Source organism: Homo sapiens, chromosome 10 (assembly GCF_000001405.40).
Source record: "Homo sapiens chromosome 10, GRCh38.p14 Primary Assembly".
Lineage (NCBI taxonomy): Eukaryota > Metazoa > Chordata > Mammalia > Primates > Hominidae > Homo > Homo sapiens.
The window spans coordinates 44788006-45069331 of record NC_000010.11 but is presented as its reverse complement, the minus strand read 5'-3'; the positions used below and the strand labels follow the sequence as shown (position 1 = coordinate 45069331).

At 45.4% G+C, this 281326-nt stretch overlaps 5 protein-coding genes, 3 long non-coding RNA genes and 2 pseudogenes across 10 annotated transcripts, besides 35 other annotated features; 4 read left to right on the top strand and 6 right to left on the bottom strand.

The window, feature by feature from the left end:
* On the bottom strand, positions 12675-13719 carry DUXAP4 (double homeobox A pseudogene 4; annotated as a pseudogene).
* Positions 54140-54639: an enhancer, noted in NCBI's record as "H3K4me1 hESC enhancer chr10:45510141-45510640 (GRCh37/hg19 assembly coordinates)". NCBI's record gives its function as "activates a minimal SCP1, AML or CMV promoter by ChIP-STARR-seq in naive H9 embryonic stem cells {active_cell/tissue: H9 hESC(naive)}" and the evidence as "EXISTENCE:reporter gene assay evidence [ECO:0000049][PMID:30033119]".
* Positions 64006-68409, bottom strand: ZNF22 (zinc finger protein 22). Its single transcript, NM_006963.5, has 2 exons — positions 68354-68409; positions 64006-66052 (listed from the first exon to the last, which is right to left on the bottom strand). The coding sequence occupies exon 2, from the start codon at positions 65961-65963 to the stop codon at positions 65289-65291; it is 675 nt and encodes a 224-aa protein (NP_008894.2). The 5' UTR covers positions 65964-66052; positions 68354-68409; the 3' UTR covers positions 64006-65288.
* LOC124902530 (uncharacterized) lies at positions 66949-75296 on the bottom strand. The gene is made up of 3 exons (XM_047426129.1): positions 75161-75296; positions 74391-74527; positions 66949-68552 (listed from the first exon to the last, which is right to left on the bottom strand). The coding sequence occupies exons 1-3, from the start codon at positions 75294-75296 to the stop codon at positions 67923-67925; spliced, it is 903 nt and encodes a 300-aa protein (XP_047282085.1). The 3' UTR covers positions 66949-67922.
* Positions 67793-68293: an enhancer, noted in NCBI's record as "H3K27ac hESC enhancer chr10:45496487-45496987 (GRCh37/hg19 assembly coordinates)". NCBI's record gives its function as "activates a minimal SCP1, AML or CMV promoter by ChIP-STARR-seq in primed H9 embryonic stem cells {active_cell/tissue: H9 hESC(primed)}" and the evidence as "EXISTENCE:reporter gene assay evidence [ECO:0000049][PMID:30033119]".
* Positions 67793-68369: a biological region, named in NCBI's record as "H3K27ac hESC enhancer GRCh37_chr10:45496487-45496987".
* Positions 68020-68369: a silencer, noted in NCBI's record as "silent region_2343". NCBI's record gives its function as "represses an Ori minimal core promoter by ATAC-STARR-seq in GM12878 lymphoblastoid cells {active_cell/tissue: GM12878}" and the evidence as "EXISTENCE:reporter gene assay evidence [ECO:0000049][PMID:35858748]".
* On the top strand, positions 68529-75400 carry ZNF22-AS1 (ZNF22 antisense RNA 1). Of its 2 annotated transcripts, NR_126421.2 has the most exons (4): positions 68529-68802; positions 68916-69046; positions 69910-70015; positions 75126-75400. It is a non-coding gene; the product is annotated as a ZNF22 antisense RNA 1 (long non-coding RNA). The 2 variants fall into 2 exon arrangements; NR_164113.1 differs by lacking the exon at positions 75126-75400 and having other exon boundaries at positions 68916-71634.
* Positions 73441-109530, bottom strand: RASSF4 (Ras association domain family member 4). The gene is made up of 11 exons (NM_032023.4): positions 109466-109530; positions 99068-99167; positions 97484-97559; positions 86669-86811; positions 85219-85310; positions 84362-84519; positions 79957-80058; positions 79611-79662; positions 78263-78384; positions 77330-77427; positions 73441-76063 (listed from the first exon to the last, which is right to left on the bottom strand). The coding sequence occupies exons 2-11, from the start codon at positions 99127-99129 to the stop codon at positions 76003-76005; spliced, it is 966 nt and encodes a 321-aa protein (NP_114412.2). The 5' UTR covers positions 99130-99167; positions 109466-109530; the 3' UTR covers positions 73441-76002.
* Positions 76608-77107: an enhancer, noted in NCBI's record as "H3K4me1 hESC enhancer chr10:45487673-45488172 (GRCh37/hg19 assembly coordinates)". NCBI's record gives its function as "activates a minimal SCP1, AML or CMV promoter by ChIP-STARR-seq in primed H9 embryonic stem cells {active_cell/tissue: H9 hESC(primed)}" and the evidence as "EXISTENCE:reporter gene assay evidence [ECO:0000049][PMID:30033119]".
* Positions 77108-77609: an enhancer, noted in NCBI's record as "H3K4me1 hESC enhancer chr10:45487171-45487672 (GRCh37/hg19 assembly coordinates)". NCBI's record gives its function as "activates a minimal SCP1, AML or CMV promoter by ChIP-STARR-seq in primed H9 embryonic stem cells {active_cell/tissue: H9 hESC(primed)}" and the evidence as "EXISTENCE:reporter gene assay evidence [ECO:0000049][PMID:30033119]".
* Positions 77639-78330: an enhancer, noted in NCBI's record as "H3K4me1 hESC enhancer chr10:45486450-45487141 (GRCh37/hg19 assembly coordinates)". NCBI's record gives its function as "activates a minimal SCP1, AML or CMV promoter by ChIP-STARR-seq in naive H9 embryonic stem cells {active_cell/tissue: H9 hESC(naive)}" and the evidence as "EXISTENCE:reporter gene assay evidence [ECO:0000049][PMID:30033119]".
* Positions 84930-85430: an enhancer, noted in NCBI's record as "H3K27ac-H3K4me1 hESC enhancer chr10:45479350-45479850 (GRCh37/hg19 assembly coordinates)". NCBI's record gives its function as "activates a minimal SCP1, AML or CMV promoter by ChIP-STARR-seq in primed H9 embryonic stem cells {active_cell/tissue: H9 hESC(primed)}" and the evidence as "EXISTENCE:reporter gene assay evidence [ECO:0000049][PMID:30033119]".
* Positions 88222-88923: an enhancer, noted in NCBI's record as "H3K4me1 hESC enhancer chr10:45475857-45476558 (GRCh37/hg19 assembly coordinates)". NCBI's record gives its function as "activates a minimal SCP1, AML or CMV promoter by ChIP-STARR-seq in naive H9 embryonic stem cells {active_cell/tissue: H9 hESC(naive)}" and the evidence as "EXISTENCE:reporter gene assay evidence [ECO:0000049][PMID:30033119]".
* Positions 88704-88773: an enhancer, noted in NCBI's record as "active region_3320". NCBI's record gives its function as "activates an Ori minimal core promoter by ATAC-STARR-seq in GM12878 lymphoblastoid cells {active_cell/tissue: GM12878}" and the evidence as "EXISTENCE:reporter gene assay evidence [ECO:0000049][PMID:35858748]".
* Positions 88924-89627: an enhancer, noted in NCBI's record as "H3K4me1 hESC enhancer chr10:45475153-45475856 (GRCh37/hg19 assembly coordinates)". NCBI's record gives its function as "activates a minimal SCP1, AML or CMV promoter by ChIP-STARR-seq in naive H9 embryonic stem cells {active_cell/tissue: H9 hESC(naive)}" and the evidence as "EXISTENCE:reporter gene assay evidence [ECO:0000049][PMID:30033119]".
* Positions 90257-90551: an enhancer, noted in NCBI's record as "tiled region #8316; HepG2 Activating DNase unmatched - State 1:Tss, and K562 Activating DNase unmatched - State 1:Tss". NCBI's record gives its function as "activates a minimal TATA promoter and a strong SV40 promoter by Sharpr-MPRA in HepG2 and K562 cells {active_cell/tissue: HepG2 | K562}" and the evidence as "EXISTENCE:reporter gene assay evidence [ECO:0000049][PMID:27701403]".
* On the top strand, positions 90523-93204 carry DEPP1 (DEPP autophagy regulator 1). Its single transcript, NM_007021.4, has 2 exons — positions 90523-90714; positions 91277-93204. Exon 2 carries the CDS (start codon positions 91302-91304, stop codon positions 91938-91940), a length of 639 nt encoding a protein of 212 aa, NP_008952.1. The 5' UTR covers positions 90523-90714; positions 91277-91301; the 3' UTR covers positions 91941-93204.
* Positions 93143-93846: an enhancer, noted in NCBI's record as "H3K4me1 hESC enhancer chr10:45470934-45471637 (GRCh37/hg19 assembly coordinates)". NCBI's record gives its function as "activates a minimal SCP1, AML or CMV promoter by ChIP-STARR-seq in primed H9 embryonic stem cells {active_cell/tissue: H9 hESC(primed)}" and the evidence as "EXISTENCE:reporter gene assay evidence [ECO:0000049][PMID:30033119]".
* Positions 94104-94323: a silencer, noted in NCBI's record as "silent region_2342". NCBI's record gives its function as "represses an Ori minimal core promoter by ATAC-STARR-seq in GM12878 lymphoblastoid cells {active_cell/tissue: GM12878}" and the evidence as "EXISTENCE:reporter gene assay evidence [ECO:0000049][PMID:35858748]".
* Positions 94384-94533: an enhancer, noted in NCBI's record as "active region_3319". NCBI's record gives its function as "activates an Ori minimal core promoter by ATAC-STARR-seq in GM12878 lymphoblastoid cells {active_cell/tissue: GM12878}" and the evidence as "EXISTENCE:reporter gene assay evidence [ECO:0000049][PMID:35858748]".
* Positions 95483-96144: an enhancer, noted in NCBI's record as "H3K27ac-H3K4me1 hESC enhancer chr10:45468636-45469297 (GRCh37/hg19 assembly coordinates)". NCBI's record gives its function as "activates a minimal SCP1, AML or CMV promoter by ChIP-STARR-seq in primed H9 embryonic stem cells {active_cell/tissue: H9 hESC(primed)}" and the evidence as "EXISTENCE:reporter gene assay evidence [ECO:0000049][PMID:30033119]".
* Positions 96145-96807: an enhancer, noted in NCBI's record as "H3K27ac-H3K4me1 hESC enhancer chr10:45467973-45468635 (GRCh37/hg19 assembly coordinates)". NCBI's record gives its function as "activates a minimal SCP1, AML or CMV promoter by ChIP-STARR-seq in primed H9 embryonic stem cells {active_cell/tissue: H9 hESC(primed)}" and the evidence as "EXISTENCE:reporter gene assay evidence [ECO:0000049][PMID:30033119]".
* LOC105378281 (uncharacterized) lies at positions 97657-102233 on the top strand. The gene is made up of 2 exons (XR_945915.4): positions 97657-99197; positions 99487-102233. It is a non-coding gene; the product is annotated as an uncharacterized LOC105378281 (long non-coding RNA).
* Positions 102757-103051: an enhancer, noted in NCBI's record as "tiled region #2327; HepG2 Activating DNase matched - State 5:Enh, and K562 Activating non-DNase unmatched - State 3:PromF". NCBI's record gives its function as "activates a minimal TATA promoter and a strong SV40 promoter by Sharpr-MPRA in HepG2 cells, with weaker activation in K562 cells {active_cell/tissue: HepG2 | K562}" and the evidence as "EXISTENCE:reporter gene assay evidence [ECO:0000049][PMID:27701403]".
* Positions 103062-103331: an enhancer, noted in NCBI's record as "active region_3318". NCBI's record gives its function as "activates an Ori minimal core promoter by ATAC-STARR-seq in GM12878 lymphoblastoid cells {active_cell/tissue: GM12878}" and the evidence as "EXISTENCE:reporter gene assay evidence [ECO:0000049][PMID:35858748]".
* Positions 104703-104802: an enhancer, noted in NCBI's record as "active region_3317". NCBI's record gives its function as "activates an Ori minimal core promoter by ATAC-STARR-seq in GM12878 lymphoblastoid cells {active_cell/tissue: GM12878}" and the evidence as "EXISTENCE:reporter gene assay evidence [ECO:0000049][PMID:35858748]".
* Positions 104923-104982: an enhancer, noted in NCBI's record as "active region_3316". NCBI's record gives its function as "activates an Ori minimal core promoter by ATAC-STARR-seq in GM12878 lymphoblastoid cells {active_cell/tissue: GM12878}" and the evidence as "EXISTENCE:reporter gene assay evidence [ECO:0000049][PMID:35858748]".
* Positions 104993-105072: an enhancer, noted in NCBI's record as "active region_3315". NCBI's record gives its function as "activates an Ori minimal core promoter by ATAC-STARR-seq in GM12878 lymphoblastoid cells {active_cell/tissue: GM12878}" and the evidence as "EXISTENCE:reporter gene assay evidence [ECO:0000049][PMID:35858748]".
* Positions 109557-109851: an enhancer, noted in NCBI's record as "tiled region #11970; K562 Activating DNase matched - State 4:PromP". NCBI's record gives its function as "activates a minimal TATA promoter and a strong SV40 promoter by Sharpr-MPRA in K562 cells {active_cell/tissue: K562}" and the evidence as "EXISTENCE:reporter gene assay evidence [ECO:0000049][PMID:27701403]".
* Positions 109560-109779: a silencer, noted in NCBI's record as "silent region_2341". NCBI's record gives its function as "represses an Ori minimal core promoter by ATAC-STARR-seq in GM12878 lymphoblastoid cells {active_cell/tissue: GM12878}" and the evidence as "EXISTENCE:reporter gene assay evidence [ECO:0000049][PMID:35858748]".
* On the top strand, positions 109643-258308 carry TMEM72-AS1 (TMEM72 antisense RNA 1). The gene is made up of 8 exons (NR_033842.1): positions 109643-109740; positions 146106-146251; positions 234013-235266; positions 238087-238332; positions 242964-243180; positions 243751-243830; positions 246044-246142; positions 257149-258308. It is a non-coding gene; the product is annotated as a TMEM72 antisense RNA 1 (long non-coding RNA).
* Positions 121261-121500: an enhancer, noted in NCBI's record as "active region_3314". NCBI's record gives its function as "activates an Ori minimal core promoter by ATAC-STARR-seq in GM12878 lymphoblastoid cells {active_cell/tissue: GM12878}" and the evidence as "EXISTENCE:reporter gene assay evidence [ECO:0000049][PMID:35858748]".
* On the bottom strand, positions 132322-157995 carry TMEM72 (transmembrane protein 72). 2 transcript variants are annotated; one of them, NM_001123376.3, is made up of 5 exons: positions 157750-157995; positions 141345-141411; positions 137263-137334; positions 135556-135695; positions 132322-134676 (listed from the first exon to the last, which is right to left on the bottom strand). In NM_001123376.3, exons 1-5 carry the CDS (start codon positions 157817-157819, stop codon positions 134198-134200), a joined length of 828 nt encoding a protein of 275 aa, NP_001116848.1. In that variant the 5' UTR covers positions 157820-157995; the 3' UTR covers positions 132322-134197. The 2 variants fall into 2 exon arrangements, with proteins under 2 accessions (NP_001116848.1, NP_001332855.1); NM_001345926.2 differs by lacking the exon at positions 141345-141411.
* Positions 133457-133751: an enhancer, noted in NCBI's record as "tiled region #7362; HepG2 Activating DNase unmatched - State 5:Enh". NCBI's record gives its function as "activates a minimal TATA promoter and a strong SV40 promoter by Sharpr-MPRA in HepG2 cells {active_cell/tissue: HepG2}" and the evidence as "EXISTENCE:reporter gene assay evidence [ECO:0000049][PMID:27701403]".
* Positions 135558-136264: an enhancer, noted in NCBI's record as "H3K4me1 hESC enhancer chr10:45428516-45429222 (GRCh37/hg19 assembly coordinates)". NCBI's record gives its function as "activates a minimal SCP1, AML or CMV promoter by ChIP-STARR-seq in primed H9 embryonic stem cells {active_cell/tissue: H9 hESC(primed)}" and the evidence as "EXISTENCE:reporter gene assay evidence [ECO:0000049][PMID:30033119]".
* Positions 136265-136972: an enhancer, noted in NCBI's record as "H3K4me1 hESC enhancer chr10:45427808-45428515 (GRCh37/hg19 assembly coordinates)". NCBI's record gives its function as "activates a minimal SCP1, AML or CMV promoter by ChIP-STARR-seq in primed H9 embryonic stem cells {active_cell/tissue: H9 hESC(primed)}" and the evidence as "EXISTENCE:reporter gene assay evidence [ECO:0000049][PMID:30033119]".
* Positions 151223-151404: a silencer, noted in NCBI's record as "fragment chr10:45413376-45413557 (GRCh37/hg19 assembly coordinates)". NCBI's record gives its function as "represses an EF-1alpha promoter that drives an FKBP-Casp9 reporter gene in an ReSE screen in K562 erythroleukemia cells {active_cell/tissue: K562}" and the evidence as "EXISTENCE:reporter gene assay evidence [ECO:0000049][PMID:32094911]".
* Positions 159893-160393: an enhancer, noted in NCBI's record as "H3K4me1 hESC enhancer chr10:45404387-45404887 (GRCh37/hg19 assembly coordinates)". NCBI's record gives its function as "activates a minimal SCP1, AML or CMV promoter by ChIP-STARR-seq in primed H9 embryonic stem cells {active_cell/tissue: H9 hESC(primed)}" and the evidence as "EXISTENCE:reporter gene assay evidence [ECO:0000049][PMID:30033119]".
* Positions 160394-160894: an enhancer, noted in NCBI's record as "H3K4me1 hESC enhancer chr10:45403886-45404386 (GRCh37/hg19 assembly coordinates)". NCBI's record gives its function as "activates a minimal SCP1, AML or CMV promoter by ChIP-STARR-seq in primed H9 embryonic stem cells {active_cell/tissue: H9 hESC(primed)}" and the evidence as "EXISTENCE:reporter gene assay evidence [ECO:0000049][PMID:30033119]".
* Positions 189352-190278: an enhancer, noted in NCBI's record as "H3K4me1 hESC enhancer chr10:45374502-45375428 (GRCh37/hg19 assembly coordinates)". NCBI's record gives its function as "activates a minimal SCP1, AML or CMV promoter by ChIP-STARR-seq in naive H9 embryonic stem cells {active_cell/tissue: H9 hESC(naive)}" and the evidence as "EXISTENCE:reporter gene assay evidence [ECO:0000049][PMID:30033119]".
* Positions 215324-215824: an enhancer, noted in NCBI's record as "H3K4me1 hESC enhancer chr10:45348956-45349456 (GRCh37/hg19 assembly coordinates)". NCBI's record gives its function as "activates a minimal SCP1, AML or CMV promoter by ChIP-STARR-seq in naive H9 embryonic stem cells {active_cell/tissue: H9 hESC(naive)}" and the evidence as "EXISTENCE:reporter gene assay evidence [ECO:0000049][PMID:30033119]".
* Positions 239282-240145: an enhancer, noted in NCBI's record as "H3K4me1 hESC enhancer chr10:45324635-45325498 (GRCh37/hg19 assembly coordinates)". NCBI's record gives its function as "activates a minimal SCP1, AML or CMV promoter by ChIP-STARR-seq in primed H9 embryonic stem cells {active_cell/tissue: H9 hESC(primed)}" and the evidence as "EXISTENCE:reporter gene assay evidence [ECO:0000049][PMID:30033119]".
* Positions 259339-260001: an enhancer, noted in NCBI's record as "OCT4-NANOG-H3K27ac hESC enhancer chr10:45304779-45305441 (GRCh37/hg19 assembly coordinates)". NCBI's record gives its function as "activates a minimal SCP1, AML or CMV promoter by ChIP-STARR-seq in naive and primed H9 embryonic stem cells {active_cell/tissue: H9 hESC(naive and primed)}" and the evidence as "EXISTENCE:reporter gene assay evidence [ECO:0000049][PMID:30033119]".
* Positions 261109-262889, bottom strand: EIF2AP4 (eukaryotic translation initiation factor 2A pseudogene 4; annotated as a pseudogene).

The following is a 281326-nucleotide window of genomic DNA, read 5'->3' as shown; positions in this document are numbered from 1 at the left end:
GCTCCTAAACCATAGAAACGCTCTAAAGTGGGGTTAGAGTTGCTAGTGGTAGGAATAGTAATGGATACAGGCACTGGGTTAGGAAAGAAAAGGAAAAGATAGATAGACTAAGCTTTTCTTAGCTTTAATTTGGTAGGGCTTGATCCAGGAACAATGGCCCATGATTCTGATGATAATGGTGCTTTCTTGACTCGGGTGTAATGTGTACATTCCCTTTCCGCTGTGCGAACAGCAGTCTCCGTGGTTAGCAGCACAAGGTAGGGTCCTTCCCAGTCTGGCTTGAGTTTCCCTTCTTTCCACCCTTTGATGAGAACGTGATCCTCTGGCTGGTGCTGGTTTACTGGAAATTTTAGGGGTGGTACCTGTGCTAAAAGACTTTTAGTTCTGAGGGAAAGTGGAAGATAAACCAAGTATATAATTTCTGAGAAACTGATCTTTTGTTTTAAGTGTGGAGACATCAGCAAGAACATACATTGGGGAAACAACAGTCTCTTCAATAAATGGTGCTGGAAAAACTCAATATCTATATGCAGAAGAATGAAACTAAAACCCCTATCTCCCACTATATGCAAAAATCAAATCAAAATAAATTAAAGACTTAAATCCATGACCTCAAACTATGAAACTACTAAAAGAAAACATTGGGGGAACTCTCCAGGACATTGGTCTAGGCAAAGATGTATTGAGTAATAACTCAAAAGCACAGGTAACCAAAGCAAACATGGATAAATGAGATTACATCAAGTTAAAAAGCTTCTGCACAGCAAAGGAAACAGTCAACAAACTGAAGAGACAACCCTCAGAATGGGAGAGAATATTTGCAAAGTATCCATTTTACAAAAGATTAATAACCAAAATATATAAGGAGCTCAAACAACTCAACAGAAAAAATATCTAATAATCCCATTAAAAGTGGGCAAAGCATCTGAATAGGCATTTCTCAAAAGAAGACATACAGATGGTAAACAGGCATATGAAAAGTTGCTCAACATCATTGATCATCAGAGAAATGCAAATCAAAATGCAATGAGATATCATCTCATCCCAGTTAAAATGGCTTTTATCCAAAAGATAGGCAGTAACAAATGCTGTCAAGGGCGCGGAGAAAAGGGAACCCTCATACACTGCTGGTGGGAATGTAAATTAGTATAGCCACTTAGGAGAACAGTTCGGAGCTTCCTCTAAAAACTAAAAATAGAACTAACATAAGATCCAGCAATCCCACTGCTGGTATATATCCAAAAGAAATTAGTATATTGAAGAGATATATGTACACCCATGTTTACTGCAGAACTCTCCACAATAGCCAAAATTTGGAAGCAGCCTAAGTGTCCATCAACAGATGAATGGATAAAGAAAATGTGGTACATAATGACAATGCAGTACTATAAAAAAGAATAAAAAGCCATAAAAAAATGAGATCCTGTCATTTGCAACAACATGGATGGAACTAGAGGACATTACATTAAGTGAAATAAGCCAAACACAGATAGTCAAACTCCACATGTTATCCCTAATTTGTGGAAGCTAAAAATTAAGACAATTGAATTCACAGAGATAGAAAGTAGAACGATGGTTACCAGAGGTATGAAGGGTAGTGGAGTGGGGGTGGGGGAGTGAGGATGGTTAATGGGGACAAAAATATAGTTAGATGGAATTAATAAGATCTAGTATTTGATAGCACAACAGGGTGCTTACAATCAACAATAATTTACTGTACATTTTAAAATAAACAAAAGAGTATAATTGGAATGTTCGTAACACAAAGAAATGATAAATGCTTGAGGTGAAGAATACCCCATTTACCCTAGTGTGATTATTACACATTGTATGCCTGTATCAAAATACCTCATGTACTACATAAATATATATATCTACTATGTATCCATAAAAATTTTAATTTTAATTTTAAAATAAGAAAAACAAAATCAAAACACAAAACCAAAAAAATCAAATAGCCCTCAGAGAGATTACTTGTTACTGCTATTCACTTCTGGGTGAACTGGTTTATCAGATCACCTGGCTCAGAATATGCATCCAACTATTTGTTGAAATAATTAATGAATCATTTATCTGTCCAGATGGATTTAGGCAGAATTAGAGCACTCAGCACAGAAAATAAATTTCAGCATTGACAAGCAGAGCTGCTAAGGTGTGAATGTGTTTCCTAAAAGTTAGAAACTTGTGTTAGAAACTTAATCCTCAATGTAGCAGTATTGGGAGGTGGGTTCTAATAAGAGGTGACTGGGTCATGAGGACAGAGCCCTCATGAATGAACCAATGTCACTATCATGGGAATGGGTTTTTTATTGCAAGAGTGGGTTGTTATAAAGTGAGCCCAGCTCCTGGAGCCTTTCTCTGTCTCATTGGCTCATTTGCCCTTCCACTATGTTAGGATACAGCAAGAAGGTCCTCATCAGATGCCAGTGCCATGCTCCCGGACTACCCAGCCTCCGGAACTAAATTTATTTTCTTTATAAATAACCCAGTCTATGGCATTCTGTTATAGCAACAGAAAACGAACTAAGACAAAGGCTCCTAAAGAAGATGTGAGAAGTATATAGCTAACCTACTTTGTAATTTTGCCTTATCAGGGAATTAAAACAAAAATCCTCACATGAAATGATTCAGTACTTTTCAGATAGAATGTACTTCGTTTGAGTTTACTTTTTTAAAAAATCAGCAGAAATCAATTTTATGTTCCTTTTGGTAATCATTTAGTATAATATGTGCTACTTAATTATAATCATGTAGATATACAGATGAGTATTATAGCTAAGACTTACGACATACACTTCCCTCCCAATAGCTGCTAAGAAGACCGCAGCAGCCTTCATAAGTTGTATCTTCCCCTTTACTGAAGAATCACCAGTCACCTACAGTTGCACAGCAAGCATGGGAAAATAACTGAAATTTTGATGTGCCATTTCTCACTTCTTTAAGAACCCTCCTTCAAATTCCTGAATAAAGCTGCTAACTAAGACAAATGAATTTTAAAAGTGAGCCACTTATTTTTATGAATGAATGACAGAGAAAAGAAATAGGATTTGTAAAGTGACTGGAAAGTGATAATTATAGTTAATTAATATTTTTTTCTTCCCAAATTTCAGGTTTGAGACTTAAATACCTCTCTACTAAAAGGGAAATGGATAAAAAGGTAAAGTAACAGGGCCCAGTTACCCCTTCTAGTCTCTGCTTGAGGTTGGCAGGGCTTTGGAAATTTGGCGGGACTGAATTTCAACGCAAGAATAATCACCAGGTGACAGATTAATAATAAGAAAGAGGGAAGGTGCACAAATGCAAGGCAGTCTAGAAATGAGAAAACACAGCTCTCAGCTGGACATAGTGGCTCACACCTGTAATCCCAACACTTCTGAGAGGCCAAGGTGGGAGAATAGCTAGAGGCCAGGAATTCAAGACCAGCCTGGGCAACATAGCAAGACCCAGTCTCTACAAAAACATTTAAAAATTAGCAGGACCTGGTGGCGTGCACTTGTAGTCCCAGCACCTCAGGAGACTGAGGGAGGGGGATTGCTTGAGCCTAGGATTTGGAGACAACAGTGAGCTATGATTGCACCACTGCACTCCAGCCTGGGCGACAGAGTGAGACCCTGTCTTGGAAAAAACAAAAACAAAAACAGCTTTTAAGTGAGCAATATGGCCAAGCAACTTTTCTTCTTGAGAAGCAATAACTCAATTCCTGACCAATGTCTACCAGATGCTGACTGCCAGGCTGGTTTCGGATCCTTTGTATTCTGTCAGATGAGAACACTTGTTTACCTTCCAGGACTGACCTGAGCATGAGGTGAGGTTTCTCCCTGATTTCCACTGATTTATACACACTCGAAACCATAGATTTTTCTAGCATGGATGGGTTTAAATTCTATTGTCTATTTCTGCTATGTTGTCATGGCAGCCTTCCCATTATAAACCTGGGCACTCAGGGAAGGGGTTGCTTACATCTGGAAGGAGAAGTGTATTAAACTGGACAAGTGAGGAATGAGTCCGTACTGGGCAGAGTGGTGGGGGAAGAAGTGGGGGTGGCCAAGGGGCCGGAGGCAGGGAACAGCTGTGAGTATCCTCCCACAGAGAGATGGACATTTTTAGACTTCCTCTCTTCAGAAAGTCCATTTCTTAGCACTACCAAGGCTCTCCACTACTCGTCCTATAAAACCCAACTGCCACAGCTCACCCTTGGACCTCCTCCACAAACACCCCTTCCCTTTCCACTACAGCCATTTCTCTTTAGTCCCTCAGAAACCCTCTACTTCAGCCAAACCTATGTGCTCACTGGCCCCCAAACATTGTTTGCCTCTTGCTATAGCCAAGTTTTGGTCCGCATTCGACCCAAGTGACTTTCACAGCTTCTCTCTGCCCTTCACTTTCTAAACACAAAGAATAATTCACCCCCTTCAGGAAGCCCAACTCACCTAATCACAACACATACCACTGTCCCTCACTGGGGACTATGAAGGCATCTGCCATATGAAATTGTGTTATTTACAGACACCCCATACCACTTTGTCTTCTTAGGCAGGACCAGAAACTGTGCACCAAATCTGAGTTTCCGAGGTGTCCATGTGCCTGTCCCTATGTGTGAAAATACATCTGCCTTCTGCGTATCTATTGCAATACATTCAGGGACAAATAGTGACCACTTTTCAATTAGCCATGACTTTAGAATGCCCACTTCAGGGCTTCTGTCCACTGGATGCCACACTCTTCCCCAAGGCTCACAGGGCTGTCTCTTTATCATTCAGGATGATGTTCAAAGAGCACCCCCTTATAAAAGTTTTATCCTGCTTTCCAGCCTAAAGAAATTTCCCAGTCATTTAAACTGATATCACACTGTTTTGTTTTCATTATAACACCCATGATTTCTTATGTACTATTGCATTCTTTCTTTCTTTCTTTCTTTTTTTTTTTTTTTTTTGAGGCAGAGTCTTGCTCCGTCTCCCAGGCTGGAGTGCATTGCTGCTATCTAGGCTCACTGCAACCTCCACCTCCCTGGTTCAAGCAATTATCCTGTCTCAGCCTCCTGAGTAGCTGGGACTACAGGCGCACGCCATCACACCTGTCTGATTTTTATATTTTTAGTAGAGACAGGGTTTCACCATATTGGTCAGGCTGGTCTCAAACTCCTGACCTCAGGTGATCCACCCGCCTCGAGCTCCCAAATTTCTGGGATTACAGGCGTGAGCCACCGCACCCAGCCCATTATTTCTTTATTATCTCTGTTTCTGCACTGGAGTGGAAGACTCATAAGAGAAAGTAGCTGTCTGTCCTGCTTACTACTTGTCCCCGGAATAATGCCTGGTACATATTGCATAATCAATAAGTATCTGTTGGCAAATCAGTGAATTCACATTCTAAGAATGCAGTTGTGATTTTTCTTTAATTATTCCACTCCTCATTTACAAATGAAAGAACTACCTGGTAGCATGGGAAGTTTTCTAATTTACTTTAGGAAGGTTCTACTCTTTTGTCATTGTTGTAACGATGCCAGGGCCGCAGTGTTCTCCGAGCTCTTGACTCAGGCTTTCTTCCATTCACCCTTTGAAACCACTTCCTTGTACAGAGAGTAGCTAATTAATGTACTTCATTGCAAAATCCAGGCAACTTCAAAATGTTTAATAGCCTTGTGGGTTTTACTGGGGAATAAAGGGATATTTAAAAGCTATCACTGAGCATTTTAAAATTCAGTCTCCTCTGTGATCATATGAAGTAGAAATAGTATATTTTCAAATGACAGAAAATGGAACCCTCAAGGGGTTTAAATGCTTGGATCAGGCCCAGTGTGGTGGTTCACACCTGTAATCCCAGCAGTTTGGGAGACTGAGGTGGGAGGATCGCTTGAGGTCAGGAGCTCGAGATCAACCTGGGCAATGTAGTGAGACTCTGTATGAAAAAAGTAATTTTTAAAAATATTTGGCTGTGCACGGCAGCATCCCAGCACTTTGGGAGGCTGAGGTGGGTGGATCACCTGAGGTCAGGAATTCGAGACCAGCCTGTCCAACATGATGAAACTCCGTCTCTACTAAAAATACAAAAATTAGCTAGGTGTGGTCGTGGGCATCTGTAATCCCAGCTCCTCAGGAGGCTGAGGCAGGAGAATTGCTTGAACCCAGGAGGCAGAGGTTGCAGTGAGCGAAATCACGCCATTGCACTCCAGCCTGGGCAACGAGAGTGAAACTTCATCTCAAAAAAAAAAAAAAATGGGGAGGCCAAAGCGGGCGGATCATGAGTTCAGGAGATTGAGACCATCCATCCTGGCTAACACGGTGAAACCCTGTCTCTACTAAAAGTACAAAAAATTAGCCGAGTGTGGTGGTGAGCGCCTGTAGTCCCAGCTACTCAGGAGGCTGAGGCAGGAGAATGGCGTGAACCCGGGAGGCGGAGCTTGCAGTGAGCCGAGATCATGCCACTGCACTCCAGCCTGGGTGACACAGTGAGACTCCGTCTCAAAAAAAAAAAAATGTTTAAAATTAGCCAGACATTTGGCATGAACCTGTAGTCCTAGTTCTTGGAGGCTATGGCAGGAGGATCACTTGAGTCCAGGAGTTTGAAGCTGCAGTGAGCTATAATCATGCCACTGCACACTCCAGCCTATGCAACAGAGTGAGACTCTGTCTCAAACAAACAACAAATGTTCAGGTCATATGAGTAGTAAGTGGTCAGAGCTGCATGCAAACCTGGGTCTTTTAATTTCATATCAACCATACATCCTTTCACATCTCCTAACACCAGTTTCTAAGAGGCAACATCGTCTCATGAAAGCAGGCCTAGACCAGAAGTAGGAAAATCTCTCCTCATTCAAAGGTCAGCTTGCCATTTGCCAGCCATGCTATCCTCAGCAGCTTCTCCTTCTGCAAAGTTGGGATAACAAAAAAGTTTCCCTCCTTGCCAACCTCCTCTGGTGACTGGGATAAGCACACAAGATGATGTACATCAAGACACAACACTCCCAGCAAACAATGGCATCCCAGCGGACTCTTGTGGACTGCCTGCCACGTGATGGCTTTAGCTTCAATTCTACTGCCGATTCTGCTAAAGCGAGGGAGGAGTCGCAGGTGAGAAACACAATGACGTCATGGGTTTGTTAGCTGAGGATGGTGGTAAGCGAAGAAACCTCTTCTGGAAGAATAAAAATGGAAATAGCAACTAATGCTATTCAAATGGCTTGTTGCCATTTGAAGTGAGTATTAGCTTGCCTTGTCTTGGCAAGTCCTAGAGAGATATTTCACTGTGAGCACAGGAGTTAAAGGCGGCATGTTTCAGCTAGCACATTTCAGCTGGCTTAACACAACAAACCCAGAGGAAACCAACCAGCCCCAGAGGGAACTGAGCACACAGCTCTACATCCCCATGAGGGATAGTTCATACTCACTGTGGCAAGCTGCTGGAGAAGATGCAGGGAATCCGTTCCTTCTCTAGCTGAGGATTCAGATCTGACAGGTCCAATGAACCAGGATCACCCTTTCCTCCTCCCTGATCAAGTTTTTCAGAGAAACTATGAGGGAACAAAAATAAATCCCTAGAATAATCCTTCACAGACTCCTTCTCAAAATTGTAACTAATCTAAAATGAAAACCAATCAGAAAAAAGCTAAAAGTTTTACTCATTTTGGCTGAATTAGAAGAATTTGTGTTATGACCTAAATAAGAGGCTCTTCCATATTTTTTTCTTTTAAGACACTATTGAAATGAGGCTTTTAAGGCCAGGTGCGGTGGCTCATGCCTGTAATCCCAGCACTTTGGGAGGCCGAGGCTGGTGGATCATGAGATCAGGAGATCGAGACCATCTTGGCTAACATGGTGAAACCCCGTCTCTACTAAAAACATACAAAAAAAAATTCGCCATGCATGGTGGCGGGCGCCTGTAGTCCCAGCTACTCGGGAGGCTGAGGCAGGAGAATGGCGTGAACCCGGGAGGTGGAGCTTACAATGAGCCGAGATCACACCACTGCACTCCAGCCTGGGCGACAGAGCAAGACTTCGTCTCAAATAAATAAATAAATAAATAAATAAATAAATAAATAAATTAGGCTTTTAATATCTTATCCTAAAAAGCCTTGGACATATCTATAATTTATGTTATGATTTTTGAGAGGTTTCACCTGAAGGGAGCATGGAGACTATCAGCGCTCTATCGAGCTCTCCTTGAAAATGCTTTCCATTGCTAATAGAACCTCTTTTTCTTATTATTTATACAAGACCTTCTTTGATTTCCTGCTTGTGACACTTTGGAATGAAAAACTGGTGACTGCGTTAATTAAAAACAAAAATGAGATGGCTTATTTTTTTCTTTCCAGAAAATCCTAGCCAGAGTCCCTGCAAGCAGACCTCAGTGTGAGCCTGCAGTCTGCAGGGCCAAATGTTCAGGTTTCTGTCATTTGATCTAATACAAGCTTAAGTACTGATTACAATCATTTTGTTGGAGGTGTGTGTGTGTGTATGTGTGTGTGTGTGTGTGTGTGTGAGAGAGAGAGAGAGAGAGAATGACAGGGTCTCATTCTATTGCCCAGTCTGGAATGCAGTGGTGCCATAATGGCTCACTGCAGCTTTGAACTTCCCGGTAAGCGATCCTCCCACCTCAGCCTCCCAAGCACCTCAGCCTCCCAAGTAACTGGGACTACAGGCTATGCCACTAGGCCTGGCTATTTTTTCTTTCTTTCTTTTATCTTTTTTTTTTTTTTTTGAGAAGGAGTCCCGCTCTGTCACCGGGCCGGAGTGCAGTGGCACCATCTTGGCTCACAGCAGTCTCTGCCTCCCGAGCTCAAGCGATTCTCCTGCCTCAGCCTCCCGGGTAGCTGGAACTACAGGCACATGCCACCACACCCAGCTAATTTTTGTATTTTTAGTAGAGACGGGGTTTCACCATGTTGGCCAGGATGGTCTCAATCTCCTGACCTCGTGATCCACCCGCCTCAGCCTCCCAAAGTGCTGGCATTATAGGCATGAGCCACCGTGCCCAGCCGCTGTTTTCTTTTTTAATTTTTTGTAGAGATGAGATCTCACTATGTTGCCCACACTGGTCTCAAACTCCTGGCCCCAAGCGATCCTCCCGCCTCAGTGTCCTGAAGCGCTGGGATTATAGGCATGAGCCACTGTGCCCAGCAGAACCATTATTAATTGGAGAGTAAGATGAAGCCGAGCAACAGAGGCAGGTGGAGGTGGCAGTTTGATCGGCCATCTTAAAATTCAAAGAGGAAAGGAAACTTCACCTGCCTCCTTGACCTCCTACTTCCTTTCCCTCTCCTCCCCTCCCCTACCCCAATCGAATTGCATGATCAGACCTGAGAAAGAAGAGAGACTTAAAAGAGAACAGGGTGAGGACTTCTGCAGCAGCAAAATGACCAATGAAGAGCTTGTGCCCCACTTTTCACTACATGGAGGAATAGCCCAGGTGCTTGGCGGACAGCTGCAGCTGGATGCAAATCCTGAAACCAGGAGGTCCTGGCCAGGTGCGGTGACTCATGCCTATAATCTCAACACTTTGGGAGGCCAAGGCAAGAGGATCACTTGAGGCCAGGTGTTTGAGAACAGCCTGGGCAACATAGTGAGGCCCCATCTCTACAAAAAGTAGAAAAATTTGCTGGGCATGGTGGCATGCTCTGTAGTCTCAGCTATTCAGGAGGCTAAGGTGGGAGGACAGCTCAAGCCCAGGAGTTCAATGCTGCCATGAGCCACAATGGCATCACTGAACTCTAGCCTGGGCAACACAGCGAGATCCTGTCTCTACTTAAATAAATAAATAAAATAAAAGTAAGAAGTCCCATCTCTCTCAGAAAACCACCAACCAGTAAATGATAATACCCATACATGGGAGATGAACAGGAGCTTTCAGCTGTATTATCCCACACAAATCCTCCTTCAGTCAGTTCATTCAGTAGGAGACTTCTGCTGTTGCGAGGATAAGGAAATGGTCAGCTTGTGCAAGAATCCTCTGTATGAGAAAGAAAAGACACAATACCAGAATTTGGATTTTCGGTCTGAGTCAGATCTCTTTCTTACCTCTCTGACACATTTAAATGAGTAACTATCACAAAGCAAAGGAAAATAAAGAAATACTAGACTTGTTCTCTATCCTTAAAGAGCTTCCTGATCTGTCTGGGAATTCAGGGCATCATCTGGCTGTGAGTTACAGCTGTAATAGCTCAGTACAATGGCTGGGATGTTATGTAAGGGCAATGAGTTTATGCTTGCATTCTAGGGATAATCATCTCTCACCTGCTCTCTAGAATGCGCAGCCCAGAGGCGGTCAGCAGTACTTAATCAGAAAGGGCCACACATTGGGTGATACAGCTTGGCTCTGTGTCCCCACTGAAATCTCATCTTGAATGTAACCCCATGTGTTGGGGGAGGGGCCTGGTGGGAGGTGATTGGATCATGGGGGCTGATTTCCCTCTTGCTCTTCTTGTGATAGTGAGTTCTCCTGAAACCTGGTTGTTTGAAATTGTGTGGCACTTTCCCCTTCACTTCCTGCTCCGCAGTAGTAAGATGTGCTTGCTTCCCCTATTCCTCCCACATGATTGTAAATTTCCTGAGGCCTCCTAGTCATGCTTCCTGTTAAGCCTGAAGAACCATGAGTCAATTAAACCTCTTTTCTTCATATAAATTACCCAGTCTCAAGTAGTTCTGTATAGCAGTGTGAAAACAGACTAATACACTGGGGCAACAAATGTAAGTTCATCTGTTATCCTTATTGCCATCAAAAATTCATATTTTGCAAGTCAATAGGGCAGCTCCTCAAAAAATTAAAATTAAATTACCACGTGACCCAGTCATTCCACTTCTGGACATTTCCCCAAATGAGTTGAAAGCAGGGTCACAAAGAGATATTCAAACATCCATGTTCATAGCAGCTCTATTCACAATTAGCCAAAACATAGAGCAACTCAAGTGTTCATCAAAGGATGAGTGCATAAAAAAAGGTGGTATATACATGTGAAGGAATTCAGCATTAAAAAGGTAGAAAATTATAATATGTGCCACAATGTGAATGAATTTCTTTAATTCAGACAATGAAGATGGTACAGCCTAAACCCTGACTTTTGATCCTGGTATTGTTTTTGGTTAAGCTGTTGTTTTTGATGGTAGACATCAGGTCCATTTTTCTCTTAAAACTATTTTGTGTTTACCATAGTAAAATTATGTTTCTAATCCATCTAAAAGCTGCATGAAATTATTTAGATCTGGAGGAAGAAGGGGGCTAGAAAAAGCCTCGTCTCACACCTCTTGGGATGAACCTTGAGGACATTATGCCAAGTAAAGTGGGACAATCACAAAAGGCCAAGTATTGTCTGATTCCACTTAATGAAGTAGTGAAAATCATCAACTTTATAGACAGAAAGTAGAATGATGATTGCCAGGGGTTCGGGGGAGGAGAGAATGGGCAGTTACTATTTAATAGGGACAGAGTTTCCATTTTGCAAGATGAAAAGAGTTCTGAAGATAGATGGTGGTGATGGTTGCACAACAATGTGAATGTATTCAATGCTATTAAACTGTATACTTACAATGATTAAGATGGTACATTTTCCAGCCTGGCCAACAGGGCATAACCACATCTCTACTAAAAATGCAAAAATTAGCTGGGCATGGTGGTGTGTGCCTGTAGTCCCAGCTACTCGGGAGGCTGAGGCACGAGAATCACTTGAACCCAGGAGGTGGAGGCTGCAGTGAGCCAAGATTGCACCACTGCACTCCAGCCTGGACAACAGCATAAGACTCTGTCTCAAACAAAACAAAACAAAACAAAACAAAAAGATGGTAAATTTTATGTTTCATATATTTAACCAGAATTTAAAAAATAACAATAGATAAATTTATAAAAAATTGTTTTAATGTTTTGCAAATGAACATATTGAATGTCAAAAATGGGTTTTCATTAGTGAAACAAGTAACTTTCAAGTAGCATAATTAATATTAGAAAATGACTTTCATTGGTGAAATGAAATGTAGTCAGAGCATGTGGATTCACTAAAATTGTCATTGCTCCCCAGCCTTACATGAACCGGGCATAGAAGAGCATTCAGCCAGTGCTGGGTACTCCAAGGACAGCACTCGAGGTCTGATCCCTGGGCAGAGCACAGTGTAGTCAGTGATGTTTGTAGAGATGGGATCTCATCATGTTGCCCAGGCTGATCTGGAACTCCTGGCCTCAAGCAATCCTCCCGCCTCAGCCTCCTGAGCTAGGATCAATCCATTGTTGAAGAGTACATGGATGTTACTTTGCAGACTGTCAACCTGAATTTGTGTTTGCTTGACATTGCCTAATTATTAGTTTCAGTTTCAGCTTACCCACTTTCTGTCAGCAATATGCAGAAGAGACTGTGCCCTTTTTAGTGTATCATATCAGGAAGCATCTCATGTTGGTTTGTGCCATTACTGGTGCAGTGACTTTCAGCCACTTGGTTAAGGTGGAGTTGGCCATATTTCTTCACTGCAAAATTACTGATTTTCCTTTTGTAATTAATAAGTGTGTTTGAGAAGATTCTTCAAGATGAGGTATATATCTCATTCTTCATCGAACTATAAGGTTTTTTTTAAGTGAAAGAAAATTTATTAAGAAACTAAAGGAATAAAAGAATGGCTACTCCATAGGCAGAGCAGTGTCACTTTAAGGTTTTGATGTCAACTGATTTTTATCCAAATCAATAATTACTGCAATGATTGAAAAATGATTATTACTAAGTTTATTTTCATTGTCTCAAAGTCTGCCGAACTCTGGATCCAGGCTGTGTCAATAGGGTAGTGTGGTGCCTCCTGTACCTGTCTCGGCCTCCTACAGTCCTTTTTATTTATTTTGTTTTTTATAATAGAGACAGGGTCTTACTATGCTGCCCAGACTGGTTTCAAACTCCTGGGCTCAAGCAATCTTCCTGCCTCAGCCTCCCAAAGTGCTGAGATTACAAGCGTGAGCCACCACACCCGGCCAAGTCCTTTACCATTTTCAGAAGGCTTACCTTGCACTTTCAGCAGAAGGATAGACTCCAGGAAGACTGTGAGAGAGATTTAGGGCCCAAGTTGATAATATCAAATACACTGAACTTGACTGTGTTCACCATGTTCTGGCTCTAGAGAAATGAGAGTGCTAGTGAGGTTGGTGCCATTTTGTGTATCTTCTGTACCTTGAAGTCCCTCAGAAATCTTGCCCCTGGTCTTCTTGTTCTAAGGACATAACAGGTTCCCTTTTCTCTGGAGATGAAATCTAGATCTTCAATTTTTGGAGCCAAATTTGGACTCTTGACTCTGGAGCACCAATTTCTTCAGCAAGTTGTTCTCTGGAATCAATCCCAGGGTATGGATTTTTCATAAATGCCTTGATGAGAGTGTGTAATTGAGAGGCGCTGTAGGTGGTATGACACCGTCTGGCTTCTCTACTTTGAAATTCCACCCCAGGTTGATCTTGCCCATGGCTCTGGCTTGAATCTAAAGTCTCAGGTTCTGGTCTTTTCTGGAATCCATTCCTAGCTCTTTGATTCTGAAACCAAATCTGGATTCTGTACTTTTCTGTATTGATTTCTAAAGCAAGTTTTTGTTTGGTAGCATAATCTGGGTAAGGTTTTTGATTGAAGGTATTGATAAGGATTTTCAATTGATCTTCTGTGAATTTGGTGTGATTGCTCCTGCGATTTGTGGCTACCATCTTGTGTGAAGAGGTGTCTTTAGCCATGCTGGAAGAGAGTCCTAGAGGCTGAGCTACTGTCTGGGAGACCGCTTACAGCTCATTTTTAAAAAGAAAGATTGCATATAATACAACATAATTCACAAATCTAAAGCATATGATTTTCTGGGTTTTGACAAATGAAAACACCTGTGCAACTTCAACCTTACCAGGATATGGATGAGAGTTTCTACCCAAAAGCACCAGTATTCTAACAAACAGCTTTGGATTTTTTGAATTGTTCAGTGCCTATGAGGATTCCTTACTCCAAATTTATGACAAATATATTCAGAAGGCATAGTCTATAATTAGTGTTTGGGTAAGTATTTTCATCGATTGATTATTTGCTGTGAATTTAAGTATGCTGATTTTTATGTAGTTGTCTTCTGAGAAACATTGTGCCATTTTTCATGTAGAAACCACTTGTAGGATAAACAGAGATTATGAACGCACAGAGTTGGTTGTGATGGGCACGTCTACCTGTGGCTGCCATTTAAGGGGAAGGTGGAATCCAACTCTGGAGCATCGGCAGCCTGAGCTGGTGCTGGGCTCACACTGACCCTGGGAGTGCTCTATGCATGCTTCACCTTATGAGGGGTGCGGCAGGAACAAAAATAGAAAAGTGTGCTCTACTTTCACATGTTACCAAAGGACAGAGGATACCACCAAGGAATTAGAAAACTGTTAAGTGAGGATTTATTCTTCTTAATAGCCTTTCAAAGAAGGAATTTGAAAACAAGATTCTACTCATCCCACACCAAAATGTAAACAGATATATTATTTTTTATATTCCCAGGATAATTTTGGTTTTACTTAAGCATCACTATCAATGAGCAAAAGAACAAAGCTGGAGGCATTGCACTATCTGATTTCAAACTTTACCACAAAGCTATAGCAAATAAGACAATGTGGTACTGACCAAAAATGGACACACTGACAAACAGAACAGACTAGAAAGCCCAGAAATGAACTCACTCATGCACAGTAAATTAATTTTGACAAATGTGCCAAGAATACACAGTGGGAAAACATAGTATCTTCAATAAATGGTGCTGGAAAAACTAGATATTCACATGCAGAAGAATGAATCAAACCCTTATCTCAAACATATATGAAAATAAACTCAAAATGGATTATAGTCTTAAATGTAAGACTGGAAACTGTAAAACTACTTGAAGAAAACACATGGGGAAAACTACATGACATTGATCTGGGCAATAATTTTTTGTATTAAACCCCAAAGCACTGGCAAGAAAAGATGAATGGCATTACCTCAAACTAAAAAGCTTCTGCACAACAAAGGAAACGAGTATCAGTATGAAGAGACAACCTACAGATTGAGAAAAAATATTTGCAAGTCATACATTTGATAGTGGGTTAATATCCAAAATACATAAGGAACTCAAACAACCCAATAGCAAAAAAATTTAAAAGTCAATTAAAAATTTGGTAAGGGACCTGAATAGACCTTTATCATGAGAATACCTACAAATGACCAATGAATATACGAAAAAAATGCTTAACATTGCTAATCATTAGGAAAATGCAAATTAAACCCACAATGAGATACAATCTTACACCTGTCAGAATGGCTATGATCAAAAAGACAAATGATACAAGTGTTGGTGAGGAAGTACAGAAAAAGGAATCCTTGTATACTGCTGGTGGGAATGTAAATTAGTACAGACATTATGGAAAACCATATGGCAGTTCCTCAAAAAACTGAAAATAGATTTACCATATGATCTAGCAATCCCTCTTTTGGTTATTTACCCAAAATATTTGAAATCAGTTTGTTGACAAGATGTCTGCCCTCTCATATTCATTGCAGAACTGTTCACAATAGCCAAGTTATGAAATCAGCCTAAGTGTTAATCATCAGATGAGTGAATGAAGAAATGTGGTATACATACACAATGGAATACCATTCAGTCTTCGAAAAGAAGAATATTCTGTCATTTGCAGCAACATAGATGGAAATGTAGAACATTATGCTAAGTGAAATAAGCCAGGCACAGAAAGACAAATACCACATGATCTCACTTACATGTGGAATCTAAAAAAGTCAAACTGATAGAAGCACAAATTAGAATGGTGGTTACAGAGTCTGCCAGTGGTGGAGACAGAAATGGAGAGATGATGGTCAAAGGTTACAAAATTTCAGTTAGATAGGAGGAATAAGATTTTTTTAAGAACTACTGCACAGCATGGTGAATTTAGTTAAAAATGGTGTATTGTACATTTCAAAATTGCTAATACATTTCAAATGTTCTCATCACAAAATAAATAAGTATTTGAGTTGATGGGTATATGTTAATTAGCTTGATTTAATTATTCCACATTGTATTTTAAATCATAACATCCCTTTTACCTCATGTATATACAAATATAAATTGTCAATTTATAATTTTTAAAATATATGTTTCCAAATGAAGAAAAACTAAGATATTTTGTTGCCATCAGACCTACTCTTCCTCTACTCTTGCTAAAGAAATTTCTTCAGACAGAAGGAAATGATACCAGAAAGGAACTTGAAAAATCATGAGTGAAAAAAGAACAATAAAAAGGGTAAAAATATGCAACTCAAATGATGTAACATTTCTGAGACTAGGATTTAACAGGCATCACAATGTCTGCTTTCAGTCTCTTAGAACATTGAGACCTCTATGTTGTGAAGAAGTCCAACCTAGCTTACTAGAGGAGGAGAGGCATGTCAGATAATAGCTAGTACCAACTTCCAGAATGTAAATAGGGTTGTTTGGGGCCTTTTAGTTTCAGTCAAGCTGTAAGATATCTGTAACTGTATGAGTAATCTCGTGTAAGACCAGTTGGAAAACCACCCAGATGGCCAGTCTACAGAACTGTTTGTTTTTTCAAAAAATTCTTAAGAAAATAAAGATGAGCAACAGATTTTGAGAAAATATTTCCAAAACACATATCTAATAAAGGACTTGTACCAAGAATATGGGAAGGACTCTTACAATTCAATAAGAAGAAAACAATCACCCCAAATAAATAAATGGAAAATATATTTCTATCAATATTTCATTGAAGAAGGTATATAAAAGGCCAATGAGTATAAAGAAGATGGCCACAAATTGTTAGTCACCATGGAAATGGATTTCTACTTAGAAATTAAATGAAATCAACTATTAATGTTTGCAAAAAGGTATAGACATCTCCAAAACATGCAGAATCAAAGAAGCTAGACACAGAGAGTACATATTGCATGATTTGAATTATATGAAGTTTTAAAATAGATGAAACTATTATATGATAGTGGAAACAGGAACCGTGTTTTTCTCTTGGGGCAAAAGGCAGTAATTGAGGAAAGAAAGAAGAGAGCTTTTGGAGTTTTAGAAATGTTCTATATCTTAATTAAAGTAGTGGCTACACATATGTATACATTTTTCAAATTAATCAAACTTTAAACTTATAAACTGTGCTTTTTATTAAATATAAATTATGCCCCAAGAAAGATAAATAGAAAAAATAAATGCTAAATACAAGCTGACATTTTCATACAAATTATAAAGATACATAGTTTTAATCTCAAGACATAAAAGTCCTTACAAAAAATAAAAAATAAAAAATTACGTGTTCTTCAGAAACATAATCTTACAAAACAAAGTGTTACAGTCATCTGAGTTGTGAGTGTATTTATGTGAAAAATTTTTCTAACTGTTGAGAAATTCTTAACTCCAATGGGAAGAACAGTACAGAGATAGTTATGAGCTGACAATAAAAATATTCTCCAACTCTTTATTGTTCAAATAACCCATTTCTTGTTTGATAACTTTAAGGAAACTTTTAGAAAAATATTGAAGTTTTTTCAGAGGCTAACCTTTATATTGATAATGAATTGTGGTCTATTTTCAAGAAAACTGATTGTGCCTTCATATTCTTTATTTCCATGATGTTTAGAAAGAAATCCCAATGCAGGAGCACATGAAAAATTTCAGTGTTGTCATGAATACATTCCATTTGCTGAAAATTTCTCTAAAGTAAAATAAGAATTTTTCTTGTAATAAAATTTTAATCCTATTCAATTACAAATTGTAATGTAGCGTATATTTTCATCATGAGGCATAATAATTTAGGTCATTATAATATATTATATTAATAAAATCCATTCCTAGCTAAATACAAATTTATATAATGTTAAAAACTGGTAAGAAGCCAGCCAAGGAGTCTCAGTGGGTTATCGAAGTGATATACGGAGAACAGAATGATACCATAGTTGTGAAGTCTGGTTTTAAAAGTGTGTTTGTCCAGAGTCACTATAGTCAATAATAATTTAATTTTACATTTAAAAATAACTAAAAGAGTATAAATGAATGATTTGTAACACAAAGGATAAGTGCTTGAGGTAATGGATATTCCATTTCTTTTGGGGGGGATTATTACACATTGTATGCCTGTATCAAAATATTTCATGTATCCCATAAGTATTTACAGCTACTGCATACCCATAGAAATTAAAAATTAAAAAAAAAAAAAGTGTCTGTGAAGTGCACCCAGCTCTCCTGAAGGAGGGCAAGCCAGGAACAACGATAAGTGGATTTTACCAGAAAGATGCTACTGGGGATAAGTGCCAAAGTGTTACCAGCAGACTGTGGAGATTAAAATCCAGGCCAAGAGAGAGAGCAGACATAGAATGGAGGTTTTGGCATTGCCAGCCCGTCACACCCAGCCTACCCATATACCCTCTGCCTACCCTCTCCACCCCACCACCACTTGATGCTGGTGACATGTTGTTTTCCAAGCATGGTAGGAAACCAGTTCAATAGGTCTTTACAATTTGACAAGCAACCCACACCTAGGATGCACTGTTTTTGCTCATTATGCCACTGCCAGCCAATAACTAATTTCCTACTCGCAGTGGTTCTCAAATTTGGCATGCATCACTACCACTTGGAAGGTTTGTGAAATCACAGATTGCTGGGCCCTATCCCAGGAGTTTCTAATTCCATATGCAGGGTCCAAGAATTTGCATTTATAACAAGGTGCTGTATTGCTACTGGTCCAGGGACCACAGTTTGAGAACCAATGTCATATTTCATTCTTCTGACACTCATTTTAATTCTCTTTCGCTAAGTGTAAATTAGTTTTTCCAGAACATTAACAGTAATGGAAATGAAGCTGAGGAACTAATGAGCTGTTTTACATAGAAGAACAAGGCAGGGTATAAGCAAATCTGTATCACAGGTCGTATCAGTCTTAAATGAGGTGCTTATTATAATCATGCTGCTTGTAGGGGATAGAAAGACTGGAGACATGAGAGAAGAAAGGGAAAGTTTATTTTTGCCTACTTTGTACCAGCTGGCTCTGAGAGCCATGAGCAGAAGTGGCTTCAGTGCTAGTTGGTGGTAATTGTGATAGAACATTTTCAGAGATGGGGATAGAGTTCTCTAGGGTTGCCTAAAACCCCTGTCATCCATTAACGCCACAAGTAAAGAGCTGCCACAGAATTTCTCTGCCCATTTGGGCTTAAGCTAGAAAGTGATAAGTTCATTACCTGGCCTACTGGTCACTCCAATGGGGATAAATGAACAGATAATTAATTCTTCAGAGAGTATATTTTCTTCCATTGTTTGGTTCAACTTGAAAATGTTTTCAATGAAACTAACATGCCCGTGGGAAATTATAATAGCTTGCTTTAATTATATTACTAATGTGCTAAGTAATTAGTGTAGAAAAGTAGTTATCAGGCATTTCCTATTATGAAATGCCTTGGTGAGTTGAATCTTTGAACTCAGGGCAGGGCTAGGCAAGTGAGTTACAATATAAAATGTCACTTAACAGTATAGTGACATAGTATTGATTTGGGAAGAAAGAAAATGAGGTGAGACCATAAGATGTTAAAAAACTGGAGGACAATATTAGGTGTAGGTGATGCGTGACAATACAGGAATAAATAACTTGTAGGAACCAGTTTTAGATAGGATGGAGAAAACACATTCCACACTGTCTCTACCACTGAATGCAGCTATGAAATAGAATATATATTGAGCAGCTATTATCGGACTCTAAAAAATTAGTAGTAGCAGGATTGGAAAGAAGATCAGAATCCAAAGCCCCACCAAATCAGTGGCGAGTTTACCATTTTTCAGTCTTCTTGTCCTCTTGTGTGTTGCTCCAGGACATAGGTACAGTCACAAAAGTAAGCAACAGAGAAGAGTAACTAAGGCTCTATGTTTCTGGCTACAGAACCTAAAAGAAGAGCCTCAAGGAAAAAAGATGTACTGAGGAGACTGTAATGATGAAGAACCTTAGGAAAGAAACTCCATTATGTTAAATAATCCCAAAGTTTACTCCAAAACTACACATGATTGGATCTGGCACTAATCAGTATAACAAAGACATTGAAAATTGAACTAACAGAAAGATTTCTGGCCAGAACACACACCACAACAGGATAATACACAAATGGGACAGATCTGAATAGCTCTTTAAAAGTTTTGAACACTGAGCTGATGGGAAACCACTTCAGGTGGGATGAAACTTTTGGCCCAAATTTAACCAGGTCAATTTCTTCCTAAAATAAATATATCAACATTCTCCAAATGATTTTACTTCAAGCCTCAAAACATGATACGTCAATCCAAAACTACTCAGCAAATGGACACAACAGATACAAACACTGAGATGGCACAGATGTTGGAATTATCTGACACATACTTGAAATCAGCTATTTAAAAGTGTTCTAACAAGCAATTGCAGACATGTTAAATTTAAAGAAAAATGGTCTCAGCAATGATATGAAAAGAAAAACAAATGAAAATATAGAACTAAAAAATACAATAACTGAAATATAAAACTCATTGAAAGAGCTCAAAAACATAATTGAGATGACAGATTAAGTGGTAAGTGAAACTGAAAATAGATCAGTAGAAATTATCCAATTTGGAAATCAGAAAAAAAAAAGCATTTAAAGCAAATGAACAGAGCCTCAGACCTGGGGGAAAATAATAAAGGTATAACATTCTTGTCATCAGAGTCTCAGGACAGCATAAAACAGTGCTAAAAAGTACATTTCAAGAGATAATGGCTGTAAAATTCCCAAGTTTGGGAAACTACGTAAACCTATAGATTCAGGAAGATGAGTGAATCTCAAATGGGATAAACTCAAAGAAATTTCATGCTTAGACCAATCATAATCAAATTACTGTAAACTAGAGGACAAAGAAAAAATAATTGAAATCAACCAGAAAATAGGCACATCACCTATAAGGAAAGAACAATTTGTGTTTTTTGTTTTTTTTCAACTTCTAGTTTCTGGGGTTACATGTGCAGGTTTATTACATGGGTAAATTGTGTGTCAGCGAGATTGGCTGTATGAATGATCCCATCACCCAAATAATGAGCATAGTACCTGATACGTAGTTCTTCAACCCTCACCCCCTCCCACCCTGCCTACTCTAGTAGTTCCCAGTGTCTGTTGTTCCCATCTTTATGTCCATGTATACTCATTTTTTAGCTTCCCTTATAAGTGAGAACATGTGGTAGTTGGTTTTCTGTTCCTGCATCAATTCACTTAGAATAATGGCCTCCTGTAGATTTCTAACCAGAAACTACAAAAGGAAATAGCATAATATTTTTCAATTACTGAAAGAAAAAGACTTTTGGGGCCAGGCATGGTGGTTCACATCTGTAATCTCAGAGCCTTGGGAGGCCAAGGCAGGAGGACCACATGAGCCCAGGAGTTTGAGACTAGCCTGAGCAACATAGTGAGACTCTGTCTCTACAAAAAATTTTAAAAATTAGCCAAATGTGGTGGCATATGCCTGTAGTCCCAGCTACTCAGGAGACCGAGGTGGAAGAATCACTCGAGCCTGAGAGGCCGAGGCTGCAGTTAAATCCTGCAGCAAAAATCCTAAAAGTATATACACGTTTGTGCCACTGCACTCCAGCCTGGCTGATAGAGTGAGACCCTGTCTCGAAACAAAAACAAGCAAACAAACAAACAAAAAGAAAAAGAAAATAACTGTCAACTTGAATTTTTTTTTTTTTTTTTGAGATGGAGTCTCACTCTGTCACCCAGGCTGGAGTGCAGTGGTGTGATGTCAGCTCATTGCAAGCTCTGCCTCCTGGGTTCATGCCATTCTCCTCCCTCAGCCTCCTGAGCAGCTGGGACTACAGGGGCCCGCCACCATGCTCAGCTAATTTTTTCTTTCGTATTTTTAGTAGAGGCAGGGTTTCACTGTGCCAGCCAGGATGGTCTCGATCTCCTGACCTCGTGAGCTGCCCGCCTCAGCCTCCCAAAGTGCTGGGATTATAGGCGTGAGCCACCATGCCCAACCGTCAACTTGAAATTTTACAGTTATCAAAACAACCTTTAAAAATTGAAGGTGAAATGACAGTGTTACTGATGAAGGAAAACTAAGAATATTTTGCTAGCAGATGTGCTGTAAAGGAATTGCTAAAGGAAGTTCTTCAGACAGAAAGAAAATGATACCAAAAGAAAATGGTACAACAGGGATAATAAGAGAGAAATAGCAAATATCTTGGTAAATATAATAGGCTATTCTTATCCTCTTGAATTCTTTAAAATACATTTGATAGTTAAAAGAAAAATAATAACATTAAATAAATGTTTCAATGTATATAAATGTAAACTAAAAGACAGCTATAACATAAAGTGGGGAGGGTAAAGTGACACATATGGTTGTGGGTTTTCTACATTCCACTTAAGTGATAAAACATTGATTCTAATTAACCTGTGAAAAGTAAAATATGTTCATTATAATTTTCAAAGTAACACTAAACAAATCTATTCCAAGAGACATAGCAAAAACATGCTTGGTAAATTAAAAGATAATACAAAAATAATCAAAATAATCCAAGAAGGCAGAAAATGGGGAAAAATAAAAAAGCAAAACAGGGGGGAAATCAAACAAATAATAATATGGCATAGCTAAATCCAAACATATCAATAATGAAGTTAAATAGAAATGGCCTAAAGTCACAAGTTAAAAGACAGAGATTGCCAGGACAAATCCTACATGATTCTATTTTATGAGGCATCTAAAGTAGTCAAACTCTTGGAAACAGAAAGTATAATAAATAGTCTTTACTGGAGGCTGGAAGGAAATGGAAAAGGGGAGTTGTTGTTCGATGAGTATAGAATTCCAGTTTTGCAAGATGAATAAGTTCTAAAGATTTGTTGTACAACAATGTGCATATAGTTAACAGTATATTATAGACTTAAAATGGTTAAGATGACAAATTTTATATTTGCAAATAAATATATGGCAAAAATTTATATTATGTGTTTTAACTTAATAAAAAAGATAGATTTTCAGATTCATTAAACAAATAAACATGATCGCAGTATATACAGTTTACAAGAAATAAATTTCAAATATGCTTGTATAGATAGGTTACAAGTAAAGAATGAAAAATGAGATAGTATGCAAATACTAAATTGTACTTTGGTGAATATACTAGTATCAGACAAAGTACACTTCAGAGCAAAAAAAAAATTACCAAGGATAAAGAAGAACATTACATAATAAAATGGTCAATTCATCAGGAAGATGCAAAAATCCTAAAAGTATATACACATATGCCTAACTAAAGAGCTCCAAAATACTTGGAACAAAAAAAGGGCAGAATTGAAAGGAGAAATAGAGAAATTCACACATATAATTGGAGACTTCAACACTCCTATGTTAGTAATGGGTTTAACTAAGAAAAAGAAAAAAGCAAGTATACAAAAGAACTGAATGACACCATAAACTAAATAGATACAAACAACATTTACAGAATGCTTTGCAAGACAACAGCAGAATATACTGTCAGGCCTCTGAGCCCAAGCTAAGCCATCATATCCCCTGTGACCTGCACGTACACATCTAGATGGCCAGTTCCTGCCTTAACTGATGACATTCCACCACAAAAGAAAAGAAAATGGCCGGTCCTTGCCTTAACTGATGACATTGTCTTGTGAAATTCCTTTTCCTGGCTCATCCTCACTCAAAGCTCCCCTACCTTGTGACCCCCACTCCTGCCCACCAGAGAACAACCCCCCTTTGACTGTAATTTTCCTTTACCTACCCAAATCTTATAAAATGGCCCCACCCCATCTCCCTTCACTGACTCTCTTTTCGGACTCAGCCCGCCTGCACCCAGGTGAAATAAACAGCCTTGTTGCTCACACAAAGCCTGTTTGGTGGTCTCTTCACACAGACGCGAGTGAAATATACATTATTTTCAAGTACACATAGAATATTTACCAAGGTAGATATGACACAGTTGTTGGCATTATCAGACAGATAATTTAAAATAACTATCACTAATATGTTAAAGCCTGTAATAGAAAAGTAAATAACATACATGCAAGGTGAGTAATGCTCTTAGAACATTTATTAGGAAATGCTCTAAGAGAAAGTTGTTTTTTTTTTAAGTTAGGAATAAAAAAGCCACTGTAAAAAAAAAAAATAAAGAATGCCTCTGATGGGCTCATCAGCAGAGTTGGTACAAGTGAGAAATCAGTGAGCTTGAAGATAGGTCAGTAAAAACTTCCTCAACTAAAATGCACAGAGAAAAATATAATTTAAAAATGAGAAAAGGTTAGAAGATCCTAACATGGAATGCAGAATGTAATAAAAGTATTAAAAAAAAAACCTCACTGGGCTAAAAAGTTGCTGATTTAAGTAACTTTGCTATGAATGGAGCCTGTAAGCCTAAAGGCTAAAGAAATTGTACGTAAGCACTGTATTCTGATTGATAGTTATTTCTCACAGGGATATGTTTTAACAATTCTGATGCCACGATACATGTATACAGGGATTGAAATTTGCATAAATAATTGGCAGATGGGAGCTAGGTTTCACACTGTTGGAGCTGGGGATTACTGGTAATAATGGGAAGGAGGCTAGAATGATCCATGTGGTAATGAATGAGAGTTGTAGACATCAGTATGAACTCATGTTTGGCTTAATATAGACAGTACAGGACTTATTAAGAAATTATTTTTAGGCAGATAGAAAGGGGAAAAATTCTCAGTGGAATTTTCCTTTAATGAAAGCAGCCCTAAACCATTTCTTTTCTAACAGAAAGCAGCCTGATAGATATGCGAACTAGGGGCTTTCATATGTAAATGCAAGCAGCTGTACCTGGAAGCCAGGTACCTTCAGTATGGCATTTACCACCCTCTTTTCCTTGTCACCACATGTGCCGGTGTCTTGGCGACCTCCAGGTAAAAACGTGTGCAGATATCATGGCAACCTTCAGGTAGAAGCCACATCTGCACAATAAAAGAACCTAGTCTTCTATCGTGGGAGGGTCCGTCTTTCGCAGGCTATGTGAATGGCACACATACTCAAACCAATCCCCTGGGCCCTATGTCAATCAGTCACTGCATCCTCAAGCCTCTGTACAAAATCAACTGTGTTCTGCCACAAACCAGAGATCCTCTCTTGGGCAACCCACTTTATCAACATGAGAACGCTTTTCTTCTCTTTCTTCCACTTTGTCTATTAAACTTTCGACTCCTAAACCCACTCCTTGTGTGTGTCTGTGTCTTGAACTCTTTCTCAACTGACACAAAGAACAAGTCTTTGTATTAATATTGGTTTATTTGTAACAAATATGCCATGATAATATAAGATGTTAATAGTAGGCAAACTAGGTATAGGGTATGTGGAAACTATATTATCTTCATAAATATTTCTGTAATCTAAAACTATTTTAAAATAAAAATATTGTTTAAATAACTTCTAATAAAGAAATTTCTAGGTCCAGATGGTTTTAATGGTAAGTCTACCAAAAATTCAAAGGAGAAATAACACTAATTTTAGAAATCTATCCTAGAAAATACAAGAGAAAGAGACAATTTCTCACTCACTGTATGAGTTCAATATCACCCTGCTTCAAACTAGACAAAGACATGATGAAAAAAATAACTACACATAAATATCCTTCATAGACATAGATTTAAAAAAACTCAACAAAATATTAGCAAACTCAATCTAGAAAAATATTAAATAATAATAAAATACCACTTGTGGGGCTTATCCAAAGAACTCAGGGATGGTTCAATTTTTAAAAACCAGTAAATATAATGCATAATATTACTAATCAAAAGAAAAAGCACATCACAATACCAATTGATGCAGAACAGACATATGACAAAATTTAACATCTATTCATGGTGAAAATTTCCCAGAAATCTTCTTCAATGTAATAAGGGCATTTACAAAAAAAGTCATGATATACTTAAATGGTAAAAGGGTGAATGCTTTCCCCCTAAAAGTCGGTAGCAAATCAAAGATGTCCCCCTTCACCATCCCAATTTAACACCATACTACAAGTCCCAGCCAGTATAATAAGGTAAGATAAAAAAGTAAAAGACACACAGACTGTAAAGGGAGAAACAAGACTGTACCTACCAACAGATGACATGATTATCTTCACAGAAAAACCCAAAGAAACTCTAGAAGGCTTCTTAGATCTAATAAGTGAGTTCAGTAAGTTGCAAGATACAAAGTGAACACACAAACCTCAATCATATTTCTATATACTAGCAATGTAAATAGAAACAGAAATTTTAAAACAATAATTAAAATATCTCAAAAATGTAAATAAGTATAAATATAACAAAATATGTACAGGTGTGTTGTGCTGAAAACCACAAATTAATGAGCAACAAGATCAAAAAAGATCTAAATAAATACCGTGTCCATAGACTATACAATCAATATTGCAAACGTATACATTCTTCCCAGATTGATTTAAATTTTAATTTAATTTCAATGAATATCTCAGCAAGATTTATTATAGATATAGAAAAATTGATTCTACTATATATGGAAATGCAAAAGATTAGAATATCTTCAATAATTTTGAAAAAGGAGATAAAAATGGAAGAAGGTAAAGCAGTGGAAGGTGAATATAAGTGGAGTCATATTAGAGCTATAGTGAAGAGCCATAATAAAAGACTTCCAAAACCACACAGAGAAGACAAAACATTGCTATGAAAATTTGAATCCTATTATATGCTTACTGTCCAGGGATCCTAGACCTAAACAAACAAATCTTTCTCAGATATAGAATAAATAATTATTGAAACCTACCAAGGGGAAATTGAAAAACATTTTTAAAATTCCACCATGCATAACAGCAAACAAGAACAAGAAAGAGCAAGAAAAGTAGGGCAAAACTCCAAGAAGGCCATCTGAAGATTTTCTTTTATAAACTAATATCTAAGGTTATAAACAAGAAAAAGAAAAATGTAGAGAAGATTTTTGGATTCTACTTCAGGAGACTTTCAAAAAATATTCTGAAGCAGGCCCAAAGCTATTGTAAAAGGAGCCCTGTCCTCTCTTTATGTAATAGATGTGCTAAAATCTGAAATAGAAAATTTGGTTAAAAATTGCTTGGAAAATTGTAGTTATGGGGGAATCTCCAATATTTGGCTGAGTGATTTCAAGTGGACTTACAACAGTTGATATGCTAAAGGCCAAGACAAACTTATGGCCCTTCAGGTAAAACAACAGGTCTTTAAATAGAAACTGAATTGAAGGGCCTTCCATAATCTAAGAATTAGGGAATTATTACTGAGGATATGTACAGCTATTGCAAGCAAAAAAGCAATTGGTAGAGCCAATGTCTCATATTATTGAAAATCAAAACAAAGCAAAACTAATCACCCCTTTCACTAGTCTATGTAATATGCCTGATTTGCTCATAAGGGCCAAATGGATGAGATTGTAGTTCTTTTCAAGATTTCCAAGTAACTAATACAAAGCTATGTGGTTATACTTTACTTTCTGGTATTTCCTAACCCACTGAGCATACTTTGCTCAGTCTTACCCTGAAGATAGAAAATTCTTCACTAACGTAGACTTCTATTCAGCATTCTTTACTATCCCAGTAACTAAAGATAGTTAATATTTATTTTCTTTTCCTGGGAAAATATATTACTTGGGCAGTGAAACCTGTGTAATTACTGGGGCTCTAGCTCATGTCTCTCAACTTTTAGATTAGGATAGCTAAAATAAAATTTCCATTTTGATCTCCCTTATACAATATGTAGATGATCTCCTTCTACACTTCACTGATTCAGATTCTTCTACAACTGACTCTAAATATCTATTTGCTGAAGTGGTTTAAAAAGGATACATAGATTAAGGAAAAGCTTCCCAGTTCTAAAAGGCCAATCATTACCTCAATCATGATTTGTCAGCCAAAGTTAGGGTGTTATCTGGGGAAATATTGTTAACTATTCAAAATTATCCAAAGCTATTTTCTAAAAGACAACATTTTTTGGATTTGCTGTATTTTTATACAATGGTGACTCAGCTTTACTGAAATAGCAAGGCCTATACATGAGCTTCACTTCTGTGAAACTCAGAAATTAAAAATGCCCTTAGTAACCTCAAAATACCTCTTCAATAACTACCTTTGCTAGGTCTTCCAGATTATGATAAACAGCTGTTTTTGTTTGTTTGTTTCTTTGTTTGTTTGTTTTTTCTGTGTTTCCAGATAAGTTCAGGTCATGGTCTTAAGGCATGAATGTAAAACACCCATCAGTGACTCATTGCCTATAGCCTGTCTCTTGATCCAGAAGCCAAGACTTATCCTTTTGCCTCCAAGTGACTGCAGCTTCAGCTAAATTTTTCAGCTAGTGAAATTAGTTACTCTTTTCCCCTTACCTGATGACTGAGCTGCAATTATGTTTTTATCAGGAAGAATGCCAAAGGCTGATAATCTAGATTTTCCCCTTCAAAATCTTAATGTGACTTTATTTGTTGATGGGTCTTATCTAAAAAATGACAAAGGTCAATACTACATTTGGTTTCCTGTTTGCCTAAGCAAGAATTTTGAAATTTTTTTGTTGGAGATTTGAGAAAAGTGTGATTTCCTTTAATTAGCAGCTGCACAACTGTGCCACGGTTCTTAAGCAAGAGAAGAAATTCAGAAGCTGTCAAGCTAATTGTTAAAACAACTAAACTAAAAGCTGAATTTTAAGAACATAAATGATTATTAAGATTTTGCATAGCAAAATATATATTTATATGAACAAGTCAAGTGCAAAATGATAGATTGGAAGAAAATAGTTGTATTTTTTTAAAAAATTCAATAGATTTGGGGAAACAGGTGGTATTTGGTTCAATGGATAAACTCTTTAGTGGTGTTTCCTGAGATTCTGGTGCACCCATCACCCAAGCAATGTACCCTGTACCCAATATGTGATATTTTATCCCTTACCCCACTCCCACCCATTCTCCCATGCCCCCAAAGTTCATTGTATCATTCTTATGCCTCTGTGTCCTTATAGATTAACTCCCACTTATGAGTGAGAACATATGATGTTTGGCTTTCCATTTCTGAGTTACTTCATGTAGCATAATGGTCTCCAACTTCATCCAGGTTGTTGTGAATGACATTATTTTGCTCCTTTTTATGGCTGAGTAGTATTCCATGGTGTATACACATATACCACATTTTCTTTATCCACTCATTGATTGATGGGCATTTGGGCTGATTCCATATTTTTATAATTACAAATTTTGCTGCTATAAACATGCGTGTGCAAGTCTTTTTTGTAAAATGATTTCTTTTCCTCTGGGTGGATACCTAGTAGTGGGATTGCTGGGTCAAACGGTAGATCTACTTACAGTTCTTTAAGGAATCTCCACACTGATTTCCATAGTAGTTGTACTAGTTTACATTCCCCACAACAGTGTAAAAGTGTTCCCTTTTCACTGCATCCATGCCAACATCTATTTTTTTTTATTTTTTTATTATGCCTATTCTTGCAGGAGTAAGGTGGTATTGCACTGTGGTTTTGATTTGCATTTCCCTGATAATTAGTGATTGTTGAGCATTTTTTCATATGTTTGTTAGCCATTTGTATAACTTCTTTTGAGAATTGTCTGTTCATGTCCTTAGCCCAATTTTTGATGAGATTATTTGTTTTTTCTTGCTTTATTTGAGTTTCTTGTAGGTTCTGGATGTTAGTCTTTTATTGAATGCATAGTTTGTGAAGATTTTCTCCCACTTTGTGGGTTTTCTGTTTATTCTGCTCATATTTCTTTTGCTTTGCAGGAGAATTTTAGTTGAATTGAGTACCATCTATTTACTTTTGTTTTTGTTGCATTTGCTTTTGGGTTCTTGTTCATGAAGTCTTTGTCTAAGCCAATGCCAAGAACGGTTTTTCCAATATAATCTTCGAGAATATTTGTATTTTCAGGTCTTAGATTTTAGTCTGATCCATCTTGAGTTGATTTTTGTATAAGGTGAGAGATGAGGATCCAGTTTCATTCTTCAACATGTGGCTTGCTAATGATCCCAGCACCATTTTTCAAATAGGGTATTCTTTCCTCCAAGTTATGTTTTTGTTTGCTTTGTCAGAGATCATTTGGCTGTAATTATTTGGCTCTATTCCTGGGTTCTCATTTTGTTTTATTGGTCTATGTGCCTATTTTTATACCAGTACTATGCTGTTTTGATGACCACAGCCTTATAGCATAGTTTCAAGTTGGGTAATGTGGTACCTCCAGATTTGTTCTTTTTGCTTAGTCTTGCTTTGCCTATGTGGGCTCTTTTTTGGTTCCATATGAATTTTAGGATTGTTTTTTCTAGTTCTGTGAAGAATGATGGTGGTATTTTGATGGGAATTCCATTGAATTTGCAGATTGCTTTTGGCAGTATAGTTATTTTGCAATATTGATTCTACCCCTCCATGAGCATGGGATGTGTTCCCATTCATTTGTGTTGTTTATGATTTCTTTCAGCAGTGTTTTGTAGTTGTCCTTGTAGAGGTCCTTCACCTACTTGGTTAGGTATGCTCCTAAGTATTTTATTTTATTCACGGCTGTTGTAAAAGGGGTTGAGTTCTTGGTTTGATTCTCAGCTTGGTTGCTGGTGTATAGCAGTGCTACTGATTTGTGTATACTGATTTGGTGTAGCAGTGCTACTGATTTGGTGTATAGCAGTGCTACTGATTTGGTGTATAGCAGTGCTACTGATTTGTGTACATTGATTTTGTATCCTGAAACTTTACTGAATTCATTTATCAGATCTATGAGCTTTTTGGATTAGTCTTTAGGGTTTTCTAGGTATACAATCATATCATCAGCAAGCAGCAACAGTTTGACTTCCTCTTTACCGATTTGGATGCCTTCATTTCTTTCTCTTGTTTGATTGCTCTGGCTAGGACTTCCAGTACTATGTTGGATAAAGGTGGTGAAAGTGGGCATCCTTGTCTTATTCCAGTCTCACAGCATTTGCAGTGGCAAGCTGCTTCTTTCAAGGCATCTGCGAATTCTTTCAGTTTTCCTATGTTCCTGTGGTGGTTCTTGGAGCAAAAGTTCATGATGTGGGTCTCCACATGCTGTTCTGTCCACCTGAGTGGGAGCTGCAAGTTAGTCCTGCCGTCTATCCACAATTCTCATCAAACCTCCCCTACATCATATTTGACAGACAAAGGTTAGTTTTCTTAACACAAAAATCTCTCCTAATAGATAATCCAATAGAAAAATTGACACATGACATAAAGAGACAACTCTCAGAAGAGGAAGTGTGCATGTCAATCATGCTGGTCACCAAAAAAAAAGCAAAAGAATAATACATAATAAGTAATAAAATAATAAATAACAGTAAAATGACATTTATCCAGGATATTGGCCCACACTTAAAAGAAGTACAACAGTCAGGGCAAACAAAAGATACAGGGAAAAAGCCCCATTCCTCTGCTTTGGGTGAGTTGCTGCAGCCTTTGTGGATCAGAATGTGCAGTACCTAGTGACACTGAGACATGCATACACTTTTATTTTTTAACTTTTAAGTTCCAGGGTACATATGCAGAATGTGCAGGTTTGTTATATAGGTAAACAGGTATCAGGGGGTTTGTTGTACAGATTATTTCATCGCTCAGGTATTAAGCCTAGTATCCATTAGTTATTTTTCCTGATCCTCTCCCTCCTCTCACCCTCTTCCCTCTGGTAAGCCCCAGTGTGCATTGTTCCCCTTTATGTGTTCATGTGTTCTCATTATTTAGCTCCCACTTATAAGTGAGAATGTGTGGCATTTGGTTTTCTGTTCCTGCATTAATTTACTAAGGATAATGGCCTCCAGCTCCATCCATGTCCCTTCAGAGGACATAATATCATTTTTTATGGCTCCATAGTATTCCATGGTGTATATGTACCACATTTTCTTTATCCAGTCTATCATTGATGGGCATTTCAATTGATTCCATGTCTTTGCTATTGTGAATAGTGCTGCAGTGAACATATATATGCATGGGTCTTTATAACAGAATAATTTATATATACCCAGTAATGGGATTGCTGGATCAAATGGTATTTCTGCCTATAGGTCTTTGAGAAATTACCACACTGTCTTCCACAATGGTTGAACTAATTTGCATTCCCATCAATGTAAAAGCATTCTTTTTTCTTCACATTCTGCCAGCCTCTGTTATTTTTTGGCTTTTTAATAACAGCCATTCTGACTGGTGGAAGATGGAATCTCACTGTGGTTTTGACTTGCATTTCTCTAATGATTGGTGATGTTGAGCTTTTTTCATATATGCTTGTAGGATGCAGAGACAGGCATACATTTTGATAAAGCAATCACACTTGGGGGAGTCTATCCCACAGAACTTAAAGCCCTAGTACAGAAAGATCTATGTGCAAAATTTGTATCACAGTCTCAGCTTCCACACTGGTAAATAGTTGACTGTGGTGTGTACTTCATGAGGCCATTACTGGAGTTAAAGCTAATGAACAGGAAATGCATTTTGAAAATTAGTTATCACTATTAAAACACATGGCAACATGGAAATACTGTGGGATTTCCAAAAGAAGATCCCAGATTTCCTACCCTGACTCCTCACACAGCATCCTCTGTGTTTCCCACAGTGTAGTACTCAGAGGATACAACATGGGAAATAGCAGAGATAAATGTGACAGTGCAGGAGAGAAGCCTGTGCTTCCTCAGCCCACAATAGAGCCACCCTAGAGGGCCCCTTTCTGGAACTTTGACTAACTAGTCTACTGAGGTTTCTGTTGGTATTAATTACTCCCGGAAAGTTTGGGGAAACTACAAAAAGAAGCCTCTGGATCTTGGAAGCAGAGACAGCTCCAGCCATGTCTGCAGGGATCCTGGAATTCAGTCATTATCTGCCTGTCTCTGAGGACCTTGTTAACTCTAGGAGGGTGGCCTCCCAGTGGGCTTTTCCAGGCAGCTTGGAGGCTCTGGGGTGTTTTCAGAGGTCAATTTTAGACTGAAGTGACTCGGAGCCTTTGGGAAATTTCCCCTAGTAGATAAGGGATGGATAAATTCAGGGGAATTATTGTGACTAAGAGAAAAGTCTACAGGCTGGAGTATATGTATGCCAAGAAAATAGAGGCTGCAGAGGACCCTTTGCTTTGGGAATCATATATCTTTCTACCAATGATGTCCCAAGTTAGTGAGGGAGCTTTCCCAAAAGCCTGCAGGGTTAGGATGCTTGCTTTGAGTAATGAGAGATGTGCAGTGTTTATAGGGCTTCCTCTCCTCCACCATCACCCAACATTTATCCCTCTTACCCCATATCCCACCCTCTCAACCACAACTTCACTGGCTTTAGGGTGGCATGACTCTTTTTAAAAAAATAAAATGTGGAGACAATGCTATTATGTTAGTCTTATAAGTGAGGTAACTAGAATTTGGCTGGAGTTAATTCTATGAGATCCTTGGTCTGTGCAGAGAGGCAAGAATATGTAGGTAATGTGGAGTTACACAATGTTAGGACATCACCCTGTCACTTGCCTGTCATGTGCCTGTCACAGTGATTTCACCTCTGATATCTCTCTCTTGTGTAAGGTGGCCTGAAACCACAGAAGAGCTCAGAACCTGTTAGTTTCCTTTACCTTTGAAATTAAGGCTGTGCAATTGAAAGTTTGTTATATGGGTTTTATCACTTGACTATAGAAAATCATCATAATCTAATAGAACAGAAAAATGGGCTCCAAACAAACCTGTAGCACATAGTTTCACAAATAAATGCTGGTGTTTGAACAATGAATTATTTACAAAAATAGCTACTCTCTTTATAATATATGGTAAACTAAATTCTAGTTGAATTAAAGAGTTAAATATGAATAATGAAACAATAGGAAAGTACAGTGGATATTTAACTCATCTCTTAATCACAAAACTTAAGCACAAAAGTGAAAAAGAAGGAGAAGAAGAGGAGGAGGAGAAAGAGAAAAGGGAAAGAAGAGAAAAAGGAGAAGGATAAACATGTAAGATTTAACTGTATAAAATGCTAAACTTCTGTATTAAATGTAAAAATAGCCAGAATATATAGGAGAGTTAATTTCTTAATATGTAAAAAAGCTCAACCAAGTCACTAAGTAAAATATACACATTCTAAAACTGTCAAAAGATAGTAATAGAAAATAGCAAAATCATTTCAAGTGCTAATAAATGTGTGAAAAATCCAACAAACTATAACACTTAAGAGAGCAAGATCTAGACGTTGACTATAAAATGGAAAGGCCAAAGTGTGCATTAATATTGAATGCTGGAATGGATGCAGGCAAATGGGCCCTGCTGGGAAGTGGGGGCATAAGCAATTCCATAGGGATGTGCCACTGGAAACACCAGGAAGAGCATGTGCCAACTGTGGGGCAGCCTGATTCCAGGAGGAAGGGAAAAGGAAGGATGAGGACATACCTGCCCAGCTTTTCTCTCAAAATTCACCAATAGCATAGGTCATCCTCCAATTCACATCTTCTCAGTAAATGAGGTTGGGGGAAAGCAAATGTCTTACAGTTGGAGGAGCTCTCTCTGCATGAAAAGAAGCATCAGGATTTGGAAAGAAGTCCCCCGTTCCAATGACAAGTGCATTCCATTATCTTCTCCTTGCCCTCAACTGTTTAACTAATTGTATTACTTTTCAATTGCTGAGTAGCAAATTATCACAAATACACCAGCTTAAAACAACATAAATTTATTATCTCACAGTTTCTATGGGCCAAGATTCTGGGCATGGTTTAACTGGGTCCTCTGCAAAGCTGTAATCAAGGTGTCTGTCAGAGCTTGGTTCTCACCTGGAGGCTCAAATGGTGATGAATCCACTTCTAAGGTGTTGACAGAATTCATTTCCTTGTTGCTATAAGATTGAGAGTCAGCTTCTTGCTGGCTGTTGGCTGGAGGCCATCCTAAACTCCCAGAGGCTGTCTGCAGTTCCCTGACATCTGACCCTCTTCAGAGGCCCTCTCATAACATAACAATTTGGTTCTTCAAAGCCAGCATGGGAGAAAGAGAGTGAAATTCTGGCAAGATGGAGTCTTAGATAATGTAATCATGAGAGTGATAGCCCATCATCTTTGCCATATTCTCTCTTGATAGAGGCAAGTCAGAGGTCATTCCCATTCAAGGGTACATCACACAGGGTCTGACCACCAGGAGGTGAGCAGCATAGGGGCAATCTTAGAGTCTGTCCACCACAACACTGCATAACAGGGACAACCTGGCCACAGATCGAGGAATGCTCACGTTCCTCATTCCCCCATCTCATCATATTTTACAATCTGTCATTTATAACACTCCAATTCCAAGTAACGTATTTCTATATTAATCAAGACTTCCAGTTTTAAAATAACATACACCAAACCAAAACTAGTTTATGAAGAAGCTAAATTTGTTAACTCACAAATACAAGTAATAAAAGAATATCCCAACTATAAGAAGAGACCAGGGATGGTGGCTCATGCCTGTAACCCAGCACTTTAAAGGGCTGAGGCAGGAGGACTACCTGAAGTCAGGAGTTCAAGACCAGCCTGGGCAACATAGTGAGACCCCATCTCTACAGAAAATGTAAAAAGTAGTCAGGTATGCTGGCACACATCTGTAGTCCCAGTTGCTCAAGAGGCTGAAATGGAAGGATTGCTTGAGCCCAGAAGTTGGAGACTGCAGGAAGCTACGATCATGCCACTGCATTCTAGCCTGGCTGAAAGAACAAGACCCTATTTAAAAAAAAAAAAGTAAAAATGGGCCTCAACAAAAACTTAAACTAGGACTCCAGGACTTTAAATGCTATCAGGACATGTTTTCCATCTCTCATGAATGCATCTCTTTGTGTGTTAGCTTTGTTGTTTCTTATAGCGGTGAAATTTCTGTGGCACTATTAAACATGGCTACTGATAGCACTCAGGTTTTATGTCTTAACAGCTTCTACTACTGGGAAGATATCAACCCACTTTTAATTTCAATGTTAAAAATACCACATGAGGGGTTTCACTTATGTGTAGTGGACTACTACATGTGGTATGGTTGAAAAAATAAAAAAGATCTTGAGACCAATTTGAGAAACCAGATAAGATTTTTTTTTTCTAATTTAAAAGCACTGGCTGGGCACAGTGGCTCATGCCTGTAATCCCAGCACTTTGGGAGGCCGAGGTGGGCAGATCACAAGGTCAGGAGATCGAGACCATCCTGGCTAACACAGTGAAACCCCGTCTCTACTAAAAATACAAAAAATTAGCCGGGCGTAGTGGCGGGTGCCTGTAGTCCCAGCTACTTGGGAGGCTGAGGCAGGAGAATGGCGTGAACCCGGGAGGCGGAGCTTGCAGTGAGCCGAGATCCCGCCACTGCACTCCAGCCTGGGCAACAGAGCGAGACTCCGTCTCAAAAAAAAAAAAAAAAAAAAAAAAAAAATACAAAAAAATTAGCTGGGTATGGTGGCGGGCACCTGTAGTCCCAGCTACTCAGGAGGCTGAGGCAGGAGAATGGTGTGAACCCGGGAGGCAGAGCTTGCAGTGAGCCCAGATCGCACTACTACACTCCAGCCTGGGTGACACAGTGAGATTCCATCTCAAAAAAAAAAAAAAAAAAAAAATTAAAGGCACTGGGGAGTTGTTGAATTAACCAGGACTAGAAGCACCAATATTTTACACAGAGGAGAGAAATCATGGATTGATTAGATGATGCTTTGCAGTCACATTTTTCCCTAGAAGCATTTGCTGACTCCCATTGTGGGAAGTCAGGGACCCTGAACGGAGGGACCGGCTGAAGCCATGGCAGAAGAACATAAATTGTGAAGATTTCATGGACATTTATTAGTTCCCTAAATTAATACTTTTATAATTTCTTATGCCTGTCTTTACTGCAATCTCTGAACATAAATTGTGAAGATTTCATGGACACTTGTCACTTCCCCAATCAATATCTTTATGATTTCCTATGCCTGTCTTTACTTTAATCTCTTAATCCCATCATCTTTGCAAGCTGAGGAGGATGTATGTCTCCTCAGGACCCTGTGATGATTGCGTTAACTGCACAAATTGTTTGTAGAGCATGTGTGTTTGAACAATATGAAATCTGGGCACCTTGAAAAAAGAACAGGATAACAGCAATGTTCAGGGAACAAGAGAGATAACCTTAAACTCTGACTGCCGGTGAGCCAGGTGGAACAGAGCCATATTTCTCTTCTTTCAAAAGCAAATGGGAGAAATATCGCTGAATTCTTTTTCTCAGCAAGGAACATCCCTGAGAAAGAGAATGTGTCCCTGAGGGGAGGCCTCTAAAATGGCTGCTTTGGGGTGGCTGTCTTTTACGGTTGTAGCAGTGGGATGAAATAAGCCCCAGTTTCCCATAGCGCTCCCAGGCTTATTAGGATGAGAAAATTCCCACCTAATAAATTTTGGTCAGACCGGTCGTCTGCTCTCAAACTCTGTTTCCTGATAAGATGTTATCAATGACAATGGTTGCCCGAAACGTCATTACAATTTTAATTTCACCACGGTCCTGTGGTCCTGTGATCTCGCCCTGCCTCCATTTACCTTGTGATATCTTATTACCTTGTGAAACATGTGATCTCTGTGACCCACACCCTATTCGTACTCTCCCTCCCCTTTTGAAATCACTAATAAAAACTTGCTGGTTTTACGGCTCAGGGGGCATCATGGAACCTGCTCACATGTGATGTCTCCCCTGGACACCCAGCTTTAAAATTTCTCTCTTTTGTACTCTGTCCCTTTATTTCTCAGACTGCCTGACACTTAAGGAAAATAGAAAAGAACCTACATGAAATATCAGGGGTGAATTTCACCTGATAGACTCCTAGTGCAGAGAAAAGAGGCTAAGAATCTGGTTAGGTAGAGGATCATTAGTGGGAAGCAAAGAAACCAGTGGAAACTCTAGAAATCTTCTGGAGTTGAAGAAGAGAAATTAGAGATTGGAAGAAACAAGATCTTAATGAGAAGAAAAGAAAAAAAAATCCTAAGCCAGATACATGGACAAGTTTCCCTTTAAGACATTTGCTGAGTCCTAAAGCTTCACAGAAAAGAAGGCAAGTGGGGGCACAGCTGGGGGGTGGGAGTGTGGGGGGAAAAGCACCTGGAGAGTGGTAAAGCATGTTTAGCCATCATGGCTAGTTGAGGAAACAAGGGAGTTCAGGAACCTCCAAGAGAAGGGGCCCAGGTGAATATGCTAGGCTTTTAGTTAGAATCACTAAACAACTGTACCCTAAGAACATGGATGAGCCAGAGGCAGATGGAGCCTTTCTGAAGCTGCAATCACATTTGACTCAACACAACACAATTCCTGATGAAAATAAAGTGATCAGCCAACTCCCAGACTAGGTAACATAATGAGCCTCTGTCTCTACCAAAAAAACAAACAAACAAACAAAAGGCAGGTTTGGTGATGTGTTCCTATGGTCCTAGCTACCTGGGAGGCTGAGGTGGGAGGATTTCTTGAATTTGGGAGGTCAAGGCTGCAGTGAGCTGTGATTGTGCTACTGCATTCCAGCCTGGGTGACAAAGTGAGACCCTGTCTCAAAAAAAAAAAAATTAAAGAAAAATGATGCTAGATGGAAATGCAGAAATGCAGGAGGGAATATAAATATAAAATATAAAAATTAAAAATAAAAGGACTTACAGGTGATTCAGATATTGAGGTTAGCAGATAAGGGCTTAAAATGAGTTATTTAAAAAGATTAACATATCCAAGATATAGAGGAGAAGGTGGAGGAAACAATGGAGAACAATTTCACCAGATAATTTGAATTTAATAAAAAGAATCTAGTTGAAATTCTGCAGTAGAAAAATATTCAAAATGAATAACTGAAAAGAATAGATTTAACAAGCAGATTAGAAACAACAGAAGAAACAATTTGTAAACTAGAAGACAGCTCAATAAAAAATATCCAAATGAAAGCACAGAGAGATAAAAAAATAAAAAGAACAAAGAAGTGTAAGAGTCATGAGGTACACAGTGAAAAATGCATCTATAACTGGAGACATATAAGAAAACAGAATGGGGCAGAAGAAATATTTGAAAAATAGTGGTCAAGAACTATCCAGAACTAAGAAAAAGACTTCGGTCCGCAGATGCAAGAAGCTCTGTGAATGACGAATATGTTAAATACAAACAAAACCATACCTAAATATATCATAGTAAAACTTCTGAAAATCAAGACAGTTAATTCTAAGAACAACCAGAGAAAATAATTTAAATTAGTGGCAATAAAACTGAAGTCAAATTCTCAATAGAAACAAGAGAAGGTAGACTATAAGAAAACAATATTTAAAGTGTTGAAATAAAATTAACTGTCAACTGAGAATTCTATACCAAGAAATATATTCTTCAAAAACAAAGATAAAATATTTTGATAAGATACTTTGCAAAAAACATTGAGTAACTCTATTGCCAAGTAACTTCATTAAAAGAAACACTAAAGGGAGTTGTCTAGGCAGAAGAAAAGTGATGCTAGATGGAAATGTAGAAATGCAGGAGGGAATAAAGGAACATATAAGAAAATATAAGTGACTGAATATTGCCTGTACAAACAATAATAACAGTTTCTTATGCAATTTAAAATACATATAGAATTAAGATGCATGCCAAACTTAAGATAAAAGGCATGCAGATGATAAAAGAAGTGAAATTGTTCTAAGGCATTGGTATTATCAGGGAAATAATAAAAGTGATTATATTGGACTGCAAATACCTAAGATACACATAATTATTAGAGTAACAACTAAAAGGGTAAAATATTGTATGGCTAACAAGTTAAGATATATATATTTATATAATATTTGTAATATTAAGTAACATTTAGTAATTGATAATAATTAGTATTAATATAATTAATGTATGATAACATAATTAAAATAATATATAGTAAATAATATATAGTACTGTATGGTAAATATATAGTAATTATATAATTACTATATATAATAACCATATAATTAAATAATATATAGTACATTCATATATTTTAAAATATATATAGTATATTTAAATATACTATATATAAAAATTATATAATTAAATAATATATGGTACATTTGAATAGATTATATAAATATCGAATACAAAATATTAGATATATAAATATATATTAGATATATAAATATCTAATAAGTAATATTAGATAATTCTAATATCTAATATTAGCTATAATATATACATATCTAATAAGTAATATTAGCTATAATATATACATATCTAATAAGTAATATTAGCTATAATATATACATATCTAATATATAAATATCTAATATGTAACATTACATATAATATATAAATATCTAATATATAAATATCTAATATGTAATATGTATACTGTATATAAACATCTAATATGTATATTTATGTAATTAATTATTGAATATTATACATATTAGATGTTTATATATAGTATATATAAAATTAAATCCTTCTCCCCCAAAAAAAGAGAAGAAAGGAAAAGAAATATATCAAATAGAAAAAAGTTAATCCATATAAAGAAAAAAGACGGTATATATAAACACATTTATCTCTGTAACTATGTTAAATATAAATAATGTAATTGTGTCAATAAATAGACAAACTGAATTAGAAAAGTAGAAGACTAATTCACCTATATGCTATTACAAGTAAACAACTTGTTAAGGACACAAAGTTTAAAAGCAAAATTGTGGGAAAAGGTATTAAGAAAACAGTGAAAAAGGGAAACTGATATAGAAATTAATGGCAAAGTAGGCTTTAAGGCAGGAAAAGTCACTAGAGAAAAAGGAATATTTCATAATTAGGAAGGAATCAATTTACCAGGAAGATATAACAATTCTCAATGTGTATGCACCAAATAATATAGTTTCTAAATATAAAAAACAAAAATTGACAAAATAGAAGAAGAAACAGAAAAAACACAATTAAAGTAGGAGACTATAATACGCCTCTCAATAACCAATAATATAATCTAAAAAGGATATATAGTAAAGATAAACATTCTGAAGAGCTTAACTGAGAAATGTGACCCAATTGATGTGCATAGAATCCAACAACATCAAAATACAAAATCTTTCAAGTGTACATGGAACATTCACCAAAACTGGCCATATTTTGAGTACAAAGTAAATCTCAATACAAAATAATCAAAATTATTCAAAGTACATACTCTAAGCATAGTTCATAGAGGAAAATTTTTGGCCTTAAATGCATACTTAGAGGAAAAAGTATATCTGAAATGTTATTTTTTAACTTTCCTCTAAATAAGCTAGAAAAAGAAAGTAAATCAAACTTTTGAAAGGCTAATGAAAACATAAAGAAAATAGCAGAATTCCATGACATTAAAAAAAAAATGAAAATAGAAAACAACAATTTCAATAAAATGACTTTTTTTATATGTTAATAGAATTGATGTTAGAATTGATATGATAGCAAGACTGATAAAGAAAAAAACAAAAATTACAAATAACAGGAATGAAAAAAGGGACATCATTCCAAATACTACAGATATTTTAAAAATAATAAAATATTTTGGCAGTTTTTTGCTTAATTCATATATATCATTCTCTGGGTTCTTCCCTGGAAGGACTACACCAATAGGAGTTCTTTGTTCTCTGTTCTTCCATTTGGGGGTACCCTGACAAATTGGAGGTTGGAAGGAGAGTGAAGTCAGGGTATTTATTCTAACAGCTTCCTCCCTACTGTGTCATTTCAGAGGAATGGAGGCTGGATGCCTCCATCAAGTGCCCTAGCTCCTCTCAATGGTCACCCTCACCATACAATTATCCTTCCCACTATGACAATCATTCCTTCCCCTCTTCTCCCCTCTTTAAGCCTAAGGGTGGTTCCAGCCCCACTGCTACTAGCCCCAGGGTGCTGCACTGTTTCTTGTGATTTTCCCACATCTTGCCCATAACTTTAATAATTTTCTCTATAAGAGATAGTTTCTTTAATAAATCCTCTACAGAAAATCCTAATTGGAACATACCATCTGTTTCCTGCTGTGACTTTCACTGATACAGCTCCTTTGTCCCCAATATCCTTCTCCTAACATATTGCTTTATCTTAATTAGCAATGTCACATTTCAATAGGTTGTCCAAGCCAGAGATGTAAAAAAAATCATTCTAGTGCCTTTCCCTTCTCTCATTCCTCATACCTAGCCATTGCTGAGTCTGTGTGATTCTTGCTTTTTTTTTTTTTTTTTAAAGAAATCACTTTTGTTGCTCCCCTCTTCTATCATCACAACCACTGGCCTCATTAATCAGGCCCATATCATTTCTCTCTGAAAAAAAAAATGCTGCACTCTTTCAATTGGCACCTGCAAGGTTGTTGCTCTGCACTCTACTTGTGCACTCATCAGTGGAAGGATGAAGGGGGCTGAAACCTCACTTCTCCTCCACATTACATGTTATATGTCCTGCAGCAGGGTCCTGTTAACTTGGAGGAAAGGATTCCTTTCTTATTCATACAAAAACAATGAAACTAGTGGTGGTCCTGAATTTAGCAACCAACAGCCCATGTAATGTTCTGACCACCAATATAATCCAGCCAACACATGATCTAGTAACATAATCTAGAGCCTTGCTTGGCATAAAAAGCCCACAAAGATGTGGTCCCTGCTTAGTTCAGATTTTTTTTTCTTTTTTTTCTTTTATTATTATACTTTAAGTTTTAGGGTACATGTGCACATTGTGCAGGTTAGTTACATATGTATACATGTGCCATGCTGGTGCGCTGCACCCACTAACTTGTCATCTAGCACTAGGTATATCTCCCAATGCTATCCCTCCCCCCTCCCCCTACCCCACAACAGTCCCCAGAGTGTGATGTTCCCCTTCCTGTGTCCATGTGATCTCATTGTTCAATTCCCACCTATGAGTGAGAATATGCGGTGTTTGGTTTTTTGTTCTTGCGATAGTTTACTGAGAATGATGATTTCCAATTTCATCCATGTCCCTACAAAGGACATGAACTCATCATTTTTTATGGCTGCATAGTATTCCATGGTGTATATGTGTCACATTTTCTTAATCCAGTCTATCATTGTTGGACATTTGGGTTGGTTCCAAGTCTTTGCTATTGTGAATAGTGCCACAATAAACATACGAGTGCATGTGTCTTTATAGCAGCATGATTTATAGTCCTTTGGGTATATACCCAGTAATGGGATGGCTGGGTCAAATGGTATTTCTAGTTCTACTAATCTCTACTTTGTGTTCTATTCTCCAGCTATGCTAACCCCTGGCAAGTTCCTAAATGTGACATTCTATCTCACACTTTCATATCTTTGTACAAACTGCAATCTCTGGAATACCCTTCCTCTGCTCCTGTGCTGTGTGGGCTTCAAGATGGTCCCTAGTCATCTCTGCCTCCTAATGTTCACATCCTGTGTGGTTCCCTCCCTTGAGTGTTGATGGAGGGGGAGATCTAAGTTAATTCTAACCAATAGAACATAGCAGGCATAATGGAATATCACCTCTATGATTATGTTACATACGATTGTAACTTCTACCTTGCTAGCAGACTGTCTCTTGCTGGCTTTGGTGAAACAAATTGCTATCCTATGAGCTGCTATATGAGGAGGCAGGCCCACATAGTAAAGAACTATGAGAAGCTTCTAGCCAACCACGAGAAGGAAATAAAGTCCCTCAGTCAATAGAACACAAGAAACTGAATTCTGCCAATAACCACATAATTGTGGAAGAACATCCTTCCCCAGTCAAGCCTTGAGATGAAATTGCAGCCCCAGCCACCATCTTTTTTCTCCCCAATTGTTTTCTTTTTCTTTTTAGTTGACACATAGAAGCCATACATATTTATAGAATGCAGAATAATATTTTGATGTATGTATACAATGTGTAATTACAAAATCAGGGTAATTGGTATATCCATTACCTCAAACACATCATTTCTTTCTGTTGTGAACATTCAAAATTCACTCTTCTAGTTTTCTGAAAATACACAACAAATTATAATTAACCATATTCATGCTACAGTGCTACAGAACACTAGAACTTGTTCTTTCTCTTTAGCTGTAACTTTGTATCAGTTAGCCTTCTCCTTATCTCCCCTCCCTTCTACCCTTTCCAGCCTCTAATACCCACAATGCTACTCTCTACTTCCATGAGTTTGGTTTTTATTTAGCTCCTACATATGAATGAAAACATTCAGTATTTATCTTTCTGTGCCTGACTTATTTTGCTTAACATAACATCCTCCAGCTCCATCCACGTTGCCATGAATGACAAGTTTTTATTTCATATTTTTTTTTGAGACAAGGTCTCTGTCACCCAGGCTGGAGTATGGTGGCATGATCATAGCTCACTGCAGCCTCGAACTACTGGGCTCAAGTGATCGCCCTGTCTCAGCCTCCTTGAGTAGCTGGAATTACAGGCATGTGCCACCATGCCCCGTTGCTTTTTTGTATTTTTCCTAGAGACAGGGTCTCACTATGTTGCCCAGGCTGGTCTTGAACTCTCAAGCAATCCTCTAACCTCAGCTTCCCAGAGTGCTGGGCTTACAGGCATGAGCCACCGTGCCCAGCACAGGATTTCATTTTTTATGGCTGAGTAGTATTCTATCGTGTATACACACCAAATTTTTTTAATCCATTCATCTGTTGATGGACATTTATGTTGATTCCATATCTTAGTTATTGTGAATAGTGTTATGGGGGTGCAAGTATGCCTTTGATATACTGATTTCATTTCCTTTGGAAAACACTCAGTAGTGAGATTGTTGGATTGTTTGGTAGTTTTAGTTTTTTGAGAAACCTCCACACGGTTTTCCACAATGCCAGCCAACATCTTGATTGCAGCCTGGTGGGAAGCCAGGAAGCATAGGACCCCAAGAAGCTATGCCTGAACTCTTGACTCATAGAAACGATAAGATAATAAGTGTATGTTGTTCTAAACTGCTAAGTTTGTAGTTATTTGTTATGCAGCAACACATAACTAATACAGCCTCTGAATTCAGAAAACTCTTGGTCATCAGAGGCTGGGATGCTCCTTCCTCTTGATTCCAATACACCAAGTGCATTCCCCATCATGCTAGCCAGAGACTCGAGAGCTGAACTCTGTCCATTGTAATTCTCACTTTTCTTTCTTTCTTTCTTTTTTTCTTTTTTCTTTTTTTTTTTTTTTTGAGATGGAGTCTTGCTCTGTTGCACAGGCTGGAGTGCAGTAGTGCCAACTCAGCTCACTGCAACCTCCAACTTCCGGGTTCAAGCAATTCTCCTGGCATCAGCCTCCTAAGTATCTGGGATTACAAGTGCATGCCACCACGCCTGTCTAATTTTTTGTATTTTTAGTAGAGGCAGGGTTTCATCATGTTGGCCAGGCTGGTCTGGAACTCCTGACCTCAAGTGATCCACCCTCCTCGGCCTCCCAAAATGTTGGGATTACAGGTGTGAGCCACTGTGCCCGGCCTCATTTTTATTTCTATGTTCTTTTTCTCTACACTCTGGATGTGTCTCCTGATCTCTCTTTTACATCATTTTGTTGTCTAAAATATCTGCGTTGGTCTCTGCTGCTTTCAGTGTGGATTTCAATTGCCTAGATTTCAATTTTAGATTTCTTGCAATCTTTCCTAATCCAACTGTTTTCTTATTTTGTCTTTTTGCTTTCTGAACTTGGCTTCTCTCATATTTGTGAGGATGAGAAGCATTTTGCTGCATTTCAGTAGATAGTTTTCAGAAGTATTATACCAGGTCTGGTGCCAAACTCCCATCCTCTCAGTCTTGCTTCTGATTCCAGCAGTGACTGAGGCAAACAACTTAGCATGGGCTTTGACTCACCTCACACCACAAGCGTCTTGCTCCAAATATGCCTTGCACATCCTTTACTTTCATTTTTGGATGTCTTTGTCATCATAGACTGCAGCCCTCTCTCCAGCACACAAGAACCATCACAATCTGGAAGTATGTGGGGGATTTAGTGTCCTGGGCAGCGGCCCTATCAGAGCCAATGGATAAAGGCTGCTCCCTGTGGGTCCTTGGATAGACAAATGGGAGAGACACTCTATAGGCTCCTTTGAATGTCCTGATGGAATTAAGTTCCAGTTGCTCTCAGTCTTTCTTCCTTTTATCACTTTCCCAGGGGCCTCCCTTCCATTCTCTGAGATTTTCTCCCAAATAAATTATCCTATATATATATTCTTGCTTAGTCACTGTTTTTGGTAGCATCCAAGCCAAGCCAAGTATATTCTTCCTTTCTAATGCCAGGATAATTCCTTTTTACTACTCTGTATTATTTGCCAGCAACCTAGATGACCTGGAAGCACCTTCTTGCCCAGAGCCTCCTGATGAGAGCCCAGCCTAAACCTTGATTTTGGTCTTGTGAGATCCTAAGCAGAAAACTCTGTTGAGCCCATCCAGAATTTTGACCAACAGACCTATGTTGTTTTAAGCTACTTAGTTGGTGGTACCTTGTTTTCTCACTGATCTTGAATCACAGGAGCAGGCCAAGAGATAGAACCTGTACTGGGTTAGATAGTGTCTCCCCAAAATTCATGTCCTTCCTGAATTTTAGAATGTGACCTTATTTGGAAATAGGACCATTGAAAATGTACTTACGGTTAAAATGAGGTCTTATTGGAATAAGTGGGCCCTTAATCCATTCTAACTGGTATTGTTATAAGAAGAGAAGAGGCACAGACACTGAGACACACCAGGGAGAAGGCTTTGCGAAGATGGAGGCAGAGATTGGAACAATGTGTCTATAAGCCAAGGAATGTTAAAGATAGCCAGCAGCAACAAAACCTAAGAGAAAGGCATGGAACAGATTATTCTCCTCCAGACCCCACAAGGAGTACATGGCCCGGTGTACACTTTGATTTCAGACTTCTAACACCCAGAACTGTAAGAAGACAAATTTCTGTTATTGAAAGCCACCCAGTTTGTGTTACTTTGCTATATAGCAGGGCTAGAAAACTAATACAGGACCTAAGTGTTTTTCTGCTGTTTTTATGTCACCTTTGTTTCATCAATCAAAGCCTGAGCCTTCCATGTAACAAAGTCTGGACTGTATTCCTTAATCTAGGCTTATTTGTTAATAGGTTGTCTATCATTCTGAGGTTTTAGTGAGAGCATGGGTTTGTATTCTCACCTGTGTGTTCAGGAAGATATCAGTGGGCAGTTGAAATAAGCTCTTTTAGAGACTGCTCTAGTAGTCAGGGCTCTCCAGAGAAGCAGAATCAGTCAGATATGTATAGATGCATAAAAGGAGATTTATTTTATTTTATTTTTTGAGACAGAGTCTCCCTCTGTCACCCAGGCTGGAGTGCAGTGGTGTAATCTCAGCTCACTGCAACCTCTGCCCCCTGGGTTCAAGCAATTCTCCTGCCTCAGCCACCCTAGAAGCTAGGATTACAGGCATGCGCCACCATGAATGGCTAATTTTTGTATTTTTAGTAGAGATGGAGATTTCACCATGTTGATCAGGCTGGTCTCAAACTCCTGACCTCAGGTGATTCATCTGCCTTGGCCTCCCAAAGTGCTGGGATTACAGGAGTGAGCCACCACGCCCAGCCTATAAAAGGAGACGCCCAGCCTATATCATGGAAATTGGTTCACATGATTATGGAGGCCAAGAAGTCCCACGATCTGCCATTTGCAAGCTCAAGAACCAGAAAAGCAGGTGGTATAATTCCATTTGACTCCAAAGGTCTGAGAACCTAGGGGGCTGCTGGTGTCAGCCTCCAAATATGAAGGCTCAAGAACCAATAGTATCAGAGCCTAAGGGCAGGAGAAAATGGATTTCCCAGCTCCAGAGGAGAGTGAATTCACCTTTCCTCTGCCTTTTTGTTTTATCCCAACTCTCAAGGGATTGGATGATGCTCATCTACATTGGTGAGGGCTTATCTTCTTTATTCTGTCTACAGATGCAAATGCCAATCTCTTCCCCACATACACATCCAGAAATAATGATTTATCCACTACGTGCATATTATTTAACCCAGTCAAGTCAACAAGTACAATTAACCATCACAACCACTATGAAGCATGACCATTCTGAGTGTTGTTGTTGCACATTTTGGAAACTTACTATAATTTTTTTCTAGGACCATGTGAGGCATTAATTAATTATCAAAATAATAAATGTTGATAGAAGATAAGTAAGTCTTTCAATCCACTACATAAACTTTGCCTTGGCTTTGGAGCTCTGGAGGTTTAAAAGGCCAGCTCTGGAAAGGAAAGGCCTAAGCCACTCAATTTCCCTTGAATTTCAGAAAGGAAATAAAAGAATATATGATTGTCAAGTGGTATTATTTGGAATAACATACCCTCAGCATCAGAAAATGGAGAAGAGGAAACTGAAAAGAATCTGTGTAACGTGCAATAGCATATATACTTGAGACATTCTTCTACATGGCTGCCAGAAAGATCCATTAAAAATGCAAATCTGGCCAGGCGCAGTGGCTCAGGTCTGTAATCCCAGCACTTTGGGAGGCCCAAGGTGGGTGGATCACTTGAGGTCTGGAGTTTGAGACCAGCCTGGCCCACAGGGTGAAACCCCATCTCTACTAAAAATACAAAATGAGCTGGGCGTGGTGGCAGGCACCTGTAACCCCAGTTACTTGGGAGGTGGAGGCAGGAGAGTTGCTTGAACCGGGGAGGCAGAGGTTGCATTGAACCGAGATGGTGCCCCTGCACTCCAGTCAGGGTGACAGAGTGAGGCTCTATCTCAAATTTAAAATAAAATAAAGTAAAATAAAAATAAAAATAAAAATAAAAATCTGACTCTATATTGCCCCTACTTAAAGCCCTCTGGTAATACCAGAATGACTTCAGGAACATTGGTCACACTTCTTAGCTGGTCATTCACACCCTCCATGATTGGTGCCTTCTCTACCTCCTCATCCTCATCTCCTCTGAACTGGCAAATCCTTCCTGGCCCACCCAACCAGAGGAGGTTCTCTCATCCTTGGTGCTGTGCTGGGGCCAGTGCATGTCTCCGTTCTGCATGTATCCCCATCTTAGGCATGATTTGGTTTTGTGGCTCCCTTTTTGCATAGCTGGGGCCCACTGAGTCCCCCACTGGCACTATTGGCATGGAGCCCATCAGTGTTCGCTGATTAAAGACACAAAGTGGAGTGCTGGCCGCCCATCCAGAGTCACATCAGAGCTGAGTAGCAAGTCACATCACAGCTGAGTAGCAGCCTGGTGTCTGCATAGTATAAAGTTGTGGAGATAGACAAAACCTGGAGTCTAGTGGGACATGGCTACATAACTTTTTGAAATGAAAAAGAAAAGACAAGCCAGTGCAAACACATAACCTTAAAAAGCATGATTTTTCCCACTTTGTGACTCTCATGCCCATGCACAGTAACCAGATTTGCATCTCCAAGATTATTTTCCAGGAAAAGGAACCATCACCTCTTGGAGGACAACTGATTCCACGGCTCAGGAAAAATCACCATGGGTCTGGACTTACTAGTAACAGAAAATGGGGATGCTCTCAAGATGTCAAGGCGATCTGCTCCTACTAGTGAGAATCAAAGACCACAATCATAATTATGTTTAATTAGAAGAGCTTAAGCCAGTGAAAGGTCATGAGTTCATAAAGTACTTAAAAGAGGAGAGTTAATATTATGTAATAAAACAGTAGTAATATTTAAAAAGATGAGTATAATAGGATTAAAAGAAATTTATATATATTTCAATAAATATCAGAATATTAATATGAGAACTTTTTCTCCTAATTACATGCTAATTAAAAGTTTATACACATCTAGGTAAGAATACACACTTTTTATTGGAGCACAGGAAAGAGAACAAAATAATGTAGTCATAGTAGATATAAGCAATCTGAAAGCTAAGTTAGAAAATATGGCTTAATAATTCTGCTATGAAGTATAAAGTTTAAAACCAGTACTTGAGTTAAATCAAGATTTTTTTAAAGGGAAAATTGCCGGTGAGGAACTTTTCTCAAGTAAGTGTGAAGTAAAAAGCAATTTAAATGCAGGCAGACCTCATTTTACTGCCTCCCTTTATTGCACTTTGCAGATATTGCATTGCTTACAAATGGAAGGTTTGTGGCAATCCTGTATGCAGCAAGTCTATTGGCACCATTTTTCTAACAGCACGTGCTCACTTCATTCGCATTTTGGTAATTCTCACAATATCTCAAACACAACAATACTGAAATTAGGCCAGTCAATAATCCTACAATGGCCTCTAAGTGTTCAAGTGAAAGGAAGAGTTGCATGTCTCTCATCTTAAATCAAAAGCTAGAAATGGTTAAGCTTAGTGGGGAAGGCATGTCAAAAGCTACGCAGACAGTGAGCCAAGTTGTAAATGCAAAGAAAATGTTCTTGAGGAAATTAATTTTTTTCTTTTTCTTTTTTTTTTTTTTTGAGATGGAGTCTCACTTTGTCGCCCAGGCTAGAGCACAGTGGCGCGATCTCAGTTTACTGCAACCTCTGCCTCCTGGGTTCAAGCAATTCTCCTGTCTCAGCCTCCTGAGTAGCTGGGACTGCAGGTGCCCACCACCACACCTGGCTAATTTTTGTGTTTTTAGTAGAGACGGGGTTTCACCATATTGGTCAGGCTGGTCTCGAATTCCTGACTTTGGGTGATCCACCTGCCTCAGCCTCCCAAAGTGCTGGGATTACAGGCGTGAGCCACCGCATCCAGCCGGAAATTAATGTTTTTTTAAAAAATCATCATTCATGGATTCAGTGAACATATAAATGACAGGAAACTGAAACAACCTTATGGCTGATATGAAGAAAGTTTTAGTGGTCTGAATAGAAGGTCAAAACAGCCACAACATTCCTTAAGCCAAAGCGTAATCCAGAGCAAGGGCCTAACTCTCTTCAATTCCATGAAGGCTGAGAGAGGTGAAGAAGCTGCAGAAGAAAAGTTGGAAGCCAGCAGAAGTTGGTTCATGAAGTTTAAAGGAATGGGCCATCTCTATAACATAAAAGTGCAAGGTGAAGCAGCAAGTGCTGATGAAGAAGATGCAGCAAGTTATCCAGAAGATCTAGCTAAGATCACTGATGAAGGTGGCCACACTAAACAACAGATTTTCAATGTAGATGAAATGGTCTTCTGTTGGGAGAAGACACCATCTAGCTAGGACTTTCATAACTAGAGAGGAGAAGTCAATGCCTGGCTTCAAACATCAAAGGACAGGCTGACTCTCTTGTTAGGGGCTAATGCAGCTGGTGACTTTAAGTTAAAGCCAGTGCTCATTTACCACTCTGAAAATCCCAAGGCTGTTATGAATTATACTAATTCTACTGACTCTGTTCTGTAAATTGAACAAAATCTGGATGACAGTTCATCTTTTTAAAGTATGGTTTACTCAATATTTTAAGCCAACTGTTGAAACCTAATGCTCAGAAAAAAGATTCCTTTTAAAATATTACTATTCATTGACAATGTACCTGGTCACCCAAAAGCTCTAATGGAGATGTACAAGGAGATTAATGTTGTTTTCACAACTGCTAATAAAACATCCACTCTGTAGCTCATGGATCAAGGAGTAATTTTGATTTGCTAATCTTATTATTTAAGAAATATATTTTGTCTGTAGTTTCCATATTGATTCCTCTGACAGATCAGGGCAATATAAAGTGAAAACCTTCTGGAAGGTATTCGCCATTCTAGATGCCATTAAAAACATTTATTATTCATGAGAGAAGATCAAAATATCAACTTTGGAAGAAGTTGATTCCTATCCTCATGGGTGACTTTAAGAAGTTCAGGATTTCAGTGGAGGATGGCACTGCAGATGTGGTGGAAATAGTGAGAGAACTAGAATGAGAAGTGGAGCCTCAACATGTGACTAAATTGCTGCAATCTCATGATAAGACTTGAATGCGTGAGGAGTTGTGTTTTATAGATGAGCAAAGAAAGTGGTTTCTTGAGATGAAATCTACTCCTAGTGAAGATGCTGTGAACATTGTTGAAATTACCACAAAGGATTTAGAATATTCCATAAACTTAGTCGGTAAAGCAGCATCAAGGTTTGAGAAGACTGACTCCAATTTTGAAAAAAGTTATATTGTGGGTAAAACGCTATCAAACAGCACCATATGCTACAGAGAAATCTTTCATGAAAGAGTCAATTCATGTGGTAAACTTCACTAAGAATTTGCCATAGCCACCCCAACCTTAAGCAACCACTATCCTGATCAGTCAGTAGCCATCAACATCAAGGCAAGGCCGTCCTTTAGCAAAAAGATTGAGTCTGTGAAGGCTCAGATCATCTTCAGCATTTTTTTAGCCATAAGGTATTTTTAATTAAAGTATACCCATTGTTTTGTAGACATCTTGCCCTTGCACACTTGACTACAGTATAGTGTAAACGTAACTTTTAAATGCACTGGGAAATAAAACAATTTATTTTTTATTGTTTGACTCACTTTACTGAGATATCACTTTTTTGCTGTAGTCCAGAACCAAATTTGCAGTATCTCTGAGGTATGCCTATAATTTTGTGTTTTATTGCTTCTAAGTAGATAGGATTCACTTACTGGAAGTCCTTAGAAGACCTGACTCAATAATATAAACATTTATTAGTATTTTTTGCAATAATGGATATAAAACATACTACCAAGACTTACATAACAAAACATACTACCAAGACTTACATATTTGACAAATTATTGTTTTTTCAAAGTAGTCATATGTGAAAGTTGTATGTTCATTGCAATGCTGCGATTGCTCAAAATATTGTTAGAATACTAATTTGTAAATTTAGAAATTGCCTCCAGAGCTAATAAGTTTCAAGAATATAAATTCCATCTCTTTTCTGTTTTGTCTTTTCTCTTCTTCCTCCCTCCTTTCTTTCCTTTCTTTCCTACTTTCTTTCTTATCATTAGAAATAACATTACTCCTCCCCCTACAAAACACACACATTAAAGACAGGAAGGAGCCCTGTCATTACAGCTATGGGCAGGTTGTAGCTAGAGCTGAGAACTTCTAATGGTAGTCCCCTGAAGGCCCATTCATAAACTCGAGATACCTGGGGCTGCCCTGGCTACCCTTCCTAAGTCCCGGTGGTTCAACTCTTTCTTCAGTCATCTTTTTTTACTTCTCTTTATTTTGCTTTAGTTAATGAATGTTGGTTTCAGCACCTTGAAGCCATAGGATCATAACTGAAACAAGTTTAATTGCCAGCTTTGGCTTCATCTGGTATTAAGACCAGAGAGAAAAAATGACTTGCCTAAAGGCACATAGATTTTCCATAGCAGAACTGGATCTAAAACTCAGGACTAATGACTCCAATTCAGAGATTATTCTCTTACATCACACTGCCTTTCAGATTCTACATCCCACCAGAGACGTACTCAACTGCTGACCACGAAGAGGTTCACATGTGTAGGCTCTGTGGTACAGCTCAGCCTTTTGGAAGAGGGGAGAAGAAAAGCACCAGGAGGATTAGAATAAGTACTAGATGAGATGGTCGCTTTATGAAATTCAGTGCTCACAACTGACTTCTCAGTGATGACTTCTCATCTACCAGGCAAAGGTGAGAAAGGACCTAAGTGTTATTCTGGGACCCCCTTTCCTGTTTCCCTAGGCTGTTCCCAATCTCCGTTTTGCTACTGGAATGTAATTTACTTTTAATTTACATTTCAACTGTAAATAGAATGTCTGCACACGATAAGAAGTTCAAACAGCTTATCTATGAAAAGTAAGCTGTTCTCCCAACTCTGCAGCTCCTGCATCAGTCTCTACAGCTGCATTTCATTCCCAAAGGGTCTGGCCTTGCATTCTAGCCATCCTCTCAGAGTCTGGGCACCTATTCTGCACAGATTTTCATGGAGACTCCTTGGAGAGAGTGTTTTTAAGCACAGTGATGGATTAAAACTTGATGGAAATAGACTAAGGGGAGACTGCCAGGTAAGGAAACAGGGAAGATAAATGTAGACAAATCTTTCATGGAGCTGGCTGTAGAAAAGAGCAAAAGAGAGAAACTGAGAAAATAGCTATTATTTATTTAGCAAACACTTTGGATAATTTCTTTTTCTACCAGGATAAGAAAGGGACTTGCCTGTCCTCCTGTGTCTTGTAAGTTATTTAACATCTAAGTTACAGTGGAAATAGAAATGGCATTCAGGTAATTTGACTAAAGTGTGCTCAACTTTTAAAATTATGCTTGTATTTTCAGACATTTAACTGAACCCTAGTTGATTGTAAGGAGTAGTCTCTACATTTTGAGCATGGTATTTTCAAAGGAAAACACAGGTTGAGCATCCCTAATATGAAAATCTAGTATTTGAAACTTTTTGAAGAGGAGGAGCCAAGATGGCTGAATAGGAACAGCTCCGGTCTACAGCTCCCAGTGTGAGCGATGCAGAAGATGGGTGATTTCTGCATTTCCATCTGAGGTACCGGGTTCATCTCACTAGGGAGTGCCAGACAGTGGGTGCAGGTCAGTGGGTGTATGCACCATGCGCGAGCCGAAGCAGGGCGAGGCATTGCCTCACTCAGGAAGCGCAAGGGGTCAGGGAGTTCCCTTTCCTAGTCAAAGAAAGGGGTGACAGACGGCACCTGGAAAATCGGGTCACTCCCACCCTAAGACTGCGCTTTTCCAACGGGCTTAAAAAACGGCGCACCAGGAGATTATATCCTGCACCTGGCTCGGAGGGTCCTACACCCACGGAGTCTTGCTGATTGCTAGCACAGCAGTCTGAGATCAAACTGCAAGTCGGCAGCAAGGCTGGGGGAGGGGCACCCACCATTGCCCAGGCTTGCTTAGGTAAACAAGGCAGCTGGGAAGCTCGAACTGGGTGGAGCCCACCACAGCTCAAGGAGGCCTGCCTGCCTCTGTAGGCTCCACCTCTGGGGGCAGGGCAGAAACAAACAAAAAGACAGCAGTAACCTCTGCAGACTTAAATGTCCCTGTCTGACAGCTTTGAAGAGAGCAGTGGTTCTCCCAGCACGCAGCTGGAGATCTGAGAACGGGCAGACTGCCTCCTCAAGTGGGTCCCTGACCCCTGACCCCCGAGCAGCCTAACTGGGAAGCACTCCCCAGCAGGAGAAGACTGACACCTCACATGGCCGGGTACTCCAACAGACCTGCAGCTGAGGGTCCTGTCTGTTAGAAGGAAAACTAACAAACAGAAAGGACATCCACACCAAAAACCCATCTGTACATCACCATCATCAAAGACGGAAAGTAGATAAAACCACAAAGATGGGGAAAAAACAGAGCAGAAAAACTGGAAACTTTAAAAAGCAGAGTGCCTCTCCTCCTCCAAAGGAAAGCAGTTCCTCACCAGGAACAGAACAAAGCTGGACGGAGAATGACTTTGACGAGCTGAGAGAAGAAGGCTTCAGACGAACAAATTACTCTGAGCTACAGAAGGAAATTCAAACCAAAGGCAAAGAAGTTGAAAACTTTGAAAAAAATTTAGAAGAATATATAACTAGAATAACCAATACAGAGAAGTGCTTAAATGACCTGATGGAGCCGAAAACCAAGGCTCGAGAACTACGTGAAGAATGCAGAAGCCTCAGGAGCCGATGTGATCAACTGGAAGAAAGGGTATCAGCGATGGAAGATGAAATGAATGAAATGAAGCGAGAAGGGAAGTTTAGAGAAAAAAGAATAATAAGAAATGAACAAAGCCTCCAAGAAATATGGGACTATGTGAAAAGACCAAATCTACGTCTGATTGGTGTACCTGAAAGTGATGGGGAGAATGGAACCAAGTTGGAAAACACTCTGCAGGATATTATCCAGGAGAACTTCCCCAATCTAGCAAGGCAGGCCAACATTCAGATTCAGGAAATACAGAGAACGCCACAAAGATACTCCTCGAGAAGAGCAACTCCAAGACACATAATTGTCAGATTCACCAAAGTTGAAATGCAGGAAAAAATGTTAAGGGCAGCCAGAGAGAAAGGTCGGGTTACCTTCAAAGGGAAGCCCATCAGACTAACAGCGGATCTCTTGGCAGAAACTCTACAAGCCAGAAGAGAGTGCGGGCCAATATTCAACATTCTTAAAGAAAAGAATTTTCAATCCAGAATTTCATATACAGCCAAACTAAGCTTCATAAGTGAAGGAGAAATAAAATACTTTACAGACAAGAAAATGCTGAGAGATTTTGTCACCACCAGGCCTGCCCTAAAAGAACTCCTGAAGGAAGCGCTAAACATGGAAAGGAACAACCGGTACCAGCCACTGCAAAATCATGCCAAAATGTAAAGACCATCGAGACTAGGAAGAAACTGCATCAACTAATGAGCAAAATAACCAGCTAACATCATAATGGCAGGATCAAATTCACACATAACAATATTAACTTTAAATGTAAATGGACTAAATGCTCCAATTAAAAGACACAGACTGGCAAATTGGATAACGAGTCAAGATCCATCAGTGTGCTGTATTCAGGAAACACATCTCACGTGCAGAGACACACATAGGCTCAAAATAAAAGGATTCAGATCTACCAAGCAAATGGAAAACAAAAAAAGGCAGGGGTTGCAATCCTAGTCTCTGATAAAACAGACTTTAAACCAACACAGATCAAAAGAGACAAAGAAGACCATTACATAATGGTAAACGGGTCAATTAAACAAGAAGAGCTAACTATCCTAAATATATATGCACCCAATACAGGAACACCCATATTCATAAAGCAAGTCCTGAGTGACCTACAAAGAGACTTAGACTCCCACACATTAATAATGGGAGACTTTAACACCCCACTGTCAACATTAGACAGATCAACGAGACAGAAAGTCAACAAGGATACCCAGGAAATGAACTCAGCTCTGCACCAAGTGGACCTAATAGACATCTACAGATCTCTCCGTCCCAAATCAACAGAATATACATTTTTTTCAGCACCACACCACACCTATTCCAAAATTGACCACATAGTTGGAAGTAAAGCTCTCCTCAGCAAATGTAAAAGAACAGAAATTATAACGAACTATCTCTCAGACCACAGTGCAATCAAACTAGAACTCAGGATTAAGAATCTCACTCAAAACTGCTCAACTACATGGACACTGAACAACCTGCTCCTGAATGACTACTGGGTACATAACGAAATGAAGGCAGAAATAAAGATGTTCTTTGAAACCAACGAGAACAAAGACACAACATACCAGAATCTCTGGGATGCATTCAAAGCAGTGTGTGGAGGGAAATTTATAGCACTAAATGCCCACAAGAGAAAGCAGGAAAGATCCAAAATTGATACCCTAACATCACAATTAAAAGAACTAGAAAAGCAAGAGCAAACACATTCAAAAGCTAGCAGAAGGCAAGAAATAACTAAAATCAGAGCAGAACTGAAGGACATAGAGACACAAAAAACCCTTCAAAAAATTAATGAATCCAGGAGCTGGTTTTTTGAAAGGATCAACAAAATTGATAGACTGCTAGCAAGACTAATAAAGAAAAAAAGAAGAATCAAATAGACGCAATAAAAAATGACAAAGGGGATATCACCACCGATCCCACAGAAATACAAACTACCATCAGAGAATACTACAAACACCTCTACGCAAATAAACTAGAAAATCTAGAAGAAATGGATACATTCCTCGACACATACACTCTCCCAAGACTAAACCAGAAAGAAGTTGAGTCTCTGAATAGACCAATAACAGGCTCTGAAATTGTGGCAATAATCAATAGCTTACCAACCAAAAAGAGTCCAGGACCAGATGGATTCACAGCCGAATTCTACCAGAGGTACAAGGAGGAACTGGTACCATTCCTTCTGAAACTATTCCAATCAATAGAAAAAGAGGGAATCCTCCCTAACTCATTTTATGAGGCCAGCATCATCCTGATACCAAAGTCGGGCAGAGACACAAGCAAAAAAGAGAATTTTAGACCAATGTCCTTGATGAACATTGATGCAAAAATACTCAATAAAATACTGGCACACTGAATTCAGCAGCACATCAAAAAGCTTATCCACCATGATCAAGTGGGCTTCATCACTGGGATGCAAGGCTGGTTCAATATACCCAAATCAATAAATGTAATTCAGCATATAAACAGAACCAAAGACAAAAACCACATGATTATCTCAATAGATGCAGAAAAGGCCTTTGACAAAATTCAACAATGCTTCATGCTAAAAACTCTTAATAAATTAGGTATTGATGGGACGTATCTCAAAATAGTAAGAGCTATCTATGACAAACCCACAGCCAATATCATACTGAATGGGCAAAAACTGGAAGCATTCCCTTTGAAAACTGGCACAAGACAGGGATGCCCTCTCTCACCACTCCTATTCAACATAGTGTTGGAAGTTCTGGCCAGGGCAATTAGGCAGGAGAAGGAAATAAAGGGTATTCAATTAGGAAAAGAGGAAGTCAAATTGTCTCTGTTTGCAGATGACATGATTGTATATCTAGAAAACCCCATTGTCTCAGCCCAAAATCTCCTTAAGCTGATAAGCAACTTCAGCAAAGTCTCAGGATACAAAATCAATGTACAAAAATCACAAGCATTCTTATACACCAACAACAGACAAACAGAGAGCCAAATCATGAGTGAACTCCCATTCACAATTGCTTCAAAGAGAATAAAATACCTAGGAATCCAACTTACAAGGGATGTGAAGGACCTCTTCAAGGAGAACTACAAACCACTGCTCAATGAAATAAAAGAGGATACAAACAAATGGAAGAACATTCCATGCTCATGGGTAGGAAGAATCAATATCATGAAAATGGCCATACTGCCCAAGGTAATTTATAGATTCAATGCCATCCCCATCAAGCTACCAATGACTTTCTTCACAGAATTGGAAAAAACTACTTTAAAGTTCATATGGAACCAAAAAAGAGCCTGCATCGCCAAGTCAATCCTAAGCCAAAAGAACAAAGCTGGAGGCATCACACTAGCTGACTTCAAACTATACTACAAGGCTACAGTAACCAAAACAGCATGGTACTGGTACCAAAACAGAGATATAGATCAATGGAACAGAACAGAGCCCTCAGAAATAACGCTGCATATCTACAACTATCTGATCTTTGACAAACCTGAGAAAAACCAGCAATGGGGAAAGGATTCCCTATTTAATAAATGGTGCTGGGAAAACTGGCTAGCCATATGTAGAAAGCTGAAACTGGATCCCTTCCTTACACCTTATACAAAAATCAATTCAAGATGGATTAAAGACTTAAACGTTAGACCTAAAACCATAAAAACCCTAGAAGAAAACCTAGGCATTACCATTCAGGACATAGGCATGGGCAAGGACTTCATGTCTAAAACACCAAAAGCAATGGCAACAAAAGCCAAAATTGACAAATGGGATCTAATTAAACTAAAGAGCTTCTGCACAGCAAAAGAAACTACCATCAGAGTGAACAGGCAACCTACAAAATGGGAGAAAATTTTTGCAACCTACTCATCTGACAGAGGGCTAATATCCAGAATCTACAATGAACTCAAACAAATTTACAAGAAAAAAACAAACAACCCCATCAAAAAGTGGGCAAAGGACATGAACAGACACTTCTCAAAAGAAGACATTTATGCAGCCAAAAAACACATGAAAAAATGCTCACCATCACTGGCCATCAGAGAAATGCAAATCAAAACCACAATGAGATACCATCTCACACCAGTTAGAATGGCAATCATTAAAAAGTCAGGAAACAACAGGTGCTGGAGAGGATATGGAGAAATAGGAACTCTTTTACACTGTTGGTGGGACTATAAACTAGTTCAACCATTGTGGAAGTCAGTGTGGCGATTCCTCAGGGATCTAGAACTAGAAATACCATTTGACCCAGCCATCCCATTACTGGGTATATACCCAAAGGACTATAAATCATGCTGCTATAAAGACACATGCACACGTATGTTTACTGCGGCATTATTCATAATAGCAAAGACTTGGAACCAACCCAAATGTCCAACAATGATAGACTGGATTAAGAAAATGTGGCACATATACACCATGGAATACTATGCAGCCATAAAAAATGATGAGTTCATGTCCTTTGTAGAGACATGGATGAAATTGGAAATCATCATTCTCAGTAAACTATCGCAAGAACAAAAAACCAAACACTGCATATTCTCACTCATAGGTGGGAATTAAACAATGAGAACACATGGACACAGGAAGGGGAACATCACACTCTGGGGACTGTTGTGGGGTGGGGGAAGGGGGAGGGATAGCATTGGGAGATATACCTAATGCTAGATGACGAGTTAGTGGGTGCAGCGCACCAGCATGGCACACGTATACATATGTAACTAACCTGCACATTGTGCACATGTACCCTAAAACTTAAAGTATAATAATAATAAATAAAATTAAAAAAAAACCCAACTTTTTGAATGTCAATGTGACGCCACAAGTGGAAAATTCCTCACCTGACCTCATGTGATAGGTCACAGTCAAAACTTTGTTTCATGTGCAGAATTATTAAAAATATTACCTTCAGGCTATGTATACAAGGGATATAATAAACACATGAACTTCATGTTTAGACTTGAGTCCCATCCCCAAGATACCTCATCATGTACATACAAATATTCCAAAAAATAATTAAAAATCTGAATTCTGACACACATCCGGTCTCCAGCATTTCAGATAAGGGACACTCAACCTGTGCAAGTTGAATGTGGAGAAACTACAGGACACGCTGTTTTCCATGATCTCTCCTTTGCTGCCATCTAGTGACAGTTTTGTGTAACGTCAAATAGAAAAAGTGTCTTCTAACAATGAAGTTTTGATGTGGCTATTTCCTCTACTTATGCAGCGCCCTCACTGGACTGAAGTATTTCCAACTGAGCCTGGGAATTTAATTTGCTGGTTTGCATCAGCAGTGACACTTAATCTCCTCAAGAGCACTTACTAAACTACACTCTGGGTCCTGCACAAAGCGACGCAAGCTGACTTCTGAAAATGACGTATGGTACTACAGCACAAGCAAAGGTCATGAGAGCATCATAAAAAGCCTATTATTGAACAAATACATGACACTACATTGGAGCCAGATGCCTTAGTGGGAAATGAGTTTTTTCTATAAAAATGTGCAGCCATGTGTATACGTTGTTTCATATTGTTGGTACTGTATCTTTGGAAACAAACTCTGGAAATATAATTTCTGGATCAGAGAGTAAATGCATATATACTTCTGCTAGATATTGCCAAATCCCTCCTCAGTATGGGTTGTAACATTTTGTATCCCACCATCAGCCTTAGTTTGGCTGGTTCTCCACAGCCTTACCAACAGAGTAGGTTTTACACTTTTGATACATAAGAAATAGTAGCTCCTTGTAGTTTTATTTCTCTTATTATTGTCCTTTCAGCCAAAGTCTAGCCACAAAAAGAGAAACCAGACCAATTATTCTAATAGAGAAAATGGAATACAGATGCTGGGTTAAACTGAAGTGGTGAACTTATCAGGCAAAGAAGAAACATGGACATAACAGAAAGTCTAACTAGCTATATTAAACTATGTGGAATACACAGAATGGACTCAGTTTTCTCACTGAACCTGAACTTCTCTTCATGACTGTTTGCCCCTGAATCATCATATTGTCCCCTCTTTGACTCACCTGCTTAAATTCTGATATTTAGCCTTTTAATCCCACTGAATAGAGAGGCTTCTTGTATCCTAGGGGACCCATTTAGATTGCCCTGAACATAGAGATATAACCAGGTTCTCTCTGGGATTTAAGGTTACTCATCTCAGAAGCTTCATTTAAATTGGCATACCCATCCTGAATTCCTGAATTCAAAAAATCTGTGCCTGAGATGTCTCTTGACAAATTGGGAGGTAGCATAACACATTAGTAACCTGGTGTTATGAACTTGGCACAGTTCCTGAAATGCTCTACGACGTAATCGACATTTATGACAAAGATAACATACAAAGAAACTTACAACTATGTCAGTTGATGTATATTGACGTAAAAGTTCTAAATAAAATACTGTCAGATATTATAACACCAGAATTATAAAATGCCATTACTTAGTAGGACTAAGTTGCTCAATCTATTCTGATACATTACCAACCATGTGGATCAAAGGAAAAAAATTATCATCCATAAAAAGACTATGAAAGATTTGTTCTTTCTATATTTAAATGCAATGATTCTAAGCAATAGAGCTATTTGTGCTTGGATTTACTGTAAGGAATGCAGCTATGAATTATGTTTCTGTCATTTTTGTCTCTTTCCATCACTCAGCAGTAAAATTTATCCATTTCAAACTGTTCTGGATTAATTTGCACCTCTTCTGAACAATAAAACAAGAAAAAAGTAATTCTTTCACCAGATGTCACAATGCTTTATTTGAAAAATGACAGAAAAGAATCTCTTAGTTATCAGTTTACTACAGAACTCTGAATTTAGGAAACAGCCATTATACTTATCCCTAAATGAGACTAAAATAGGCAGTCCCCCTATTTTACCAGTGTGGTGAGAAATCCTACTTTGGAGTCCCCTCAACATATCTAGGGTTACATTACAATCTAGCGCTTCATGTGGACCAGGAAATTGGAGGAAGGTCCTCTGGTCTTCAGTTCATCATGACTGCAATTGGGAAGTTCAATTGTCCAAGCTGGTTGGTCTGTTTGAAATCAATGTGCAACAGGGACCAGGCTCTTGCTCTTGGAGGTGAGTCCTCCTGGCACCCACTCAGCATCCTCTCATGGGTCCTGTCACACTCAGACTCTGCATGGTGGAGGGACAGTCACCCCTTTCTCCCATGTTTGAAGACACATATCAGTCTCAGGACAGATTTTCAACTTCCAGGGCTGATATCACAGGACATTCTAGCAACTCTGTGTGTGGGGACTTTCAACCCAGGCCAGAGAGTCATGGGATACAAATAAAACACACAAACAAGCTTTAATGCTGCCTTTAAGTCTCAGTAAGGAACAAAGAGAAGGGTCCCAGGACAAAAAAAAAAAAAAAAAAAAAAAAAAAAAAGGAAGTATGGAAGTATGGAAGTATTACAGAGTATCGGCTAGAAACAGAAAGACAATGTGGGGGAGGCGAGGCAGTGTTTCTCAATATGAACTCAAAAAGCTGTTTTTTCTCATCAGGCCACTAAAAGGATAGAACTTTTAAGACTGATGATTGGCTCCAGAGATGCACAAAAAAAGCAGGATGGGTGCATCAATCAGGACAGGTACCAAATCTACACTGAAATCTGTGGCCTATCTCAACAGTTTATTTCTCACTCATGGGATACCTAAAGCAGGTTGGCAAGAGACTCAGGAACTACCTAAATGTCAGCTCCACTTTGGCCTGGGAAATAGGAGCACAGAGAATCACCCAACAGCTTTTAAAAACATCACTAACTCAAATGGGCAGACCTAGTGTTGTTTCTCACAGCACTGTAAGGGTGCCAGGAAACGTGGGGTATTTGGGTATTTGCTCACCAAATATCCCTCTTTCCTCCTTCCACACACAACATACCTTCTACCCAAGGAAGACAACCCCAAATCCCATAGTCACTACACTCTGAAAACCCTGGGACATCTCTAGATCAAGGCTGGCTCCATCTATCTCCCACTGGTCCAGAGCTGTATTAACCAAAAACATCCCTCATCTGTGCTCCTCTCCACATACCCCAACACAGTGAAGAGAGTAATGCATCCCCATGCTCAAAGCGCATAGGAGACCTTAGTCTGTGACAATTTCTCTGCTGTCCTGAAGGGCATACTGCTCGTTAAATTATTTTGAATATCACTACTGTGCACAGCCCTGTTTGCTGTCAAAATGGGCAAATTCCTGAAATGTAAGAAAGAAGTGTTGGTCCTACCCAGAAGCTATTGCATACACAAAACTAATGTGAATAGCATTGATAGATCCTCAAAAGGGCCCCATAGCCACAATCCTGCCAAGGAGTGACTTGGATATAATAGGGCGGCCAAAGATCACTGCTTTCATAAAAAACTGTGATCACCTCATGTTTACAAAACACCTTGTGAATATCTTGTTGAATGGCACTTGTCAACAAGGCCATAACAAGGCCAACTTCTATGGCCCTGCACTCAAATGCAAGGCCAGGAGGAAGGCAAAGTTCAAGTTTGAGGAAATCAGAAACAGGCAAAACAAGTGATCCATCCAAAAGCTGTGACTTTAGATCTATTGTCTAAATAATTAAAACAATTCCCCAGAAGAAAAATAAACAGAAGGTAGTAGTATACAAAATATTTCATTTTTTATTTTCATGAATAATTGTCATTAATACAGCAGAAACCGATATGATTATAAAAGATACCAAAAAATCAGAAGAATGTTAGCATTCAATAGAAATTAAAACCTGAGCTGAGGGCTCATTAGAGTCTGACACTTGGCACCATTCTCATGGAAGTGAAGAAACATGTTTGCCGGACTCCTTAAAACAATTCATGTAACACAGAAAGAGTTAAATTTCAAAGGAGCTACAATGTACTGACACATTACGACTCTTGTTGTTGACAAACATTTAAGCAGGGCTATCCAAAGCTCACAGTCTTGAAGGCAGGGAGGTGTGTAAATTGTAGGTTTTTAATTAAGCAGTAAGCAAGCTGAGATTTTTCTTGGTAAAATAGTTTGTTTATTCATGTAGATCTAAAAGGCTGGCTCAGTTTGTCAGAGCACAGGAGAATGCCAGAAGAGGTCAAGGGCATGGGGATGTATCGACATGAATCCATCCCAACTTGTGGAAAACAAACGACACAGCAGTTACCATCACAAAGAACTCTATTAGTAGGAATAGAAGACTTGAGGTCCAATTCAGTTCTCATTTGGATTCTATAGTATCTCTAAGAATTTGGTTAAAAAAAACAAAACAAACAAAACAAAAAAAGGGAAATCCTTACTCCTTTCATTAACAACTGTCCACAAGGAGAAGAAATAAAAGACAACTAATATAGATAGGCCTTACTGATTAAAAATCTGTGAGCTTGAATACATTTTAATATGTTGAATCTAGAGTGATAAACCAATGGTTAATATACTACAAAACTTTACAAACAAAATCTCATCTGTTGCAGAACTTCAAAAGTAGTGGAATTGATTTCTTCTCCCTTTTTTCTTCCACAGAAAGTCCTAAAACTGAGTAGTCATTGGCATGCCTGCACTTTCACAAATGTATCCTCAAAACATGATGGTTTTTCTCAAAATGTATCTACAAAACATGATGGTTTTTGAAAATGGAAGTAATTTCAAATGAGGTCAAGGATGTCATGCTCCCTCAAAACATATTTTCAGTTCTTTGTGCTCCATGTCACATAAAAAAGAAATGAGGGTAGCTGGACTCATGTAATTTCTTTCAGCTCAATAATGTCATTAAATTCCCAATGTTTTCACACTAGCAAAAGATCCAGTATTTAAGTGATCTACTATAAAGCATCTCTATTTCTAAAAAAGATTCCTTTCATTTTTTACTTTTTATTTTTTCTTAAGAGGTCTCAAAAAGCTGTCAAAAAGCCCTATACTTAACGGAGACCAGCCACAGACTTCCTTCCTGTACCAGCTTTCCAAGAGGGTAAGTGAGTCTTCACCCTGATATTTTTGCCCCGGGTTTTACGAGGCTTCTCTTCTTTATGCACCTTCATGTGCTGCCTCAGATGAGAGCTCTGACTGAAACATTTGCCACATTCACTGCACTGGTAGGGTTTCTCCCCAGTGTGGGTTCTCTGATGTTGAATAAGGTGGGAGCTCTGGCTGAAACACCGGCCACACTCATCACACTGATAGGGTTTTTCTCCAGTATGAATTCTCTGGTGCTGAATGAGATTTGAGCTCTGTTTGAAGCTTTCTCCACACTCATCACATTTGTAGGGCTTTTCCCCCGTATGGATCCGTCGATGCTGAATGAGATTAGAACTCTGAAAGAAACTTTTCCCACAATCAGCACATTTATGGGATTTCTTTCCAGTATGGATCTTCTGGTGTTGAAAAAGAGTTGAACTCTGACTGAAACTCTTTTCACATTCAGTACATTTATAGGGTTTGTCATCCAAGCTTCTTCTGAGTCTACTGAAGCTTGAGTCAAATCGAATAGTCATGCCCCACTTCTGCCGCTGCCGGCCTGTTTTGCGCTTGTTCTCATAGGCCTTTCCTTGGCTTGAGCTCCGAGAAATACCCGCTTTAGGCTTTGCTAACCTCATGGTGAATAACCAAATGTATTTGTAAGAGAGTTTACAGGCTTCTTCTGAACTAGTGTTTCATTTCCTAGAGGTGTACAGCTCAGAATTTTCTGTGTGTAGAAGGAAAAAAAATTTAGAGATGATCAGAAAAAAAATTACAGATATCTGTTAACTATTCAATTTTAATATCTCTTCAACCCACCAAAATTGCATTCATGTTTAAATTTAAAAAGTATAAATGCAAACAAAGATAATATGGGGGGAAATTTGGGGGAAATACTTGCAAAGTAATTCTAACAATTCCAGAGTTTAAGCTTAACAAATATCACCAAATTTTGACTGAGTTTACCACTGGAGTTTCTGTCTATTGGGACAAGACAAATTAAAAGTGATCAGGTGAAATATAAATCTTCCAAGCATTACCAAATGAGTACATAATTTTGAAGAACTAAAAAGTGGAGATAAGGTAAATCTTAATGGGAATGGAGTAACTCCAAAAGACAATCAAAATTTGTGTAACAGAACATTACTATGCTTTAATATTTAGTTCCATGTTAAACTTCTACTAACTAGTAACTGCCTAAGGTATCCAAATGAATAAGAAATGACAAATTACACTACTTTATGATATATTCCTGTTTATCTGTATTTAGCATTCGATTTCCATAGCTCTAGATGACAGTTTAGCTCTAATTCTGTAGCATAAAGTGTTTTGAAAATTGAAACTTCTCTACAGGGAGTGGTAGGTTTACTTAGTCTATGAAGACACGCTTTATTATTGGTTTTTATAGATCCTAATGATCCAAGAAAGCAATTTGTTGAAAACCCAAAACGAAAGTACTGTTTTCGGAGACAGAAAAACTGCAAAAGAACTTTTACCAGAAAGTGGAATGAAACTGAGTAGAAAACGCATGGTAGGTAGGACACAAGAAAAGGAGAGGGGGGAGAAAATGAGTTTACATGTAAAACTAGGATGGAATTTTTAGAATACCCAAATGCTGCAAAATTCAAAATTTCAAATGATTTTATTTATTTATAAGGCTGACTTGTGGCTATTTAAAATAACGGCCAAAACAAACCAACAAAAACCCCTACAAACCCCACATAGGTGGCAATGTCGGAAAATCTAGAACTTCAAAAGCAATAAAATTATTGGAACTATTTTTCATTATCTTGTGTCAGAATGTGGAATTTAAAATAGAAACAATTATTCTGGGTTTCTTTGCATACAAACATATAAAGCAAATAAATGAAAACAAAAACATAATTTTTCTTGCCTTCCTTTCATCTTATTGTATAATTGAGACTTTAGGTCCAGGACTTTATCTGGATATTTAATAATTACATCAGCTGTAATTATGGTCAGCGTAAGAGTAAGCCGCATATAACACAAGATTACAGTTAGGACTACCCACTCCTTAACTTAAGCAAATATTTACAGAACATCTACCACACAGGAGACATTGTGTTAGGTACATGGTGTTGGTGTTGCTTTTTTTTTTTTTTAATAACTATAATGGTCATTATACATAAAAGCACACGCATTTAATACAATGGAAGTCAGATCTAGTCAGAAACTCAGACTGTCAAATCCACCTACGGATGAGGCAATCATACTAGTATGTGCCAGACACTGTGTAACTTGATTCTGTGCTAGCTCTTTAATTCTCCTGGCACCTTTATGCAGTTATTTCCGTTTTAAGTTAAGGAAACGAGGGCACAATGCTAGAAGGCACTGGCCGGGTTCCCAGACCCTAGCAGTTTGACTCCAGAGCCTGTACTCTTAGTGGCAGCCACATCTTCCATTGCTCAGTCCAGCGCGGCGACCCGTGCTTTGCATAGCTCCCCAGCAGGGGCAAGCACGAAGTTAAACCTGAGTGACAGAAGCTGCTGTTCTTGCACACCCAGCTAACTGGAATGTGCCTCAGTTTCCTCGTAAAATGGGGAGGGTAATGATAAAGTGGCAACACCATCAAGATGTTAGAAGTTGCAATGAGTCTGAATCTGAAAACCGCTCAGAGCAGCCCTGTGCTGCCTAAGCATTTGTTCCACGTATCTAGTCCTCGAACGCTCCGAGCGACGGAAGGGGCCGGGGCTGCTGCTCACCCGCCCAGTTCCACCCGCCGCGGGCCGCGCCTCGCCCGGGCCCCCAGTCCAAGCCTCCCGTTCCCAGCACTCCGCCGGCCGCTCCTCATTGACCCGGCCCGCCCGCCGCGCAGGCCGCGGCCCCACCCTGGGCCCGCGTGGCCCTCCCGCCCCCGCCCGGCGGCCAGGCCCTGCCCGGAGGCGGGAGACGCAAGCCACGCCATCGCCCGGGCCCGCGCCGCCCTCGTTGCGGCCAGCGCGCTCCCGAGCGGACCCGAGTATCCGACGCAGGCCCCGAGCGCCCCAAGTGCCCCAATCCCACTCACCGCGCGGGACCAGCCACCACTCTGGCTCGCTGGGCGCCTCCCGCGCCGCCGGAAGTGAGGGCCTCGCCGCGCTCTGGCGCCGCCGCGGTCGCTCTAGGAAAGTGGCGGAGCGACCCTCTATGGTCCCGGGCCCACCCGAAAGCGTTGTTCGTTTCTTCCTGTGGTTTTGTTTTCTCCTCCCCCCAACTCGGAAGGCGTCCTGTGACCCCCGGGACCTCAAGAGCTGTAACCGCCCCTGTGTGTGGTCGAGGCTTTTGAAACCAAACTCTAGCCTCTCCAACCTAGAAACTGCATACTTTCCACAAATTTTGAGATTTTTGAGACCCTGGTACTTTTCACGAAGTCACCTTAATTATCACCAAAAAGCTCCTGCAAGATGGGAGTGGTTATACTCCATTTACAGGAAAGGAACCAAGGCTCAGAGAAGAAATGTGCTCCGTTCACCGTGTGTAAGCGGACGACCCAGAATTGGAATGGTTCTTTGTGGCTCCAAAGTCTGATTTCAACACACCCCTTTTGTTGCTCATTAGTAATGATCTCTCTTTGTTCTTATTCCTTCCAGGCTCCTCCTCAGCCATCCTGGCCGTGCTCAGTCATCTGACCAGCTGACCTCCGTGTTCCCCCACTCCCTGGGGAGCTCCTCCGCCTTTTGGCTTCCAATGCTATTGCTGCATGCTGAAGACTCCCGCATTGGTAACTCCAGTCTGACTGTGGGACATAAATGTTATTGAACTTTAGACTTGTATATCGAACTGATTACTCAAGAGCTGCATTTGCATGTGTAATGGACATCCCAAACCTAACATACCCCCCAAATGAATTCCTGATATCTACCTAACCTGTTCTTGCAACAGTCTTCTTCCCAGGGATGGGTGAAGATCCCATCATCTTTCCAGTTGCTCAAGCCAAAAACCTTGATGTCACTGTTGTCTCTTCTTTTTTTCATCCAAAATTCACCTGTGATTTATCCACAAATTCTGTCGGCTTCATCGTTAAAATATATTCATTATCAAGCCACTTTCAACACTTCCACTGCTATAACCACCAAGCCACCTTCATCCACCTTCTGGATTATTATATTGGCTTCCAGACGGGTTGCCCTACAGTCTATTCACGGCCCCAGAGTAATCCTCTTAAACCTAAGTTAGATCATGTCATTCATTTGTTCAAAACCTTCAAAGGCTTCCCAACTTATTAGAGCAAAGCCAAGGACCTCGCAGTGGCACCCGATGCCTCTCATGATCTGTCTCTTTAGTTCTTTATTGTGTCTGCAGTGCTGAAAACAGTGCTCAGCAGGGAACAGACACTCAGTAAATAGCTGTTGAATGAATGAATTTATAAGATGCCTTATTGTTTACAAAGTACTTTTACATCTTATCTTCTGGTTATTCATCTTCACCATAGTCTCATGAAGCACAGATTATCATATCTGTCTTGCAAATCAGTAAACTGAAGCAAGAGAGGCTGACCTGCCTGAAGTAATACAGTGGTTTGTTGGTGGAGGCTAAACTAAGTCATAGGTTCATTCTCTTAAGTTGGGGCTTTCTGCTCTGTAGGGAGCTGTCTCTGCATATGGCAAAGCACAAAGCTGAATGAGGTCTGGACAAAGAAGCTCCACTCGCAATCTAGAGAGTATCTGGACTATTGCAGTGATTAAATGAGGTAATGTAAGGCACTTAGCACAATGTATAACACAGAAGAAATGAGAGTCGTTGTTACTTTTATTATTAAATTGTTATAAGTTGGTTGATGCTGGTGGTTGGAGAGTTTGGGGTAAAGGGCAATGGCCAGAGATCTAGAAATGGTTTAGGAAAAGCGTCAGGAGCAAACATGACCCGTTGGGACTGTCTGCTCTATGTACACTAAAATAAAAAGATAATTTTTAAAAAGCCATTTTGTTAGTAAGGTAGTTACTAATTAAAACTAACTCCTTTAATGTCTACATAAAGATGGATTATCCCTTTTTCCTATACCTGAAAACAACTGGGCCAGCCATAGAAGGGCCAGAGGTATGTCAACTAAAGCATTGGGTAAACGAGGATGGATTTTTTAAAAAGAGAGAGACGAAAGTCAGGAAATAAAGGGGTGTGTGTCCCTAAGTGTGGACAGAGTCCTGGGCAGTAAGGATGGAGAGGAGGGAGAGCCAGAAAAATATATGAAGGAGAGGAGGGTAAAGGAGAATGGGAAAAAGACAGGGAGAGAAAGCAGGTAGGGTTTTATGCCTTCAGCCTAGCTGTTAGTATAATAATAGTTAACACTTATTGAGTGCTTATTGTGTGCCAGGCACTGTTTGCAGCATTTGAGGATCTCACGTGAGATTCCTGAGGCATGATTATTCCTGAGGGTTTGCTCCACCTTCTCTGGTTTTGGTCCCTGCACTTTGTGGTGTGACTCCGGTGCCTCCTGGTGAACCACATGCCTGTCCCACTGATGTTGACTTGACCACTGATTTGAATTGGCTGACCGCATGTGACTGGATGCAAGGGGTACATCACATCCCAGAAGAAACTTCAAGTCATTGTGTTTCTGCCAGGACTCTGCTCTTTCCCTCTGCCTTGAGAATAGCATGTCCCAAGTAGGGGCTGCCCCTTTAGTCTAGGAACCAGGATGATAAGACACATGGAGCAGAGCCACAGAAGCTCACATGTAACCACAACGGTCCCACGTAATGTTAGAGAAACAAATGCTCTTGTAACACTGAGATTCTTGGTGGTATTATTGCATTAAAGTTGACTAATGTACCTCCCACCAACCGTAAGAGATAGGAATTGTTATTATCCTGTGATATTGTGAAATACATAGTTGATCTTCTCCCCGTTTCCTGACATACAACTTCTAAAATCCTTAGAATCTCCAAAGTGATGTCTTTTTATATGCTGATGAGTTGACTGATGCCTGGCAGCCCCTGGGTAGCTTCAGGATGGGGCTGGTCACTGGAAAGACCACAGCAGGATTAGAAGGATGGCAATTTCAGCTCCACCCCATCAACATCTGGGGAGGAGGGCAACTGAAGGTGAAGTGGATCACCAATGGCTGATGGATTAATCAATCATGCCTGTGTTACAAAGTCTCCATAAAAGCTCCCAAAGGACTGGGTTCAGAGAGCTTCTGGATACCTGAACACATGGATGTTACTGGAGGGTGCCACCTGGGGTCGGGGGGTGCAAAGGGGAAGGAGTATGGAAGCTCCGCACCCTTTCCTTCATACCTCACTATATGCATTTCTTTTTCTATATCCTTTGGAATATCATTTGTAATAAACCAGGAAATGTGTTTCGCTGAGTTCTGTGAACCGCTCTTGCAAATTAACCCAAGGAGGGGGTCACGAGAATCCCAACTTGAAGTGGGTAGTTCACAAGTTCCAGAGGCCAGGGCTTGTAACTAATGGGAAGGGTGGAGACCATCTTATGGGACTGAGCCCTCAACCTATGGGAGGTGATGCCATCTCCAAGTAGATAGTGTCAAAACTGAATTAGAGGACACCCAGCTGGTGTCCCTGCAGAAATGATTGCTTGGTTGGTGTGTGGGGAGAATCCCTCACCCCGTTTGGTCACAGAAGTCTTTTGTGATTATTGCTGCTGAGTGAGAGAATAGTAGAAAGCACTTTGTTTTCTTCCACACAGAATCCCCATTTCACAGATGAGAAAACTGAGGCAAGAAACTCGCCCAAGGTCATGCACATTTGTAAGTGGCAAAGCCAGACTTTGAAATCAGAAAGCCTGGCTCCAGAGCCTATTAACCTCTCTATAACAGTCTATCTCCCAAATGGGATTCTAGGCAATTTTTATGCAAATTAAATTATTGAAAATGGTCACGCATGATATTTACAAAACACAAGGGAGAAAGGGAACAAGGGTGTGGGAGGCAGGGGGTGGACACAGTCTGGGCATCTTTCTGCACATATTTCTGGGGATTCTGGCCCAAGAGAGGCCAGATCCCTTAGTGGCTGGGACATCTCTGGGAAACTACCCAGCAGGGACCAGTGTGTCCCTGAGCCCAGTGGTATTTGAAGGGTTCATTCCAGGAAAAAGAGTCTTCTGGGGTGAGAAAAATCCTGGCAAGACAGTTTCATTTTCCTATGTCTTTGTCCCCTGCACACCACTGGCTTGCGCACACACACACAGACACACACACACACACACACACACACACACACACACGCTGTCTCAGCAGGGAGCACTGCTGCCTTGGGTCTGTGTTTGGCAACATGGATCCCCAGCCCAAGTGCCAGAAAGGCAGTTATAGGTGTGGCTCATGTGCGGTAACAACAGTGGTCCGTCTCCCACCAAGAACTCTCAGCCCAGGGATCCTGAACAATGGTTCTTTCCACCAAGCCTGAGACTTGGCTTTCTGTTTCCTTTGGACTCTCTGGGAAAGAAAACCCTGGGAGTTCCCATTCCTAGGTCTGAGAAAACATCTCTGTTAAAAGTTGACCAGGAGGGCACAGGGCCCTACCCTGCACAACGTGAGTCTCAGGCAGGGCACGTGAGCAGCTAGCCTGATCCCAAACAATCGCAGCTCTCAGGGCCTAAATATAGCCCATGCATCTGGCTGTTTTTATACTCAGTTGCTTGGCTCTGATCGACCAAGCTTCCTGTCTGATCACCACTGAGGAACTGAGGGCAGGGGGATGCTGCCCACCACTGCACCTGGCAAGGATATCCCGCTGCCCCTCCGCAGCTGCAAGGCACCTGCGTCCTACACACCCGGGACACATTTTGCAGGGCTGGTTCCTCCACAAATCATCTGGTCAGACTGGATAAGCTTTGGGCCTTGTTTCCATGGGACTAAGGGGCCAGATGTATCCTGGGTGAACCCTGGCTCTATTTTGCCAGTGGGAAGGTCTTTATTCCATTTTCTGGTAAACATTCCAATCCGGTAGCATATGGTTATCACCAAAGAAAAACAAGATGTTTTTGATCCCTTCTGGTAATTTGTTCTGGGCAAACAAACTTGTTTTTCCTGAGTCCAGTCCTTTTGCAATCATGCTGATTTCATCCTGTGCTGTTTATTATTCTCTCTGGTTCTTGAGGCCTGGCCTGGCAAGACAGTCCTATTTTAGGAGACAACACTCTCCCATAGCAATCTTTGCTTTATCTTCGGATACGTTTATTACCTGAGACACTAGGTAGCCAATGGGGCATATGAGAAATACCCTAAGCTCTATGTAGAAAGAAAGCGGGAGCTCCCCACAGGAACCAGTAGGAAACCACAGAGACCAGCCTCTAACGTTTGAAATTATGGGGTTGAGGTGAGCTGAATTTGCAGCTTTTCAGATTGCCTCTGAACAGCAAATATGATGTTGATTTAGAAAAAAAGGTGTGAACTCCTCAGCTGATTGCAGAAGTGTACCTTTTCCCTTTTTCTGAGCCACTTGCTAGTGATTTTTCTGACCCATAACGTTCAGAAATTAGATTGATAACACCTACTTTAAAAGTGAACTTATCCGAAAAGGCCTTAAATAATATTGTAATAACTTTCAAAAGCAAACCAACCAACCAAACAGGCTGGTACTTAGGGAGGGTCTCCTGCTCCACTGGCTTCCTGTGTGCCAGGACCTGGCCTGCTCCTAGCTGGCAGGTGCATCTTGGCCTGTGACGCCACATGCACTTCTTAGCCAACTCTGCCTTGGCCTCCACCTCACTCCCAGGAGCTTTGCCGGTTCGTTGCTCAGCTGATCTCTTGACCCTTCCAGTGTCTGGCCTTCTTCTCCTGATGAGAAGACCCCTAGACACAGGACAGACTGGCTCCATCTTTGTGCCTCCAGGGCTGAGCACAGGCCTGGCACAAGGCAGTCACTCAGTTACAGCTGAACAATGGGACAGGAGCTGTCCTCCACCTGAGATTGTAAATAATAGCTTGGGAGTACAATTACCTGGGAGCTCCTGTTTGATTTGTTTTGTACCCTCTCCTAGGCCCTGCTTCCATCCCACCTGAGCCCCTGGCCTGGAAGATTCTTGGGGCCCTCCTGATGCTAAGATTCTGTGACTCGGGGTGACTCTATTGCTCATCATCCAGGTCACCTCTAGGCTCCCACCAGTGACGCCTGCGTGTTCCATGGCAGCCTCTCCTCAGGCTCCACCCTAGTCCCCAGGGCATGCACAGAAATGAAGGAGTCATGTCGGCTCCTAGAGCAGCGAGTTGTGGCTCTTCTGCCAAACATGGCCACACATCCTTTAGGATAAGAGTTTCAGAAGTTAGAGCCGGGGGTCAGGGTGGATGCACAGAAAGCAAAAAAAAAAAAAAAAGCTTGGTTCTCACTTCTTCAGTTCAATACAGCACACCTTTATTGAGCACCTAAGGATCTATGCTGCCAGAGGAGGGCAGAGTCGACAAAACAGTGGGCAGGCCTCCCCTGCAGCTCTCTGTGTCTGTGATGATGGAGCTGGGTTGGGGAAATCCTGCTGTGACATTTGCCCTGACGCAGTTCCGCACAGCATGGTGGCTTCCAAGCTATGCTCTTGATGGGCACCCGTAAGGAGCTTCTACATGCATTAGAGATGGAGCCTCTCCTATCTTTGCAAGCCTTTGTGGTTCTTCCCTTTAAATCTGCCATCCACGGACCTCAACAGGAGAATAATTTGGTCTTCAGTTTGCTCTGTTTTAGACAAATACTTCACATGACTGATGTAAACTGTTGCATAGTTTCGCAAAGGCTTTCTCATTCATTCCTGAAATTCTCCATCAGTCACAAACACAAATTGTTCAGTATCTGGGGAATTCAAAGCCCTTTCCTCAAAACAGACATTTCTCCTTATCATTCTTCCTTCAGGGGAAGTATTGAAAGTCATTGAAAGTCATCCCCACCCACTAGAGGAGAGAAACGCAAGCCCAGAAAAGGCAAGAGGTACACAGGCATCCACGGGACAGTGGTGATGGGGCTGAGCACTGCCTTCCAGAGCTGCTGCTGGGCATTGAGCGGGCAGCACCCTCTCAATGCCATGTGGACCCTCCTCAATGTGATTGAATGACCGTGTTTCTTGCAGCAAGCTCCTTGTAAGAATCGCTTTAGGTCTCTCTGATGAAGTAAAGATTGATTTCTGCAGAGAAAGTGAGATACTTGTGGCCTTATTCCTGGTCTCACCTCTGTGTTGGGGCTGAGCTGTGCGAGGCTCACAGGGTGATATTGGAGGCTTAGAAGCCGGGGACACTGTGGCAAGGTGATGGCTGAAAGCAGGCTAGATCTCATACCTGCTGGCAGGCCCTGCTTTTCCCAGCAGCATTCCTGTGGGGCAGCGTGATATGAGGGCAGACAAGAATCTCATATGAAGGAAGAGGACAGGGGCTTGTGGACCCACAGGGGCTCTGGGACAGGCAATGTGCAAGCAGATGAAGCCTAAGCCGCAGGGGCTGGGCCAGCACTGCTCTCCAGTGCAGGAGAGGCATGGTGTGGACAGGGCTGGCCACACAGATCTGACCCAGCAAGTTCCTGGCCCCTCAGGCCTGGGTCGGCTTCCTGTGGGTGCTCATCTTGGAGCCAAGAGCTGGCTGTGGGAATCATGGTGCTCAGGCTTCAGAGAGGTAGACACACAGGCACTCGATTCGTCAGGCGGTGGCCATCAGTCAATGTGACCGGCCGGGGCCAGCAACCAGGGCTCAGTGTACACCTGCCACTGCTGGGGACTTTGGAAGAGGCAGGTGTTGGCCAGTTACTTGGCCTCCACCAGCTGCTCCAGGCGCTGCAGCATCGTCAGACGCAGGGCTTGGAACCTGGAGGGAGACATCGCCAAGAGGACTCACTGAGGCCAGACAGGGCAGGGAGGTGGGCAGCAGAGCAAGGGACCTGCAGATGGCCAGCTCAGGAGATCCCTGCAGCAGCCTCATCTCTCCTCTGCCAAGGAGGGGGAAGGCTGTGGCCTGCGCCTCATGAGGTGCAGTCAAACCAGGCTGTGGACTGCACAGAGCATCAGAGCAGAGTGTTGTCATTTCTATTGCAGACTCTAATACAGACAACAGCACACTGGAGTGGACAGGGCGGTAGAGCAGAGATCGGGAAGCCCATGTTTCAGCCCAGATTCTGCCATAACCTATGCGGCAACCTTCCTTGTGCTGGGCCTCAGCGTCCACTCTGTACGTTGAGTGGACCCACTAGTTGCCCCCCAGATCCCTTTCAGCTCTCAAATCTTACGGGGTCAGGACTGACTGCAGAATGGAAGATTCCCTCTGACTTTGGTCTCCTCTGCCTGTTTGGGGTCTGGCTGCACAGACAGGAGCCTGTGGAGGATGTGGCTTTCCACGGGTCATTCAACCAGAGGCTAACATCCATCCTTTCCCCACACACCCCAGGCCCTCTCAGTGAGCTCCTGCCCTTTCCTTCCTAGCTGCCTCCCCACCAGCCCTGGTGGGGTGCCCTCCACAAGTCCTGGACCACACTTCACTTTGCTGAGGGGGAGACGTCATTGGGACTACAGCCTGGCTAACTCATGCATCCGGACCCTGGCGTGGTGTCCCCAGGAGCTGGCAGGTGAGACCTGCTCACCTTTTCATTGAACTAGCCCTCTGCACCTGAAAACATCGGCTGAGGCTGGGAGTTCCAGCATCTGCCACTTTGGGGAAGGCTCAGAATTCCCACTAGGACAAAAGGCCCTAATCAGGCCAAGTCTGCCTCAGCATGCCTGCTCCTTGGAGCCACATCACCAGCAGAACTCAGAAGCTTGACCCAGCGCCCACTTGGGTTCCTGCCTGACTTTCCTGCCAGGTGTTCTGCAGCTCATGCCTGCGCTGGTGAGGATGCCAAGACTGGATGGGTGATCGGGGCTGTGTCCCACTGTTTTGGCAAGCTGTCACCCCAGCGTGGTGGCAATACCGAGCAGGGGGCCAGAGGGTGATGCTGGGGAGCTAGGGTTAGCAGGCCTTCCCGTACCAGGGTACTGGTGCCCATGGAGGAGAGAGACCTCCCAGCCGGCACTGGTGCTGTGCTTTGCAGACCTGCCCTGATGTTCAGGACCCATGACTGTCTGTTTAAGTGCTGCTTACTTCATGGTCAGTTTGATTATTTCTCTTTCTTCCTCTTCTTTTAATTTTTCAACAAAACTGTCCAGCACCGGCATTTCAAACTTAATGTACTGAGCGACCTAGAAAATCCAAGAACATTTTAATGTGCTTTAAATTCGAAGCCAAAAGTATGTTTTCTTTTCCTCAAGGCTTCCATAGTGGCCCATCCAGCCAACATCTTGTATCCACAGAAGGAGCTGCCGCTTTTCCCACCCCACCCCCACACTGCTGTGTTGTGTACAGATGCCAGGACGGGAGCCTATTACTATCTCAAAGGCAACTGTTATCCCTGGGAGGAAATATTAAACTGAATATTAGGAAGAGCATTCAGTACAGCAGCATTGTCACATTGGGTGCCCTCTGGGCTAGGGGGTAGGGAGGTGGGAGCACCATTGTTTCTAACAATGGAATGCAATTGCAGCAGCCTGAGGGATACGGGGTCACTAGGCCTCCTACTTGAGGTTCAAACCCTGTAAGCATCTTCTATGCAGAGGAGTTTGGAAATGCACTCACTGTCTGGTCAGAACTCAGGCTGTTGGTAAGACTTAAATATCTCCCTGTTTTCCACAGGTGCGAGGTAGGGCCTAGTTAAAAAGCCTTTGCATAGGTCTCTCACATAATGACAACAAAATACATTCCAATGAAGGAAAAGACTTTACTTCCCTAGAGGAAAAGGACAGGCCATGGTTTTATAGGACCCAAATTCTTCTTTCCCCTAAGCTGCTGGTGCTGGCGGTCACTGATGGGAGAGGGAGGGCTGGCGCCTCCCTGTGCTAGGCTGGGAGCCCTTTGGGAGAGTGTGGAGCTCCTGGAGACATCAACTGACAGGGCTCTGGCCAGGAGTCCTTGGGAGGCCCCGTCACCCAAGAACCCCTCACCCTAGAGCAGGCCTCCCCAGCCTTGGCCCCCACTCACTTCATGGGGGACTTCCACGCCCAAGTCAGCTTCCATCAGGAAGATCCTGGCGATCTTCTCACATGGCCCATGCAGGATTCTGGAAATCAGCGGGTACTCGCAGTCTTTTAATTTTGTCCGCTCTGAAAAAGAAGGTGGTTTACAAAAATCACGGGAGATTAGGATCACCTCTGTCTGTTCCAGATTAGGAACTGATAGAAAATGTGCGTCTAGGGGCGCAGGGAACCCTAAGAACACAGACCTCGCTAACAGCGCTGCCCTGAGAGATTCCTGCTCATGCAGAAGGGAGGCAGAACAGGGCCCCCAGATCTGCCACTTTGGCATAAGGATTAAGTGGAGCGGCTGGCAATTGAGAAGAAGAAGATACAAGTGAGGCTCTTTGCCCTCCCCTATTTGCCAAAAAGCAGGACATAAATTTGTCAAGGTGTGCCCCCGTCCCTCTCTAGGCAATGATGGAGTTAATCACCAGAGACAACCCGAGCCCCTCCTCAGCCTGGAGAGGGCACCAGAGGAACCTGCACAGCACGTCCCGCTGAAGCCCTTCCCTTCCCGCAGCTCCCCGTGCGGTGACCTTCCCACCCTTCGCCTCCCCAGAAACTCAGGCCCTTCTCCTCTGTCTTGTCACTTCTCTAAAAACTTACTGCTCTTTTGTGAATATGCTATTTAAGCCCAAATTCTGACCATTCATCCCTGGATATTCCAAAGGGCATGCATGATGCAAGTGTTAACAAACTTCTGTTTGTTCTTCTCCTTAATCTGTCTTTTGTTAATCTAAATACAGGGCCCCAGCCAGTGAACCTAAATGGGTAGAAAGAGAAGATAATTTTCCTCCCCTACAGTGTCATTCAGCAAAGGTGCAGCTTGAAGAGAAACAAGATCTGAGGGGTGGGAGAAAGGAAAGCTGAGACGGGAGGGCCAGGGCCTGATGCACTGCGACACGCACCCCACCCTTCCTGACTCGGCGCCAAGGAGCTAGGTACCCACCCATCCATTTCTCTGGAAGAGGCGGAGAGGGAGGCTTCCTATAGCTTGGTGGGATTCTCCTTCAGAATCCTGAAAGAATTAAACTTAATGTACTGAGCGACCTAGAAAATCCAAGGACATTTTAATGTGCTTTAAATTCGAAGCCAAAAGTATGTTTTCTTTTCCTCAAGGCTTCCATAGTGTGCCTGGGTTTGGGTGGGGGAGAAATGTTCATGCTGGGAGGCACAGTGTGCCCTAGCCCACTAGGCAAGCCAGCACGGAGCCCATCTGGAAGGGAGTACAGTCAGTGGTTGGTGGGGAGGGGGCTTGCTGAACAGGTAGAGACCTTTTGCTTTTACGATCCAGAAGTGGGGCAGGTACTTACCCCCAGACTCGTGAACGATGTAGAGTGCGAACTCACTGGGGCCATCTTCCACCTGCACAGGCAGTCACAGGAAGTCAGATCACGGTGCTTGGAGATGGGAGAGAACTGAGAGGGTCCCCTGACAGTAACTACACCCCCAGTAACACACACGCAAGTTGCAAGGAACCTGTCCTCTCCCAACCTCCTCTTGCTTGAAATCCGAGAAACCAAAGCTCAGCAGAGGGACCCTTGCTAGACCTTCTGCCCAGGCAGCTTCTGCCACGGGCAGCTTTCCCCAGAACCCCACCCCCAACAGAATAGCAGACCACTGGCATCCTGGGGCAAGGCTGCTCCTGACCAGGCTTACCCTAAATTTGTTCAGCAGCAGGGTGAGCACCTGCAGGGTTGTCATGGTGCTGTTGACCCTCACATTGGTCACGGATCCATAGGCTGGAGTAAACACGGAGGTCTGTACCAGGAAGGGAGAGAAGTTCAGGTCAGGCCCAGAGGGGACAAGGGACTGACATCACAACGGTGAACAGACCAAGGCAGCAGGTGACGCTGAGATCTGGGAACACCTGCACCTGTCCATTCACGCTGATGCACACATAAGCTGTTCCCAGACCTGGGAGACACTCCGGGAAGCTGTAGTAGTGCACTCCTTCCAGAGGCCTAAGGAAGATGTCTACACACCCAGAAGGGCCAGCTCTCTGGACCCGAGGAACCAGGGCCATGGAAGTCATTCACAAGGGTGGGGGAATCAGTCTCTCCATCACTCTTTCTATTGATTAAGTCACCAGTTGTCTGTTGATTCTAAGGCTGAAAGTTACCCAATCTGTCTCCTCCTCTTCATTCTCCCAGCAGTGCCTAGTAGAGGCACTGATCACACCATATCAGCTTCCCAGCTTGTTCCCTTCTGGTCTCAGTCCCTCTAATCCGTAGTCTGCACCGCTGCCTACAGGAACGGACTTCTAAAACCCTTGCACCTCCAAGTGACGTCTAGCCCAGCTGCATCCATACAGTCTCGGCTCCCTTCCCTACCCTGCTCCATACCATCTGAATCAGAGTCTGCGTCTGTAGAACACAAGGCGAAGCGATCTGTGCAGTTCAATGTGAGAAGCACTGTTTGAAAGCGCGGGTCTAAAAGTATCTGAAGGCTTCCTGGGGACTGTGCAATAACATCTGTAGTTCTTCTCATTGTCTCGCACGTATGACACTATGGTTGCCTAACAAGCACCATGTGCTCCAGTCACAGAGCTTCTTCACAATTTGGCTGGGGGGTGGGGGGACACATTATATTTTTGCAGGTATCTTGCCTTTGCCTAAGAGACACCATATATGAAATCAACCAGGACTCTGCCTGACACATAATAGGTCCGTCCTCAATAAACCCTAGCTGTGTATTGAACCCGCTAAGATTTTACATACAATCATTGATTTAATATTCATAACAACCCTTTGAGGCAGCTATAACTAGTCCCCTTTTCTTAGAAAGGAATCAGAGGCTTTAGGAGGTTAACCAGCTTGTTCAGAGTTACCCACCTAGAAAAGACAGAGCCCTGACTCAAAGGATTCCATGATTCCTGAAAACCTACATGTTACCCCCCTGGTGCTGGTGCCTCCCAGCGAATGTGACTCCTCTGCAGGTGAACCTCTCCTTGCTTTTCAAACTCAAGTTTAGATTCGCATATTCCTCCTCTGAGATCCTAGCTCTGTTTTCCCAAGGAGGTAGCTAAGGCTCAGAGAGCTCAAGGACCTATTCAGTATCCCCGCTCTGATAAGTCCAGGCACACCTGGGAGCCATTGTGAGTTCAGGTCCAGACCATCACAATGAAGCGAATATCTCAATAAAGTGAGTCACACAAATGTTTTGGTTTCCCAGGGCATATACAAGATATGTTTATACTATACTGTAGTTTCTTAAGGGTGAGACAGTACTACATCTAAAAAATATGCATGCCTTAATTAAAACTACTTTATTGCTAAAAAATCTGACACAGAGACACAAAGTGAGCACATAGTGTTGGAAAACGGCACCGATAGACTTGTTCAACACAAGGTTGCCACACACCTTCAATTTGCAGAAACCGCAGGTGCAGCAAAAAAAAAAAAAAAAGTGCACATTTTTGCAAATGGAAGGTTGCTGAACAGCAACCTTCCATTTGCAAAAATCTGCAAGGTACAGTAACAAGAAGCACAATAAAATGAAGCACGCTGTGCCAGAGTCAGACTCAACCTCGACCTGCTTCCCCCAGCTCGATTCTAGTTGAGGTGCAGAATGACTGAGTTATACAGAAAGCCAGGATTAGGATTAGGCTTTCTTGTCCAAAGAAATATGGAAGAGAGGGCCAGGTGCAGTGGCTTACGCCTGTAATCCCAGCACTTTGGTAGGCAAAGGCGGGCGGATCACGAGGTCAGGAGTTCAAGACCAGTCTGGCCAATATGGTGAAACCCTGTCTCTACAAAAAATACAAAAATTAGCCAGGCATCGTGGTGCGCACCTGTAGTCCCAGCTACTCAGGAAGCAGAAGAATCGCTTGAACCTAGGAGGTGGAGGTTGCAGTGAGCCCAGATCGTGCCACTGCACTCCAGCCTGGCTACAGAGTGAGACTCCATCTCAAATAAAAAAAGAAACATGAAACAGAGGAGTTAGGCTATTTCAAAGGGACAAAAAGTCTTGTTAACAAGACACTGTGTTTCTTCTGCACGAAGCCTTTTCTCAAGATGATACCAACCAACTCCAAGTAGGAACAAAGGCCCCCTGGCTACTTTCTTATCTCTAACCACAAATGGTTTCTCTCTAACAGAACGCATTTGAATCCAATAGGTCAGGCAGTAGAAACAGCTACAAAGTTTCACCCTGTCTGGAAATAAAACCAACATTTCTGGGAATCAGAACAGTTTTGGAAAATGACTGAGTGAAGTAATGGTGCACAGTTCTAAGAAACAAAACCTGGAACTATCTCAGAAATTCAATGCTAGGAATTATTTATTTTTTCAATTGTTGCCTCTGACTCAAGGAATCTGTCCCCTCATTTCTAAGGACATTAGTTCTGTATGGATGTTGAGCGTGGTAAGAAAGGGCTTTTTGCATAGTGCTTTTCTTTGGGACTTCCCTTACCCAGGAGGTGGGGGAGCTACTGTCCCAAATGCTTAAGACACTATTCTGTGTCCTTGAAAGCAGTACTTTTTTCTGGAAGAATGGATTCACATTGCAAGGGCAAATCTGTCACTAGGAGGAAAAGCTGCCCTCACTGGGTGACAGGCTGAGACCCCATGTTGTCTGGCTGAGTAGCTCTTCTTGATAGTGTGGTTCAGTTGGAAATGAGAGGCTGCGATGAAAACCCTCACTGTTCATTTCAAAGGCTGCAGAGTGCTCAGGACATGCAGAGAGCTCAGTGTTCCTATGACACTGGCAATCACTACAATAAGGTTTAATGTACCAGACACACCTCTTAGTGATGAATGAGACCCTTCGAGGAGAAGCGAATGTACCAATGCTAAACTCCACCATTCAGTACTTTGAATCATGGAGCAAAACATCCCTGCCCCCACCCTTTTTTTGGTAAGGAACATAGAACTGGAAAATACCTAAACCCACGCACATATTTTGGAAAATTTTTGAATAATTCCTTACACTAGCATATCAACATTTATTTGAATGCTAACAATGGGTACCCAACACATTACACACTAAACCCCTTTTGGAACAAGATTTAAAGAATACTCAAGTCATGTCATGTGTCCTTGGGCTAATCTACACCTTTGTTAATCTCTGCCTAACTTCAATCCTGGGTCCCCTTTACTCTCTCAGGAGACTCTACTTTGGAATAGTCCTGGATTTTTCCAGATTTAGCAAAGGCAACCCTATTGTCATTCATTCACTCACCACAAGCCTAGCAGGGGGTGGAAGGGAGATCCTGAGATTAAAGCAGGGTCCCTTCAGCTTGCCCAGCAGAATTCCAAAGTAGACATTCCAAAGTCCAGGGCACCCTAAGTGTGGCTTGAATGGCCCCTGGATAGCCTAACCTGGGACACCTGCTCCTTCAGATCGGACCCTGAGACCCTCCTCCTGAGCCCCCTCCCTGCCATAAGTCATCCTCTATCAAGAAGGGCAGCTGCTTCAACTGGAAATCTCGGCTTGCATTTCCCAGTGCTGAGGGAAAGATATGGCCTGTCACAAGACGCTCCATCCAGGGCCTTGCCCAGACAGCCAATCATTCTATTTACAGTAACAATCAACTTCTCCTGCTACAGTTCAGTTTGTTTATAGAATGATGTAATTTGGGGAAAGAAAGCTTTTCCTGAGGTCAGTACAATGCATCCTTGGACAAAAGGCTGTGTGCTGGGAATCTGGGGTCGTCCAGGTTCTCTGGGGCACAGACACATGTGCCCTGGGCACACCCCTGCTTAATTATTCGGTGAGAGTGATGGCTGGATACACAGTGTTCCCAGGGATCAACCAATCGAGTTCGGGGGGAAGCCTCCTAGAAAGCGCCCTCATTGAAGACACGGTCAGCGTTACTGTCTGCCCAGGGCATCCCCAGCTTACTTGCCAGAATTCTGTGTGACTTGTGAGGATGCACTGACAGTGAGCATGTGCTGGAAAATGCTTAGGTCATAAACGGGGCTGTTATGTGGATGCAACCTGGTTTTTCCTCCTGAGGGCACAGGAATGCCAGCAGCCCCCACACAGGTCATGGTGCTTGCTGTGCCTGTGCTCAGGCCTGGCTCCCCATGCGCCCAGGGGAGAGGCCAGGCTGGGGCATCACCTTATGATTGTAGAAGTGGCCGTTGATAGAGAACCGGTGTCGCCGGATGCGCTGGGCCTCACCGGGGGCGCGGCACTTGGGCCTCCTCTGGCTCATGCAACTGGCGTCGCTCTTGGTCCGCATCAGCTGGGGGGCCTCCTCTGCCTCCTCCAGGGGCCCTGCATGAGAAATGGGTGAGAGAATGGCAGGGTGGGTGATGCTGACAGAGCAACTGCCTGCTGTCGGGAGATCTGGCACCCTAGAGCCCTGTGGTCACGTGCACTGGGGCAGATGGGGACGTGAGGGCCATTCCTGGACTGGAGGCTGGATATTCCCAGCTTGCAGATAGGAAGGTGAGACCCAGACAGGGTAACCTGGGTCACAATGTCACATGGCCATACCCCTCTTGGTCTCTGTCTTAGGGTGCCCATGGAGGTCTTTGGTGGCCCCAGCCCTGTCTTCTGAGCCCCTGCTCTGAAACAGGCCCTTCACTGAGGGCTAAAGGAAGGGGAATAAAAAGGATGAGTGAGCAGGTACAGAGGGTGAGGACGAGGTCGCAGAGGGAGGTGAGGGGCCAGGAGAGCGCAGTGCCTTCTGTGGATGCTCCTGTTTCCCATAGCACACACAGGGCGGGGGACTCAGGCCACCCCCACACTGTCACTGTCACCTCCCAAGCCTCTGCTCACTTTTCCATAAAAAGGAGCGAGAATGAGGGCAGAGCACCTCACAGGCAGGCACCTGGGTAGGGGTCCAGCAGGTGAAGCCCCTCGTTGGCTGGGGCACAAAGCTGTCCTTCGGAGATTGTGGTTGTGAGCCAAGCCCCTCTGCTCCTACCCCGGATGAGGCAGGGGTCTGGGCAGCTTGCGGGCTCCGCTTACCCGAGCTGTCTGTGGAACTCTCAGCCTTGTGCACTGGCTGAATGCTTGGCCCCTGGGCTGTGATGTTCCCGTTCTGGGGCGATGGCTCCTTTCTGAAAACAGACAACTGCAGGGCTGAGATGGCTGCCGGCAGAGAAAGGGAGCTCAGGCCAAGGAGAAGAGACCAGCAGCCCCTGGGGTAGGACACAGGCGGGAAGCAAGGCAGGCTGAGGTGAGGCCTGGATTTCAAACCAAGAGAGTCAGTCTGAAACAATAAAAGAAAAGTAGAGGCCTCCCCCCAGCATCTGCTGGACGGAGAGTGAGCCTGGCCCTGCAGACCTGAGGGCTTGTGCTGGGCTGCATCGCACAGACACACGGACACATGAACATAGTCAGGGCCTGCGCATTCCTAGACACCAGGCTTAGCCAGGCCAGCAGCTGTGTGCCAAACAGGCTCGCTGGGCTTCCCGAAGGCCTAGTGGGGTGTCAGGCAGGGGCCACCTAGAAGGGCCCAACCTCCAGGCCTCTTGGCAGGATGAGCCCCAGGCCAGGGTAGCTAGTGCTGGGCTGGAGAAGGAGTGGGTATGATGGGGCACAGCCCTGTAGCCCAGGGGACCTGGGGAAGAGAAGACAGATGGGATCCTGGAGAATACACGGGCACAGCCGCGACTGCTGTCTGTGAGTGCTTTACCTCGAAGAGGGGCACATGTGAGTCACACTTGCAGCCTTCCTAAGGAGTCTGACTTTATGCTCTAATTCTGTGTGCCTCAGAATTCGCTGAGTGACTGGGGACACCTAGGTATGTGCTGGGGCTGTCAGGGTGGTGGGTGCTGTCACAGCATGGGTTTCATATGAAATCTGAAGGGGGCAAAGCTCTGAATGTGTGCCCTCTACAGGAGTTACTACTGCAGAAGCAGGCAAGGCCCAGCTACTAACTGCGTCTTTTGGGAGTGGGCCGAGGAGGAGATAAATGTGCATTGAATGGTAAGGCAGGCAGGAGACCATTTCCTCCTGACAGAAACATTATTCTGATATTAAACAAATGTAATGTGAAATTCTGATAAATTTATTTTTAAAATTTTGACATTAAAATGAAAACAGAGTAGTAAGAGGCTAAATTCGTGTGAATTTTAAAGATAGAACAAGAGATGGCGAGACATGTTCGGCTTGCATAGGTGTTGGGAGCCCCCCTGGCTGTAGTCGTCCCTTCTTGCCAGCAAGGTGGCTTGCAGGAAGGTTTGAGAAACAGAAATAGAGGTCATGGGAGCCTGGAATGTTCTCCAGGAAGGAGGGAGAGGCCACCCTGGGCGAGGCTGTGGACTGAGGCAGTCACAGGGCATGGGGATGAGGCTGGGTCACCCTCCTGTGCCAGTGTCCCATAAGGGAACAGGGCTCCCACCCTGAGGCTCGGGATATCCCCAACCCGGGAGCTCAGGCTGAGCAGGTGTCACAGAAGCCACCGGGTACTCACAGAGGGCAGCTAGGCCGTCTGGGCATCCATGAGGTGGAGGGGAGGTGCACCTGCTCCCGGTCATCCTGCATCTGCAGCCGGATGGGCCGCCTCAGCCCCCAGGCAATGTTGAGGAGCCCCTCGATGATCAGAGTCCCTTCTTCCTGTGGGGGTCCACACATCAGCCCTTCCCCCAGAGCAGCTGCCTACCTTCCCTGTGCCCCCTAGGGATGGGATGCTCTGAACACTCAGGCCTTGCACATCCCTCCTCCTGAGTGGCCCCATCCCCTCAGGAAGGACCATCAGCCACTACGTGCCCTGGGGCGTGTGACCAGGCCCTGTGGGAGGGAGCCTGAGATGTGCTCAGCTCATGCCTGGCCAGGGGCACAGCGCAGAACACAGTGGCTGAGTCAGGTGTCCCACAGGAAGCCAGCTGCTGGCCGGCAGGCACGTCCACACCGCGGTGAAGAAGTGGTTCCAGGGACGCACAGCCTGTCTGCTCATGCCAAGCAGGGGACCTCTCTGCCCACACTGCACCTGGGAGGGGGTCCTGCGCCACCAGGTCCTATGGCCACCAGGCCCGGCAGGGTCCCACACCCACCAGAGGAGAAGTGGGCACTCTCTGTCCTAGCTGTGTCTCAGCCTCACCCTTCTCCCGGTGCCTTCCAACAGCAGCAGCGTCCACTTGCCAGGGCTGACAAAGGGTCTTGCTTTTCTCACCACTGCTTAGACATCACTAGCCCTATATCCCATACCAGAATTTCTACAACAGCCTTCATCCCATGTCCCCAACCTCCCTCGGTTTCCCTAGGTCTGCAGGTGACATGGCTTCTCTCCTGCTGCCAACCTGGGGCCCTAATCAACAGAGTCCTCTGCACGCACCTTGCTAGTAGTGCTGGTTGGCACCCCTTGGGCCCTTGATTCAGTGCCTCTGACCTATTCCAGGCCTCTGTCTCTGCGAGACCACCCCAGGCCTCTGTGCCAATCCCGGTCACTCTGTGTGTAAGCCTGGCCAAGCTGAGTCATTTGCCAGAATACTTGCCAGCAACCTCAGCTGCCCTCTACCCAGAGCCGCAGTCTCGAAACTACACACTCCTAATGTGCTCTGACACTAGTCTTCCCACAATTAACTTTGAATATCATTCTCTCATTGCCATCTCAACCAACATTTAATTTTATTATTTATGTTTTATTGTGATAAGGACATTTAACATAAGAACTACCCTCTAAACAAACTGTTCAGTGCACAATACTGTATTGTTCACTGTAGGCACAACGTTGTCCAGCCCATATCCAGGACTTACTCATCTTGCATAGCTGAAACATTATATCAGCTGCACAGCAACTCTCCACTTCCTCCTCCCCTGCCCCAGTCCCTGCAACCACCATTTTCACTCTCTGCCTCTATGAGCCTATTTTAGATTCCTTATATAAGGGAATCATGCAGTATTTCTGACCCATATTTTAGATTCACAAATCCCATTTCTCTCTCCTCGTTGGCACTAAAAGCCCTGTGAGAACAGGGACGCCATGGAAACTTCTTTGTATCCCTGGCAGCACTCAGGAAGACCCTGCACAATGTGGATTTCATGGTAACTTAGAAATGGGGTTTCTAGGTTCAAACATCCTGCCATCCACAGAGAAAATAGTGTATCCAAAGGTTATCAAATATACACACAGCTTCCAGATATGACCTTGCACTATCTGCTAAAAAGGAAAACAAACAAGCAGAAACCAGAGCTGTTTTTGATACTCACTGGTGCTCTACAAGCACAGATGTGTCACTGAGCTTCCTATGAAGGAGAGGCCAGCATGGATCTATGGAGTTCAAAGGTCTATGGGGGGTTCTGTTCTTGCCTCTTGGTCTCGGGTGCCTCTCAGTGGAGAGAGCTTGTGGGGATGGCTCACTCATGGAGACCCACTGCCCTCCAGCCCCACCCTGGACGCCAGGCAGAGGAAGATGGAGCAGACACAGCCCTGGCCACGAGGGGCTCGGGCTTGGACGCAGAAGGAGATGCAATGGAGCTTCTTGGAGGAGGTGCTTGTGCACTGCACCCTGGAAGACGAGTGAAGGGGGACAGGGAGGAAAGCTGAGCAGGTGGCCCTGACCTCAGGACCTGCCTGGACAAGGTCGGGGGCTTGGCTGTACTGGGGACAGGCTGGCTCTCCATGACTCAGGCCAGACATGCCTACACAGGTGATGTGTGTGCCCCCAGCATAGCCGCCCACTGTTCACCCTCCCCCAGCTTGGCCGCATCTGAATGGAGGGAAAGCCCCGTCAGCCAGCAGCGAATTCTCCGCCTCCCTCCCTCTTTTGGTCTCTTGACTAATCTGCTCATTGCTAATAAATTCAAAGAAGAGCCAGCGAACTAGACAAAGGGTCTACAAAAGATATAAGAGCTTGGGCAAGGTGAGAAGTGCCATGTGCCACTGAAATCCTGGTCACTGTCTCAGGCACTCCCTGCCCCGATGCCTTTGTGCACATGGAGTTCCCACCTAGAATTCAAGAACTTGGGACTGCCGGTCCCTCTTGCTTGCCTAGGGAGTCTGGGGTCTGCCCAGTACTCAGAGCTCAGGCTTGGGCTAACTCTCAAGACTCCTCTTTCTCCCCCACCTGCAGCACAGGCAGGCGTGTTCCAGGTGGGGCTGTGGCTGGGGCAGAGGATCTGTGGCCTGTCTGGGGAGTGCAGGAGCTTCCCAGGGGCTGCCTCTCTCATCCTTGGCAGCCTCCTTTGCTGGCATGGTCACTCCTGGACAGATGCAGTGGCTTTCTAATGTTGCCCAGGTGCTCCTTGGCAGCCCCCCAGCCCCAGCCCCAGCCCAGTCCCAGCAGCTGCAGCGATCCTTTGAAGCAGAAGCCAGACTGCAGTGCCCTTGTTCAAACCCTGCAGTCTTTCCCTCCCTCCTAGAGGGAAACACAGCATCCACCCCAAGGTCCACTGACCCCCTCCTACATGGGCCAGTCTGCAGGCCCCTTGCTGTGCCCTGAGCATGTCTGTCCGGCGCGCCCTCACCACAGGGGCTTTGCACGTGCTGCCCCTGCCACCTGGAATGTGCATTTTCCCATTTTTTTCAGGTTTCTGCTCCAATATCTGCTCTTAGGGAAGACACCCCTGACCACTGTACCTGTGGCGGCAGCCCACCACAGCATGCCACTGCGCTGCTTTCCTTCAGGCAGTTCTTGCTGTTGCCTGAATCACAGCACCCATTCATCTCTGGCTTGATCTCCTCCCTTACTAGAATATGAGCTCCAGGGGGCCACACCTTTGTCCGCTGCTACGTTTGCTGTGCTTAGTGCATTCACAGCACACACTAGCACCTCATATCTGGTGAACAAGTAAACAAACAAATCCTCCGAAAGCACCCCATCTGGGGTGTAAGAAGACCAGGGTCAGACCCCGCAGACCGCCCTTGGTCCCTTGCGAGCAGGGTGTGTCTCTCCTAGGAGCAGGCCTAGGGACCCAGCCTCAGCTGCCTCCAGACTGGGGTCCTGTGCTGCTGATTTTTCATCAAAGTTGCCAAGGACCTGGCCCAACTTCACAGGAGTCATGATGGGGTGGTGTAACACAGAGTGGGAAACAAGCTTTGGGGCAGGGGTGGCCCTGGGGCTACCTGTGAGGGCCCAGTGGAACCCCTCCCTCTCCCAGTGCCCCTACTTGACCAGCAGTGAACCCACCCCTTTCCTGCCCTGCAGCGTAAACATTCCCCAGCCTCCTACAGGCAGAAAAACACCTCCAAGCTGGCAGCTGGGCCAGGCCCCGCCCACCAAGCTGTTTTCCTAAGACAGCCTTCCGAGCAGGCTATTTTTGGCCCTCGTGACAGTGATTGATAGCTGCTGGGAAGGTATAAAAGCAGCTTGCCTGCGAAGGTTCTTCACACTGCTCAGGGAAGAGCCTGCTACGGTGGACTGTGAGACTCAGTGCACTGTCCTCCTCCCAGCGACCCCACGCTGGACCCCCTGCCGGACCCTCCACCCTTCGGCCCCCAAGCTTCCCAGGGGCTTCCTTTGGACTGGACTGTCCCTGCTCATCCATTCTCCTGCCACCCCCAGACCTCCTCAGCTCCAGGTAAGAGAGAGCAGCTGCCCTTGGGTTTGAGACAAAACACAAGGGCTTTGTTTATTTTTGAGGGCAATTCCCAGCCTGAACTTGCACAGCCTCCCTATGGGTTAGAGACCAGGGCTGTCTGTAGAGGGCTTTGCATTTATAAAGGGATTCAGGGGTTATTTCATGCATTTCCTACAACATCCCGGCCAGGGGTATTTATAACCCTGTTTTATGGATGGGTAAGTGGAGGCCTGGAGAGGTGGCCTTGCCAAAGGTCCCATGGTCAGTGCGTGGCCGATCCTGGTTTTAAACCCAGCCTTCCTCTGACCAGTGTTTGTTAGGTTAGGTTCTCTTATCTGTGCACATTCTGAAACGATAATGATAAAATCTTAAGCCTTTGGGGTTTTTAACCTGAACAGGAAGAAAAGATCCCAGCAGTCGGAGCTCTGGTCTGGGCTCTGTAGACTTCAAATTGCTCTCAGGGCACCGGATTCCTACAGGCAGCCCCAGAGGAGTGTGGTGACGCTGAGGGGCGGTGGGACGCATGGCAGGCCCTCACCACCAGGCTTCTGTTTCCCAACAGGTTGCCACCTCCTCTCGCCAGAGTGATGAGGTCCCGGCTTCTGCTCTCCGTGGCCCATCTGCCCACAATTCGGGAGACCACGGAGGAGATGCTGCTTGGGGGTCCTGGACAGGAGCCCCCACCCTCTCCTAGCCTGGATGACTACGTGAGGTCTATATCTCGACTGGCACAGCCCACCTCTGTGCTGGACAAGGCCACGGCCCAGGGCCAACCCAGGCCACCCCACAGGCCAGCCCAGGCCTGCCGGAAGGGCCGCCCTGCTGTGTCCCTGCGAGACATCACCGCACGTTTCAGTGGCCAGCAGCCCACACTGCCCATGGCTGATACTGTGGACCCCCTGGACTGGCTTTTTGGGGAGTCCCAGGAAAAGCAGCCAAGCCAGAGGGACCTGCCAAGGAGGACTGGCCCCTCTGCTGGCCTCTGGGGTCCACATAGACAGATGGACAGCAGCAAGCCCATGGGGGCCCCCAGAGGGAGGCTCTGTGAAGCCAGGATGCCTGGGCATTCCCTGGCAAGACCACCGCAGGATGGGCAGCAGAGCTCTGACCTAAGAAGCTGGACTTTTGGGCAGTCTGCCCAAGCCATGGCCTCCCGCCACCGCCCCCGCCCCAGCAGTGTCCTCAGAACACTCTACTCGCACCTCCCGGTGATCCATGAACTCTGACCCCTCCCCAGTAAAGGCTTCTGTAGAGAGCATGCTGGGTCTGCATCTCCTCTCGTCTCCTCCATGGTGGTCACTGCCCCTGGCAGGTCTCTGAAAGGGAAATGCTTTTCTGCAGAGGCCCCTGCTTGGGCAGTTCACAGTGAGACCGACCCCCTCTGAATATGATAACAGCCTGTTTCACATGAGGAGATGTTACCAATCCCGTTCGCTCTGACCCTTGCTGGCTGATCACCTTGAGCAACTTACTTAACATCTGTGTTCCTCAGTTTCTCATGGGTAATATAGGGATAATTACTGGCACCTGCCTCCCAGGCCATTCTGACGTGTAACCGCATATAGGAGCCCACTGGCTGAGTAGCTACCATCATCGCTGGTGGGGAAACTGGTGGTAGGGGTGTGAGGGTAGTGGGGGTGTCAGCCCCCCAGGTGTTTCAGAACAAGGCCTCGGGCACTCCCAAGTCTGCCTCTTGGCTCCCACCCTCAAAGCCCATGTTCTGTGAGGCCCAAGAGAACACATGGAGTCTTAGCAAATGCACTAATGTATTCCGGGGGACTGTCACCTGGCACCACTGGGGCACTCTGCTGGCTACAACTCATACGTCCTGTGGTGGCATTGGGAGAGTTCCCCCATGATGAGGGCCAAGATAGAATCTGTACCACTCAGTGCTACCATCCCCACCCCTACACCACTTCCACACAGGGGCCTCATGGCATGGTCAGGGTCCCAGCTGTGGGTGAGAGCAGGGCACTGTCCAGCTGTCCACTGGGGAAGTCAAGATGTCCTAAGGCCCAGGTCAGGGCATCTGGAGTCTGAAGGACCCTAGTTCCTAGAGGCATCTGGCAGCAAGAAGGTGAGGCATCAGGGAACGGGAATCAGGCTGGGACTGATCAGAGGTGAAGGGACAGAGAGAGGAGAGGAGGAAGATTGAGCTGGGGGCAACAGCCAAGCTCACCTGGGCAGGTCTCTGCCACCTCCTTGCTCTGTGAGCTGTCAGTCTAGGTTATTCTCTTTTTTTGTGGCTATTTTTAATTGCTTTGGATTTGTTAAATGTTTTCTGTCTTCTGTTAAGTGTGTTTTCTCTGGAGATAGAATGTAAACCATATTAAAAGGAAAAAGTTTCAGACAAGCAATTACCCAGTTTCCTTATCTATAAAATGGGGACATCAGCAATGTTCTTCACACCCTGCAAGGGCTGGGAATCTGCGCATGTGAACTTGGAGCTGCATTTATGAGCACTGTAGACAAATGTTTGTATCTGTCACAGCCCACTGTGTCTCTGTGGTGGTCTCAAACCTGCAGGTCCCTGACTTTGGGCAAACGTGTGGGGCAGCCTTTAGCCGGGGCAGCCTTTAGCCAATCATCATCCTCGGGAGAGATCCAGAGGGCCCACCCACCAAGGCAGAGGGGTTGAGGTCCGGGCTTGCTGGGCCCAGCCTCACTACAGCCCCTTCTGCAAAGCATCATGAAACGGGGTCAGAGGGAGAGTCCGGCAACTAGGATGAGGTCAGCAGACTCCCCTATGCTCAGAAGCCACCTCGCTGCATCTGGGGAGGTCTGGCAGTTTGAGGAGACCATCCCCGGGCTTCCTCACTAATACCCAGCTGTGTGAAAGAGGTCAATGGCACCTTTGGAAGGCGCTCCCTCCCAGTAGAATACAGGTTTGTGGTTGGGGCTTCTGGCAGTGTCCCAAGCTCCTGCAGAGAGGCCCAGGGGAATTCCTTTCCCTTCAAGCTAAGCCTCCTGGTGGGGCCCTTGTAGAGCAGTTACATTCTCCTTCCTTCTTGCCACTGGGGTGGGGGTGGGGAGAGTGGAAAGGGAGGTAGAGAGGGGAGTGGAGGTGGGGGTGGGAATGGAGAGGGGAGTGGGGCTGGGGGTGGAGAGGGGACTGGAGAAGGGAATGGAGAGGGAAGTGGGGGTGGGGGTGGGAGGTGGAGAGGGGAGTGGGGGTGGGGGTGGAAGGTGGGGATGGGAGGCGAAGAAGGGAGTGAGTGGGACACAAGGCACTGCCCAGAGCGGGCAGGCTGGGAAGCGCTTTGCGGCTCCCAGAAAACAGATGTTCGTGGGGCTGGCCAGTCACTCCAGGGGCCAGTGGTCTGCCAGGCCTTCGGAGAGGGGACGGGGCAACTCTCTCAAGGCGGGATGCTGGTTTTCCGCACCCCTGGGAGAGACGGAGCCCCCGGACCAGGGGAAGCCCCTTCCGTTTCTCTCATTGCTGAGGGGTCCCTGGGCCGAGGAGCGGGACTGGATGTGGAGCGCGCCCGCGGTCACCAGGGGGCGCCCCGGAGCCTCGGCGCCGCGCCCCAGGCGGGCGGGGCCGGCACACAGTCCCCAGAAAAGGTCCTGCCGCCTGGGGCTCACTTGCTTGTCCAGAGCCATGGGTTTACACAAGGACATTTCCGGGCGGTCCTTTTTTCTTTTGAGATACCAGCCAGCCTGGCTAAAGCCCTTTGCCATCTTCAAAAGGCACAGATTGTTCCCCGTTGCTCAGGCTTTTTGTTGTAATACAAGCAAAATTATCCCAAAGGCGAGGTTCATGATACAGGAAGTCGGCGCCTCAGCCTCCAGAGATGGCGTCCCTCCTCTAGCCCCTCGGAAGCGGGGAGAAGGCTCACAAGGAGCCGCTGGTCCCAGGGCGTGACGCTGGCCCCAGAGCGTGGCCCTGCCCACCTTCGGAGAAGTGGGATGAGACAGTGGAGGAGAAGGCACCCCAAACCGTACTGCTAAGGCTGCCGGTGCTGCGGGTGAGGGGCAGTGACAACACGGGGGGGTCTCTTTCAGGCGGCTCTGGGAGCGCGCCCCGGGTGGTGAGCCCTTCGCCAGCCTGAGAGCCCCTTAGCTTGGGGCTCAAGGGCAACAAACAGCACCCTGTGTCCCTGAGACCTGTTCACTGATACTGGGTGGAGACCTCCAAAGCCTAATGGAAACGGTATTGCTGTTTTGTAAGTGGCTGTGAGCTTGGGGCCATGGCCAGCACCTTTCATTTACTGCAATGTGACCTTGGACTAGAGACTTAAACTCTGGGAGCCTCCATCTCTTTGCCTGGAAAATAATCATTCCTATATCACCTTATATTAAACAAAGGAGAGGCAAAGTGCCTGGTGCATTGGAGGTTCTCTGGGGAAGTGTCTGTTCCTCTTGTCTGCCCAGCCCTTGGGGCCTGTGGTGCCTGAGGAGAGACTGGCCTGGGATGGCCCTGCCCCTGCAGCAAGTGCCCAGTGGCCCAGGAGGTCGTGGTGGGTGCATCACAGGGTGGCAGTGAGACCTGGAGGGGCTTGGTGCCCCAGGGACCAGTTGTGCCTATCAGTGTCACAGCCTAAAGCCTCGTCTTATGTGGTAATTGCGACCCAGCAAAAACACACACTTCTTCAGGCCGGTACCGGTACCCTGGGCTGTTAAGGCTACAGAATTTTCCTGAAAGGTACTTTCTGACTCCATGGAGACCGGGTCAAACCCTTACACTTTCTTCAGCGTTAGGGACAGGAAAATCCCCCTAGTGGGTTAACTTTCTATCATTAAGGGCTGTCAAGAACACCTCTTCCCAGCCCGAGAGTCCCCTACTTCTCTATGTGGGCTGTCCCGCAGCATACACCAACACACACAAACCACAAACGCAGGGTGGAGGCTCTTGGGGCTTCCCGCTCCCGCGCCCCTGCCCCCGACAACTGTTCCTACAGAGGGGATTATCTTGGGGAATCCCGAGTGCCAAAACTAAGCTCTTACTAGTGGTTTTCAAACTTGACCTTCCACCAGAATGCCCTGGAGGGCTCCTTAAAACTTGGACGGGAAGACTAAGTGTTTTCGGTTCAGCAGGCTGGGAGAGGGGCGTGGTAGGAATTTGCATATCTAACCAGTTCCCAGGGCAGCTGGTGCTTGGACCACCTGTGGAAAGCCACCTGGGATTTAGATCAATCCCTGAACAGCCAGAGCTGAAGAACAGCAGTGACCACACCCCAGGCCTCCACCAGAAGATATGAAGTGGCGTGTGTTAACAGCACAGGTGGAAATCCCTGTGGTGCCATCACCCTCTCCCCAATGCCTCCCTCTACCCAGCACACTGGAGCTCAGGACCGAGGACTCACCCCAACTCTCTCCAGGCCTACACCTGCTGCTTAAGTCACCCACCAACTCTGCACAGGGACCCACAGGGTGCCCGGCCTGGGGAGTGCAGGATGGGGGCAGGCAGGGTGAGACAGGTGTCACAGAAGTGAGCATGAGGAGGTGGGATGGCAGGAGAGGGAGGGGAGCAAGCTGTGGGGCCTCGCAGCCTGGGCAGGTCAAGGAGGCAGAGTGTGAGGTTTGTACCATGCCTGGTGGTCACAGGCAGCCCAGCACAGCTTGGACCAGGAGCCAGAAGCTCCTGAAGGGTGTGATGTCTGGCCTGGCCAGCCGAGGGGACGCCTCAGGGGCTGGCTGAGGCCGTCTGGCAGCAGGTTCCAGCCGGCCCTCTGATCTGCCACTGTCTGGCAATCCCCAGCTGCCCAGAGTTGCCTGGATGCCTGGGCTAGCTCTGGCCTGGGAGCTATAGAAGGGTGTCTGAGTTACTGAAGAGGGAGGACTAGGACTAGTGAGCCAAGACTAGTGAGGAGAGAAAGTCCGGGAGCCAACCCAATCTCAACTGCAGAACCCCCCAAAAAACAGCCTCACCACGATAAGACTTGCCATTAGGCGGTACAAATATGTTGAATTAGACCAAGATAGGGCCACAAAGCCCAACCAAGATTCCCGCATGAAACATCAGAGGATGTGAATGACCGCAAGACTAGGGCTCCACTTGCCCTGCCCAGTGGGTGGTCCCCCAAGCCTAGGCCCTGCAGAGTCCAGCCAGTGCCCAAGGGCTGTGTTTGGCATCAGACATGTATTTAGCCCACATGATGTTTCAAGATTTGGGAAATTCCTCATGAAATTCCAGATAATCTATCCTCTTCTGAAAAATCAGAAAGGGTCTGGCTGCACCAGGCCCACGGTCCTGCACAGTAGGGATGGTTTGATCTGATGGGCGGCTGACTCCTTGAGTGGAGACCCACTCCCCACACCTGCGCTGCCTGCTGTGAGCATCTGAGCCTATAAGCCCCTGTGTAGCCCCACACCCCACTTTACAAATGAGAGTACTGGGGACCAGGGGCCACAGGTGAGACCCTGCAGATATGTGGCGGGACCAGCAGGGAACAGAGAGGGACTGACTCCTCTTGTCCGCTGAATGGTGTGATGGGCTGAGGACGGACCTGTTCTCGGCAGCAGTTCACATGGACAAAGGTCTCGGGGGAAGGGGAAAGGGGGAAGACCCCCAAGGTGATTTCTGCCACTGGGAACTCTGGAAGGGATGCACTGACCCTCTGCAAGGGAGATGACCTGGCTGCTGGTAACCTGGTCCCTGGCTCAGGGTCAGAGGTGAGTGATGAGAGTGACCATATAACTTATTGTCCAAACTAGGTCACTGCTGAGAGTGAAGGGGATGGTCTTCATCATTACCCTGAAACAACAGGTATCAGGCAGGGCCTCCCAGGGTACATGGTGACCCCATGAACAAGAGCAACAGGCTCACCTCACGGTGTCTCAGCTGGAAGCTCTTGCCCTCATGGTAGCAGTTGTAGGTTTTCAGCAGGCCTAAGAGCTCCGACCTAAAAAGGGAAAGACACACATGTACTCCTAGGGTGTGGCAGGGCCTCAGCTTCTGGCCTTTGGCTTCCCTGGCCTCTGTTTCCTCATTTGTAACAGGAGTGTGACAGCACCCTTCTCGCCGGCCAGGCATAACCAGAGGAGACCAGACTGCCATCGCAATGCACCCGGATGGTTCTGCACATGGCCCTGGTGGGGGGCATGGGGGTCGGGCTGAGGAGGAGGCGAGACTCACGGGACAGGCCTGCGTCTGGTCCAGGATGTCCAGGGTGCCGACACTTTCACTATCACAGGTAAGGCCCTGGCAGCCTCCCTGCCCTCCACCTGCGTTGCTTCCTCACAGTAAATGCCCTGGACTTGCTTTTGGCATTGTACAGCCTCTTGCTTTTCCCCATATCACTTCCTACAAGGCCTGCTGTGGCTGCTGCGGGCCACCCTGAGGGGTGCCTGCTTCTTCCCCACCCTGACTTTCCAAAGGCGCAGTGGAAGGTGATGGCCCTGTGAGTAAGGCCCTGAAGTCTGCAGTAAGCCACTTTCCCTCAACGCTGTCTCCCTTCCCGAAGGGAAAGCCACAGCCCTGGCTAATGTTGGAGGAAGGGGAGGCCTGGACAGCTGCCTGAACCCAAGCTGGGCTCTGTGGGGCTGTGGGGCCAGCAGACGTGGGATGTGAGCCACACTGGTAATTTCAATCTTCTAGTACATGTTAGGAGGTGATATGGTTTGGATGTGTGTCCCCACCCAAATCTCATGTGGAATTGTAATTCCCAGTGTTGGAGGTGGGGCCAGGTGGGAGGTGTTTGGATCATGGGAGCAGATCCCTCATGAGTGGCTTGGGCCATCCCCGTGGTGATAAGTGAGCTTTTGCTCTGAGTTCACACGAGGTCTGGTCATTTAAAAGTGTGTGGCACCACCCTCCACTCCCTCTCTCTTGCTCCTGCTTTCGCCATGTGAAGTGCCTGCTCCCCGTTCGCCTTCCAACATGACTGGAGGCTCCTTGAGGCCTCCCTGGAAGCCGAGCAGATGCCAGCACCACACTTCTTGTAAAGCCTCCAGAACCGTGAGCCAACTAAATCTCTTTTCTTTGTAAATTACCCAGCTTCAGGTATTTCTTTATAGCAACACAAGAATGGCCTAATACAGAGGGGAAAATGAAACAGGTGAAATTAGCATTAATAACACATTTTATTGAACTCAATATATCTAAATTACTATTTGTCAACATGCAATCAATGTAAAAGTTATAATGAGGCCCTGTACACACCTATTTCGTATAAAGTGCCTGCCATCTGGAGCCTCTTTTCTATTGCCCATGCCTCCCAGCCATGGTCATGTGTAGCTTGGGGATCCCCTATTGGACAGGCTCAAAAAGAAGCACCCCATCACTGTCCCCCAGGGCACCCCATCAGATCTCTGAACAAGTGCTCAGAACCCCTCCACCTAAAGGCTGCCCAGGATGAGGGGGATGGCAAATGTGAAGACTCCCCCGCCCAACCTGCACACCAAGGCTTACTTCTGAATGGACTTGCTGTCACTGATGGGCACGTGAGAACTCGGCAGACAGTCTTCCTTCATCTTCTCTTCCTCTTGTCTGCAGACCTAGAAGTTACTTGCTGGGAAGACAAGGAAGGGTGGACAGACAGGTGAGCCAGAGGAGTGCCGGCCAGTGCAGCACCCAACACCCGCAGCCCTGGCACAGACACCGTCGGCCTTGGCATCACACCGCCTTGGCACAAGGTGGCTGCGGCTGAAAGGGTCTGGCCCAGACCCACATGGCCACATGTCAGTCAAGCTGCCTTGGTTGGGCAAGGTCATGCTGAGCCAGTGACACTGGTCCTTTCAGCCGCCCACCCCAGAAGACTCTCCATAATCCCCAGGAATCCAGATCCATCTCCTAAGCATTTTAGATCACATGCTCCCTTCCCTTGGCAGGGACAGCCTGACTACTGGCTTCTGCCTCGGTTGCTCCTGCAATCCTCCAGAGCTACCCTGGGCCTCTCTCCTGCCTTCCCGCTCAGCCAGGCAGTGGCCCATCACTGGCTGTCCTGGCAGTGGGTTAGTCGGCACTGTGTTCCCTATGTGCTGTAAATGGTTGGCATCTTCTCTGAGTTATCTCCTCCAGTCCCTACAACGATATTGTGAGGTGAGTATCACCATATTCCCATTTTACAGATGAGAAGACAGGGACAAGAGCTTAAGCACTTTGCCCAAGATTACCAGCAAGTAAGCAGAAAAGCCACTGTTCCAGCACAAGCATTTGGACCCCTGATTCTGGTCTCTTAGTACCTTCTCTATATTGATCACGGGCAGTGACTTAAACTCCCAAACCTTCCTTTCCTCGTCTGTGCAACAAGGTAATCTCAAGCCCACAGGATCATTAGTGGATCCACACACACGCGGTTCACACACACTGTTCCACACACATACTATTCCCTCTTTCCACACACAGCCTTGATTGGTTTGAGGAGCCGCTCCTGCCCTCCCCAGGTTTCTTTCACGGACAGTAAATCCACCAGAGCTTTCTCGAACCTGTTGGCATCTGCACAGCTTCCTGTTCCTCTCTCTCCCCCATGTCAATGTGGCCAAGGACTCTTATCAAGGCCTCCTACATGCTAGGCAGGGAGGTAAAGCTTCACACACACATACATACACACACACACACACACACAAAAACACACGCATACACAATCACATGCACACACACATACATTCACACTCAACACACACACTCACACTTAACACATACACACATGCTCACATGCACACACACACACACATACACAAACACTCACAATCTCACAGACACACACTCACACACACACATACTCCAGTGCTGACCTTGCCTCCACCTTCCATCTCCCAAGTTGCAGCTCAGGGCTAGGGGTGTTAGGACACATTGGGAGGGGGCACAGCCTGGGGCCACACCACATCCTGCCCACGACAGAGCTCTGCTCATTCACAACTCCCCCACATCTGTTCACACAAACCCATCATGTCTTCCCGACCTGAGTGTGTGCAAATGCCACGGGGGGCGGGGGGCTCAAGCTCAGCTCCACCTGCTGTCGTATTTATTAATGTCCTCAGAGCCCATCCCTGCAGAATGCCCAGCTCCTCAGGCACTCACTTGGACCAGTCCAGTTTGCTCTCTCCCCCCTTGCTTGACACCCACAAATGTGACAAACCTGCCCTCTGTGCTAGCATCAGCCCTGCATGAGCCTGTGATGCAAGAGGCAGGGAAATACAGTTGGCCTGGAGAAGGGGAAGGATTTGAGGGAGTGGGCTTCCTGATGACCTCAGGATCATCCTATCCATACCTCCCCTCTGCCTTGCTCCAGAGTTAGGCACCTCAGGGCCTGGAGAGATGTCAGGCCCCCAGCAGCAAGGCCTGGAGCTGGGGACTTATTGCTGCATTTTTCTTGGCCAGGCAACAGGGATTTCAACATAAAGTTTCAGTTCCTCGGCACCTCCGCTTGCCCATGGAAAAAGTGATCTGCCCCCCTCTCTGGGTAGTTCCTCATATACTTGCAAGGCAGAAGCCTAGTGCAGCCCAGGGTGAGCCATGGAACTGGGTTTCTTAGCCCACACTGCTTCTGTGGGTCTTCAGCATAACGAAGTCTTGCTTTCAGCAAACTCATTACAGGAAGGGCTGGATTTACCCCAAAATTACAGGCAGTGTTTTTTTCTCTTGCCTTCCTCTGTATCCAGCTTCCACCCCAACTTCCTGCTCTAAGCCCTGGGCTCACTGAGCAAGTTCACGGCTCCCCTAAGGAGCCCTATGCTTTTTTTCCCTTAGGGCTTTTGTAGTGCTGTTCTCTGTTCAGAACCCAGAACTACTCCTGTCTTCTGATGTTAGCTCCTCCTGGAAACCCTTGCCAGAAAAGCCCCAGTCCATGTTGGGGCAGCCCCTCTCTGCCCCATCGTCTCTTCCCATTTCCCCACTGGGCCCTGCAGAACCCAGCTCTTGTTTAGACTTCCCTCCCAAGAGAACGGGAACATGGTGGGGGTGAGGGCGGGGGGTGCTTTACCACTAGTTTCCAGCCCCAAGCATAAGCCTGGCACATCGCAGGAAGTCCATACATGGTTGTTAAATTGCTGAATAAATACAAGAAGCTTCTAGACTCCCTCCAAGTCTACTCTTCCAAAGCTGTGCACATACAGCAGGAATAAATAATATAAAAGTCTCCAATGGCCACGGAGGTGACTCCGCTGAGGGACATTCGTCACGGGGTCCATGGGGAATGGGGGGCACATTCCTTCTTCGACGGGGCAACTCTTTTGGCGTTTCATAAGAAGCCAGGAATCTGGATTTTTCTGGGCTATATTTCACTACTGAAAGGTGGCTGGCTGGCAGAGGCATGCACTGTCCCTGGAATGCCCGTGTGGTCGCTCACCACCCCGGCCCTCTGCAGCTAGCTGGGGCTGTGGGCCTCATTCTGACCACTGAGCTGCGAACAAAAGTGTTGTGGGTCCCTTCCAGGCCAGCAGCTTTAAGAGCCAGTGCACAACCCTCCAGTTCTCCTGTCTCCACCGTGGTGACCCAGAAAGCCATGTGTTTCAAGCCATGTGCAGCTACTCGATGGTCAGCCTGGGTCCCTGAGTGACTGTGGACCAGAACTGTCTGCCAACCCACACTGGATATGGACTGAGAGGGAGAAATAAACCTCTGCCGTGACAAGCCACTGGTGTATCAGGGATTTGTTACTGCAGCATAACCCAGACCAAGTCTCATGCAATACATAATCCAATCAAAACAACAAATATTTAATGTAATATTTTGTATTTAAATATGTTTATAAATAAACTAAACATCTTTGCAAGACAGATACACCTAGTGGTGAGACAGGAATAATACAGATGGTCACAGGAGAATAGAAAATTCTAGGCAGCCATTTCACATGACCAGCAAAAGGAAACTGTTAAAATAAGGGTCATAAGAAGCTAGGGGTCATAAGACTCTAAAAAAATCAGAGTGTGGGCCAAGCTGGCTAAGACCAACTGAAACCAACGTGGTGCTGGATTCGACCTAGGTTTCTTCTAGGACCTCACTATACGCTCATTAACCAGGCAACTCTCTGAGATGCTAAATTACACACCCACAGGCACCATGACAGTTCCAGAACACCCATATTTCATGTAAAAATGGGTGGCACCACAGTTTCAAGAAAGTTCCACCTTTTTCCAGGAATCTTCTTGGATATTGCACCCCTTGGTTAAAGAAACCCATAAAGGAAGCAGCTCCCAACCCCCTTGCACACTCTCCCTTCTTGAGTGTGTACTTTCACTATTTTCTGACTCATATGGGAAGGAATTCAAGGAGTCAAGAGCCTGGACATCAGCTGGGGTCGAAGTCCCACCAGTGTTTGGGGACCTCTCCTAGTCCACTGGACAGTGAGGCTCCAGTTTGTGACTTCTGATTCACGACACGGCATGATTTACATTTACTTCCGGTCTCCTATAGTGTGTGGGGAAGAAGTTCATTTTGCCATATGTAGTAGGAACACTTAGAAGTGGAATTTCCCATAAGTCAGGCAGTGGTTACTTATTCATAGAAAATGCTTCCTAAAGAGCTCTGGGGTGCTTCGTTGCATGCCTTCTCCTCTCTGGGCCTTAATTTTCCCATCTGTACAACAAGAATATTGACCTCCAATGGGTTTGAAATTTTCTTAACTGTGGAACTCTTTGTTCAAATAGAAAATGTATGCAAAACAGATTAAAGGGGATTGCCGTGGTTGACAGTGAGGTGGTGGTGGCAGAGAGCCTCATCTTCTAGAGCTCTGGGTAATACTACTTGAAAAGCATGGTTCTCCCTCACTGGCCTTCAGGAGTGCTTTTCCCCTGCACGCCTGCTTATTTATAGGACACAACCAACGTGTTGAGTGTCTCCGGCCATGACTGAATGGCACCAGCTGGGGGCACCTGCTCAGAGGAGACAGACCAGGAGGAAAGTAAAGGAGAGTCCTAGGCTGCAGATGGCAAAGTGAAGGGATAAAGGGCAAGGTGGGCTTGTAGGGTAAACAGCTGGGGCAGAGAACGGGGCACACCATCCCAGGGGAGGGCAGGGGGGTCAGCGAGCAAAGCTAAGGGAGGTGGCTCAGGGCCCACTGCAGCAAAAGGAGGTTTTTCCAGCTTGCTGGGCTGGGTCCTGAGCCTTACAGGGTGGGAACCTTGGCTCCACACAAAGAGAGTCTCTCCTTTGAGAGAGGCACACATTTCTGTGTCCTCCAGCACTCATTAGCTTCATGGCCCTAAGCAAGGGAAGGAGATGAAAATATTTTATCCCCAACATATATTTCTTTGACGTATTCTTAAATGGCTGCCACTTGCCCATCCTGAAAGAAGTGGCTAGCAGAGTGTCTTCAGTGGGAAAATTTGCATCTGTAGAGAATCTCCATTAATGCAGCCAGGCCCCCTCCCCTTTCCAGATCTTTCCCCACATCCAGGAGAGACTGAGAATCCACACCTTTAAAAGTCTCTTTGAGGGAGGCTTCATCTACATAACAAGGTCACTTTCACTAGCCAAGCCTCTCCTCCTTCCATAGCCTGTTTCACCAGAATCTAAGCCCCATTCTTTCTGTAACCTCAAAATGGTATATAAGTCTCTGTTACTCACTGGGAAGCTGGACCATCATTCTGAAGGCTCCCATGCATGCACCTTAAGTACATGTGTATGACTTTTCTCCTATTAATCAATCTGCCTCATGTCTGTGATTTTTAGTGAAACTTTAAGGGGCCAAGAGCCTATGGCTCCCACAAAAGTCACTTGGTCTCTCTGGTTCTCAGAGCCAACACCGCAAGAAGACCTGTTTTTCCTGAGCTCCAGGATCACTCACAGAATTCCACTGCAGATCTCAACACTGTGCTTGCGCCCTATCCCCTTTACCAGACTTTCATTCATTTTGATGAATTTAATCGTTTTGACATCACATCTACAGGAAACTGCATGAGTACCTAAGGGGTGTCTGAAAGACAGCTGTGGCAGCAGCAAACTGCAAGGGGGAACACGCACACCCAACAGGAGAGGAAAGGGAGCCATCTCTCTATTTGGAGCATTTTCCTGGAACAGCCTTTTGCATTGAATCTCCAAGTGCACTGGGTGGGGCCTTTGAGAATCTCTGCTGGAGTATTTTTCAGTCTTTTATAAACAGCACAACCTTATCTTGAAATTAGATCCTAGGTAGAAGCCCAATACACAAATGGATTAAAGCGAGGCTGCATGGGTGGCAGCAGGAGTCAGGAGAGGATGGGCTGGGGCTGGCCTGCCACCCAGGCTCAGGCTCAAAAAACCACAGAGTGACAGATGCAGCTGGACAGGCCAAGTCGGCCAGCAGGCTCTCCCCTCCTCCAAGCCGTGCCATTCTGCTGGGAAAGTACAGCTTTCTTTGTCTGGGCCCGTTCCCCTCCCCCAGGTCCCAGGACATAGCTCAGGCCTCCACGCCTGTTTCCCAGGCTGGAGGACACTCTGTCCCCAACCAGAGTGATCAGCTGCAGCCAGGGCTGTCTGTACCCCAGAGGAGGCCCCCTAGGCGGCATGCCAGCCATGGCTACCTGTCCCAGTGAACAAGCAGTGAGTTGTTCTCCCTTTCCACTTCAGCAGCTGCTCTGCCAGCCGTGCAGAGAGAGACAGTCTGCTGTCACTACTGAGGGACAAAGGCCGCCGAGGGCTTTAGAGCTGCTAGGCATGGGCCGTCTTTCCTTTTTTGTGTTTGTGGGGAAAGTTATTACAGAAGAAGGTGACTGTGATTCTTTCAGTCACCCCCGGGGCCCAATTCCTACAGGCCAGTGGCAAAAGGAACAGAAGATGCCGAGTGAAGTGAGGCTTTCGTGACACGAAATTGAGTCCACTTGAAAGCCTTTTATTTTAAGACTGTGCTGCCTGCTTTTCCTTCTGACAGTGTCCCTTCTTACATAAAACATGGCCAACACAGATGTGGTGTCCTCACTTGGCAAAAGGGAAAACGTACAGGCATCCAAATTAAAATGTTCTAAGCATATCTGTGAAGTCTGAGAGCTTGGTTACCTCTGTTTTCACATTTCCTGAAATTGTGATTTTTATTTTCTTATTTCAGCGTGATTTAAATCAAATAGGTCATAACGAAAGTGACCTGGGAAGCAAAAGAAAGGAGGACAAGTGTGTGGGGCACAGCTGGGAGCCTGAGCTGCTCCCGCTGGTGGAGGACAGCAAGTGCAGGCCACAGAGCAGGTGCAGGCCACGCTGACGGCATTCCTGGGGGGACTAAGTTCCTGACTGCAGTCTGTGGCTACCACATTCGAATTGCCAGCCACAACGGCAGCAGGGCACAGAGGACAATGAAGCTTTAAAAGGCCCCTCCCAGCACCTGTTCGCCAGCAAATGGCAGGAGCCTGGCCAGTGAAGAAGTTGCAGCGTCTGCCGAAACCAGGTGCCTCTGAGGGGGTACCCTCAGCCAAGCATTTTTGTGGTGAGAGCCGGCTGTCTGGTTGTAGATGGCAGGCGGCGACTCAGCAGCTGCTGCTCCCACCTCCTTCCACACTGCTGTCCCCTCCTGCTGCCCAGTTCCAATCACCAGACCCCTCCTCTCCACTCCCGCCATCATCCCTCTGGCTCAACTCACTCCTCCCTGCCCCAGAAGACTCTGCACTGTCCAGGTGGAGGTGATGGAGACCAGGGGAGTCCAGGAGAGGCGGGCACAGAGCTCCCCTCCACCTCCACTCCCGCCTTGCCCTGGACTGACCACACAGGCCCAGCTCACCTTTACTCCCCGCTGCGGTTCTGGCCTCTCACTGACAGGTCTCTCTGAGTCCAGTCCAGCATCCAGGCCTCCCTGATACAGCTCCCCTTCCTCTGAGAGCCTGGCCCTGAGCAGCCATGTAGATCGCAGACCAGCCTTCCCAGTGGGCAAGACTTCTGGCTTCTGCCCTTGTTTCAAGGCAAAGCAATTTGGGACAAGAAAACCATTTCCAGTCCTCCTGCTCCCCCCTTACACCTTAAACATACATTCTCTGCTCCTGGAACCCCCTGAACCACTCCTCAACTTCCCCACCAACCAGGCTCACCTCTAGCCTATGGAAGAGAAGATCCACAGAAACAAAGATCTTCTTAGCTATGGTTTTCGGGCCAAACGTGCTCAAAATGGGCACTGTCCAATATCCCGATTGCCTGGGGCTGGGAGTGCAATGCAGAGGGGCAGACCCCTCTGGGTGCCTGCTGCTGCAGGGCTGCTCTGGAGGCTCTCTACGGCTGCCCTCACCTGTGCTGTCCACTGCCCCAGGCCTGTGTGCCACATGTCACTGCTGGGGACATAAGGGCCCTGTGAGACAAAAGGGTCCCAGAATCTTTTGGGTCATAGAGTCCTTTGGAGTCTCTTGAAAGCTTAGTGCACTCTCCCCAGAAAATGCATGTATGTGCATGTTGTTGCAATCTGCATCCACGTGCAAACACACACACAATTTGCATATCACTGCAGGGAGATGAGACAGCTCTTGTCCATGTACTCCCAGATCCCCAGATCTTAGGTTTAGAATCTCTGCTGAAACCTGTCACAGCAAGAAAGAGGAGGCAGAGGAACGTTGTAGAGCCTTGCATGTGAGTTTTGCTGTGGCATTAACTTGGCCTGTGATCCTAGCGTGTTGCGCCGTCTCTTGGGCATCAGTTTAGCCAGAGCTGTTGTGGCAGCTGATAGAGAGTCTTCAGGGCTCTTCCCAGCACTGCAGCTATGGGGCTCAATGACACCCCACCCCTGCTTCCCAAGGTCAGGCAGGGCAAAGGGAGGGGGTTCCGGGCCTCTTCCTCAACAGTATATCCTAGGGCAGAAGGTGGGACAGCCAGAAAAGGAGACCCCGGGAACTACAAGTTTCTCTTTTACAAAAATAAGAAAACTGTTGAAGCTTTAGGAAGTGCAGCCACTTCTTATTTGATTTTCTTTATTTTAAAACAATTTCCCCAAACATACTCTGTGAGAGAATAACCACCTAGCCTTTGCAAGGCTCTGGGTTTAAAGCTCTGCTCTGTGACTGCCTGGCTCTGTTACCTTAAGCAAGTCCAGTTCCCTCTCTGAACCTTGGGCTCCTCATCAATTAAATAACTATAATCCTCGATGACTTCTGTGAAGACGAATGAGGAGACCTGTAAGATGGGCCTTGTGTTGGGCTCACCCATAATGAAAAGAGGCTCCCATTACTATTCTTATTGACACTGGGAGTTGGGGGCTCTGGAGAGACTGTGGAGCCCCAGAGATGGGAATGTGAGGCCTGCCTGCAGGAGTGGCCATGAATGAGGAGAGAGTCTGAGCTGACACCTGAAACCAGGCCCCAGACCCCAGGGGCCCAGGGCAGAGGGCTTTCTGGCAGATCCCCTAGTTAGGTCTCCCCTTTGAGGCTTTGCACGTCCAGAATCTGAACTCTGACACACACCCAAGTTTCGTTCATGTTCTTTGTTATCTGTCATGGTCCACTTGGTCCTGACCCAGGGCGACCCTGGACCTTGATTCTGTTCTCGACCTCCAGGCTACCCACTGGAGCTTCATGGTGGAAATACAACCCAATCTCCTGAGTTTCAGACAGACACTTTAATCTGTAGCATCAACCTTTTTGTTGTCAAATCACCAGCACTACACACTGAGAGAATTATGGCTAGAACTAATGACAACAGCCTTCACATACACTGACAAAGTGCTGAAACAGCCCATGACAATTTCCGGCCAGCATTTTTTTAACCTAAGTTTAATGAGTTTCATCTCTCCTCTTCCCTCCCTTCCTCTTTCTCCTCTGACCCTCTCCCTTCCTGTCTTCTCCCCTAACCTGCTGTCCTGGCAGAAGTAGCTAAGGAACCACACAGAGGAACAGAAGGCAGGATGGTCTACATTTACCTGTTACTTCACCAATTCACTTCTAACTTAAAAAAAAATGGTTTCTGGCAACAAATCCTGATTGACACCTTAGTACTGTGGGCAGTTAAACTACAGCAAAGCCAGCGAGGGGCTCCTCTGTGAGTGCAAAGCATAGCTTTGGAGTCTAACCTGCTTGGGTTCAAATTCCAGAAGCCCAGCCCTTATTTGCTGTGCGACCTTATTTAATTCCTATGTGAAATGGGGCTCCTGAAGCTGTCCTTACTGTGTTTTAAGAAAGTGCTGGCCCTGGCCTGGGCACTGATTCTGGTGTGAGAGGAGGCCTCCCTCCCTCCGCCGTGCCAGGTTAATGAAAACACTGAGGCATGTTTTGGAAGTGGGAAGTGCAGGATGGGACCGGAGTCAGGAGCCCAGAAGAGCAGGGCAGCAGGCAGGCTGACCTTCGGAGACTAAGGGTGAAGAGCAAGAGACTCAGGGGCACAACAAGCCCTGGGTTCAAATCCTGGCTCCATCACCAACTCATCCGGTAAAGGTGGACAATTTTATAACTCTTTAAGCCTCAGTTTTCACATCTGAAAAGGGGATAACGAAAGTAGGACTCTCACTTGCTGTGAGGAGTAAGAGGCATATCGTGTTAAAGCACTTGGCCCAGAGCAAGGCGAGCCCTCTACAGACAGCGATTGTGAGACAGACCCCCCCTGCTGCTATTATCTTGGCGTTCGATTTCCATCAGTGAAATCAGAGTTGTGCCAGAGGCCTCTAGGCTCTCTCCCCAACTCTAGGATCAGTGCTTCTAGGAAACTGGTTAAGGACAAGGTGAACAAAAAAGGTGTAGCCAGTGGCCGGGCTCATCTGTCTTGCTCAGGTTGTAGCCCCTAAATTGCTTAACAGAGGTGCCAGGCGCAGTGCCCCCTCTCAGCAATGAGCCCGAGGCCCGCAATGCGCCAGGCTGGCGGGGGAGGGACCCTGCGCGCTGCGGCCGAAGGGCACAAGTGCCCAGGCTTCAGCGTCCCTGCCTGGTGGCAGTCCTGGGTCGGAGGGGATGCTCCATGGACGCCCAAGCACTCTCCTGCTCGTTCATCACTCACCGTCCAGTCATCGCGCAGTCCAGAAGCCACTGCATGTGTCGTGTCCTCGCTTGCACCGGAGCTGCGCCCGCAGCGCCTGCTGACCCCAGGCTTCAGCTGCTCGGGGCCAGGCCCGCCCCTCGCCCCGCCCCTCGCCCCTCGCCCCGCCCCGCTCCCCGCCTCTCGCCCGGCACGGCCAAAGGTGCCGCCCCGGTCTCTCCGTCCCGCCCCGAGCACGCCCCTCACTCCGCACCGGCCAATGGCACCGCCCCGTCCGCCCCGCTCTGGGAACGCCGGTAGGTTCCGGGTGCAGGGCGGTGGCCTAGGGGCGGCGGGGAAGATTTGGGGCCTGCGACCTGCCAGGTGTCCCCAGGCCATTGTTCAGCTCGCCGCGCGCTCCCGAGTTCCCGAGGGCGCCCCGGGACGCGAGGAGAAAGCAGCCCGACTCAGCCCCGAGAGGTTCGGTGTGCGGGCAGCGGCCAGGGACTTTGCGGGGTAGCGCGGACTCCTGGACTTCCAACAAGGGCCGCTGCGCAGGCGCTGCAATCACTGCAGGCACTTGTCTGCATGCCTGGTGGGGCTTGGAGTCTGGGGAGGCTTATCAGTAAAGCCCAGAGCATTTGCTATTTATTGCTCAAGGGGCACCTTTGTACAGTCTGGCCGTTTGCTTGGCATGGCCTCTTAGAACTCCTTATTGTTTAAGAAATCCGATCTGGTGAATAAGAAGTTAGTCTTTCTCTCCCAGTCACTGCCTCCTGGACGAATATTTGCCAGCACGGAGGCAGAGAGGACAGAAAACCACAAGCCATTTGGGGAACTGGGAACAGTTCAGTGTTTCTGGGGTGTGGGGGTGTCAAGGTGGGGGATGGGGTTGATGGAAAACATTTGCAATTTCTGCTTTACCTCACGATTCCCAGCTCTGACCTCTGGACCTGTTCTCTCCCACCCCTAACATAAATCATTTTAGTTTCATTCAGTGTGCGTTTCCTAATATTTTTAGGGTCTCATGGCCATTTTAGAATCTGATATGGATCTTCTAGAAAGTGCAGGTGGCCATATGCACCAAAATCAGCCTGGGATTTGAGTCTCATGGGTCCCTGAACTTCGACTTAGAGGGGCTGTGCTAATGCTTGTATGGCTGCTGTATGACTTATGTTGGAACCCCCACCTGCAAAAAGTGACAGGACTGAAGATACCCAGTCCAGGGGCCCTCCCGTTTCTGCGTTTGCTTGAATTTTTGGAGAATGGCCCATCCTTTGACAGCTCTGAGGCTCCCTGTGGTTGGTGACTTGTCATGACACATTTGCTCTTCCACAGCCCTCATCAAAGCTGAGACAAATAATCGGGTGCTTCCAAAGGTTTTTTAAAAGTGGGTAAAATTCAATATAACTGTCAACCTCTGAGCATGAGATCCTAAGAATTTAATCACTCCTGATAGGAGAAGTAAACATAGCACCAGGGTGACATAACAGTTTCCCTGGGCTCTCCAGAACTCGAGTGTGAATCATTCTCTCTGACCTAATTAATGCTGTTCACAGGGCCATGACTGGCTCTGAGTGAGGACTGGGTTTGGGACAGCAACCCCATGTGTCCTGTGCACCCATTGTGGGCTCAGACACTATGCTAGTGCTTTACATTGGGGATCCCATGCAATTCCCCCAGCACTCCTGGGCAGTTGGTGTTACTGCTTGCATTTTTTAAAATTTCCATTTTTATTTTAAATTTAGGGGATACACGTGCGGGTTTGTTACAATTGTACATTGTGTGGTACTGAGGTTTGGGATTGATCCTGTCACCCAGATGGTGAGCATAGTACCCAATAGGAAGTTTTTCACCCCTCGCCCCGCTGTCTCCCTCCCACTTTTGAAGTCCCCAGTGTCTATTGTTTTTATCTTTATGTCTAGGTGAACCCGATATTTAGCTCTTTTGCTTGTAAGCGAGAACATGTGGTGTTTGCTTTTCTATTTCTGCATTAGTTCGCTTAGGATAATGGCATCCAGCCACATCCATCCTGCTGCAAAGGACACGATTTTATTCTCTTTTATGGCTGTGAGTGCTTGCATTTTACATCAGACACAGGTGTCCATTGTCAGCGTCCTCCCCTCAGAAGGGGAGGGTCCATTGTCAGACCCCTCAGAAGGAGGGGTCACCTTTTCTTTCAGGGTTCAGTAGAACTGGGTGTGGTCTCCAGCTCACTTATGGTGGAGGCTACAGATACTGTTGGTTGCCAGCCAATGTCCATTTCCTTCTTTGGAAAAAAGAAAGATAGGAAAGAAGGAAAAGGACAAAAAGGAAGGAAGGAAGGAAGAAAGGGAAAGAGGGAGGGAGGAAGGAAGGAAGGACGGAAGGAAGGAAGGAAAGAAGGAAAGGAGGGAAGGAAGGAAGGAAAGGAGGGAAGGAAGGAGGGAGGGAGGAAAGAGGGAATGGGGAAGAGAGGAAAGAGAGAGGGAGGGAGGGAAGGAAAGGAGAGAGAAATACCCACTTGTCTGTAGCAGCAACATGCCAGCCCCTAGTTATGGCTCATGCCCACTTGTATTTTTCATACTCTACTTACAACCCAATAGTGGGTCATGAAATTAATTTAGTTGATGATGTGACTAGTACTTCAAAAATGCAAGGGAAAATACCAGTGTACAGCACAAATAGTAAATATAAGTTGTGTTTTGTGGAACTTTTTGTTTGCATTGTTTATGTTTCAGTTATGTGTGCTTCTTACTGTGGGTTACAGTTAAAAAAAACAAAACAGCTGTCTAAGTCTTGACAATCCTTTTCATAGCTTTTTTTCAGTGAAGCTAGAAGTGGCCATACGACCTACTTCTGGACGCAGAGATGGGGGAAGGTGTCCTGGGGGAGGAGAGATCTGAGGGATGGTGAAGATAACTTTTGCTTTTCTGGTAGAAAGAACAGATGTCTCTCCTGCCTGCCTGTCTCAAATGAGGACATGATGTGTAATGTCTGGAGCACTGGCAGCCATGTTGAGATCATAAAGCAACATGTCCGCATGCTGAGGCTGGCAGAGCATAAAGATCAAAGGTGTCTGGATCCTTCTTAACATCATGGAGCTTCTGCACCAACCCTGCACTGCCTACTCCAGACTCCCTACCATGGAGAAAAATTAGCCCCTATTTCTTCAAGGCAGAGGTTGGTAAACCTTTTCTGTACAGGGCTGGATAGTAAATATTTTAGGCTTTGTGGGCTAAATGGTCCGTGTCACAACTACTCACCACTACTGGGGTAGTTTGAAAGTAGCCATAGACAATATGTAAACCAAAGGACATGGTTGTGGTTCTCATAAAACTATTTTAAAAAATGGATGGCAGGGCTATAGTGTGCCAACCCCTTCCCTAGATGATCTTGTCCCCTAATTGTCTCTCTGACCTCATCTCCTCCTACTGCCTCTCCTTCTCCCTGCTCTGATCACACTGTTTCTCCCACACACCCAGCCTGTTCCTGTCAGGGTCATTCCTTCCCTTGGAGGGCTCTTTCCCCAGATGTCCACAGCGCTCCCTCCTTCCCCTGCTTCAGGTCTTTAATCACAAATCACCTCCTTTTTCAGGTCGTCCCTGGGCCCTCTGTAAAATGCCCGTCCCTGACCCACGCATACCACTCTGGCATGCTGTATATTCCAGTCTTTATCATGAGCTCCTAGAGGAAGAGACACTATGTTTCCTTAAAAACTGATTCTGTCTGGATTGTCACAGTGTTTAATCAATATCTGATGTATGATTGATTTTTTTTTTTTCTTTTTGCCAGATTCAGGTAAGAAAACAAACTCAGGGAGGCTGAGTTCCCCCTCCAAATGACATGTGCAGATAGTGGCAGAGTCCAGGTTTGTGCCTGATGGCCCAATGTGGTGGTGTCTGTACCACCCGGGAGTGAGGGAAAAACAACATCTACCTCTAATGGAACACACTGGGTCTCAGGGGAGCCAAGGCCACACAGAAGTTCCTGCAAGACTCCTTGCTCCAGGGCGCCGCCCCAGTAAAGGAGGCCTTTGGGAGTCCATTAAGTGAGCAGGGTGTCCTGTTCGTCTTGGGCAATTGCATTCTTTTTGGCCTTCCTACCTCAGAAAGACTTAGGAAATGCTGTTATTCTGCAAACAGTTTGGACTGACTTGTAAGATCCGTAAAAAGACAAATGGAAACACTCATGAGCCAGTGTTTTTATGAAAGAGCCGCAAAGGATAAATTTATGTTTAATTCGCAAGTAGGGAAGCTCATAAGAGCCTAAGAGCTTGATAAAGGCTACTGGGCCCATCTGTCAGGCAGGCTGCTCTGTGTGGTTTTGGCTTGAGGCATCTTGGCACCAGGGCACAGCTTCCAAAAGACCGAAAAATTACCTTCTTCCCTTTGGTGCTCCCAGGGGGAAATGCCTGGGTACAATCACATGTTGTTGAGATGTCATTTAGATTTTTGAGTCCTGAAAAATAGGTTTATATATCTTGATGTAAATGATATTAATAATGAGAACCATTTTCAAGCCATTCTCTTAAGACAGTAAGTGGGATTTTGAATTAATTTCTGATAGATCTGATTGATTCCTTAAGGCCTTTTATGGATGGCTTCATGTGATTTTTTCCCCCTTCATTGTATCCAACATTAAATTAAAAACAAATGACTTTTATTTCTCTTTCTTCTTTTTCTTTCTCTTTCTTTCTTTCTTTCTTTCTTTTTCTTTCTTTTTCTCTTTCTTTCTTTTTCTTTCTTTCTCCTCTCTCTCTCCCTTCCTCCCCCTTCTTTCCTTCCTTCCTTTCTTTCTCTCTCTCTCTCCTTCCTTCCTTCCTCTTTCCCTCCCTCCCTCCCTGCTTGCTTGCCTTCCTTCCATCCCCTTCCTTCCTTCCTTCCTTCCTTTCTCTCTCTCTCTCTCTTTCTTTCTTTCTTTCTCTCTCTCTCTGTCTCTCTTTCTTTCTTTCTTTCTCTCTGTCTCTCTCTCTCTTCTTCTTTTTTGGCAAGTCTTGCGTGCTCTGTCCCCTAGGCTGGAGTGCAGTGACAATCACAGCTCATTGCAACCTCGACCTCCTATGCTCCAGCGATCCTCCCACCTCAGCCTCTTGAGTAGCTGGAACTATAGCCATGGGTCACCACACCTAGCTAATTTCTAAATTTTTTGTAGAGACAGGGTCTCTCTATGTTGCCCAGCTGGTCTCTAACTCCTGGACTCAAATGATCCTCCTGCCTCGGCCTCCCAAAGTGCTGGGAATTCAGGCGTGAGCCCTGATGCCCTGCCACAAATGACCTTTTCAAGCAATTTTTCAAAAAGTCTGTGTGATTCCAAATGTGTATTCTTTAGAAAACAGTTGATGATTGTGCGTGCTTGGCAGGAAGAGACCACGTACAGAACGTTTCTTGCTCTGTTTGCTTTGGTGAAATCCTCGAGCAATGAGGTTATCCCATTGCATGATCTTAACGTACAGAAGACTTTGTATTTACCATCAATTTTCAGGTGAATTCTCAAAAAATCTGCATACCACTTATCTTTCCTTTCTATGTGAAATAGTTTTCATTAACTCCATTTGTTAGCATATAAATAATAACTTTAGGTTAATGTATTTTACTCTTCAACCCATACCAGAGGCAGGCTAGAAATGATAATTTATTCTCCAAATGCACATAAAGTTTAATGATGTATGCTGCATAAGTGCCTTCTTGTTAAACACACACACACAAGTGCACAGATTTTATGTATTATTTTTCCATTATGATTATGCTTTAGAAAAGCCTTTGCATGCCACCCTGCAGAACTAATAAGTGCCTGAGCACAGAGTTTCCTAGGATGGGGGGAGCTTGCTTTAAAAGATGGTATAGTTAAAAATTGCTGCTGAAACTTGCTTTTGAGGAAAAAATAAGTACTTGGCTCAAGCACTTGGTCTCTACTTGGTCTCTGAGAAAAGGGTAAGCTATCTAACACATGTCTACTCCAAACACATCTGTGAGGACAAGGATGGTCTGAAAGCCCACATGCAGAGAACATAACTAGGCCTGGTTTGTTGATAGCTTTTTCCCTTTGTCCTCACCTCCCTATCTTCCTGCTACTGGAAATTATTTATCTATCTATCTATCTATCTATCTATCTATCTATCCATCCATCTATCTATCTAGATATAGATATAGATTTATCCAACAGAACAAAGGCTGGAAAAGGACATCTCTCCACTTTCCTAGGCTGCCCCTGCCTCCCCAGGACTGTGTCACCTCCCCACCCATCCACACTTCACCACCCTTCTACCTTTGCCTTGGGCTGTTCTCCTGTGGGGCACAGAGAGTGTGGGGCTCCTGGTAAGCTGATTATTATTAATGGGCGTTGTAACTGCTGTGAGTTGATAACATCTTAAAAATAAGACAAAAATAATTACGGTGATGCAAGACTCCTGAACAAACTGCATTTTCAATATAACTCTAATTTTAACATCAGAAAGCAGCTTTATGTTGGTCAATATTTTGATCATTTAACAAACAGCAGCACTGTAAAAGGAAAGTAGGCACAAAACAGTTCAGTGTAGGAGGGTTTACAGAAGGACGGCGCTTCTCAAAGGAGAATGTCTTAAAAATGGATTTTCCTCCACAAAGAGCCTGGTGTTGCAGCTTGGGCTCCAGAATTCTTATGAATGGTGAGATATAACTGAGATGCAAAGCTGTGAACTAGTAAGTGATCAGGACCTTCCCTCAAGCCAGGATGTGAAACAGCCAAAGGAAGTGGAGACCTCCCAGATGGAAAAGGAAAGGAACCTTGAGAGGGCACAGCACATATGCACAAACAAGGGCGATCTGTCCAGCTCCTGGACTGCACATTTTAAAACACACCATCCTCAGGGTATTCTGGGAAAACCCACCAGCCAGACAATGTGGCTACTCCCATGTCCTGGAGGGAAGCTCTGTCCTGTCTATCTCTTTTAAGTATGCAGCTTCCAAGGAATGTAAAACATTCCCCAAGGGGGAAGGGCCAAACTGCCCCACAGCTAGCTAGACTTGACCTGTTAACCCTGTGTTTAAAGATGCTTCAGTTGAGTTGACCTCACCTCCCAGCCTGCCATCAAAGCCACCTCTGTTCAGCCTCCCGTTTGATGGGGGCTGCCCATGCCCAAGCTGCCTTCCCAGTCCTCCTAACTGTGAACTAAGGACTAGTGTTTAAGAAAGGATAGAGCCATGTAATTGCAAATTGTCTTAAGTTTTGTCTCATTTGGGGATCATCTCTGTCTTTTTACCTTGAAAATGAATGCTCTCAAAATAATGAATAAGCTGTCGACCTTACAACTGAGACAGAATTAGAATGATTAGTGTATTAATCAGGGTTATTCCAGAGAAACAGTATATATATTTACATATATCTCCCATTGAGGTCAAGAAAGACATGGGTGTAGCTAGCTAGGTAGTTCACTATACAGCTAGATAGATAGATTATAAGGAATATTTGGCTCATGTAATTGTGGGCTGCCAAGTTCAAAATCTGCCGGGCTGACCCCAGCAGGCTAGAAATTCAGGTAAGTTGATGTTACAGTGTTGAGTCTGAAATCTGCAGGCCAGCAAGGTGGAAACTGAATCAGGGTTTCCATGTTGCAGTCTTGAGGCACAATCGCTTCTTTTTCAGGGCACTTCAATCTTTGCTCTTAAAGCCTTTAGTTGATTGGATGAAGCCCACCCACATTACAAAGGGAAGTCTTCATTACTCAAAGTCTGCTGATTTATATGTATGTGTCATCTGAAAAAATACCTTCACAGCAACATCGAGACTGATGTTCGATCAGACACACAATAGGCTAACCAAGTGGACACCTAGAATTAACCATCACAACCAGTAAGCATGGAGAGTTTGACCCACAGCTCGTACTCATGTTTTATCAGGACAGACTCTGTAGCAGAGTGTGGCCTGATGCCAGGGCATTCCAAGGTTCCTTAGCATGTAACGGTGCCTCTTTTTCCTGGGATTTCATCTACCTGTGCAACCTGTGGCAATTTTTGAGAAATTTTTGCTGCTCCATTGGTCTAATGAGTCGACCTTAGGGATTGGCAAACATTTTCTGTAAAGGGCCAGATAATGAATATTTTCCTATTTGCAGGCTGCACTATCTCTCTTGCAACTGCTCAAGCAAAAGCAACCATAGGCAATATGTAAGTGAATGAGTGTGGCTGTGTTCCAATAAAACACTATTTACAAAAATAAGCAGAGGGCCTGATTTGGGCCATAGGTGAAGAAGAGTTTATATGGTATCTCCCTTTGGCAGGGATATTTTCTCCCCGCCAAACATGGTGAAGGGCGTGGATAAGTGACACTCTGGGCTGGGATGCTTTTAGTTGTGAGGAGTAAAAAACCCAAACAATGGGGATTTTATGACCTCACGTAATAAAAATCCCCAGCAATGGGTAGCTCCAGACTTGGTTTATTCAGTGTCTCAAAGTAATCTTGAAGGACCCAAGTTCGTTCGTTCTTTGCTCATTGCCATCTTCAGCATATTGGTTTAATTCTCCTTGATATTTGCAAATGATTTCTGTGCTTTCCCTCAGACATGCCGACATTCAGGGGAAGAAGAGGAAGAGTGTTCCAATGAGGCTCCGTTTATTTTTTTATTTTTTGAGACAGGGTCTCACTCTGTTTCCCAGGCTGGAGTGAGTGGCACGATCACAACTCACTGCAGCCTTGACCTCCCAGGATCAGGTGATCCTCCCACCTCAGCCTCCTAAGTAGTTAGGATCACAGGTACATGCCACCACACCTGACTAATTTTTTGTAGAAACGGGGTCTCACTTTGTTGTCCAGGCTGGTCTCAAACTCCTGGGCTCAGGCAATCCTCCCGTCTTGGCCTCCCAAAGTGCTGGATTTACAGGTGTGAGCCATGGCGCCTCACCTGGGGATCCTTTTAGTACTGAGGGAAGGAAACCTTTCCCAGAAGCTTCCCAGTCACCTTCCCTTTCTTCCCATTGGCCACGACTAGGGTGCAGGCACCTTGGGAAGGGTGGACCACTGTGACTAACCCAATGCAGGACATGGCTGGCCAAGGGGAGGAAGGTACATGAGCCAGGACAATTCAAGCTCCATCAGAAAACGGGGTCAATAGTATCCCCTGGGAGAAGCCGTGCAATGCCTGCCACAACCCTGCAGAGTCCCAGCAGCTGAGGGGGTCTATTCCAGGGGCGAGATCACGGCCTGCAATGTGTGAGCTGGGTCTCAAGAGGGAGAGAGGGAACAGGCTGGAGAGATGGAAGTCTGGGAGAGCAGCTCCTCGGGAGAGCACCATGCATGAGGAGTGAGGCTTGGGGCAGCTGGGAGAGGACCTAGAGATGGGGAGAGAGAGAAGGAGTGTGGCCAGGAGCACAGGGGGCCACTCAGGCCAGAGAAGTGGGAACTGAAAATGCTCTGGTGAAGGGGAGAGCAGCAGCTGGGCCTGAGACCAGAAAAGCCCCCATGGGCTGCTGGAGGCTCGGGGAGGTGGCAGTGAGCTCTGGGCTCAGGGCACAAGAGGCTTTTGGAGGCTGGGTGCTGGCTGGACTCTGTTTGCCAGCCTTCTCTGTAAGTCCCAGGCATTAGAGCACAGCAAGCAGGAATAACAGGAGCCCTGGGCCCTTAGAAGGAAACTGAGGAGAAGCCTGGATGTCCATGCTGTGTTCCTGAGTTTTAAGGTGACATTTTCTTGGCCACTTTTTATCTGCATGGTGTTGGGGAGACCCTGCTGAGGCTAGGGTTCTTGTTCTGGTCTTGGAGGTGGCACGGCTGGGGCCTGGAGGGAGAGCTTGGCACAGCTCCCAGGCTCTGCTGGGGCCCAGCTCCGCTCAGGAATTATCAGTCACTCAGAGAAAACTCAAAGGGCACTAGGCCTCCAGCAGTCAGCAGCAGTCACAACCAAAGTGGGGAGTGGCTCCATTTGCCTTCTCCACCTGAGCTAGTGCTCCCCTTTCTCATGCTTCCTTTATCCCCCACATTGATGAGCCACTTTTTCCTCCTCTTCATCTGCACTGCCACACCCCACCCCGAACACTTAGCATCCCAGGTGACTTAGCTGGAGGGAACCTGCTATGGACTGAATTGTATTCCCCTAAATTTATATGTAGAAGCTCTAATCCCCAGTGTGATGGCGTTAGGAGGTAGGGCCTTTGCAGGGTGATTGGATCATTTGCATGGAACCCTCTTGCATAGGATTAGTGCTTCTGTAAGCAGAGACATAAGAGAGATGACTTCTTTCCTCCACGTGAGACTATAGCAAACAGGCAGCTCTCTGTGACCCAGGAAGCCAGCCCTCCCTAGAACCTGACCATGCTGGCACCCTGATCTTGGACTTCTAGCCTCCCCTCCAGAACTTCGAGGAATAAATGTTTGTTGTTTGAGCCACCCAGTGTATGGTATTTGTTATGGCAGCCCAAACTGAGTGAAACAGAACCTTAGGGGTTACCTGGTCAAAACCCCCCTTGTTCAGATGATGAGAGGAGAGAGGCCCAGGCCATCAGGCAGGTGAGGTCTGTGGCCAGCCTCAGACTTTAGTTTCCTGATGGCATTAAGAATCTCTGCTCTGAGCCTGGAATGAATACAGGCTCTACCTGTTTTTAGCTGTGTGCAAATTACCACGCACTGTGGTTTCCCATCTATAGAATGGGGCTGTAAGGGACCTGGCCTCACAGGCTCTGGGGATTAGAGGAGATGGAGCAGGCAAAGCACTGAATCCACTGAGGTCTCAGTGCTCTCAGTGATTATCATCATTGTTGTTGATACGCCTGCTTGCCTTATATTCTTTTTACTGCACAAACGCCTTGTTACATATGGAAAATAAATCCACCTGCTTCAGACTCTGATGGACTTGGCCATGCTTCCTTTGTCCCAAGATAGACAATGATGTGCATGATAAGATTCCAGCTCTGCTTCCGAAGCTCAACTCAAATCTACCTTCCCAGACTTCCCTCTGCCTGACTTCCTCTCTCATAGCATACTGTTTGTGATTTTACTGTAGTGCCATGTCTGCCTCATGTCAGTCACACATTTGGCTTGTCTAGAGAGCACACAGCATGCCAGACTCACTCCTTCAGCCCAGCACCTTGTGTGATGCCTGGTCCACACAGTAGGTGCTTAGTAAATGTTTGCTGAGTTAAACCGACTTTTGCCCTTAGCAACCTATTCTCTAAGTTTATGCTGGTGCTGTTGGTTTAAAAGAAAGGAACATGTTTCAATGTGGAAAGAGGAACTCAAGACTTGGGGCCTGCAAATACCTCATCCAGTTTCCTGGAAGCTGGAAACTGAAGCTATAGTGGGCTGGTGGCATCCTCACCCCTGGCGGAGCGTGTGCAGCCTCAGGTAGAAGCACCTATTTAGGGACAAATGAATAATCAAAGGCATGGCCCATTTGCTTTACTCTTTATCTGCTCTTTAAAGGGAAATTTGATTTGAAACTCACAGAGTCTTCCATATCAATGAGGTGGTAAACATCTGCTTGGATGGGCTTTTGCTCCTGCCCCAGTTATTCCCAGTACAACCTTCTGTGGTTCTGATGCTCCCCATTTCCTCCAGATCCCTGTCCTGAGACTATGCAAGCTTTCCAGAAGCTCATACTGTAAAAAGAATTGCACAGCATATGTTTAGACTCAGTGCTGGATTTTCCTTGGGCTTGCTCTTAAGTTTGGGCAAATGCCCCCTGGTAATGTGCACAGCTGGGCATCCCTGAGGCTTGGAGCTGGCAGGACCTTTTGGGATGGCCTTATCCCTTGGGTTTCATGTGGGGAATGACCCAAGACTCCAAATCCCAGCAGAGTCAAGTGGGACCATACTCCTGGACTCCTGACTTCCTGGATGCTGCTATTCTTTCTATGCAGCTGTCTCACCCTTGTCATAATGGGAAACTCAGGGCATAACATTCCACTTAACTGCAACTTGGCTTCTCGAAATACCTCTTCTCTTCTGTGCAAAGATCATGACTCGGTTCTTCCTTCTTCTGTGGACCGTAACAAGCCATTCAGCCAGTCAAGCAAGTCCCATGGGAAATCCCCATTTTGGCCAACAGAGACAGTTCCTCTTTATCTCCCAAGAACACTACCCTTTTGCTCCCCTTTCCAGGTAGTCAAACAGCTGACTGTTCATCAGCAGGCTAGCAGCTGAGCCCGGGGCTTTGAGGGACAGATGACAGCTGGATGGCTGACCAGCTTGCAGAGAAAGCTTGAAATCTTGGGCACACAGGGAATGGAGCAAGAGATTTTCCCATTTGGACATACCAAAGGATAAGTTCTCTTTGAGAGATTGGTGAGGAGTGAGATGGGGTAGAATTCCAGGAAAAGGGAATGAAGTTTGTTTCTCAGGCAAACATGCCATCAGCAAGGTATGGGCTCTAGGCTGAGCTGACAGCAGCAGACAGGGCTTGATGAGCGTGACTTCCAGCCTGCAGAGAGAGCTGCATTCCTGCAAGAAGGGAGCAAATGGCCCCAGAGCAGCTGTAGGCACCAATGTCCCAGGAAAGAAGCATTCCGGGGCCAGGAAGATCCTGCCAATACTTCACTTATATCATAATATTTAATTCTTAGCCATTTGTGGATGTCAGTACATTATTATTGCTTTTTTTCTGTTTTTTTTTTCTTCTTGTATTATTATACTTTAAGTTCTAGGGTACATGTGCACAACGTGCAGGTTTGTTACATATGTATACATGTGCCATGTTGGTACGCTGCACCCATTACCTCATCATTTACATTAGGTATATCTCCTAATGCTTTCCCTCCCCCCTCCCCCCACCCCACAATAGGCCCTGGTATGTGATGTTCCCCTTCCTGTGTCCAAGTGTTCTCATTGTTCAATTCTACAGAATGGGAGAAAATTTTTGCAATCTATTCATCTGACAAAGGGCTAATATCCAGAATCCATTATTGCTTCTTTACAAATGGAGAAACAGGCTCAGAGGAGTTCCACTAGCTGGTCACACAGCTGGTGAAGGGCAGATATAGGGCTCAAGCCTAGGTCTTGTGTACTTGATGGTCAAAGTTCTCATCAGTGCACTCTATTTCCTCATGGTCATGGTAAAAAAGTAAAAATTAGGAGCAGTACTTTAGGACTCAGTAGCTCAGATGCCCCGTTTTATAGCAAAACAACTATTTTACTGGAGAAAATGACAAATATTAATTCATTTAAATCTCTGGAAATTGTCCTAAGGGCACACAGCAAATGGAGAAACATTCATTTAATAAAATCTACTAAATTTTGGTAAAAACAGTGAGGGAGGGTCCATGGCATTTGAACCATGACCCACTCCCCTACCCTCTCTCAGCTCTGCCTTATGGAAACTCTGCTCTAGGGTCTTTACTCTGGGCAGGTGTGGTCAAGAACACAGGGGCTTCCTCTCCCTGTAGCCCTCAGTCTAGGCTATAATTTCACTCCAGGAGGGGCAAGATGCTGGTGTGTCTCATCCCACTTGGCCCTGTGTTGCAGAAGCTCTATTCTAGGGAGGCACGGCCAAGATAACTTAGGTTTACTTTCTCTTCTGAGCACCGAGTCATTTAGCAGAAGCTCTATTACAGGAGCAACAGACTGAGAATACTGGAGCCTTGATTACTCACCCTAACTCACTCCTAGGGCAGAGGTTTCACACTGAAAGGGGCAAGCTGAGAATACCAGGGGCCACTTCCCCTAGAACCTACTTGTAGAGCAGAGGTTCCCCTAGTACCTACTTGTAGAGCAGAGGTGCCTCTTCAGGGAAGCAGGTAGTTCCCACTCCCAGCTCCTGTGCAGTGCTGCAGACATTCTACCCGGGGAGAAAGCAGACAGTAAGAATGAAGAGCTTATAGCTCTGCCTGAGAGGAAGGATTTTGTTCAGGACAGGATGTGGATAATTCTGTGCAACATACTGTTATTGAAAACAATGAATAGCTTGGGGAGAGCAATTAAAAGTGCTCGTAACTCCGTGAAACTGGTAGCAAAAAACAAAAGGGCAGGACACCCAGAAATTTAACAAATAACTGGGAAAAGAGACAGCCAAGATCCCAAGAGCCCTCTTGGCATCACAGTCAATTCTGGGAATTGGGAAGCCTGGGCAAATACTAGGCTGTACCCACTCAGGAGCAATCAGAGCAGAATGTGGGGCAACTTGAAAACACTCCCCAATTTACACACAAATCCACACACAAAAAAAGTATAGATGCCTCACTGGCACGAGGGGCTTAAGCACATGCTCTGACCAAACCCTAGACTGGGGCAACTCCTAGAAAGCTAGGCCAAAAAAATAAAATCACATACATCTCAGGCAGTCTAGATCACAGTTTTGTAGGCTCAAGATTGTGCCCTCTTAGAAGTGATCAGAGAAGAAACATCCAAGCTACTGGTCCCTAGATGAATGTAGGAATAAATGTAACCTCTTTGAATTTTGGTAGAGGCCTCCAAGCCTTATGCCCCTAGTTAGATACTTACTTAAGAGGTAAGTGTCTTACTGGTTAAGGGGTCTTAACCACAACTTTTGACCAGTAAATGGCTTATGCTGACCCAGAAGAAATTCTGAGGTAACCAGTCTAAAAGATAAGGACAGGGAGCAGGGACATCAGAAGCCAAACATTGGGGAAAAAGTGACTGACTTCATAGAATTAGCCCATACCAGTCAATAAACAAACAAATGAATAAACAAACAATAACAAGAGACCAGGTGAAAAAGGAGGGAGAATCAGTATCCAGAACTGATACCAATTATGTTCTAAAATGTTTAAATGAGAGAGTGTGATCCACAGGGAAAATTGCAAGCAATAGACACAACTTTTGAGGGGGCCCAGATGTTGAACTTAGCTGATAAAGACATCAAAGCAGCTGTTATAAATATGTTCAAAGAACTAAAGGAAACTACATTTAAAGAATGAAATAAAAGTATGATTATATCTTATGAAATAAAAGAGATATAAATTATTTTTAAAACAGACCAAATGGAAATTCTAGATTTGAAAATTACAATAATGAAATTAAAACTTCTCAACAGTAGATTTGAGATAGCAGATGAAAGAATTAGCAAACTTGAAGATAAGTTGACAGAGATTATGCAACCTCAATGACAGTAAAAAGAATGAAGAAAAAGGAACACAGCATCAAACTAATGTGGGACACTATTAAGCACACCAACATATCCATAATGGAAGTATTAGAAGGAGAGGAGAGAAAAAAGGAGAAGAATAAATATTCTAAGAAATAATGGTTGAAAAATTCCCAAGTCAGATGAAAAACATTAATATGAACATCAAAGAAACTCAATTAATTTCAAGAATAAATGCAGAGACCTACATTCAGACACATTTTCGTAAAAATGTTGAAAGACAAAGACAAAGAGAAAATCTTGAAAGCAGTAAGAGAAAAATGACTCAGCACACATAAGGGGACCCCAGTGAGAATAACAGCTGACTTTTCATCAAAAACAATGGAGACCAGAAGGCAGTGTGAAGACAATCAGAGTGCTGAAAGTAAAAACAAAAACAGAAACTGTTGACCAAGAATAGTATATCTAGCAAAACTCTTTCAGAAACAAAGGTGAAATAAAGATATTCCCAGGCAAACAAAACCTGAAAGAGTTTGTTGCTATCAGACATATCCACCTAATAAGAAATACTAAAGAAAGCTCTTCAGGCAATGACAATAGCAGCACAAAGGAGACAGGTGGAAGCAAAACTACATTGCAGAAATGAAATGAAACCAGATGGTAACTTGAACTCAAAGAAGGATATGAAGAGAACTAGAAATGGCAAATAAAAAGGTTAATATAAGAAGTGAAAAATATATACTCCTTTCTTCTTTCAGCTTCTTTATAAGACTTGATTGTAAAAAGTAATAATGACAACAATGTGTTACTGGGTTTGTAATATTTATGGATCTAATATATATTAGTAGTACTATAGAAAATTGGGGACAGAATGGAGCTATACAGGAGTAAGGTTTTTATATTTCAATGGAATTAAGTTAATATAAATCTAAAGTAGATTTTGATATGTTAAGACGTGTTATAATCACTAGAGCAATCTCCAAGAAAATAACTAAAAATATAATTTTAAAAATTATAAAAGGAACTAAATTTTTGCACTAGAAAATATTTATTTATACAAAAGATAGCAGTAAAAGGGGAACACAGAAACAAAAAATATACAAGATATATAGAAAAGTAGAAGTAAAGTAGAGGAGAAAATCAAGAGAAGTTGGTGAATAGGTCACATATATAGCTAGACAGAATATATATATATATAAATATATATATACGTTCTAATGTTTGACAGCAGAGTAGGGTGACTGTAATTAGCAGCGATGTATATTTCAATGTTGCTAGCAAAGAGGAATTGAAATGTTCCCAACATATAGAAATGATAAATACCTAAGGCGATGGATAACCCAAGTACACTGACTTGATGATTATACGTTCTATGCATGTAACAAATACTCTCATGTATCCCATAAATATGTAAAATATTGTGTATCAATATAAAAAAGCAAAATGAGATATATAAATCCTATCATATCAATAACATAAAATGTAAATGAATTCAATGATCAGATCAAAAGGTGGTGGTTACTCTATTGGATAACAAAACAAGATTTAACTCTATGTTGTCTACAGGATACACACTTTAGTTTCAAAGACACAAACAGGTTGAAAGTAAAAGATGAAAACCTGATACACACTTTAGTTTCAAAGACACAAACAGGTTGAAAGTAAAAGATGAAAACTATTCCCTGGGCAAATAGCAATCATAAGAGATCTGGAGTAGCTACAGTAATATCAGACAAAATTGACTTTAAAACAAAAAAGTTACTAAAGATAAAGAGAGACATTCCATAATAATAAAAAGTCAGTGCGTAAGAAGATATAAAATTACTGGCTTACATGCATCTAACATTAGAGCCTTGAACACATTAAGCAAAACCTAACAGAACTGAAGGGACAAACAGACACATTAGTAATAATAAAGACTTCAATGCCCCACTTTGAGTAATGAGTGGAATGAATCAGATGATCAACAAGGATAGAGAAGACTTGAACAACAATACAAACCACTTAGACTTAACAGACCTCCACAAAGCACACCATCCAACAACAGGAGAACACACATTCTACTTAAGATCATGTAGAATACCCTTCAAGTTAGACAGTATGGTAGGCCATAATACAAATCCAATGCATTTAAAGGAATTGAAATCATACCAAATGGGTTTGCCAACCACAATGGAATTGAGTTAGAATAGGTATAAATTAAATAACACACTCATAAATAACCAACAGATCAAAAGAAGAAGTCACAAGGTAAACTAGAAAATACTTTGAGATGAATGAAAACAAAAACACAGCATATACCAAAACATATGAAATGCAGTCACAGCAGTGCTCTGAAATTTATAGCTGTAAATGTCTATATTAACAAATACATGGCCAGACACGGTGGCTCACGCCTGTAATTCCAGCACTTTGGGAGGCCAAAGCAGGTGGATCACCACAGTCAGGAGTTTGAGACCAGCCTGGCCAACATGGTGAAACCCTGTCTCTACTAATAATAAAAATTAGCTGGGTGTGGTGGCACACACCTGTAATCCCAGCTACTCAGGAGGCTGAGGCAGGAGAATTGCTTGAACCTGGGAGGCAGAGATTGCAATGAACTGAGGTCGCGCCATTGCACTCTAGTCTGGGCAACAAGAGTGAAACTCCATCTCAAAAAAAAACCAAAACAAAAAACAAAACCAAACAAAACCCAAACATATTTCATACCAATAACCCTACTTTCCACCTCAAGAAACTAGAAAAATAAGAGTAAACTAAGTGCAAAGTAAGCAGAAGAAAGGAAAAAATAAATATTAGAAAAGAAATAATGAAATACAGACTGTAACAACAAAACAGAAAATCAATAAAAGCAAGTGGTTTCTTTGAAAATATTGAGAAAATGGACAAAATTTTAGCTAGATTGACCAAGAAAAAAGAGAAGGCTTAAATTACTAAAATGGGGAATAAAAAGAGGGGGCATAATTATCGATTTTATGGAAATAAGAGAGATTACAAAGGAATACTATGCCAACAAATTAGATAACTTAGATAAAATGGACAAAACTCTAGGAAGACACAAACTATAGAAACCGATTCAAAGGTGAAATTTTCAAAAAATCTGAAGCTCTATATCAAGTGAAGAGTTTGAATTAGGCCAAGGCCCAAATGGCCTCACCGGTGAATTCTACCAAAATACAACAAAAAATCGATATCAGTCTCTCACAAACTCTCAAAAAATAGAAGGGGACACTTCTTGATTTTATGAGAGCAGTATTGCCCTGATTCCAAAATAAGACAAAGACATCACAAGAATAGAAACTACAGACCAGTATTCCTTATATAGAGAAACACAAAAATCCTCAACAAAATATATCAACATATAAAATATAACCCAGCACCATGTAAAAGGATTACATACCATGAGCAAGTGGGATGCATTACATGAATACAAGGTTGATTAAATATCTGAAAGTTAATTAATGTAATGAACCTTATCAATAAAGGACAAAAACCACATAATCAATTCAATAGATGCAGAAAGACCATGCGAAAAATCTAGTACCATTTCATGATAAAAACACTCAACAAACTGGAAGTAGAAGGAAATGTCCTCAATCTCACACAGGGCATCTGTGAAAAATCCACCAGGAACATGGTACTCAGTGGTGAAAGACGAAATACTTTCCCCAACCATCAGGAGCAAGACAAGAATGTTGGCTCTTGTTGCTTCTATTCAACATTGTACTAGATGTTCTAGCTAGAGAAATTAGGCAAGAAAAAGAAAAGACTTCCAAATTGGAAGAAGTAAAACTTTCTATATTTGCAGATGACATGATATTGTATGTAGATAATAACAATGTATCCATTAAAAAAAGATTGTATAATCCTGCACGGTGGCTCACTCCTGTAATCCTGGCACTTTGGGAGGCTGAGGCAGGAGGACTGCTTGAGTCCAGGAGTTTGAGATCAGCCTGGGTAACATAGTGAGTCCCTGTCTCTATCAAAAGTAACAAATTAGGTGTGGTGGTGTGCACCTATAGTCCCAGCTACTTTTCAGGCTAAGGTAGGAGGATTGTTTGAGCCTGGGAGCTCCAGGCAGTAGTGAGCCGTGATTGTGCCACTGCACTCAGCCTGGGCAACAGATAAAGACCCTGTCTCAAAAACAAAATACAAAACAAAAAGACTGTAACTAATAAATTTGTTTAGCAAGTTTGCAAAATGCAAAATCCATGTACAAAACCAATCATATTTCTACATTCTAGCATCTGAAAATGAAATTAAGAAAACAATCCCAATCACAAAAGCAAGGAAAAGAAGAAAATACTTAGGAATAATTTTAAGAAAAGAAGTGTGAGACTTGCACATTGGAAACTACAAAACGTTGAAAAAATTAAAGATCTAAATACATGGAAGGACACCCCACATTCATGGATCAGAAGATTTAATATTGTTCAGATGGAATGGAATACTCCCCAAATTTATCTACAGAGTCAGAGAAATCCCTATGAAAATCCCAGCTTTCTATTTTGCAGAAGTTGACAAGCTGATCCTAAAATTCATGTAGAAGTGCAAGGGACCCTGAATAGCCAAAACTGTTTTGAAAAATAAGAACAAACTTGGAGGGGGCTCAGACTTCCTGGTTTCGAAACTTACCACAAAGCTACAGTAATACATGGTGTGGCAATGGCATCAGGATAGACATACAGATCAACAGGCTGGAGTTGCAAGTTCAGAAATAAACCCTTTCATTTACAGTCTATTAATGTTTAACAAAGAGGTCGAGACAGTTCAAGTCAACAAATAGTGCTGTAACAATTGTATATTCACATGTAAAATAATTAAGTTAGATTCCATTTCATACCACATACAATAATTATCTCAAAATTGATCATAGATCTAAATGTAAGAACTAAAACTATAAAAGTCTTAGAAGAAAATATAGAAATAAATCTTCATAACCTTTGGTTAGGCAATAGTTTCTCAGATTTGACCACAAAAGAATAAACAACAAAGAAAAAAAGAAAAATTGAATTTCACTGAAATTAAATTGTTTCTTCCTCAAAGGACACTATCAAGAAAGTAAAAAAAGCCGGCGCAGTGGCTCACGCCTGTAATCTCAGCACTTTGGGAGGTCGAAGGGGGTGGATCATTTGAAGTCAGGAGTTCAAGACCAGCCTGGCCAACATGGTGAAACCCCATCTCTACTAAAAACACAAAAATAACCAGGCAGTAGTGGCATGCGCCTATAATCCCAGCTAATCGGGAGGATGAGGCAGGAGAATCACTTGAGCCTGGGAGGTGGAGGTTGCAGTGAGCTGAGATCGCACCACTGCACTCCAGTCTGGGTGACAGAGTGAGACCCAGTCTCAAAAAAAAAAAAAAAAAAAAAAGAAATTAAAAAGACAACCTACAGAATGGATGAAAATATTTGCCAATCATATATCTGAAAGGGTATAGTATTCAGAGTACATTAAAAACTCTTACAACTCAAAATACAAAGACAAATAATAACCCAATTAAAAAACAGGCAAAGCATTTGAGTAGACACTTCTTAAAAAAGATATTCAAAGGCCAGTAATTACATGAAAGAAGCTCAACACCATTGGTCATTAAGGAACTACAAAGCCACAGTGCATGTATGACTATAATAAAAAAAGACAATGACAAGTATTGGCAAGGAGGTGGAGAAATCAGAACCCTCATACACTGCTGGTGGGAAAGTAAAATGGCGCAGCCCCTCTAGAAAACAGTTTGGCATTTCCTCAAGAAGTTAAACACAGAGTTACCATATGACTCAGCAATTCCACTCCTAGATTTATACCCAAGAGAAATGAAAGCAGATGTTCATGCAAAAACATGTACGCGAGTGTTCATAGCAGCGTTATTCTTTATAGGGACAAAGTGGGAACAACCCCAGTGTCCGTTAACAGACGAACGGATAAACAGAAGGTAGTATATCCATACAATGGAGTATTATTCAGCCATGAGAAGAAATAAAATAAAGATACATGCTACGACATGGATGAACCTCAGAAATATCACGCTAAGTGAACAAAGTCACAAAAAAACCAGTATTATATGATTCAATTTATACGACAGAAAGTAGATTAGTGGTTGCTTAGGGCAGGTGATGGGAGGTAGGGAGTGAGTGCGAACGGGTGCTAGGTTGTGTTTGCTTTGGGGGATGATGAAAATGTTGTGAATTTACATTGTGATGAACATAGTTTGAGAATCTACTAGAGGCCTGGCATGGTGGCTCACGCCTATAATCCCAGCACTTTGGGAGGCTGAGGCAGGTGGATCATGAAGTCAAGAGATCAAGGCCATCCTGGCCGAGATAGTGAAACCTGTCTCTACTAAAAATACAAAAATGGCTGGGCATGGTGGTGCACGCCTGTAGTCCCAGCTACTCAGGAGGCTGAGGCAGGAGCATCGCTTGAACCCTGGGGGCAGAGGATGCAGTGAGCCAAGATCACACCACTGCACTCCAGCCTGGTGACAAAAGGAGACTCCATGTATTAAAAAAAAAAAATCTACTAGAAACTGTTTAGCTGTACACTTTTTTTTAATTTAAAAATTTTTTAAAGATTATTTTGAGACAGGGTCTCACTCAGTTGCCCAGGCTGGAGTGCAGTGGAATGATCTCAGCTCACTGCAGCCTTGACCTCCTGGGCTCAAACCATTCTTCCATCTTTGCCTCTTGAGTAGCTGGAACTATACGTGTGTGCCACCATGCCTGGCTAATTTTTTGTACTTTTGGTAGGAACAGGGTTTTGCTATGTTGCCCAGGCTGGTCTCAAATTCCTGGGCTCAAGTGATCCACTCGCCTTGGACTCCCAAAGTGCTTGGATTACAGGCATGAGCCACTGTGCCTGGCCTAGCTGTACACTTTAAATTGGTGAATTTTATGTTATATGAATTATATCTCAATAAAGATATTTCAGAAAACTAACAACAAAAAACCACCTTAGGGCTGATGGGAGAGGGAGACAGAGGACCCACGGTGTGACCCCCAGGGTGCAGCTGCTAGGAAATGTGGGGTCCACTATGACTTTCCTCTGAGGTAGGCATTGGGGGCTGTACCCTCCCCAGGCTCTAGCCCTGGAACCTGGAGTGGAGACAGGAGCTCTTGGACCTGAACTGGCCTTGCCACAGACGCAAGTCAGGGTGGTGCTTCCTCAGTGCCCCCTCACGGCGAGTCCCCCGTAGGGATAGGGATGTAGTGCAATCACAGTGACTTGTTTGTAGTTCTGAAAAGCACTTGCCCATGTCTTGTTGAGTTACTGCTGTGATTTGCACTTAATAGGGGAACCTGAGCCAGAGATGCGAAGGGGCTTGAACAAGGTCAGACGTGTATTAGTGGAGGTCGAATGGTGCTCAGCCTGGTGCTCTTTCTTCTTCCTGTCACTCTGTTCTTCATATACAAAATGCTCCCCTCTCTGCTGAGGTAGGGAGGGGGATCATGGCAGGGCCAGTCCTTCTAGTCTTTGCTTCTTGGCAAGGATGCAGATCATTACAACATCTGCTTTGCAGGGATTCTTCTGGACAAGGATGTGGTCATAGAGGTCACAGGCTGAGAATCAATGGAGACACGTGGTGCTCATCTGCTTATGAGGAAGATGCCACTTTCTTGCTTGGTCCACTGATGGGTGAGAATTCTGGCCTATTTAATGATCTCACTCCAGCTTTTTGTTTTTGTTTTGTAGCCATAAGAGTGTTTGAGAACTTTACTAACCTAGGTAAGATCATAATTGTCCTGTAATGCTGCACACCAGCAGACACTCTCTTAACTGATGACAATCTCCAGGAAGCCTATGTGCCTCAGAATTCCATCGCATCATCACTGGAACTCCCGGCACACACTAAGACACCTCCAAAAGGGTGCTCCCAACACACATCTCTAAAACACACCCAAAACAACACTCCACACTTGGGTTTACTGAAGTGTTTATTAAACGGGATCTGACATCTCTGCCATCACACTTTCTGGTTTGCTTCTTGCGATCTGGTCATCCAGCTCTGCTGACTGGGGCTTCGAGGACAGAACTACTCTGATGCAGAGGAACGTCAGAGGCTGGCCATGTCTGTGCCATGAGGGTGTCTGTGGCCATCACATTCCCCTTCCACAGTTGACAGGGGAAAGATGCCTGGCTTCTCTGCACTTAGGCTCTTTCTGTGCACAGGGGGCCTGCCTGAGACACCCGGCCCATCAGCCATGGGGCACGATCCTTGTCTACCACCTACCTATACCCATATCCCATATTGTTCACTATTCCCTGACTGTAGACAGTCAGGTCCTGAGGTCCTGCCTTGATGGCAGCTGAAGAAACAGCTCTGCAGCTCTCACCATCAAGGGCTTGCAGGAGTGTCTTGATTAGCCATTTGTCATTTGGTGAGACCTGGGCTACTGCAGGAAGAGCTCTGCTTATCTGCTTATCAGGAACACCTGCTGCATTTAGGCCCCAAACTGATACTAGCTTCTGGTTGGCCATTATTTTCATACCTTTGTAAAATATCCTGTAGGGAACATTGAAACGTGTGCAAGCACAAACACAAGTTTCTCATTAGACCATAGAGCATGCACTCTAAGGCTTGTTCTACAGAGCTTTGCGTTAGCCTCCACAGGGACTGAGAAGCCACAGGACTCTTCCTCCTGACTGCTCCCTCACTGCAGTTGCCATGAAGAATGGTGTGTGTGCTCTTCCTGGCAACAGCCTCATGGACCCGACAACAATTTTTAGAAGTAAAGCCTATATTGCAAATCCTTTACAGATTTACAAAGGAATATCTGATTCAGATGTCTTTGTTCCTTCTGGGTTAACTGTCACTTCCGTGGCCCCATGGCAGAGAACTTGCCTGCCTGCCCACTTCCTCCTATCCTCCCATTTTCCCTCCTCTTCTTCCCCCCTCACTTCCTTTCATTTTGAAGACATTTATATTTATCACCTATTCTGCTACCAAGTGCCTAAACACGGCACTGACACTTCTCTGTGCTGTGCCACCCCTGGGCAGCCTCTGTGGTCCTGCCCACAGCAGACATTGCCTTCTGGGCCCTGGCATTCACTGCGTTCAGTTTGCATCATCAACCTGGAATCTTGGAAAGGCCATGTGGTAAGGAGGCTGGAAGTCCCCAGCCATGTTTCTGGAATGAGCTTTGCTCATCTGGCCTGGCTTTCCCACAGTGAGCACAGAGCGGCATTGTTTTCCTGAGCAGCTCAGCCCCAGCCCTAGAGCATGCAGAGAATGTGGCCCACGGCCCGGCTGCTCCCACCAGAGGCCTGCAGCCTCCCCTCCCGACCCTGAGCAGTCTTGGTTGGTCAAGACCCACAGCCACCTTCTCTGCCTTAGAGATGCTTAAGTTACTGACACTTCCCTGGGCCTGCAGAGATGGGTGGACCATAGGTTCCTCACTGAGTGTTGTGCCCTGGGTTGGGAGTAAGAAAAGCCCAGAGGCTTTTGCTGGGCAGACATCCTCTGTCCCTTCTGGGCTGAGTCAATGGCACCTGCAGCCTCGTGCGCAGTGGCAGTGATGGTCTTGTTGGGGAAGCATAAGGGTTTCCCCACCTGTGGCCAGGAGGAAGGAGCTTGTGCTGGCTTGAGGTGGCGTGAGCCTTGTTTGTGCCTCCCTCGAGGCCTCTCCAGAAATGCTGGCCAGTCACACCTCCTGATGGCCTCAGGGGCCCAGCCAGTGTGGGGGTGTCTGGTTACCCCTTGAAAAGCTGACCAGAGAAGACCCTGAAACTCCAGGGAGGGCCATTGAGCTAGGTAGACCCCTCACTGAGCGTCCTCCAGGCTGGAGCAAGCGCTCAGAACAGGCCGGTGGCTGTAAGAGATGACAGGAAGAGTGGGGCCTGGGGAGGGGGAATGATGGGTGTCGTGTCAGAGGTGGTCTCCTCTGGCTCACTGTCCCCATCATCCAGACCTTCGGCGAGGGAGGGGACTATGCGGACCAAGTTGTCTTCAAAGTGCACCTGCTTCTTCTTGGCCAGGGAGTCGGCTGGCTCCAGGCTCAGCTCCATCAGGGTGTTGGGGGGCTGGAGGGCACTGGGCTTCTTAGTCCCCTTCAGGATACTCTTCATGTGGATGAAAAGGGAGCTGGGCCCCTCCTTGAGGGCCCCATGGAAAGTGTAGGTTTGCTCTGTGTCCCCAGAGCCGGTGGTGCTCACAGCGCTGCTAGAGGGGTCTGTGTACTGCTCTGGGGAGGCCAGCACCTCGGGGGCAGCTTTCCTCTTCTTCCGCTTGCTCAGAAGGAAGTAGGCCAGGCCGGTGATGATGAGCATGGAGCCTGGAAAAGAGCCAGAGGTCAGGGCTCTAGAGGAGTCACGGAAAAAATCCGGAGTCCTTGCAAGCATGTCGTGCAGCAGAGCTCCTGCAACCCGGCGCTGTGTGGCCATTCACAGGCCCCTGTGGCCCTGGCCCTCTTGCCTGGCTTGTCCTCACACCCCACATCAGATTTGGGGGTCCACTTGGAGGCTGGGATGGGGATGCTAAATGGCAGGAAGGATGGAGGCTCTGCTTTTCAACATGGTCTCCCTGGAGGGCTGTCTTCCCTGTATTGTAGATGGGTTCATGAGGAGGGGGCACAGTTTTCACAGATAGGGAGCAGAGAGGAGAAGGACACTAGCAGAAAAGGTCGTGGATGAAACTGAAAAGGTGGGAGCAAGAAATCCTGGGTTCTCTGACCAGAAACCAGCTGGCCAGTGGTATGCACCCGTGAAGTGGAAGTAGGAGATGAGGCTGTGAAGATTTTCTGGGGTCCCACCCTGAAGTGCCTTTCAAACCAGGCTGAGGAGTTTGGACCTGAATGAGTAGGCACTGGGGAGATTCAGAAGGGTTTGGGCAGGGAAGTGGCCATGTCACACCCTTGGGAAGCTCAGACCACACATGGTCAGTGGGAGGAAAGGTGAGGTCCCCTTTGCGGTTCCACTTCTGTACGGCTCTGTGAAGGAAGGATGCACTTCTTGGGACATTCCTGCCATTTGATCAGCATGGAGTATGTCTGGCATTCCGATGATTCCTCATGTCCACCCTCTAGGTCAGAGAGGGCAGTGGGGCAGGTAAGGTCCCTGGAGCCACCACTGGAGCTAGACTTTGAGGGGCTCAGCTCCTCCTGCTCAGAGTCCACCTGTGCTGGGGCTGCATATCTCTACCCCTGTGCTCTTACCTGGGATGGTCACGTGCCAGACCAGGACCGGGTGGAGGAAGCAGGCCACCGACAGCAGCAGGTAGGCCAGGAACTTCTGGAAGCAGCCCAGCCAGTGGGCTTTCTCCCTTACTCTGTCTGCCAGGGACCCTGGTTGACACCTGGGGAGAGGGAGTCCAGGTTAGCATAATGTGTCCCAGGAAAACCCCAGCAAGACTGGATGCCATGGAGTCTGGGCCAGGCCCTGCTGTGGGCATGCTCTGCAGTGGGCCCTGGCTGAACAGAAAGCCCTAGCGGTCCTTGGTGTGGGTTCCACAATGAGTGGATTTGCCTGAGTCCCTCTAGAGGGTCCACAAGTTTTTGAAAGGCTGCCCAGACCTGTTTTTCTGGTCGAAGGGGAAGCAAGTTAAATGTTCTCAGGATGCTGCATGAGTTAGTGAGGAAGACAGCTGGAGGCTCAGGGCTCACTGGGAAGTCTGCACTAATGCAGAGAAAGTGTGCAGTTTGGGAGCCACCTGCCTGGGACAGTTGTGCTTGTAGTGCACTGCATAAGAGGCTTGGCCAGGTGAGTGAGCAGGCTGGCACCCAGCTGTGCCCTGTTCACCCAGCCTTGCTTAGGCACAGTACAGTGTTGGCCCAGAAGGGCTTCTTTTCTAACTGTATACACAGGGACCACACATAGCCCTGGCAGAAGCCTGATGCTGAGCAGCTTCCTTCAGGGGCGCTGCCTCCATGTTTCACAGGGGGCAAGTGCCTGCCTTTAGACCCAGCGCCTCCATCCTCTGAATTGGCCTAGAGCTGGGGCTCTACACAGCCACATCCTGCCCCTCTAGCTTTGAGGGAGTGCTCAGGCTGTCCAGGTGGCCCAAAGCACTGCTCTCTTATGCTCGCAGGCTGGACTGCCATGGCTCACTGGTGCCCCCTGGTGCCCATTCCTGCGTGTGTGTGGTGGCAGGGTGCGGTGGAGTCCATCCAGGGTCCATTCCTCCCCAGCCTTCTCCCCAGCTGAAGTTTCAAGCACAGCTTGGCAGTGGAATTCAGCAGAAAGGGGAAAGCTTTCTGCCTTAGGGCTGGTGAGCCTGAGAGGCAGCCAGTGGCCTTGCAAGGTGCTGGGACATCTGGATCTGAAGACTGGCTCTCTCACTGACCACCCAGGGACCAGTGTCTAGGTTCTGAGAGCCGCAGTCCTCGGTCTCACCGATAACAGCTTCCACATACTGAGTGTAGGCTGGGAAGCAGCAAGGGCCTCACGAGATCCTGCAGGGTCTGCACTCCTGCCCCACGAAGGGGTGTAGAGACATACTGCCCCTGACTTGCCCCCGGGCCCTAGGAAGAGACAGAGCCAGTTCCCAAACCCAGGTCTGCTCACTCCCAGCTGGGCCTTCTGCAGGGTCCTCACCCCATGGCAGATGGCTCAGACACTGGGGCCCAGTGACTGGCTGCTCCTGGTGAGGGGGAGCTGGACTTTTCTGGGGATTCTGGGCAAGGACAGGCCCTGAATGACTGTGTCAGTTGGTTCTCTTGGTTGGGACCAGGGCAAAGAAGGCAATGGAGCCCCTTGGGCCTGTGCCCACCTCCAGGCCAGGCTGATTGTACCTCGGTGGGGGGCTCCTGTCCACAGTGGCTTCAGGAGCAGGACATCCCCTGGTTGTGGGCTCTTGGGTGGAGACATCTGTGGTGTCTGGGGCTGGGGTGGACAATGGAGGGGTCTCTCTGGAAACTACTTACTGGAAGCAGATGGCCAGCAGCTGAGCCACAAAGTAGGCCCCTTCACATATGGAGACAGCGGCTCCTGTAAACCTGCAGGTGGAGACAGGTGAGGGAGGCTGGCGCCTCTGTCTTCCTTTGCTTTCCTGAGGGCTGTCTTCTCACACGTGGCCTCCTGACATCACATCTACAGCCAATGGACTCACCTGGATTCCCCCAGACAACATTCACCACGGGCTGTCTCCAGGACATGGCGTGTTCCGGACTGGGCCATGCTGGGGAGAGGTGGGGTCTGGGGTTCAGAGATGGGTGGGGAGGGCACCGTGGCCAGCAGGTGACATGGCCTTCACCTGGCACCCTGTGTGACACTGGCAGGCACATCCTTCTACCTGCTGGTCACCAGGATGGACACCCACTGCCTGTGTTCCAGCCTTAAACCTGGACCTGTTCCTGACCCTTTCCTTCTTCCTTTTCCTATTATCCAAATAGTCACCAGGAGCTGTTGATTACATTCCTTCAATACCTTCCAAATCGCTCCTGTTCTCTGACCTCATGGGCATTGCCTGGGTTCAGGCCCTGCCCCCTGGACCCCTGCACCAGTTCCACTTCCTCACTTACCCCAGGCCTGTCTCCTGCTCCCCCACTGTGTCACTCTGGGCTGCCTGACACCTGAATCTGATCATGTTCCTCCTGATACAGGATGCCTCAAAGGCTCCTTGTGCTCCCAGTGTGGTCCATGGATCCTGCAATCAGCATCTCCTGAGGAATGTGTAGAATTCATGGCTCCCAGGCCACCCCTAGACTCACATCAGAATCCTTGGAAATGGAATATGTACTTACGGAGGGTCTCACTGCCTATCCTCCATGTTCCCTTGACAACACAAGAAGCTATCAGGTGCCACAGGGCTTTTGCACAAGTGAGCTTTTCCTGGAAGGCCTTCCCCTTCCCTCTCCAGTCTGTCTGGTGACCTCCTCTTACTTCTCCATGTGGTACCATATGACCAGAGTCACTAGTCTGTGAACCCCCAGAGGGCGTTCCCTGTCTAATTCTTCTGTACAGCCCAGGCTCACAGTGGGTCGGGCTTATTGGGCTCCATTAATGAGCATTGCAATAAATGAAGGAATGAAAGTGGATAGTGTTGTGCAGAAGGTGGCTTGGGGTCAGGGTTTCCTCAGAGCCATGGGTGTTTCTAGATTGTGTGATCACAGGTGAGAGGTGTGACCTTTCTCTGTCTTAGTTTCCTCAGCTGTAAACTGGGGTTATTATAGTGCATCAACAGTAAAACTGTTCTAAGAATTAAATGATATTTGTAAAGCACTTAGGACCATGCTTGGCACACAGTGATTATATCAATTCTAGTTATCATTTCTCTCTCCCTGTGATTAGTTAGATCATTTAGTGATCTCCACTCCTCTCAGTCTCTATGCCTCCCAGTGTGAGCCTAACTCTTACCCCTTGGTTTTAAAATGATAATAACTAACATTTATGTAATGATTGCTATGGGCCAGGCATAATTCTAAAGGCCTTACAAATATCAACTCATTTAGTCCTTGCAACAATTTTATAATAAGTACTATATTATATTATAATAAACACTATAATTACTGTCAGTTTACCGATGAGGAAACTAAGGCACAGAGAGGTTTGCCCCATCACCAATGGCCCCTTATCAGTAGCAGGGGGAAGATCAGAACCTAGCACGCAGGCTCCAGAGCTTGTGTGCCTAACAGGCACATCAAGACGTGTTTTGCAAAATAATTGCCACTGCCTTTTTCTATGCCCTGGGACAGAGGGGTATATCAAGGCTTGGGGAATAAAGCGACTCATTCAGACTTCCTGTCTGGTGCTATTGAGTGGCAGGGAGGGACAGACAGGGCAGGTACTGAGTGCTGATCCTGCAGGTGTTAGAGAACAGGGCACAGCAAGGGGCAGGGGACCCCAGGCTGGACTGGACCACCCAGAGACCACATGGGCATAGGGTCCCCTCAAAACAGAGACAAAACAGGGTTCTGGGCAGAAGGCAGCCTGCATTCACCTGCCATGGCCTGACCCGAGAGTTAGGGACCCACTGGAGAGGAGGAAGGCCCGCCTGCTTCTGGATCCCAGGGCAATGGTGCACAGCGGCTAGGGACATGGTCAGTTAGACACGGAGGGTGTTCAGAACCAGGAGAAGTCACTGCCAGCCAGCAGGGGCTCCAGGCTCAGGGCACAATTGCCAGGGCAGAATGCCAGGAAGGAGTGTCAGGCATTGGGCAGGTGGAAATGGGTGGACGGTGCTTGGGCACCCAACAGAATGAGTGAAGCTTGGAGGCGAGGCCATGCTGGTGAGTTTGAAAAAGAGTCAGAAGCCTCCTGCTGTACATGAGTGGCAAGAAGTGAGGCAGAGGCCAGAATATGGCACAGGGTGTGGACCAGAGGTGGTGGAAGCTCTTGAAGGTTGTCAGAGAGATCTGTGTGTCTAGATGGCAGTGTGGAAATGGGCTCAGAGGCTGAACCGCATCTGGGAGATGGCAGGTGTGAGCCCCCAAACACAGCAAGAGGCCTGCCCTGAGGCGGGAGGGTGGAGGCTGCTAAAAGCACAGGTCAGCTGCCACCTGAAGGTAGAGGTGGATCCTGAGGAGGGGGGGGAGTGGAGGTCACAGCCTGGTGGACCCTGTAGGCAGAACAGGACATTTGTGGGGCAGCCTGGCAAATTGTTATCTGTTGCTTCTCAGTTCAGTAAGCTCTTCAGGATTTGGGGGGCTAGAACACACAGCCTTCCTATATCATTTGGAAGAAACTGCTAGAAGCCCCTCAGGATGGGGCTGCAGAGATGCTGGGGCAGAGACCCAGGTTCTTCTAATCCCCTGGGACACCACTGCACAGGGATCACCTTCCTGCCAGGACACACTTACAGAGGTAGCTGGTAGTGGAGAAGAAAAGACATTGTCTGGGGAAAAAAAGGGTCTTGGGTTTGAATCTGGATCCTGCTGCTCATGAGCTTGGTGATGTGGGCTAACCTGCTTACTCCTTCTGAATTTTCTCATCTGTAAAACTAGGCCAATATGCCCTTCTCCTACAGTGCTGTGAAAGTTAAATAACATAATGCAATTAAGACATTTAACTGTATTTGGCATGTAGAGAAGCTCAAATATATATTTCTTTGACCTGATTCCCCATTCTCTAAACAAGAGCTCAATTAATATTTGCTGAATAAATAAATGATTGATGAGATGCGTGGATGGGTGGGTGTATGGATGAGTAGGTGGATGGATGGATGGATGGATAGGTGGGTGGATGGATGGATGGATAGATGTATGGATGGGTAAATGAATAGATAGATAGATGGGTAGATAGATAGATGGGTGGGTGTATGGATGGATGGGTGAGTGAATGGATGAATAGATGGATGGGTGAATAAATGGATAGGTGGGTGGATGGATGGATGGTTGGGTGTATGGGTAGTTGGATGGATGGATGGATGTGTAGGTGCATAGATGGATGGATAAGCAGGTGGATGGATAGATGAGTGGCTGGCTGGATGAATTGGAAGATGGATGGATAAATGGGTGGGTGGATGGGTGAATGGGTGTGTGTATGTATGTATGCATATATGGGCAGATGGATGGATGGGTGGGTGGATGGATAAATAGATGGGTGGGTGAATAGATGGATAGGCAAGTGGATAGGTAGATGGATGAATAGATGGATGGATGGGCAGGTGGATGAAGAGGTGGGTGGGTAGATGGATAGGTAGCTGGATGGATGTGTGGATGGATGGATAGATGGATAGATGGATGAGTGGATTGGTGCATGAATAGATTGGTGGGTGAGTGGATGGATGGGTGGGCTGACGAATGGATGGGCAGATGGATGGATAGATGGGTGGCTGGCTGGATCAATTGGTGGATGGTTGGGTGGGTAGAAAGGATAATTCATTGATTTATGGGATGGTCTGCACAAACCAGGAGCTATTCTAGAGCCCCCCTCAACTCCCTTCACCCCTGAGATAGGATGGAATTCACATGGGAAGGGGACTGCTCTGAGTTATTCTGAGTAGACAGATGTAGGGTGAGTTGAGCAGAACTTGCAGGTCAAAAGTGGCACATGCACACATACTCACAGCAGATAGAAAGCCAGGCTTTTGAACTGGCCCTGGAGGAAGGTCTCAGTGCCCACGCCGATCAACACTAAGGGGCAAGAGAAGAAGGAAGAGTGGGCCTGGTGCTCTACACCACAGCACTGCCCTGTTGAGGGTACCTTGGCTGTGGAGTGAGTCTTCTTCCTGGGGACTGACAGCCAAGGTAGGTTCTTCTCTTCATGATACAGGCAGCTGTGACTAGCAAGGTGCAAGAGAGCAGGAAGCCTCCTGGATTGCTCCCTGGAACTCCAGGCAGAAGCCCAGAGGTCTTCTGATTAAGCTTCCCCAGAGCAGCCACCCTTAGTGCCCCCAGCAACTGCCCACACTAATGTGGCACCAGCCCCTTGATTCACAGCTGTTCTCTGTCATGTGCTGGGGCCCACCCCAGTGTGTGCTGTGTGTCTGGCTTCAGTGCTTGGCCGTGGATGGGTCCTGCCCCAGCCCTGTTCTCTTGCTTGGGTCACTGGTTGCTGTTGTGTGGCCTTGGTCTTGCTTGCTGAGGGGTGGCGGCAGGTCACACTCATTGCTCATTGCTTTGGACCCAGTGCTGATTAAACTCCTGGGGTTTTTCTCTGACAAGAAAATGTTGCTCAACCTCAGCTCTCCTCCTCCCCTTTCTTGGCAGTTAGTGCTGAACTTTCATCTGTCATAGGTGAATTTCATCTCGGACCTGCCTTTCCAGACTTGCTGTCTCTGGGTGCTCTCCTCACAAGGATTTGCTGGCTCCCATGGCTTCCCACAACCAGCACAGCACGGACCTTTGGAGTCCCCAATAGAAACATTGCAGGGGCAGTGCATCGGCCTGCTGACTAGAAGTCTTTCTGTCCCTAACTGATTACAATGCTGACCCTGTTTCTCTCTGGGCTCTGATGATGCCCCTGCTGTGTGCTGAAGGGTGGCTTCATCCTCTCTTCCTCCCAGTCAAAGATGGTGGGCTGGGCTGTCATCCCTGGCTGCCTGGGGGTGGCCTCTCCTCCCTGCTGCTCGTGGCGCTGCTTCCTGGCTTCTGGTGCTTCCTCTTCCCTGGCAGAGACATTGTGTGGGCTTCCATCGCCTGGTGTCTCAAGCTGAAGGGGGCCCTTCGTCCAATGCTGAAATGCCTCTTCTAGAGAGCAGGGAAGAGCCTTGCACTGAAGCTACCAGCACTCCATCCCTCGATTCTGGGGGTGGGGGGTGGGAGGGGCGATCATGGAGATATGGGGCCGGGGAAAGGGGACAGAGCACTTGGATCTAGGCAGGTGAGAAGAGGCGGTTATGTTTTCTGAGCAATGGATGGAGGGCTCTGGGGCTCCGCTGTGCTTCATGGGCGACTGCCCACATTAACGTGCCACCAGTCCCTTGGTTCACAGGAGGCGGACACCGAGTCTCCCACTCTCTCCAGGTTCCAGCTGCCCTGCTGGCTCACCTGGGGCGAGGACAGATGATGCTAGTGGGCCACATCCCCCTGCAGTGTCAGCCTAACTGAAGAGTCAAAACTTACAGAGCACTTCAGAGCTTCCACACCATGTTGCACACGTCCCGGCCCTTCCAGCAGGCCTGTGGCACAGGAGTCCCACTCTCTCCATTTTACAGAGGAGGACAGTGAGGCTCAGTGGCCTGTGTAGTTCACTCAAGGATACATGCTGGACAGTGAGGGCCTAGAGACCAGGTGGAGGCAGCCAGCTCTAGGTGGTGCGCGGTTTCCTGCTACCCACTGCTTTCCAGCCTGCGTGCGTGCATGTGTGGACACGTGTGTGTGTGTAGGCTTGTGAGTGCATGTATGTGTGAGTGTATGTGTGTGTGTACATGTGTGAGTGTGTGAGTGTATGTGTATATGTGAGTATATATGTGAGTGTGTGAGTGTATGTATGTGTGTATGTGGGTGTGTATGTAAGTTCATGTGTGAATGTATGTGTGAATGTGAGTGTGATTATATATGTGGATGTGTGTGAGTGTGTGTGTGTGAGTGTATGTGTGTGAATGTGCATGTGTGAATATGTGAGTGTGAGTATATATGTGCATATATGTGTGTGAGTGTGTGTGTAAGTGTGTGTGTATGTGTGTGAATGTGCACGTGTGAATATGTGAGTGTATGTGAGTATATGTGTGATGTGCAGGCAAATGGCCATTTATTTGGTTTTCGCCATGTCCTATTATCAGCACCCAGCATTCATTTGCTTGTTTAATCATTGCAGCAGTCCTATGAGAAGGTACTCTTGTTATCCCCACTTTACATAGAGGAAACTGAGGCACACAGAATGTAAGTAATGTAAGTCAAACCAACCAACCAACCACGGATGGAGGCCCAGGTCAGATCCTGAGTTTCAGTCTTTCATTTTCTAGTTCATAGCATAGTCACCCAATCTCTCTGAGTCTCAGTTTCCTCATTATCTCCTGCACACAGTGGTCATGAGGACCGTAGTGAGCTAACTGATACCAAGCGTGTCATGGGTGCTCAGTGAATCACTGGCTGGGGAAGAAGTGCTTCCTGCCCTGGGCCTGGGAAGGGGTGTTCGACTCCAGGCTGATGCCTGCATTGAGCACTCTGTAGGACAGGCATGGGCTCCACTTACGTGACACGTCATGTTGGCCAATTTGCAGGGGGCTTGTGGCAGACGACCAGCAGATGGCAGGAAAGGGTCTTGGGAACTCAGCTTCTTCCCTGACCTGCACCTGTTTGGCATGTGGAGAGCTATTTTGATGCCTTTTGTTTTGCACTCTTTAGACAAACAGAGGGTCAGCGGTCAGAGGGGCATTTGAGGAACACTGTAGAGAGAGTGCTGGTTTGCATAAAAAAAATGGCAACAGAGAAATGAGAGCCGGATGGAAATCCCAGTTCTGTGTGTTATTACATACAAGTGGCAAGTACTTAACTCATCCAAGCTGTGTTTTCTCATCTGTGGAAGGGGCAGAATAAGTTACAACTCACAGTCATTGCTTGGATTGGAGAAAATTGCTTGGATTGGAGTCTGAAATGCACGGCTTAGTGCCTGATAGATGTCAGGTGATCAATGCAAAGAGGTGACTCCTTCCCCCAACTTGGCCCTGGCAGCTTTGCCAGTGTCCAGTCAGCCACTTTGTACTAAGGGGCGTGAGGTCACTCCCACAAGCTCCCTCCAACCATAGCCAGCAGGATTCTGCCTGCCGAGACTGAGGAATGCCACCTGGCGGGAGGAGGAGAGTGTGGGGAGCCAGGAGTATGGCTCCTCAATTTACCCAAGGCGGAAGAGGATCAGTGGGGCGCTCATGGGAGGCTGTAAAGCCCTTTGATATCCAGGCCAACGGGTCACCGCTTTCTGCTCAGTCCTCCCACTTTTGGGGTTCGTGTTCCTGGATGCAGAGCATGCCAGGTTGAAACAACACGGACTCGCACCGAGTCCCTCCTCTGTCCCCTGCTCTGTTTGCCTCTGGTCTCAATGTTCAGGCAGCTCTGCTGGGAGCGGCAGGCCCACCCTCCTTGGGGGGCGGCTCCTGGCCGCTTCTCCGAGGCCCACCTGGTCTTCTGTGGTTACCGGTTGGGCCAGGCACTGGGCTCATGGCTGTGGTATGCTTAGTCCAGCAGGAGAGATGTGATGTGGACTGAGAAAAGTGCATTCAGCGAGGGCAGTAACCCAAGCTGGACGAGGGACTCACCCAGGAGCTCTGGGGCCAGACAGGAGGGGCCACTCGTGGGACTATCAGGGAAGATGAATAACGATGAAGGTAGAGTGGACTAGGAAAGCAGCAGGAATAGACCTGTGCAGATGGAGGGGCCAGGCACTGCAGGGTGTGGGGGCCCCTAACAGCAGAAGCAGGGGCACAGTCGGGGGCAATGGGCAGTGCATGTGGATCAAGGCGACTGTGGGGTTCTTAAATATTGGGCTCTGCAGCGTGAGCAGAAGGGACTCGTGTTTAGATTGGTATTTCAGAAAGCTCCCTGACCCCGTGCAGATGGTGAGAGACTTCAGTGATATTTGGTGGTGGCTGAGGGACAGAGACCAGCTCCAGGTGCTCCTGGCCACTCCCTCTCCCAGCACAGGGTATCTGCTAGTTTCTTTGTTGACTTGGGCTTGAAGCACAGTTCTGGCTGTGGCTCCTGGTGGTGTGGTGCAGGTGGCTTTACTGTCCAGTGGCACAGCAGGGCGCTTGGCATAGAGGCCCAGAAGAGTGGAGGGTCTGTTCTGTCTGGGGACCCAGAGAAGGAGGCTTCCCAGGCATAAAGCAGAAGGCATGCCCTGCCATTGCATGTTGATGTTTGGACTTTATCTGGGCAGTAGGGGGGCAGAGGTGTGGGCTGGCCAGGAGGTGTCTGGGATTGGAAGCTTCCTGGGCATGTCAGCCCTGTTGCCCCTCACTCAGGTGCCACCACACGCCATGTAGACAGTAGGCCCTCTCCATACGTCTTGTTTCCTCTGCACATCTCCCAAGTGGGAACTGCCAACTCTAAGGTCTCCCAGTTTTCTCAGCGATGTGCTGGCTGCCATCTCTCAGGAAAATTGGCTAAGAATGGTTTTGCTGTGAAGACACACCTGCTAATCCCTGAGGAGTGAGACCGACATATTGTGAGGAAGCCCAAGCCAGCCTTGTAGAGAGACTTGTAAAAAGAGAGAGGGAGAAATAAGAGTGAGAGGGAGAAATGAGAGTGAGAGAGAGAAAGAGAGAAAGGAAGAGAAAGAGAGAGAGAGAGAGAGAGAGAAAAAGAGAGAGAGAGAGAGGCACAACAGCCCCAGCTGGTTCAGCATTGCACAGGACAAATGATGGAAGAAGTTATCTTTGACATTCCAGCTCCAGCAGATGTGACATAGACTGGAAGTGATGGACCCAGACAACAATCAGAACCAAAGCACCAGATGAGCCACCTCAGCCACGTGAGCCATGCCAGCCACCCTACCTGTGACCCCATCTGTGGCCCCAGTTATCATGGAGTAGAGGTGAGCCGCCTCCACTGAGTTCTGCCAGAATTTCCGAATCACAAAGTTTTGAGTATAATCAAATGATTGTAGCCTTACATCACTACGTTTTAGAGTGGGCTGTTATGCAGCCATGCAAGGTTAACTGGAAAAGCAGCTAATTCAGTCATCTAGCCACCTGAGGTTTTTGGCATAGAAGTCTCTGTGTCTGGCCTGACGCCTTAGAGTAAACATTATATTGTGACTCCTCAGGAGTAAGCATTTCTGGGTCCTGCAGCACCTGCCCCATAGCCTTGGAGATTCAGGCTCCTAGGAATACAGATGGTGTCTGGGGACTTCCACTGGGTCATGGAATCCTATTGGTGGTTTTATAACTTAAGACTTCATAGAGGATCTGTGGAGGAGAATCCTGTATCATCCAAAGCAGGTCCCTCCCACAGTTGCATTTTGCAAACATTCCCAGTAGAAAAAGTAAAGAAAGCAAGAAGTGAGATTCCTTGCTGCAGGAATTTTGTGAACCGTATCCAACACTCACCCCAGAGAGCCATGTTGGGACTGGCTGTGGAAGCTCCTAGCCTGGTGTGCTAACTGGACTGTACTGGGAACAAAATATTTTTGGAAGGTATCACAGTTCCACATGACATAGATATAGGACCCCAAAGTGTTTTCACACAGGGCCTGGAGTTTCCCAAAAGTTTTTTTTCCAGGGGACTGTTCTCCAGAATTGGCAGGAGGTGAACATGAAGTGTGGCCTGAAATTTAGTGGGGGCTTGAATGAAGAATGGGATTGTCACAGGTAAGAAGGAGCTCCTCTCCAGTCTGCTGAGCGTCTGTTCCCGGAGACTGCACAGGTGGGCCCCCGCCCTCTCAAAGGCCTCACTTCAACCTGTGGATGAGGACAGCCCACTCCTTGTTTTGTGGAATTGGACCTTAGGTTTCTGCCAGGTTTCAGATTTAGGCGGGGCTCTCTGTTAAACACAAAGAAGTTATGGCACCCGGATAACTAGGAGCAGAGTGGGCCCAGAAGGACACCAGGGCTCAAAATTAGGGAGGCACACCTCCTAAAATTACAGAGGTGCTCATTCATTAAGGAGGTGTTCTCCCTAAGACTAAGAAGATATTTGCCATTAAATTAAGGAGGTGTTCTACAATGAAGGAGGTGCTCCTCTTAAAATTAAGGGGGCCCTCATTGTAATTTAATGTGGCCTTCAGTCTAAGCCCAAGGTGGTACTCCCTCCCTCAGGCGCAGTGTAGGCCCTTCGTGGGCCCTGAGAGTGGTAGCTCTGGCCCTGGCATCTAGAGATTTGGGAGGCCCAGAGTCTGAGGGCTTCTAGCTCCTCTTGGAATTTAGCCTGCGCTCTGGCCTTCCATACTTCTCACAGGGCAGTGGGGCTGGTGTCTTGGAAGCTCTGCCTTCACAGGGTGCTAGTCCAGTGTGGAAGTGGTTGGCCTGAATCAGCAACTCACTGGAACAGATACCCCCAGGGCATTACCCTGAGCTGGGACCAGGGACTGAAGAGCTGATTTTTGGATTAGCTGATCAATGATCAGGAGCCAATCAATGGAGACAAACAATGGGACAAAGGCCCTGCTACCCGCAGAATCAGAGCCTCATGACACCAAATTCTCTACAAGAAATAATCGCCCTGAGATGTGCTTCAGTCCGGCTGTGCTGTCTTTCCTGCCCAGGTGGAGGGGCAAGGGAACACTGAACAGCACTGCTTGACACGGCCATTAGTGGCCTTTGACTCCTTCCATCCCTCCCTATTATCCCACCTCAGGCTCCCCAGCTACTCTCACCCCAGCCCAACAGAGGTACCTTATGCCCACTCCAGCACAGCTCACCCCACGCCTCTGTCTCACTCCCTGCATGATCCCAGGAGGTGCCTTGCATCGCACCTTGATGGAGCCATTCATGGACAAGCCTGGCCTCTCTCATCTTGTTAGCTCCTTCCCTCCAGTCTCTGTCCCTCCTGTGTGGGCCAGATCCAACCTTGGTACAAGAACTTTCTTCTCTCAGGGTCCAGGGCTTGCTTCTGTGTTGCTTTCCTGAGCTGTTTGTTGTAGTTCAGGCTTAGCAGAGATCAGAGATCCTGGGCCAAGAGCCTGTGGTACAGCCCTGGGCAGGGCAGCCACTGTGTGAGTATCCTTCTCATCCTGGAGCTCTGGTCTCAGCATGGGTTGACGAAAGCTAGGAGGGGGCTGCACCAGAGCAGAAAGAATATGGGGCCTGCATCAGAAAAGCTGAGTCCTGCATCCTCAGGAAAGTGATTAACTCTTTGGTCTGCATCTTATTCTGGAAAATGGGGAAAATAAAAACATGCAAAATGGTGCCGACCACTGCTCAGTCTAAGTAAATGAGAGTGCTGCACAAATGCAGACGATGGCTAGGAAAGCTATTATAAGAGGCAGGCGGTTCCCATCAGTATTCTCCAGTGGAAGGAGAGGGTTTATTCTCATCCTTTGCTCCCATTAACACACTTGTGGGTTTTTTTGTGGCCAAAAAGCTGTTCCCTGTGCACCAGTGTTGCTTGTTGTTCACTAATTTACTTTGAGGTCCCTTCTCAAAGCCCAGTTGGGATATAAGTGACCCAAACTCCCATCTATCTCCACATCTCTTGTATTAGCCCTCCATAACCCTGCTAGGGTCCCCACGGGGCTCAGGCCAGCATGTTCCTGAGGCTGGGGCCATCTGCGGGGCTGCCTACTGAGGGGATATTCCCCTGGCCTCAGGCTGCTGCTGCTTTTGCCATAGGGCTGACCTCATGATCCACTGTTGCTTATCCGTTCTGACTCCATGGGTTGAATTGTGACATATGTCTTGCATTTATTGTGATGCCCTTGGTGGTAACATGGGACGCTTCACAGTCATCAGAGGCCACACTAACCTTGGCACTGGATGCCCTGGGCATTGGATGAGAATTTTGTACTCACTGTTGCTGAGGGCAGCCTCCGAACCCACCGCGTATATTTATTGCTTCTTTTCATTCTCATCTCCTGCTGGACTCAGGGTGTCCAAAGACACCTCAGGGAAAGACGCTCCAGGCTGATGACAATGGGCGTGGATGGTCCAGGAGAGGTGGTCACCGCCAGGGTAGAGGTGAAAAGCTAGATTTGTACCATTTCCAAGACTATGGAGTTGCTGGAAACAGTTGCTGTGAATTCACTGGGACAGTAAGGTAGTAGCCACAGGCTTCTTAGCTCAGAAGTTGTGGCAAACAGTAAGCATGGTGGGGAGGTTTACCTACGTGTGGAGATCAGTTCAGCTGATATACATGAGCCAGGGTTCAGAGACAGTGTGGGAAAAGGGAAGGATTTCATGGCAGATATTTCTGGACATTCAGTTGGAAGAGACTTCAGATTGAGCTCCTATTGAAACTGTATAGCAATTTGGGGGAGAACTGATGTCTTAACGATATTGAGCCTTCTGACCCATCAACAAGATGCATCTCCATTCATTTAGATTTTCTTTGTTATCTCTCAGCAATGTTTTCTAGTTTCTAGTGTAGTTTGTTTTACATCTTTTGTCAGATTTATCCCTAAATATTTCGGATTTTCAATGCTATTATAATTTGTATTTTTAAAGATTTCATTTTCTAATTGTTTGTTGCTAATGTATGGAAATACAGTTGATTATTATATATTAAGCTTGTCTTCTGCAATGTTGCCATTCCCTCCATTAGCTCAAGTAGCTTTTGGGGTAGATTCTATTAGATTTTCTACAGATGATAACGTCATCTGTGAATAAAATTTTTCTTTTTCCTGGACAATCTGTATGCATTTTGTTTCTGTTTCTTGCACTGGCTAGAACCTCCAGTACAATGCTGACTGGACGTGGTAGAGTGGACACCCTTGCCTTGTTCCTAATCTTAGGAGGAAGCACCTGGTCTTTTACATTTAAGTAGATGTATGTTTTCTGTAATGACCTCTTAAGGTTGAGGGAGTTTCCTTCTGTTACTAGTTTGCTGATGATAGTTTTATTTTAATCATAAAAGAATGTTGGATTTCGTTTAAAACTTTGTGTCTATTTAGATGATAATATGGTTTTTCTTTTTTAGTTTTTAAATATGATGTCTTAGTCCATTTCGGCTGCTATAACCAAATCCCATATACTGGGTACCTTATAGACAACAGAAATTTATTTCCTACAGTGCTGGAGGCTGGGAAATGCAAGATCAAGATGCTGGCAGATTTGGTATCTGAGGGACCCCTTCCTTATAGAAAACTGTCTTCTCACTGTTACCGCACATTGTATGATAGAAGGGCCTAGGGAGCTCTCTCAGGTCTCTTTTATAAGGGCATTATTTCCATTCAGAGAAGGCCCTACCTCCTAATACAATCATGTTGGGTGTTAGGATTTCCACATATGAATTTGGCTGGGGGGACACAAACATTTAGTCCATAACACATGGTAAGTTACATTAATTGATTTTTCAAATATTAAAACAACCTTGCATTTCTGAGATGAACTCCACTTGATTATGATATATCATTCTTTCAATATATTTGTATTTGTTAAAACTTTGCTTAGAATTTTTGCATCTATATTGAGAAGAATATTAGTCTATAGTTTTCTTGTAATATCTTTGGTTTTGGTATCCACATAAATACTAATTTTATAGAATGAGTTGAGAAGTATTGCCTCCTTTCAAATTTCTGGAAGAGTTTGTGTGGAATAGATATTTCTTCCTTAAGTGTTGGTAGAATTCACCTGTGAGGCCATCTGTGCTGATACCCCACTCTTTGGTGATGAGGAAGGACTCTGCAGACCCATATGGTTCATTGGCACTACTGAGGATAGTGTCTCCCACGTAGAATAGCATCTCCCTTGTAAGTACCCTGGTATGGTTTGGCTGTGTTCCCACCCAGATCTCATTTTGAATTCCCACCTGTTGTGGGAGGGACCAGCAGGAGGTAATTGAATCAGGGGGGCAAGTTTTTCACGTGTTGTTCTCGTGATAGTCAATAAATCTCAAGAGATCTGATGGTTTTAAAAAGAGGAATTCCCCCACACAAGCTGTCTCTCCTTGCCTGCTGCCATCCATGTAGGATGTGACTTGCTCCTCCTGGCCTTCTACCATGATTGTGAGGCTTCCTCAGCCACATGGAACTCTAAGTCCAATTAAACCTCTTTCTTTTGTAAATTGCCCAGTCTTGGGCATGTCTTTATCAGCAGTGTGAAAACAAACTTATACAGGCCCACAGGAGAAATTTCTTTTAGGTCTCAATGTCAGGGAGAACCGAGGTATTCACTTCCTATTCCTTCTCAGTGTTCAGGGAGAATGCATCTGCTCACTCATCCACATGGCAGGTTTCCAGAAAGCATTGTCCATGCTCCCATTGTTCTCTGTCCATTCCACACACATCAGGCTTCTTCATCTGACCCTTACCTGGTCTCCTGGGGGTTTCCTGAGCCCCTTCTTCACAGTGTCAGCCACTTATGTCAGACAACATTTCTTTTTGTTCACAGCCCTCTTCAGAAGGCTGAATAGAACCCAGGACAATCTTGAAAGAGCTGTCATCCCATGAAAAATAAAACAGGGCTGCCATCTTTCCTCTGGTTGGCTTACTATATGTGGTGTAGAAATAGCCAAGTTCCTGTGGGCTGATCTTCACAACCCAAGCTCAGAATGTGATGGGAAATGTTTCCCAGTATAATGCTCTTTACAGTGTAGCCCCTTCCTCCTTCCAGCCTCATGAGTCACATACTGCTTTGCTCCTTTCCTCGGATCTTCCTTCTTCTTCCTTCCAACAAAAGGAGCTGATAACTCATGCTACACAGTTCCATGCCCTGCACGTTCCTCTAAAATTAGCCCATGCTGAGTGAGAATCTATGTGCCAGGCAGCTTGCTACTTTAGCCATTGTTTCATTGAGCCCTCACAACTCCAGAGGGTAGATACAGTGATTGTCCCAGGACACAGACCCACCTCCCAAACACTACGCTGCAGTGCTTGGTGCTCGGATGTGCACTTACTAGTTTGCTTCTCTGTCCAGCCCATACACTCCCACAGGGCAAGGTCTTGCCATTCTAATCCATGTGTCTATGCTGCATGACTGGGGACTCAGGACTGGGGATGCAGGACTGGACTGCATCCTGCATCTTGGGGTCATCAAAATACTATGGGACATGCTTTTTAATCCTGATTCAGGTGGAGGAAATAGCGATTAGGAGTGGAGTCTCAGGAGCAGATCACTGGGGACTCAGCAACAGTTTGCCAAGTAAATGAAACCTAATTGAAGTTTCAGATTTCTTGTTATAAATCTAGAAGCAAGGCACAGGCACAAAGTTGTGAAAAAAGAAATGTTTGAACCAAATCCTATTGCCTGTTGGTGGTAGGTGGGGGGAACAGAGGGAGGCAGATTCCATTTACTTGTGGAGCCAATTGTAACAGAAAAGGAAAACAGTCAACATTCACTTGGAAGGTCTGAAAATACAATGTGGGCTCACTTGGGTGATAAATCTCTTGCGAGGCGTTGGAGTGCATGACACTTTCTTAAACAGCAGGAGGTGGTCATGGGGATATACATGTAAGAGGGGTAAAATTAGCATGGAGGGCCCAAGATGGCTGCTTCAGAAGCATTTGTTTTCCTGAAGGCTTTGAACAGGGCTAAGGTCAAACTATGCATTTGCTCTATCCTTTAAAATATAATGAGAACAGCTGGGTTTTAAATACTTCTTTTCTCCTAATGTACATTAATAAGCCAATGCTCTAACTGTGTGGGAAGCATGGGAGCAGTTGAAAATGTGGCTGTGTCCATTATATAGAGAAACAGGTTAATGGGTCAAAACCTGGAACAAAATAAAACCCCTCAGTGATTCCAGGTTGATTCCAAGCACTCAATTTGTGAGAAACAGCACGTCAGCCTGACAAGCAGAGTTCACTCAGAATGGCTTTGCCTCCATCCCCTCATGCCCTGCTGGCTCTGCCATGCCCTTTGCTTTGGAGCTGCCATAACACAGCCCTGTGTTTGGGCAGAGTGGAGTTCTAACACCGGACCTCTGTCTCCTGGCCATGTGACCTCTGCCAGGTTACCTCAATGTTCTGAGCTTCAGTTTCCTCATTTGTAAAATAGGACTGAGCCCAGCACTCTAGCGTCTCAGGCATTTGTGGGGCTGGAGCGAGACAATGACCATAATGCATGCAGTCAGCCCTGCACCTCTGGACCCATCAAGGCAAGCCCTACTGTGATAGTTCCCCCTGGAAATGTGTGCAGATTTGTCTGTCCCCAGATGGGTTCCAGGAGCAGATTTGGCTAGAGAAGGTCACGGTGGTGCTGGTTAAAGCATGTGTGGCAATCTTGAGATAGAGAATGGATAGCTGCAATGAATATCGGTGTCTTGAGATTTAGAAAGTGTTTGGTGATCCTTGACTATGTGCTTCACTGTACGTGTGTCCTCACCATGACCCCACCTGACTGATCAGAACTGACCAAGGGCAGGAGCATGAGGGTAGAGGATGGGGAAGTTCTGATCAAGCCTCTCCTGCTCTCCTCTGTGTGTTTTGCATCCTGCATCTTGGGGTCATCAAAATACTATGGGACATGCTTTTTAATCCTGATTCAGGTGGAGGAAATAACGATTAGGAGTGGAGTCTCAGGAGCAGACCATCATCAGGTGGAACTTTGTCTTCTTGCTTCCTGGTGTGAGACCCTGAGCAAGATGCTTCGCTCCATCAGGCCTCGGTTTCCCTTCCTGTACAGTGGGTATGAGGATGAACATGATGATGCTCCCAATGACAGGAGGATGAAATGCGATACTGCATTTAAAATACACAGTGCAAAGCTTGGGCTTTGAGTATTATTTGAGTAAATACTCAAATAATCATGTTCATTCTCAGCAACCTCTGCTCTGGGCAGAGGCTGGAAGAGTGAAATTCAGCCCTGGAGATGGGGCAGTGGGGCCTCAAGCTGGAGCCTCTTTGCTCTGAGGGAAATTGGGAGGCCTTGCTCAAGTGCCCAGAGACATTTTCTGAGCAAGCCTCTTATGGGGAAGCCCATGCACATCTGTGTGTGAGGACACAGCCTGAGGGGAGGGCTTTCACTACAAGGCGGGGCTCAGGGACATGTCTCCCCTTCCCTCCATGCCCAGCCTGGACGGCCTGAGAGGTGCCTCCTCTGTCCCACAAAGGGGGCTCTTCCCATGCTCTTCCTGGCCACCTCAGCAGGGGCTGGGGAGTGGCAAAGGAGTTATTCAAGATTCCCCTGAGGTTAAAGGGTAAGAGGATGGCTGAAGTTCAAAGGGAAGCCAACCCTGCTTTCCTAGCCTGCAACTGGGACCAATGCTGTGGGACAGGTCCTTTCTCATCTCACAGGGGAGGAGTGCCCTGGACCGCTGTGCTCCAGGCTCAGTTAAATCCATTTCCCAGGACCCCTTTCCTGCCATTTGGTCTGTGCTGAGAACCTGTCACAGGGCTGAGCCTCCTCTGGGGCCTGAGTCTCACACTCAGGACATCTTTACCCTGTCTCTAGTGGACACGGGGAGAACCTGCTTTGAGGGATGGACAGGCAGGAGCTCCGGCATCCGCACAGGGGAATGTGGAGTGCTCACAGCCTGTGTGCCATTTCCCAGCTGTGTCTGCTTCCATGGGCGGCAATGGATGCCGCGTCTCAGCAACTGAGGCACTTAGACATCACACGGGCGCATGCATGCACATGGACCCATGGGCGCCTGCCCCCCAACCCCACATCCTGAGCCAGGGAGGTGAAGCAAATGAACCCGGTGTAAACAATGCGGGAGTGGTCTGTTATGTCCTGGAAACCACATGACTGCTCCAGAGGGAGGGAATTTTCTAATTTTAGAAACACTTCCACCCAGGTGCAACTACCTGAGGCCTGTTTATCCCAATTTGGTGGTGGCAATGATCCGTCTGTGCTCTACAACCCCTCATGATATGGGGCTGGACACTGAGGTGGGGCAAGAATGGTCTGCGGGACTTCGAGGAATCCTAAGGAGGCTTCATCCAAAGGCTGTGGCTTCATCCACAGTCATAGGGCCTTGACATGCTGGCAGAGGCACCCACCAGGTGCCGTCAGTGCTTTTGACAGCCCTGATCCTGTCTGCAGGGGGTCCAGGGAAGAGGCTGCTAATGAGAGGCTGTAGCCTCTTAGCAGCTGCCTGGTCCCTGCAGGTGACACTCTGAGTGCCCTTGGGTCACATGTCTTCCTAGCTTTTAAGAAATCCACACTCCCCACCTCCCTAGGGTTTCTGCAAAGTGAGGCCCTCTATTTCCGGTCTTATTTCCTCTCTAGCAGCAGTGCCCTTGTAAATGAAGCCTGGATTTCTCAACAGAAGATTTCAACAAAAGAGAGGCTTAGGAGAATAAGGAATTTGCAAATCCTATGTACTGGAAATAGGCCAGGAGTTCAGTGATGCTGGAAGAAACTCGAGATTTGCCCAAGAACACCAAACCCCTCTCTCTAGCCTCCCACTCCCTCCCAGCACTCTAGAAAGCCCGAGCAAGATCATTTGAAAGCCTGGCCATTAGAAGGGAGCTCATGGCTATTTTTAGTCTGAATCTCCTATCAAAACCAAGAGGGAGGCCCATTCTCAGCATTAACAGCAGTCCCTGTGCGGAGATAAAGGCTGTGGTTAAGACGAGCCCTATGTGCGCGCGCACGGGTTTGTGTGTGTGTGTGTGTGTGTGTGTGCGTGCACATGGGAGTGTCAGGGGCTGCAGACTCTTCCGGTGACTGAGATAAATCAGACTGTTAAACTGTCTCTAGCTAATCCATTAGAAGGATAGGTACATACATCTTAGAACAGCCTCTCGACGGGAGGTGGGCCTCAGCTCTGGGTGGAGTGTGGCTGGGGGAACTGTGGGATTCTTGGCATTTTACAGATTTGGAAACCAAAGCCTAGAGGGAGCAGGGTGGACTCAGATCAACAGACATGGAAACCTATTTAGGGTGGCCTTCCTCTCCCCAGGATGGCTTTTTTGCTTGTTGGGGGTCTTGGCCATCATTCTCTTATGTGTAGACGACAACGTGGTTCTGAAAGTGGCTGGATCTGGCTCCTCCCTCAGTGCCTCCACTCAGAGCCTCAGCAGAGCAATTCTGAACCTCTTCCTGCTGCCTACTCTGGAAGACAGGGAAGGTTTTGGCCAGAGCCCTGGCCTTTGTGAAAGTTGAAGGACCAGGGCTCCGGGCTGGCTGTCCCTCTGACCATGACCTTGGGCAAGGTCACCACCTGCATTTGAGCTCAGGTGCCCCATCCTGTAGCAGGAGGGGTGGGGTTAAACCATCCAGCAGCCCTTCATGATCTAACTCATGGCCTAGATGCTGGAAGAGCCCACTGGCCAGCTCACGGCTGAACCCAGCCCAGTGCTCCTGAAATGACCCAGCTTCCCATTGAGCTCTGGAGTGTGTCATGGGGGCTTCTGCTGAGAGGTTTTCATCCTCAGTTCCACTTAGCCATGCTCAGTTCCTGCATCCTTAATCTGTCCAAACACCTGGCCAGCAGGTCCCCATCATACAGATCAGAAAGTGCAGCCTCAGAGGGGTCAGGGGCTCCCCAAGGTCATATATCACGCAAGTGACTAGGCTGGGGCAGGAACAAGCACTATGTGATTTTGACCTAGGAGAACTTTCCCATTTGGTAAGACCCGTGGGTAAGCTTTTGCCCAGTGGTGGGGAAGGGCTTTGATAGGGGGTGTGTCTCTCTTTGTCCCCAAGGGACAATGTGGCTCAGAGTTAAGGGCTCAGAATTCTGCCTGTTCATTTCCCCAAAACAGATCCTGGCTCTGTAGGGGGAATGGGGCTAAGGGTCAGGCCTGCCCTGGGGAAGCGAGCAGGCAGGGCTCAGGATGGTGGCTCTGGGCTCTGCTCTAACAGTCTGCCCTCCTGTCCAGTTGAGCAGCCCTGTGATTCTGCTGGGTGAAGGAAGGAGCCCAGCATCTCTGGGAAGCATCTCTGCTGCTAAGACCACAGTGCATTCCTGCAGTCAGACCTCAGACAGGGGTCTGGGTTCCTACAGGGTGTTCTGTTAACAGGGTCCAGCATGGGCCCGAGGGAAGCCTGTGATCTCCACGTCCAGCCAGGCTCAGCCTGTCCCTCCAGGGCAGAGCTGCTCATGACTGGGAGTTCTCTCTCCATGAGGTAGGGCTATGGTTTGAGTAAAGCAGGATGAGCTCAGTTGACCTTTTGTAGATACACAGCGAAGCCCAGCCCTTTCTATCTTCACCTTCTGTCTCCACCTCCATCTCATGACAACTCTCTGCGTAGGTGGGGTGGCCCCTGGAATCATTTTGCAGATGAGGATCTTGAGGCTTCCCAAGGTCACAGGGAGGGTGACTTGCCAAGCAAAGATCCAGCACCCAGCCCTCTGGTCCCCAGCCCTAGGCTCACCCCACTGCACTTGCTGCTGCTCTACAGAGCAGTGTTTCTAGGGGTCTTGGGAAAAAAATTGAAGCACAGAAGTGGCCAGATGTGCCTGCTGTCTCCTGGCCACCTCCCACCCCTCAGGCAGCCCTATCTGTGGTGCCAGTGTGCAAGGATCAGCAGCCAGGAGGCAGGGTCTTACCTGCAGCAGTGGTGATGCCCAGGAGCCGGCAGGTGTATTCCAGCCCAGTCCAGAACACCTGGAGCTGCATGGTGCCAGGGGTGAGGACAAAGTCCTGGCAGGGCAGGCAGCAAAGTCTTCGGCCCTGAGATGCTCCCGAACACCCTTGTGTAGGTAGGAGGCTGCTGGCTGTGGCTGCACACCGGGGCCCTGCCTTCCCAAACCAGTCCTGGCCACCGCAGCCTGGCCGAGGTGTGAATAGGGCTCACCTTCTGTGCTCTCAGCCCGTGCCCTTGCCAGGCACTCAGCTTAATCATTACCTTGGAAGAATGCTCCTGCTGCTCACACAACCCCAGCCTGGGCTGGAGCCGCTCAGCCCCAGCGCAGCCCAGCCGCCTGAGATCGGCGATTAGGGCTGGGCTGGAGGCAGTCTGGAGCTGGCAATTAACCGTTTCTGGCTGGGAGGAGGGAGCCAAGGAGTGGGCCAGGCCCTTCCTCACCAAGCCATGCCTAGAAAGTCACACCTGGATTTCACACTTGCTGGGGGCCTGTAGTGTCTGGCTCTGGAGGGGACAGTGCTCTTGCAGGTCTGTGCTTATGTGCATATGGGAGAGAGGAGTGTGTCTTTAAATCACCAGTAGAAACAACTTTTGAAATGAGTTCCAAGCTTTATTCTTCTGCGTATAGGTGGATTAGAAAGCTTTTCAAATCTGTCCCGGATTTGGACTCTGACTAGACATACTTAGCTCAGGCCCCGCCACGCAGAGGCCTTCCTTCCTCATTAACATGCATCCCAACATGGGACGTGGGAAATCATTTTGATTCTTTGTTTTGCGAGGGGAGTTGCTATGTCAATAATTAACCGGGTGACCTTGGGGAAACCCAAAGGCATCTGTGAGCCTTGGTAACTTTTGCAGAAAATAAATGTGAAGTTTTGGCTGAATTGGTGTTTTTGATGTACTTGGAGTGTCCCTGTAGCTGTTTCAAGGAGCCCAGCCTTTACACTTGGACAGTGGTGGGCTTTCCCTCATTCTTAATTTACTAACGGATGTGCTAGATTGAATGGTATTAAGATTTATCTCTCAGGTGTTTTTCTGAAATCTTTTACCCCTTTGCTCATATAAGATAGAAAACAAAACAACCAAATAAGGAAAAAAACTCCAAGCAAACCCAATACACATGCTCCTCAACTTATGATGGGGTTATGTCCCAAAAAACCCATCAGACATTGAAAATATTTTAAGTTAAAAATGCACTTAATCCAACCAACCTACTGAACATCAGAGCTTAGCCTGGCCTACTTAAATGTGCTCAGAACACTTAGTTTATGGTTGGGCAAAATCATCTAACACAAGGTTTATGTTATAAAGTGTGGAGTAGCTCATGTAAGAATATATTGTAGGGCATGTTGCTAGCCCAGGAAAACATCAAAATCCAAAATTTAAAGTACAATTTCTACTGAATGTACATCATTTTCACACCATCCTAAGTTGAACCATGGAAAGCCAAGGTCTGCCAATAATAACGGAAAACTCAAGAACAATTAGTTTGGCCCTTCCCTCCCCTCCCTTCCCCTCCCCTCCCTCCCCTTCTCCTTCCCCTTCCCCTTCCTTTCTTTCCTCTTTTCTTTTTTTTTTTTTTTTTGAGACAAGGTCTTGTCTGTTGCCCAGGATGGAGTGCAGTGGCACAATCTTTGTGGCCTCAACCTCCCAGGCTCAGGCGATCCTTCCACCTCAGCCTCCTGAGTAGCCGGGACCACAGGTGTGCACCATGCCTGGCTTGCATGTTTCTTGCTTGAGGATGATACACCCTCAACATATATAATGAATAGATATTTTTTGCTATTAAAATTATTTTAATTTGATTGATTAATTTGATCAAGAATCATGGCATTCCATAAAGATTACCGTTTTTTGTATTTTTCCGCCTTGAATGAGTTTAGGAACTTCTGTGCTCGTGTGATCTTCAAGATCAAGTTTATGAGTGTATGATTTACATATTTATTTCCTGGGTTAGTTGTTTTCTATTAGCAGACTATCAACTTCAATCTTCTTAAACTTTGACATATCTTGACACCACACACACCCACTCCCCCAAATGCAGGTGTTCCGGTCTCTGTGGCATATGCTGAATTGCACAGATGGAGCTGCGGGGGCTGGGCTTCAGCAGCGATGGCAGCTCCCTGTCCTTTAGGAACCCTTGATTTGCATGGGTCGGGAAGCTCTGGCTGGCCCACAGTGCTCACTTGCTTCTTGCTGGCCAACAGCCACTTATTTTTTTTTGTATCTGATGGTCACCTGCTCAGAAGATACGAATTCCTTCCGGGCCTGGCTTGGCAGGGACTGTTCAGTCCACAGGTTAGTCTACTGTCTCCCTTTCCCAGAGACTACTTTAGGAATGAGAGGGTGTGACCCAGTTCTGGTCAAATAGCCCAGACAGGGTGTGTGCTGAGGAGCTTCTGGGAAAGCCTCTCTTGCTTTTAACAAGAGGGAGAGGACCAGCTGCACTCCCTCCCTTTGGATGCACCTGCTCAGGGTGGCCAGCTGTCTCCTGTTGTGGCAGGGCTCAGCCAAGGCCATCACCAGCTCAGGTCCTGGCCCATGAGACAGGAGCAGCACTGGGCAGTGGGGGACGTTTTGGAGCTGCTAAACTTACCTGTTCTTAATTGTCAAATGGGTGATGTCGGCTTCCAGTTAGAGCTAAGAGCATTGTGCTGACGGTGGACTGTGTCTGAGCTGTGCTCTCCCCACGTCCTTTTCCGCAGGAGGCTTTTTTTTCTGTACACTGGGCTCAGGTTAGGGGAGCTGAGAACTAACAAGGCCGAGGGTTATCCTGGGACTGCCCCCATAAGAGGGAGGGAAGAGGAGGGTGTTGGGTGACAGTGGAAAGAAAGTAGGGCCTGTGGCAAAAAACAAAATATGGAGGAACCCCAGAGAAAGTCCCTCTTGAAGAACCCGCAAAGAGGGCTCTGGTGGAACTTCCAACTCCTCTACTACCATCTAAGCCCATCTGTGGAGCCCCCGGAGGAGGGGGAGGTCTGGCTGGGCGGGTGTGCTCCTTAGACCTCTCCGGAGTTAGAGAAGAGGTTGCCAGGAACCAAAGGCCACACCCTAAAATAGAAGTTGGAAGAGAAGGTGGTGAAGCCCCAGACATCCATGTCTGACCCAGCAGTTGCTAATGGACCCAGAGGTAAAAGAGAAGGGGCATTTCCTGGAGAAATCAGCGAACGCCCGGGGAGCTCTGCTTCTAACAGGCTGTGAGACGGGGGAGGACAGAGGGAAGGACAGAGAGCCCCAAGGCAGTGAGGGAGGTGGAAACCAGCCGAGTGCGGAAAAGTACTCTGAGAAGGGAGTCTCAAGTTACAGCATTCATGAAGCAGAGTGGACAGGGGCCCAGCTGCCTGGGGAAAATGGTGCAATGTAGATATTACACAAAGAAAGCACAATTGCCATTGCATCTTAAGGAGTCCAAATCTGGGCTAGTGAGGGGAAGCTGGGTAGGGGAGCTTTTAGCTCAAAGTAGGGGAAGATGCTCCAGCAACCCGCCACTTGGTGTTAGGCTGAGCTGCTGCAGGAGGTAGTGACGACCTGGAGCCCATTTGGGTGCTGGGTTGGGAAGGATGTCCCGGACAGTTCTCACACACTGACTCAACCATTTGGACCCAGGAGTCTGTGATTCTGGGCATCCGCAATTCCTGAAAGAACCCTGAAAGCGCTGAGAAGTTGAAAAGGACTTCTGGAAGACAATCTCTGCTGGAACCCAGCATACAAAGGACCAGAGCTGGGGCTTCCCCCTCTGCTGGTTCTTTCTTGTCCATGGTCCTTGGGTGTTTGGTCAGGAAGAGCAGCCATGTATGAAGGGAAGGAGGCCAGAAGAGGCGCGAGGGGAGGGGAGAGGAGGGGAGGGGAGGGGAGGGGACAGGAGGGGAGCAAAGCCCGGCTTTGCAGTTAGCAGCTGTGTGGCCTGGGAAATTCGTTACTCTCTCGGTCCTAATTTCCTCATCTGTAAAATGGGTCTAGAAGTTGTCTTACTGGGTCAGATATACTGTGTCTAGAGAGGGTGCCAGGAAATGGAAGCTAATATCATAAGGGAACAAAGAAAACTGGCCACCCTGACAAATCCTGCATAGGTTTTGTTATAGGATTCCACCTACTGAACCAACACTCCAAACTGGGGACACAGCCTGGCCCCCTGGCCATGGAAAATTGGGGTAAAGGGAGTAGCTTTTCTTTGGAATGATGGGCTCATCCAAAGCCCATATTCACCATATTGTTTCATTTCACTGTACACTAAGCAAAGTGTCTATGTGCGGGAGCAGTAGGAAGACAGACTCAATAAACCTATAATCAAGTCCCTTGGCAGTCAGTCATGTCTGACCTCCAGGGCTTGTGAAAAACAGTTAGTGTTTGCTTAACATTAAATGCATTCCAGGTATTGCGCTAAATGATATATGAACAACCCTATTCTTCCCATTTTACAGATGAGGGAGCAGGGTCATGTGAGGTTAAGTGGACTTGCCCAAGGCTTGACCCTCTGCTGCCACTCTGGTTTCATAGGTACCTCAGGCATTAGAGCTGCCTAGTGAGAAGAGACCGTCTGCACAGCCTCGGGGCAGATGATTTGGGAGGACTAGAGGCAGAGGTGTTGATCTCACTGTTCCTAGATCTGCAGAGCTGATGATGGATTTGGGGAAGGCTCCCATCATCTTCCTTCCAGGTGGTCCAGGCGAATAAGCTCCCCCAGCAGTCAAGACCACAAGTCTCCCAGCCTTGACTGGAGCTTCTATTAATATAAATAGATGCTTTGTAGACATTCCCAGCTGTAGGGGATGGACATAAATTGTGCACCATTGACAGTAGCACACAAATGCCAAATGCCTGGGTGGCTCTGGGGAGCATGAGAAGTCGGGGGAGGATGAAACAGGGGTGTGTGTTACTCTTCAGCTGTGGGGTGAGGAAATTTCCACAACACAGCAGGAAGGTCATGGGCATTACTCAACGCCAGTGGCTGTCCCTGGAGACAAGTCACCAGAGCTAACCTAAGCCTTTTATTTCTTCTGAACCCCCTCCACTACCTCATCCCTCAACTCAACGTCAGCAGAAGAAAATAGAGACCCTCAGACGAGCAGCCCGCATACCTCTCGCATCCCTTTCAACCATCCCTCACCTGTCCTTTCCTGCCACTAGAGGAAGGGGAGTTAATTATCTCAGCTTGTGCTTCCAATCACTGACCTCATATGTCCTCTGGGACTCTAGATCATCAATTAAGTCTCTGTCCCATGTCTTCCAATTTTCCCCTCTACCTCTTCCCACCAGCCAAAGCTTTTGTGTACAGAACAGCTTTCCCCTGCAAACTACTCTCAGTCTCTCCTCACATCACCACCAACACTCTGGAAAGTGGTTTACTTTTACCAGCACCTTCCATTATGTCTTCATTTTCCACCCACTTCTCCATCTGCCAAGAGGTGGCTTTTACCTGCTTTTGTAGCACTGTGGCTGGCCATGCCAGTCTAGAAGCTGGTCACCAAGTCCAGTGGCCTAATTTCCATGCTCATTCAGTTCCCATTGCCTGGACTTTTTAGCATTTGAAACCACCCTGTCCTTCTGGACAATCTCCCATATATATTATTCTCTGGTAAACATCCTACACGCAATGGGGCTTGCATTCTTTCTTTTTTCTGTGCATGCTTTACAGACTCACCTTTCTGTGCTGTTTCCTGGGTTGGTGATCTGTGGTTGGCAGCCTTCAATGAACCACCCTCCTGTTATTCACATCCTTATGTGGTCCCCTCCCACATTATACCTGGGTTTGCCTATAGGACTGAGCACAGCAGAAGTGGTAGCAATAGTCCAAGTGTTGAGTTATAAAAGATAAGACCTTGGTCACTCTCTCACTCATGGGTTGCTCTCTTAGGGGGAAGCCAGTTGCCTCCATGGGGAGCCCTGCAGAGAGGCCCATGCAGTGAGGAACAGAGGGCTCTTGCCAGCAGCTGCCATGTTAGGGAGCTTAAAGGCTGATGCCCCAGCCCCAGTTGAACCTTCAGATTATGGCAGCCCCAGCTGACAGCATGGCTACAACCTCATGAAAGGCCTTGAGCCAGAGCTACCCAGCTAAGCTGCTCCCAGGTACCCTGAGAAACTGTGAGATAATAGATGCTTGTTGTTTCAAGTTACCAGGTGTCAGGGTAATCTGTCACTCAGCAATAGACCGAGGCATCATTTGCAACCCTCTCTCTCCCATCCACTCTCCGCTCTCTTCCTGGTTATTGCTAAGGGGCTCTGTGGCCTGAGCACCATAAGCACAAGGACTGTTCCTAGCAAGGATTTACACCAGCATTTCTCCTCCGCCATGAGCTCCATTTCCACCTGCCTATTGGTCACCTCTCTGTCACACTCAATGTATTCCAAATCAAACCATCTTTCCACCTCAATTCCTTTCCGCTTCCTGGACTTTACATCTTGGCCACTGGTTTAATTATTACCCTTGCCACCAAATCTGGAAACAAAATAAGTTTTGACAATATTTCTTCCTCTTCCGTTCTGCCAATCCTCATCCTCATTGCTCCACATCTGCCATCTCTCATCTGTGGCTCCCATCCCTCTCATTTCTTGTACAGATGCTGCCCCAGTCTCCTAATGAGCCTCCCAGCCTCCAGCATCATCCCTCTCCAATCTGTCCTCCAACTGCTGGAATTCACTTTGGAAACAGCAGGTCTTCACAATTACAGCCCTGCTTAAGACTCCCAGAGATTTTCCATTGCCTAAAGTCTGAGTTCCTTTGTCCAGATCCCAGGCTTTCTACAAGCTTCCCCCGCACCACCTCTCTATCTTCCACCTTCCATCCTTCTCCTTCTCCTCCAGACTGACTCCCAGGCCATGCAGACAAATGCTTCAAATGCTTTCCTTTTACCTTTGTCATGTTCTCCTTATTCTTTTGTTTCCTCCTTCTCCTTTTTTCCCTCAACATTCTCTTCTTCTCATCATCATTACACACATTATCCAAAGTCCAGATCAGTCACCCCCCGACAGTTGTTGATCCTTACAGTCAGAGTGAGTTACCTGCCCTCCAGCCCCCAGCACTCATCTCTTTGTATTTTTTTTTTTTTAAGATGGAGTCTCTCTCTGTCACCCAGGCTGGAGTGCAGTGGCTCTATCTTGGCTCACTGCAGCGCCTGCATCCTGGGTTCAGGTGATTCTCCCACCTCAGCCTCCCAAGTAGCTGGGACTACAGGTGCGTGCTGCCACATCTGACTATTTTATTTTTTATTTTTAGTAGAGACGGGGTTTTGCCATGTTGCCCAGACTGGTCTCAAACTCCTGGGCTCAAATGATCCTCCCGCCTTGACCTCACAAAGTGCTGGGATTACAGGCACGAGCCACCGTGCCCAGCCCCTTTGTATTTGAATTCCCTAAATTAATGCTGACATTTCCCACCAGCTGGGAAGATTTGTAAAATCAGAGGTGGTAGATGATGGAATGAATGCAGGAGGCTTGTCCAAGGGGGCTCTTTTATTTAGATTCTTTTCTGTAGAATCAATTGGCCAACATCCATGAAGCAGGTAAAGCCACACACCCAACTGTGGAACAGGGTGCAGTGGATACATTTTCAGGTTCACCTTTGTCCCTCACTTCTCCCTTCTTCTCTGAGTTAGATGCAGTCCCTGCTTCCTGCCTCACACTGTGGGCAGTATCTAGAGTACGCGCAGGGCTTGTGTTCCCAGCAAAGCAGAGAGGCCCTGTTATTGTGCATGATTCTCCTGACCATTGCCCAGCAAGTCTATCTTTAGCTTCCAGGGCATTAGAACTGCCTAGTCCACTGGGCATTGGTCTGTGCGGGATGGAGTGAGATACCTGCTCCACAATGGGGCTGCAGAACAGTTGGCTCTGCTCCCCCTGCAGCACATATGGGGGCCTTAGCAGCTGTCATTTGCCACCTGATTTCTGGTAGGGGGATGGTGCAGTGGTTTTTGAGCCAGATTACCTGGGGGTGAATCCTGATTGGAGCTAAGGGTCAGTGGGAGCTTGTGCAGCCACACTTTTTGAGCATTGGTTTTTCTGTTCACAAAGAGGTAGTTGAACCCTTCAGATCCTCGTGAGTCACTGAAGCTGAGATCTTTATCACCATGAGCTCCATTTCACCTAAGCCTCCTTGAAACAGGGCACTGACAGAGTGAGAGATTGCCATGCCAGCTGGGGTCAGGCCAGGGATCACCTCTTTGCTGCACAAGCTCATTGGACGTCCTTCACACGGCCCTGCTGGGTAGCTCTGTCTCCTGGGATGAGCTGTCGTGAGGCAGATTTACAATGTCTGGTCACGGTAGAGTCTGAACCTTCCTGGGCCTGGCCTTCTAGATGAAGGCAGATTTCTGTAAATTGGTGTCTGACGTCAGTCCTCCCCAGAGACCCAGGGGACTAAGTACACAGCATTCAAGAGGTTAAGTCCCCAATGCCTCCAGGAACGGATTCCAACATGCAGAGGAAGCAATATTTCAGGCGAAGGCACCGAGTGTCTGTGGACAGGGTCCCCCTCTGCTCTTGCTGTGAGAAAAGGGTTTCCTCATTAATCAGAGCCTCCAGGGGCAAGGGGCTGGCCCAGGAGAAAGCACAAAGGATCCTCTGTGAGGGCTGGGCTGTGCTCTTCAAGGGGTGTAGGGCTGGAGTAGACTTTGGAGGGAAGCTACAACCTCCCATCTGTGTCAGTGCTTTTTATAATAATGTCTCTGAACATTTGATTTTTTCAGTTTAAATTAATTCTCAAAAGATGGCTAAAGTTCTATCAGGAAAAATGAGAATTTAGTCAGTAAAAGTCATTTGTAACTTCCCTAAGTGTTAAAATTGTGTTTTATTCATTTGGCTCTGTTCATTCGCCCGCCATCAACCAATTGCCAATCCACATAGCAAAAATACACACTTCCTGGCATAACTGAAAAACAAAACAAAAAACAGGCTTATTTTTGAAAACACAGGGACTTCCAGATACATATAGCTGCTCAGTGATCGGCATTTGGCTCTTCCCCACCAAAAAAGAAAGTGAGAATTTAAAAAATGTTCATTCTGGGGACACAGATAAGAGCAGACAGGAATTCTGGTGAAGGGTTGGGGGGTAACTGATCTTGTGGAACACAGGAGGGTTCTGCCTGCAGTGGGCTGTTCCTGTGAGCAATGAGTGTTTCACCTGAGCCCACCTGAAGGGCTTTGCACCCAGAAACACCAGGAATTAAGGAGCAGAGATTGGGTTTGGGGCTGAAAATGAGGGGATAGCTGAAAGTCTGCCTCTAGAGCAGTCGGACCCCAATCTCCTCCCACCCCACCCAATCTGGGGACCCCCATCCCTCCTCTCCTCCCTGCCCCCTCCCTGCCCTTCTCCTGCTTCCCCATCCAATGCAGACCAGAGATTTATTCTCCAGATGAACTGAGTGGTGACGGGCCAGGCCTTGGCAGGCTGGGTGACACAGAGGATGGAGATGGGGACTGAAGCCAGACTTGTGCCAACTAGTGGCTCTTCAGTCCCCGTCCCCAGAACAGCAGCAGGTACCTCTATCCCAGGCAGTTAGAGGACTCTTCCTAGAGAGTGTCAGTAACCCCAGAAAAGACAGGGATATGGTTTGGCTGTGTCCCCACGCAAATCGCATCTTGAATTGTAACTCCCATAATTCCCATACGTTGTGAGAGGAACCCAGCAGGAGGTGATTGAATTATGGGGGTGGGTCTTTCCTGCGCTGTTCTTATGATAGTGAATGAGTCTCATGAGATCTGGTGGTTTTAAAAATGGGAGTTTCCCTGCACAAGCTCTCTCTTTGCCTGCTGCCATGCACATAAGATGTGACTTGCCCCTCCTTGCCTTCTGCCATGATTGTGAGGCCTCCTCAGCCATGTGGAACTGTAAGTCCAGTAAACCTCTTTCTTTTGTAAATTGCCCAGTCTTGGGTATGTCTTCATCAGCAGTGTGAAAATGGACTAATACAGGGATACTAACATTTGCGGGACCAAAAATTCTATGACCCCCTGGTGAAGCCAATAAGTCTTTGAAATCTTCAACACTCACGTGTAATAATTTCAATCAGTTTTTCAGGGCATTGTCCTAGGTATGAGGACAGCCCAAAGTCAGCTGGTATTTGAGGAAAGGATCCAACATGAAGCACAGAAACCAGGACAAACGGAAAAAGGGGACCTGGAGAGGGCAGTGCAGCCAATGTAGGACACATACAGAAAACTTAAAAAAATAATATACCCTACAGTTACTATACTGAGTGATATATGAGAAGATGTTACATCTATAAAACAAGGACAGAATACCATGAAAAGTAACCAGACCACAAGAACCTCAAAATTAAAGACAGGCAAAAAATTAAAAAACCCAAATAAAATAAAACAAGAAAGCAACAGAATGGTTAGAAGCTAAAATCAAGTAGAACAAAAAGACAAAGGGAAATAGAAGCGAAAGAATAAAACAAATTATAGGGTTTATTCTCAAGGCCAGTCTCCTGACCTACAAGAGTTCCAGAAACAGAACGGGGGGAGGAAAGCTTCAAAGCGTAATGCAAGAAAATTTCCCAAAACTGAACAAAAGGAGTCTTCAAAGTGATTATGTGTTAGGAAGATGGGAAGAGGGTTAGTGATGGGGAATTCAAAAGTTAATGCCTACAGCTAATCAATTAAAAATTGCAACATGAATATAGTACCAAAAATATGAAAGTGAAGATGAGAAGAATTTCCTAGAAGTGTTAATGACAATGTTTGTCTTTGGGGAGAACTGGGGGTGGAATGGGTGAAATGGGACTGCTTTGTGTTACTGTTGTTTTTCTTTGTCTTTTTAAGACTCACTGTTTCTTGGCTTTTTAAACTCAGTGCATGTATTACTTTGAAAAAAATAAAAAAGTATTTAAAAAAAAGAAACAGGCATAAACATTAAGAAAATACTACCTCCCCATCCAGATTTTAATATACTAAAATACATCCTTTTAGATGTATTTTTATGCATATACAGAAAAACATTTCCTTACCATAAAAAGTTAACATGCATGTTGCTAAATAATGATTTATTTAACCTAAATACTGGAATCATCTGTGTGCCAACAGAAATATTCAGAGTGCTTATACCTGGATGTCTCACTACAGATACTGCAGAAAAGAATGAGGCCCTGTACAGTTCACAGCAATAAAGGCTACATGAATTGAGTGCCATAAGGGAGAAATAAGCAGGCTGAGCTGACCCAGGGAGGCTTCTCAGAGAAGGTGTTTTCAGGAATCACCCCAAGTCACAAATGGGAGGCCTCAGCACCCAAGAGGATGAAATCAGCCCAGGATCATGCCAGCCCGTGCCACCCACAGCCACTGAAGTGCTTGTCTGAGTCTTGCTGGAAACATGGGCCCATGTTAGTGATTATGAGCCTTGCAGCAGCAGACTCAAAGCTTTCTCTGCTGAGAAGTTTCCAGCAGTTCCATCAGTGCGAGCCGGGAACTGATGACCTGAACGACCTGGAGCATGGTGAGATCCCTGCTGCTGGGGGTTTTGGGAGAGGCCAGGCTACCTCTCTGAGCTGCTGGCAAGCGATTCTGAGTTTGGGGCAGAGGGCATGCCCCCATGACCTTCCATGTGGGCTGATGCGCCCAGCTCTGACCCTACTGAGTCAGCTCCTGTCTGTATGTTCCCAACTTTAAAAGCCAGGCTCTCACTTTTCCTCTGCCTTTTTGCTTTTCCTGTTTCCTTGCTGATTCAGGCTGTGGGTAGAGATAGTTCCTTGTGCCTGTAGGACAGAGGTCCCTGTTTTCCTTGCTGTCTGTCAGGGTAGGGCTGTTCCCAGCTTCTCGAAGGGCCCACATTCCTTTGTTTGCAGCTTTTCTCTGTCTTCAAACCAGCAAATGTGACCCAGTCCCTCTCACCTGTGAGTCTCTACTTCTTTGCTCCTCTCTTTCTTCCAACTGGGAAGGGAGTGCCATTGTAATTACAATGGGCCCACCTGGATGACCCAGGCTAGTCAGTTGCTGTATCTTCAGGTCAGCTGGTTAGCAGCCTTAATTCTGTCTGCAGCCTGAATTCCCTTTATACAGCAACACAACACTCACAGGTGCCGGGGATTAGGACCTGGACGCTATTCTGCCCCATCTGCTCTCCATCCTTCCTCCACACACTCTGCCTCTGCTGAAGATTGGGGTGGGGAAGTTCAGCACAAGAAGTCAGAGTGCTTTGGTTAGACTTGCAGAGAATGCTCATGTCAGAGAAAAAGCTACACTGTGGGAAAGTAGAAAGCAGCAGCCCAGGCCGGCGGTTCTACAAGGAGGCTCCCAGGACCAACGGCATCAGCCCAATCAGGAACCTGTTAGAAAGACAAATTATGGCCCCATCCAGACCCACTGAATCACAAACTCTGGGGTGGGGCCCAGCAGTCTTGGTTTCACAAACCCTCTAGGAGATTCTGATGAGATTCTTTGCTCCAGAACAGCCACCCTGCTTCTCTTGCTTTGGTTCTGGTGGGCCCATCAGGGAAACTGCAGGTAGGGCCCTCTGCATCGTGCTTGGCCCAAGGAGTTCTTTTTAGACTGCTGGTGCCTCCCAGTCACTTTGTGCCACCCCCAGAGGACGGGTAGCTCAATTTCCTCAGAAGCCAGGCTGCTAATGCCCTGAAAAGGTAACATGACCCAGAAAATCGACCAGCAGGAAGTGAAAAGCCTTTGGCAGGGTCTCCAGGGAAGCCTGCCTGGCTCCTGGCTCAGACAGGGATGGAGGAAGGCAGGACTGCAGGGGAGGAGCCTCAAGACAGCTGCATGCAGGACCTGGGCAGCCTGAGCTTTGTGGTGCCAGCTGCAGGGCTTCTCTGCATGTGGGGCTGTCTCCATGGCCAGAGATCTTGACCTTGGAGGATGACGTGCATGGAACTCCTTGGGGTTAGCAAGCACCCAGGTGGCGGGGGGACTTCCAGATTGTGCAGTGGCTCATTGCTGTAGTCCCAGCACTTTGCAAGGCCAAGGTGGGCAGATCACTTGAGGTAAGGAGTTCAAGACCAGCCTAGCCAACATGGTGAAACTCTGTCTCTACTAAAAATACAAAAATTAGCTGGGTGTGGTGGTGTGTGCCTGTAGTCCCAGCTACTGGGGAGGCTGAGGCAGGAGAATTGCTTGACCCTGGGAGGTGGAAGTTGTAGTGAGCTGCGATTATGCCACTGCATTCCAGCCTGGGCAACAGAGCGAGGCTCTGTCTCAAAACAAACAAAAAACAAGCAAACAAAAACTTTTCTGAGAATCCCAGATCCATTCTTCACCTAAGTGTCACTTAAGACATTGGGCCTCACACTTGACTGCCCATAGGAATCACCTGGGAGCTTTCAAAAGTCCTGATGCCCAGGTCACACCTCAAACCAATTCCATCAGAATGAGTGAGGTGGGACCCAGTCTTAGTACCTTTTCTAAGGCTCCCCAGGTAATTTCAATGTGTACACAATGTGCAGGCAATGTTGAGTTGAATACTACTTGTCTAAAAGTGGCTCTTAGTCCTGGCTGCACATTAATATCAACTGGGAAACATTTAAAAAAATAATAAAGCAGGCTGCCCCCGTGCCATAAGCCAGAGTCTCTGGGGAGGGGGCCTGAGCATTGCAGGTGGTAAAAGTCCCCAGGTGATTGTACTGAAGCACAGCAGGGTTGAAACCCTGGCACCACGGGCTGTGGTGCTGTCTCTTGCTGGCTGTGTACAGTCCCTGGGCTCAGCCCCACCATCTCTAGGGTGGTATTGTCGTTTTTAAACTCCAAGGCATGACAGTGCTCAGTAAGCCTTCCTTTGCATCCTTTGTTGTTTGCAAACTGGCTCTTATTTGTGAGCCTCAAGGAAACCTGTGGCAGAAGTAAGGCTTGAGCCCCACACATGAGACCTGAGAGTTGCCCCAGAGGTGGCCCGTGTAGGTCTGGGTTGGCTTTAGAGATTATTTTTAAAAATAAAGATCTAGGACACATATTTTGATAGCTTACAGAATGATTTTCCTAGTTTATCTTTTTGCTCTTGCAGTTCTGTATAACCCACAGAGAAAAACCAGACAAAGGAATCAAGAAGGGACCACTCCTCAGCACTTGCAGGTGTTCAAAGATAAACTGAGGCACATATTAAAATATTAAAGAGATTTTCTTGAGCAACTCACGAATTGGGCAGTGCCAGATAGAAAGAAGTTAGGGCCCTGAGGAAGGCATGCGAGAGGAAGGCTTTTACAAGGTGGAGGTGGGAGCAAGGCAAAGAAAATACATGCTTGTTTACAGTGAATAGTAATTTCATTCGGATCATTCCAGTGGAAAGTCCCCAGTTAGAGAGTAGTTGGTGGTTTCTGATTGGTTAAGCTTAACTAGTAGAAAGTCGCCAGTTAGGGGTTAGTCAGCAGTTTCTGATAGGCCTAGAATATGACTGTTTATGCTGAGTCGGCTTGTGGATTGCTAACGAAGGAGTTGGAGGCACTGCAGCTGCCTCAGCCCAATGGCCTCCCGATTAATTTTTGTTTTTAACACAGGTATGACAACACAGTGGCCACATGTGCCTTCCAGGTCCCGGGTTGGGAAGGTTGGTGAGGTAGCAGCAGCAGCTCCCCAGTGCAGAAACTGAAGGCTCTGCTCCTGGACGCCGCTCTTCCTGATGGGCAGCCAATACTTCTCACAAGATACCCTCTCTGCAGCTCTCAGCTGCTGAGGTTCACTTTGTGGCTTCCAATGTCAGTGGGCCACTCTTCCTGAGATACAGGCACCCATAGTATCATGTCATGTGGTTGTTAAAAGCAGGGTGGGTGGGCTGGTCAGTTTCAGCTATTTACCAGCTGCATGACCTTGGTCAAGTCACTCAGCTTCTCTTAGCCTAGGTCAGGTTATCTGTTTTTAATGGGTATGCATTTTAGTTTATAAACACTTGAGTATAAAAATTGTCCCATTCTCCAAATTAGATAACTGCTCTAATTTCCAATCACTGAGCTGGTGGAAGACAATGCACTCTGTCCAGCTGAGCAAGTATCAAGAGTTCTAAATGGTTCAAGCATGGCTGGGCATAGTGGCTCACACCTGTATGATCCCAGCACTTTGGGAGACTGAGGCAGGAGGATTGCTTGAGTTCAGGAGTTCAACACCAGCCTGGGCAACATAGTGAGACACTGTCTCTACAAAAAGTTTAAAAAAATTAGCTGGGCATGGTGGCATGTGCCTGTGGTCTCAGCTACTTGGGAGGCTGAGGCAGGAGGATCACTTGAGCCCAGGAGCTTGAGACTGCAGAAAGCTGTGATCGCACCACTGCACTCCAGCCTGGGCAACAGAGCAAAACATTGTCTCAAAAAAAAAAAAAAGAAAGAAAGAAAGAAAAAAAGGCCTAAGCATTCAGAAGAGGCTCTCTGGCATTCATTCCACACTGAAATTCTGAAATCCTCTTTGCAAATCCAGAGGTTTCTTGAAGGCAGGTGACTGGGTCACCTCATAGGCCTATGGCAGCAGAGTGCACAAGTGGCCACAGTCCTCCTCTCCTTCCCATGTCCACACTCTTTATAATGTGGCTTTGCAGCAGCTTCTCTCCCCTCTGAATCTGGGCTGGACTGTGTCTGGCTCTGGCCAATAGTGGAGTGATGAGGGGCCAGCTCTGGACCTGCATCTGGCTGCAAGACCTCCATGCCCTGCATTCTCTCTCTCCCTGAACCCACCCCGTTGCCTCTGGAGCAAGTCTGGCTAGCTGGCTGGAGGAGCAGGGAGACTGTGGGCCCAACTGCAAGGCGCCCCCCAGACCAGTCAGCCCCTGCCCACCCAGCAGCAGAAGCACACAAAGAACCATGTAGCTGAGTCTGCCTCAAATTGCCAATCTGCAGTACTGGGAGATAATAAGTAGCTGCATTTAAGTCATTAGCTTTAGAAGGCTTATTACCCTGACAGAGCAGTCTTTATCCTCTCTCAGTTCTCTGCAAGGAGGGAGACCAAGCTGCTGCTACTTACAGAAAGGAACCCCACCATCCCCAACCTCTCTCCTTCCTAGTGTTGCTAATTCCCTCTCAGCCTTGGCTTCTTTCAGCAAACTAAAGCCTATGCAGCAGGTGCATCCTTCTCCTGGGCACCGTTTGACTTGAGGTATTGTTCCTGAAACATGAATGACAGCCACAGCTCCCTTGGGAGGGGACTGCTATGTCAGAACACACAGTGGGTTCCCTTTCTAGATGAGGCAGCATCATACCATTCTTGTTCTCTCTGTAGTCCCTAGAGCCCGGAAAGCAAAGGACCATCTCTGCAGGCAAAGCAGGAGTGGCACCTGCCAGTATCTGCTAAAGGAAGTCGGAATGTGCGGGTACTGGGTCCGCAGTCACTGCTAAATGAAGATGGAATATGTGGGTGCTGGGCACAGCACTGGGCCCGTGATCACTGCTAAATGAAGATGGAATGTGTGGGTGCTGGGCATGGCGCTAGGCCCGTGGTCACTGCTAAATGAAGATGGAATATACTGGTGCTGGGCACGGTGCTGGACCCGCGGTCTCTATTAAATGAAGATGGAATGTGTGGGTGTTGGGCACGGCACTGGGCCCATGGTCACTATTAAATGAAGATGGAATGTGGGTGCTGGGCATGGTGCTGGGCCCATGGTCACTGCTGAATGAAGATGGAATATGTGGGTGCTGGGCACAGCGCTGGGCCCGCGGTCACTGCTAAATGAAGATGGAATGTGCAGGTGCTGGGCCTGTGGTCACTGTGAAGTGGTGGGGTGGGGCTGTTTCTACCTCACTGCTGCCCTGTCCACACTAGGCTTGCTCTGGCCTTCCTGTTGCCTGGGGCCTGCCCTCTCTTGCTGCTGCAGAACAGGCAGGATAATCTCTCTCTAGGGCAAGGAATGCACTCGGGCCAGGGACTCCTCACCACCAGCTTGAGGGGCTGTGCCCAACCCTGCCTCCTTCAGGAAGGTGTCCCAAGTTCTGTCCTTGCCTAAGCAGCTGGCACCTGTGCTCAAAATATTTATTGCCCCCATGCCAGCTGCTCTCCCACTTGTCCTGTCAAAGGGAGAGTGGGGGCCTGGGGGGGATCTTGCTGCATCCCAGCCCAAGCCCATCAGATGTGGGGGACTTTTGCCCCTCTGACCCTGCTCCTCATGAGGCACAGTCTGCACGAAGTGACAGCCCCGGCACTACCTGAGCCCATGGGACTCAGCTCTTCATCCTCTCAGGGCCTCTTTTAGTCTAGGTGCCCAGGGCACTGAGAGGGACCTGGAGTGACAGGAACACTTGACTCATGGATCAGAGGTGGAGCAGCAGCTCAGGGTGGCTGTGTGCCCTCCCTGGGGGTCATTCCCTCTCTCTTGTCCTAGGAGCTTGGGGTGCCCATGCTTGAGGCAGGAGGCTGTGTGCTCCTGGGAGCTGGCCATGGTGCCATCTTCCAGGGCCATTTCTCATGCCTCCCAGTTTCCAGTCCCTCCTGACTCCCCTCCTTCTGGGTCCTCCGCGGCACAATGATATATTTCATATTTCTATGGAAGGGGTGTCATGTCTCAGCCCCCACACTGGCACACACACAAAAATGTATATGTGCATATACATATATATATATATATATTTTTTTTTTGCCAAGTAAGTCAGCTTGGACTCAAATGTCAGTTTCTTTGAACAGATTTGTCAATGACCTCAAATTAAACTCTCCCATTTGAGGAATGGCAGGTGCTGCCCTTAATATATCTTGCAGGCCTGGGAGTGACAGGTGTGGGGCCTGCTCACCTCGGATCAACCCTCTGGGCCTTGATGATCTCATCTGTTCAATGAGCATCACAAACATCCTTCCACCTCAGACACCCTGAGATTGTAAAATGAGGTGAAAACTTGCTGAGCAAGGGAAATGATCCGTTAGCAAGGACATGGGCATCCTCTCCCAAGCTCTTAGCTCTTGTCAAGGTTCCCAAGAGCGCACCTCTATAAAAATTCTAGATCTGAAGGAGTTCAACTCATTAGCTAGGAAAAACACCTTCTTGCTCACTCTTGTCAGACTTTAGAATGTCAGCATATGAACAAGCTGGAATTTATATTCATAGTGTTGGCCGCTGTTTGGCACTTGCTTGGATTTTGAGATATGAATTATACTGTGAGTGTGTCCTGCTCTAGGGCTTAGGTTATTTATTATTTGAGGTTAATGTATGTGGAGGATTGGATGTGGACCAGGCGAGTCTGGCCAGGGACAGATTACAGGGCCCTGGGTTATTTTCTCTTGTTCTTTACCCATTCATGTTGATGCCAATTATTTTGAAAATGAACAATGGTCCATAAATATGAGAGCAAAGCTTGGGTGCATTGCCCTGAGCCTTGCTGTCCTCCCTGGCACTGGTTTGTGCTTCCTCTTCTGGGGTGCACAGGAGAGGCAGATTGGGGCAAGAGAGATTGGCAGTATGATAGCACTGGGACTGACCCTCAGAATCCCTAGTCTGAGAGTGACATATTACCAAGCTTTCTAGACAGGCTAGTAGCTCCTGTCACCTCTGTTTCTAAGGAAAGAAACATAGAGACAGTTACAAATTTGTTGAGATTAACTTTGGCAATGCCTTACATTGCCCTTAAAGTATAGGGTACACAGGCTGGTGTACAGTACAGAAACAGTGCATAGTCCAGAAATAGCACACCACAAATGAACGCTTTAGACCAACATAGGCGTGAGATGGATGCGTGTGGGATGCAATCTGACAATACGCATAGAATAGAGCAAAAGGCCAGTCCACATGCATTAGGATGGCTGCTACCAGAAGAATGGGAAAGGCAAGAGTGGGCGAGGACGTTTAGAAACTGGAGCCCTGTGCATTGCTGGTGGGAATGGAAAATTGCACATCCATTGTGGAAAACAGCATGACAGTTATTCAAAAGGCAAACACATAAGTGAAATAAGCCTGATGCAGAAACACAAATATTGCACATTCTCACTCATACTTGGGAGCTAAAAACATTGATCTCACGGAGGTAAAGAGTAGAATGACAGACACCAGAGACTGTGGAAGGTAGCAGGGAGGAGAGATGAAGAGGGATCGGTCAATGGTTAAAATGATACAGAGAGGTGGAAGGAATAAGTTCTAGTGTTTCATAGCACAGTAGGGTGACTTTAGTGAACCATAATTTATTATGTATTTCTTTTTTTATTATTATACTTTAAGTTTTAGGGTACATGTGCACAATGTGCAGGTTTGTTACATATGTATACATGTGCCATGTTGGTGTGCAGCACCCATTAACTCATCATTTAGCATTAGGTATATCTCCTAATGCTATCCCTCCCCCCTGCCCCCACCCCACAACAGTCTATTATGTATTTCAAAATAGCGAGCAGAGAAGATCTGTAACATTCCCAACACAAATGTTTGGGGTGATGGATATCCCAGTTACCCAAATTTGGTCGTTACACATTGTACGCATATATCAAAATAGTACATGTACCACATAAATATGTACAACCCTGATGTATCCATACAAATTAAAAATAATAAGTTAAACACTAAATGGAATCACCATGGGATCCAGCAATCCCACTTCCAGGTGAAGTTCACTCAAATAAGTCATACACAAAAGGACAAATGTAGTATGATGTGTTTACACTGATATGAAGCTACCTAGAATAGGCAGATTCTTAGGGACAGAAAGTCAGATAGAGGCTGCAGGGACCTGTGGCAGGGGAGGATGCAGAGTTACCATTTAATTGGGACAGAGTTTCTGCTGGGGAAGATAAGACAGTTCCGGAGGTGGATGATGGTGTGATTGCACAACATTGTAGATGTCCCCAATGCCACTTAAAAATTGTTAGAATTGTAAATTTTATGTTATGTACATTTTATTATAAGAAAAAAAGGAGAGCAAAGGCAGCTGTGGGTGAGTTCATGATGTTTCCCCTGAGTTCCAGCAGGTCCCATCTGTGATGTCCCACAGTCCTGTTGCATGGGTAGGGCTGGTGACGTTGCTGGTCCCATTTTATAGATGACTAAACAAGTCACAGGGACATACCTGTGTGTTCTCATTCACATTCCTGTTCATTGTCTGCCTCCCTACACTGGGGTGTGCATTCTGTCAGGGCAGGGACCTGGTGGGGCCGCTCACCCCAGTGTTCTCAGGGCCTGGCACATATAAGATATTTGCACTGAATGAAGACGTGAATGGCACACTTTGTGTGAGGCTGGCCCCAGAGCTAGTAAGGAGCAGGCCCAGAACACTGCCTGGTCCTCCTGCTCTGGCTCTGTATTCTCCAATGCCTCAGGCTGCCTAGAGGGCGAGCAGGAACCGCATACACATGAAGGCCCTTCCTACCACAAACCAGGGAAAATGGCCTCTGAACAGCTGCACTTGGACAACAGGCCTCTGCCTTGGGGTCACCCCATTTTCTTAGCTTGAACTCCTCCCAGCCTCCCACTCCACCCTACTTAGACCTTGTCCCAGTGCTGGCAGGTGTGCCCACACAGGTGTGGCCTCTTCTCCTGTCTCCTCACCTCTGCACCGAGGCATATTCTGCTTCCCCAGTCCTGGGTCAGAGTGGGAAGCTGACCTCATCCCTCCCAGGGTGGCCAAGAGCCAGTAGCTGGCGGGGCACACTTCATAGGGAGGTAGAGCCTGACCCCAGGCTCAACCCTCACCTGTGCAGCCTTCTCCTCCCACATCCTCCTCCCAGGGGGGCCTGTGCCTGGGGTCACCATTGCATCTCCACTTCTCCCCACCCTGGCACAGTGTGCCTGTCTGGTCTGCGCTGGCCACAGATCCAGAGGCTCCTTGCTGAACCTGCAATTGCTGCCCTGGTGGACCCAGTTACACCCCTGCTTTCTGGGTGTGGTGTGGAAAAGGCCAGGAAGATTGATGAGTGGAAGAGAAGGAAGAGGGAAGGAGAGGCCTGTCTCCCACCACACCCATCCTTTTATGAAGTCAGGCTCTCAGAGTGACAGGGAGTGACAGGCTTGTAAAACTGTAAAAACTACTGGGCACAGACATGATCTGCTAGCTAAGCATGTGAGCATCTGTCCTCCAATCTCTTCTTAGCCTGCACCCTGTATTCAAGTTCATGGGCACCATCAGTTTCTTCTGCTTCAGAACAGCCTAAAGCGGCTCATCTCTTCTCAGTCCTGGTCCTTGCTTTAAGCCTTCTGAGGCTTCTAAATTGGCTGATACCATTGGCATCTGCCTGTATCTCAGGCTTAAAACCTCAGGGCCAGCATTTGCTTCTAGTTTTCCTCTAGTGCTTCCCAGTTCAACAGAAGCCCTGCCCTTTCCACCTCCCTGGCTACCACCCTATCGGCTGCTGGGGCCCCAGGGTCTGCCTATTTATCCTCTGATGCGGTGCCATCGACTGCTGGCTGACTGTCTGCCACACGACAGCCAGGGGGTGGCTCAAAAACACAGAATAACCATGTTATTCCCCAGTGTAAGATTTCAACAGCTTTCTAGTTCCCCTGCAGGTCATGTAGGCAGCCCTCATGAAGCTCTGGGACAATAGTGTGCTGGCAGGTAAGTATTTAACAAAAACTGTCCAGGGAAAAAGCCCTTACCTATAGCATTTGCCAATTTCTGTGGTATAAATACTCCTACTGTGGCTGATTTCAAGCCACCCACATGATGTCACTGAGTGCAGGGCTGGGAAGAGATGCCTAGAATCACAATGTTAGACAGCATCTCCCCTGTGTAGTGCAATAGACACTAAATGACCAAGAGCAGAGATAAGAGGAAAACGTAGTCAAATAATTAGGATGTGATGAGTTTGGGGTACTTATTACACTTTATCTAATTTATTTAATTGAAAATAACTTAATGATGGCTTTGTTTAACATCCAGCTCTAAAAATAGCTGAAAATTTAACCATCAGCTCTCACAAGCTAGCACAAGTCAACTGCAGTGCATAACTGCCTGTGACCAAGTTTGTCTCCGTTTTGACTGGGGGTATAGCGAAGGGCCATGGGTTTGGGAGTCCAGCCGAGTCAGCTTGCACATGGACTCTTCTCTGCTTTCCAGTGACCAAGTCCAGCATGGTAGGTCTTGTCCTACTCTAGTTTCTTGAGCAGAATCTCAGGTCCTCCATAAAGTGGTCCTGTCTTGCAGTTCTCAGTTTCTTTCAACTTCAGGAGTCTGTTTACTCCCATATGTGTTTGTGATATAGTTGCAGCAGCCAGAACCAGGCCCTGCCATGGCCTCTGCAGGGTACACAGGCCATGCCCTCCATGTGGCTCTGCTTTCCCTGACCACCCATCTCATTGGCACCATCATTCTCGCAGAGCTGGAAGGCAGAAGCTCTGTCCTGTAATCAGTGTGGTGGGGTGAGCTGGACAGCCTGTGGCCTGGGCTCTGTGTCTGCAGCCCTCTTGCTGTGCTGAATGCACACTGTTGGATGTCACTTGATGGTTCCCTAGAATAAATTAGTGGAGTTAGACTTCTTCCTGCAGAGGAAAATGTATTAGAAACAAAATCAAAGCCCAATCAAACAAAAGAAGCTCTGAGCTTGCACATCAGGTGTATTGTCTCCTGGGAATGCAGGAAGTTGGAAAAGTCCAGGAAGATTAATGAGTGAAAGAGAAGGAAGAGGGAAGGAGAGCCCTGTCTCCCACCACGCCCATCCTTTTATGAGGTCAGGCTCTCAGAGAACTGCTGCTTTTGCTTATGGAGTCAGAACAAGCCCTAGCGACCTTCACACCTGCCTAAGGAGCTCAAGTAGAGTCCACCCTCTGAATCGAGATCACTTCTTTTTCTCCCATGGAGGGGCTTGTGCACGCTTGGTAAAGCCATCCTCAGATTGGGATCCACAGTGAAGTGAGTGCTAGAGGCACAATCCAGAGCCTGAGAACCTGGAGGACAGGCCATCCTGGACACCAGCATGGAGTCAGCTATCCATGGAATTGAGATACAAAGCATCACACACCCAACACTTCATCTCTAATTCTTGCATGCTTTTCATTTGTGGAACCAGAGTGCAGATGGATTTGAAAAGCCCTGGACTCTGGTAAAATGCCATTTGAAATTGTTATATGGTTTTCCATTAGGAGAAGTCCAAGGAATTGGTAAGACTTATGGTGGACATTGTACAGATCATTGCATAATAATTTTTCTTTGCAATTAATTAATCTTCATCTCTGATATTCACTTCAAATATGTGATGATAAAACGGGAAGGGACCCTTGCTTGGGCAAAAACAACAACATAGCTTCTCTTGAAGACTGCTTATAGCAATGGTGCCAGCACAAGGTTTAATGTGAACTGACCTGGTCCTTGGGCCAGGATTCTGGGTCCTTGGTGTATTCCTCAGTCCTCCCGAAGGGCTTCTGACTACCCAGGAGAACTGGTAGGCCCTTTGCAATCTACCCAGACATTCTCCTGGCCCTCTGTATCTTGTCTCTTTGTCTGCCCACCAGCGTGAGCATCCCAGCACCCATGAGCCCTTCCCTGACCACCCCAATAGACGTGGCCATTTATCTTCAATGCTGCCAGAAAATCTCATCCATTTGCTATGGTTGCCCTTATCTCATTGTAATCATCATCATTGTCTCATTGTAACCACTAATATTTCTTTTTCTTTTCTTTTCTTTTTTTTTGAGACAGTCTCGCTCTGTCACCCAGGCTGGAGTGCAGTGGCGCAATCTCGGCTCACTGCAACCTCTGCCTCCTGGGTTCAAGCAATTTTCCTGCCTCAGCCTCCTGAGTAGCTGGGATTACAGGCATCCACCACCAAGCCCGGCTAATTTTTGTATTTTTTTTTTTTTTTTTTTTTGAGATGGATTCTCGCTCTGTCGCCCGGGCTGGAGCGCAGTGGCGCAATCTTGGCTCACTGAAAGCTCCGCCCCCCGGGTTCATTCCATTCTCCTGCCTCAGCCTCCCGAGTAGCTGGGACTACAGGCACCTGCCACCACGCCCGGCTAATTTTTTTTTTTTTTTTTGGTATTTTTGTAGAGATGGGGTTTCACATGTTGGCTAGGATGGTCTCAAACTCCTGACCTCAGGTGATCCGTCTGCCTCAGCCTCCCAAAGTGCTGGGATTACATGTGCTGCTAATATTTCTGAACACTCACAAGATGCTAAGCACAGGGCTGAGCAGTTTCAGCTGTCTGTGTGCCTGACTCCCTCCACCCCTGCTTCTGTGAGTTCCTGGGAGGCAGGAACCATGTTTAATACAACTCAGTCCCCTTTATCTGGTGGCTACCACAATGCTTGGTTTACAGTAGGTGCCCCTAAAAATATTTGTTAAAGGAACTTGCATCATTTGATTTGTAACCATGTGTTTTATAAAATCAATCTCATTTCTATTTACTGCTTGAATAATGGCTTTAGTCCTTTGTCTTTTGCAAGAAGGCCCTTCTCTCCTCTGGAGGGCCGTGTTCCTGTAATAAGTGTAGTGCACTCACAGGATGCTTACTTAGGCCTGCAAGCTTAGTGCAGTTTCTTCTCCCTTCCCAATGGGCTGAGACTGGAGGACTCCATGGCTGGGGCCAGAAGCTGTTTCCTGTGGAGCGGCCCCAGTGCTGATCTTGCTCCTGCTGCCACGGGGCGTGCCACGGGGTGTGGGTGCTTCTGCTGCCCAGCTGGGGTCTCACTCACATGCCTAGGTTGGTATACTTGGATAATCAAAGTTCAATATATGTACCCCATGACAGGGGGATGTCTTTGTTCCTGTTGTTATAACAAAATACCTTACACTGTGTAATCTGTAAAGAACAGAAACTTATTTCTCACAGCTCTTCGAGGCTGGGAAGGTGAAGCTCAAGGCAGTGGCAGGTGAGGGCCTGGTCTCTTTGCTTCCAAGGTGACACCTTGAATGGTGACACCTTGAATGCTTCATCCTCACATGGCAGAAGAGCAGGACAGAGAACAAACTCCCGCAAGCCCTTTTATAGCGGTGCAGTGCTCATGACCTAAATACCTCCCAAAAGGTCCCACCTTCCAAACACTGCTGCACTGGGGATTAAGTTTCCAACACATGAATTTTGGAGGGGACATACTCAAACCATAGCAAGATGTTTACATGGTGATGTTGGAAATTGTGCAGACCCTCAGCTCTGACCTACCTAAGGGACTTGTCAGGGCCAGCTGAACGCAGGTCTATCTTGGGGCCAACAGGTCTGAAGCAGGAGTTGTAAACCCTAGTCTCACTGTACTTCATTGCAAAAGAAAGTTGGAGAAAGTAGAAGTTAATGGATGAGAGAGGACTTCAGGTAGCTTTTTTTCTCCCTAATCAATTGCTTCATAAAATGCATACATGATTGGAATTTCCTGCAGGAGAGAAGGGGGAGGGGAGAGAGAGAGAGAGAGAGAGAGAGAGAGAGAGAGAGAGAGAGAGAGAGAGAGAGAGAGGGAGAACATCACCCTGTAGTCCCCGCCCCATTTTTCTGCTGCCCTTACAACAAAACTCCTGAGTGAGTGGCCTGCATCTGCTGTCTCTCTGTTGTGTGGCGTAGGAAATCCTTCCCTCCCCACCACCGTTGGGGTGTAGAAATGGTATAATTATGTGGCTAATATAGTCAAAGTGTGTTGACTACCTGGATACTTTGGTGTGTAAGGTTGGGTTTTCTGAGTCATCCATAGCTGATGTTGGTATTTAGCAATTTAGAACAATTCTGCATTCACAGAACGCCTTTGGTCAGCCTGTCCCTGCCAGGCTTGGGGGACACAGAGGTGAAACAAATGACTGGACTCCCTGTGTCCGAGGAGTTTCTGATTTAGGAGCTCAGGACTAGAGGGAGGCAGGCACTGGATAGTGATCCGAGAATGCACTGCATAGACGCTGCCTTCAGAGGATTCAGGGAGAGGCAAGGGTAGAGCAGTGTCCGTGTGGGCTTCGAAACCCTTCCTCAGCAAGTCACCACATCTGACTCAGTTCTGGATTTCAGGGCCTGTAGGATTGGGACATGGACCCCCTTCAGTCTTCACAGGCCAGGGCCACCCCTTCCCACTGAGTCACAGACCTCCATATGGTTCCTAGACCCATGATCCCCACTGAGAGGGCTTTTAAAAAATTGAGGTACATACAACACACGATTGTTAAACAAAAATTATAGGAGGCCATTGTTTTGAACTAAACTGCATTAGGCCCCAACAGGCCAGACTAAAAATCAAAATGGAGTCAGCCATGCTCAGAAAACTGAAACTGAGTAATTATCTGGGCTGAGAAATCAGATGAGATAACATCCACATTTCCCACACAGGTTCGCTTTCAATGTTCAGTTGGCGTAATGATGAAGTTCATGCCCTCAATCCTTATAAAAGAGTAACCTGAAGCAACCTGGTGTTAATCAATCTGTTATTTTTCTGTTATTCTGTCCGGGTCCCATCTTATAAGAAAAGTAATGTTGAAATGAACAATGTGCTTTTTGTTCTTTCTTTTTGCTTTTTTCAGCCCTTTCTCTGTCTACAAAACCAACTTCCTCGCCCAGCTCATGGGAACACTTATTCTGTTGTATAGAATGAAGTGTTGCTTGATTCTAGAATCGTAAGTAAAGCCAATTGAGATCTTTATATCTGTTGTAATTTTGTCTTTTGACACAGTAACACGCGTGATTTAAGCCTTCAGTTTGCAGAATTTTGATAATCATTTATACCTGTTTAACTACACTCAAAACAAAATGTGAAACATTGTCAGCCTCTAAGAAGCCCCTTTCTACCCCTTTCCAATTGGCCACCAACAACCATACTTTATTTCAGTCTCTGTGGATTCATTTTGATGATTCTAGATGTAGTATAAAAGGAACCATAAAATATGTACCTTTTTGTGTCTGGCTTCTTAATTTTTTTAAATCTTCAAATATGTACTGAGTTCTTTTTTTAAATTTTATTTTTCCATAAGTTATTGGGGTACAGGTGGTATTTGGTTACATGAGTAAGTTCTTTAGTGGAGATTTGTAAGAACCTGGTGCGCCCATCACCTGAGTAGCATACGCTGCACCATATCTGTTTTCTTTTATCCCTCGCCCGTCTCCTACTCTTCCCCCCAAGTCCCCAAATTCCATTGTATCATTTCTTATGCCTTTGCGACCTAATAGCTTAGCTCCCACATATCAGTGAGAACATATGATGTTTGGGTTTTCATTCCTGAGTTACTTCACTTAGAATAATAGTATCTAATCTCATCTAGGTCATTGCAAATGCTGTTAATTCATTCCTTTTTATGTCTGAGTAGTATTCCATCATATATATATGCCAGAGATTCCTTATCCACTTGTTGATTGATGGGCATTTGGTTTGATTCCATGATTTTGCTTTTGTGAATTGTGCTGCTATAAACATGCATGTGCAAGTATCTTTTTCAAATAATGACTTCTTTTCCTCTGGTTAGATACCCAGGAGTGGGATTGCTGGATCAGATTCACACATTCAGGTTTTCATACCAGTAGTTCATTTCCTTTTATTAGACCACAATTCATTTAGCCATTCACCCATTGTTTCTAGGACTTTTTTGGCTGTTATGAAGAAAATTGCTGCAAACATTCAGGTACAGTTCTCTTTTGTAGACACAGGCTCGTATTTCTTCAGGGGTGAATACGCACAAGTGGGATTGCTGAGTCACAGGGCTGATGGACATTTAGCTTGACAGAAACTAGGAGCTGTGCTCTGATGTGGGGGCGCCCCTGCAGGACCCTGATGCTCACTGAGAGCCAATGCCTTGAGAGTCAGCCAGGTGAACCCAGCTCTGCCTGCGTGGCAAAATGAGAAATATATATTTGGTCTTTGAACCTAGATCTGGCAGAGAGCTCCTAAAACTCTTGGAATTTCCTGAGTGACAGGAATGTTTTCTTTTGTTTTTCATAATGAGCCCCTTTGACTATACCCAAGTTTATTCCAAGGAGGCAATGCCTGGCAGGCCCCGAGACAGCCTCAGGATGGAGCTGGTTGCCAGAGGGACTGGCCACAGGATTAGAGGGTGGGAACTTGCAGCCTGTCTGCTGACCTTCCGGGAAGGAGGAGGATCTGGAGATGGAGTGCAGTCACCAATGGCTGATGATTTAATCATGATGCCTACATAACAAAACTTCAGTAAAATATCGGAAGCAGGAGGCTAATGGAGCTTCAGGGCTGGGGGACACGTAGGTGCACCCAGAGAGGGTGTGAGAGCTCCGTGCACTGACTCCCCATCCAGCCTGCCCGGTGCCCCCTTCCATTCATTTGTGTCTTTAGAATATGACTGTAATTATGAAGAGTGTCCTCCTGAGTCCTGTGAGTCATTCAAGTGCATTGTTAAACCTAAGGGGGAGTCATGGGCACCCCCAAATTTGTAGTTGGCCAGGCAGAAGTGTGGGTGTCCTGGGGATTGCATTTGCAGTTGGGTCTGAATGGGGGCAGTCTTGTGGGATGGAGCCTCACCCTGTGGGGGCTGAGTAACTCTAGGTGTTCAGTGTCAGAATGGAATTGAATTGTTTGACATGCAGTTGGTGTCAGAGAATTGGTATTGGAAAGATGTAATGGCGTTATGAAAACCACATGGGCTCATTCTTAGCACCCTTCCACTGTCCATTTTTTTCTGTGCCCGTTGTTTTCTGAGCTGCCCTTTGAATGACAGGACCTGCTTGTGTTGGGACAGAAGAGTGGTGAGAAAGACCTCCTCGGAGGCCTGGGGCATGTGTGATGCTCCAGTGAAAACAACAGAATCAGGGTGTGAGCAGGCATCTCCGTGGATTTGCCAGACGCAATTTACCAATCTTCTCAGCACAGACTCTTACAAAGACTGCATTCCTGACTATGTCACAGAGCCCAGGAGGGCAGGCAGAAAGCATAAACCACCCGTGTGAGCAGAGGAAAGTGGCGTGGAGAAGTCGTGTAAGAACCCTTTAATGGATATGTAAATGGCATCAGTGAGGGAGACTAAATGGCAGTGGAGTGTTGCTTAGAGGCGTTTTATGCATTTTATGATGTTTTGTGCATTTGAAAATACTGGTAACAGGAAGAGAGGGACCCTATCACAATTCTGGTCTCTCATTATTTGTACATAATAAGCATATCCATTATCGTTATTTAGACCACTTGCTAGTCTGAATTTTTCCAGAAATGATGTTTTCCCAGAATGTCTAGGACTTCCTCTCTCATACTGAGTTGTTGAGCTTGGAGTCTGCTGCAGGTTAGAGTCTGAAGCCAAATTTGTCACGAGGTGTCTCAGCCAGAATACTGAGCTGCTCAGGGTCACCTGCCCAGGAAAGCAGCCAGGGAATTCCTGGGCATTGAGACCACACGGGAACGTGAGCATCTATTGCTAGAGAGCTGTGCAGTGTGGGACAGGCAGTCCGAAGATTTTTGAAAGAAGCAGCTGCACACATTGTCTGTTTCACCACTCATGGGCAGGTGGAAAGCTGAGCCTGGAGAGGTAAAGTTGTTGGCTGGCCACAGGCAGGGGAGGGGGAACCTGCTCCCTTGGGCCTTTGTTGCTGTGCTGGGTGAAGGTTGTGGAGAAGCCTTGCCTCTAGAAAGAGAGGACAGGAAGAGAGCAGTGATGCCTTAGGAAAAGAAAAAACTGCAAGTTACTGAGCACTGACCACGGGCCAACACCTGTCAGTGCTTGATGTCAGCCACAGCCCTGAGGGACAAGGGCATGGAGCCTGGGTCCGTGAAGTGAGCTCTCTCTCTAAGGTTGGAGGTGAAGCGAGGGGGCATGTGCAGTGTGAACTGGGGGCTCTGACTGCAAGTGCTGTCCACCATTGGATCCAGGTGGCTGGGCATACTCTCACTGTCCAGACGATGACTGGATTCGGGGGTCTTTTCTGGTGCCAGATTTCCAGTGTGTGTCGGCAGCTCTGGTTTTTGTTGGTCCCTTATCACCAAAGACCACTTCCCCTTTGCCCTTGTGGGGGATGTGAAGGGTGGCCCTGAATCACGCACTTCCACTTCCTCTGGTCTTCGCTGGAGCTCTGAAAAGGTGTGAACACCAAACACTACTATTCTGGGCTGATGGCGTTCAATCTGGCCTTCTGTGCACCTGGAGCATGGGCAGCTCATCTTGGTCTCGCTGATGGCACTGTTTTCCAGTGGCTGAAGGAGCAGGTGATGCTCTGTTTTGCATGTTCTGTGCTTTCTGCAGACTCCCCTGGTCACACTTGGGCCTGGGAGCTGCATGGTCACCCAGACAGGGCATGTCTCAGCCTGCCAGCCTTGGAAGGAAACATCCCCAACCCATCAGTGAGTCCTTGCCGCATCCTATGACCTTCCGGGTCCCAGGGCCCAGAGCACACCTGCCTCTCATGAGACTTTCCTCAGCTGGGATTTAAGTCTGAATTGCTTAAGAGGAAAGGAGCAGGTCCACAAGGACTCAGAGGCTACAGCAAGTGTCCAGTGAAGCTGTCACATGTGATTAAGAAGAGAAAGAAGCCTGTCCCATGTTCCGGGATGGACTGGTCTGGCTGCTTAAGGCAGCTACGCTGAATAAAATGATATGACAATGCCCCATGTCTTGAAACTTCAGCTTCCTCCTCTTCATCCGGGAGCCTCCACCCTGGTCTGAAGCTGTCCCTTCTATCCTAAGGCCTGCCTTGCCTTCAGAACCCATGGTCTGTCAGGCCTCCCGGTTCCTCATTCCCCCAGATAGAGGTGTGAGGGAGGAGCTCTTCCCACCTTCTGCAGACAGGCAGACTGAGGCTTGAGCATCTGTGGCTTGCTTTTGAGGACACAAGGGAGGTGGGGGGCCTAGCTGGAGCCAGGTCTTTAGATCACGGCTCTGGGCTTTCCGCCCACCTCACCCTGACTCCTCGTCTAGCCTCATCCCCGATTTCCCCATTAGACACCTGCTCTCTACCAGGAGACCAAGCAGGAAGGTTTCCTTAGCACCCTTGGGAAATCTTCTGTTCTTGGGGTACATTTGGAGTGATTTCCAGAACGACACCATCCCCTACCTCCTGATGTCCTCACCCAGGTGTCCCACAGGCATGTCTGTCCTTCCCTGCCCAAAAGGGACCCCACCATCTCCCCCATCAACAGCTCTTCCCTTTATTAGACCCCCACCTCTAACCCAACACCCTGATCAGAGCCTGCTGCTGAGCTTATCCACACACCTGCCTTCCAGTGGCCTCTCCTTCCTCCCAGCTCTCATCCCTCCCTTCTCTTCACTCTTGCCACGCCTCAGGCACTGATCGTTTCTTACCATGACCATTGAAACTATCTCGGACGGGTCCCCCGCTGTGGCATCCCCGCTCCACGTGGCCCTGGGTGCCTTGCCCTCTCTCACTCCCAGTCTTAGGAACCTATTCTGGTAACGTGAGCGATGGGAGTGCACCGGAGTGTGTGAGTTTGCCGGTGGATTTGCAGAGGGCTGGCGAGCCAGGCCTGGAGCTGGCAGGCGTGAGGGGCTCCCTGGAAAAGACGAACCCATCTCCCCCACTTCGCTGTGTCACACCAGGTGTCCACTAGAGTTGCCAACTGTGACAGTGTCCGGAGGTAAGGAGGTGGAGCCTGCCCCAGGGTATGACCTCCCAGGATCCAGGGCAAAGGATTTGAGAGGAGAACCAGGCAATGGACAGGGTCTTTGCTAGTAAGACACAATCAGAGCTAGGAAGGTCCTGCTCATGAGTGAGTGTTCAACTGGGAGAGGGAAGGCCGGGTTGGAGGGGAAGTAAGGTAAATAAAAAAGGAAAGAAGGAAAAGAGAGAGGGAGGGAGGAAAGAAAGAAGGGAGTAAAATGGAGAAAAGGGGAGACTTTAGATTTGAGGTCGTGGCTAGACCCCAGGAAACCCAGCAGGCATGAGAAAGTCTAAAGTGGAGGGTGGGAAGGGGTTCTGGGTGGGAGGTAGTCCTGGGGAAATCCCTTGAGCTGAGGAAGCTTCGCCTGGGGAATTTGAGGGCTCGGGTGTGGACGGGAAAAGATTCTCTAAGGACGCCCCCTAGAGCAACCCTGGACATGAGGAGTGGGGGGAATGAGGCAGAACTGTCCCAGGTGCCCACAGGGCAGCAGCGTCCCCGGGACACCCTCAGACATAGGGAGTGACAGGGACGAGGGAGGATGCAAACAGCTGAGACTGTGGAGAGCCGGCTCGTTTCCAGGCGGTGTTGCTGCCTTCGCCTTGCCAATGAGGACAGTCGGACACAGGGAAGAAGGGGCTCCACCAGCAGCACCCAGCGAGCACCCGGCATGCCTGGGATTCGAGTGCAGGCCTGTCTGATTCTGTAGGGAGGAGAAAATCTTCTTTCCTCTACCCCTCTAGGTTCTCTGGCTGGGGCTCTGAAAGAGACTGACAAAGGCAGATTAACGAGAGAAAAACAGACACGAGTTTATTACCACGTGCATCACGCACACCCATGGGAACGTCCGCAGTGAGTAACTCCAAGGGGCGGCCAGAGCTCGAGCTTTCATAGCACCTCACAAGAGAATGCTTGTTTAGAGAAGTGACAAGACAGAGGAGAAGGGCTTGAGTTTCTGGGGAGGCGCAGGGCGGGAAGGCCACCCTACGGGGAGCTGAGGGAAGGGAAGGGCTTCAGTGGGACCAGGACGTGCTGTGCAGATTCCTCTGGTGCCCTCTCCAGGCTGAGGAGGGGCTCGGGTTGTGTCTGGTGATTAACTCCATCCTTCCCGGTAGAGAGGGTTGGGGGCACACCTTGACAAATTTATGTCCAGCTTTTTGGTAAATAGGTGAGGGCGGAGAGTTTCTCTTGTATCTGCTTCTTCTCAATTGCCGGCAGCTCCACTTAATCCTTATGCCAAAGTGACAGATTTTAAGGTGGCATGTTCCGCTCCCCTTCACTTGCAAAGCACTTTGCTTTCTTCCAAACTGCGTATGCTGTCTGCCTGAATACCGATCTTCCTGCAGCTCAGCCAGGCTGAGGCAGGCGGATCCAACCCCAGCGCGGTGCTTCACGGACATGTGCGCATGCGCACTGGCAGAGAGCTGCTGCGGCACAGGGACTTTTCCTCTCTGCTCCTCCAACGCCTCATCTCTGCCATTGGGTGGTGAGCGAGGAGGCCTCCCCTCCACCTCCAAGCGGCCTTTTCCCCTCCCCAGGCTGCCCCCTCCCAGGTTCCACGCCTTCCCAGCTGTTGACTGCAGGAATGGGTCCCTGACCTGGCTGAGAGGCATGATCACAAGGGTTTGTTCTGTTTTCCAGCACTGCCCTTAACTCAAACCTTGCTGTGCAGCATCTAATTTTGGCTTTCTGACACCCTTCTTTAAAAAAAAAAATTAAATTAAGAAAATGGATACATATTTGTACATATCTATGAGGTACACGTGAAATTTTGTTACATGCGTGTAACATGTAATGTTCAGGCCAGAGTATTGGGGTGTCCATCACCTGGAGCATTTATCATTTCTCTATGTTAGGAACATTAAAAGTCCTCTCTCAGCTATTTTGAAATATACAGGCCTGGCGTGGTGGTTCATGCCTATAATCCCAGCACTTTGGGAGGCTGAGGCGGGCGGATTGCCTGAGGTCAGGAGTTCGAGACCAGCCTGGCTAACATGGTGAAGCCTCATCTCTACTAAAAAAATATATAAAAATGAGCCGGGCATGGTGGTGCACACCTGTGGTCCCAGCTACTGGGGAGGCTGAGGCAGGAGAATTGCTTCAGCCTGGGAGGTGGAGGTTGCAGTGAGCAGAGATTGCACCACTGCACTCCAGCCTGGGAAAAAGAGCGAGACTCCATCTCAAGAAAAAAAAAAAAAAAAGAAATATACAATACATTGTCATTAACTATAGTCACTCAATGCCACTGTCTTTCCTTTCATCTCCTTTCCAGGCCTGACTCCATTTGTCCCACTTTCCAATATTCCATGTGGATAGCCTAGAACCATCTAAGAGATAAGGCACCCAGATCGCAAACCACAGGACTCGGAATTCTCTGCTTGTCTCCTAATTAGAAGCCATTGAAGAGTCAGTGGACTGAATACAAATTAACCATTAGATCAACTGAAAATGTCAAGTTTAGATGAATCTGAGTTCTCATTTAGATATTTTCTGGCTGTTGGCCCAGCCCCACAAATAAATACACATTTGAAAGTTATCCTGTTACTTTGATAAAAGAATTTGGTCTCTTACAAATGATAATTCAGCTCTCAATGTGGCTTAGGTGAACATAGTTTTGGATTTCTTCAAGTAAGATATATGAGCACAGTGTGTATTATCTTTACAACAGATATCCATAATAATTATAGTAACAAAGCCATCTTTCTATATTTCTTTAAAGTTTGTTTTTTCCTTTTAAGCTCCATCCCAGGAATTTGGGCTGTAATTCAGGGACTTGTAGAACCTCACAGTGAGAGAGGAGTGAAGTCCTGTCTGCTTGGATTTATTGCTGTCTTGATTAATGAGAATTGCTAGCTTTTCCTTACTTTTGGAAGGAGGCTGGGAAATGCAAACTTCCCACCTGCCCTTGAAGGAGAAAGGAATCTGGACTGGATACAAAGAAGCTGGTGAGGAGCATTTATCCTGCAGTCCCTGCTAGGTGCAGGGTGCTGGAGCCTGGAGACCGGAGACAGGGGCAGCACCCCGATGGTCGTATACCTGCCAGCCCTGCTGGAGGGGGCGATTAGGGCAGAAGTCTTTCCACTGAGAAGCGGACTGTGCACTGTTGTGGACTGAGCTGATAGGTACCGAGCTTTTGGACACTGTGCTGCTGGAGCAGGGTGGGGGATACAGGGGGAGTGAAAGGAACCAGCCCCCTCAGCAGGCCTGGAAAGACGAGGTGGGTGCCCAGACCCAGTAGGTTGTTGCTCTGCTGGCCCATACTGTAGCAGTGACTTGGCTTGGTAGACCTGGGAGGCCATTGTGTTTTTATACTTACCACAATTCATGCATGGTCTGCCCAATGTGTGGGGTTAGTTCTGCCCGTTGATTCTCTTCCTCTTGTTTCATGGTACCCTTACTGTAAGGGGAGTGACCAGAACTGGCCACACAGTGGGCATCTTCTAGGCACTGTCCTGGCCAGGAGGACAAGGCCGCCTTTTGCACTGGTTCCCCTGTCAGGTCAGGCCTTGGCCCACCACCTGTGCCTTCCATGTCCTCCTTCCTGTACACTCACGCACCCCTCCCCTGGTAACCATGTTGCCTTTACACCCATGAGCCCTGCTGTGGTGCCCTTGCCAGGCACAGTGAGAAACACAAGGGTGACCTGTAGACGAACTGGGCTGATATGGGTGGATCAAGGCCCAGAGCTGTTGTATAGACGCGTCAGAAATACATGCGTATGAGAAGGGAGAGTAATGAGAAGAACCTCATTCACTGGCGAGTGGGGAGGAAGGTGCTGGCAAGAGCCTGGTATGGAGCTCAGACTAGAGGTGGACCAGCCTTGTCTTTAGAGCTGTATGAAAGCTCGAAAGCTGCCCCCACCCCAACTCATTCACCCAGTCACAAAGATAGGTGACCTGTCATCAGATGGCTTCTGTTTCCCGCTAACAGTCTAGTAACACAGATGAGCCCATTCTCCTTAGCACCATTCTCTCCACCACCAACACTTACTGGTCACCTCTGGATACTGGAAGGAAGAGGTGAACTGGAAAGACAAGACCACTCTCTGCCCTCAAGATGGGGCTGTGTCTAGCTAAGTGAGATGTGTGTGTGTGTGTGTGTGTGTGTGTGTGTGTGTATACACATATATGTATAAAGACAACCATATTTATTTGTCTATATGGGACTACATCTCTGCATAAACACTACCATATGCAGGCTCTGAGGTCAAAGTTCATCCTTACCTCAGCTAGACAGGAGGATCCAGCATTTTCTAATTAATAAAATACCTCACAGCTTTCCTTATCCTGCTGTAGTTGGACATGGAATTCTTTTGGTTATTCTGCTTAGGAAAAGTAGCCTCTGCATTAAATGCCAAGCTCTGTAGGGGAGCAAAGCCTATGCTTTGCTTAACACATAGAATGGAATTGCATTAATGTGAGAAAGCATTTCGAAAATGATGGAGTCTGTAGAGATGCTAGGAATTGTTTTCATGATCATTACCTGAAGCTTCATCCTAAAATGTGCTGACTCTTAATTTAAGTATATGCAACCCAAAGTTATCTAGGCCTGTCAGCCTCAGCCTTAAGCTCTAGTCTTAGCACTGTGATGCATGAAGAGAAATGTAATTTCTACTCCAAAAGTGTTTTAAGATAACATAAGATTGGCCGAGCGCAGTGGCTCACGCCTGTAATCCCAGCACTTTGGGAGGCAGAGGCAGGAGGATAACGAGGTCAGGAGATCGAGACCATCCTGGCTAACATGATGAAACTCTGTCTCTACTAAAAATACAAAAAAAAAAAAAAAAAAATTAGCCGGGCATGGTGGCAGGAACCTGTAGTCCCAGCTACTCAGGAGGCTGAGGCAGGAGAATGGCGTGAACTTGGGAGGCGGAACTTGCAGTGAGCCGAGATCGCACCACTGCATTCCAGCCTGGGTGACAGAGTGAGACTCTGTCTCAAAAAAAAAAAGAAAAAAAAAAGATAACATAAGACTTTAATTAAGTCTTTGGAGGGCTGGCATATCAGGGGTGCGACACACAGCAGAAGATTTCCAAAAATCCTCACACATGTGCGCCACTGTCCTTGTCAGCATGGCCTTCTCCTCACCCTTTCATGGGCCACAGTCCCTCTTCTGGCCTCCCCTAAAAGCTCTGGCAGGCCCTCTTTCATGACCACTTCCCATCTACCTCTTCTTATAGCTCTCCTGGTGCCCTGAAGTGACACCTTAGCACAGGGTGAGCCTCCTTGGCATCCTTCAACACCACAAACAATTCAGGACCAGGCTTCCACTGACAGGTGGGGAAAGGTGCTGAGTACTTTATGCCATATTGTTGCCTTTGTGACATACTCTATAAAAGCCACTCAAGTTGGGTCTAAAGTCTTCTTTGATTTGCATGAACTGTAGGTATTAACAGTGGGGGAAGCTGCACCTTAATAACTCTTGGTGAGGGGTCCCCTGTGGAGTCCACCAGGCATGGGAATTTAGCCTCACTTACTGATGAGGAACTGAAGAGTCAGAGGGGCGATTTGACTTGCCCAGATCACAGAGCTCTTAAGGGGGCACAGTCTGGTCTTAAACTCAGTTCTTCTGGCTTCGAGTTGAAGGTCATGTCCACAAACTCCCAGAGCAAGAACTGAGTCTCAACTCTGACCTTTGGATTGTGCGTGCTACACCAGGAATCACAGCTTCACAGGGAATAAATGTAGACTTGTTTCATTGCACAAACTGGTGGCATTTCTACCAGTCATAGTGACTGAGAGATGAGCAGTGCTTTGGCACTCTAACTGGGTGACCCTCATCTCCCTTGTGCCACCTGAGCCCACCCAGGGGAACACTCCCATCCAGCTATCCTGGTCAGGGCTGCATTGAAACCACTGGTTCCTCCAGGACCCAAAGCCGCTTTTCTGGATGGAATGTAAATCATTCCTACCTGGGGCCCTGCCAAGCCTTGGCAGGATTCAATGTGACATTCAGTTCCAGATTAATCCAAGTTGGAACAGTTTTGCTGAAGGTTTAGAGACCTTCAATTTATTTATCTTCTGAAACCCTGAAACAGCTTTAATAACATAGCTTTGGATTTCTGCAAGTGAGATGTATGGGCTCAATAAGTATTATTTTTACAACAGATATCCATAATCATTATAGTAACAAAGGCACCTTCCTATATTTCTTTAAAGTTTGTTTCTTTCTTTTAAGCTTTGTCCCAGGAATGGGGTCTGTAATTCAGGGACCTGTAGAAGTTCACAGTGTGAGAGGAATGAAGTGTCCAATCTGCAATCTGAATCTTCCCTATGAAATTTCCACCTGGTGCCCTCCAGCGCAGATTCTCGCACCCACAGTCCTGCCTTACAGGGCAGACCATTTCCTCTCTGACAGTACTACCTGTCTGAATGTTCTGCTTCAAACTGAGTCAAGATATGTGAACCCTGGGTAGAAGAATTATCAGGTCTGGAGGGAGCACAAGCAAACTATCCCATTTTATGGACGTGGAAACCGAGGCCTGAGGGAGAGACGCACCAGGAATCAGGAGATCTGGCTCTGATCAGCTGTACAAATTGAGAATTGTGACCTGACCTTGTCCAACCCAAGTGGCCCAACTCCTAATTCTGTGAGTGACATGTCTCTGTTACTTTGGAATATTGATTGAAGGTATGTGATTACAACTTTTTATTATAATATTCTGAGACAATTTTTTATTATAATCTTATGAGAAGCTAAGGACTGGGTGGATATTTTCCTGGGTTAAAAGTAAAGTTTTTCTTGTTGAAAACTTAGACATTCAGAAAATTTTCAAATTGTTTTTATTATATAGAAACTGTAGATTAGAAACATATTGTATGATGATTGTTCATGATGCTTCAGCGTAATCACTTCAGCAATGTAGCAATGACGCCATTCAGGGGCGTTTTCAAAGTGTGGCCTTGGGCCAGCACCATCGGCATCTCAGGAAACTCTCACAGGGACAGCCCTGCTCTACTGGATCAGAAGCTCTGGGGCTGGGACCCAGCAATCCATGCTTTAACAAGCCCGTCAGGGGCTTCCTATTCATGCTGAAGTCTGAGACCCACTGTTACGGAATATTGTCTTCCTGATCTTGATAGTGTGATGGTAAATTTTATGTGTCAATGTGGCTAGGATATGCTGCCCAGTTGATTGGTCAAACACTAGTCTAGAAGTTGCTGTGAAGGTATTTTTTAAACATTTAAATCAGTAGACTTTGAGAGAAGCAGATTACCCTTCATCATTTGGGTAGGCCTCATCTAATCAGCTGAAGGCATTAAGAGAAATGACCGAGGTCCCATGGGGAGGAAGGAATTCTGCCTCCAGACTGTCCTGGAACTCAAGACTGCAACATCAACTCCTGCCAGCTTTTCCAGCCTGCCAGCTTACTTTGAAAATTGCCAGCCCCCATGATTGTGTGAGCCAATTCCTAATCTCTTCTCATATATATATATATATATATATATATATATATATATATATATATATATGTATGTATACATATACCGTATGGCTCTGTTTTTCTGGAGAACTCTGATAAATACAAACAGCATTAGAATCCAATCTCAGCAATTTCTCATTTAGCCCAAGCTCAGCTGCACAATCCTTCTCAGTGCAAGACTCCAGACAACTGCTTTCAATAGGCAGGAGCCAGCATAGGCATGCCACTTAATAGCTGTCCAGGACTTAAGATGGTAACTGGGGGCCGAAAAATTTGTAGGTATACCTGATTTGGCAGAAACCATTTGATTTTAGGCTATTCTTTAGAAAATTCTTTATTGAAAAATATCTAGATTTCAGTGGGAAGTTAAAAAATGGATGGATCCGAATTTGAATCCCTGCTCTAACTTACTCTCTAAGTGGCCTCAGGCAAGTCACTTAACCCATGTGATCAATATTTTCTTCATCAATGAAGCAAGCCGGGAGTGGTAGCTCATGCCTGCAACCCCAATGCTTTGGGAGGTTGAGGTGGAAAGATGGCTTGAGGCCAGGAGTTCAAGACCAGCCTGGGCAAGATGGTGAAACCCCTATCTCTACAAAAAATACAAAAAAATGTTGGGCATGGTGGCATACACCTGTGGTCCCAGCTACCCAGGAGGCTGAGGTGGGAGGATCGCTTTAGCCCAGGAGGTTGAGGCTGCAGGGAGCTATGATTGCACCACTGCACTCCAGCCTGGGCAACAGAATGAGACCCTGTCTTTAAAAGAAAAAGAAATGAACCAAAGGTACTAAGGCTTTCCTTCTGTGGTTTTAATAAAGCTTCTAGGTAGCACATCTCAGGTGCCAATTTATGTCAGGCTTATTGTAGGCGCTCGGTGAATAATAGTTATTATGGTTTCAGCTTGCCATTCCCCAAACTGGAGGTATGCCAGAAAGATATTACTGTTAACTGGGAGTCCTAGGTAACTGTTCTCTCTGGTGAATCTGTGATTTACTGTAACACAGTAGAGATAACATGTTTAATTGTAATCAATATAGCAACATTATTATTTGAGCAATGCAGTAGGCACTGACTGGGGAGGGATGCATCCCAAGAATGTGGGAGCCATAGCAGCAGCCCTTGGTGATGAGCAGTACTAAGGCTATGATGAAGGCTGTCAAGGATGCACCCACATTTCATCATAGAAAGAAGCCAGGCAAGCCATGGGCTCTGGGAATTTCTATTAAAACAATATAGACTTTTAAGGGGGGATGTGGGGTACACAATCTATTGGAAATGTTATTTGTCCTACATAATTCTAGGGACATGAATGATGTAGGGAAACAATGTTATCAAACAACACGATTTTCTGTTTCAACTGAGAGGAAGAGTGGCCTATTCAAGTAAGCCCAGATTAATGTGTGAACATAGCTAAAAGGATCAGCATTTTCCTGTTACTTGAACACTCACAGTGCATTCAATTATATTTTAATGAACTTGAAAAACTGAATTCAATAGAAACAGTTTTGGAAGACTAAGAGGCAAAGCTTAATGATGAAGATATTAGAAAAGTTATACAAACTAATAACTACTAAGAAAAGTAAGGTGGTATTCAAAGATTTCCCCTCCTCAAATCCCCAAGCCCGGATGGGTTATAGATGAATCTTACTAAATTTTCAGGAACAGTTAATTGCTAATCTTTATAAGTGGTTCCGTAAGATGGGAAGAGAAAGTTGTGTAGCTCATTTTATGAGTCTAATGTAATTCATAACTCAAGTATCAGATAAGAACAATAAATACAAAGAGAAGAAGACTTCAATTGATTAGTATATCAACATTGAAGGAAAAACTAAATCTTGGCTAAGTGAATCAAATCTTTTGTTAAGAATATATTATAATTAAGTAGGATGCCACCTAGGAATACAAGAGTGACTCATCATTGGAAAAATTGTCATAAAATCTTTTGTTAAAAATATTGCCATATTAAAAGACTACTGAAGAAAAATTACATGGCAATTAAAATTAATACAGAAATAGTACTTTATGAAATTCAACAACTTTTATGATTAAAAAAGCATAGAAAACTAGGAACAGGAGGAAATTTCCCTAACTTGGCAAAAGTTATATTCAAAAAAACCTACCACAAACCTAATATTTAATGGAGAAACATAAGACCCATTTCCTTTGAAATTACAAACAAAATAAGGATGTCCAATGCTATGGTCTGAATGTCTGAGGCCTCCCCAAATTCATATATTGAAAATTTCAAGATAATGGTATTAAAAGGTGCGGCCTTTGGAAGATGATTAGGTCATGGGGGCAGAATCCTCAGGAATGGGGTTAGGGCCTGAGACCCCCTCATCCCTTCTACTGTATGAGGACACAGTGAGACTGTGTGCAGAAAGCATGCCCTCACTAGACACCAAATATTTTAGTGTCTTGATGTTGGAATTCCCAGCCTCCAGAACTGTGAACAATAAATTTCTGTTGTTTATAAGCCACCCAATTTAGGGTATTTTTTATAGCAGCCCAAATGGACTAAGACATCCATTCTAACTGTTTCCGTTTGGCACAGTGTTTGAGGTTCTGGCCAATGTTGTAAAAAGAGGAAAAAAAAAAAGCTGGAAGAGTTGGTGTGTGAGAGAGATTCTAGCTGCTCTATTGAGGGCCAGTGACGGGCAGGGGTGAAGGCGGCGGGGATCGGACCAGACACTAAATCACTCCGGCTTGAGCTGGGTCTGTAGCTATATAGGTGGTGAGAAGTGGTTGGATTTTGGGTAAATTTTGAAGATGTGCTTGACAAATTTGTCAAAGGATTTGAAAGTGGGGAACGAGAAAAAGAGAGGGGCCAAGGGTAATTCTGTGTTTTTTTGGTTTTGTTGTGTGTGTGCTATTTTTAACTCGAGCAGTGGGAATTACTAAGATGGGGAGACAGTGGGAAGCATAGTTTGTGGGAATTTTGAAAATGCCAAGTTTGAGATCTCTACTAGATATTTAAGCAACGATGCCAAGAGGTAGAGAGGACTCTAGGGTTCAGGGAGGAGGTCTGAGCTACAGGGAGACATTTGAGGGTGGTCAGTGTAGAGATGAGATTCAGAGCTATGAAATCCAGTGAGCTCACCAAAGGAGGCGAGTTAGAGAAAAGAAGACTGAGTTTTAGGGCGCTGCCAGTTGAGAGGTTGGGGCAATGTTGGGGGAAGGAGAAAGACCATCCAGGAAAGTATGAGGAAAACTACAGGCACACGGTGTCCCAAAGGACAGGTGGAGAAAGCTTCTGTAGAGAAAACGCTCAGTGATATTTTCTGAGAGTCTGAACACGTGACAAAAGGGAGTGAATCCTTTTCTCCTTCCCTTCCTCCCTTTCTACCTCCTTCCTTCCTTCCACAAGGGTGTAAATTCCTCTGTCCCTCCCTTTCCTTCCTCCCTGCCTCTCCGTCTCCCCTCCCTCCCTCCCTTCCTCCCTCCCTCCCTCCCTCCCTTCCTTCCTTCCTTCTTTCCCTCCTTCCTTCCTGTCTTCCTTCTTTATGAATGTTTACAGCTTTGTTTAGGTATAAACAACACAGAATAAATTGCACATGTTTAAAGTGCACGATCTAAGTTCCGACATATGTCTACATCTATGAAATCACCACCACAATCACTATAGTGGCCCTATCCGTCACCCCACACATTGCCTCCTGTCCCTTCTAGTCCTCCATTCTGCCCTCCCCATTGCGTCTCTGCACATGGGGAGCCTCTCCACAAAATATCTGCTTTCCATCAGTATAGCTTAGTCTGCTCGAATTTTATATAAATAGCATCTAACAAAAACCCTTTTTTTTGTCTGGCTGCTTTCAGTCAGCATAATGATTATGACTTTTTTCCATGTTGCTTGTATCGATGGTTCATTCCTCTTTACTGCTGAGTAGCATTCCACTGAATGAATCACCACATTAGCTTATCACAAATAGTTCCTCCTATATATGCTTATAGAAGATTCATTGTTTTGTTTTGAGTGAATTTTGGTAGGTGCTGCAAAATATGAATTTAATTCATTTTGATTCATATGGATATCAAATTGTTTCCATTTGATAGACTGGAATAGACTATCTTTCCCACGTTGGATTACCTTTGCACCTTTGTCAAATCTCAGTTGCTCTTATGTGTCTGGGCCATGTGTAGCTTTTCTTATTTAGGGACATTTGTCTTTCAGAATAACTTTGTCAGTTTCTACAAACCCCCCTACTCCCTGCTTTGGGGGCTTATATGGGGACTGATCATTTCTTTTTACTGCTGAGTGGCATTTCATTGAATGAATCGCCTCAGTAAGCTTCTCACAAATAGTTCTCTCTATATTTTCTTCTAGAAGTTTCATTTTTTTTTTTTTTTTGCATTTTGGGGGCAAAGTGACATATTAGTGGTATTAGATATTCAAGTGGAGATGCCAGGAGGTAGAGAGGAATCTAGGGTACAGGGAGGGGGTCTTTTGATCTTTATATCAATTTGAGGGCAAATTGACATCTTAGTGGTATTATATTTTCTGATCCATGAATGCAACGTATCTTCCATTTTTTGAGCTCTTTAAAATTTTTTTCTGAGCAATGTTTTATGGTTTTTAGTGTACAGTTCATTCATATCATTTGTTAAATGTATCTCTAAGTATTTCATATTTTTGATGCTATTTTAAATGATACTAGATTTAAATTTTAATTTCTGATTGTCATTGCTAGTGAAAATATAAAACAATTGGTTTTTGTATATTGATCCTCTATCCTGCAACCTTATTAAACTCACTTGTTAATTCTAATATCTTTTTGTGTAGGCCACGTTGAATTTTCAATATAGAAAATCCTGTTATCTATGAATAAAGACAGTTTTACTTCTCCCTTCTAATCTCAATGCCTTTTATTTCTTTCTCTTGCTGTATTGTATTTGCTAGAAAATGTTGAAAAATGTTGAAAAGAAGTTGTAAGAGTACATAGTTTTGTCTTGTTCTTCATCTTAGGGGAAAAGCATTAAGTCTTTTAGTATTAATGGTAATGTGGACAGAAGGTTTTGTAGAGGCCGTGTACCAGGTTGAGGAAGCTCCTTCTACTCCTAGTTTGTTGAGAGAGTTTATGTCCAGAATGCATGTTAGATTTTTGAAAATGCTTTTACTATGTCTATTGTGACACTTCTGTGGTTTCTCTTTTTTAATTTCAAAATATGCTGAATCACATTAATTGATTTTCAAATTATAAATCAACCTTGCATTTCTGGCATGTAACTCATTTGGTTATGATCTTTCATACTGTTGGATTTGATTTCATTTGCCGAAATTTTGTTTAAAGTGTATTTTGGTATAAAGTGTATATATAGACCCAGGTGCGGTGGCTCACACCTGTAGTCCTAGCACTTTGGGAGGCCAAGGTGGGCAGATCACTTGAGGTCAGGAGTTTGAGACCAGCCTGGCAACGTGGTGAAATCCTGTCTCTACTAAAAATACAAAAATTAGCTGGGTGTGGTGGCGTGCCTGTAATCCCAGCTACTCAGGAGGCTGAGGCAAGTGAATCGCTTGAACCTGGGAGGCAGAGGTTGCAGTGAGCCGAGATCATGCCACTGCATTCCAGCCTGGGGGACAAGAGCAAAACTCCGTCTCAAATAAAACAAAATAAAATAATATATATATATGTGTGTATATACACACACACACAAAATTTGCATTCATATTCATAGAGATAATAGTCTATAGTTTTCGTTCTTTGTAATGTCTTTGGTCATGGTACCAGAGTAAAACAATTTGAGAAGTGTTCTGTCTTTTACAATTTTCCAGGAGTGTGTATGGAATTGATGTTCATTCTTCCTAAGTTGGATAATAAAGTTATCTGGGCCTGGAGGTTTCTGTGTGGGAAGGTTTTAAAGTACAAGTTTAATGTAAAAAATAGACATAAGACTAATTCAGATTATCTGTTTACTCTTAAGTGCCGATAGTGTCTTTCAAGGAATTTGTCTATTATATTTAATTTGTCATATATATTGGTCTTAAGTTTATCATAATATGCTCTTAATTTTCTTTTTAACATCTGTAGAATCTATAGTGATAGATATCACAATTCCCATTTCTGATTTTAGTAATTTGAGTCTTTTCTCTTTTTTGGGGGGATCAACCTGACCAGGAGTTTATCAATTTTATTGATCTTCTAAAAACAAACAAAAAACTCCAGCTTTTAATTTCATTGATTTGTCCCTTTTGTTTTTCTCCTTTCTATTCCACTGATTTATGATATGATCTTCCTTTCTCTCTCTCTTTCTCTTCCTTTCCTGCTGTAATCTTTCTTTCTCTCTCTTTCTTTTCCTTTCGTGCTCTGATCTTTCTTTCTCTCTTTCTCTCTCCTTTTCCCTTTCCCTTTCCTTTCTTCTTTCTTTCTCTCTCTTTCTTTTCCTTTCGTGCTCTGATCTTTCTTTCTCTCTTTCTCTCTCCTTTTCCCTTTCCCTTTCCTTTCTTCTTTCTTTCTTGAGACAGAGTCTCTGTCACCCAGGCTGGAGTGCAGTGGTGCGATCTCTGCTCACTGCAACTTCCACGTCTCGGGCTTTAGCTACTCTCCTGCCTCAGCCTCCCGAGTAGCTGGGATTATAGGTGCACGCCCCCACGCCCAGCTAAATTTCGTATTTTTAGTAGAGACGGGGTTTCACCATGTTGGCCAGGGTGGTCTCAAACTTCTGACCTCAAATAGTCTGCCCATCTCGGCCTCCCAAAGTGCTGGGATTACAGGCTTGAGCCACTGCACCTGGCCTATGCTCTGAATTTTCTTGTTTCCTTTCTTCTTACTTTGGGTTTAATTCGCTCTTAAGGCGGAAGCTGAGATTTGAGATCCCTCTTCCTTTCTAACCTAGTGTAGTGCTATCATTTTCCCTCTAAGTATTGCTTTAGCCAAATCCCACCCATTTTGACAGGTTGTGTCCTGGCACTTCGTCCACTGATTGCATTTTCTCTTCATTATGGGTAATTTTTTTCTCCCTCACTTCATGCATGGTCATTTCTTACTGGGTGGTAGACATTGCCACTTTTTTCTTGTTGTGTGCTGGATGTCTTTGTTTTCCTGTGTGTATTTTCAGGCTTTGTTCTGGGGTACGGTTAAGTTACTTTGTAACAGTCTGATGCTTTCCGGTCCTGCCTTTGACGTTTCTCAGATGGGGATAGAGCTGCGTTTAGTAATAACTGCTCCCACCCCTGAAGCAGGGCTGTCCCGTGCCTCCTGAGTGGTGAGCCTGCAGTCTGGCTGATGGGGGAGGCGCTGTTCCCGCCCTGTGCAAACACAGGCGGATCTTCCCTCCAGCCCCACGGGGATCTTTCTGGGCCTCTGGCAGCTTCCTCGCCTGCACGTGCTGAGCCGCCCTGCTGCACCCTGGCCGCAGCCTTTGTGGATCACTGGAGTTGTGTCTGTGCAGCCCCCTCTTCCTCCAGGGACGCCGTGCCTGCCCTGAGGACTCGGCTTAGTCCCTCAACTCGTGAGGGTGAGCTCATGGGGTCAAGCCCTGTCCGGGTTCCCGCACCTCCTGTGCTGTGGCCCGGAAACTGTCTGGGTAGTAGGATCACTGTCCTCTGCATCTGGTGTGCTGGGTTTTGAAAACGGTTGTTTCTATAGTTTTGTTGGTTTCCTCCTGCTTCTTTCAGGTGGGAGGATAACTCTGGTCCCGGTTATCCATTTTGGCCATTCAACCTCATGGCAATCTAACAGGTAGCGGCTGTTCTTCCCCCCACGTGACACAGGAGAAATCTTCCGCAGGCTGTTTTCAGTGACTTCCCAGGGCAGCCCTCTGGGAGGCGGCGGTGTCGGATGGAGTCGGCTTCGCTCAGAGCGCTCCGGTTCTGGGCTCCCGCGCGGCGTCCGCCAGGGGGCAGCAGAGGCCCGGGATAGTTTGCACAACGCCCGGCTTTGCACTCGTGGCTTCGTTCTCGGGATCCGTGTTTTCGCTCCCATCCTTTCACTGCTTTTGTCTCCACTCCTGGTGACTGCTTAGCTCTAGGCTTGGTTGCCGCACAACTTTGCGTCTTGGACGCAGGGCCGAGACGCGTCTGGATGCTTTGTGACGAGTCAGCCAAGAGCAGCAGTCACGGGGCTCCTGAGATCCGGTATGTTTGCTCCGGACTCGCCTCCTCCGTCTTGGCTCCGCCCGCCCCTTAGTTTGGCTTTGTTCTCAAGCTGGTGTCCCTCGTGGTTCCAACCTCACACATCACACCCTCCGGAACGAGAGAGAGACTCTTTCCAAAGTCATCAAGGAGGAATACTGGCTTCGCTGGGTGGACCCACCTTGGGACACACGCCGTATCCTCCCCCCAAACCCAAGAGCGGCTGATTGCTGCAGCAAGGCTTGGTTTGGGCTGGGATCCCTGATCATTCTTGAATCAATGTTGTTTGCGCTAAGGAGATGAGATTCTGCTAATTAGCCCAAACTAGTGTGACTTACCCCTGCAGCTGGGGTGGGGGCCAAACCCCTCAAATCACACCCACTCCACATTAGGGAAGGAGTGGAATGCTAGTGAGCCTTCCCACAGTGTTCAGGACGTTGTCAAAGACAGAAGCGCCCAGAGGCCAGCGAGTGTCAGGGCAGAACGCTCAGGCCATGCGCGCTGACGAGCACTCGGTGTGCGACCAGGTGGCCAAACGCTCACTGCACAGGCTCCGCCCTTTGAAGAGAGGCAGCCCGTGGGTGCGCAGGCTTGGCAAGCTCTGCTTTGCGAAGGAAGGATGGCGGGAGCTGGATCCGACACATTTGTAGACAGCCTAGCTCATCTGCTCTCTTAAAATGAATCAATCATCCACCAGGCGTTGTGTGAGGACTGCATATGTGCCAGCAGGACTTCAAAAAATGTCCTGTTTACTAGGGAGAGAAACAAGAAAACCAATAAATGCAGTATAGCATCAGACATTCTGAGAGAAAGAAATGTATATGGAACTGAGGTTGCTGAAAGGGAGACCACACTTTCCCTAGCCCGGGGAGGCTAAGAAATGCAGTCAAGAGGAGGATGTTCCCAGAACGTGAGGCACAGGGAGGAGAATGAAGTGGGTGTGGGAAAGGGGCGTTCCCGCGTCCTAGGGAAATAGGTGCAAAGACACAGGCAAGTTAGAAAGCCTGTCACTTTGGGGGCAGCCTTTCTTTCCTTTTTAAGCAACTCAGGATTTTTACGTTGGTTGAAGTTACTTGATGATTTCAAATCAGTGCTGACGTTATGCTTAAAAGAAATAAAAGGTCAAAGAAAGAGTATGGTAGGAGTAATTCAGGTGGTTACTTTGAACAGTTTCTATAGACAAGAACTCCGCAGCCACTTTGACGCACACCGCAAGCCCCAGCTACGCTCAGGTGCAGGCAGCGCAGAGTCCTCCGCCAGGGGAGCCACCTGGTGGGGGCCAACCGCAAACCGTGTGTGGTGTGGAAAAGCTCCAATTCCTTTGCTCTCCAGCCTAACTCATACTCACTGGATAGGGTATAAAAAGGTCTGTAAAAGACCTTCACAAACTAAAATCTGGTTATAGCTGCAATCTGGCTTGGCAATTCATGGATCGCTGGCTCCCCGTCCCTCTGCACTCACAATGACTGCAGGGTGGGACAGTTTCTCTGCTTTTTGAAAAAGGAAATCTGCTTTCCTAGATCTTGATGGAATATACAAAAATGGTTTAGTGCCATAAGCTCCTTCTCTAAGCAGGCAGCTCAGGGAGCTGATGCCAATTGGTTACTCTTGTAGAAATTTCGTGAACTACAGTAAACCATTCGCTAAGCCTTTCTGACATCTGGAGCAGCCTCCTTCCTGCCACTGCCTTTTCTCTTGGCAGGAACACAGACCCTAGAGGGACAAAGGGTGGCAGAAGTCACCAGAAGCTGTAACATACTGCAGCTGCACGGAGACCTGTGCCTGTTCATACTCCTCAACTCTCGGCTCCTGGTGGGCTTGTCTTTGTACCCCATGGAGCCCACCCAGCTTTCAGCCAGTGCCAATGTGCATTTTAAATCAAACTTTAATGGATTTAAGATGCATATATTCTCTTTCTCTATACTCATGGCATCAGGATCTCAAAGACTACTCAATAATTTTTCATTTACTCATTCATTTATGCAAAAAGTATTTTTAGACCCTGTGCTGGGTACAATAGTGTACAAAGCCAGATAGAATTGCTGTGTTCATAGGGCTTGGCATCAAGCAGGAAGATCAATACACAGGGTGCAAGGGACATGAAGCCCGGTCACAAAAGCCTTCCTGGAGAAATGGGCGCCCAGCTTGAAGGCAGGAAGGCAGGGCCTTGGCCAGAGGCAGGGGGAGTCTGGAGTGAGTAGAGATCTGCAGGGGTTGTGTGTGGAGGAGCCAGGCCAGCCTTGAGAGCCTGTGGTGCTCTTGAGCCTGTCAGCTGTAGCTGGGGCTGGGAGGCTTTGGTCAGGGTTCGTGGGAAAGCAGAAGTGCTCCAGCTATTTCAAGTAGAGAGAGATTTAATATGGAGAGCCAGGGCCTTCTCAACCATGGGAGGGAGTTGGGGAGCAGAGATCAGGAAGACTGCCTCACGACATCGAGAACAGAAATGGAAAGGAAGTCATCACCGGCAACCCCAGCAGCCTGCAGTGCCCAAGCAGGTTGCTCTCAGGGGAACACCTGGAACTCCGAGAGCTGTGTGCTCCTGGAGGCCAGCCACCTGCAGTGCCCGTGGGGGCTTCTTAGAGGAAGCCCTGGGAGGCCAGAGAGAGAGTGCTGCTGATGGCTGTGGCTGCAGGACGGAGAAAGACACTCCCTCTGACACCCTAGAATGTGAGCTACGCACGGGCTGAATCTAATCTGGCCTCCGGCAGGGACAGTGATTCTGTGGCTTCAGACATGTCCCTGAGAAGCAGAGGATGGTGTAGCAGGCACCAGAAAATGCTGATGATGACGATGATCCAGCAAAATAGTTGGTGGAGAAGGAGCTGGGCTCCTGTCTTGCCTCTGCCACTTACTGGCTGTGTGCCTGTTTCTAGGCCTCAGTTTCCTCCTCTGTAAAGTGGGGATGACAGTACTACCTGCTTCATGCAGATTATGAAACATTAGACAAGATAATGAGTAAAGTTTTTAGCATACTACTTTGCATGTAGGTTTTGGTGGTTTCTGGTTATTATTCATAGTGATTTTTTCAGTAATTATATATTGAAAAGAAAGCTGAAAACCATTAAAGGATGTTAAAAACACCATGGAAATGTGCTTATCTTTTTAAAAAGTTGCAGTAGCTTTGGGAAGTCACCAGGAATGGCAGCCACGTGGCTCCAAACTGACTGCTGTGTGGCAGGGACCGCCAGGGTGGGGCTGGGTCCAGCTCAGAGTCATCCTGCTGAGCTTTCAGCCCCCAGATCCTTATCAAGTCATTGTGAATCTCAGCGCATTCCAATGGGCCATGTTCATGATGCCTGTGGAGGGGTGGGGTGGTTCCCTCCACTTTGGCCCAAGGAGAGTTTGCCTTTCCCAGGACTCTGGCCAGTAGAGTTCAAGTGGTGTAATTTTCTTCATCTCTTAACTGTTTCCAGGAGTTTGCAGAGCCTTCTCCTTCCTGGCTTCCTTCTCTGCCTTGGGGGTGCCTGTGGCCACAGGAGCCCTGAGCAGGGTTTGCACTCCCAGTCTGGGGATGAACAGGAGGACCTGTCTGATGGGAGCAGCTGCCAAGCAAGGGTGGGGATGGGAGAGAACCCCCAAACAGAGCAGGCGTGGCGTCCGGGTGGGCCAGATGAGCAGGGGTCCAAGGTCAGGGTTCACAGGCTCAACAAGAAGCTTCCTCTTGGAAACCTAAAAAAGGAATCAGGACCGAGGGACATAACCACAGAGACACCAAAGGCCCAGACAACAGGCTCAGGCGGGAGCGTAGCTACTTGTGGTCATAAAGCTCTGAATGCTGCTTTAGTCTCCAGGCCCCAGGGCCTGAGCCTTCAGGACCAAGATCTGGAGCTCCTGCCCTGCTATACCAAAGGTGCTGCTGTAAACACTGTTCTGGTTCTAACTGTTTAATCCCACGCCAACTCTAGGAGGCAGGTGCTATTTAATATCATCTCCAGTTACCAAGGAAGAAACTGAGATTCAGAAAGAGAAAGGCACCTGCCCAAGGTCGCACAGCTTGTGAGCTACAAGGCTGGGACCTGGGCAGCCTGGCTCTGGGGGAAGCGTCAGGCACCAGGGTCCCTGCAGGGGCCTCTGTGCACTTTCTCATTCACATGGCCTGAAGCTCATCCTGAGGTCAGCTGGGAGACTGTGCAGCCCTCTTCAAAGGCCCATCTACAGAATTTGTGAGTCTTTGAACCATTTATTGATTGTAGAAGACAATCAGCCCAGAGAGACGTGAGATGGTTCTGTAGGAAACACTATGATAGGACAGTCAGCAGGAGCCTAGTACAGCACTGAGTATGTGTGTGTGTGTGTGTGTGTGTGTGTGTTTGTGTGTACACTCAGAAAAAAGCAAGTTCCTACTGTGGCAAAGAATAGAGGGTAAAAATGCAAACATGCGAGTACCCCTCTGACACAATGAGTTCTTTCTATCATTCATTTTTTTCTTTACCATTTTAGTGGAGGCAACATTGCCCCAAGGGAATAAACGGACATTAAATCTCTGTGTTTTGGGATTTTCCTGGCATTTTTAAATCAGGAAAGTACTATTTACAGCTACATGCTCACACACACACACACACCCTGCACACACACACACACACATACACACACACACACGGGGAGGGTCACAGCAGACAATGGCACCTGGCCCAGCGGGGTCCCCTGGATGGGAAGGCAAGTGCAGTGTGTCAATCACTTAGAGGGGCAAAGGCGGGCTAGAGGGAAAGCCCCCAATTCCTGAAGATGGTGGGGCTGGACAGGAGAGACCTTCATCCCTGTCACTTTCCTCTAAGCTCCATACCAAGTGGAAGTCACGAAGGTTAGGGTCTTGTTGCTCACCCATAAAACGAAGTATGGTGATGACAGTGATGGGACTAAGTCACACTCATGTTAAGTTGTCCAGTACCTGCGACACAGACACTGCAAGAACAGTCCCTCTAGGTGTTAGAGACAGCAGCCTCTGTCCCAAGGCATCTGTGAGAGTTGGAAGTGGTGCTTGGTAGATGGCATTGTGTGGATGGGTACTGGGGGGAGTCACATCTGCGGGTTGGTCCCTGTGCAGCACACAGAGAACGATGTCTGCGTGGACCTCACTTGATGGCTGTGACAGCCTCAGCTCACTTGGCTTCCCACACAGGAGACCTGCAAGGCCACTCACAAAAGGCGATTGATTTAGTGGCTCAGGGCGCTGGGATGGAAGGGCCTGGGGAGTCCTTCAGTGACGACCCTTCTCTCTGCGTGGCCTCAGGCCCCAGCCTCCCCACTTCTCCCAGTTCTAGCAACTGACACTCATCTCTTCTCCCCAACCCTCTTTTCTCTTTCTAATCTGTGAAAGAAAAAGTAGTCCCCACTTCCCTGGGGCTTTACCTTTAGAATTCCAAATTGTTTTACCACAACTTGGCTCTGGTAAATTCCAAGTTTTGACTTTTCTCTCTGTTGTTTAATATTTGAATTTCAAGACCCAGCTTGGAAGTTGAAGAACTGAATATTGAGGATTTTATTCCCTTGTGTTCCTGCTACATAACTCCTGATTCTCCTTCTTGCAGAACAGGCTAGAGGGTGAGTCACTGTCTCAGTCAGCTTGAGTTGCTGTAACAAATACACCCTAGGCTGGGAAGCTTAAACAGCAGACATTTACTTCTCAGAGTTCTGGAGCTGGGAAGTCCAGGATCAAGGCACTGGGAGATGTGGTATGTAGGGGGCCCTTTTCAGGTTTGGGATGGCACCTTGCTGTGGTCTCACATAAGGGAGAGCAGGGAGGTAGGGAGCAAGCTAGCTCAGGTCTCTCTCTCTCTTTTTTTTTTTTTTTTTTTTTTTTGAGACAAGAATCTTGCTCTGTCACCCAGGCTGGAATGCAGTGGTGTGATCTTGGTTCACTGCAACCTCTGCCTCCTGGGTTCAAGTGATTCTTCTGCTTCAGCCTCCCGACTAGCTGGGACTACAGGCTTGTGCCACCACGCCCGGCTAATTTTTGTATATTTAGTAGAGATGTGGTTTCACCATGTTAGCCAGGATGGTCTTGATCTCCTGACCTCCTGATCCACCTGCCTTGGCCCCACAAAGTGCTGGGATTACAGGCGTGAGCCACCACACCTGGCCCTCAGGTCTCTTATAGGAGCACTAATCCCATCATGAGAGCTCCAGGCACATGACCTCATCACCTCCTGGAGTCCTCACCTCCAAATACCATCACATCGTGGTTAGGCTTCAACATGCCTACTCCAGGAGGATGCAAACATTCAGCCCATAGCAGTCATGTACCTGAGGTTGTGATGAAATAAATACACAAAATAACATTTCTATCTATCACCATCCTCCTCCTTTTTGACTGTTAGCTGGGCTGGCCAGCACCTCGAGGATGGTGGGTTTGCTGGCATCTTCCGGCAGACAATGGGGGCCCTGATGATGGGCTAAGAGACCCAGTGGCCCTCACTCTGTCTCTTAAGCCCTTGACCCTGTGGCCTTTAGTGAAGCTCAGTGCAGTTATCAGGACCCCATGACTCATTTGCTCTCCAATTCTTCCTAAGGATGTTTACAGACCAACTTACACCAGCAATAGCTTTTAAAAACCCTCATGAAGAATTCCCACAGTCTACCCATAACCTCTGCCGCAGAGTTCGTAATGTCCCAGACCCCCGTCCTCAGCCATGCAATCACTAGCGTCTTTATATGTAAAGAGAAGATAGTAAAACCTTGCCCTGCTGAATTCATGGGATTCTTTTAAGAGCCCAGCAGTGGTAGATGGGAAGTTCTTTGTAAACGGAACCATGCTGGGACCACTTGCCCTTTTATTCAGGGTCCTGACTTTTCCTTCCTGGCCCTGCGGTCCCCCTGCAGTGCACTCTCCTGACCCTAGGTGGCAGCAGCACCTCGGCTCCCCTCAAGGGAGGCCTGCTGCGGATGGAGGCTAAGGTCAGGATGCAGCCTAATTAGCTGAACAGTTTGCAGCCCTGCTCAGCAAAGAAACCCCTGGGGTGCGGGAAGAGAGTGACTCACATTCTTGTTTCCTTGATAAAGGAGAATGTTTTGAGAGTCATTCTAGCGTTGCAGTCTGGGGTCACACCATCCAGACACTTGGCTTCTCTTCCTTCCCCAGCATCCCTCAAGACCTTTTTTTTTTTTTTTAAATCCTCACTCCCCCCAACCCCCCTCAAATGCACCAATAGGCTCAGTCAGAACAAGGGCTCAAGAGTCTGCCCGAATAAAGACTCTTCTGTGTCCACAGGCTCAATGTGAGCATCCCTGTCCACACCCGGGCCTGGCCAGACCCAAGGGCTTTCTTACAAGATGTGTGAAACGTCAGCATTGAAAGGGCTGGGCAGAGCATCTAGTCTAATGGGAATTTGACAGGGGTAAACTGTGCCTGAGAACCCAAAAGAGGCAGGGAGGGAATGAGCATTTCCTGATCACCTGCAGCGTGCAAGCCCTGTGTGAGGTGTCGGTATACCTGCTCACTCTTCTAGAACAGCCGTAGGATGGGGTAGGTGAGGGAGGTGGGTTTCAAATGGAAAAAATGGCTGCACAAGAGAACACAAGTAGCTTCAAGATGAGAGTAGCTCAGTTCATTCATGGATTTATTTTTCCTGCAAATGTTCACCCTGGTGTGTTTCAGTGCCCAGGCCTGGGGACATCCCAGCTGACCCCTGCAGCTGGGGGCTCTAGTCAGGCCCACTGTCATGCCTCTGGTGGCTCAAGGGTGCACCTGGTCCCGTAATGCCTCCCAGGTCGGCCACACCTCTCAGAAGATACCATTCCTCACCTTCCTCGTGTGCTGGTTCCTCTCCTTCTGACTTTGGTTCTTCAGCCTCAGCTTATCTCTTCCTCCCCAGAGCTGGTGCTGACTTGAGCCCCCATGGCCTTGCCTTGGAAAATATGACAATGACTGTAAATGTTTGGCCGCAGAACTGTTCTTTCACGGGGCCACAAAAGAACGTGTGGCCTCCTGATAATGCCCACGGCTGGTGCAGGCTTGGGGAAGGAGGCCTCTTGCAGAACCAACCCTATAGATGCTGTAGCACCACTGACCCCTTGCACATACATATGCTGCTGACTAGCTCTTGGCCTGAGAAACTTCATTCATTAACATCTTTCCCAGGGCACCTGTGTCCCCTTGGAATCTGGTTTATCTCCAGACAGAAAAACACATGGTTCCTGTTTTCCTCAGGCAGCTCCTGGTTCCATACTGGTCATTGCATGGAAGGTTGAACAGGAGGATTGCCTAATTCTGTGCATCTGAATGAGAGCACAGGCCCATCCAGGAGGTCTGCCGCAAATGCAAAGTGCTTGTCACATTACAGGCAATCAGTGAAAGGAAGCTGCCTCATGGTGTCAGCATGGGTTGCATGTCTTATAAATATACATTGGATCTCTCGCAACAAAGGCTCTGTAGAGTTTGAAGGGACGTGGGAGGGATCTAGTTTTGACTTCTGATGGTGGAACATCGGGCATCAACGTGACAAGGCACTTTGGGCAAGGGGGCTTGTTCTCTTCATCTCTGTGAGAGATAATTGCCATCTTTGGTGTTCATCATTCATTTGTCCACTTAATTCTGCTGGCTGAACCTGGAATGACACCACACGCTGGAGACAGCTTGATGAACAGAACAAGACATGGCTCCCAACCTTGCCCTTTGTTGTCTGATGGAGAGCAGGGAAGCAAAGAAGGGAATAGGAGGCTGAGAGGTGAGGCTGGGCCATGTAAGGCCTTCTGGGCTATGTGAAGGATTTGCATCTTTAGCTCAAAAGCAATGTGAAGTGTTTGAAGGGATTTTAGGAGGCGAGTAATACAATCAGGTTTGCATTTCACTATTAAGTAGATGAGTTGGATGGAGGCTTCCAGATCTGGAGGCCTGGAGAATATTGGTCCAGGCAAGGATGGTGGCACACAGGAATAAGGCAGTGAGGGTGGAGATGGAAAGAGTGAACAGATTTGAGAGATGTTTAAGAAGCTAAAAGTGTAACCTGCTCCCGCCAGAGTATCTGTTCAACCAATGGCAAAATCAACTCAATGGATTACATACTGGTCCTGGGATCCTGTGTTTCAACCTCCTTGTTGTACAAGAGATAGTTTGTAGGTCTGAGGGCAAAGGAACTTCTGGGGGCCCACAGCAAGTGAGATGCAGAGCCAGGGCCGAGACTGGTGTAAACGCATGGGAACCACACTGGGGACTCACAACAAAGCCCAGTGCTGGATGAGGTCCTCTCTAGGCCTCTCCCTAGGGATACCTGGGTCCTCTCCTTTCCTCTCCCTGGAGCAAGCCCCATTACCCCATCAGGGAGAGGAAAGGATAGGATCCAGGTCTCCAGCCTCCAGAGACATCTGCTTACCAGGGGACCCGGGGAGTGAGGAAGAGTATAGGAGCAAGCATGGAGTGGGGCCTCTGCTCAGGCCCTGTCCCTTCTTTCATGGCGCCTACAGCACATCTTTCAGCAAAGGATGCGACAGGCAGCAGGGTGGGGAATCTGAGAACAACCAGGCATTTGATGCCTCTGGGGGCAGGGCAGATAATGAGATGCAGGCATGAGCCCAGGGGGCTGTTTGCGGTCCAGTCTGCCCTCCTTCTTGGCACTGAGGCCAGACTTAAAGGTCAGGAGGACGTCAGACCCTCTCATCTGGGGCTCTCCTGGCAGCCCCTCCCCTCTGCACTCCTCTTCCAGCCCCTGCACGCTTCTGCCGCACCAGCTTCAATGCCTCTATTGTGGCGGCAGCTGCAGCGCTGGGGGCTCTGGCCCTCTCTCCCTCTTCTCCCCTCCTGCAGGCCCCCATGGGTGGGGAGCTGAGCAGCTCCTTCCTATTTTCTGTACCCTCAGGCCCAGAACTCCTGGTTTCTGGTCACCCTCCTCATTCTGGGCAGGTGGCTGCTGGTGACCCGGCTCCAGCTCCCTCTCCCGCCTTTTCTGGGTGGATGCCCTGAGTGACACAGGAAAGTTTCCCAAAGCAGGTGGACTCCTGGGGCCACCGGGACCTGCTCTCTCCCTCCACAGGAGATTCCTGTCTGTAGATCTTGGCTTTCCTGCAGGATCCACACTGGAGGGAGGGAAGGGGTAGACTGGGGAAGAGTTCTGTGCTTTCAGCTGTAGCATTTAGATTCAAGGAGAGAAATGGAGAGAGAAAGAGAGAGAGAGAGATTGCACAAAAGCATTTTAAAAGAAACCACCTTTATTCTCTTACTCTCCAGGTGGGTACACCAAGCCTGATAAAATCCAACTTTGGAGTCATATGATTTAACTGGAGAAGTCTTTCACTTTGGTATGAGACTTAAACAAGTGGTCTCTCTTTTCTGACTTTGACTTCCTTATCTGTTAGCAGGGTCTCATGCCTCTCCCAGCTCTGTGGGTTGCTGTGAGTCCCAGGACACCTAGAAGTAAACTCAGGAATGAATGACTTGAGCCACCTCGGTGCTCTGTCCAGGCTGCCCCTCCCCACCCCTGCCTGCTATCACAGTGCCATTAAGTTTAAGTGACAAAGCAAGGATTTAAATTAAAAAGGCAAAAATTTCACGGAGAGTTGGGCATTTGAGCTGCGCAGAGAGCTTACCTGAAGTGCTGCAGCCCTGGAAGCACAGCCAGCTGGCTGCCCAGATGTACTGAGCCAGTGCAAAGCTTGACATAATGGAAAGACGGTTGCTCTCTGTCCCCTGGTCTGAGCTGACAGCAAACCACAGAGAGGCAGTGGGCATGCAGAGGAGGTGGGAGTCCTGATGTTAGGGACCTGAGCAGCAGGCAGCAGTGCACAGCAGAGCAAAACTGTGTTCCTTCACGGGGCTTCCGCTGGCCCTGGGGAAGAGCTCGTCCAAAGACCCAGAGTGGGCAGCAAGCCTTAAATTGGCCAAGTCCAGCCCCAGGACACCCTGTCCCACCACCCCCATGAGGCCAGCCCTCAACACTTGGTGACTGTGGACTTTCTTAGGGTGCCGTGGGAAGCTGCCACCTTAACTTGATGCCAGCTCCTGGGGAGAACTGGGCGGTGCCCTCACTGCCTTTGGAGGGGAGAGTCTAGTGCTCAGGGGCACACTGATGCCAGGGGCCCTCCTGGAGCCATGAGGAGAGGAGTCAGAGAGCAGGTCCAATGCTATGAATCAGAAACCCCAGCTGAGGAAGGGGCTGGGGAAAGCATTAGACAGCCTCTTGCCAGCCCATGCTGTCCTCCAGCTGGAGTCTTCAGAAACCCTTTGTGCTGCCAGAGGAGGCATCTCCAGGGAACCCCCAACTCCTCTTCACTCTTTACAAGCTGCTTTGAAAAGATCAGGTGGCAGAGGCCATGCATGGAGTGTGGGAATGGCTGGGGCAGGCTGTCCAGCTCCCTGGGCCCCTCTGGTCCCCACCTAACCCCACCCCCTGGCTCTGGGTGAGGTGCTGACATGAGGTACAAAGCTGGGAAAATGGGGCTGGATGTGTGCTTGCTACAGTGTGTGTGGACACTAGAGGCACCATGAGCTGATGTGCCAGGCTTTGGCAACTGCTGTGCAGGAGAGGGCACCGTGTGCACAGGGAGTGAAGGTGGGGACAGAGAAGGTCTGTGAGCCTAGGCTGAATGGGCCTGGCAAGGAAGCAGAGGCTGCCAAAGAAATGCATAGTGCTGGTTCAGGATCACAAGGAAGGCCTGAAGACCATAAAAAATTCACCTCCAGGTCCACAGATGTTGAGAATTTCAGCAGAGCAGTTGCTTTTCTTTGGCTTAAGGTACTACCTCTATGGTAGATCCTGCCCAAGGCCATTCCCTCCCCCATCTTGTTAGCTGATATATATATATATATATGCTGGGCCCCTCCAAGGCTGAAGGCTCAAGGGCTAACCCCAGCCTAATAATCATGGTCATTCAGTTTTTGTGGCTAGTGATTGCTTTACTAAGGGGCAGGTACATTAACTTGGTTATTGAGGCTTGATGGGATGTTTACCTGGAATGTTCTCAAAAGGGTGTGGGTGAGAACTCCCATTTCTGCTTTGGCTGAATCTCTTCATGTCTGCCTGTGATGCCTGGGACTGTGGCAACTGTTTTATAATCATGAAGCAACAAGTTTAAGGATGAAGTCAATAGGCTGGGAGGATTAATGCAAAGAAGTGGAACGAACTTGAATTGTTCAAGACATCTTTGAGCCAACCTCATAGCCACCATAGCTCGGATTTCTTATTCTGTAAACTAATCAATGTCCATGTGGTGTAAGCCATTGTGGTTGCGTTTTCGCTTTATGCTGCTGAAAGCACCCATGCAGGTATAGCCTCTCTTTAAGTGTGTCTCAGATCATCTCGGTGCTTGGCTGAGATCCCCTCAGATCTCTCCTTATTGTTTCCCTCCCACTCTCACTTGAGGGCAGTGCTGGCACTGGGGCCTGGGCTGGTCCTTGCAGGATTCCTGGGTTATAGGAGCTGCTTTACCTGCAAGGAGCAGAAGTGCCTGGGGGATTTTGCACCCCCTTCCCTGTCTGTGCCTGTGGGAGACAGGGCCCTTGGTCCAAGGCCACAACCCAGCTGTCTTCCTCCTCTCCTCACCCAGGCCCCTACTTGTCTTTGGGAAGCACATCTTTAGTGATTCAGTTGTGTGTGGGTCCTCATCTCAGAGTCTGCTTCTGGGGAGCCCAACTAGAGACAAGGTGCAGCTCTCCTGGGCGGAGTCAGCCTCCCCCACGCTGGCGGTCACGGCAGGAGTGGGATGCGAGGCTGGGCCCAGGACATGCTTCCTAGCCTTCCCTGTACTCCGGCCCTGCTGGTGTGCCTGGGGCTCAGGGCTGCTCAGAGGCACTGCCTCACCCTCCTGTGCCTGCTTTTCATGTGTGCCATCCTGGGCCCATCCTGGGCCCGGCTGCATTCTCCCTGCCCTGGGTGGCCCCTTCTCCAGGCCCCTACCATCCACCTTGGCCCACTGTGCGGGGGCATCATGACAGCATTGGTATGGGGGGCATTGTGTGCCCCCCAAATTCCTATGTTGAAGCCTTAATCCCTAACACCTCAGAATGTGGCTGTATTTGGAGATGAGATCTTTAAGAGGTTAATTAAGCTAAAATGAGGCCATTAGGGTGGGCCTTAATTCAACAGGACTCATGGCCTTGTAAGAAGAGGAGATAAGGACACAGACATGCACACAGGAAAACCATTGAAGACACAGGGAGAAGATGGCATCTGCAAGCCAAGTAGCGAGGCCTCGGTCGAAGCCAGCCCTGCCGACACCCTGATCTCAGACTTCCAGCCTACAGACTGGGAGCAGATGCAATTCTGTTGCTTAGGCCGCCCAGTCCGTGGTACTTTGTTATGGCAGCCCCAGCCCACTGCGGCAGACAAGAATCCTCTCTTCCCATCCGGGGGCAGTGCGCTCTTCCCTGATTGAATTATGTCATTCGGTCTCTCACTACCTTATCTTGCTTAGAACTGATTTGCCTAGATTAGCAACCTCCTCTCCTCTCCACTTCTTGTTTTTCAACCCTTCCAATCTTCTAGATTCTGCAGGGAATGTGCCCCATGCCCCTTCCTCCAGAAAGTCTTCCTGAAGCCTCCTAAGACGTGTTCTTTCCCTCTGTTGGGCTCAACAGCATTTGTGTGTGGCCTTCACTTACAGCCTGATTATGTTGATAGAGCCCTGCACGGAAAAGGACTGTGGGTCTGTCTTACTTTATCAAACGGGAGCTTCCCATGGGTCTCTGAGCCTCCTGTCACCCAGAGATTATGAAGAACTTATTCTGTGCTAGACCTGAAATCCCACCACAGAGTGGGAGACAGATTCAGAAGTTTCATGAAGTAAGGGTGATGGGGAGGTGCACTTAGGGTGAGAAGGAGCTGGGGTGGGTGGTGGGTGCTCGCAGGGGTGTCCAGAAGAGGGTGCCTGTGCCTCGCTCTAAGTTGTTCTGACCTGGAGGTGCATGGATGGTGCAGCAGGACAGAGAGGGTGGGTGCTGGAAAGGTGGTGGGATCAGATCTGGGGATCGTCTTTTCAGGGGAAGAGCATCGGGCCTGTGGGAGAACAGTGGGTCCAGACCAGGGCTAACTGAGGAAGCTCAACAACTTCTCACTGAGCTCCTGAGGCTCCACCTTCGGGCCTGCCTCTCCTCCCACCTCTGTGCCTTCCTGTCATTTTCCTGCCCCACCTGGGCAGCATGCCCTCAGCTCCCATTGCACAATGTGTTCAGATTTTTTTTCCTTTGGTAGGAACTGCAGGGGAAGGGTCTCATTTCCTCGAGGCATTCCAGAGTCACCTGGGCTCCCGGAAATTGCTGAGCACGTTTTTACTGACTGATTGGATCTTGTTGGATGCCAGGGCTGCCATCCAAGATGCACAATGAAGCACATGCGTTAAAGAATGGGAGTCATCACAGGGCCTGGGGCCTTTCTCCTGGCTCTTAGTGACCCTGCCTCTGGGCTTTGTGAGGCTGCTGCCTGCAGACTCTACTCCATCCATCCCAGCAGTGAGCTCCCCAGAGCCCAGCAAGGAGTCCGGCACTTCTTTCTTCTGATGACAAGTTCTCTGTAAGATGGCCTGTGCTTTATTTGTGGGGAACTGGATGGCACATTTATGACTGGAGGAGAGCCTGTGAAAGAGGCTGCTCTCATGTTTCTCCTGTTAACTCCAGGATCTGGGCTACCCAGACTTCAGACAAGGCCCTTGGTGTGTCCAGGCAGCTACGCCAGGGCTGGGAACAGCTTTGCTCTCCCCACCTCTGTGTGGGGCTGCAGCCTCAGTGTGTAGAGCCCTGCAAAGGGCATTGTAGTTGTCCCCCCAACCCCTGCCTGGTGTCCAGGCTCTTTCATACAAACAGGAGCAGGTGACATGCAAGACGTACCATTCCCAGGATCCTGGGTGTGGGGAGCAACCCAGCCCAGGGACTGACATCTGCATGAGAAGATAAAGATTGTTTTGGTGGGGGAGCACCCAGTGGGATGGGGCTGCTTCCTTTTCCCCTCTCTGCTGGGAGTACTCAGGTGGCAAACACAGTCCATGTGTCCACCTGTGGGACAGAGGGAGGGGCACAGGCTGGTGTTTTAGTCAGGGTTCTTCAGAGATAGGACTGATATATATATATATATGTATATATATATATGATGTATTTATATATATGTATTTATATATACATATATAATCTATATGCAATAGAGAGAGAGAGAGAGATATGAAGAGTTCATTAGCGGAATTGGCTCATATGATTATAAAGGCTAAGTCACATGGCAGGTTGTCTACAAGCTGGAGGCCCAGGGAAGCTGGCAGCTTGGCTCAGTCCAAGTCTCAAAGCCTCAAAACCTGAGGAGTTGATGGCTCAGCTTGAGGCCAGAGGCTTGAGAACATAGAGTCAGGGTGTAGGGGCAGTTGGGGTGAGTCCCGGAGTCCAAAGCCTGGAGAAACTGGAGTTAAGATGTCCAAGGCAGGAGAAAAAGGGTGTCCCAACTTCAGCAGAGAGTGAATGAGCAAGGAATTCCCTTTCCTCCACCTTTTGTTCCGTCTGGGCCCCCAGCTGATTTGATGGTGCCCACCCACATTGAGGGTGGTTCTTTCCCACTGGGTCCACTGACTCACACACCAATCTCCTCTATAAATAAACTCACAGACACACCTGGGGCAACCCAGTTACTTTCATCAAATGTTAAACTGCCTACTGAAGCATTGAGAATAATTAATGCAGCAACTGAAAATAAATAATGCTTTACCAGCTATCTGGGCATCCCTTAATCCAGTCCAGTTAACACTCAAAATCAACCACTAGGTTGGCCAAAAGGGAGGCCAAAAGCTGGAGTCTAAGCAGCAGCTCGACCTCACCTCAGAGCAGCCTTCACTGTGTGTTGTTCTTCCTGAGCTCTGAGGTCTCAGTTTCCAAATACCAAGAAAAAGCTTGAGCAAGAAGCTTTCTAGTAAGGTCATTGACTAATATGTAATAAAACATTCCCCCAAAACATGGTAGCTGAGATCAATAACAACATTTAATTTGCTTGGGAATCTGCAATGCAGGTAGAGGCGGCTCATCTCTGTCCCACTTGGCACCATCTGGGGCAGCTCCCAGTCACGGGCTGGGGCTGCAGTCATCTGAAGTCTCCCTCATGCCTATGTGTGGCTGTGTGGCTTTTTCAAGGGGTGATCTGGCTTCCTCACAAGATGGTGGCTGGGTTCCCAGTGCCAGCATCCCCATAGAGAGGGAGAGATCTTGATGGAGAGAGTGAGAGGGAGAGGGAGGGGAGGCGGGAGAACATCATATGGAAAGTGCATCATCTATCACCTTTTATGATCTAGTCTTGCAAACTACTTGTGATGCATTCTATTAGTTAGGAGCAAGTCACTAAGACTGGCCCATAGTTGAGAGGGGGAGTAGACTCCACTTTTGGACAGAAGAAGTGTCAAATAATCCTTGTGTACAAGCTTTGATACTACCGCCTTCCAAGCCCCTTCCACCTCTAAGGAGGCCACAGGCCCGGGCCATGGCGTGTGGCAGTGCTGTGAGGCCCTGGCTTCGTGGAGCCCTGCTCTGCCAGTCCTGCTCCCTAAAGTTCACTCACCTCCCAGTTGAACCTGCACACTAGGTTAGAACAGGAAATTGTAACCATCTAAGAAGGGGCAGGATAGTCTAACTTCTCCCTCTCTCTCCCTCTCTGTCTTTTTTGTTGTTGTTTTGAGTAACTTTAGCGTAAAACTAGTCCAGTACATAAAAATCTGAATTGGGGAGTATCTGAAAGTCCCATTTCCAGAAATCTCCAGTCGGCTGGCTCTCCCACTTTTTACTTTTCTTTGAAGACTCCTCCGAGTGGCTCTAGCCCAAACACAAGCCAGTTGTCACAAAGTTCCCTTCTCCAGCCAGTTGGGAGTCACCCTTGGCTGGAAAGCTCTTGCCTGCCTGGGCTCTGGGCCTGGCCCCCTCCATGCTGTCCGTGGGTCTCTCCTTTTTATTAGCTTCTCCATCAAGAAGGCTTTCATTACTTTCCAATGCTCTGAGCTTCTCAAGTTCCCCCTTCCTAGGAAAAGTGCGTTTTTAAAGACAGTTCTTCAGCCCACCACTGCACCCTCAGGATGCATGCCACCTGGGGCTGGAGGCTGGTGTCCAGGGTGAGGGGAGTTAAAGGATCTCCTTGGCCTCTGCTGCTCCAGTGACAAGAGCACATTTTCTGCCCTCCACTTACGTCCTGGGACATCTCCTTCAAATGCTTGTCTTTTGGCTTCTTGATGGCAGTGGCAGAGAATTGGAGGTGGGATAATTTGGGAGGTGGTTGATAGAACAAGAAGGGAAACAGAGTCATCTCTGATTCCTCTCCCTGCCTAGCTCATTTCTGTGGCAGAAGAAGGCACTATGCTTTTCCCTGACACTGGGCCCTTTCATGCCCGAAGGTGGGAACGCCTGGTACAATTTCCTGCCATTTCTTCACACCATTGCTAACTCCCAATGTGTTGGGCATGGACACTGCAGAGAAGCTGATGCCCAGGTGAAGCTGTGAAGCTGGTGAAGCTGTGAGCATCTGGCCAGTGTCGGCTGCCCTTTGTTGGAGGCAGTGCAGCATGGCCTCAGGGCTTGGCATCACACAACTCTGAGGGGCACCTGGGGAGCCAACCTCATAGAACACAAGCTGAATATTGCCCCTTGCAGTTCTACAAAGCAGCTGCTGACCCTCCAGCAAAGGATTAGCCATCAGGAGACATGGATGCAGATTTCAACTCCACCCCTTTCTGGATGCATGACAAGTGACAGGTTATTTCTCATTTCTGGTCTTAAATAAATTTCGCCATCTGCAAAAGAACAATTTTGAACAAAGTTGTTAAATCTTCAGTTCAAATGTTCTATCATCCTAATATTGATGAAAGATTATGAATCCTAAATTAGCTGCAAAGTAAATGAGATGCTCTTATGGTTGTGGTTCTAGGGTATTTCCTGAGCAAGAGACAGAGGGTCAGAGTGGGCCATGCAAACATGTTGCCAGGTATCACGGGCTGCTTGCAAATAGAAGGTAGGAAGCAGCAGTGTGCCAAACCTAAGAGCATTGTGGAGGTGGATCCAGAGGCAGATCCGTTGGGGGGGGGCCCTCTGTTGAGATTTCCCTTCAGTCTCCCCCACCCCCACACACGTCATCTCACTTGGATCTCCCTCTATGCCCCTTCCTTACCAGATTCTCTCTAACTCATGCTTCAAGACTCAGTCTTCCCATCAGCTTCTCCATGCAGATTTCATAGGAGTCCACATCTGGGTCTGGTGCCCTCCACCATATTTCTTCTATACCCTGTGCTTATCACTGTAGAGTGGTTTTAAATCTTCACAGCCAGGCGTGGTGGCTCACACCTGTAATCCCAGCACTTTGGGAGGCTGAGGCAAGTGGATCACCTGAGGTCAGGAGTTCGAGACCAGCCTGGCCAACATGGTGAAACCCCATCTCTACTAAAAATACAAAAATTAGCTGGGTGTGGTGGTGCATGCCTGTAGTCCCAGCTACTCGGGAGGCTGAGGCAGGATAATTGCTTGAACCCAGGAGGCAGAGGTGGGAAAATTTGGGAGGTGAGCCAAGATCGTGCCAACGCACTCCAGCCTGGGCAACAGAGCAAGACTGTCTCAAAAAAAAAAAAAAAAAACTTCACACACACACACACACACACACACACGCACAATAGTCATAGAGCTTTATTTTTATGCAATCGATTATAATCAGTTCTCTGCCCCACTTCTGCCAGGGCTGGCAGAAATCTCCCTCATCTCTACAACTGGGGTTTGTTCCACTCATCCCAAAAGTCTATGAAGGGGAACTTAGTTTGAGGAGGGCATCTGGGAGGACTCTATTCATGGCCGAACTGGCCACCTTTGGTTCACTCCTTGTCCAGTGCTCCACACCTTGGTTCCCCTTTGTCTGGCCTGGCTCCTGGTAAGCAGACAGTGCCAGGATCCCATCCGAGGCTTGCGTGTGGGGCTCTTTGCTGGGACCTGCGGGCAGTCTCCCTGCAGCCAACCCCCAGGGAGCTCCCTCGGAGGTCCTGCCACCCCCCGGAGCAGTGCAGGTGCCTGCTGCTCACACAACCCCATCTAATGTGTCCTTTTTAGTGCTGGGGACTCTCTTTCTCCCTCTTTTGGCTCTTGCCCAGTCCTTTCTCCCCTGCTTTCCCTTTGTCCTCCTCTGTGGGACCCATACACTACTCTTGATGAAACAAAAATTCATATTTTATGAAACCCTCCAGCCACATTATGTGCTATATTAAATTAAGGAGTTATGTTTATATGTATGTTTTCCCAATTAGCAACACACTTGGGGCAGGCAAGAGCTGTGTTGTATTAATCTCTACTATTCCAAAAGCTGAAAAAATGCCAGACACACATGGAAACTTGAGATGTTTTTGTTGAGTTGAATTGAATTAAATATCCCTGTTGTCCAGGGTTATCCAAGATGAGTCTAATTCAAGATTCTTTTTTCTCTTTCTGCCTTTTTTTTGTGGGTCTGGTTGTTTGAAGAAAAATCACAAGAGTTTCTATCTTATGGCCTCTTTGAATCTTTGAGAATTGGCAAAACCCAAAGTCAGGTGAGTGATAACATCTTGTCAGTAGCTGGGAGATAAAGGAATTAGGTTTCAGCCCTTGGAGAAAAGGAGGCGGGGACAGGCCAGAAGAATAGGGTTACAGCCTATTCTATTTCTATTCTAGTTAACTAGAATAGAAAATTAGAGACAGAGCAGAAACCCAGTCTTAGCGACTGGATCTATTTGGTGGTGATGACCAGGAGCAAGGCGCTGGCTTGGTTGGGCACTGGGGCATGGGGGCCTAACATTATCACCACAGGACAGCACCCTTCCATCTGGTAGGGGCATGCTAACACCTGCCATGCCTAGTTCTCAGTGACTCCGGACACAGTGGGGGCAGCCTACCCATTAAGGCCTTCATTGTCTTTGGTCTAATTTCCTGTTATGGAAATTACAAAGCTCGATGGAGTCATCTCCAAATGGAGAGCTGTCCTACTCTGCATGGAAGCAGGTCTCCAGGCAGATGAAAGATGGCTCCTGAGGAAAGAACACTGACGTTAACTCCAGGGGCTGCTCAAGTCCTAGGGTGGTGATCAAGGCTTTAGATCCACAGAATGTAGAAGCTCTGATATCTGGAGCTTGAAGCTTTGGTTGCATCCACTGGCTAGCTGAGTAGAATTTTGGATTTTTGTCTCTGGCTGAGACTGACAGGCTATGGGGACTCCAAATGTTCCCTGAGTGATGTCATGGAGTCCATGGATTCACTGAATAGAATGTTGTGGGAAGTCTGACTAGAGCAGTAGGGCCACACCAGCTAAATTAGTGTTCACTCTTCTTTCTGAGTATGGTGAGCCCACAAGGCTGGCTGCCTCTGAAGGTCCCTCCTGGTTCTCAATAGTAAACCTCATCATCAGCAGAGAGTATGGTGGGGCTCCTCTTCCTGTGTGCTGCGGCTCATGAGCACACACATACAGTTTGTCTAAGACCTGGATCAGATATTTAGATGTAAGTGAAAGAGAAGGGGTTATTACTGAGTTCAGGTTTGGAAACTGAGTTGTTTGGAAACTGTTTCTTCCCACTTCCCTCTGGGTAATATTGTGATAAAGGTTTTCAACAAACACTGTCAAACAATGTCTTGTTTCCAGTTACATTTTCATGGAATGTAATTAGATTATTTTAGTGACCAATAGTGAAATGATTATGTCGTAAGCCAGGCTGCTTCAGGCCATAAGCTGATGTAGAGTTTTGGAGATGACACACTGATTGATCCTTGGCGTAGGCAGAGGTGAAATGTGCAGTTTATTGGGATGGTGATAACTCTACCTTGACTCCACATTCAGGATAAGTAGTAGATCTTTTAGTTAGAATTACAATTCTCCATTCAGAAAAACTCTGAAGAGTTTATGAAAGACCGTTTGTAGTGAAAAGAATTAACGTAGTATTTATTTATTTTCTGTTTCCATATGCCTTTAGGATTAAAAATATTTGGATTAAAAACATTTTTTTCTTTTTGAAATCAAAGTTTTATTTTGAGATCACTGTAGATTCTCATGCAGTTGCTAGAAATATTACACAGAGACCCCATGTGCTCTTTACCCAGTTGCTTTCAGTGGTTAAACAAATCCTGGTATATCCATGGTACCATGAATTACAGTACAATATCACCACCAGGATATTGACATCAGAACAGCCAAGCTACAGGGCATTCCACTGCCGCAAGGATTCCTCATGTGGTCTATTTATAGTCATACCCACTTTCTTTCCTATCTCCACCCCTCCTTAGACCCTGGATACCACGACTCTGTGCTCCACATCTATAATTCTGTCATTTTTGAGAATATTATGTAAATTGAATCAGATAGTGTGTATCTGATAGTGTGTAAGCCAGTCTTTTGGAACTGGCTTTTTCTCACTAGCATCATTCTCTGGATATTCATCTGTTTGATGTATTTATCTATAGTTTCTTCTTACTGCTGAGTAGTATTCCATAGTATGGATATATATTAATAGTACCCAATTGTTTAACCATCTACCTGCTGAAGGACATCTAGTTGTTTCCAGTTTTTAACTGTTGTAAATAAATTGCTATAAATATTTGTGAACAAGTTTTTGTGTGAATGTAAGCCTTCATTGCTCTAGGACAAATGTCCAAGAGTATAATCACTGGGTCATATGTTATTTGCATGTTTATTTTTTTAAAAAATTGCCAAACTGTTTTCCAATGTGGCTGAATGATTCTACATTCCTACTTGCAATGTACGAGTCATCCAATTTCTCTGCATCCATGCATTGGGTGTTGCACCCAACATTGGTTGTTGCACCCAACATTGGGTGTTGTTACTATTTTTTTTTTTTTTTTTTGAGACGGAGTCTCGTTTTATCGCCCAGGCTGGAGTGCTGTGGCGCGATCTCCGCTCACTGCAAGCTCCGCCTTCCGGGTTCACACCATTCTCCTGCCTCAGCCTCCCGAGTAGCTGGGACTACAGGCGCCCGCCACTGCGCCCGGCTAATTTTTTGTATTTTTAGTAGAGACGGGGTTTCACCGTGGTCTCGATCTCCTGACCTCGTGATCCACCCGCCTCGGCCTCCCAAAGTGCTGGGATTACAGGCGTGAGCCACCGCGCCCGGCCTTACTATTTTTTATTTTAGCTATTAATGTAGGTATATTGGTGGTATCTCATTGTGTTTTTAATTTGCATTTCCCTAAAGGCTAATGATGTAAAATATTTCATGGGCTTATTTTCCATCTGTATATCCACTTTGTCTTTGTGTCTTTTGTGCATTTTCTAATTCGATTTTTTTAATTGTTAGTTTTGAAGCTTCTTTATATATTCTAGATATTAGTGCTTTGTTGGATATATGATCTGCAAATATTTTCTTACACTCTGTAACTCATCTTATCATTCTTTCAACGAAAGTTTTTAGGCCAGGCACAGTGGCTTACACCTGTAATCCCAGCACTTCAGCAGGCTGAGGTGGTGGATTGCTTGAGCTCAGGAGTTTGAGAACAGCCTGGGCAACATGGCAAGCCCCTGTCTCTTTAAAGTAATAACACAAAAGTTTTAAACTTTGATAAAGCATTCCCTCCCCTTCTATTTCCTGGAAAAGATGTACAGAATTGGTGTTAATTCTTCTTTAGATTTGGTAGGAATCTCCAGTGGAATCCTGGAGATAAATATTTCCATCTGGGCATAAATATTTCTTTTAGGGGGTTTTAAAATTACAAATTAAATTTCCCTAATAGTTATTGGCTATTCAAACTATTTATTTATATTGGATGAGCTGTGGTAATTTGTCCTTTTCAAGGACTTGGTCCATTAAATCTAAGTTTTTGTAGTTATGTGTGCTAAGTTGTTTATGGCTTTCCCTCGTCACCCTTTTGCTGTCTGAAGGGTCTGTATTGGTTTTCCTTGTTTTATTTCTGATATTAGTAATTTGTATCTTCTCTCTTTTCCCTTTGCCAATCTTATTAGAGGTTTGTCAGTTTCATTGATAACCTATTGTTTTTCTCTTTTGAATTTCACTGATTTATCTTTGTTATTTCTGGAAGCTTGCTTTGGATTTATTTTTGTCTTCTCTTTCTAGGTTCTTGACAGAGGTACATAAATAAATGATTTGAAACTTTTGTTTTCTATTGTGTACATTCAGTGCTATAAATTTCCCTCTTAGCACTGCTTTTAACTGTGTCCCACAAATTTTAATGTTATGTTTTAATTTTTATTTAGCTCGATGCATTTACAAATTTTCCTTGAGATAGCCTCTTTGACTCAGACTATTTAGAAATGTGCTTGTGAGTTTACAAGTGCTTGAAATTTTTCCTGTTATCTTTCTCTTACTGATTTCTAGTTGATTTTATTGTGATTAGAGAACATACTCTCTCTGATTTCAATTCTTTTACATTTGCTGAGGCTAGATTTATAGCCTAAGATAGTGTCTGTCTTTGTTTTCTGTTGCTTATAACAGAATACTCAAAACTGGGCGATTGATAAAGAAAAGGATTTTTTTTTTTTTATGGTTATAGAGGCTGGGAAGCCCAAGGTTGAGGGCTGCATCGTGTAAGGACCTTCTTGCTGGGGCGGACTTGCTGCAGAGTCCTGAGATGGTGCAGGGCATCACATAGAAAGGGGGCTTAACATGCTCATGTCCTAGTTTAGGTCTCCCTTCCTTTTCTTGTAAAGCCACCAGTCCCACCTCTATGACAACTTATTAACCAATTAATCCATGAATGAACTAGTCCATTCATGATGACAGAGCCTTTATGACCCAATCACCTCTTAAAGGTCCCACCTCTCAATACTGCCACATTGGGGATTAAATTTTACAATGAGTTTTGAAGGGGACAAACACTCAAATCATAGCACTGTCTATCTTGGCATAGGTTTGGTGGGCACTTGAAAAGAATGTTCATTCTGCTGTTGAGTGGAGTGTTCTATAAATGTCAATGAGCTCTTGCTGTTTGATGGTATCCTTGATTATTTTTTGTCTAGTTTTTTTTTACCAATGGTTGAGAGGGGGTGTTAAAGTTTCCAATGATAACCGTTGACTTGTCTATTTTTCCTTTTAGTTCTATCTGTTTTCACGTCACATATTTTGTCGCTCTGTTGGTTGGTGCATACACGTTTAGCATTTCTATGCCTTCTAAATGGATTGACTCTTTTATCATTAAATAACGTCTCTGGTAATTGCTTTTGCTCTGAAGTCTACTTTATCTGATATGAACATTGTTACTCATTTTTTTGATTAGTGTTTGCATTATATATATATATATATTTTTCTTCTATCCATTTACTTTCTACTTGCCTATATTGTTATACTTGAAGTGAGTTTCTTATAAACAACATATATTTGGGCCATTTAAAGAGTGTTCTCTGCCAACCTCTACCTTTTATTTGGCCTCTTTAGTGCATTCATGGAGTACTTAATTCTATTCCAAATTAAAGTCTTGTGAATGCTATCTGATAGACAGAAAATAAATCATCCAGTATCCTGAGTTCATGAGAGGTTAAGAAAGCTCATTTGATGTAATCCCAGCACTTTGGAAGGCCAAGGTGGGCGGATCACGAGGTCAGGAGTTTGAGACCAGCCTGGCCAACACAGTGAAACCCTGTCTCTACTAAAAATACAAAAATTAGCTAGGTATGGTGGTGCATGCCTGTAGTACCAGCTACTCAGGAGGCTGAGACACAAGAATTGCTTGAGCCCCAGAGGCAGAGGTTGCAGTAAGCCACAATCATGCCACTGCACTCCAGCCTGGGTGAAGGAGCTAGACTCCATCTCAAAAAAGGAAAAAAAAAAAGAAAAGAAAGCAAGCTCATTTCAGGTGGGGTGTGGTGGCTCATGCCTATAATCCCAGCACTTTGGGTGGCTGAGGCAGGTGGGTCTCCTGAGCTCAGGAGTTCAAGACCACCCTGGGCAACATTGTGAAACCCTGTCTCTACTAAAATGCAAAAAATTAGCTGGGCATGGTGGTGCATGCCTGTAGTACCAGCTACTCAGGAGGCTGAGGCACGAGAATCGCTTGAGCCCCAGAGGCAGAGGTTGCAGTGAGCCGAGACCATGCCATCGCACTCCAGCTTGGGCTACAGAGTGAGACTCTGTCTCAAAAAAAAAAAAAAAAAGCTCATCTCAACTTTCCAAACTGCTTTTCAGTCAAGCACATGAGAAATTAAAACAGCAGCTGCATGAGGTGTTTACTCATCTCTTAGAAATGATCTACTTCCTGCTGAGGGACTCCTCGCTCACCTCAATTCCTGGCACTGTTGTTCTCATTCTTATGTGCTAGTCACAACTCCGTCCTCCTGGGAGTTTGTGGAGTGTGGTGAATCCAGGATGAGCTTCCTTATTTTGAGGTGGCTTTCACTGCAGTGGTCTCTTTATTTGGACTTGCTATTGGTTAAACCGTCGGAGCTATTCTGTGTAAGTGTCCATAGACATGGGTTTTAGGGGACTGATATTTTAGCTGTGTTTAAATTCTCATATGGCTAAGGGCAGCTTATTTTTTTCTGAGGCAAAGGAAAAGAAACACAGGAAACATCCATCAGGTCATATTTAATGCTGAAAAGTTCTGACGCAGTTTGACTTCATGGTGCTAATGACAGATTTAAATGGAACTGATGCACATGGATCTGAAAGTCGAATTTTCTCTGTTTCTGGAAAATTAACATGCGTCTTTAGAGGCATGATCTGTCCTCACACCCGGGAAGACATGAATGAGATATCTAAAGCAGCACTCAATAGGATAACCAGGAAAGCCACAGGAGGGCTAGAGAATCGGCTAGTGGAGTTGAAAGCCACATCAAATGGTTAGAACTTAGTTACTAGTGTGTAATCTCTTGGATAAGAGATGTCTAAATCCAGAAGAACCAATGCCAGAGGTGAAGCCCGTCCATCCATCCATCCATCCATCCATCCATCCATCCATCCAGGTAAACCTGATGGGATCCATAGAAAAACAAGAGGCAGCAGCATGTTTTCCTGCACAGGGAAGCTGGGTTCAAGACTTATGCCAGTCAAGCAGCCTGGAGGTCTGAAGTGTCAACCTGGGGAAAGAAGGAAAGTGTGGAAAAGACAAGGGAAGGCCGGGCACAGTGCTGTAATCCCAGCACTTTGGGAGGCCGAGGCGGGTGGATCACCTGAGGTCAGGAGTTCGAAACCGGCCTGACCAACATGGTGAAACCCCGTCTCTACCAATAATACAAATTTAGCCAGGCATGGTGGCGCATGCCTGTAATCCCAGCTACTAGGGAGTCTGAGGCAGGAGAATCATTGGAATCTGGGAGGCAGTAGTTGCAGTGAGCCGAGATTGCACCACTGGACTCCAGCCTGGGCAACAAGAGGGGAACTCCGTCTCAAAAAAAAAAAAAGACAAGGGAAAAACTTGAGGGCCCTCAGCTTATGGTGGAGGGAAATGAAAAGGGGAGAGGGAGTGTGTGCTGAAAGCCTTCTTAGCCCTGGCCATCCTGGAATGTACCCTTATCTGGCATGAGGATAACTCCTTGCTCTGAATCAGATCCCAGCGTCTCTGCACTAGGACCCCAGCTGGTCCGGGAGCACACGAACAGCCATCATCTCCTTTGCTTCCCACCTCCACATTTTCTTATATGCCATGCGTTCTTTAAACAATTCTTTCTACAAGATTTTCTGTGTCTTCAGAGAATGCTGCTTGAATGTTGCTAGAGTTTTTATTCATTTCTTATTTAATGTGATATATTAACAGAATGTCTTATAGGAGGGCAATGAAGGACTAGGGAACAAAGGAGTGACACAGAAATGAGAAAAGTTTGAAAGGTAATGTCAAAAAAACCTCCCAAAGTCAATGAAAAATCTATGTCCTTATAAATGAAGCAATTACACTAATTGAAGGATACAGATCTGAATAAATGAATAGACCAAGCATGTTCCTGAATGGGAAGACTCAATAGTGAAGACATTGGTTCTCCCAAATCAGTGGATGTTATTTTGTCTCAGTGCTAATCCAGTGCTGCTTCTCCTGGTTTCTTCTTATAGGTCATTATTTATATGAAAACTTACTCAAGTACTGTATCTTTATATATTTATTAGCCATCAGTACCTTTTACTATGAATCTAATGTTCATACATTTTGCTTATATGTTTATATTGTTTGTCTTATTTTTTTGGTAGGATTTCCATATATATTCTGGGAATTATTACTGTTCATTCTTGTTGTAAACATTTTCCCTGCCTGTAACTCTGCCACTTATCTTTATACTTTGTTCATGGTGTCTTCTGTCATACAGAACTCTTAAGTTTTATCTGGGTTCAAGTGATTCTCATGCCTCAGCCTCCCGGGTAGCTGGGATTACAGGCATGCGCCACCATGCCTGGCTAATTTTTGTGTTTTTAGTAGAAATGGGGTTTTGCCATGTTGGCCAGGCTGGTCTTTAACTCCTGACCTCAAGTAATCTACCTGCCTTGGCCTCCCAAAGTGCTGGGACTATAGGCATGAGCCACCACACCCGGCCATTTCCTTCTTTTTATTTATAATTCATCAACAACGTGCCTTGTTCAGCAAGGATTCTTCCACCTTTATAAGTTTGTATTTAAAAAATTCCTATATGTACTTTTATTCCACTGGAAGTTTTATATTTATCCTTTTATTCTAGCTAGAATTCATATTTGCATATTGGTCAAAGAGGGAACTGACTTTATTTTCTCTTGTAATTGTATTGCTGGCTTACAGCAGTTTATTTATTTATTAATCATAACTCACCCTTTCCCCACAGTTTTGATATACCGTTTTGATATACCATTTTAAAAACACAGTATATATGGACTCATTTCTACTGCTTTTCTGCTTCATCGGTTACTTAACAATTCCTCCATCAGTATTGTTTCAAAATATATTCTGATATCTGAAACAGCAAGCCTGTTTTCATAATTATTCTTTCTCAGAATTTTATTGGTTATACTTATGTGTTTCCTAGAAGAACTTTAGAATCACCTTGTCACATTTTATAAATCATCCTTTGAGAATCTTGGTTTGAGTGTAATAAATCTCCTAACTGATTTGGTAGAACTGATAATTTTACAGTATGGGGGATTCTCAGCCAGAAACGATTTGTTTCTCATTGATTCAGGTATTTTATAGTTTTTCAAGAATGTATGATTGTTTTATTTATATATGCCATAAACATTTCTTATTAGTTTTTAGGAGTCTTATGGGCTTATGAAATTTGTAAAGGAGGACTTTTTTTCTATTTATTTTTTACTACAAAATATTAATTTCTGTATGGCATTCTTATTAATCACCCATCTCCCTGAATTCTATTACAGTTTTATTTAGTAAGTTATTTGTCTTGGTATTCTAGGTATATAATCCTTTCAGTTGAAAACATAGAATTTTCTCTTTTGTTTTCAAAATCATAGCTTTGCTTTATTTTTCTTAACTTACTCTATTATATGAAACCTCTGTGCAATGCCACACAGTAGCAGTGATTACAGAATTATCTTATGCCTGACTTTGTCATATTTTCTAACCCCTACAAACTGAACCAATATTCAAGAATCTTAGTTCTAGTTCCATCTCAGTTGCCGCTCTTTGTTAGTTTCAGTGTATTTATAAAATAAGGAAATTGAATTCTCTGAGCTCTTATTTTCCTTCCAGTTCATGTATTATGTGATTTAACAGATAGGCATGACAACAAAGATTAGCTTTTAAATGTGAAAATGGGAACAAAATAGGGCCTAATTTATTTATAATAAAATGGAATCTATTTGATAACCAGGTTACAATTTACCTACAAGATTTGAAAAGTTAAGAAAACCCACCAGTTGGAGATGTAAATCCCAAGAGAGGTCTTCACCCTTCTTGAAAGCTCATATGCCAGAGAAACTAATGATTTGATCAAGAGAGTTTTTTCCCCCCCAGTATTCAGTTGTGCTAAATTGGCTAAAAATGGTGCATAATTGTACACCACAAGTATCCATACCCAACCTGCCTTACTTTCTTTGACTTTTCCCTTGTAAAATCTTATAATGGACAGAGAAGAGAAATTGGAGAGAATTTGAATGTTGTGCTAGCAAAACATAAGATATTGCAAGACTCAGTTCAAGTTTAAACTTCATTCCCTTTCTTCTGAAAGTCAGCCATAATTCTCTAGCCAAATTGTCTGAAAAAGGATCCTAAGGGGTGTCAGAGAAAATGAAGCAGATCAGAGAGTTATGGGGCCTCCATCCACTCAGGAGAAAGCTAAGGGGCCTTGCAGGAGACAGTGATGGATTCAAGCCATAGGAAAAAGCATACATCAAGGGCCTCTACCTCATCCCTATCTTTGGAGGATGTGTATAATTTATAGAGTGTTTAAATTAGACAAATGGCCCAATCGATTTAGAATAAGGGACAGGAAACACATGTTTATTTTGCATTAAACTGAACTTCACCAGGGTAGAAATGCTTATGATCTCCTGAGTTATGGTGCTTGGGTTCTCCATGAAAGTGTGCCTAATTACTGGGATTGCTTCTTTGCACAAAGGCGATCCATTATGGAACATGCTGTCTCCATAAAGAACAGGGAATAAGCTAAGCAGCTCAGGCTAAGTGGTAATTTATATCATTGTTTATAGAAAGAAAGAGCAAGAGCAGGCAGGAGGGCAAGACGACAGCAAGAGAACAAGAAAGAAACCTGAAGAAAAGAAGTTTTAGTGAAGATGGAAAGGCTTAAAACATACCATGGAGAATGACCTCAGCCTTCTGTGTGGAGGATTTGCACTTGGAGATAAGGAAAGAGAGGGACTTCAGAGAGTTAAGCAGTTCAGTTTCCTTTGCATTTCTTACATCTGAGCAGGTGACCGGAGTGAACACTCTGGAAGCCACAGTGGAGTCCTCTGCTTGGGGCCTCTTTCTGGAAACCAGATCAATTCACTGAAAAACAATTTGCAAATGACTAGTTCATTGAGAAGCAAGTGACCAAAACTCTAAGTCACCGAATGACCTGCTCATTGATTTATTGAAGATTTTATTCCAAGGTCTACTTCCCTCTGCATTTGTGGCTGCCATTTCATATGTGAATGGGTGGGCAGTTTGCTGTCATGCCCTTTTTGTGCATCTCTATCCTGACCCTGTATGTGGTGCTGCCTTTTCCCAGGCCCCCTGCCCCTGCCCTGGCCTCTGTCTGCAAAGCAGTTGCAGCAACCTCCCTCTTGCTGTTGAAGATACTCATCTGATGTCTATTGTGAATTGGCTGGAGCCCTTCTACAGGTTTGTTAGCGTCCCTCTGCATCCAGGCTGATGGTGCCTGCCATGCTTCTACATGCTGTTCTCTGCCACCCACCTGAGCCCAGCTAGAGTCAGTGGGGAAGTGGAGGAGCCACATCAAAACAGTGTGTCCACCTCAGTCACCCTCCAGTGTGCATTGACGACCAGGCAGCCATTAGACCCAAATGCAGCCCCACAGCATAGAGGCAAATGGAAAGGCCACATATCCTCTTTTCATTCTCCTTCCATGTGAGGCCCTGCAGAGCCTGGCATCTGTCTTCATCATCGTGGCATCCTCAGACTCTTTCTTCTTCCTGGAGCGAGCTGTGCTCTCTGAAGCCACTGCCTGTGTGGGAAGTACCCCAGCATTTCTTCGCTGTTGCCAGGCATCCCTTCCTGTCCTACCACTTCAAATGCATCTTTTCATGTGTCCTTCCTGAGCACCTCTAGCAGCTGCATGTTCCTGTTTCAGCCTCTGCCTTTCCACAGCTCCTCCAAGATTCCTCTATTGCAGAGCACAGCACCACCTTGCAGGAAACCTCCCAGAGGACTGTGAGGACCATGAAGCAAGGGGCTGCATCTTATTCTCCTTGGTGTCTGGCCCAGCAGTGGGCCCAGGCCAGGTAAGTCTTCTATGTGTGTGCTGAGTGATCAATGGACAAGAAAACCAAGCAGTGATGGGCCTGAGAGATGAGCACCCTGGCGTGCTGGGGGTGTCTTGATATACTGAGTTTTAACAAGCTGAGTGACAAAAAAAATGCCAGGGAACTTGAGAGAAGATGGGAAGGAGGTGGAGGGTCTCTATGAGGTGTGAGTTTCTTCCAACCTGGCGTATCCGGAGTGGGGAATGAATCTTCAAATGCCTAGAGCCTGCTGTCTGTACCATCCAGTTACACTCCAGGAGCAACCCACAACTGGTAATTCCCTTGGTGAATTCAAGCAAGGATCTCCAATTTATTTTTAGATGTTAGATGTAGTGGTTAATTGAATATGCCCCACACCAGCACAGTCCAACCAAACTTCCTTCAATAATGGAAACATCCGATATTCACTCTCCAACATAGCTTCCTCTGGCCACACTGGGCACTTGAATTGTGAATAGTACAAACTGAGAAACTGAATGTCTTATTTTTAAAAATTTTTAATGGATTTTGGCCACTGTCTTGGATAGTGCAGTGAGAAGCAAACCATATGGATTCAAAACCTGTCTCTAGCAAATGTATACTGGCTGTTTGCCTCATGTCCCATTTCCTCATTTATTAAAGGTAATAGTATATGTACTCTTGTTTTTTGTGGTGATTAAATTATTAATCTGCTTTGGTTATCTATTGCTACATGACAAATCACTTCAAATGTTGTGGCTTTAAAACACCAGGAGCAATTGATGACATTTCATGGTTTCTGTGGGTCAGAGATTTGGGCAAGGCTGGGCTGTGCAGTTCTTGCTTGGTGTCTCTGTGGTTGCAGCCATGTGGCCTTCTCTTCCACAGTGGCTCAGTCACATGGCTGGCAGGTGGTCCAGTGGCCCCTACATGGGCTGCATGAGTGTCCTCCCAGCACAGCAGTTGGCTTCCCCAAGAGCGAGCCACCGTGAGAGTGGGGAAAGCTGCAATGGCTGTGATTCTGTAGCCTCAGAAGCCACTCACTCTCACACTGAATGAGCATCCTTGGGGGCCATCTCAGAGGCAGCTGCCATAGTTAACACTGAGGCCAGGCCTGAAGAAGCCCTGAGCAGATAAAGCTTGTTAAGCCTCCTAAGTGACTTTAACCTCACTTGCTTTGCAAACATTACAGAGACTTAACTTGAGCTATTTCTTGTAAATATCTATCTTAAAGAAAAGCAGAACGTAATCTCAACCAATCAGAAGCAGCCAACTCACTCATAATTGAAAGCATACCGTGTTTTATTGCACGTCACTTTATTGAACTTGACAGATATTGTGCTTTTTTAAAAATTGAAGGTTTGTGGCAACTCTGTGTTGTGCAAGTCCATCGGCACCATTTTTCCAACAGCATATGCTCACTTTGTTGTCACATTTTGGTAATTCCCACAATATTTCAAACCTTTTCATTATTATTATATATAGTGATCTGTCATCAGTGATCTTTGATGTTGCTGTTGTAATTTTTTGCAGGGGGTACAAACTATACCCATATAAGATGGCGAACTTAGTAGATAAAGGTTGTGTGTGTTCTGACCGCTCTACTGAAAAGAGAGACTGTTTCCCTCTCTTTCCCTCTCCGCAGGCCTCCCTTTCCCTGAGACATACCAATGTTGAGACTAGGACAATTAATAGTTCTTCAATGACTTCTAAGTGTTCAAGTGAAAGGAAGGGTCCACATCTCCCACTTTCAATCAACAGCTAGAAACAATTAAGCTTAGTGAGGAAGGCGTGTCAAAAGTGGAGACAGGCTGAGAGCTAAGTCTTGTGCACCAAAGAGTTAGCCAAGTTGTGAATGCAAAGGAAACATTCTTGAGAAAGTTAATTTCTTAGAGAAAATCATCATTCATGTATTCAATGAACACATGAACGATAAGAAAGTGAAATAGCCTTATTGCTGATACAGAGAAAGTTTAAGTGGTCCAAGTAGAAGATCAAAACAGCCACAGTCTTCCTTAAGCCAAAGCCTAATCCACAGCAAGGCCCTAACTCTTCAGTTCTATAGAGGATGAGAGAGGTGAGAAAGTTGCAGAAGAAAAGTTGGAAGCTAGCAGAGGTTGGTTCATGAGGTTAAAGGAGAGATGCTGTCTCCATAACATAAAAGTACAAGGTAAAGCAGCAAGAGCTGATGGAGGAGCTGCAGTAAGTTCTCCAGAAGATCTAGCTAAGATCATTGATGAAGGTGGTTACACTAAACAACAGATTTTCAGTGTAGATAAAACAGTCCTCTGTCGAAAGAAGATACCATCTAGGACTTTTGTACGTAGAGAGAAGTCAATGTCTAGCTTTAAAGCTTCAAAGCTTCAAAGCTTCAAATGACAGGCTTGTTAGGGGCTAATGCAGCTGGCGACTTGAAGTTGAAACCAATGCTCGTTTATTATTCCAAAAAAACTTAGAGCCCTTAAGAATTATGCTAAATTTCCTCTTTCTGAAAAAACAAAGCCTTGATGATGGCACATCTGTTTACAGCATGGTTTACTGAATATTTTAAACACATAAGTGAAACCTAGTGCTCAGAAAAAAGATTATTTTCAAAACATTACTGCTCATTGCCAATGCACCTGGTCACCCAAGATGGACATATACAAAGAGATTAATGTTTCATGCCTGCTAACACAACATCCATTCTGCAGCCCATGAATCAAGGAGTAATTTTGACTTTCAAGTCTTATTATTTAAGGAACAAATTTTGTAAGACTATTGTTCCTATAGATAGTGATTCCTCTGATGGATCTGGGTAAAGTAAATTAAAAATCTTCTGGAAATAATTTACCATTCTAGATGCCATTAAGAACATTCATGATTCATGAGAGGAGATCAAAATATCAACATAAACAGGAGTTTGAAAGAAGTTGATTTCAACCCTTGTGGATGACTATGAGAGATTCAAGGCTTCAGTGGAGAATGCACCTACAGATATGGTGGAAACAGCAAAAGAAATAGAATCAGAAGTGGAGCCTGAAGATTAAACTGAATTGCTGCAATCTCATGATAAAACTTGAACAGATGAGGAGTTGCTTCTTACAGGTGAGTAAAGAAAGTGCTTTCTTGAGATGGGATCTATTTCAGGTGAAAGTGCTGTGAACATTGTGAAATGACAACAAAGGATGAATAATTTTATATAAATGTAGATTACAATAAAGTAGTGGGAGTGCTTGAGGGGATTGACTCCAATTTTGAAAGATGTTCTAATGTGGGTAAAATACTATCAAACAGCATCACATGCTACAGGGAAATCTTTCATGAAAGAGTCAATGGATGTAGTAAACCTCATTGTTGTCTTATTTTATGAAATTGCCATGGCCACCCCAACCTTCAGCAACCACTGCCCTGATTAATCAACAGCCGTCAACATGTCAACATCAAGCCTAGACCCTCCACCAGAAAAAGATTACAAGTCTCCGAAGGCTCGGATAATCATTAGTATTTCTCAGCAATGAAGTATTTTTGAATTAGGGTATGTGCACTGCTTTTTTAGACATAATGCTATTGTACACTTCATAGACTATAGTATACTATAAACATAACTGGTATTCAGTGGGAAACAAAAAACATGTGACACACTTGATTGTGATATTTGCAGTATTTGCAGACAGTAGTTTGTCACTGAACCCGCAATGTCTCCAAGGTATGCTTGTATGTAACTAGAGGTTTTTTCAGTGGGATAGACTCAATAAGCCAATTGCATATCCATAATCAATTAAATATTTTCTTTTGTTTGACTTCCCTGTTTGTATTATAGAAATCTCCTTCTTGCATTCCTTTGATGGAACTCACAAACCACTTCCTCTTTGGAGCTGCCTAATTCATGAATCCCTGTTTGCTCAAACTCTTTAAAAATTTTACTGTGCTTTGGTTTACCTTTTTAACCCTGCAATGTGTATCAAAGGGTGCTTAGCACATAGTGAATGGAGATATTAGTAGTTCTTCTCTGATGCTTTCCAAGTTCGGCGAAATCTTGAGGCTCTCCACTCACATTTGCAAATGCTAAACGCTCCTGTGGTGGAGAGAGCAGGGGGGCTGGTGTGTGGACACCCTCTGAGGTGTTCTCACTGGCCACTGGCTCCTTTTGTTGTCTCCCTTTCAATTCAGTACCAGAACATCCCTTCACCGGCAACTTTCGAGTGGGCCTGCTGAAACAATCAAGGCAGTGCCTCCACTTAACTTTGAGAAGGTAGTGTGTGAGAGATTTAGAATAAGCAGCTCTGGAACTACTCCCAGTTTACTCTTATAATTACATACACAAAAAAATCAAAACCTCAGTTTATTTGTCCAAAAATGGGGATAGTATTCTTGTCCTACATGATGAGTGTACTAATCCTTCCAGCCAGCATTCACCTGGGGCTCTGTGCTCCAGGCAGGGTGAGGGTTAGGACTGCATGTAGGTGCTGCCTTCACACCCGGAGCAGGCTGGAGCGAGTGGTGTGAAGCCTCCCAACCCCACGGCTGGGGGCAAAGGCTGTGCTAAGGCACCCGGACATGGAGCTGGCCTGGCCTGAGGACTCAGAGTGGAAAGACAGGAAAGACACTGGCTGCGCTGAAGCGCTGGGACCCGGGAAGGGGCGTCTAGGCAAGAGCGCCTGTGAACAGGATTTGTAAGCTGCTCTTGGTGACTTTTGGACAGACACTCTTACTTGCTTTACTGCTCCCCTTTGTCTTCTGCCCCCTTTCCCTAAAAGTATTTCCAAATGTGTGATGCCCACCAGGTTCCTGGGCAGTGCAGTGGGATGTCTGCTTGGTTTCTGCTGATCCTCACAGAGCCTGGTGACTTCTTCCTCCCAGGTCTGTGGATCAACACTGTCTCCCTGGCCTCTACCCAGCGCGCAGGACCCCTTAGCAGAGCAGGAGAACTCAGGTTGGAACTCATTATTGCATGGTGCTTGTCTTGCCATCTGTCCCCATAATGCCTTAAGTGACAATGACATAGGCATCTGACAATGTATGTGGCCATCACTTTTTATCATTTTAAGATATATGGGCCTTCTTTTTCCAACTCTTTTCCCCCGCCAGACAGCCAGGAGCCCAGAGAAGGGTTGTGTTGTGTCCTTTACTGAGCCCCACAGGCCTGTGTGAGCCAGGGGCTTGGCATGCCTGGGAATAAGAGCGCCAGCCTTTGGCCTTCCCGCAGCCTCTCCTTGGGGCCTTTAGGGTCCCCACAGGCCCTCCCCTCCCCTCTGCATTTTCCAGGATCCAGCCAGCTGCCGGCACACTTTCGTCCTCCTCCGCACACGAGGATCCCCAGGCCCAGCGGTGTTAGCCCAGAGAGGAGCGGCGTTTGGGATGTGATCCACAGCTGATCCCTCGTGGCCCCTCCTCTCCCGAATCCTGAAACATGAGGAGGCCCTTCAGCTGCTGGCTCGGAGTCCGACTATGGGAACTTTCTCCGGTCTACGGGGGCAGCAAGGGTCTCGCCTCAGGGACTTGGTTTATTTATCTAGCTGGACTCCATCCCTTAATATCCTACTTACAGAGGAAGAGGCTTTAGCAGCTAAATGCAGCCCCATCCCCTCCTGTGGAGACTGTGAGCAGAAAAAGAACAGATATTTACAGAGGCCCGAGCCCCCCTTGTTGTTTTCTGCAAGGCTGTCGAGCTGGTGGAGCTTCAGGATCCTGGTCAGGAACCCCGAACCCAGCGCTGGAGGCCCTGAAGATCAGGGCACCCGACCCTCTTCCCAGCCGCCAAAGGCCTGTGTTGGTCTGATTGTGGATTCCAAGCTCTAATTTCCATCCATCCTCCCAATCCGAATTCCCTTTGCAGACATAAACACCATCAGCAATGTAGAGAATGTGTTTCCTCATCTTTGAATATTAACACTCATCTGTTTAATTGAGCTACTTTTTACATACATGTAAGATGTGCTGCAATTGCAAAAGAAACATGTGCTTCGTGTTCTATAAGCCATATCTTCCGCAAGACCTGCCATCAAATGATTGCTCAAACATTTGTTGAATGGGATGAGCAATGGAGGTTCAGACAGGTGCCCTGACCTACCCAGGCTGGAGGGTAGGGAGCTAGAAATTCATACAACCATGCCTTGTTCTACTTGTTTTGTGAAAGAATCATGTGACCAGTGACAAAGAGGCTGGGCAGCTGGGTCAGGCAGCAGGGACAGCGACTGAGCTGGGGGGACTACAGTGCTGTGCTCCTCTGCACCCGTGCTGGGATGTCTGAGGCCAAGCTGACACTGGCCCCCCACAATCCCTTGGGGCTGCTCCTCCTCAGGGAGTGGCTCTCCGGGTTTCCTGCTTGACTCCTGCTGCTCTTGTGTTGAAGGGCCGTCTCTGGGCAGCTCCCCCTGGCCCCTGGCCAGAGAGCCAGGCCCTGTCAGGCACGCACATGGAGGATGAGGGAGGTGCAGTTGTTTTCACAGGTGCAGACTCTAGAGGGACCCCACGTGGACTCTGTGGCTTCTGCCCCGACGCACTCGCGGGAGGACACAGCTCTGCCCGGAAGGGAGAGTGCTGAGCTGGGTCCCTGCTGCTCATCTCTGTGGCATCACCCTGTCAGTCCTTCCCTGTCACACATATGTTCCGCAAGACCTGCCGTCAAATATTTGCTCAGTCAAACATTTGTTGAATGGGATGAGCCATGGAGGTTCAGACAGATGCCGTGACCTGAAGTGTCAAATGAAGGGATGCGTGTGTGATGGCCTTCACCATTTATATTGTTTTAAACTTGCTAAGCACTAGTTAAAATAAAAAAGCCAACACTTTTCTTTACATTTTTACTCTCTCTCTTTCTAACATATAGTATGTAAAAAGAAAAATCTTGGCTATTCCAATAGAGGAAGTGGCTGTGTTTTGTTTTGCTATTTATTTATTTATTAATTTATTTTTTCTCCTCACTGTATTAGTCTGCTTGGGCTGCCATAGCAAAGTACCACGGACTGGGTGGCTTAAACAACAGAAACTCATTTTCTCACGGTCCTGAAGTCCAAGAACAAAGTGTCAGCAGGGTTGGTTTCTGGTGAGGACTCTTCCGAACTTGCAATGGCTGCCTTCTCACTGTGTCCTCATGTGGATTTTTCCTTGTGTGTGTGTACTTCTCATGTGCTTTCCTTTTCCTATAGGATAGCAGTCCTGTTGGATCAGGGCCTCACCCTTGTGACTGCATTTAACCTTATTTACTTCCTTAAAGGCCCTGCCTCTAAATCCTGTCATACTGGGGATTATGGCTTCAACACTTAGATTTTGGGGGAGACACAGCTCAGTCCATAGCACTGCCCAATGGGCAAAGCTTGGCCAGCCTCCATGTCTGTGGGGCTTCTCTTTCCTGCGAGGGCCTGGTCTCCTAGAGAAGCCCCAGTCTTCCCTGTTCCTGGTTGTCCCCATCCTTCCTCCTCTCAGGGGAGGAGGCCAGACCTTCTCCTTGGACTCAGTGCTTGACCAGCTACTCCCTCCACAAGGTGCAGGCAGGAGGAGTTGAGTGTTAGTAGCTCAGCCCAAGATGTCTCCTGGGGTTGGCTCTCACTGATCCATGCCAGGGGAGCTGATCAAGCACCTGGAAGTCTCTAAGGGCAGCTCCCTCCTCTGGCCCTGCTCTCCTCTTTTGTCTCCCTGCAGTGGGTGCAGTCTGAGGGCCCTGGTGGTGCATTTGCACCAAGGAGAGAGAGGCCACTTCTGCCTGACACATATATCTTCTCTCCTCCCTTGTCTAGGGTTAGGAACTGTCAGAGTGTGGCTCAACTGAGAAACAACTTTCTGAGTAGAGGTGGGGAAAGATGGGCTAAGAGGCTTCTGAGGTCATGTGTTCACCATCACTGAGGCACTGTGATGTGTTAGGTGGGTCTGAACCCTCTGGCTTCAGAGAGAGTGCCTGTGGGGCACCAGGTAATCCGAGACTGCAGCTCAGAGATTACTCCAGCAAAGGGTCAGGTAGGTGTGAGCCCTCCATTCAGAGAGAACTCTCTGCATTTTTTACCTTCTTTTATTTCATTCTTATTTAATAATCATTCTTATTTCATTAACTTGTATTTTAACTAAATGTATTTTTTCCTCTGTTAAAATTGTTTTTTGTTTACTTTGGAGTTCTTCTTAAATTGAATGTTACTTCAGTACAATATTTTAATTTATTTTCAGTATATTTTAAAGCCAATGCTTTTGAGGCTATAAATGCTCCTTAGAGTATTTTTTGGCCATATCTTATAGGTTTCGATAAATAATGTTCTGAATTACATTTCCTTTTAAAGAGCCTTTTTACCTTTGATTTCTTTTTAAATCTAAATATTATTTTGAAGTTTTTTATATTTTTAAATGTTAACCTTATTTTGGGGAGAGAGGCTATTCCTTTCTTCTTTGTTTCTGGGTTATTCTACATATGGAGTTGTTATAATTTTTCCTCTTTCAAAATTATGCGTTTAAATTGCATGCGTTCTGAGTAATACGATGAAATCTGGTGCCATCTTGCTGTGTCTCACTGGGGAGGTGAATCATCTCTTTGTGCAGGTATCCACACTGCCTCTGCTACCTGCCCGTTGGTCACTCACTCATTGTTCTGATGATAAGATCGACAGATCACAAGAAGGGTGAGTACAGTACAGTAAGATATTTTGAGAGACCACATTCACATAACTTTCATGAGTATATTGTTATAATTATTCTGCTTTACTATTATTGTTAATCTCTTACTGTGCCAAATTTGTACATTAAATTTTATCATAGGTGTGTATGTACAGGAAAAAGCAGTATATAGGGTTTGGTGCTATCCAAGGTTTCAGGCATCTGCTGGGGGTCTTGGAACAAATCTCCTGGGGATAAGGAGGGGGTACTGTACACTGTAGAATTTTATAAAATTTTTATTTATTATTTATTGTTTTTGGTAGAAACAATGTCTCCATATCTTTGTCTGTTTTCTATTTCTAGCTATACAATCAAGTTTGTTAGTTTTATTATTTACACCCTCGGTCTTTTGTGCTCTTGCTTCTTTCAATTTCTGACATGTTTGTTAAAATCCCATCCAGTTTTTGGAGGGAGATAAATACTTGCACATCTCTTTTGGGTTCTTAGTCCACTGGGAGCACAGCTGGATGAGTCCTAAGAACAGAGGTGGTTTTATTATGGAAAAGTAGTCTTGTGCTTAAGGGAAAAATGGAATTTCCTTTTCCTTTTCCTTCTTCCCCAAATTGGAGATTCTTGGTCCTGCAGACTGGATGACTAAGGTGCTCAACCAGCCAAAGCCTGGGAGTGAGGAGCATGAGAAGAGCACCAGCTTGGCCTCCCAGAGGCAGCAATGTGCCCAGCCCTGCAATGACAAAGCACAGGCAGGTCCTGGAAGCTGCAGGAGAAAGTAGAACATGCCCTCCCTGCTCACCTTTTAATGTGGGGAACTCAGTAACGTGGTCACGAGAATCCAATAGAAGTCACCTTCCCTGTGTTTTCCGGGTCAGAGAATTCCCTTCTGGATAGAGACCTGCACGTGAGGGAGTCTCCAGCCAATGGCTGGAGTGGTGTGCTTACCTCTCTAGAAATGTGAGAAGCAGGCGATTAGCAGGCCTCTGTGACAACTCTGATACTGTTGTCTTTCTTAATTTCAATCCTGTATGTGTTTGTGTGTAAGATTTTTGTATTAACAATACATTTAAGTTGACATAATTTGCCTTTTGAAGGGAAAACTTAGCCCAGTAATAGTTATTATAATCAGTGATATATTTGGAATTATTTATACAATCGCTCTAATTTTTTGACTTCTATTTAATAGACTTTATATCAAGAAAGAAGCAGTATAATAGTTAAGGGTGGGGGTTTTGCATTCAAATTCTAGTTCTTAAAGTTACTAGAAAGGCCATCATAAGAAAACCGCTTAATCTTTCTGCATCTAAGGCTTTTTGTCTTTAAGATGCACAACTCATAGGATAGTGAAAGAATTCTTTGATATTTATAAAGTGTTCAGAATAGTGCATGGCACCAAGTAAATGCACCATCAGCTATTACTGTTTACTTTCTTCCCAAATTTTTCCATTTATTAAATTTCTGTTGGTTCTTTTTTCTGATTGGTTTGATTTGAAATTTATACCTCTACTAAGGCTGTCCTCAGAGTTTTAATTAATATATATTTGTTTTATATTAAATGAGTTTTTTGTTTAATTAAAAATAATTTCAAGGCACTGAGATTTATGGTTAAAGTTGCTTTGAATACTACTGAAAACATAAACCAAAACTAGTAGAGAATGGAGAGGGAGAAAATGAACATCTTAAATGAAACAACAGTTTGCCACAACTTCAAAGCAGAAATGATGTAAAACGTTCACTAAATACCATGTCTTTCGACCAACATGAAATGAATGAGTATCATCCATGCCCAGAGACCACATACACCTCCTGGGAACACAGTAAGTACCCCAAACCTCCCAATTGTTGCTGTGACCACCCAGAAGTTGCTTTCAATGAACCCTAGACTAGACATGGTCTAATCCTTGGATGGTTTAATGATGGAACCACTTGGCCGCAGGTGACCCCACTCATCTGTACAGACACTTTAACATCTGTGGAATCCTGCATGAGGTCAAGGCTACTTTGTGTCCGTTGTTGATGCATTTGCTAGTACAATCCTAGTGCTCCACTTTACTGACTTCCTTTATGTGATGAAAGAAAAACCACCACATTGCCTCCCTTTCTGAGAGTTCACTGAGGCAGAAATAGCCCCAGTTGAGATGTGTTTGTAAGGAATAAATTTAATGCATTGTCTTGGCAGGAAGCATTTTCTTGGTGCCACTTTCCTAGGTGGGGTTTCTTCTTGCAGACTGTGGCTTGAAGTTCCAGAGCAGAGATGCACATTACTGTCTACCGCTGAAGTGAACTGCTGCCCCTCTGGAGTCTGGATATCATCAGAATGAAAAAGGTTCAGCACTTTTTTTCAGGAGCAGTAAATCACACCCTTTGTGAGGCGTACATTCAGTCTGCTTGCCTCTCTTTCTTCTAGAAGTGATGAAGCAGAGTGATGCCTTTGTCTTAACTCCTGTCGGTGTGGGGAGGGGTGTCTGGGCTGCCAGGACCCTCCCTCCAGGCCCATAGGCCTGCTGGTTCCTGACTGGATTCCAAATGCGCACATGTTCAGAGGTGCACCTTGCCTCCAGCATCCCTTGCATCCCCTCACACCCTCTCTAGAGCACACAGTCCCTTCACAATGCCTCACATCCATGGTTTAAAGCATTGGAGTCTTCTCTGCTTGGCTTCCCCAGGAGTAAGGGAGCATTATCAGATGGGCAGGGCCCTGCAGAGCTTTGTCTTTTTGCACACTCTCCCATCCCAGGTGACATGCTTGGAGCCACCATGCACGTCATTAGGAGGGACTTCCCATGCTCTTGGGAGGCCCAGGAATAGTTATGAAATTGTGTTAACTATAGAGACAAAACTAACAGATATAATATTAGCAGTGATTAACATAGAACATTTATTTGGTATTCAAAAGTTAATTGTGCAAATATGAGAGAGTGAATGTTTTGGAGTTTGTGGCTGTCTTGCAGCTTCAGTGGGAGCAATGACGTCACACATTGCTAACAAGGCCATGATGGGATGCATTAATGCAAAAATGGGGTGTCGATCACAGGAGGCGATGGTCCTATTGTCCTCTGTGCTGGCTAGTTTGTCTGGAACTTTGTAGTCTCATTGTCCATTGCATTATAGAAAGAACCTTAAAAGTGAGTATATGAGACAGTGGTAACATCTTGAGGGATCTAGAAACCATGCTGTTTGAAGACGAGTGGAAGAACTGTCTAATCCCACAGCGCTGTCTAAAAAAAGACTGGAGGAAAACGGTTACTGTCTCCAGATGTTTAAAGGACTGCAACAAGGCAGAGAAAACAAACCGATTCTGTGTAATCACCATAGGGTAGGACTTTGATCTGTAGGTGGATGTTGCTGGGGGCAGATTTTATTTCATTCCAAAGAGTAGCTTTTGAACAGCCCTGGGGGCAGCCCTGTGGGAAAGTGCTTACCATGTTGCCCCAGATGCCCAAGCCAAGGCTGACTGCCCTTCTTCTGGAGCTTGGGTGGATAAATGTGGGGTGTCCTGCCTCTGAGTGCAGGGGCTCTGCAGCTGTAGGAGGAGGCAGTGGCATGGCTCCCACGTCTGCAAGTCTTGGATGGGAAGGGCGGCCTGGACCAGCTGTACTCCTGGAGGGCACAGGCCTGCCAGCTGCCACAGGGGATGTTTGTCCAGCTTTGGGGCTCAAGCTGATGAAGTAGGCCTGGGGTTTCACCTGCAACCTCTCCTGCACTCCTGACATCTGAAGGGAAGGCCCCAACCCTGAGACTCAGACAGTCTGTCCACACCCTGAGGACGAGGCGGAGGACGAGCCGTCTTGGCTTGAGGATGAAAGACAGGGTGGAGCTAGGGATTGGGCTAGGCGCTCTCCTTCCTGGGGGTCTTTTCTGTTTGTGAAGCCCATTCCCATGAACGGGTGCTGTCCTCAGCATGGTAGGAAGCAGCTCTAGTGTTTAGAGTCCAGATGAGTCATTTGCCCAGCCAGTCCAGCAGGAAGCGCTTGGGCCGGTGCATTGGGCCGGTGTGTTGGGCTGGCCGGGTCCACCTTGACCACTGGGGGCTCTGCAATCACCTGCTAGGCTGGTTGGTGGCACCCAGCAGGGTTCAGGGGCCTACTCATCACACACGTGCCTGTCATGTAAGCTTTCAGCAGTGAGTCCCTCCCACGCCCTGTCATACAGGTACTGCTTTTTATAGGAAAAGGGGAAGCAGAAGGAAAAGAAAACTGGTGATAAATTTACTAATGAAAAAATCAAGTTCCGAGGGAATCCTGAAGTTAGTTTTCATTCTTTTCAATTAATATACACCTTTATTTTGTCTGCATTTTTAACTTTCGATTTTATATAATTTTATACTTTACGAAAAAGGTGAAAAAAAGCATAAAGAATTCCCATATACTTTTCGGTTCAGATTTCCTAGATGTCAATTTCTCAGGCCATCTGAGTACAGGGAACAACATCAGGAAATTAACATTGATAGAACATTCATCTAATCCATAGACTTTATGCAGATTTTACCAATTGTCCCATGAATGGCCCTTTCCTGATCCAGGATCCAACCCAGGTTTACAAGATGAATTTAGTGGTCATGCTCCTTAGCCTTTAATCTGGGAGAGTCTTACCTACACCTTTGGCAAGTTCATTTCTACAGAAGGAGAACTTATCCATTCAAGAAATGCCGAGTGTTTACTAAACCCTGTCTGTAGCCTGCTAGGAATGAACATCACATTGAAAAGTACTGACACCATCCCTGCCATTGGAGGGCACTCCATCTAGTGTTGAACACAGACAAGCAAACTAGCAGTATTCACAAAGAATGACAATTACTCTATGGGGGTGAGAAGGGAGCATATAGGTTGAGCAGGGGGACATCTAATCCATATAGGCTGGGAGGGCAAACACCTAATCCAATTTGGAAAGAGGCAGGAATGGATACTTAGAAGAGGCAATATTGGAGTTGAGGTCTTTGGGATGAGTAAGAGTTATTCAGGCTGGGAGAAAGATTTTGCTGGCGTGAAATCATGCAGGTGGTGGCAATGACATTAGTGAAAGCCCAGTGGCATGGGACCTCTTCTCTGGTCACTAAACTAACGTGCATTCTAGAGACTAAACATGAGATATAAGACAGAGGAAGCAGAAGCCACAGGTTTTGGAGATTGGTAGGAGGGAGAGGGTGAAGCATAGGGCGATGGAGAGGGTGATGATGGAGAGGGTAGTAGAGAGGATGATAGAGATGGTTGCGGAGGGATGGTGGAGAGGGTGATGGAGAGGGTGTTGGAGAGGATGATGGAGAGGGTGGTGGAGAGGGCAATGGAGAGGGTGGTGGAGAGGGTGATAGAGAAGGGTGGTGGAGTGGGGAGGGTGGGTGAGGGGCACAGTGAGAAGTGAAGCCCAGGCTTTGGCACTGAGTGGAAGCTGGTGTCATTCTCTAAGGCAGAAGACACATGGGAGGAATAGTTTTGAGGATGCGTTTGCACTGAAGTGTTTGGGTAATTTGAGTAAAGTTAGAGCATGAAGCTGAGGTTCTCTTGGTCCCCATCCCACAGCTTATGCCATGTTCTCAACTCTTTTCAACCCAGCAAGTCTTCATGGAGAAACTAGTAAAATGCAGACAGGTACTCCTGAGATGCAGGCTGAGTGCCATGGTCCCTGCCCTGGGAGCAGCCAGGGCCACCCACTATGGGCAGACCACATAATAAAGGTTGCCCAAGGAGACCCAAGCCTGGTCAGTGATGGCTCAGGAGAGCACCATAGATGGGGAACTGTCCCACCATGCAGAGCAGTGTGCTGACAGCGATGGAGCAGATGGCCAAGCCAGAACCGGCACTTGGCTGGGATTCCAAATGCCAGGGAGTGGTGGAAGCACATCCATTCCTCTGACCTGTTAGAGAAGGGCTGGGAGGAGCTCCTTCTAAATGGAAGCCACTCTGATAGCTTCCATTCTCCCATTTCTCTATGGGGGAAGTGGGGGCTCTGAGAGGGTAAGCGACTTGCTCAAAGCCACACAGGTAGTAAGTGCAGAGCCAGGACTTTGACAGAGATCTAAAACTAAAGCGCCTGTTTCTTCCCCTGTTCTATGCCCCTGATATCAAATGAAAACTCAAGTCTAGTCTGAGCAACTGTTGAAATCCATGGATGAGGTGAGAGAATGTCTGGATGGAGGTTGCAACCCTGGAGTTGTCACTGGCACCAGAAAAAGCCCTGTCCATCATCAGGAAAAGCCCTTCCCTACAAGCCCCGCAAGAAGAAATAGGAAGATGAGGCCTAATTCCAGGGAATGGGATTAAGGCCTGGCAGGGAGGGCAGTTACGCCAGCCCTGGCCTGGTGGCAGGACTGACCTTGGGCGAACAGAATGCAGCCAGGACAGTCAATGGCACCAAGAAGCGTCAGGCCAGATCTGGCGCGAGGCTTGGCCCTGATGCATCTTCCTTTTCCCCAATTCCGGATCTTTTTCTTGATTGACTGGGAGGCTGCTGGCGAGGCTCCAGCTGGGGCCTAGTTCTAGGGCATGGTGTTGATGTTTATAGAGGCTGTCTCTTCCCTTCTGACCCCTGCTCACCCTGTTTGCAGACCTGCTTTACTCGGACTGGCTGGGTTGGAAGCACTTAAGAAGAGGGGCTCTCAGCTGGATTCTTCCTCAGAGAGTCAGAAGTCTGCTCCGCCCCTCAGTCCACCAGCCTCTCAGCAGCTCAGCTGGTGGGGGAAGTCCAGGCAGCCAAGGGCAGTGTGGCTTTCCTGACTCCTCCAGGATGGGGCGGTAAGAGCAGAGGAGAGAGTGCAGGACTTGGAATGTGAGACCTGGGGCAAGTGATAGGCCCTGTTGCTCATCTGCTAGGATTAGAACTGAGGAGTTGGCTGCAATCAGGGAGTGTTAATTGATCTTGAAGGTCATCTGCCCAACCTATCAGCACTCTGTCTCTTCTCCACTCTTCTGGAGGCCCCAGAGGTCCCAGCTGAGCAAACCCACAGTCCACAGATTGGTACGAAATCTGCACTCATAGCCTGATTTGAGACCTGAGAGGTGGGAATGATGGCCAGTCTATAGAGGGACATAATCCAGGCTGGGTCAGGGTGTGTGCACTCCTGCTGTCGGAGAGCCTGGGAATCCAGCCCCAGCAAGCTTGCAGCCACAGAGAAGGAACACAGACAAGAAGCAAACCACTTCCCAGACATCCATGGACCACCACAGTCCATTCCAAATGGCTGGGCAGCACCTCTGAAGAATGAGTCTGGGGTCCCGCACTTATGACCCAAGGGCGGAAGTGAGCCAAGTGAAGATTCTTTGTGCTAAAATTTGCTTTGTGCCTTGGGAAAAGAACCTTGGGCTTCGCGGATCCCATTGTATCATGTGGCCTTGGCAGCTCTGGGAGATATTTTCTCTATTAAGCACACCAACAGCTGCTGATTTTGGCTAAGGTTTTCTTGCTCACTTCTTGGGAGAAAAGATGCTCAGCTGTCTACAAGAGCTACCAGTGGAAATCAAAAGCAAAAACACAGAACAGATGGGCCCGCAGGATGAAACCCTGAGGGGGGACGTGGGTTCCCATCCTCAGAGAAAGCTGCAAACCTCTGGCGGGTACAGTGTTCTCTTCTCCTCATGCCCAGGCTTGGCCTAGTGTGCTCACCTCTGTGCTGCAGGGCTGTGTGGATGTGTCTCAGGGCCTCTCCCACCCGACGTTTCAGGACATGAGACATAGGGGGACCGAGGATTTCTATGAGGGGACAGTGAGTGAGGAAACAAGGACAGGGACATTTCTTGGATCAAAGTATTTCACCCAACATCACATTACCAATTCTACTAAATGATTCCTTCCTTTCCGTGTCAATTTCTCCATTAATAGGTTCTGATTGGAGACAACCAAAATAACAGTTAACACTTGTGTTATTGTTTGCTAGTGCCAGGCACTAGTGTACAGATTTGCAAGAGCACACTTAATCCTCCCATTACTCTTGAGCTATATTCACTTTGCTAAGAAAGTTGAGGCTCAGAGAATAATAATTTATCCAAAGTCGTAGAGTTAGTAATTGGCATTACTGGTTTGTCTACCACCAAAAATTACTTAAATTCCAGGATAGACTGCCTTTCTGGGCAGACTGATGCCATAGGTTATGACTAACCTGTGAAGACAGAGACTTGTTTTTCATTAATTTAATACATATAAATATTAGTAGAAGCATGTATGTATACACACACACACACACACACACACACACACACAGAGCAAACCTTACTCAGCAGAAATGTATGTTCAATTCCCCTCTCAGTCAAAGAAACAAAAGCAAAGATGGCCATACAATCAAGAATCTCCAAACACTGGCAAGAAATCAACATCATTAAAAGGACATGTTGAATACATTAAAATTTCAAATTACATGAAGAAGATATCGCAATAGTAAAGGAAGTTTAGAAAATCAAGAAATTAAGAATAAGCGTAGTTAATATTAACATGTATAACATCACAGAAATGGATTGGAGTATTTTATATATAAATTAAAGCAAAAACTTTGAGATCTGGAGGGAAAAAAGATAAATGAAGTAAAAATAGTGGATTAAGGAACAGAATAAACATAGCTGAAAACTGAATTTGTAAACTGGGAAATGACAACAAAGAATTGTCGTAAAATGTATCCCCAAAGGACAAAGAAATAGAAAATATTAAAGAAACATTGTGAGACAAAGTGGATTTATCAGAGAGTTCCAAATTCCATCTAATAGGACTTGAAAAAGAAAAAGAAATGAGAATTGAAGGGAGAAAATAAATAACAGAAGACTTTTTTCTTTTTTCATAAATGAAGACATGAATCCTCAAATAGAAATAGCTCACTGGGTGTTAAATAGGATAACTGTAACAGACAAACCATAAGCACACCGTGTGGTGACATTTCAGAAAACCAAGAATGAAAAAGAAGTTCTAAGAGCTAACGAGGCAAACAAAAAATACTACAGGTTGTCTATAAAGAAATGCATACCAGATTGGAATCAGGGTTCTTAAAAGCAAGAAATTTCTGAAAGCAATAGATCAGTATCTTTAAAATTTTGTAATGTGTTATTTTGAGCTAGAATTCTAATCCAAGCCCCCAAAATTACAAGGTTAAAAATAGTTGTTTTAAGCAACTTTGAGCCCTTTTTTTTTAAGGACCCGAAGTTTACTAATCATAAGCCCTATTATCAGAAATTTCTGGCAAATCTATTCAAGCAAACTAAAACAAAAATATCAATAGTTAAACTGAGGAAGACTTGGGATGTTGGAAGTAGTGGTTAGCTAAATAAACAGTTAATTACTGATTCTAAAAAAGTATTGATTTTTAAGATAATTGTGATAAAACCTGGAATACATAATCCCCAATTATTTCATAATAGAATGGAGTCTCAAATATTGTTCTCCATGAGCACTGAATGTTTTTGATAACGAAAAACAATTAGTTTTAGTGACTCCTTTTTCTCAAGCTGTTTGTTCTGACAAAAAGACCAATTTTGTATTTGAAACTCAGAGCAGGCTTCTTCCCTTCAGTCACGATCTTGCCTTTTATCTCAACTGAGATGCTAAAAACAAATTCAATAAGAAAACAAGAAAGATCTCTTAGAAATTAAAAAAAAAAAAGATTTTGATTTAAAAACATTAGGCCAGGCGCGGCGACTCACGTCAGTAATCCCTGCACTTTGGGAGGCTGAGGCAGGTGGATCACTTGAGGTCAGGAGCTTGAAACCAGCTTGGCCAATATGGTCAAACCCCATCTCTACTAAAAGTACAAAAACTAGCCAGGCTTGGTGGTGTGCACCTGTAATCCCAGCTACTTGGGAGGCTGAGGCAGGAGAATCTCTTGAACCAGGGAGGTGGAGGTTGCAGTGAGCTGAGGTCATGCCACTGCACTCCAGCCTGGGCAACAGATCGAGACTAAATCTATAAAGAAGTGGTAGGTAAAGAGGTAAAAAACACAGAAGGCAGACAAAAAGGCATAGTAGTGATTAATGGAAAATAGCTAGATGCAAAATTAGAGGCTGGGCATGGTGGCTCACACCTGTAATCCCAGCACTTTGGGAGGCTGAGGCGGGCAGATCATGAGGTCAGGAGTTTAAGACCAGTCTGACCAACATGGTGAAACCCCGTCTCTACTAAAAAATACATAAAATAGCTGGGTGTGGTGGCATGCTCCTGTAATCCCAGCTACTCAGGAGGTTGAGGCAGGAGAATCGCTTGAACCTGGGAGGCAGAGGTTGCAATGAGCCAAGATCTCACCACTGCACTCCAGCCTGGGCGACACAGAGAGACTCCATCTAAAAAAAAAAAAGAAAAAATAAAAAAGAAAAAAAATAATTAGAGATTCAATTCAGAAGAACAGTATCTAACTAAGAAGTATTCCAGAGAACAGAGAAAACAATCAGAAGGAAATTATTGGAAAAATAATACTGGACAAACGCCCAGAACCAGTAGGCTTGAGATTTCAGATTGAAAAACCTTTGTGTATGCAGTATCATAAATTCACATAAATGAACAAAAAAAAATCTACCAGTGATACCATTGTGAAATTTCAGAAACAAAACATGATACTAAAACTGAGAAAGGTGAGAGAGAAAGAGAGAAAATAAACACAGCTAACATGCACAGGATTAGGATGAGAGGTGCTGACTTGATAGCAATGTTGGAAGTTGGAGGGCAGTGGAAAGCAATGCTTCTACAAGCTTGGGAAAATACAGATATTTTCAGACAAGCAAAGATTCAAACCACAATAAATTCCTGTATAACAGAGGGTAAATCCTTTCACCTTACAGGTCTTTTCTTTTATTCCTTTGCTAGGAAAGGATAACCATGCTGTCCCATTTACTTCACAGAGTTTTAGAATTAACTGGACCCATATCAAGTGTCAGTGTAGTACAGAATCTGTTTTGTGGGAACCTGGAGAAGTCATCAGTTTCAAGAGGTGGAAGGGAATGATGCCTGGGCCCTTGTTCAGTTAGAGAAAATCCACCTTGGAAACCATTTTCTGAGCATTTCCTTTGTGATTTTTGTTTGCATATTGTGAGTTTCTTGTCCTTAAGTAACTCATTTTACTTTGGAAAACAGATACGTGTTTGGAATATGGCACATACTGTGTATGCCACATACTTCCTCTCTTCAGCTGAAGAAATTGTTCAGTGGGGACAAAACTCCTGTGCATGTAATTCTCATGTACCAAAGCAGCCAGAGGGTGTGTTCAAGCCATATAAAGTTAAGAGCCAAACAGAGTAGAAAACATAATTTTTCAACCCAGGAAAAGAGTTCCCAACAAGTTATTAAAACAAAGAGGAAGAGCAAAAAAGAAGACTAAAGGCATGAAACCAGGTGAAGAATAACTAGGAAGATGAGGAACCAGGGAGAGAAGAGGGATATCAAGTATAGGAGGAATGCAGGATGGCTGTTCAGGATAAATGTTCAAGCCAGGGGCTCTTGCCAGGGGCACATGTCTATGCAGTGCAATGCATGCATGATCTTTCTTATGTAAAGGCTGGAGCATATGAATACAGTCTGCTATCTTTGAGTAAGGCATTCATCTCCATGATATTTGAACAATTCGGTCACTTTATTCAATTAGAGAAGAGATCAGAAATATATTTATAAGAGACTAGTGTGCAGACCAGTGTGGAGCTGGCCCAGAAAGGCAGAATGGAAAGGTGAAACCAAAGCTCAGGAGAGCTGGCTGAGTGCAGAAAGGGTAAGAGTTATGAAAGATGGAGCCAGGACAACATATTCCAGCATGTGCAGCCTCTGTGTTCAGTGCAGGTGCATATCTGGCATGATCCAGGTGTACCCTTGTAGGAGAGGACACTTGCGAAGAGCCCCATAAGGTAACGTCACTGAGGAAAGAATATGAAGACCATAGGATGGGCTTCAAAGATAATCACGGTAAGACTTGAAGGGATGGGAAACTTGATCAGGAAGAAAATGTAGAGTCCTGGGATAGTTCAGCCTGGAGGAAAAGACTAAGGAAAAGTTTACTACAGACAATGAGATACAGGAATTTCACACAAGATGGCTGCTACCCTTCTATGAAGGGAAATGGATCTATGTTAATAGCAAAAAGCAATTCAATTATTTATTCTTAAAAGAAAAACTTTGGACAAAATAAATTTAACAGATTGTATTTGAGCAAAGAATGATTCATGAATTAGGCAGCGTTCAGAACCAGAAGAGGTTCAGAGAGCTCCACTCTATATGAGAAGTGAGCATTTATAGACAGAACCTGGAAGTAAAGCACAGAAATAGTTCGATTAGTTAGCCATTGCCTTATTAGGGCGTGGCCTTATCAGTTGGCTGCCTGTGATTGGCTGAAGCTTGACTGCTTGACTGCTTATGTTGGCTGATATCTGGCTGTTTGTTACAACAAACTTAAAAATTATACTCCTAAATTAGGTTTCGGTTTGTTTATACGCTAAGTTGCAGTTTGTTATGTAGGAACTCAAAGTATGGAGATAGCCTTGGGTCAAATTTAACACTGTACATATAGAAAAGTTATATACATAAAAAAGTATATGTTTTATATATATAAAATATATGATTTATATATAACACATATCATGCTATATATGTAACATGTACTATGTAACATATATACTTATATATAAGATAGTAGAAGATTTTAAGTCTATATCAAATATGAATGGGTATTGTGGTATAAAACATAAACTTGTAGTTTTCCAGCAAATAAAGTTGGATATGATTATGATGAGTGATATCAGATATATGAGCAGATAAGTACAGATTATTGTTTCTTTATTTTTTATTGAGGTGAAATTCACATAACATGAAATAGAAGCATTTTAAATTGAACAATTCAGTGGCATTTAGTGCATTCACAGTGTTGTGCAACCATCATTGCTATCTAGTTCCAAAACATTTTCATTACTTCCAAAGGAGACCCTGTATTCATCAAGCAGTCACTCCCACTTCCTCTCCTGCCTTTTAACTTGAGAATTGTATTGATTTGCATTTAATATAATTCTTAATAGTATATGCATTATCTCAGGTCCTATTTGTTTGCTTTACAACACTTACAACAATGTGCAATTACTATACTGTCATTGATTTCTTATATTGGCCATGCCTGTCTCCCTAGTGGGCTGTAAGCTCCCTGAGGACAAGGGCCTTCCAAGTCTTGTTCACTGTTACACCCCCAAAAACCTCACTTGGTGCTTTCCTCAGGAAATTGATTTGAGTGAACTAATGTGAAAGGACTCAGTAAACTGTATATCGATGTGAACGAAATGAGAGGTATTTATTATGGAATGGATAGAGAGCAGATGCCAAGGAAGCTGGTGATTGTATGATGCTGATTTCAAGAAAGTGTGAATGACAAATATGCTACCTGGGTCCCTATTCCCACAGCGAGTGTCATGGGCAAAGCGAGGAGTCCAGCAGGATGGACGCTGTGTGGTTTCTCAGCTGGAGCGCAGCAGGAGCAAGCGTGGAAACATCCTTCTTTTCTCTTCTCCCCTCCCCTCCCCAAGTGCAAATGGAACCTGTGAAATATGGCTTGATTTTGAGGCTTCTAATTCTTCATTGCACTCCCAGACCCTTCTTTTATCTCTGGTGGCAGCCCTGAGAATAAATCTCTTGGTCACATTCTTCAATCAGTTTCTCCCAGAGAAAAGGTTAGGCTGCAAGGATGATAGGAACCAGACTTCAAATGGGTTTCCAGGAGCTGAGGGAAGGAAAGGTTTTTCCTACAGTTTCTCCAGCCAAGGGATTAAGAAAAGGATGGGGTCATAGAGCAACAGCAGTAGAAGGTGGCATTCCAAGACTTTCTCCAGGACTCCACCTAAGGTCAGTTTCTCGTCACTCATACCTGTTTGTCTTTTGCCTGGCCACCATCAATGTAGAGTTAAGAACCAGGAGGCAGGAACATGCTCCCCAAGTCACAGTCTGCCTCCCACATACTGCAGTTTGATTACAGCATCCTGCCTCTCCACAGGAGGAAAGTGGTGTCATTCTCCAGAACCAGGTGTGGATTGTGATCAGACCTAGAATTGGCTAGGTAAAAAGCTTAAGAGAGAGATTCCATGTCCTGCAACACTGTCCACAATTCAAATCTGTATTCAAAATAAAACTAAAAGCAGAGAAAATCCACAGCAGACCTACCACTCTCCAGGCAGATAGTGCCCTCTCCACAATCTGCAGCCATCAACTGCCTCTGCTGGACGCTGCCCAGAGAGAGACCTGCTGCTGCAGAGCAGCTCTGTGTCAGCCACTGCGGCCTTAGAGAGAGCTGCAGGAAATGGGACTTCTCACGTGCTCTCCACAGTGGAACCACAGGTCAGCAGCTGAATGGAGCCTCTACCCTCTGGATGCCTTTCTTGTCACTTAGTATTCTTTTTTTTCTCATTCTGGTACTTTATCTGCTGGAAACTTTCAAATGTATTACTAATGTCCTTCCAAACAGACTCCACATGGGAATTTTCATGATATCTTGGCTATATTTACACAAAGATTAGCTTGCAGGAAACACAAAATAAGTATGCATAAATAAATGAGTGGCTCAGCACACCAGAATTGTGTGTCCAGCTCCATCATTGACTGTTCCATCAAAGAGATTGCCCGAATTCCTCTTTTGAGGAGAATGACAACACTTGACTGCGTATTCAGACTCTTCTGAGGCTCCTCAAATATACACACTCATTGAATAGAGCAAGGCCTGAATCCTGGCTTAAAAATTCACTAATGGAATTTTAAGGCCTTCCTAAGGTAGTAGACTAGAAAGAAATTCAGTTTTCCCCAAATTTACTGCTTCAGTTTATGCCGAGCAATTCGGTGAGTGTATTAAGCCATTTTGAACAGCTGTAAGGAACTATGTGAGACTGGGTAATTGACAAATAAAAGAGGTTTAATTGGCTTATGGTTCTGAAGATAGGAAAAGAAGTGTGGTGCTGGCATCTGCTTCTGGTGAGGCCTCGGAAGCTTCCACTCATTGTGGAAGGTGAAGGGGGAGCAGGCATCTCACATGGTGAGAGTGGGAGCAAGAGAGAGAGGGAAGAGGTGTCACACACTTAAACAACCAGAGTTTGTGAGAATTCACTTATTATCAAGAGGACAGCACCAAGGACTTCATGAGGGATCTGTCCCATGACCCAGAAACCTCCCACTAGGTCCTACCTCCAACATTGGGTATTACATTTCAACTTGAGATTTGAAGGGGACAAACATCCAAACTCTATAACTCCTCCCCTGGCCACTTAAATCTCATGTTCTTCTCACATTGCAAAATACGATCCCCCCGCTGCCAACTCTTCTGTCTTAACTCATTCCAGCATCAAGCTAAAAGTACTAAGTCTCATCTGAAGCTCATCACTAGGCAGTGCCCCAGTGGGGACTTGGCATGTGGACTCCAACCCCACATTTCCCTTCAGCATTGCCCTAGTAGAGGTTCTCTGTGGGGGCTCTGCCCCTGCAGCAGGCCTCTAACTGGGCACCCAGGCTTTCTCATATAGCCTTTAATATCTAGGTAGAAGTTGTCAAGCCTCCTTCATTCTTGCATTATGTGCACCTTCAGGTTTAACACCACATAAGCCACCAAGGCATATGGATTGCAGCCTCTGGAGTGGTGGCCTGAGCTATACCTGGGGACTTTTGAGCTGCAGCTGGAGCTGGAGCAGGCAGGATGCAGGGAGCAGCATCCCAAGCCTGTGGAGGGCAGTGGTGTCCCAGGTCTGGCTCCTGAAACCATTGTTTTCCTCCTAGGCTTCTGGGCCTATAATGGGGAGTACTGCTTTCAAGATCTCTGAAATGCCTTTGAGGTCTTTTCCCCATTGTCTTGGATATTAGCACTTGGCTCTGTTGTAGTCATGCTAATCTCTCTAGCAAGTGGTTTCTCTGCAGCCTGGTTAAATTCTCTGCTACATGGCCAGGCTGCAAATTTTCTAAACTTTTATGCTCTGCTTCCCTCTTAAATATAAATTCCAACTTTAAGTCATTCCTTTGCTCCCTTATCTGATTATAGGTTGTTGGAAGCAGCCAGGTCACTTCTTGAACACTTTGTTGCTTAGAAATTTCTTCTGCCAAATACCCCAAGTCATCACTCTTAAGATCGGGCTTCCCTAGATCCTTAGGACATGAATACAATACCACCAAATTATTTGGGAGAGTGTAACATGGGTGACCTTTGCTCCAGTTCCCAATAAATTCCTCATTTCCATCTGATACCTTATCAGCCTAGCCTTCACTATCCATATTTCTATCACTATTTTGGTCACAACCATTTAATTAGTCTCCAAGAAGTTCCAAACTTTCCCTTATCTTCTTGTCTTCCTCTGAGCCCTCCAAACTCTTCCCACCTCTGTCAGTTATCTAGTTCTAAAGTTGCTTCCACATTTTCAGGTATCTTTATAGCAGTGCCCTACTCCCCAGTACCAATTTTCTGTATTAGGCCATTTTTGCATTGCTGTAAAGAAATACCTGAGGCTGGGCAATTTATAAAGAAAAGAAGAAGTTTAATTGGCTCATAGTTCTACAGAGAGTACAGGAAGTGTGGTGCTGGCATCTGCTTTTGGTGAGGGCCTCAGGAAGCTTACAATCATGGTGGAAGGTGAATGGGGGAGCATGCATGTCACATGGTGACAGTGGGAGCAAGAGGGCAGGGGGACATGCCACACACTTTTAATTGGCTTATGATTCTGAAGATAGTACAAGAAGTGCAGTGCTGACATCTGCTTCTGTTGAGGCCTCAGAAGCTTCCACTCACGGTGGAAACAACCCGGTCTTGTGAGAACTCACTCACTATCATGAGAACAGCACCAAGCCATTAATGAGGGATCTACCCCCATGATCCAAACACCTTCCATTAGGCCCCACCTCCAACACTGGGGATCACATTTCGACATGAGATTTGGAAGCGATGAACATCCAAAGCATATCAGTGAGTGAATATAGATTGAAGAGAAAGAAACATATATTCATTCTAAAGTTACAGAAACAAACTTTTGTTCGCCTTGTTTTCATCGACTTCTTTTGGATTACAGTCTAGTGAGTTACATTTATTTGTTTTAGTTTAAAATACCCATATTCATTTATATGGTAAATACTGGTCTCTACTGAATGTCATTGATATTCCTCTTTTAGTCTATCAAACTTACCTAAGAAATTTGTATGTGTCTTTTCTATAACTTGCATTGAAAGATGTTAACTTAGTGGTCATTAATACATAATTTCCCAAATGTGCAAAAGCTTAGGTAAATGGTTAATATAATGTTTGAGCATTAAGTGTGGGTACATGGATATTCAGGGTGCTCTCCTGGATTTAACCCAGATGTGTTTCTATGGATTTATACTAATAAATCTGCTCTCTGTGAATCTTTAAGTAACCATTTTCAAATCTTCCAGCTCTTGGAGAAGGGAACTATCTTTTATTTTTCTAACTCACTGTTTTTCTAGCTGTGTTTCAGTTGCTGTGTTCTTTCAAGGTTCAGCTGCTTTTGGCTTTTTAGGTTCTTGAATTTTTCGTCTATCTCAGGATTTCCAGATGTTAACTGAGAGTCAGTTGCTTTTGGCTTTTTAGGTTCTTGAATTTTTCATCTATCTCAGGGTTTCCAGATGTTAACTGAGACACTGTATTTCAGGGTGTGCTCTGGGGGACAGGGGTAGGTGTCAAATCTGGACTCTTGTCACTTCTTACTTCCTGCTTTGTAGCTTTCTTAGCTTTATATTTCCTTTGATTTTTCAGGGCTGCTTTTGTTAATGGTTTATCATTTCCTGGTTGGGATTTCTTATTCTGGGGTGATTTCTCTTCATACAGCTTAGAATTGGTGATTGTTTTATTTCTTAAAGCTGGGAGTCTATCAGTCATTGCAAATTTAGGTTCCTAGTTGGGTACTTCACTTGGAACTGCTTGATAAGTTACTGCTTTTGCTGGAAATAGTTCATCCAGAAATGTCTGCCAAGAAGCCTGCCATATTTCTACATTTGGTGACACATCTTACTCATGCAGGATAGGGCTGGTATAATGTCAAAGCTTGTATCCATTATTAACACACAACCTGGGAGCATGTGTGATAGTAAAAGGTGCTCCCATCTAGGTACCTAGCAAAATATGTATGATCAGAGGATACTTGTTTGGAAATAAGTTTGTAGCTTTTAATATCCCACACTCACGTTTGTTCCTCAGATTTCCAAATCCAGTTAGTATTAATATATGGCCACAAGGACCGAATAGGCTGCCTTAGAGCACCAGTTCCAAGGTCAAACACAAGATCACATTTCAAGTTGAAAATCATAGCTTTGGCAGGCATAAAACCATAAATAGCATAAAACTCAGTAGAACCAGAATTCCAAATTATATCATAAATGGGGCTATGTTTTAGTAATTGAACAAATGACAGCACTTTCTCCATTTGTTGCAGTGCAATGCAGCCTTTGTTCCCCATAGCAGGAAGTTCTTCTCTTGTCAACATCTGTTCTCGCTATTACAAGCCAGCAGTGGCTTTTTCATTCCACAGCGTTGTAACCTCATCGGCTTAGAGAAACTGCTGTTGGCTAAAGCTGCATGAGGTCCAAAAAAGTTGGGGTATGAGTATAATACAACAAATGAAAGTACACCCTCACTCCCTGAAACATAGACAGCCCCCTTGTGTGACTGGAGTCCAAGTGATAACCCACAATTAATTTTCTGCAAAGACAATTTACTTGCAATTTTATAAAATCATCGTTTACAAAGAAGTGAACTTTATTGTTAACATTTTGGACACAAAACAGTTTCATCATCTGACCAGATGGATACCAATTTACATTTTTTCCTTGATGAAAGACTTCAAGCACATCCCACTCTCACACGATGGAGTTGCAGGTTGAGTCTCCCAGGAGTGCCATGTGTAGGGAAGTGTAAGGCTGCTGTATTACCAGGACATGGGTTTTTGGTAAGAATTCAGAAAAAAGTGCCTTTGGAGGTGGAAGAGGTGTAGTAAACTCATGTTAGTGACACTGATAATATTTATAATTTTTTTCCTTTGCCCCAGCAAATGAAGCTCCAACTGTTGCTAAAGTTACAGATTTTGTAATTTTCCTGAGATTTCCTTGGAAACACTATGCTTTCTGCAAAACATGGTGGTGCATTCACCACACAGAGTCCTTCTGATCCTCAGCTGGGTTCATATACTGACTGTGGGAACTAGAAGCATCATTATCTCTGAGTCTGTAGCCACATCTTCCAGGAGTGGCATGGACAGCCCCACCTTCTCCTGGAAAACAGTTACCTTTCTTTCCAATCCCCCTTCTTGTCATGAACTGTTATACTGCTGCTGGGTCTCTTACTTGACTAACTTAGGGGAGGTCTGTATATGTGTCCTCCACTCCCTGCTGGAAAGTAATGGGAAATGTGTGAATTCTCCAGGCACACAGCCTTTGCTCTTGCAGTTTCTCTTTGGCCATATGAATAAGCTCGTGATGAATCCTCAGCAGTAGGATTTTGGATTGCAATTGGTGCTCTCTGTCACCACTTTATTGATGTTGGCTGCAGAAACCTCCCCAGTCTTCAGTGGGGTCCAAATGAACCAGAGCGGGAGGAAGGAAATAAACTGTGGTCCCTTCATAGGCTCCTATCAGTTCACACTCAGCACCAAGGCCATCTGGCACCTGACTCACATTCCACAACTGTGTCGTCCACAGAACCTGCGCTCTGGCAGGGCAGGGACTGACATCCCTCCTTCCCTGCCTTACAGCCTGATTCTTCTGATATCCTCATCTCAGAAAGGGTCACCACCATCCTTTACTTGCTCAATCCAATAACCTAAGCAATTGGCTCAAATCTCTATCACTCCCTGTCCACAAAGAGTTCACAGTCAGATCCAAACACACCTCATACTCCACCATGCATGGCTGCTCTTACTGCCATGGCTGTGTCACAGCGATACTTCCTCCCCACCTCCCCTCCTCCATGGCCTCTGCAGTGCTCTCTCTGCTTGCTTTCCCTTTCTCACTTTATTCACTGCATAACAGCAGCATGATCCTCCAAGAAGTAATTCCATCCATCTCCCTGTTCAAGGCCCTAGAACACCACTCATGGCACCTACAGTAGCTTCCCACGCCTGCCATTCCCCACACACCTGTCACTCCTGCTTCCCAGTCTCAGGCTGAGCACCTTTCCCCTGCTGGATCCCCAGCCAGTCCCCCTCTGGTGAGCACAGGCCCCTCCGACCTGGGAGCTCTGCATTGTCCCCTAGGTGCCCTAGGCGTGAAAGCCTTGTCCTGGGTCCTTATGTGATGGCTTCCTTCTTAACCTTCAGATGCTACTTTCTGAAGTAGCCTCTCCCAGGTCATGTCTACCTCATTGCCCTGTTACTACGTTGCCTGGTCATGTGTTGACTGGCCCATTGTCTGTCTTCCCAGGCAGAATGCTGGCTCAGTGAGGGGAGGAGAGAAGTCTTTCTCACCATTGCTCCCCAGCCCTAGCATGGAGCCTGGGACATAGTAGGTGCCCAATACACTTTTGTTAAATGAATTAATTAGATTCTTTCCTTAGCCTTCTGTGTCCAGTGTGGTCAGGAAATAGCTACTGAATGAAAAGGAAATAGATTAATGGATCAATAATGGTGTAATTCTGTTGTAAATCCTGCTGCAAATGCCCCCGACATGCAAGGCAGCTCCTGGGTGTGAAAGCATCTCTTCTCCATTTTTTCCTCCCAGTCATGTTCATGCAGCAGCATTGTTTATAACCAGATTTCCTTTGATCATTTGCAGGACAAGAATTCATCTTGTGTGGGTGGAAAAGATCATGACTCTGGAATTCTAAAATATCTCCCAGATTGATTTTTTTTCACCAAGGAAGCACCTGTGGATGTGGGGCCCTAAATGAGAAAGTTCTGATTTTACACATCTATGATTTGGATGGAAACAAAAGTGAATCTCTGACCTTCTGGTCACCTCTCTGGCTAGCTCTCCCATTCCTGTACATTTACTCCAGGGGGAAAGTGCAGAGGAGGTGGGCCATGCCAGGAAGGGCACAGCCATTGGAGAATCTGAATTAGTGGATTTCAAGCAAAATTAGAGTCTGGGGCTAGGACCACCTGGAAGCTCCTGTGGTCTTCCAGAGCTGACACAAGTGGCAGTGAAAATGGCCTGAAGAAGAGGCAAAGGGACTTGCTACAACAGCCACTGGCACCTGCCTCTGGGCTTGCCTTTTGTCTCCCTTTCCTTGCTCTTTAAACCTGGCTATCCTTACCCTCCCTTGGAGAACACTCCTCCCAAGACTGACTGTAAAGTAAGGCTGCCCCTGCAGAGCCCGAAGATGAGCCTGGCTGAGAAACAAGGAATAATCTCCCGGCTTTCCAGACTCCCCTCTCCCCACTGCTGGTGAAGCTCATGGCTGGTGAAACCTTGGCATGTTTAACCTCTCCATACAAGTAACTCATTGACTGTAGATTTTAGAAGCATCTGAAAATACAAGATAACGTTAAAGTATGCATGTGTGTGTTTGAAAGAACAGATGGGAAAATCCCTTTCCCATAGCTATTAATAACACTTTCCAGGCACTAAAAGAACAACAGCCATAACTCTCACCCATCCAAAAAGTGCTGAGCACAGCACTTTCTTACTTTACACACCTCCTCCCTCCTAATTGCTCACTGGTTGGATTTCTGATCTGATAACTCTATTTAAAAACTGAGTTTTGCGGGAATTTCATCCTTGTCTGAGCTCTTTCTTTTGGCCAAGCTCTTCATCTCTGTAGCTGCCTCTCTTACCCTGTGAAACTGGCCAGGGTGGCACCTACTGCCAGAGGTGCTGCAACCCCAAACAGGGGCATGATTGTCATGTGGCTAGGGCCACTCAATGCAGTTCCAGAACACCCTAACTCCCCCAGAGGAATCGCCATGTGGGCCAAGTCCTGCATCTTCTGGCACTTGAGGTCCCTTCATCTTGTCTCCTGCCACTTGATAGAGGCCTGGTGTCAAATGAGCACTCTGCGAATGCTTATGGAATGAGCATTTTCACCTCTCACCTCTGCTCCCTCTGCTACCAAAGTTCTCAAGGTTCTTGGGTCACATCGTGGCCCTTCCTGGGTTTGAGTCTGAACAAGAACAAGCTGTTCTGTCTGCCCATCTTGCCTTAAGAGCACCCATTTTCCAGTTTCCTGATGCTGAGTCCATGTGTGTTTACCTTTGAAAGGAATCAATTGAAAATCTGCAAAAGGGTTGAAAAGTGGAAAATGGTGGCATAAATAGTCTGAGGCATAAAGGAAATTTTTGATGAAAGGAAGTCAATGGCATTGGAACCAGTGGTTTCCAGGATTCAGCACTGAGATGGGATAGAAATGGATGGGCTTCCCCAGAGAGTGTGAACCACCCCAGCTTGGAATAGTAGGGCTGGGAGCGCTGAGGCCAGGTAGGAAGCAAGTTGGAGGGAATGATTTGGAGGACCACACTAAGACGCTGCCCAAGCTTCACTTGGCTCAGCCTGCAAGCCAGGGAAAAGGAAGATGTGCCTGTAGGCTCTGAATACCAGTGGGCAGAAGCACAGGGTGTCTCAGCTGGCGCAGAGCTGCACAATACACCCAGGAAACACCAACCCCAATTACTCGGCCCTGCAGTGAAACCCTAATTCTTCTGGCAGCTGAGGCAGGATGAGCTAAGTTTGTATGGATGAGGGAAGTTGATCAAAATTTACTATTGAGTGAAAACATGAGTCACAAAAATTATATTTCCATATAGTACACACATGCATGCACAAACAAACATGCACACACACACACACACACACACACACACGCACATCCCTGAAGGGATTTACAACCAAACGAACTCAGGGTTCAGATTCGGAACTGGACTTTCTCTTATGGGTACTGTCTTATTTCTCCTCTCATGCAATGATCTTGTTCCTGATTCTGAGGGACTGGCTGATTCTGATTTCCTGGTGGTCATGCTTTGGGGAAGAAACCTCCAGTCCCCTGACTGTGCATCTCAAACCCTGATTTCCCTTCCAGGACAGTTCCATGTGTGTGCCTGCAGCCAATTTTCTTGATAAGTTGACTATAGCCTCCCAATAGAATCTATAGATTGTCTGTGGGATGTTTGCACTCCGTTGAGCCTGGTTTGATACATAAATGTTTGATTGACCACATAATTTAAGTAATGTCCATATTGTGTCACTGGAGGCCTCTGGGTGGAGGCTGGACCTCAGGGGCCTGTGGAAAGATGCTTGGATTTTCTTCTAAGTTTAAAGGGGACTGGATCTCGGCTGCCATGTCATTACCCTCTTTTACTCAGCCTCTGCATAACCCCTGGTTCTGATGGTGCACAGGTGGGAAGGCCATTGTGCCTCCCTTATTCTGGGCCACAGGAGACACCCGGCTCTGAGCACTCAGCCAGAGGCCTCAGGATCACCCCAGGGAGACTGGCACCCAGCCAGCTCATTGCCTGACTTGGCTGCAGCCCCAGCCTGTCTTTGAGGTATTTAGAAAGCGCAGCATGAATGCCTCTGGCATGGCCCCAGCTGTGGGAAAATAAAATGCGTCATTTCTCAGAGACAAGTTCTCAGTGTCAAGTTCAGTGTCATTCAAGTGGCCCTAATAGAAGACTGTGCTTCCTGTCCAGGGAGTATTGCCCTCCCATGTTGGACAACTGCAGGTGCCACTGTCCAGAGGACACAGGGACAACCTGAGAGACCTGGTTCTGATTTTCTATAAAGAAAATTCATCACCTGAATTTCCACTATTTTAAGACAATCTCCATTGTTAAAAAAAATAAGCTTTGATGCACTGAAATTTCGGAGTTTATTTAAGCAGTAATTCATGAATTGGGCAGCTCCAAACTAGAGTGGTTTGGAACTCCCCAGAGGTAGATGAAAAGCTTTAAAAGGGTGAATATGGAAGCAGAGCAAATAAATTAATTGGTTAAAATTTGAACAATGGCCTCATTTGGACTATGTAGGTGGGAAGTTCAAAGTGATATAACTAATAATGTCCAGTTGGCTGGTGGTGGGCTGAGCTTAAGTTTAATTTTTAAAAAATTAGTCATATATAGGAAATGAGTCTGAGTTGGGTTTCAGGGGTTTGTTTATGTAGGAACAAAGGGCATTGGAGCCACCTCAGTCTAATGGCCTCCCCATTTAATTATTTTAACATCGTTAGTATTCTAGAACCAACCTTTATATTTTAAAACATATATAGAGCACTCTCTCTCTCTCTCACACATACACACATATACACGTGTGTACATATGTATACATATTTATTTTTGTGTATTGATCTTTTATCCTGTGACCTTGCTGAACTTACTTATTCTAGGTTTGTTTGTTTGAAAAATTTCTCAGAACTTTCTATGTAGACTATTATGTCATCTCCCAGTATTGAAAGTTTTTCTTTCCATCCTATGTGCCTTTTACTTTCTTTTCATTCCTCATTGTGCTGGCTGGATTTTCCAGTACTGTGCTGAATGATAGTGGTGAGAGTGGACATCCTTTTCTTGTTCTAGAGCTTAGGTGCAAGCACTTGTCCTTTCACTGTTAAGTATAATAGCTATGGATATTTTGTAGTTGTTCTTTATTTCTAAACTTCTAGTCCTCAGTGGTCCCCTATCCATGAATCATTTTTTTTTGCTCAATTAAACTGTTAAATTTAATTTATCTAAGGTTTTTCTTTTAATAGTTATATCTGAAGTATTTTTGTCTGTTTGTTTTTTAGACTGTGTATAGTTGGGTCATATTTTTGATTTAATTCACCCTGTCAATTTCTGTTTCTGCTTTTCATTTGGTATATTTAGACCATTTACATGCACAATAGTTATTGATCTATTATTCGATCAATATAATATAATGTTGAGGTTATCTACCATTTCATTTTTCATTTTCTGATTATTCTGATTGTTTATCTTCATGTTTTCTTTTTATTCACTTCCTGTGGGTGACTTGAATATTTTTAGAATTCCATTTTGACTTATCTTTAGTGTTTTCTGATATATCTCCTTGCATTTATTTTAGTGATTGCTTAGGTAAATTATATGTACATATCTTATCACAGTCCATTTGGGTTGGCATTGTAGCAGCCTGAGTGAGTTAGAACACTTACCTATTCTTATGCCCCTTTACCCTCCCCCATTCTTAATACAATCATCTTAAATATTTCCTCTACATGTGTTGGGAGCTATACAGACATTATTACAAGTTTTGCTCCAGCGGTCAAACATACATTTGGAAATTCAAGAGGAGTGAAGTCTGTGGTAAAAAAATATTTACCCGTATTTTTGCTTTTTCTGTCATTCTTTCTTCCTGATGTTCCTGTGTCCTTCTTTTATGAATTCTTTTCTGTTTAATGAACTTCCTTCAGACATTCTTTTACAGTAGGTCTGCTGGTGACAGATTATCTTGGTTTTACTTCATCAGAGAATGTCTTGATTTCCCCTTATCCCCTGAATGATATTTTTCACTGGATGTAGAATTCTGAGCTGACAGCTCTTTTCTTTCAGCACTTGAAAAATGTTCCTCTTCCTTCTTGCCCCCGTGGTTTCTGAAGAAAAATCTTCTGTTCTTTGAGATGTTTTTACCCTGTGGTTAAGTTATTCTTTCCCTCTGACTACTTTCAAAAATTTTTCCTTGTCTTTAGTTTCCAGAAATTTGACTATGATGTATTTTAGTATAAATTTCTTTGGTTTTATTCTGTTTACGGTTTGCTCAGCCTCTTGAATACGTAAATTTATATATTTTCCAAATTTGTAAATTTTCTGACATTATATTTTGAATACTTTTTCAGCCCCCACTCCTGTTCTCCTTTCCTTTGGGGACTTCGGTGACACAAATGTTAGACCCTTAGTTATAGTTCCACATGCCCCTAAGTTTATACATAAAAGACATCAGGTATATATATACGTTAAATATAAATATATATATTTAATGTCTCTTCTTTCTGTTGTTCTTTCTTTTATTGGGTATATTCTATTTTATTTTCAAGTTTACAGATTCTTTCCTCTGTTTTCTTCATTCTGCTGTTGAATTCATCCATTGAGTTTTTCTTTCTGCTTTTGCATTTTTTAATTCTAAAATTCCTATTTTGTTCTTATGTTTTTTATTTCTTTGTTATAATTTTCGTTTCTTTTTTTGGGGGGAGGGGGGACAGTCTTGCTCTGTAGCCCAGGCTGGATTGCAGTGGTGAGATCTTGGCTCAATGCAACCTCTGCCTCCTGGATTCAAGCAATCCTCCTGCCTCAGCCTCCCAAGTAGCTGGGATTACAGGCATGCACCACCATGCCTGGCTAATTTTTCTGCATTTTTAGTAGAGACGGGGTTTCACCATATTGGCCAGGCTGGTCTTGAACTCCTGACCTTGTGATCCGTCCACCTTGGCCTCCCAAAGTGCCGGGATTACAGGGGTGAGCCACCACACCCAGCCTCTTTGCTATAATTTTCTATTCTTTTCCAGACATCTTCATCATTGCTCCTTGAAACATTTTTGAGGTGCCTGCTCTGAAATCCTTGTCGGAAATTTCCAACATCTGTGTCATCTTGATGTTGTCATCTGTTGATTGTCTTTTCTCATTCAAATTGAGATCTTCTTGGATCCTCAGATATTTAATTGAATCCTGGACACTAGCTATTATGCTGCAAGACTTTGGATAGTGATGAAATCTTGTGTTTTAGCAGGTCTCCTCTGATGACATCTTAGCCATGGGTGGAAAGGGTGTCTCTTTACTCCTGGGAGAGCATTGAAGTTGAGGCTCTTGACAAGGTGTCCAGAGACACTGTGGGAGGTGGGAAGGAACTCATTACTGCTCAGCAAAGATGAGATTCCAGCCTCCACACTTAGTCTTCTTGGCTTGGGAAAACTTGGGCAGGTTTGAGGGAGTCCCTTTACTCTCTGGCAAGACTGGAAGTGCAGGCTTTCCACTCAGCCTTTGCTGGTGGGATAAAAGTGGGGCTGCAGGTTTTTTCCTGTGGTGTTCTGCTGGAGTAAAATGGTTATTATCTAAAACTTTTCTGTCTTGTGAGGCTATACAATTCCTGGTCCTTTGGCTAAAGTAAACAGCTTTCTCTTGTGGAGGGTAGGGGAGTGCTATTTTTGCCTATATCTGTTGGCATTTCTGGGTCATTAGCTTCTCTAATACCTAGTCTGGAATATATGAGGCCAGAAGAAAATTCACAGAACTCACCATTATATCATTTGTTGGATTCTGAGGTCCCTAATTGGTCTGCTTTTTTTTCTATTTACTTTTCACTCTTCTAATTTTTTAAAAAATAAAGTCCAGATTTTTAACTATACTCAACAGGAGGAATAGTTTAATATATACAGCTACTTCCCCTTGGTGGAGCCTCTATCATTTTGTTTTTAATGTGTGTGTTTTTTTTTAAAATAGTTTACTGCTCAGCTTTGCTTTTACCCTAACTGAATTTCTTTACTTTTGAGTGAGGAAATTCAGCCCATTCACAATGACTTCAAATCCTGCTACAAAACAATGAATTTCTTCCATTTTGTTTACTACCTTTGTGCTTTGCAGTGATTACCTTTTCTTTTTTAGTTTGCTGATTTAATCAAGTAAAATTTTATCTTTCTTCCCTGTGCCCCAAAGCCTTTAACTTGGATGATCTATTATGCTTCCTGATTGCACTTTGAGTGGCCTCCTAGGTGGCCCACAGCTACTAAGCATAGAGCTCCATTGATCCTCTGTCCATATTTTGAGGTTCTGGGAGGGTATTCAGTGGGAACACAAAAGCTGTGGCTTCTCAATCTGTTCTTTGGAGCAAGTTTACATGCTTATACTTCTCTAAAAGAGCATCAGAAAACTAAGTTGTAGAGGTAGGACCCAGAGGTAGGGATCACACTGACTTTAGAGCTATCTGAATGCAGCTGTCTTCTCTGGGCAAGATGACAATCCCAAGGAAGTTACAGCCCTAAAGCCTCACATTGTCATCATCTGATTCTGTTCCACATTAAATGAATCCACTGGCCACAGCCCAAAGGGGGCCTGGAGAGTCCACTTTGGGTAGGGAAAATAATTTCAAAGAAGTTCCTCTAGTCTTCAGCTGGTTCTTCTTAAAAGGTGACATGAGGGCATGACCTAGAATCTCAAAGCATCTCAACTGTCTGTATTTTGGGCAAAGGCCCTCCTTATCCATCATACTATTTTGGTGAATGAAGATGAAGTGCCTTGGCCTGGAGCCACCTGGACTGACAGGATTTTGGGTTAATTGTCTCCACCTGGGACTTGTCCATCCTTACTATTAGCTTCTAAAGTCCCCTTATGTTTTAGCCCTAGTTGGTGCAGAAAAGCAAAGAGTTGTGGAAATCATTTATTTATTTATTTCTGAAGCAGAAACATATCCTGAAAGGCCTCACAAGTTCAGATATTCATTCAAATTAGGTCAGGACATGGGAAGATGAACCTTATGTGTGTCCCATCGAACTCTGAACACTTGCTTAGCCTTTCTATGCCTCAATATTCCCCTCAAGAATTTATTTTATTTTAGAGATAGGTTCTTGCTATGTTGCCCAGGCTGATCTCAAAATCCTGGGCTCAAGCTATCCTTCTGCCTCAGTTCCTAGGTACCTGGAACTATAGGTGGCATTCTTATTTTTAGGAGTCACAGTATAAAGAAATAAATTAGATAAATGTAAAGTATATCAGGCGATGATAAGTGTTAAGAGAAAAGCAAGTCAGGAAAGGAGATATGGAGGAGGTTGGAGGAGGCTGAAGCTTTAAATAGGTTGCTCAGAGAACTCCTCACTGAGAAAAGGGCATTGAGCAAGGATCTGAAGGAGGTGGGGGAGGAAGCCCCGTGGATGGCTGGGGCATTCCTGGGGTGTCAGAGGTTCAGGAAGGAGACCATTGGCTGAAGCAAAGTGTGCAAGGAGCAGAGTGGTAGAAAATGAGTGAGGGAGGTGGTGGGATGGGTACCTGGGGTGGAGTAGGGAGGGCAGACTGAGATGGAGACCTTAATGAAAGCTGTAAGTACATTGACTTTGTGCATCTAATGAGAAACCACTGAGACTTTTGTGTAACAGGTGATGTGACCCATTTTTTGTATTAAGTTTAGTCTGGGGTTCTGTAGAGTGTAGAGTTTACGGGGCCAAGTGTGGAATCAAAGACACCAGGGAGGAGGTTACTGCAGAAATCCTGGGAGAGGTGACAGGATTGGACCAGGGTACAAGCGACAATGAGTGGTCAGGTTTGGGAAGCGTTTGGAAATAGAAAATGGAAGCCTCTGCTGATGGACTTTGTGGCGTGTGAAACAGAAAAGTCAAACATAACTCTGGGTGTTTGGCCAAGCAAGTAGAAACTCACAGAGGAAACTGATGAAATTCAGGCCACAGATACACTTTCATTAAAAAAATCAAATTTCTGAATTTCTTGAACAATTGGAAGACCTGACATCAATGGGCCCAAATTATTGCATAACAGCAATTTGCTAGAGGTGAGTCCATGCTTTCTTTCAGAAGAGCACAAATGCCTTTCAATTTGCCACAATCTCCCCCCACCCCATCCCCTCCGCTGTGCTCATGTTGCTGCCAGGTCCCGGCAGTCATTTTATTTTATAGCTGTTGTGTTCCAGATGCTATACTAGACGTTTCCATATGTTATACTTAAGAACATATGAAGAGAAAGAGAAGAGTTCTTTCTTCTGACTCTCTCTGACTCTCACTGTGTTCCTAGAGCCACCCCAGCAGAGGTGGCTGTAAGTGATGAAGAGAGTCAGAAAACCATGTGTCCAAGGTTCTGCTCTTTCCCATTATACAGAAGTTCCTATCCTCCTCCATCCACTCCCTTACAGTCTGGGAGCCCCAGGTGTGACTCATGCATTTTCTGGGCCACTGTGTAGTATCTGCTCTTCCCTGTCTCTCCTGATGCCTGTGATCTGTCCCACCATGTGAAACAGCTGGAATCAATGTCGCTCATGCCTCCTGCTTACCATGTCTCCTCCCATTCAGTTGGCACATGGCTTTATTGCAAATCTTTGTTCTAAGATTTAGGTGGATTCCAGGGACTAGACGATAATCCTAGTGAAAGATATCATGTTGTCTTCTGAATCACCCTGAGCCTATTTATTTTCCCCATCTTTTCCTTAGGACAAGGCTCATCCCAGGAGGATCCATGATGCTTTATGAAGACAGTCCCAACAGCCCATCTCTGTCATCCTCCAGACGTGCCAAGGCTGAATCATGGAGCAAACACAGCACAGGCTCAAGCTGAGACCCTGCCATGTGACCTCCTAGTTCTATGAAATACCCTTCAACAATGCAGAATTGACAAACCCTCCCAGAACCTGATATAGATACACATATTTATTATATAAGTGTCTCAGTAAAGAAACAATTTTCTGTAGTGCTTAGTAGCAGACTTCTGACTCCATAAGATGTTTCTAAGTAAAGGTTTCTTGGTCAAGGAATTTGGAAAATGCTCATAGTGTATATGATTCTAGGAGACTTTGGAAACACATTAGTGCATTCGGAAGCCCTGCAGTAGTCTGCCGCATGACTTATTCCAGCTTATCCCTACATTATGGAATGCTTTTGTCACTGAATACCTTCAGAACGCATTTTGGGAAAACTTTTATATATTCGTGGCAACCCTGGAGAAAAAACTTAGAGGTAAAGTTCCCTCTCCGAGAGGCCATAATAAATGTGAAAGTGTGGAAAAGAGCCCTCATCCTCCACCTCCAAGGCTGGTGTTCTTGCCAGGATACCATCCTATCAGTTCTTTCTAAAACTCTCCTGTCCCCAGTGCAAATACTCTCATCATGACAATGCCTCACTTCAGCAGGCCTTCTCATGGAGCTGCAGGAGTTCTTTGCAAAGTCCCCCAGCCCTGGTCTAGGAATTGGGAGTTGCCTCACAGATGCTTTATTGTTATTACTGGTTACATGTGTGATATGTAGCATACATATCAACTACACCTTTAACCAATAACTTTTACTTATTTTTTATTTGGAGAATGATATATGCTCATTAAAGAAAAATTGGGGAAAAAGTTGGTAAATAATGAAGAAGAAAAATTCACTTCAACCTAGAAATAGCCCAGTGAACATGCTGGTGTCAAGGGTGTACATACACATATACATGTTTGCATGTTTTGGGAACAATTTGAAACAATATGCATGTTTGTTACAGTTTTGGAACTGTAACAAAAATGCACAGTTATAGTTATTTATCATGACCTTCCTGTTTTTCTTGCCATGATAGGTTGTGAAGATGTTTACATATCATTAAACACTCTTTGGGATCATACTTTTTTTTTTTTTTTTTGAGATGGAGTCTCGCTCTGTCACCCAGGCTGGAGTGCAGTGGCGCGATCTCAGCTCGCTGCAAACTCCGCCTCCCGGATTCACGCCATTCGCCTGCCTCAGCCTCCTGAGTAGCTGGGACTACAGGTGCCCACCACCACGCCCGGCTAATTTTTTGTATTTTTAGTAGAGATGGGGTTTTGCTGTGTTAGCCAGGATGGTCTTGATCTCCTGACCTCGTAATCCTCCCGCCTCGGCCTCCTAAGGTGCTGGGATTACAGGCGTGAGCCACCGCGCCCAGCCGGGATCATACTTTTAATGGCTGCACAATGCTGCCTTGTATGAACGTGTGATGTTTCACTCAGCCATTGGTGGTAGAGTCAATGCCACAGGTTCTCCATACCATTTCCTCTCTCTGAGCACTTGGTAAGCCTTCATTTCCAAATCTCCCCTGCAGTTTTGAGTTCTGGACAATGGTTGTGGACAGAAGTTATGGATGCCACTTCTGTGCCTGGAGTATCTGTCCCCTCATCAGCAACTGTTGGTGACAGAACCACAGATTGGGAGCAGCCTGGATCTAAAGAATCACTGCTTGGGAGAACTCTGCTTAGACATGTCCAGACTACATCAGACATTAAGTGAGAAATGAACCTTTGTGTGCTGAGTACCGAAATTTCGACGTTTACTTGTTACTGCTGGATTGCTTAGCATACACTAACATGTCATCACTCTAGTTACATCTTTGGGTTTGTTTTCAATTTATATTTTAAAAATAGAGCTTCAGTACACATATTAAAGCATAATCTTTGTTTATATCTCTGACTACTTTCCTCAAAAACATCCTGCTTTTGGGAAAATGTGTACCAATGCATGCACCCCCCTCTCTGCCACACACAAAGTACTGTATGAGAATAACCATCAGATCTTGGCCTCATCACAATTGTTCATTGTTCTGAAAAAAACTTTTGCTAATTTTATAGGAAGCAAATAGCATCTCGTTATGTTAATTTGCATGTTTTTGATCTCTAATAGGGTTGAAAACATTCTTTCCTAAGGTCTTTCCAGGAAAGAGTGTGAGTGTGATAAGAAAGCTGAAGCTGCGGCCATAAGCATATCCCCACCTCTCTGGCTTCCATGAGTCTTCTGGCTCCATAAGGCTTCTTTAATTGAGCCCTACCCATGAAGAAAGGTGCCCCTTGCATCTGTCTTACAATTAATTGCCTTTTTAATAGCCTGGAAGAGTATGGCTGTGTTTATACAGAAATGAAGATACTGATTCTTTCCATTTCATGTGTCTTTAAAACAAAGAGCAGCCTCCTGGCTGTCCAGGGAGAAGTGGGTAGCAAATCTGAAAAGGTTGCATGGACTCTTAACTGATGATACAAGGAACTCACGGTCTAGGACACACACATATATCACAACAGACTCCATCCTGAAAAAAGGCCAACCAAGGGGTTGCAGTAGTACAGAGAATGGGGGACCACTTCTGCCTGGGGGGCTGGAACATTCAAGGTGGATTTTGAAGATGACATTCAAAATGACACTGTAGTTTGATCTCTGGTCCTGAGTCCCAGGCTGAGCCTTGTCTTCCATGGACAGATCTCATGGCAGCCCCTCTAATGGGATATACAAGCCAGGTTTTCCTGTGCTGAAAGGTGATCAAATCAGACAAATTGTAAATCCACAGCCCTTGTTTTGTCAGCATGTATATTTTTATAGAAAGGAGCACATCTCTGACGAGCTGGCCAGATAATCATCTCTGCTTTTCCTTACTTCTTCAGAGCTGTGAAAGAACGCCCTCGGCAGGGACCTGGTTTTAATCACCTTTGATTAACACAGAAGCTTTTGAAAGCAAAGGTGCTTTCTGTAAACCATAGCAGGATCCAGAGGCATTAACATTTCAGACCTTTCCTCAGTATATGAAATGTCTAAAGCAGATTCAAAGTATCAAGCCCATGGAGACAAAATCACTGCGTGGGGAGTTACTTTAATGCCTGTGACTCATTTCTCACAGAAAGTTTTTGGCTTTTTATTATCATTATTTTTTCAATCTTGAAAAATTGCAGGCCATACAAAGCCAGAGCCTTCTGGGTCCAGGGAATGTTTCACTTGCCTTTTATTTAGTGCAAAAGGAAGGCTTTTAGGAGAGATTGAGAGAAGCCAGGGGAAGCCTTGGGAATGGACCCAGAAATGATTAAGGGGCTGGAAATATCAAGCCTAGAAGAAAAATCAAGAAGGTTTGTGGGACTTCACTGGAGACCGTGGGTAAAGTTACTTTGTGCCCTTAAGAAAACTCAGAGTTAAAACATAGTGTTCCCTTCCCCAGGGATTCTACTATGGGCTGCATGGTTTGGCTGGGGACATAGGAGGCCTGAGGCATGCAGGCAACAGGTAAGGTCTTTAAAACTGGGACCAATATCCATCCTTTGGCCTGGTTTAAGAGTGAGTCTGCTTTAAAGTCTCTATTGCTGAGCTGATACTGGGCTTCTGGGGGTGAGACTCAAGAATAAAGAAAAGAAAAGAACAACAGGGCAAATGCTTGTGATATTTGTTTTCTGAAGCCCTAACTTGGAGCATAAACCTCCAGCTGCAATGAATCTGAGTGAATATTGAGAGAAATAGGCTTATGGGCTCGCCTGGATAGGAAAGTCATGGTGAGTCTGTTCTCTCCAGTGTTTCTCAAAGTCAGTCAGGACCAGGCACATGTCCATGGATGAGCTTCCAACTTCCTCTTCTCTCATTTCAGAGGAAGGGGCTTCCCACTGGAAAATGCAGCCATGGCTAAGGGTTCATCTTTGGCTTGGTTTCCCAGACCTCCCCAAACCCTGATGCTCCTCAGGTGTGGGTTTCTGTCTGGGGATGCTGGCTTTTTAATTTCCCTGTAGATTGATCAGTTTTGCTGGGTCCAGGGGATTCTGAAGCATCCAACCCACTCAGGATTGCTCAGGAAAGCCAATTCACGACTGTTGGCTTCCCACAGAACAGAGCACCTCCCTTTAAACTAAAATGTAGCCGGGGCTACTCCATGGTGAGGAGTAGGAGAGCAAGATCAAAGACAGGAGTCCACAAGCACCACAGAGGACTTGGGGGCCTCTGTGCTTCATCCAGTGTGTGGCCTTGCCAGGATCACATCACATTTGGAAAGAGAGCAAGGGGGAAGGAGGAGGGCCACCCAGGACCCCTCTCTCTGGACAAGGTTCTGAAGGCTGAGATTGGTCTAGAAGTCTCCCTCTGTGACATCACGCTCATAGACAATAATTCCTATTTAGTCATATTTCTTGTAAGAAATGAGAACAGACAGCAAAGGTAGGTGCTATGTAATAAATTTGATTGTGGGAAATGAAAAATGGAGAGGGGTAGATGGATCGTTTGGGAGGAATTGCTGGGTGGGGGTTCTGGTTGCAGTTTAGAGAGAGATGTGAGAGTGCTCACAGGCTAATGCATTGGAAAGATTCAGTTGAGAGGAAGAGGTTTAGATAAGGAGGGAGAAAGGATATTCATTAAGGTATTGTTTCTGAGAAGATGTAGAGGACGGGTTTTGAAGCTGAATGGGAGGCCTGAGATGGACACAGAGGTTGGAAAGTCTGTCAGGAAGTTAACGAAGTTCCCTCCCAGTGGTTTCCCTGTTCTCTACAGAGCAGAAGAAGAGGCCAGCCTTCTGGAGCAAGGGCAGAGGAGCCCAGAGGACTGAGGCACATGGTTTGCATAGTTACAGAGGAAAGGAAAGCCACCATCCTGCCATGGGAAGGGACCTGTGAGCTCCATCTTCTCAGCCAGGTGGCCTGTCCATATCACCGTGGCTCTGGCACCATGAGCAAAAGATGAAGTGGCAATAGCTCTGGGGTCTTTTATTCACATTATAGAAAAGTGTTTAGCGTGCTGCAGAACCCAGAAATCCATGTGTGTGTGGTGCACCATGATATTTCACCACACAGGGAAATAGAGGACCTGCGTGCTGCAGTGCAACCTCTCTCCCTGTCTTGTGTTTTCTGGCTACCAGCCACATAACTTCTGACCCATTGAGACCCTCTCTAGACACACCCTGTGTCCGCCAAGCTCAGTGCCCCTGAGTCCTTCTAGGTTTGAGCATGGCTTTCACCCTCATACTTGCCCTGGGCTTCCTTCCCAGTCACCCAAGCCAGAGATCAGATCCCAGCACTGCTTTGCCCTGGGTCGTCATGCAGGGAATTGGTTCAGCCCATCAAACACTGGCTAGGTGGTTTTTAAAACTAAAAATTTTGATTAGGAGGCATTTTGAGGATCTATTAAAGGGTTGGGAGCTGGGAAATGACTGGAGATCAGGGAGAATGTAGGTGGGGAAGTGAGCATCAGGGCCAGCATCAGCCTTTCCGGTGGGGAGCGTGGTGTTTTGGGTTGCACTGTGTCTCCAGAAGAGATACGGTGGAATCCTCACCCCCAACACCTCAGAATGTGACCTTATTCAGAAATAATGTGTTTACATTGTTAAGTTAAGATGCACGTTCTGCACATGTATCCCAGAACTTAAAGTATAATTAAAAAAAAAAAAAAGAAAAAAAAAAAAGATGAGGTCGTTGGGTGGGTCCTAATCCAATATAACTGGTGTCCTCATGAAAAGGAGAAATATGGACACAGAGACAGACAGTTGTAGAGGGAAGACGATGTGAAGCTGCAGGGAGGAGACAGCCTCTGCAAGTCATGGAGACAGGCTTCAGGAAAACAGCCCTGGCAACGTCTTGATCTTGGACTTCCATCCTCCACAACTGTGTAACACAAATTTCTGTGTGTAAGCCACTCAGCCTGGTGTTCGTTACACAGCCCTAGCACACTGATACAGAGAGGGGAGGATGGGGGAGCGGGTAATTAGAGATATAGTAAGTAATAATTGGTAAATTAAAGGTAGGCTTCCTCCTCTGTCACTTCTCGGGGAATATATGGGCAGAGTTTAATCAAATCAGCAGGATTCAATAGTCTTCTTCGTCTTGGACACCATCTGTAGGAGTCCCTTTTCCAGCCTTCTTAGAAATAACCCTTTCTGTGTCCCCAGACATGAGAGTTAAAGCTGGCAGTGCTGTGCTGAGGGTGGGTTGGGAAGAACCGAACCACACTGGGGAGGCCGGACCCAGGGGGCCAAGATGCCATGACCTCCAGCCAGACAGGGCTGAGGAGGCCTGCTGTGAGGACAGAGAGTGCATCCCAGGTTCTGTGGGATAGGACCTGGGCAGGGAAGCAGATTCCATGGGTCTGGAAAGTTCTGACGTGATTCAACACTCCAGTGAATTGCCTTGTTTGTGAGAAACCAGAGCAGCCCAGTTCTGACGTTTAAACTCCCTTCTGGTGAGACAGGAGGGAAGTGCAACGTCACGATGACCACACAACAAGGGACAGATGATGCATGGAGGTGCAACAATGTCAGGCTCTGGTGTGGATCGTTTCATGTAACCCTTGTCCATAATCCCTCAAGATAAGATGTTTTCATGTTAAGTTAAAATAGGATCAGGTGACCAAGCAATTGCTCAAGGTCTGTCAGATAATTATGCATTGGAGAGGTGATTGGAAGGCAGGTCCCTCTGATTCTCACACTTGTAATTAGCATTCGTGCAGGACAGTGCGGGGCCCAGTCATGGTGGGGTGGGGGTGGGAAACACCAGGGAGCATGACCGAGAGAAAGAGGTCTTGGCAGCTGGGATCTGCACCTGATGCCAGGAAGAGGCAGTGAGCGCTCTCTCTGCAACAGATATCAACATAATGATTCATGGGGGATGCATCCACAGAGCTTCCAAGGTTGTGTGTGTGTGTGTGTGTGTGTGTGTGTGTGTGCATGTGTCTGTGTGTATGTGTGTGTATGAGTGCATGTCTGTGTGTGTATGTGTGTGTGCATGTGTGCCTGTGTGTGTGTCTGTGTATGTGTGCATGTGTGTCTGTGTATGTGTGCATGTGTGTGTGTGTGTGTGTGTGGCGTGAGGTAGGAAGGTACAGGTGAGGCCCTCCATAAGAACACTTTCTAAGGCTGGATGACCACAGATTGGGCGTCTGGTAGAAAAGCACAGTGCCAGATGGAGCAGGCTTGGGATTCAATGCTGAGGCCTTGGGCAAATATGGAGCATCCGAGACTCCCTTCCAAGCCAGGCTGACCACGAGGTGGGTGTGATGTGAACCATGACCAGACAAAACAGTGCCTATAATATTGGGCCCCTGATAAATCTGAGACTGTGACCATGTTAAGGATGTCAAAAAGTCCTTCCTATTTTTTCTAAAGCATCATTCTGTACAATAATTTCAAGGAAGCTATTTCAGCAGGCTGTGTCTGGAGGTTACTAGGGCAATTTTGATGAATGACAGACAGAAAGCAGAACTCCTCACCTCCTGGAATGCATCTCCTTCTTTGTGGAGAGAGGTTAGG

Excerpts from the sequence above, each read along its gene's own strand:
- LOC124902530 (XM_047426129.1), bottom strand. The coding sequence starts at position 75,296 with ATGGCATTGAGAGGGTGCTGCCCGCTCAATGCCCAGCAGCAGCTCTGG. Across the intron at positions 74,528-75,160 it reads GCGTTTCTCTCCTCTAGTGG|GATGTGTGGCCATGTTTGGC; the intron begins GTGGGGATGACT and ends CTTATCCTAAAG. Across the intron at positions 68,553-74,390 it reads GGAACACGCAGGCGTCACTG|GACGCCTTCCGAGTTGGGGG; the intron begins GTGGGAGCCTAG and ends CGGGGGTCACAG.
- TMEM72 (NM_001123376.3), bottom strand. The coding sequence starts at position 157,819 with ATGCAGCTCCAGGTGTTCTGGACTGGGCTGGAATACACCTGCCGGCTC. Across the intron at positions 137,335-141,344 it reads AGCCTGGCTTTCTATCTGCT|GTTTACAGGAGCCGCTGTCT; the intron begins GTGAGTATGTGT and ends CTCCACCTGCAG. Across the intron at positions 134,677-135,555 it reads CTGGCACGTGACCATCCCAG|GCTCCATGCTCATCATCACC; the intron begins GTAAGAGCACAG and ends GCTCTTTTCCAG.
- ZNF22 (NM_006963.5), bottom strand. The coding sequence starts at position 65,963 with ATGAGGTTAGCAAAGCCTAAAGCGGGTATTTCTCGGAGCTCAAGCCAA.
- DEPP1 (NM_007021.4), top strand. The coding sequence starts at position 91,302 with ATGAGGTCCCGGCTTCTGCTCTCCGTGGCCCATCTGCCCACAATTCGG.
- RASSF4 (NM_032023.4), bottom strand. The coding sequence starts at position 99,129 with ATGAAGGAAGACTGTCTGCCGAGTTCTCACGTGCCCATCAGTGACAGC. Across the intron at positions 80,059-84,361 it reads GCCACTTCTACAATCATAAG|ACCTCCGTGTTTACTCCAGC; the intron begins GTGATGCCCCAG and ends TTCCTGGTACAG. Across the intron at positions 79,663-79,956 it reads TGCTGCTGAACAAATTTAGG|GTGGAAGATGGCCCCAGTGA; the intron begins GTAAGCCTGGTC and ends CTGCCTGTGCAG.